At 38.5% G+C, this 288,358-nt stretch overlaps 2 protein-coding genes and 1 long non-coding RNA gene across 4 annotated transcripts in view; 2 read left to right on the top strand and 1 right to left on the bottom strand.

Annotated features, from left to right (window-relative positions):
• The first annotated feature begins 63,049 nt into the window (after positions 1-63,049).
• On the top strand, positions 63,050-189,790 carry LOC145771391 (uncharacterized). 2 transcript variants are annotated; one of them, XM_082583154.1, is made up of 16 exons: positions 63,050-63,226; positions 100,806-100,916; positions 121,676-121,741; positions 135,416-135,563; positions 135,850-135,984; positions 142,609-142,691; positions 155,060-155,169; positions 155,247-155,416; positions 165,348-165,484; positions 174,388-174,497; positions 175,567-177,508; positions 178,041-178,123; positions 179,561-179,732; positions 186,938-187,079; positions 188,197-188,340; positions 188,805-189,790. In XM_082583154.1, the coding sequence occupies exons 1-16, from the start codon at positions 63,224-63,226 to the stop codon at positions 188,930-188,932; spliced, it is 3,684 nt and encodes a 1,227-aa protein (XP_082439280.1). In that variant the 5' UTR covers positions 63,050-63,223; the 3' UTR covers positions 188,933-189,790. The 2 variants fall into 2 exon arrangements, with proteins under 2 accessions (XP_082439280.1, XP_082439287.1); XM_082583161.1 differs by having other exon boundaries at positions 188,197-188,378; positions 188,805-188,941.
• A 43,148-nt stretch (positions 189,791-232,938) lies between these two features.
• On the bottom strand, positions 232,939-252,252 carry LOC145778042 (uncharacterized). Its single transcript, XR_014290407.1, has 2 exons — positions 252,074-252,252; positions 232,939-233,253 (listed from the first exon to the last, which is right to left on the bottom strand). It is a non-coding gene; the product is annotated as an uncharacterized LOC145778042 (long non-coding RNA).
• Positions 252,253-272,434: 20,182 nt separating this feature from the next.
• LOC145770985 (uncharacterized) overlaps positions 272,435-288,358 on the top strand; it is an 18,188-nt gene continuing 2,264 nt past the window's right edge. The window contains exons 1-2 of the mRNA XM_082582728.1: positions 272,435-272,548; positions 287,008-288,358. The exon at positions 287,008-288,358 is cut by the window's right edge and continues 2,264 nt beyond it. Of these exons, the coding sequence (XP_082438854.1) occupies positions 287,043-288,358 (1,316 nt within the window). The 5' untranslated portion in view covers positions 272,435-272,548; positions 287,008-287,042. The remainder of the gene's footprint in view (positions 272,549-287,007) is intronic.

Below are 288,358 nucleotides of genomic sequence, written 5' to 3'. Positions count from 1 at the left end.
AAATAATCGTGATATGTTTTTTAGTTCATAATTATGCAATATTTAAATTTTCCGAAAATTTTTTTAAGTACTTTCACTTTCGGCACAAATGGGTTAACTTTTTAAGTTAAATGGCACTTATGCATTCGGTTATTATTTTTGGATTAAAGTTATATCGCCAAGCTAGAAAAAAAACGATCTTACAGTCTGTAACCAATCTTGTGTTGTTATTGTGTGTGAATTTTGTCTTTTAATCTGAGTTTGTGACGTAACCGCACGTCTCAAGGCAAGCAATTTTAGTTAATCTACTCATCTAAAGATTTAATGCGCTTAAAACAGTAAGTTTTATGTTTTGACGAGTGAGATTTTATTTTTTTACGACAATTACTAAAAACTAACACTTCCAACGAAAAAAGAAAACACAAGAATAATATAGTTGATCGTGAGGTGGCGCGAAAGACCATGTTTCCGATGTAAAAGCGGCCTCGTATTGCGACACTTTCACAAACCACTTGCCAATTTCTTTCGCTTCGCTTCAAAGGAAATTGTCCGCCTGTGCGCTTACATTTTAATTGTAAAATTCACTCGCGATTGCCCATTGCAGCAAAACAACAAGAGACTTGTTGCATGCATTTCATTGCATTGCAATTTGCAACTCTAAAAATTATTGTGTTGTCAGGGCCGTCGCTGCAGGGGGGCGTGCCCCCTCCCCTGATAACGACCTGTACACAAACACTTCAGGTACTGAAGAAGAAATGGTTTTAATTTTAGTTTCATTAACTAGGTGGCTAGTAAAAATATTACTTTTCATGATCTTTCCACTTATGTGTTGATCCGAAATAAAATTTATCGGCGATTAATTATCGGCGATAATCAAATAATGCCTTTGGCGATAACGATAAACGATAACTGAAAAAATAATTGAGCGATAACGATAAGCGATAAAAATTTATCGCCGATAAATTATCGCCGATAATGCCCATCACTGGGCACAATTAGTATCCTCACAAATTACTTCTGCAGTAAAAGTACCTAGTGTAGGTAACGGTGTACTCGGTGTAGTACTCCCATATGAATACAAAATTTTAGCTGATTTCCGACATTGGGCAACAACATTACGACATTTTAACCATTCAAATTATTGGCAGCACCTGAATCGATCTAAACATCAGATAATTTTACACCACCAACTTTCAAAGTTATTGTGCAAGAGTTCTTACGTGTTCCTTGCAAGTTGAAAAGTTCTTCTTTGTTGCTCTCCTCGTTTTCTGCGAAAATGAAAGTCTTTCCTTCTTCTTCCTCTGATGTATTGGTATTGGACTTGCGCAGCACTGGTCTCCGCGACGGCGTACTCCGATTTATCTTGACGTCAGAAGGATATTGTGACATCACACATCTATTCGTTCGGGACCGTGTTCCACATTGTAAAGCAAAATGTCCGACTTTGCCACATTTGTTACATTGCTTGCTTCTTGCTGGGCATTGTTGATCAAGCTTAAAATGTCCAATCTTACCACAAGCAAAACATACTTTCCCTTCCTTTTTAATTGAAGGCAATGCGCGTCGATGCTCTGGGTGGCGCACTTCGTTGACATGAACTGATGACGTAGGCTGCATTGTCTTTAATTGATTTTCGACATCTTCATGAGCTTTTGCAATAACTATTGCATCATTCAAAACTAGGTTATTTTTTTCGAGCAATTTTCTTCTCAATGTGTTAGAAGCACATTTTTCAATAACTTGATCTCTAATGTAGGCATCTCTATTGGTTCCAAATTCACACAACGTTGCTTGCTGGCGCAAACGGCAAATAAATTTATCAATGGTCTCATCTTGGGCTTGCGTCAGCTGTCGAAACTTGTATCTTTTAAAAGGAACATTAGATTTAGGCAAAAAGTACTCATCCAAAATTGCTAGAGTATCGTTAAAAGACTTAGGCCTACTGTCGTCATTTTTGTCCACGAGGCTGAAATAAACTTCTTGAACCTTTTCTCCAGCTGTGTGTAACAACAACGCTTGCTTTTGTTTATCGTCTGCGATTCCTTTACTGATTGTAAAAAGAGAAAATGACCTTTTTCACTGCTTCCATCTTTGTCCTAAACCATGTGGAATTGTGGATCACCTTGCACTTGAAACGATTTGAGACTGCCTAGTTTGCAGACCAGCGGGTTGCTTCGGGCTACAGTAACTTGTTCAGCCATCTTTCACTTTAAATCCTCGTCGCCATTGTTGTATTTCCGATTGATTAACTTAGATACACCACACTTCAATAGATTACACACAGACCACTTTATTGTACTTTCTCTCAGCTAATCTATCACATGGTCTCTAGTCTCGTAACAGTCGCACGTATTACAAAACGATAGTGAAATGTAACAATGGTTTCTATGACGAAACAATGCATAGGCTACATAAAATGAAAAATCGTAAGATAAATTTGACTTTGCACTATAACTGTAAATTTAAAATCATCTCTTGAGGCAGATCTGATTTTCAGACTAAGATCATGGAAGCCTTAAGAATCAAACGTAACAATCCATCTGTCAACCGGCAGTTATTCGCCTATGGCCCATCGTTCCTTTTGTGTGTGTTCTAATTGTTTGTCCAATGCCTGTAGTTTACACCTCATGTGATCTGTTTCCCACCGCATAATTTCACGTAGGCTACGTGTCGAAAACGTTTGAGTTTATTTTAGTTATGTTATATTTTTTGTGTGTAAAAAAGACATGTTAAACTCGCTAAGGTTACTCTGTTTTATTTCTCAATGGTTCAACAAAGCAAACTCTCTACCAAAGCTTTATCATTCCATCGAAAGATTAGGGTAAGAGGGGTGAATTGGCCATTTTTTTGCAGCATGCTACCTTATGTACGCTATGTCATTCCAAATGACTTCATGCAGAGTTTTTCAGTAGTAGGCTATGCACAAGAGGCCTCATCTTAAAAACGTTGGTTTATGATCTCGCACATTTTTTGATGAAAAATTTCCGTTATAAAGTTTGATAGTCGTCGTTTTAAAGCAAATTCTATTGGGATGAATTAGCCATCTTCCTGTTTCATGACAAAGAAAAAACTTGCAACTGTACAAATAAACGAATAATTTTGTGTGTACTAACAAAGCAACATAATATGTTCAATGCAAATGAAGCAAATAAATGCTAAAACAAGGCCTTGAAAGGTCTTTCTAAGCAAGTTACACTCTTCATCAAAGGCTAATCCAATTATTCACAGTTATAACAACGATCGACTTCAAAACAGCTTTCACATGACCAGGAACTGCAATCCGGACACGGTAACCAATCTTCACCTTTATCTAGGGCTACCATATGTCCTCTTTTAAGAGGATTTGTCCTCTTTTTAGAAGAAAAATAAATTGTCCTCCAAGGACACCCAAAAATGCTCAAATGTCCTCTTTTTTTTACATTTTCTGTTTTCTTGCTAATATTTTCTACATGATTTCATTGTTATGTGACTTTTTCGCAATTTTCAACCATTTCTGTACCAATGCAACATGCTGATTTTCAAAATAGATTTTCAAGAAAACATTGACGTACGGTATTACTGTATTTGATCAGCTGTTCTGAACAATCTTAAACGTTCATTGAAACATACTACATTGCTTTGCGATTGTCTTTGGCAAAGTAGCCAAATAGTGATCAGCGATGAGTGCAAGTAGAACTGCAAATCCAATGCAACAATTGTGAGGAAATTTCCTCATTTGAGGAGATCTGATCAACAAATTTATGAAAATGAAAAATTGGGACAAAATAAAAAAAATGGAGTAGGCTAAATCAGTGATGAGCAACCTTTTTGTGACTGTGGACCATAAATTTTTTTTAGAAATCTCTGTCGACCATAGCCTTTTTTGTATATCAGATTTATATTTGTGGCTTAAGTTTAGAAAAACAACATATTTATAAGTAATGAATTTAACCAAACAATTATAAGCAACAATATTGACCAAATATCTTAAAGTTTTACGTCAGTGACTGCCTTGTTCTTGATGTTTGTCACACATTAAGTCATAATTACAAGCAAAAGTTTGATTCAATCTTAATCTTACTGTATCACGCTTATTAATATCAAGTCGGTTTCTTTTTTTACAAAAAATGTCATTAATAACAGAAAATCCAGCCTCAACTAGCCTTGTTGTTGGAAAGGATATGATGAAAGATTGTACAATTTCGTAAATCTGTGGATTGGAGTTCATTATTTCAGTATAACCAAAGACACCTTCCCTTTTTATTTTTGTAATAAGCTGAACATTTTCTTTCATGTCTAACAGCTCTTCACATATTTTTGGATTAATATTTTCATTTGGTTCAAAGTTTGAAAGATCAAGAACCCATTCTGGGATATCTTTTTCCAGAATGTCTTTAAACCGTCTCTGACAGTCTTCATGGAGACTTTCTAAATGGTGGTAACAAGCGTTTATACAATTTTCTGAAGGATTACTGATTTCTAAATTCTTGAACAAAGATGTGTTTTTCTTTTGAAACAGATTTTTCCAATAGCCTACATCAACTTATTCATGAAGCCCTTTATTTTCTGGATGGTTTTCACTAAGTCAGATTTTCTTCCTTGTATTGTCAGATTGAGTTGATTGATAGCTTCGAAAATATCACTAAGATAGAATATTTTTTTATAACAATATCGAAATAACTTTACCGACAGTGTGTGCGTCTTGAATTATTTTATCTGTGAACCACCGAAAATTCTCTGTGGACCACTTGTGGTCCACCTGGACCACTTGTGGTCCACCTGGACCACGTTGCTCTTCACTGGGCTAAATCACAAAGAAATAAATCCTTAAAAAAAATTGCAAAAGATTTGACATATTTACATTTTAAGCTTCTCACACTTTTACAATAAATTATTGTTTTACCCAGATCTATTTTATATTGATTCAGCGCTTGTAGACGTTGCTGATTACCGACATAGGCTAATAGTTTGGTTAATTTGTCAAGTGAAGCAAATCGAAAAAATATCCAATGAGCATAACATAAATATTTACTTTAAAAATAAATTGTGGCGTGGATGCTTACAACTTATGTGGGTGCAAATGTAGAATGAATTTAATCTATGATGCAGTCACAATAGTACAAGGAAGGTAACAGCCTTTTAGTTGAGTCTGTCCTTAGCATCTCATTAACAGCTGTAGGTTTATAGCCTACAACTTCAATTATACTTCAAGCAAGTAATTTTATGATTTCGTTAAAGCTGACACCTTTTTTCTGAAAAAAGTTAAGGCATGGCTACCTGCAGATACTGCTTGATTTGTCACATTTTTATTACATTATCACATCACATTTTTATTTTGTCGCAACAAATCGGCTTGCGAAAAACAAATTTGTCTGGGTATTTTTTGTTTGTTTTTTTTGCTGTAACTTTTCCTGCATAGGCTACGCCTATAATTATCCAAATAGATGTAAAAAAATTCTTCATAGGCTACGTAACATTCTACTTGTAGGCTATTTTACCCGCTGGTGAAACGTGGCCTCTTTTTAGGCGATGAAAATATGGTAGGCCTACCTTTATCCGATGTGTAATAGTCGGTCCCACACGTGCAGCAAGCCCACTGCTTTGGTTTGTCAGCACCTTTTTTAGATCTTTTTGGAGTTGCTAGAGATGCTGCTAGCTTTGTTTTCTTTGCATCTCTAGATGTTGATGGCATTGATTGTGTGGATGGTCTAGGAGATTTAAAACTCAAATCGCACTTTTAGATTTTGCTTTTTAGCATGAAGAAGTTTGACTACAGATGCTTGATGAGGCTTAATGTGCGTCAGATCAATAGATTTCCTAGGACTTTTGAACACACTACGAATAGATGATGGTGTTGTACTGCATGATGGCGATGACGAATTATCTTTGCTTGATCCAGCTGGTGATGATGAATTAACTCTTTTTGATCCAGCAGCTGCTGGTGATGTATCTTGAGCTGAAAAAAGCACGTGAGATTTGGAATATTCCTCATCTGCGACAGCATCTTCATTCAGTGGATACAATCCAAAGTAGGCAAAAGAGTCGACAATAAGACCTCTTTTAATCACCATGTCTTTCCACACAAAAAAGAACAACTGGACAAAATCGGTCCTTGCAAGAGCTGAGCTGTTGCTGGCCCTCAGAAATTCTGCCACCGCTTTTGCCCAAAGATTCTTCAACGTTTTGTTGAAGTGAGTATCCAGCGGTTGCAATCGATGGGAAGTATGTGGAGGCAAGCAAACCATGTCTATACCATTACCCATACAGTATTCAATAGCCTCCATTGAGAAATGAGAGCTGTACCCATCCAAAAGAAGAATGCATTTCTTTCCTGGAATCTTAATTCGTTTGCTTTGGAAATGGACTAAGAAATTCAGGAACACATCGGAATCTATGTAGCCTGATTTCGTTGAAGTACAAGAAATGCCTTGATCTTTCAAAAGATCTCGGACTTCCTCTGATGGTGCCTTTCCCTTAAAAATTAAGAAAGGAGGCAAGCATTCTCCCGAGGCACTAGCTGCTGGAAGGACTGTTGTTAAACTCCCTCGTTCTCTCACTTGGATGGAATGCACAGCTCGTGATCCTTTCGTAGCAATGACTCGATTAGAATTGCTTGGTACAGAAGATAAACCTGTTTCATCAATGTAATTTTAATCCGGTGGTGGATCAACGGTTCCCGGTGGATCAACGGAAAGAGGTCCATCCTCAGTACCTGCAGTGAACAGGGGTGCTGTGTACAAAGATGACTACTGTGCACAAACAAATCAATGTACCGGTACATCAAACAACAAAAAACTTTTCATTGCAACTTACAATGTTAGAACTTTGTCAGAAAAGGTTCATCTTACCAGCCTAATAGAAGAAATAAAAACTATCAAGTGGTATGTGATTGGTCTTTGTGAAGTCTGAAGAAAAGGAGAAAAACTAATGAATGATGATGATGATTCTTTAATGCTGTTGCTGGTGTAAATGTCATCCAGGTCACTGTAAAATTCTGTCACTCTCTTTTTGTTGAAAGCAAGTGCACGTGAAACGCTTAAACCTTCTGGTCTGCTAATTGAAAGAAATGGGTGCCTTTTTTTGAATGAGAACCACCAATCTCTAGAGCACATTTTGTTAGTTTGCCAGTTGTTTGGTACTTTTCCCGGTAGTAATCCGCGTCGATTCAGTTTGCAAGCATATTCATAAGACAGCTGCAGAAACCTTTCAATACTTAAAGGGAAGCCTCGATTTTCCATGTACTGCAACCGTAGTGCCATCTCGTCTTCTTGCATAGCTGAGAAAATAGTTGCTCCACCAGGAGGTTGTGATGTTCCGGGATTTCGGAAATGATTGGATAGCGTTTTTCTTGGAATTCCATACACCCTTGATGCAGAACTTGGAGTTTGATCTCCACATTGAATGGCCAAAATAGCAGCTTCAAGAGCACTTGAATCGTAGTTACCATCAGTGGCGGCTCGTGGTCTTAAAACATGGGGGGCTGCATCAACCAGTAGGCTAACCTAATATAAATAATTATAAACCTGTACCGGACTGAGTTATAAATGCACTAAGTTAGGGTTAGTAACACAGTAACATGTTCTTTTAATTGGCTGTCGTTTAATGTTTTTATCATTTAAAGTAAACTTTTGATAATGGCTTGAATTTGGTCAAGTTTAGGTAGTCACCAGATAGAGCTAGTATTATTTTGGGATTTGGTATTAACTTAGTTGGTTAGATCTATGCTTGTGCTTTCCAACGATAGCAAATTTGTTGAAATTGAACAACAAATGAATAAATGGGAGACAATTTCCTTCAGGTGTTTTTCAGTGCATTTCCACCCCGTACTTCCTCCTTTATAACAGTCCATTCCAACCTGTGTGACGTATTAAAACGTCTTCATCCCAAAAGGACAAATTGTTAAAGAGCACCAATAATTACAGTAATTGGCTTTACTTCACGTCAAAACTAGTCTGTCTCAGTGACTTCTCAAAACACAGATCAAGTAAAGTAACCTACGACCCCTTCACCTAATCACCGATAGCTTCCACACGCTTACACTAAAGATTTACGATCGAACCAAAGTTGGAATCCCTGACCTGGGTCTGTTCTATTTGCAGTCCCTACAGCGCTTGTTCAGTGACGCTAGAAAACTTTTTTCTGAAAAACCTATGTCATAAAAAAAAGAACAAGAAACACCGGACCTGCAGAATTTGCAGACCCAGAGTTGCCAATTAATTTTTGTAACACAAACTTTTTTTTTATTGCAAAAAAAAATTAATATTAAGAGTTCTTTTAATTCTTCAAGCGAAATAAATAAAAAAAAACATGGCAAAACTATCTATATGTAATATAATTCACAAATGCACAAAAATGTTGGGGGGGCTGCAGTCCCGCAGTCCCTTATGACGAGCCGCCACTGGTTACCATATTTGTTTTTCGATTTGTAGGTGCACGGCATGTCTAAAATTACAGAAATATGCAATTTATGTGTTATACAAATCACAAGATCACCAAGTTATTTGATGACTAACTACTTCCATAATCAGTATAAACTGTCAACGCCAATTTTGCGTTAATGGGGGTGAATTGGCCAGTATATGAATAGAAGGTTAATTGTCGACTTTGAAATGAAGTGGTGTTAAAAACAGTGAATTGCAGCTGATGCTAGACTGATCAACTGGTCTGACTGTTTTGTGCCGAGATTTGAGCAGTTTCAAAATTTTACAAGTTGTTGGCCAATTCACCCCCTAGTCGTTCTGCCTCCTTATTCAGTTATTTAAAACAAACACGCTCAAATTAACGATTAGCACTACTTCTTACCTGTTTGTTAACTAATGATCAAAGGAAAATGTTGTATGTTTCTGGAGATGGTGTAGGCTATATATCGAAAATTAATAAATACCTGGCAAATATTAAGCTTTTTCAATTTTGTTTTTGAATTAGCACACTAAAAAGCAACACACACTATTTTATTTAACAAACCCAATCTGTTACAAGAAAATCACATATAAAACCTTACTCCTTTAGAACAAAAAATAAAATTTAGTTTTATCACAAATGTTTATTATAATGGCAAAGCAACAGTTGAAACGAATTTGGCCAAATCACCCCCTCTTACCCTATAATTAGGCTAAAAGCTAATAGCTGAAATTGTTATATCGTATTGTAAAATGTGCAGTAGTTTACATGACCTTAAAATAAGGCTCCCATATGTCCTCTTTTAGGAGGATTTGTCCTCTTTTTTTATAAAAAATCAGTTGTCCTCCGAGGACACTTAAAAATTCTCAAATGTCCTCTTTTTTGCATTGCTATTATCAGGGCCGTTGACAGGATTTCTTGGGCCCGGTATCAATTTATTTTTGGGCCCCCTTCATCGACAATGTTATGAATATAAAGGTTGTGAACAAACTTTTATTGATGTCGTTTAAGCATGGTCATTTAACAAATCCTGCGCAATCTTAAAATTTCTTGAACTGCAAAACTTACTATCTCAACCTAGCGGTTGCTTTTTTGAACTTTTATTTGTCACATGGCGGTAGAGTATTACTTCCCGATTCCATTGATGTTTCACTGATCATTCTAGGCTCACCAGAAGAGAATTTTTTACAGCACTGCAGACAGTCAGAAAGTTTTCAATTTGATTTGGAAAAGGTGTTTGGGCCTATGTCAAACATTTGCTGATTGCTGCAATCTGAAAAGCGGTTTTGGTCTAATTTTCAGTGCAGAAATAGGGATAGCAATCTTCTTACCTGTGCCATTTCAGTTTGAGTTTGAACAAATATATTAGCCTGTTTATTTTAAAATTTGTGTTTCGGATAATATTTGTGGTTAGGGAAATCACTATAGCCTACTAGACTAAATTCTTATTTTACTGTTTGGTGGCTGAAGTGGCTATTTTACCACCAGAAAGCTGAAGTAGGCCCGGTAGTTTACCATCTGACGGCTGAAATGGCTGTTTTAACCTCTGATAGTGATGGCAATTCCTTTAGATCTGATTACATTAAGATCTTTAATAATGTTTGAAGTTGCGGGGAATTTTTTAAATCCGGGTCCCTAAATATTTTGGGCCCGGGTCCAAAAGTACTTCCTAGACCCCCCTGTCAACGCCCCTGGCTATTATTTTCAACAAGGTTTTATTTTTATGTGACGTTTGACAAAAGCTAAATAAGGCTAATGAACAATTCCAAAAAGGAAAATACAAACGAATTTATTTTCACACGAGTTAGTTCAATCATAAACAGCTAAAAATAAATTTCGATCAGCTAGTAGCCAGATCATCTTCAGTTAATATTTAAATAGAAAAAAAGGAAATATGAAAAGTATGTTTTCTGTGAGCTGTTGCAGAAGTAGGCTCTCCTTGTTTAAGAAAATTGTTTAAATTGACTTTGAAGTTGACAATACGTTGCTTGCTGTCATTTCTGTAGCAAATGAAGGCAGTGTTACTCGATGACCTGGTCAGATGTATTTCTATTGTTCGACTCTTGCGTTGCTTATTTGGATGAATAAACCACTAATTTCATTTTCCGAGTTCACATCCTTTAATTAGATGCTTATTCTGTCTTACACCAAAAAATAGGATAACGCTTTTCAGCGGTGTGTTGCAGTATCTGTCAGAGAAAAATGTTGGCATTGATGATGCTAAACTGTTAGATCTGTAAGCTCTGCACCAAAGCTAGTGCAAAGGCGTCTTAAACCTGACTCATGTTTTCTGTGATGAAAATTAAATAGACGGCAAAATGTTCATCGACTGAATCTGACAAATAAATCTTGTTTTTTAGTTGTCACTTTTTCTACATAGGCCTGTAATCATCTAAGAAGATTTAAAAATTGTTTAAACGTAAAAATCCACTGCATTTTACTTGCTTACTAAACATGTCCTCTTTTTAGGTGATGAAAATATGGTAGGCCTACTGATAGGTCATTCCTGGCAATTTCGCATACATGTAGACTGTAGTGTAGAGGCTTTGAACCACTAACGCAGGCCCGGTTACCGAAGTTAGCAGAGTGAAGTTTCTGATTATCGAAGACTCTAAGCATTGTTGTCTATGAATCATTCTATCCGGTGTCCGACGTTTTCTTCGTAAACAGTTCTTCGTAAAGCAATTCTTCGTAAGCAATTTTTCGTAAAACAATTCTTCGTAAACTTAATTCTTTGTAAAACAATTCTTCCCAAAGCATTTATTCGTGCATGCAATGGAGATTTGATGTATACGAAGAAATGCTTTACGAAAAATTCTTTTACGGATTTCATTTCACCAACAACTGTTTACGAACAATTGTTTTACGAAGAATTGCTTACGAAGAATTGCTTTACGAAGAATTCGCCTATAACCATTCTATCCACTATGCGCCTCTAAATGAAGAGCAGTCCTAAAATGTGTTGCTCAAGCGCACACCCCGAGAGCCGAACCAGGCTGCTTGATCTTGAGGTTTCTTCGTGGGCAAAGTCGAAAGCTGAACCTATGAGTTAACGGAGCTGTCGTGTGTTATCCATTTAGTGCAAGTATTGATGTTGGTGACGTTACTGACAAAATCAAACCACTTTTCGATTTGAAAAGTTCTAGGTGTAGGGGAGATTTGAGCCCATATTTCCGATTGCATGATTGCTGGTCCAAATGTTGTGTGCTCATGTTGAAGTGGAACCAATTGGCTTCCAATCACTCTGATTAAATGTTATAGTGAATATCAAACGCAGGCCCGTAGCCAGGGGGGTTCTCGGGGTTCCCGGGAACCCCCCCTTGAGCCAAAAAGGTCCACATTTTGGAAAAGGTGTAGTGTACATACGATCATAGGATCAGCTACCTAAGATAAATGAAAGATTGTACAATAGTAAAGTATTAAACTTTGATCATTGCTGCATCATAATGTTTTGTGTTGCAATGTCAATAGTGTCCAATGTCCATCACCTGTTTGTGAATAGTCGCAAACATTCGGTTGTCTGTCGTTGTGATACGAAGTAACGTTTTTACTCGCCTCACGGTGCTAAAACTGCGTTCAGCATTGGCCGAGATGAGCGCGATTGTTTGATAAATGCACAGAAGTTTGTGTATTTCCGAAAAATATGTCTTTGCTTCTTGTTTAGAACAGGGGTCCGTAAATACTTGTTGGCGCGACCCAAAAAAACAATCGTTCGAAATCTTCGCGGCCCAAACGTTTCAGAAGCATATAATTTTGCGCAAAATACTTTGCAATTTAATATCAATTTTAATGTGCGGTCGTCCTCGCTTATTAAGCTCACATGGGGGCCAGACAATTTTGGACTTATTGAAAGTGGGGAATTTTTTACCACTTCTATACCTTCAGTAATTCAGAAATAGACCAAATTGGGCTTAATAAGCGAGTGGACCTATTAACCGTGGGCTTCGTCGTCGTCGTGTAAGCCTCTGGGGCCGAAGGTTTATCCTTTTACCACTCCAAATTCACGATGTTCCCGGACTACACCGGAAGGCTACTATAGAGCAGCCAGTTTTTGGTTTCATCATCCAAGACGCACACTCTCGCAGACCTTCCACTCCGTTGGGTGTCTTGAAGGTGGTAGCCTACAGCCATTGATGATGTGGTCTGCGGTCTGTTCCTCGGCACCACATTCAAAAGGGAAAGAAGAGGCCATTCACCATTGGTGCATGGTTGAGCGGAAAAGCCCGACACCCGTACGAAGACTGTTGAGGCGCACCCATGCCTGTCTTTGTAGTGTCAGGCCTATGGAGCATGTGTCGGCGTAGGAAATGAACGAATGGATTCTGGTGGTACTTGACTTCCGTTCAGAATTCCATTTATGGTCCGCTCAAGTAGCCGCAGAGATGTTTTGTTCATCAGCTTCGTTGATAAGAAGTTGAGCGGCTGGCACGATTGGGTGTCTTGATGTTAGTCGACGGGGGTGCTCGTTTGGGAGAGCAGAGATCTTGTGGTGGAGAAAAAGGTGGTTAGGCTCCAGTGCTCGTCGGCCGAGGGACAGAGTGGCTTCTTTGCGACGAAGCTCAGTCGGTTGGATGCCAGCGAGAATGAGGGGATTGTTTAATGGTGTGTGGCGCAGGCATCCGGTCACTGTGCACAGGGCGCTGTTTATGGCAATGTCGATGTTGTGGTAGTGAGCACTGCAGCACCAAACAAGTTCACAGTGCTTTGCTGAAGAGTAGACAAGGGATCAGGCTGCTATAAGCAAAGTGTCAGCTCTCGCCCCCCAGCTGGATCCAGCCAGGCGCTTGAGTAGCCCAGCGCGGTTTGTCAGTTTCTTGCGCAGTGACACCAAATGGTGGTGGTATGTAAGCGACCTGGCTAGTAACACCCCAAGAATTTTTGGTTTGTGGCAAAAAGACAGAGGTTTTCCATTGTTTTAAACATGTAGCTTACGATCAGCTCCCGGATTGTTTAGGTGGAAAGCTGCAACCACAGTTTTGGTTTCGCTGAGTTTCAGCCGCCAATTCTGGAAATAAGGTGAGAGAGTTTTCATGTCCTGGCTCAAGGTGTCTTTTAGGCTTTATAACTGTGGGCTTAATAAGCGGGGACTACTGTACTACTTTGGAAAGTATAAGTTTTCTTGTACAAAATTGTACGAAACTCAGCACGTCAAAGAGTATATTATTGTATTTACTTTTGTCATACAAGTTATATTTAAAGTTAAGTTTAAACCCTTTTGCGACCCACTGTGGATAGTCTCGCGACCATGCTCGCGACCCAAATTTGGGTTACGATCCACTATTTGCAGATCCCTGGTTTAGAACCTCGCATATCGTAGACAATTTAGGCTAAAAGCGAATAACAGAAATTGTTATATTGCAAAATGTACCGTAGCCTATTTATTTATTTTGTTTTTGTAATGTTGAAAATTTGAAGTTTGTTTTGTTTGTTATTTAATATATTATTTACTGCCACTTCCTATGTTTTGATTGCTTGTGGACACGCAAGAAGAAAGTTATCAAAAGGTCCATATTTTTGGATTTGGGAACCCCCCCCCCCCCTTGAAAATGTCTGGCTACGGGCCTGATCAAACGTATTTTCAGAATTTAACTTTAAAAAAAAATTGCCAAATGGCTCAACTCTTCTGCACCTACCGGAGAGTTCATCATAACTTAGTGTCAAAGATAGTTGAACCGGATAAAAAGAGTTGATCCTAGTAGGATAGAAGTTCAAAGTTAGAGTAGCGTAGGCTAGGTCTAGGCATATTCTGCGATAGCCTCATACACCTTGTGAGTCATAATTTTTGCTTTCGATAAACAATCAGCGCAGTTATGAGTGACTTCTTCTGTTGAAAAGTAAGCTATCCGTAAGCCTAAAGTATTTTTGAATATCTATCCACTTATCCAGTGGCGCGGGAACTATTTTTCTCCAGGGGGAGCTGAAGCTGCCATAGTGTTGTCAGCTTCTGGGGGGCTTCGCCAGAGCTCCACGAACTTTCTCGTTTCTTTGAAAATATCTAGTGTTTGAGGGTTTAGTTGTCTCAGCTCAGCAACCTTTTGAACAGAGTTCGCGGTTTTCCATTTAGTTAATAGTTTTAATCTTATTGTATTTCATACCATTATTTTCAATTTACAATGAAAAAGATAATGTGGTTCCTTTTATCTAAATTTTATAATATATAGGCTAAGGTTGATTAACTGATTTAATGCAACATTTTTTAGTGTTTTATGTACTTACACTACTGTACGGTATATGATTGTGTATTTTGTGTATATGACATCGGTAACATCAAGTTTTCAAGTATGACAAATCTAATATAAAATCCCTAAAAATCTCGTGATGTTGCTGTATTTAAACTTAAAAATGTCTTTATTGTTCACAACTGACTATTAAATTGCATTTCTAAAATATCTAATATGGTTAAACCGTTTTTTTGATCTTGCGCATAAGGCTCAAATATGGGATTTTGGTCAAAATGACCCTATGCGATATCTCCAAAACTAGAGCCAATTCTGGAAAACTAAGGCCATATTCGGAATCAGCGCCCTTCAAAACCCCCAAAAACACTCTAACTTTGTCTGCCAAAAAATTTGTGTTGACCAGTGTTATCAGTGTTTGACGGGTTTGTTAGGCATTATAGAACATTTTCAGGCATTTTCGAACATTTTCAGGGGTTGTCGAGCATTTTCAGGGGTTGTCAAGCATTGTAGAGTAGCTACTTTTAGGCATTGTTTGGAATTTCCAGGCATTGTCTAGGATTTCCAGGCATTGTCAATCATTATCAGTGGTTGACAGGCTTGTGAGGCATTATCGAATATTTTCAGGCATTGTCGAACATATTCAGTGGTTGTCGAGTATTTTTAGGGGTTGTCAGGCATTGTAGAGTAGCTACATTCAGGTGTGGCGATCCCCGCATCATACCCTTCATATAAAATTCCCACACAGGCAATGTTGGGAATTTCCAGGCATTGTCCAGGATTTCCAGGCATTGTCGATCATTATCAGTGGTTGACAGGTTTGTTAGGCATTATATAACATTTTCAGGCATTGTCGAACATATTCAGGGATTGTCGAGCCTTTGCAGGGGTTGTCAGGCATTGTAGAGTAGCTACTTTCAGGCATTGTCGATAATTTCCAAGCATTGTCTAGGATTTCCAGGCATTGTCCATCATTATCAGTGATTGACAGGCTTGTTAGGCATTGTCGAACATTTTCAGGGATTGTCGAACATATTCAGGGGTTGTGGAGCATTTTCAGGGGTTGTGGAGCATTTGCAGGAGTTGTCAGGCATTGTAGAGTACGGTAGCTACGTTCAAGCATTGTTGGGAATTTCCAGGCATTGTCTAGGATTTCCAGGCATTGTCGAACATTTTCAGTGGTTGTTAGGTTTGTTAGGCATTGTCGAAAGTTTGCTTGGGGTTGTCGATCATTTCCAGGTTTATCAGGCATTGTCGATGTTACACACTATCCACAATACACAGCAAAAAACAAACATTAACACATGTTTTCGATAACAATCAGTCATACAAGGAAGAAAAACATTCCTAAAAAGCATGTTTTTCATCAATATTCCGGAGAGAAACATTCTCGATCGACTCAGATAATTTGCTTGGTAGATAAATCCAGTCAGAGCTTTAGTAAGTAGGCTATAGAAACAAAATATCCATTGCTGAAAAATAAAAATTGTTTTTGATGATTTTGAATCTCGATTTAGTGTTTTTCATGAAATCGAAGAAATAGTCGACTACGTCTCATACCCGTTCAAGTCGGATTTAATTGTGTCTACTCTCTACTAATTTCTCTCAAAATAAATGAAGTATTTTTGTTGGAAACAGGTGCGTAGGTACGATTGAAGTGGAAATGTAGACATTGAAGGTTCGAGCATCCGAAGATGATTTCTGGTGGTTTGTTGTTGATGCAAAATAGTGCAATATCAAAAGATGTGCGGAACACATCCATTCTAGTTTTGGTTCAACTTATTTATGTCAATCTGCATTTTCATTTGTGAACGTAATCAAAAAAAAGCAACGTGCTGTGCTAACCGACCGCCACCTGGACGATTGCTTTAGACACCTGATGTAATGATAACGGCAAGCTGAAGTACCTACAACATGATGACTCTAATATTTCACTGACTCATTTAGAAGAAATTTAAAGTAAATTTACTTGTAGAACATAATTATTCTTCTCGTGTTTTATTGTAAAGAACCAAATTAACTGAAACATGAATAGACTGCTCTGTGCTGACGATGGTGGATGTGTGATAAATGTAAATGCATTTACAGTAAAGGTGTCACTGGAAAAACATTGTTTAGTGACTTTATCACCGACCGATTGATCGCTAGTGATTAAGAAATTTTCTAGTCGATCACAATCGATGAGAAGTTGGCCATCCCTGGCCTAGTGTATAACAGGAGCAAATTGTAATAACTGCTTCCGAAGTTTGCTTAGGCTATATCTTCTTCAACAGGAATCCAAAAATAGTCAAGTGGTATAGCGTATTGAAACAACTTTAATCCTTGAGTTCCGTCAGTTCAACAAAGACAACCTGACAAACCTTGCCTCGGAATTTTAGTATGAGGCTCAAATAGAACTTAAGCCTAATCTTTTTGTTCTTCAATAATGGTGAAAACGTCTGCCCCGAATGGTCTGTGGATAAATATCATATTTTAGTAAAATAAACAAAAAAGCAGCAAGATCAAACAAAAGTAATTTTTTAATTTTTGGAGTAGGCTATGTAACTATATGAGCTTGAGCAATGTAGGCTACTTCAAAGCAGTTCTCCATATTCAAATCTGGAAAACAAACAGTAGGCCCATAAAGAACTAACTTCATAGGACCTCCGACCGACAATTTATGCTGACGTCTGAAAATCAAATCATCCTCTCAAATCACTAGTCTGCCTTCAAATTGCGAGTCGCTTTTTTAAAAGTATGTTCAGATTGCGGTCCGTCCCGATAGCTCAGTTGGTTAAGCGCCCCCCCCCCCCCCCCTTTATGCACGAGAGAAACCGCAAGGTTCTCTGATTCAGCTCACAGGGTGTACGTACGAGCAACGCATTTTAAGGACAGTTTGTTTTTATTTCTGACCATCACAGCGAATAACAATATATGCCAAACTTAACAGAGGTCTAGAAAAAGTAGAAGCGACAAAACGCGAAAGTTATGACGTGCTTGACACCAAAATAGAATAATCAGCTTAAAATATGACACAAAGGTAAGCAAGAACTATCTCGAAAAAACTATCCTCTTCTTCAGGCGTACTGAGTAAACTTAGAAAATTTACTTCTAGAAAAGTTCTCATCAATATTTATTATAGCATTGTAGGCTACACTCGCACCTACAATATGGAATTATCAACTGGGGATGCGCACCCACAAAATACTTGAATAGAATCCAAGTTAGACAAAATAAGATAATTAAAATGAAAACTAAATTACTGCCACTCTATCAAGAAAATAAAATAGCCTACTAACTGTTAATTCTCTCTCTTTAGGTATCATAGCTGATACAGCCCTCGATGTACAATGATGTTCCAGTTTGATCGATCTCGTGCTTCTTGCCAAATTTTAGTAGGGTTTTTGATAAGTGGTTGAAAATTGTGCAAAAATGTGAATCTTTGTGCTCCTCTTGACCGTTTTCCTAGAATTTTTCCACTTAAAGATAAATCTTCAAGTTCGCCTTTCCTTATAATGTGACCTAAGAACTTCAGCTGCCACATTTCTAAAGATCTCAGTATCTGCTGCTCCTGGCCCATCTGTTGGAGAACTGCTCTGTTGGTTCGAAAAGCTGTCCATGGAATTTTAAGAATTCTTTGGTAAAACCACATTTCTGCAGCTTCAAGTTTTTTTCGTGTTTTTGCCGTTAGTGTTTGATTGATTGATTGGTTTATTTTGTTGTGCAATATTATAACAGCAAAATCATTAAATAATGCAGTACGCTTAACGAACACAATTGAAACAAAGAAAAATAACAAATGTAGGCTACACTACATCGTTGATAAGTAAATCACAACGGGAAGCTGCGAAGTGACCATGACGGTCTTCGAGTCAAGCAGCTACCCTCAGCCAAGTCGATGAGTAAACATTTAGTAAACATTACACTAAAATATCTACACTAGCAACAAAGAGTCAAGATAGGAAACAAACTTGCTTCCATGATATGTCAAAATTTTCACATTCATACATCAAAATTGACCAAACAAAGCATTTTAACAAACGAATTTTTAAGGTTTTGGAGAGCTTTCGATCTTTAAAGATTTTTGCCATGGTGTTGAAACTTGACTTTGATAATGCAATGCGTCGTCTAATTTCTTCTTCACATCGGGTGCTTGGATTCAGTATTGAGCCCAAATAATTGAATTTTTGAACCTGTTCAATTTTGTTATCATTGCAGTACACGCAAATTGTTGGTTCAGGAAGACATTGTTAATTCTACTTATTTAAGTTACTTAAGAAGACATTGTTAATTCTAGTTAATTCTACTTATAGCCTAAACTGGAAATAAGCAAATTTATGTTCAAATTTTATAATAATAAACTACCGGAAAACTTCAAAACTTTCTTTACACATGTATCAGCTATTCATTCGTATAACACCCGACGTTCAAGCTCTAATTCACTTTATACTAAACAGGCAAATACCCAATTATTTCAAAAAAGTTTAAAATGCATGGGAATCAAGGTATGGGACAGTTTACCTCAAAATATGAAAAAAAAAGCATGAAAAAAGGCTTCAAATTTTTCAGTAAAATGTGCAAAAAACACTTCTTCAATAATCAAGAGCTATAGAAACGATGTTAGAAACTATGAAACTATGTTAATTGTTATTATTTTTTGTAGTATCTGTATTCGTTTTTTTCTGTTCTTCCTTCCTTCTTCTTTTTTGTGTCACTTTGCTACAATATTTAAAAACCCAATAGGCCTACTTTCTTTCGTATAACTATTTGAATGAGAGAGTGCAGACTCGACGACCTTCTACGCCAGTGGTTCTCAACCTTTTAGTCTTGGTGCTGGTGGACCCCTTTTGGTACCTTCGAAGCGGTCGCGGACCCTTGAAAATTTATATTTGAAATTTTGGTAGGCTGATATATCGCGTCTCCTTATGGAATCATATGTTACATAAGTTTCAAAGCAACACACTTGGAAGGATTTGCTGGATTCGCAACGCACTTGATGATTGATGAGATTGACGAAATTATGTTATTTATTTATTTATTGCATCAGACAAGGTTGTCCATATTAAAACCAAAACACAAAAAGACAAGACCTAAGGAGTCACTTGGATGACATGTGCAACATATCATTATAGTGCTTAAAATATGTCGTTTTATAGAAAGCGTCTGAGGACATTAATGCTATGATAAGAGAATTGAGAGACTTGTAACAACGTTGCACAAAGGCATAAACTGTTTTCCGCAATAGAGCATCAAAAGTTGTAACATTTGCATTGACTTGACATTCACGTGCACTAGTAAAGCGAGGTATATTGTGTAGAATTCGAAATGAGTCATTATATGCAATTCTAATCCGATTGATAGAAGAACGGCGATAATTGTGCCAAAGTTGACAAGCATAAAGAGATGTACAGTTAGAGCGAAACAACACATTTTTTACTCTTCGTGAACATTTACTATATTTATTGTTTAATTTGTTTGCAGTACAATAAAGAGATTTAACTTGTCGCAGTATGTCCTTGTCATCTGATAATGAGGACGTGATATGCACACCTAAATACTTAACATTTTCAACAAACTCAATCGGTTCTTGGTCAAGAATAATCCTTGGGGAAGCAGACAGATCGAAATGTTTGGGCTTAAATAACACCCCAAAGGATTTTCTACAGTTAAAAGTAATGTCATGTTGCATTGCAAAGTCTTGGCAGATTTCAATCAATTCACGTAAACCAACAAGGCTGGGACAAAAGCAGCAAAGGTCATCAGCAAACATAATGTGATTTACCAATGCATTCCCTACATAGCAACCCGCTTTAGACATGTTAAGCTTTTTGGATAGATCATCAAGATAGAGGGCAAAGAGGTAAGGGCTCAAAACCCCACCCTGCCTCACCCCATTTGAAACATGAAAAGGCTGAGAGAGGTGGCCACCCCATTTTACACGCATAGTTTGATGACTGTACCAATACTGTAACAAACGGACAAATTGCATAGGCACTCTTCTTTCAATCATTTTTTTAAACAATGTGTGATGATTAATTTTATCAAAAGCTTTAGAGGCATCTAGAAACACGGAAAAGACAGCTGTATCATGCGACGTATATGAATGAAGGTATGAGCTATCTGTTGGCACACAGGATCAAACATCAGTAATCCATATGCTCATTTGATGTTTTTCAATAAATTTTATCAAAAGTTAATAGAATACTTGCGACCATTAAAGAGAATTTTTCCCTTTTTTTATTTGTAAATCGACATTAGATCAACATTAATTCGTTATAATCATAGCCGCTGCAAAACTGTGAGTGGTGATGGAAATGCAAACGTTAGTCAGCAGTCTAAGTTAATCATTGATCAACAATCTGTTGTCTCAAAAGAATCAATTTAAACATAGCCAACAGAGTCTTTTTTTTAAAGGGTTTAAGTCATTTAGTGTAGATATATGATATGTTTTAGTTAAGAAACCAAACCGTTGTGCTACCGGTATGTCCTTTGTAATTTCAAACGACACACCAATGCGTTGCGACTTACAGTTTGAGAATTACTGTAGGCTAATGCATAAACAAAACACAAACAAATTTTCAATTTCGTAATTTATTAATCATGCTAAAAACTCAGAAACTTTCACGGACCCCCTGAAATCGCTTCACGGACCCCTTGGGGTCCGCGGACCCCCGGTTGAGAACCACTGCCCTACGCCTTCAGGGCTACGGTCTTTCGCACTCTCTCATTGGATGCACACTGTCAGTTTTTGTTTTATGTATGTTTCGGCGTTTCGCATCCAAACAAAAATAAAATGACCATCCATCCATCCAACACCTTCGAAGAGTTTCAATATTTAGAAAAACGACGAGGAAAAAAGAGCAAGGAAAATTTTTTAAATTTATATTGGTAAAAACAAAAAATAATAAACAGTTGCTATGTTGATCGGCCTTGGTGCGTTATCAAGAGTGCTGATGGTCTGGAGGTGTGCGTTATAGTCATGGGGTGGGTGTCTCATCATGGAGGAGAGCAAGCTATTGAAGGTATTGCATCATGAAGAAGAGCTCCATTCAGCTACACTTACTGGATGGAATAATAACAACACTTCAGCAAACGGAAACTTCACTCTGCCAATCTAGGTGACCGGTTCAAAGCCTCTATAAGTAGGCTATGGGAAACTACAAGAATTAAGCTTTCAAAGAAGGTTTTTTAGTCCAAGAATAGAAACATCTCAAAATCAATTATCATTCCGTTGGCTACACCTAGTGCCGCCGCTCGGCACACTACTGTGCCACGGCATGCTGGTTACAAAGTAGCCCACTGGGCTGTAATGATGTTTCTGAAGAAAGGAATTTGAAAACCTTTACTTTTGTAGTTGGTGCATATAGGGCCTAGATGATGAACTGTTTTATTTTGATCAACGACGCACGAGTACAAAATAATTGACACTGCGAGAAGAACACAATAAACATAGCCAGGTCAGAGACTTTAAAGAACCGGCCTGCCACGTCCCGTGGAGGCGGGAAGCGGCGTGATTATGGGGTGGCGATGCACACGGAAGGGAAGTCCACCAGCTTAGGTCGCGGGGGCCAGGCTGGGGAGTCTAGGTACCTGTGGAAGGAAAGTGTGGATCGAAAATTTTGTGCGACTCGTTCGCAAAAGTTAGAATGGCGGAACGGGCCAGGGAGACGGACTTTGCTTTCTGCAAACGCAAAAAGGTCAGCTCACGACGGGCCGGGCGACAGAAGTTTTATAAAGCCAGGCAGCGCCCACGTCGCCATCACGTGACCGTAATACAGGTACGTTTGACTCCTATACCCGGTCTGCCCGTAGGCAGAGCGGATAAACTTTGGGGTCTCCCACGAGGAAGAGAAGCTTAGCTACAAGGACGATTTGAATACTCGTGGGAGACGAAAATTATATAAAATCTGGAGCAAAGGCTCAATTAATTGGTGTAAAAAAAAAGATGGCAAGTGGGAATATATTGTATGCTTTACCTACCGAAAAAGTGTTGACGTTGAACCAACGAGCACGGATGTGCACTGGCCAGACGTTGAGGCAGGTTCGCCCAGATGGGTCGGGGGGACTAGCGATCGAAGCATAGATATGACTAGGCTACGTTACCAGGAAAAATATAGAATAGTGGGATGAAACTTTGGAGGTTGCATCGAGTTGATCGGGAAATCATGTTTATCGATGAGTTAAAAGCAACGCGAGGTTGATCCGAGCGGGAAAGAGCAGCATATCGGGAGAAGGTAGTGTGTGATAATCTAAAATATTGCTTTAACTGCAGACAGTGCACACCGTTTCGACCTCCCGGTCTCATCAGTGCAGTAGTTAAGGTGTTAAACTGTTTTATTCGCATCAACAGCGCACGGGTACAAATAATTGACACGGCGAGAGAGCACAAACAAACATAGCCAGGTCGAAGACTTTCAGAAACCGGCCTGCCACACCCCGCGGCGGCGGGGAGCGGCGTGATTTAGGGGTGACGATGCACCCGGAGGGGTAAGTCCACCAGCTTAGGTCGCGGGGGCCAGGTTGGGGAGTCGAGGTACCTGTGGAGGGAGAGTGTGGATCGAAAACGTTACATGACCCGTCCGCAAATTTAGAATGGCAGAGCGAGTCAGGGAGACAGGCTTTTTCTGCATTACCCAGAAAGATGGCCTGCGACGGGCCGGGCGACCCGTCGCGTGTGGACGCTGGAACCGGCAGTAATTGACCGCCGGACGGCGCCCACGTCTCCGTCACGCGACCTTGGCGCAGGTACTTGACTCTTATACCCGGTCTGCTTGTAGGCAGAGCGGATAAAATTGGGGTCTACCATGAGGAAGAGAGTCAACTATTTAAGGATAATTTGGCTCTCGTGGCAAACAAAATTCAAATAAAAATGTGGAGCAGAGGCTTCCCATTTGTGGTACCTAAACAGTAACCAAAAATGGTACTACTGCCTGATATTTTTTCAATGTTTTTGCAAACATTGCGAAGTTAGAAAGTGAATTGGCTAAAGACATTCATCGTGTTTGAATCATCATCATCATCGACGTATGAGCAGGTCTTTCCAGGCTAGATTGGAGGGCAGGAAGTCATCAGCCACTCAACAGTCTCGTCGTTCAGGACCCTTAGGCCATGCGCACCGTGTGGAGGCCGGTGGATTAGGCAGTGGGGAATGACATGATCTGCGGTCTGTTCTGTGGCGCCACACTCGCATTCTGATGGAGGAGCCAGGCCCCACTTGTGCATGTCCGAACGAAAGCGGCCGACGCCAGTTCGCAGGCGGTTAAGCCTGATCCACGCAAGCCTTGCGAGGGACATCCCCGGTGGACGGGGATCGGCGTCGGGTATGAAGTCACGGAGCGTGGAGGTATATGGTTTTGCCACTCCGTGTTCCACATGTGGTTCGTCCAGTGTTCCCCACTTAACCCAAGTTCTTCGTTCTTAAGTAGTTGTTGTTCGGCAGGCACAAAGGGGCGTCTTGATTTCAGTCGCTGCTTTATAGGTGGTGGTCGCTTGAATGTTGCATGGAGGGGATGGTCGGGGTCCAGAGCGCGGCGAGCGAGAGGAATCGTGGCTCCTTTACGACGTTGCTCAGCAGATTGGATGCCTGCTAGGATAGGTAGACGTAGTCTGTCGGGGTGGGACGCAGGCATCCAGTCACAGTACGCAGCGCATCGTTGATGGCGGTATTAATATGGTGGGTGTGAGAACTACGGCACCAGACTGGTGCGCAGTACTCAGCAGTGGAATGAACAAGGGCTAGGGTAGTTGTACGAAGAGTTTTGGCACCAGCTCCCAAGCAGGAACCCGCCAATCGCCTCAAAAGTGCGAAGCGTGTAGATATTTTTTTGCGCAGTGACTCCAAGTGTCGGCCGTACGTGAGTGACCTGTTCACGGTTATGCCGAGATAAGTAGGTTCGGCAAGTAGGGAAGGCGTTCCCCGTCAATGTTGATGTTTATCTCGCGCTGTGCTTCCCAGTTGTTAAGGTGGAAGGCCGCCGACAATGTCTTAGCCTTGCTGAGCTGTAGCTTCCATTTCTGGAGGTATGCTGATAGTGTTTGCATGTCTTGACTGAGGTTCCTCTCCACTGACTGCCAATTTCCCTCTGAGTGCAGGAGTGCCAGGTCGTCTGCGTAAGCATATTTCGTGATGGTGGGGGCATGTCGTAGGTGTAGGCTATGTGTTGAACAGGACAGGAGCCAAAACTGAGCCCTGTGGGACGTCGATTTTGAGTCGGCATAGTCTGCTTCGACGACCGCTACCGGTTGTGAGGGTAAAACTGCGGTTTTGCACAAGTTCCATCATCATATGCACCATGTGTCTGTCAGGGAGCAGACGGAGTAACTCGCAAGTAAGGCGGCTATGCCATACAGTATCATAGGCATTAGGCAGCCGTGAGATCGACAACACGGCGCCAGCCTTCTTCTTAGCCGAGAAGCTGTCCTCAATGTCTTGGGTCATAAGTGTGACCTGATCTACGGTTGATCGTCCATGTCAGAAGCCAGCTTGTTCACGGGGGAGCTGCGGATCTTTTATTGGTTCGACACGGGCGTAGATGAGTCTCTCGAGGATCTTGAAGGGGATGCAGAGCAGTGACATTGGGCGGTAGCTCTTCGGGTCCCCTGGGGGCTTCTTTCGCTTAGGAACTGCAACCACAAGGGCTCTTCTCCAGATCCTGAGAATTCTCAGGTGGCGCAAGCAGCAGGAAAGGAAGTCTTTTAACCAGGATTTTGAGGAGGCAGCAGCATGGAGTATCAACTCCGGGCATAGGTGGTCAAGGTCCGGGGCTTTACCTGGCTTTATGTGCTGGAGGGCGGCGGAAAATTCGTCCGTGGTGAACTCACCCGAGATGTTGTCTCCGTCTGGGGGTTGTTACCCTCCAGAGGTCCATCATTTCTTGTAAGACGAATCTGTCTGATTCACGGTCTCTCGGTTTGTATTTCCCGTTCTCCACAAGTTGTGAGGCGATGGAATTTGCTGAAACGGGACGTTGTTGACGAGAGGCATGTGATCTGCCAGTTAGGTTGTTCAATGTAGCCTACTCCATGCTATGCGACTGGAGTGCGTGAAGTTGATTGATTCAACGGCTTCTGTTCAGCGCTCCTTCCTCTTTGAGTCCAGCTTTGCCAACAGGGCTGTGGCTGAACTGTTGTTGTCATTGCCCTGAGGGGCGTGGAGGAAGTCGGAGAAGAGGCTTTCGCACTCCTTGTCCCAGCACGACATGTAGTTCTTTCGTCGGCCGCGGGGGATAGAGTGTTTTGCCGCTGATGTTATTGCATCACAAAAGTCCTAGTAAGCTTCTTCCCCGTTCTTGGTGTGTGGTGATGGAAGATACTGCCTGGCTTCGTTGGTGAGGAGGCTATAGTACTCCCAGTTTGGTCACAGCGGTAAACCATAATCTCTTCTTGGGAAAATTTTAACATAAAGTTCCCGAATCCGTTCGTCTGTATATAATGACCGAAGAAACACACACTTGAACTTCTTTTCAAACAGTGTATTTCTGTAAAATTAGCCCACGGCTACCGAAAACGAGGGGGTGCAACGCCTTACACCACTGAAAAACTGTCACTACAGAACAGATTACTTGGATAAAAGACGGAACCTTTGTCCAGCTAGCAAGCACTAAGCCAACAGTTAAATGTGCGGCCAACTTTCAAACAATCATTTTACGAATGACCAGAATAGATAGCAATATCTCAAATTCACGTATGCAGTACTGTGACGCAATAATAAAAGACAATTATGAAGTCATTCCAACAGGTGTTTAAAGCTGATGTAATATTTCCTGTTTAAACAGGCCCAAACAGGCCCAAACAGGTTTGACACAATTCTTATGAACGCTGGTGCAATTTTGGCACATGCTTTAGGAATTTCCATGACGTAATATTCAGTAGACTTGAACGGTTTTTATATGACGTTTGATTTGGTGAAAATTGTCGGGAACATAGCGGCCCCTAGTTATGACAGTCTGACATGGCATAACTAAAAGGAAATGACGACAATTGTGAGCCAATGAATAAAAACACACGATACACAAATTGTTTGAATCACTCACGTTTAAGTTAATACGTAAATACAAAGGGCATGCAAAGAATGAACAACAATACGGAATAATACACGACGATACATGAAATTGGTACCATAGGTACACGCTAAAATGACGCTATATACAATAGTTGCGATAATAACCGACTGTTCCGGGCTCAGACCAGGGTCGGCCACCGCAGACAAAACCAGGCTCAAACCCTAACACTTAGGTGTTCTTTACGGGGGCGAGGCACGAAATATCCCTCAACACGTAGTCTACTTTTACTTTCCCCGTACTCTCATCATAGTTGCAGACGGCAACTTTGGCTCTACGAACCACAGGCTTCCCTTTCCTAATTTGTGGAACTACCTCATGCACCCTCCCAAGTTGATACTTCCCACGTTTACCAATGTCTTGGAGAGAACCTACCACTACAAGTTGACCAGGCTCCAAATTCTCGGCCATTTTTAGCCATTTTTTCCGGCCCTGAAGACCTGGCAAGTAAAAATCGATCCATTTACTCCAAAACTGATGAGAAAGTGACAAATTGAACCGATAATCCCTTCTTAATTGGTCACGATCATGTGGTTGCCCAACAGCACAGTATGGGTCTAAGTATGGGGTCAAAAGTGAGGCAGGGGTGATGACAGTAAAATCCCTAGGGTCGTCACTCAAAGGTACCAAAGGGCGTTCGTTCACGATCCGAACGGCACTGCCTGTGTACGTAAGCAGTTCAATAAAATTGGGCTTACGTAATGAAGAGTCCAAAATGTGAAAGAAGTATTTGGTCATATCAGCCACGAAACCAAATCTACTCAGCCGAAATCCAGCCAAGAGATCTGCCAGAGGATTTAACAAATCAGGACGCGAAAACATTACCTCATTAACACAAGTTCCTCGAAATTCAGATTGTTTTAAAGCCTTCTTCCTTAAAGCAGCAGCTCTATCTGACGCCAACACAAAATTGTTAGGTAGATCAATAACTTCCTTCAACGGAACAGGTATCTCAAATCGACCATCTTTCAACTCAATATTCGGTTCGACAAGTTCTCCAGCCAAATTATCATTGCGAGACAATTCACAGGTTTCATTTTGCAAAGTCAAATCCTGAATGACTTTATTCAGGTCTGCTATTTCCATATCACGAGACTGAATTTTACGCTGAAAGCCAGAGATGACATCCGACTCTGAAGACGTCTGCACTCTGCACACTTTAGCAACGCTTTCAACTAAGGGTGACTTACCACCACAAGCCAACCAACCGAGAGGAGTGAGTAAAGCATGCGGTTCACTGCGATTTTCACCAACACGTTCTTCTTTTGTCCACATCAAATAAGCGTTGTCATTGCCAATCAGTACATCTACAGTACTACAATCATTTAAATGAAACATATTCACGTCATGAAAATGACGGAAACCACTTAAATCTTGTTTATGGGGTAAAGTTTTAACATCGTCAGCCCAAGTTGGGTTAACCACCGAGGTTATATCACAAAACAGTTCATTCGTCTCTAACGACTGAATGTTGAGTTTAACAAGGTCAGCACAAGTAGGTTTCTGACCAGCCAGAGTATCCATTTTAAACGACGCTTTATCATACGGTTTAAGACCAAGTTCGCACACCAAGTCACTCGAAACAAAGGTCAACTGCGAACCAGGATCATGCTGACAATACACCAACTTCGATTTGCCAGTCATTGGATTCAAAACACGAGCAGCAGTAACGCGGTTAAAGGCTGCTTTAACATTTCCAATCTTAACATTACGCACAGGAACTCTGGCACCAGCATCATCTTTACCGACCGAATCCAGAGAATCACGTGACGTCACATAAAAATCATGCAGAAGAAAATAGTGTTTCCTATCGTTGTTAGGCCCACACTGACGACAGTTGTTTGCATGATTACAGTCCTTAACCATATGCTGGCGCAAACAATTCAAGCATTTGCCAGCTTTCACAATGACATCTCTCCGATCTTTAGGTGTCAAGCGCAAAAATTCTTTACAATTAGACAAAAAATGATATTCAACTTGACCACGTGACGAACAACAAATACATGCCGGCAGGTCTTTTCGTCTAGCCTCACCACCGCGCGGTGCGCCAACAGCAGTCGAGTACTGCGAACTCCCTGAAATCACATTATCATGGGGTTTTACCGACGTCTGCCTAACCGGACATGAAGGCAATTTTCCTTTGCCAAACTTTTTAAATTGCTGCGACTCACCAGAATCGCCCATTAGCATAATGCTAAAATCAGTCGACTTGCGCGTTTCCTCCCGTACTACAAAATCAAACAAACTCTGAAAGGTAGGTTCCTCAGTGCTACCATACTGATCACCTAAAAAGTCAAGATAACGCTGCTTAGCGTCAAACGGGAGTCGCTTAGCCAAATCCAAAACAAAACGTCCTTCTAATTTATCACGCTGACCATAAGCTTGCGCGTAAAGCAAACACTGCGACAATTCATCTTTAAACTCTTTCAAATCACTGGAAGAGATAGAAGTCAATTTGCTACCATAGCGATACTTTCTAATTTCCGGTTCTGCGAAAAGACCTCCACGAACTCCAAAACGTTGGGACAAGCGAGCTAACGACATTTCTATCCTGTCTTCCTCTGACAAGCCAGGAGTGTCAGAAACCAAATTAGCAATCGTTTGTGCAGCTGTTCTAACACAAGCTGCTTGCAACAAAGTCAAACGAGTTCCCTTAAAGGGCGAAGCTGCCATCAAGGCCATAACACGATTTTTAAAGAAGACAAATGGCATATTATTACCATCGTAACCAATCAAGGCCGCCTTATCGAAGAACGTCCTACTATTTTGGTATTCAAAAAAGCAATCCTGCTGTTGAGAACTCGATTTAGCGGGAGAAGACAAGCTATATCCCTTAAGGGGCTGAGTGGGCTCAGTCACATGCACAGCCCGATCACGATCCTTACACACGTTAAAATCAGGAGACGCGATACGCCTCTCACAACCACCCAAATTACGTGTAGCTGGGCGATCAAAAACTAGCGGCGCTGAAAACTGTGAAGGGGGCAAAGCATTACTGCTAATGGCGGCCCCGTGACCTGTACGCTCTGGGGGAGGAGTTCGGTTGTAATTTGCAGACCTTGGCTCTACAGCATTCGGAAGACCCTTAGCCGTGGCCCCGAGACCTCCTGAAACAGCTGGAAAACATGTGGATTGTACAGGTCCACTTACGGATTGAACAGGCGTGTGGAAAAGGTTAGGTAAATTAAACTGTGATTGATGTTCACTTCTGGAATGCCTAGAAGAGCCCTTCCTAGAGCTACGCCGGGAGCCCAACTCAGAACGATATTCAGCTAAAACTACCTCTTTACGTTGTTCGGCCCTCAACTGAGCGTCTTTGAGTGCGAACTTAGCAGCTCTCGCTTCGGCCTCAGCTCTCGCGATGGCCTCAGCTCGTATGGCCTCAGCTCGTATGGCCTCAGCTCTCGCGGCGGCCTCAGCAGCTCTTGCTTCGGCCTCAGCTCTCGCGGCGGCCTCAGCAGTTCTCGCTTCGGCCTCAGCTTGGATCTGGAGCTCCTCTCGTCTTAACTGTAGGTTAATTTGTGCAACTATCCGTGACGAGCTCTCAGACATCCTAGTGCTTACATTTGAGGCGCTATCCTCAGGATGTATGTCAGCATCCAACCTATCTGACAACTCACTTTCTTTTTGTTCGAAGTTATTTTTTAACGAGTTAAATTCGGGATCTACCCTATCACGAAGTTCTGCCAAGATTGCAGAGTTAACAATTTTACTCAAAAGAGCATGGAAATGCCGTAATTCCTCTTCTAAAGTAGATAAGTTAGATCGAAAAATTAACAGTTCCTGCTTATCACTCAAAGAACCTAGGGCCACAGAAAGTTTCCCAATTTGGGTCAAAATATCCCGTCTAAGATGCCGGGCCTCTCGAACTGACTTAGCCTCATCGTTAATGGGTCCCTCCCCAGAATGGCCTGCCCGACCGCAAAGAACATCATCAGGCTTAAACTCAGTCGAGTCGGCGGTCGAGTCCCTGTCACCACCGAGTGTAGACATATAAAATGTTAGGGCTAAATTTAACAATTAAAAAATTAAGTTACACAAACACACAAATTACAGTAGTTATAAAAAACTTAACTGCAAAGACCGTAAAAATACAAAAAAGAATTTAAATGCACGATACCGTAGCTGTACGAGTATGTGAAGTCCAAACGTCCACAAACTTGCTTGGATTCTTCCACTTGAATCTTCAAGCACAGATGGATTGCCTTTAATCTTCTTTCTTGCCAATAAATGTCAAAGTTATTTTTCTTCTGTACCAAACTGAGAAGAAATGTCTTTACTTTTCTTTACTTCTTTAGACTACCAACCAATAAGATCTTCTTTTATTATTTCTTTGCTTCTAAGTGCTTCTTGGCCTACCAACTAACTAACTTCGTCTTTTATTTTTTATGGTCACAGCGGTAAACCATAATCTCTTCTTGGGAAAATTTTAACATAAAGTTCCCGAATCCGTTCGTCTGTATATAATGACCGAAGAAACACACACTTGAACTTCTTTTCAAACAGTGTATTTCTGTAAAATTAGCCCACGGCTACCGAAAACGAGGGGGTGCAACGCCTTACACCACTGAAAAACTGTCACTACAGAACAGATTACTTGGATAAAAGACGGAACCTTTGTCCAGCTAGCAAGCACTAAGCCAACAGTTAAATGTGCGGCCAACTTTCAAACAATCATTTTACGAATGACCAGAATAGATAGCAATATCTCAAATTCACGTATGCAGTACTGTGACGCAATAATAAAAGACAATTATGAAGTCATTCCAACAGGTGTTTAAAGCTGATGTAATATTTCCTGTTTAAACAGGCCCAAACAGGTTTGACACAATTCTTATGAACGCTGGTGCAATTTTGGCACATGCTTTAGGAATTTCCATGACGTAATATTCAGTAGACTTGAACGGTTTTTATATGACGTTTGATTTGGTGAAAATTGTCGGGAACACAGTTAGCCATTCTGAAGTTCCATCGCTTAACAGGCTTGCTCGGGACAGGCATTGTGAGCGTTGGAGCCGTGATAAGCGAGGGTCGGTGTTGGGACTTGGGGAACTTCTCTAGCACACGTTTGTCCGGTTGGCCATTATCGGGGTCATCACTCACGAAGCCAGGTCGGGGTTTGTACCAGTGTTCCAGCGCCCGGAGAAGAAGCTCGCTGCACCCTTGGGATCGTGCAGTAGGGTGAGGTTATTATTGGCTGACCATGAGGCCAGGCTTTCTCCGTCTGTGTTGGTGGTGTTGTAGCCCCAGTGAACGTGGTGGCAATTAAAATCGCCAGCATAGAGGCTGGGTTGGAGGAACTTTGTTTTAATTCTCAATTGATTGATTTTAATTCATTGCCATAGGCTACTTTATTATTACATTGTTATAGGCCTACCCTAAATAGTCGAAGATGAGCTGCCATACTGTATTTTCTGGTTATAGGCTACGATAGAAGCTGACTTTTCTCACCCTGTGGTATTTCACCCCCATCCAAAGTAGGACTTGAGTATGGTATCAGCACCATACGCATGATAATCGAAATAGCCTACTGCAGCGGTCACCCCCCTTTTTGCTCTCACGAACCGTTTTTAAATAAAAATAGCCTTGCGGACCGGCGATAGGAAAAACAATGTTTGACATCTACGTATAGCCCAGGTCCAATTTTTTATTGCGGTTTAAACACACTTTGAGCAAGATTTGTAAAATATAATAGACAATGTAACAGTTGAGGTCGGAAAATGAAGCTAGTTTAGCAGGGAGTCTGTGAGGATTGCTCCCCAGAAAATTTTGAATAAATTTACGTTGTTTTGATCGCATTTTGATGCACTTTTAGGCCCAATAATGATTTATTTATGAAGTCGCACACCTCGTAATTGATCAACATCATCAAATTAAAAATAGATTTTTAGAAGTTTAAGTGACAAATTTTGATTTAAAATTAAAGTTAGGGGAAGGTCGAGACCCATGATCATGGTGGGAGCCATAATCCACCCCCGTTTTTTTTAATATAAAGTGCTCTTTTTGCATTTTTTGACGTCATTATATTTTTTATGCTTGGATAACTTTCCCACAATCCTTTGGTCAAAATTGTATTAAAAATGAAGGTGCAAAGAGGATTTATAGGTTTTGGGTTAAAAAAGTAAATTTTTTTGGCTGAATGTGTTTTAAAATAACTCATTTGTTATGCAAGAAATGTTCATGAACATTTTTGTAGTGGTAGGTAATGTATTTATGATGAGATTAAGCTGAAAGTTTTTTAGATAGCAATGTAAGTTTTTTTTCAGCTGTTGTTTCATTTCTGAACGATCAGGTAGGGAGCCTTGAGTCACCTTGTGTCGGGACCTACAAGCCATGACAAGTGCCTGTGATAGTAGATGTTAAAGTGTCATATGACATCATTTTTTTGTTTTCACACCTTTCCATTAGGATATATCACAATTCTGACTTTTGTTTCGTTTGCAATTATTAATTATGCTATTTCACATGAAAATTCTGACAACTCATCCCAAGGAATCATTTGAAAATTCTCCATCGCTTATTTCATAATTTAAAGCTTGGAAGCTGGCTTGAAGATTGATTTCACACATAAATAATACAACCATGTTTTAGAATTGTATTTTTGATATGGCGAAGTGATTTCTTTGCTAAAATACTACATTTTGTGGCTTATCGCAATTGTGGCTTATCGCTCCCCACATGTGGGGTGCGATAAGCCGCTTGGCGCGTGTTTATGTTTTTGAGCGTAAATTAAACATTTGCTGAAATAATAACTTGTGCTTTTGCTGTAGAGTAGGTAGCACTACAAGGCATTGCAAAACCAATTTTTAGAGAAAAATATTGAGAAACGTAGAAGATATGCATCTAAAAGAAAAAAGTGGCTCGCAGGTCCCGACCTTCCCCTACTTTTTAAATATATTTTCTTTCTCGACTACAGAAGGATTTCAATAATTTATTTGTTAAAAGTTTGTATAGTAGTATAATGTATGAGCTTAAAGTAAAATTTCGAAAATCCATTTCAGGTGCCCCCACCTTTCGTATATAGCTTATACAATGCACATTTCATCTTATACTTCAATTTTATTGTTGGGTAGTTGATTGATTGATCTTTATCCTCGGACGGGGAAAGCTTCTTTGAGAGCTTAATCCTGACAGTTTCGCGTACTTGTAGAGGCTTTGAACCAGCCGGTCACTGAGATTGACGGAGTGGAATTTTCGCTTGTGTTCTTGTCGGTGTTGAAGTGTTCTTGTCGGTGAATTATTCCATCTACTTGGTGCCACTAAATGGAGAGCTAAACTGAAATGCGTTGCTCAGTCAAATACACACCCCGAGGGCCGAACCAGTGCCGCTTGATCTTGTTTAACCGTAATTAGTTTATTCTATGGCTAAGGACATAGGCTACTGGGTCGCGACCCGGTTATTGGGAACCCCTGGCCTACTGTACAGCATAGCCCACCCGCGATCTTCATATTTCAAGCTGAATCGAAGAAATAAAATCAAACTGAATCTCACAATGAAGATAGAGTGGAAAGTCTAACTTTTATAAGCTAATGTCTTTCTTATTCCAATTTTGCAGTTCGCAATTTGAAAAAATCGTATCTCGAGTTGGCCCATGTTTAGCCAAAACACCAAGTAAAATGCAGAGCTTTTTATGATTATATGACGATTCAAGATAATGGAAATAAAAAACACGATAATCGTGGATGCGCAGTGTGAAACATGGCTTTGGAGTCGGAATCTGGCGTATTCAAACAATGCTTGGAAATCCTAGACAATGCTTGGAAATTCCCAACAATGCCTGAAAGTAGCTACTCTACAATGCCTGACAACCCCTGAAAATGCTCGACAACACCTGAAAATGTTTTATAATGCCTAACAAACCCGTCAACCACTAATAATGATCGACAATGCCTGGAAATCCTAGACAATGGTTGGAAATTCCCAACAATGCCTGAAAGTAGCTACTCTACAATGCCTGACAACCCCTGAAAATGCTCGACAATGCCTGAAAATGTTCTATAATGCCTAACAAACCCGTCAACCACTGATAATGATCGACAATGCCTGGAAATCTTAGACAATGCCTGGAAATTCACAACAATTCCTGAAAGTAGCTACTCTACAATGCCTGACAACCCCTGAAAATGCTCGACAACACCTGAAAATGTTTTATAATGCCTAACAAACCCGTCAACCACTAATAATGATCGACAATGCCTGGAAATCCTAGACAATGGTTGGAAATTCCCAACAATGCCTGAAAGTAGCTACTCTACAATGCCTGACAACCCCTGCAAATGCTCGACAACCCCTGAAAATGTTCGACAATGCCTGAAAATGTTCTATAATGCCTAACAAACCCGTCAACCACTGATAATGATCGACAATGCCTGGAAATCCTATAGAGTATAGACGATGCTTGGAAATTCTCAGCAATGCCTGAAAGTAGCTACTCTACAATGCCTGACAACCCCTGCAAATGCTCGACAACCCCTGAAAATGTTCGACAATGCCTGAAAATGTTCTATAATGCCTAACAAACCCGTCAACCACTGATAATGATCGACAATGCCTGGAAATCCTATAGACGATGCTTGGAAATTCTCAGCAATGCCTGAAAGTAGCTGCTCTACAATGCCTGACAACCCCTGCAAATGCTCGACAACCCCTGAAAATGTTCGACAATGCCTGAAAATGTTCTATAATGCCTAACAAACCCGTCAACTACTGATAATGATCGACAATGCCTGGAAATCCTAGACAATGCCTGAAAGTAGCTACTCTACAATGCCTGACAACCCCTGCAAATGCTCGACAATGCCTGAAAATGTTCGACAATGCCTGAAAATGTTCTATAATGCCTAACAAACCCGTCAACCACTGATCATGATCGACAATGCTTGGAAATCCTAGACAATGCCTGAAAGTAGCTACTCTACAATGCCTGACAACCCCTGCAAATGCTCGACAATGCCTGAAAATGTTCGACAATGCCTGAAAATGTTCTATAATGCCTAACAAACCCGTCAACCACTGATAATGATCGACAATGCCTGGAAATCCTATAGAGTATAGACGATGCTTGGAAATTCTCAGCAATGCCTGAAAGTAGCTACTCTACAATGCCTGACAACCCCTGCAAATGCTCGACAACCCCTGAAAATGTTCGACAATGCCTGAAAATGTTCTATAATGCCTAACAAACCCGTCAACCACTGATAATGATCGACAATGCTTGGAAATCCTAGACAATGCCTGGAAATCCTAGACAATGCTTGTAAATTTCCAACAATGCTTGAAAGTAGCTACGTACTCTACAATGCCTGACAACCCCTGAAAATGCTCGACAACCCCTAGAATTGCTCCACAATCCCCCGAGAAGCCGACAATGCCCGACAATGCCTGACAATGCCTGACAATGCCTACAATGCCTGACAATGGGTATTTAGAGGTACCCCTATAAAACGTTGAATTGTAGTTTAATCATTTTTTAATTGAACGCCAGGAAGACGGTGCACAACACGAACCTAATCGGTAAATCACCCCATTCCAGGGATATTGCCAAGGTTGCCATACCGTCCTTATTTCTAAGATTTGTCCTTATTTTGAAGAACTCTATCTTAGAAAATATTACTGTCCTTATTGCTAGGAAATGTCCTTCTTTTTGATTTGAGTCCTTATTTTGTCTTATTTTCAACAATTAGTGAATAAACTTAGTAGAATGACAGCCAAATCCCTACTACAGTAAAAGTAAACCTAGACCTGAGTTGTCGTGAGATGCACAAAGTATTTTTTTACGAACAATGAGTTGCTGGAACACATTGTTTCTGGCAAACAATATGGCATGTGATATATAATGGCTCGTATAAATGCTGAGATTTGTTCAAAAACGTTTGTTTTATATTGTATGAAAATTTAATTTTTCTGTTGTCCTTATTTTGGGGTCCATGTCGATGGCAACTTTGGATATTGCAGTGGAGTGGCGTATATTCAGAGTGTGTGCCACTGCCATCAAACATGGTTGATTCATCAATCATCATACAGTTAAACATGCAAGTAGGCAGTGGCTTATTTAGAAAGTTTGTTAGGGAGGGGCCAAGATAGCGGCTGACTCAGCGGCTGGAGGCCAATAGGGGTAGTCTCAACGGTAGTACATGGAAAACTCAAATTTGGTGAAAATGGTTGTTAATTGTTTCACATTTTTTCTACTTGGGTAAAAATTAGACTTGTTTGATCCTTCAAATAGGGGGAGTAGGCTATACCAAAATGTCATATGATGCGTCAGAATGGGGGGAGAGGGTTAGTTGAAGCCGTCAGATAGGAGGGGGTCCAAAATCAAGAGCGAATCCGTAGAAGTAAGTAAGTTACTGTTCCAATCAATGAACCAACAAAAGATATCAAACACTTCAGAACATAAACAATAAGTTAGTCCTTCCGACCTCGAATAGCCTACCTTTTGAACATTTTCGGCGATTCGTAATGACAATTTACAGTTTAATGCGATGGCTGCGCTTGGCAAATATATCAATGACTGCATCATACTCAAGTATAATATCCTTGTTTAAATACATCTGAGCTAGTAGACCATCCAAACGTGGCTCGGTCATGGTTGTGCGGTAATAATTTTGGGTGCTGGTTTAGGATAGGCCACCTTGGTCAGTGACGTCACGTAAATCTGTGACGTCTTGCAAAAAAACGCAACTACTTTTAGGAAGGGTGCAAAAACGCGGAATAGAAGAAAAAGCGGAATGCCTATTGATTTTTAAATACAGTATTTGTAGGCATTATATTGATCTAGCGCTAACTTAAACTGTTACTATTTTGTACCAATTCTCAGCAATTCATCCACAAAGCGAGCAATCGTTGTTCAAACGTAACCGCTCGAGTAGATGAAGCATAATGCCATCCAACGATAGTAAAATTGTTGAAATCCGAGCAGAAATGAGAAAGCTACAGCATATTTGGTAGAGGCAGTATTCATCGATCGCATCAAACTGTGGGCGGCTTATACTGAACCACGATCGAATCGCCTTGAAAAATACATTGGAAAAAGCTTCGTCGAGCGGTTACGTTTGAACAACGATTTCTCGTTTTGTAGATAACATATAAACGTGAAAGTTGTTAGGTTAATAAAGCAAGACATACTCTTTTAATTTGTGTTAGTTTGGTATTTTTATTGTAAAAATTGAATTGCTGAGAATTGGTACAAAATAGTAAAGTTTAAGTTAGCGCTACATAAATATAATGCCTACTTTAGATTGGCAATTGATCCATGCGTTAGATGAAGCATAATGCCATCCAACGATAGTAAAATTGTTAAAATCCGAGCAGAAATGAGAAAGCTACAGCATATTTGGTGGAGGCACTATTCACCGATCGCATCAAACTGTGGGCGGCTTGTAATGAACACTCGAAACTGATCGCTTTGTGTTTGCATTGTTTTGGTAAAAAGCTTCGTCGAGCGGTTACGTTTGAACAACGATTGCTCGCTTTGTGGATGAATTGCTGAGAATTGGTACAAAATAGTAACAGTTTAAGTTAGCGCTAGATCAATATAATGCCTACAAATACTGTATTTAAAAATCAATAGGCATTCCGCTTTTTCTTCTATTCCACGTTTTTGCACCCTTCCTAAAAGTAGTTGCGTTTTTTTGCAAGACGTCACAGATTTTCGTGACGTCACTGACCAAGGCGGCCGATCCTAAACCAGCACCTAATTTTGCAGGTAGGCTACTTTAGTGAACTGAAACATCGCTCATTGGAGGCAGTTGTAACTGGAAGTGTAGCAAAGATTCGAAGTAATTTATGGATAATTGTCGAGTTATTCAACAGCTTGACACGCATCCACAAAAGTCGCATGTCTTTTATCCACAGAAACTGCAAGCCAATTCGCTCTTAGTAATTTAATAGTAGCTGCAAAGCAATTGCTTGGTTCAACATCCAGCATTTCATTCTATAAGCTACTTAATTTTGTTGCTGCGAACACTTTATTTCTGTATAAAACCTGTAAATAGTCCTTGTTTTGATAGTCCCTTATGTAATTACAATATGTGTGTGTGTATTAGTTTGTTTTTGTGATGTTGTTGGGTTCAGTCGTGTTCTCATTGCTTTAAGAATTGACGCTCCAGTTTGTTTTAGGAACGAGGAGGCGACTGATTCTTAACTTATTCATCTACTTGTTTTAATGTATCAGGTTTGGTGGCCGTGCTTAACTATATTTATCGATGCATATACATATTGCATATACCGCAATATTAGATCCTTTTATGCACGTCTTAAACCATTATGGTTTTGCCACCTTTTCCTTTTGTTGGTTTTGTTACTGTATTTCTTTTTCACAATATCATTTCTTTTGTATTCTGACAAAGAAAAATAAATTGAATTGAATGGTAGGCATGGTAGAAGTCAAAAATCTCGTCGATCGGGCAGTCCTCATCTTCATGAATCAATGAAGGCAGATATATCATGTGCTGACTTTAAAAGCTAGCGAGCAAGTGCTCATTGGATCTCTCATGAATTTGTGCCATGCAATTGTCAAGAAAAGGAAGAAAAACTGTTTGTTTAAAATAGATCTCCGCGGTTTCAGCTGGAATGTTAGGTCAATGTTGTTGTCTAGGTGCTCTCCGCAGTCCGCGGCATTCGGATTTCTTCGCCAAAAACTGAGCAAGTCTTGCCAAAAAATTGGTGAAAAAGCCTATTATCGCCCCTTAGGTCTTGTGACACAGTTGCGCAGGATGAATGACCCCAAGCAATTATGTCTTGCGCTACAACTTTTTTTTGCAAAATTTATGATTTTTTTTACCTGATCATTAGGGGTGGCCATCGCCCCTTATCCTTCCCCATAAATACGCTACTGCAAGTAGGCTACTTGGTAGCCTATATAAATGGTTAAGGCATGGTATGCAAGTAGCCTATAAGTACTAGGGTGGAGTGAAAAAAGTTTTTTGTTTAAATAAAAAAAAACGGGGTTCTTAAATCCCGTCAAATGACCTAAAACTTCATTAAAAATTGACTTTAGGGGGTTGCCCCCATTTTCCAGCCGGCAACCCCCCAATTTATGCGGGCGAGGGGGTAAAATTGTCTATCTCGGTAACCACTGGTCGTAGAGTCATGATATATAGCTCAAAAGCTGCCAAAACATCATGTTTCTATCTGTCCTAAGAAGAAAGTTTGCTCTATTTACAACACAAAATGAGTTATAGCCAAAAAACCAAAATATACACAAATTTTTGTTAAAATTCAGCATTTTTTCTGACAAATTGTGATCTGTCATAAGTTTTTTGAAAAAAAAATCTGATATGTTGCACAAGATATAATAACACACTGATAATACCGAAGATTGGGCCCATAATCTAAATATATTCACAACACAGTCCTTTTAACATCAGTTCAAAACATCATAATGAAGCACTCACATTAAGCATAATGTTAATTGCAGCAGTGCAAAAATATCACAGGTGTTTGGTGATGAACTTGAAAGAACTCATATTCATTCTGGGTTTTTTTTTTTCGGTCATTTATCGGTCATTGACCGATTTCTTAGCAAAATGTTCGAAAAAAATATAGTCAATTCGGTCAAAATGTCCGAAAAATATATAGTCGAATCGGGTGTTGCAAGGTTGAGTTTCGCTGATGAACGTTGATGAAAGTTTTCTCAGATAAAACACGACAACGTTTCTTAGCGAAACTTAATGTTGTAGCTCATAAGCGGTAAGCGCCTAACTATTTTTTTGGCCGTAGGGGCGAAAGCGTGTTTCATCAGCAGCAACGTAAATTCAGAAAAATGTCACGCAGATGGATGACATAATTATGTCGTCACACTAGGATTGCTTTTATTGCCACACTCGGAGTTATCGCTACGTGCGACCTACTGTTAATTATTATAAACAAAACTCGACCACTTCGGTTAACCAAACACATGCCATGCGTCTGCGTAGGCTAGCGGTTGATGGACTGTGACTCTTTAAGCTAATCACAACATACAGTTTGGCAACAAATTAGATTTATTACCATAAACCAAGAGACGAAAAGGTTTACTAAAAAGTAAAAGGTATATATACTGTAAATGGAATGACAATGTCTTGAAAATGGAATGTAAATACTAACTTGATTATACGCTTGAAAATGTAGGCTACCTGTTGAAAGCAAAATCATTCACGTTTACATCAATTCAACAGCACGTCACCTTGAATAAATTTAAAAGTTGCTGACATCCGTAAACAGCCTTGAAAAATAGTTACGGAGAGATGTTTGATTAAGTTTTCGACTTGACATAGCTCCCTTTTCACTACAATATCGCAACTTATGACTGACCAAATATTTTACATTACTGAACAATTTATGGACATAATGATGCGTTAAAAAGCATTCAACATAAAATTGTAATCATACGCTGATAAGCTTGGTTCAATTGCTAATCTGGTCAGCCAAAACTTGAAAATTCGATGTGGCAAAGTATCACAGCTACCGTCATTGTCACTTTCACTTTCATCTTTTTCTTCATAACTCGATGGTACTTCAATGACCTTGTGTTTCTTGCCTCTCTGACTACTGGTACTTCCAGTTCCTGTTCCAGATGGCATCTTTGACATTTCTTTCTTTGCAGCTATGTCTTCAGACGTATATGCCTTCCCTGCTGCTACTTTGGGGCCACGTTTTTGACGTGTTGTTGCTGGTGGAGACAGGTGCTCCTTCAACATGTTTGCCACAACTTCTCCCAGGGCTTCTTGGACTGTCTCAGTTGGATTGTCGTTTGCATCAGGGAGACGCTTAAGCACCTGCTGCTCATCCTGAGGTACTAGACCGCAAGCCTTGAATCCAGCTGCAAAGTTTTCCTTTTTCTCCTCCATCTGGTTACACAGTCGTTTCAAAAGCGATGGAAACACGGTCTTTGGTATGCTGCCCTTCACTCTGCTCTCCTTTCTCCAGTATCCTTCTCCACATCTTCTTTACTGGCCCAAATACGGCAACATCCAGTGGTTGAAGTAGATGGGTTGCATTGGATACTAAACTGATAAACTTGAAATCATTTTCTTCACAATCAGCTATCACCTGTGTACTGAAATGTGATGCCAAATTATCCCCAATAAGCACTTTCTTCCCAGGCTTCTCCTTTACATGGTCCGGAAACAACTTGAACCACTCCTCAAACGTAGTGGAATCAAACCAACCACTAACTGAGTGATTGTATAATGCACCAGGTGGGCCACCTTCCGTCCAACCAGCATAGAGATTCCTTGATTTATACACGACCATCGGAGGGAGATACTCTCCCACTGCATTTCCGCAAAACATCATGCTCACGGCTTGCTTGGAGTATGATGTCTTTCCACTCTTCGAAGTCCTCTTCTCACAATGCACTGTTTAGCCCCTGGATTGTCTGTTACATTGGTTTCATCATAATTGTACATGTTCTGGGGCTCTACCTCATTTAGCTCCTCATAAATGTTTTTGAAATATTCTTTCACGATAATTGAACTAATTTCAGCACGGCTTGGCTTCACATTGTCAGTAAGTCGTTGTGTAAGATGTTGACGTTCCTTAAAATTTTTTAGCCAGTCCCAACCAGGCAGATTTCCCGGAAGATTTTTATGGTTTTGCCTTGTCGATTAACATAATCTTGTACAAGGTAACGAATGTCAGAAGACGATAATGGAAATTTCCAATCAGTTAGGTGGTTGATGACTTTTACGAGTGCTGTCTCTTCAGCAGCCAATAACACTGATTGTCCACCTGGTTTTCCTGCATGTTTCACTGTTGGACGTGTCTTGTTCTAAACCGTTCCATATGGTATTTTGAACTGCTTCGATGCAGCATGAATGGTCAATCGTCCATTCTGCACCTGCCGCACAGCATTTTCTAGGTCTACTTGAGTATATGCAGTTTGATACCCCCTCGACCCAGCTTTCCGTTTGTAGACTCGTGGCATAATTGTTACAGTATACTATCAAACTTAATCAGTATCTACAAAGACAAAACAAAATACAAATTTACTATCATAAAAGCACAACTATACCGAATTTTGGGCACCATTGTTCAATTTTGACGTTCAGTGTGACTTTGATAACCAATGTCAAAGTCACCCTGACTGTCAAAGTCACCCCGATTAACGGTATTCCAAATATTGCTAAGCTACAAACATATTTTATAATTAATATGTACAATTACAGTATAAGTACATAAACTATCTAAACCAAGGCTGTAGCTATATTGACGGAAATGAGGCACTTGACTTCCACAGAAAAATTTTAATGTGCATGATTATGTCTGTTCAACCTTGTGACATTTGACAAATATATACTGGTTATAACCAAGTGGTTTTTGGAATATCAGCCAAAATTTCCTCTAGTTTGGTTGGTTCTGGGCTTTGTACAAGGATATTTTACAAAAATTCGACAATAAATTACTAAATGTTAATAAAAGGATTTTTGGAAAAAAGCAAACTATTTAATTGCTGCTCTCGATCCTGACTACGGCCTAGATCACATCACAAAACTGATTAATCTAATGACTAATAATGTAATGCCTACCCATTATTGCAGATTATAACATAGAGCATAACTTAGTACTGCAGCACAATATACGTCTACCCTGTGGCCCTGTGACCCTGTGGTGTCATCACTGCACTAAAACCTTAACCTGTTAGTCACTATTGCTAAGTAATATTTTCTGTGCAAAAAGTTATCGCTATATTATTGTTATTGTTTATCTTCAAGCATAAACAAGCTGCTCCAATCAGCAATTCAAACTAGATTAGATATGGCTCAATAGCATTGCCAGATAAGGAATTCTGCCCTAATTTGAGAAAAGTTCAAAGCTGTTGAAAACAAACCTTGTATTTTGGAAATTTTTTTAGTCCTGGGAAAAGATCCTTAGTTTAACCCATCCTAACTTTAATCCTAACTCTGGCAAAACCTGCTTGTGACCATGGCAATATGTGGGTAAAAATAGCCACTCCGAATTACATTTGCTGTTTTGTCAGCAAAATTGATACTGCAAAGTTTTTAACAAGACCAAAGATGTTAAAATGGTGTATGATTACTGGTGCTGTCTACTCTTGCAACAGATACCATTTTAAAAGCTTTGGTTTTATAGGAGCTGTGCTGCAACATCAACACTTTACATTTAGGCTGCAGTTTAGTAACTTCAGAGAATGAAATTAAATGGTGAAAATTGAACTGACAGTGTTGCCAGACGCAAAGCGTTACCCCTCTAATTTTTTCTCTTCGCGGCACGATATCCGGCCGTGTTATATCGTAGGCCACGGACTGACCTGTTTTCGTGTAGCAGATGAAACAAAGATGTGCGTATTCCCGCTTTTGATCAGGTTTCAATGGCAACGGTCGTGTGTGCGCCATGCAGTTTGCGTGAGTCCGTTGTTGCGTTGATTATGCCGCGTGTGCGCAATGCGGCTTGTACCAGCCCTTGTTGTGTTGGTTGGTGGTTACGTCGTGCCGAGACTTCAAGATCATTTTCACAGCGAGCGATTCACTGCCGCAACAATTCTCTGCAGAGGTTTCGACTTTCGAAAGCAACATCGAGTCTGTTTGCAAGCGCATAAAGCTAAACGCACGCTCCGTCTACGTAGCAAATTGTGTTGTTTTTGGGTGCATTCAACATCTGATGACATTGAATCGACACAGAATGGTAGATTTTTGCTATGTCGCAGGCAGCAAAACAGGGTTGAGAAAAACCCGGGTTTTTTTAAAAAAGCCCAACCCGCCTGGGTTTTTTAAAAAAAAACCGGGTTTTTTTTGGGTTTTATTGTTTTTTTTTAAAAAAGATGCAAAAAAAGGTAGATTCATGCTTATTTCACCTCAAAACTACTTTTTACGAGTGAAGTGCCTTTCACTCACAGTACATGCTTGCATAACTCAATAAAATAATGCACTACTGCACTAGGGCTGTTGTTGCTTGAATGTTGCATCATCCATTAGTTTCAAGATCAAGTTGGATGTTGCATCATCCACTGATTTCTATACCAAGTTGATGCTACTGTGGTAGAAATCACATTATTGCATCATTTGTTTAGATTTGAAGGCAAGGAGCATTTATGCCATCATGTTTAAATATTTTTTATCATTTATATATACGAGTATGGATGAGCAATTGAGCGATTGCGTGGCCAATTAGGCAAATGCTCTGAAACAGCCATGCGTTAGAATCCAGAATCTGTAAGTGGTAAATAGCCTCCTAAATTGCATTTCACATCATATATACAGACTACAGTAGAGTAGTACTTTCACCAATTTAACTATAAGGCCTTCTTGCATAAATGAGTTTTAGTGTAGTATATTATAATATACACAAAGTGACATTACTTGATTTTTGTGTACTGTGCAATATCCACTGCGTTTTCAGTTTATTCTTGGAAATTACTTCACAATCACATCCTTAAGTCCTAATTTAAAGTTTGTTGCAAGTGCCTTGTAGTGTTTTTGTAAATTTTTTTAATTTTCCAATAAAAACTGGACAAATATGATGCTTTGGGTTTTTTTATGGGTTTTTTTGGGTTTTTTTAAGTGGGTTTTCCCGGGTTTTTTTGGGTCGGGTAAAATACCAACAACCCTGCAGCAAAATCAGTCATTTTTACATTGATTCAAAATCTGCAGACGTTAAATCAATGTAAAAATGACAGATTTTGTCTGGTGTGGAATTGTAGCATCCTACTCGTTCTAGTGATTATATCGCGAAGCTGTTGCGGTTTGCATTCAAAAAATGTTGTCCTGCTGCCCATCGCTAGTTCATCTATTGTTTTATATATCAATACAGCATAAAAAGTTGGCGCCTATCTTGTAGCAGCGTAGCTAGTCAGGAAGTGCAAATTTTGGTTTGTATCAGCTACTTGAAAGGAAATATTTTCATCAGAAAAAATGACCGAAATAAATAAAAAATGACCGAATTTTTTCAAGTCATTTCGGACAAATGACCGAAAAGTGTCAGCGAAAAAAAAAACCCAGTATTATATATATTCATTTTGCAAAAACAAGTTGCTTTGCCTGGTGTGACATGTTAGCGACATGGCCGAGCGGAACTGCTCGTGGTTTTCAATACTGCAGCGGCAAAGCACGAGTTTGATTACGGCTGAAGGCAGATCGTGTTTGACATATATTTGGGGGGCTGGAGACTCGAAGAGTGGTAAACTCATATCCCAGTCGCCCCCAAACTTAACGTTTTTTCATAATTTCGTTGATTTGTAATTCCTCAGTTGAAATATTTCAAGTGTGAGCTTTGCTAATCCTAAAAGGCTCTGTTTTTAAAATGACAATTCAGGCTTTCTGATGGCACAATAATCACAAAAAAAAATTGAATAGGTATGTCAATCAGGGAGTCGAACCGTTTGATTTTTCGGGTCCGGTTCTGGTTCAAAGATTGTTTCAAAATTTGGTTCAGTTCCGGTTCAGGTTCGAAGAAACTTAAAACCGGTTTTATAAGTTCCGGTTCGGGTCCGATAAAATTAGGCCTAGGCCTACTATTGCCCAACTACTAACTAGCCCAATTGGGCGTGAAAACTGCAAGGTTGGCAACACTGATCTCAACACTGCTTTGCTCAATTAACTTGCCTTTGTTGTTTGTTGCACAAGTTACAATCAAACTATATTGTCTATGATGTCACAGAACAGAAGTTGTTTACCTCAAAAAATTCCTCTCCAAAGCATCGATGATAGTGGATCGTGTGTTACGGAACAGGCTATAATTCATCCCTACAATGTGGCCTCCAAGATAACAACATGCTACGTACAACTTCACTTACCACAATGCGAACAATGACGTAATGCTGGAGTGAACCGCTTTTTTCAACCGGTTTGGGTTCGGTTAGGGTTTGAGCTGACTCAAATTTTCGGTTCAGTTCCGGTTAAGGTTCAGACAAAACCGCCCCAAAACCGGTTTACAAAAATCCGGTTCGGGTTCGGTTCGACTCCCTGATGTCAATTGGATTAAAACGGCTTATTTAAAATGCATTTTTGTGTCAAATTTTTTCATCAGTTTACGAGACTTAACTTTTTGGCAAATGAGTCCATCTCGTCTTTCAAATCCTGAAACTTGTGCTGATGCTTCTGTTACGAGCTTCACATGTTCCACTGTTTGATTGTGGCATAGATAAAACAAAATCAGAGGCTTCTCGCGGCATTCTTCCAACTCTGCATCGGTTAAGTGCTCAATTGCTGGAGAAAGTTGTTGATAAGGTTCAATATCAACTAACTCGTGGTGGTGGAATGCCTTTGCTTCCAAGTTGAACTTTGGAACATAGAACAAACGAATTGGACTGCAGTTCAATGGGTTGGAACTGCAACTGCTATGACTTTCAATGTCCATAAGTGAATTTGTTTCAGCGGCATGTTTGCGAATTGCAAGCACTTTGGTCACACCCTTATTTCGTATGTCTTCATTATCATCCCCCAGCATTGCAATCAGAATATTTTCGGGCTGTGCAAAATAACCGTTTCTTGTCACCACATTCAAAGCAATTTCCCGAACGTTTTGGTCAGAAAAATTCAAAACTCGTTGAATCAAGTTGAAAAAGTTTATGGATCCATTTGTTATATGGTTGTTTAGCTTGATTTCAAACCAAGTCGGAAAATATACTTCAAGGCAAAAACGAACCAGAATCTCCAGGTTCAAAGACGGTTCATCCACTGTCACATAATAAAATTCTGCATCCCAAAGTTAGCCATCTTGAATGCACAACCGGTCCAACCTTCAAATAAGCCAGATCATCATCAACGTTTCCTTCAATAATTGCCCAGCAAATTTTATAAGCATAGAACTGGTCCGTACTTAAGTCATTCACAACTTCGGATGGAGCTTTGGAAAGGCCAAAAGTGGTGGCGAGAGCTCTTTGAATTGAGTAATTGGCCAACAGGATACAGTTCCATGTAGTTTTTTCCAATTGGACCTGCAAATGTGTCTGGGCCACTTGTAGCACCATCGAGACCTGCAAACACATGTCCCAAAGGCAATTCATTAGCTGTAGCCTGTGTAGCAGACATACTATCCATTGAAGTGGCTTATTCAGCAACTCTTCCAGGCCTCGAATGCATCCGTTGTGTTTTCCTGTCATTGATACAGTGCCATCAGTACCAACAACTGTCAGTTTATTTTGCAATTCTGTACCTTGTAATGAATTGAATAGATGTTGAACTATGGTTCTGCCCTTGCCATCTTCAGGTGAAAAGTGGGTGAGGTAATAACTCCCCGGCTCGCCAACTACAGTATAGTGTTCTTCCAATTGAACAGATCTGTAGTGCTTTTCGTTTGGACCTTGCACAACCCTTTGTGTTGTATCTTTACGTCCATCAAAGTATAGACCATTCACTATACTGAAATTTTGTTGCTCTTCTTGCCGTAGTTCCTCCTTGCATCTTTCACATTCGGTATTATCAGTGTGTTACTATATCTTGTGCAACATATCAGGTTTTTTTTTCAAAAAACTGATGACAGATCACAATTTGTCAGAAAAAATGCTGAGTTTTAACAAAAATGTGTGTATATTTTGGTTTTTTGGCTATAACTCATTTTGTATCGTAAATAGAGCAAACTTTCTTCTTTCTATAAAAGCAAATAAGCCTGTTTACTTATTTGCTTTTATAGCCACAGTAACGTTAAATCAAGCCTAAAATGTATCAAATTTGGTAATATGCAGTGCACCTTCTTACCCTCACATCAACACAACACTGCACTCCCATCCCACCCATATCAGCTGTACGCGTGTTACGCAAAGCGTGCTAAAGCTTGAAGCAATCACTGCGAGCGTGTTGCTAGAACCCAGTTGTAGCGCCACCGAGTGGATCGCACTACCCCATTCAATTTTCTCTTTCGGCTTAGTTATGTGATGTTCTAGGCGTTACCAAAGCAGTTTGCCCAAAATCGGTGTTGCCAAATGGAACTTTTAATATTTTAATTTTCGATCCGCAATTCTTAAGTGAAAAAAGTAACCAGGTCAGACAAACACAGAGGAAAACATATTTTCCCTCTTCTCGTTCTTTCAGGTGGGGCTGCAGCCCCATGAAACGAGCCGCCACTGCCTATTACTGACAAATAAACAACCATTGGTTGAATGAAATATAATCCTCTAAAGTAGTCTGATTGGAACTGGCAACTCTGATGTCCGAAATTGTCTAACAATGTATTATTATTATTTGGATTTTGTTTCAGACACAAGTAGAATTGGTCCATAGGATACAAACACACAAAGAAAACGAATTACAACACCACACAGAGAACGAGTAGCAGCTATCGGTACTACACAAATATTAACCACAAGTTTCAGGCTGGAGAGCACGATCACGATGCTGGAAGAAAGCAGATTGATAATAACACTCGGAATTCATCAAATGTTGAATCCACGTATTAGATGTGTTAAAGCAGCGATCAGTAAATTGATAAATACTTTTGCGAAGGAGAGCATGAAATGTCGTAATTTTGTTAGTTACCATCACAGAGCTTATACTTTATACGCCTCGGGAGATGAAATATAATTCTATAGCTGTTATTGTACGCCACACGTAGACGGTTGATACTTTAAGAAAAATATTTATACTACAGCTGAGAACCATACATTGGCATGCAGTAGGATCGAAATAGTATGTTTTTGACAGTGGTAGAACACCTGGAGAATGTTGCTCTCAGCATATTGCCAGAGCAGTAAAGTGACCGGAGCTGTCTTTTTATGTCTTCATCATCAGACAGCATGTTGTTAATCACAATGCCCAAGTACTTTACTGTCGTTTTAAAACGAATACATTCATCACCCAGATAAACAAACAGTTGGAAATCAAGTTTTAAGAACTTGGTTTTGAACATAACTCCAACCGTTTTATTACAATTAAATATAATGTCATGCAACATAGCATACTGCTGGCACACATCAATAATTCTTTGCAGGCCCTTAATACTGGGTGCAAAACAACACACACCATCTGCATAAATAATATGATTAAGGCAAGAATTCCTAACATAGCATCCTACGGCAAGGTTCTTCAGCTCACACGACAAATCATTTATGTACAAAGCAAAAAAATATGGACTTAATACACCACCCTGTCTCACTAAGGCGATGTGAAAATCAAAACATTTAAAAAAAATCAAAAATCGAATTATCACACAGGGTGACTATTGCTATGTAGAGTATTTCTGTAAAATTTCACGCAAAAATATTCAGTAACCTTAAACATGTAGTCGATTTTGTCTTTGACATTTGTTGCCAGCACAGAGTTGCCAGGTACAATTTTTTTGAAGAAAAAAACTTTGTTTATCTTTTTTAAATTGTAAAAATTTCCGACTTTAACAACCACAACAACAATTACATATGATGCGACTGCTAGTTGCCCTTTTAAGTAAAGTCTGGCGGTGTACGGTAAGATATTAAACAATCACCTGGCAACCCTATTTTTGCTTGATCAGCAAAAACTGATGATATTAAAGCCTTTTTCACTTCCATGGCAAGAGTAGGAATGCACTGTGCATAAGATGACACTTTGGTTTTGTTGTAGTAATATGTATTACATAATCACACAACGCACTGCATTAATATTCGATTGTTTTCGCCGATTTACATTTGTTTTATGACAGATATAGTAACTGCAACTCTCCAATGGTAGCTTACACATCAACCAACCAACTTTATATGTGCTTGTAAAACGTGCACAAACGAATGAAGAATAAAGACAATGAACAAGACACAGTGGTGAACATAGGCGTCGATTTTTTCTTAGAAGAGAGGAATTCTGGGTGGGCAAGAGTTTTCAAACAGATTTCATTGAATGTGTGTTTGCAAATTCGCAGTGGTTCAGTCTTCAAAATGAACATATTTTTACTTCGGCAAAAACGTTGCCAAGGCCAAACGGCAAAATTTGAAATTGCCTCGGCAATTACTGTGAATATTTATTAGGAAAAGATTGTACTAAAACATGTAAAACGAGAAGCGAAAAATATACTAGAGTAGTCTATTACGAACGCATTGTTTGATTTGTTGTGATGTAATAATACCAAAAGTAGTGATAAAGCGAGCAACGCGATACGCACGCTGTTACGGTAATTCACGTTAAAAAACTCACGGGGAGGGGAAAGTAAGTTAATTTTGGGTTGATTCAACGTTCGAGTCAGCACAAATCGATTTAATTTTTCCGGCGGGTTATATTGCGTAACAACAATGCCCAATAAGAAATTTACGTTTGTTTTACATGAATTCGACATCTAGCGATGTTGAATTATCATAAAATAACGTAAATTACTCAACCAGGTACAGGTAACATATTAATAGCTCCCTGCGAGAAGATCGCCTCGATTTACGTAAGCTTATAAGCCAACATAATTTCGGCACAATTGGGACACTGCTAGCAACACAAAGTCTGTTTGATGAACTAGTCAGAATCAGTATCATCAGATGCTGTATCAGCTGGACGAGATAACGGAAAGCGAGGCGCAACAAGGAGTAGATGCTTACAATAATTTGACGTCTACTGGAGTTAAATCAATGCAAATAGCAGGCCTTGAAACACCTTTTTTTTCCGGCGGCCAAACGTGTCCGACTGAAGCAAGCTGTTCGGCGGCCAATCACAAGCACATGGCGGCCATCGGAACTTCGACAGACATTTTTACTTCGGCAGAAGCGAAAAATATACTAGAGTAGTCTATCACGACCGCACTGTTTGATTTGTTGTGATGTAATAATGCCAAAAGTAGCGATAAAGCGAGCTACAAGATACGCACGTGGCACGCTGTTGCAGGAATTCACGTTAAATAACTCACGGGGAAAAGTAAGTTAATTTTGGGTTGATTCAACGTTCGAGTCAGCACAAATCGATTTAATTTTTCCGCTCGGTTATATTGCGTAACAACAATGCCCAATAAGAAAGTTACGTTTGTTTTACATTAATTCGACATCTAGCAACGTTGAATTATCATAAAATAACGTAAATTGCTCAACCAGATACAGGTAACAAATTAATAGCTCCCTGCGAGAAGATTGCCTCGATTTACGTATACACTAACATAATTTCGGCACAATTGGGATACTGCGAACAACAAAAAGTCTGTTTGATAAAGAACTAGCTGTCAGAATCGGAATCATCAGATGCTGTATCGGAGCACGAGGTTGTCGCGTCATCACTGGAATCAGACACATCAAGAGGCTCATAGCTTGGCTGTAAATCTATATCGTCTTTGCCGTTCGCAATGAAGCGTCCACGTTTTGCGGCTTTCGGGCTTTGATACCACTCCACAGGCCTCTTTTTTTTCATAAAGATCCATCAGGGTGTTGACTAGGGAATAAATCTATGCTGTGCCATAACGACTGGGAGGAATGTTTAACCCTAACATTACAAGCGCTCGTGTGGCCTCGGCATTTTCATTGCCGACGCTAATGGGTCATTCCAGCTCAATTCACCCAGTGCTGTTAACACCACCATCGCCGATTTACATCAAATTTGGTTTGTGGTTAGGTTTTGGGCAAAAACGCATAAATTTTAAATTTTATCAAAATCCGGCCAGTGGTTTTGGAGATATGGCCCTGTAAAATTTCGTATTTTGGGGGAAAATTGGGGTACCCGGCTTATTTCAAAATGCCATTTCTCAGCAACCACTGGGTGTAATTTAATGAAATTGGTGTCATTTTGCAGGAAATTGGTCAAGGATTTCATTTCTGTGCTTAATTTTCAAAAATAAGCATGTTTAGGGGTAATGACCTTTTGACCTTTGCTTTGACCTTGATTTTGACCCTGTGGATCACGTGATACAAAAAAACTTGTCTACATGAAAAATATTCCTTGATACCATCTCTATAACATATGAAAAAATGGGAGAGGTAACATTTTTAGTTTAGCCATAGTTTTCATTTGAACAAAGAGAACGATATCTGTGAAATTTTCATAAAATCCGGTTAGCTTAAACCAGGGGTTCTTAACCTTTTTTCCCTTATTACCCATTTCTGTCCAGATCAAAGTCCCATTACCCAAAATCTAATTTTATCTATTTTACCATATTAAAAATATAAAACAGCGTTATTCAGCAAAAACAACATTTAACGTAAAGAACGGCATCAATAGTTTCAGTGAGACATTTGCGCTGTTTTTGTGTACAATCGATGCAATATTGGGTGCGATTTTGGATACTGCACAAAGCAAATCTGACTTCAGATCTAACAGCTTGTTTCGAAGTTTTGACTTCAAAGCAACAACACTTGAAAATGCTGATTCACAGAGATAAGTGGAATGGAACATAGTCAACAATGTTAGTGGTTTTGCACAACTTTTGGATATGCTTATTGCTTTCCCCATCATTCCCCAGAATTTTCTCAAGCTTTCATCTTCAAAAGAATATAGCTCGCTCGTCTCAACACTAACTCTAAATGTACACTTAGCTATATAAACTACTTCAAACAACTGCTAACAGCAACGCAGCCATCAAGCTTGCTCATAAAACAACTGTAACTGAACTGATTATACAAGAAAAATCTTACTAATATGTCACAAAAATGAAATACATAAAACCGGCAACAAAAATGATGCGAAAAATAAATCACTATGACGAAAGAATTCTAAAAATGATAAAATATCACTGTGCTTGTTTGGTTGTTTTGAACGGACTCAAAACATAAAAAAAGCATAAGTAATAAAGCAACTTTACCACTTACAGAGCTCTGTGACATTGTTTGTTACATCTATAATTCTAAATATTCTGGTTCAGCTGATTACCCACCTGCTATCCTGAAATTACCCACATGTGGGTAATTACCCATAGGTTAAGAACCACTGGCTTAAACCTTATATTGTAGAATAATTCTTGCTGCTCTTGCAACGAGTCTGCTACTATTCGGTGAGTCCGATTCGCTGAGAGCCTTTTTCGGTGAGAGCCTTTTTCGGTGAGAGCCCTATTCAGTGATTTTTTTGAATTTTTTTTTGAAAATTATCGGGTACCGTAGCCTAATTAAAACCCCTAACCTCAAAACCCCCTAACCTCAAACCCAAAAACCAAAACCCCAAACCCCCCAAAAAAACCAAAACTCCCAAACCCCCCCAAAAAAACCCAAAAACCCAAACCCCCAAAAACCCAAACCCCAAAAACCCCCCAAACCCTATAACGGCAATGATAATTAGGATACGGCGCGCAATAATTTAAAAAAAAAACTCACCGAATCGGGCTCTCACCGAAAAAGGCTCTCACCGAATAAGAAACTCACCGAATCGGACTCACCGAATCGGGCCATTCCGCTTGCAACAACAGTGTACCAGCTTCATTTTTAATATGAGAAATTGATTTCGCCATACTGTTATAGCATGGACAGTCTGATAAGGTATATCGTTATCCATAGTCGCCGAGTTTTCAAAATAGCTGGGCGGGCGAACACATACTGTCACGTCATTAAGGTTATTTTGTGCGTTTTACAAAAGGGCGATTTTGCTAGGTTGTTGGGCTAGCCCTAGTTTTACATTTAAGTCTATGTCTCCTCTAACACGATTTGGAAACAAGTAATAAATATAATTGGTACGCAACAACGTCTGGTCCTGGTAATTCAGTTCCTCATATTTTTTGTGATTGGTATGTGCGGGTTGCGGAACGAAACTTGCGAGTTTAATATCAGTGACGTAACAAACGCAACTGTGATGATTGAGACGACAAATTTAGAGCATTTTGGCAGCAGAGTTAATTGATAACGTTGTTTGGGAGAAAATTACTCCTTTGAAGAACAATGCTACAGTTTTTACACCGATTTAACATCTGGCGATGTTAAAACGATGTAAAAGCAGTGGAAATTGCGGTCAGACTTTTGCCGCAAATGAACTTCCTCACAGGTTTGCGCAATTTACTTGATTTATAGCACTGGGCTACCAGTAGCAGAGTGGAGACAAACGGCGCGGCTGGACACTTTTGCTCCTTTAACGGCGAATCAACGTTGTTTGACGTTGCATGAATGTAACAATAGCAACAATTGACAAAAACTAATCGCTTAATTAGTAGGTCTAGTAGGGCCCAACATACAAATATTCAATTTTTCAATGTCAAGCCTGACCGGATTTTGAAGCTTGCAAAGAAAAATTGAAAAAAAGATTCTCGTTGGCAAAGACAATAAAAGAAACACTAAAATTCCATAGATTTGTTCCGATTTCTGAAACAAAGTTATTCGCGTACAAACTCAGTGCTCAAAAAAATCTGCCTGACATAGTGTCAGTGAGATGAAGACCTTGCACTTGAAGCATTGAATGAACCTATCAACATCGCAAAACAGACATATGTGTGCTGACTGCTGTATATATGATTATGAACCGTGGATAGGTTTGGTGAAAGACATTTCTGATGAGTTTGGAGACTATCATGTAAACTTTATGCATCCTCATGGTCCAGCCAGAATCTTCTACTGGCCTACCTCTGCTGATAAATGCTGGATCAATATTAATAACATTGTTTGTATCATTGAAACTCCTTCCATGATTGCATCTGGCAGATGTCGTTACACTATTTCCAAAAACGATACAATTAAACTTCACAGGTTGTGTAATAACTGGTCAGCTCAGTGGGGCCTGGCTCCCTCACCGGGATGCGAGTGTGGCGCCACAGGCCAGACAGTAGATCATGTCGTCCATGACTGCCCAATCCATCAACCACCACATGGAGCGCTTGGACTGAAGGCCCTGGATGACGAGACTGTCGAGTGGCTGATGACATCATGCCCAAACATATAGTCCAGAAGAACAGCTCATACGACGAAGAAGAAGCTCAGTGATTGCTGTCTATGGAAAACTTTCAGAACCTAACATTTTGTCTGTTGTGTCTTGACTAAACTGTGTCATTTAACTCATTTTTATGCAGTATTAATTGGGAGCGTTTATGTATTACATCATCAGAATTTGAGATATTTTACCCCTTCCCCCATTTGCCATCATTTCCCAATGTTATAAGCTTATTTTACAAAAAAAACAAACACCCCTCATCATCATTTTGGACCCATTCTTTCTGATGATGCAATGTGCATATCGTTCCATTTGTACATACCATATATACTATTTTTGAAGGTGATTTTAAGAAAATTTGTTGAAAAATCATGAGACATGCAAACTTTGAGTGAAAACTATGGCTAAAATAGAAATATTACCTCTCCCATTTTTTCATATGTTATAGAGATAGTGCCAAAGAATATTTTTCATGTAGACAAGTTTTTTGTATCACGTGATCCACAGGGTCAAAATCAAGGTCAAAGCAAAGGTCAAAAGGTCATTACCCCTAAACATGCTTATTTTTGAAAATTAACCACAGAAATGAAATCCTTGACCAATTTCCTGCAAAATGACACCAATTTCATTAAAATACACCCAGTGGTTGCTGAGAAATGGCATTTTGAAATAAGCAGGGTACCCCAATTTTCCCCCAAAATACGAAATTTCACAGGCCCATATCTTCAAAACCACTAGCCGGATTTTGATAAAATTTGAAATTCATGCTTTTTTACCCAGAACTCACACACAAACCAAATTTGAGGAAAATTGGAGGTGGTGGTGTTAAAAATTTCATTTTTTTTGGGTGATTTGATGTGGAATGACCCTAATGCGCCATTTGCCGACGCAAATTTCGAAGACTGAATATATCGCATCAATAAAGTGTATTGTGATGTCACTTGCATCCTGCTTATCGTCAGACATCAGCTGCTTGGTCAATCAATAATGTTAACAATTCAAGCATAGACAGGGTGTATTGTGATTTATCGAGTGCTATAACTCTTTTCTGGTCCTTTGTGATTATAAGTGGCAAAGTACTACTACTTTATTTATAAGGCCGCTTGCGTAAAATTTTCTCGGAACTGCATGGCGGACAAATGCGGCCGACGGAAGGGCGAGACCCGGCGGACAAAATGTCGGTTTTTGTAGGTTAATCGCGGCGATGGCCGCCTTCAGTTTCGAGGCCTGAATTATAGGGTGATATTTTTATAAAAGATTCTCCCAGCTGGGCACGTGTCTAAGCGCCGGCGAAGTAGGAAGTAACCCAAATAAAACATCCAGCAATAGTAAGATTAATCAATCTCTTAGTCTGGTGTAGTCTAAGAAAATTAGTTTTTTCTTGTAATCTTGTTGTCCTTACAATCACCTCGGCAATTGCCGACGCTAATTTCGAAAAGTGTGGTTAGTCTTTCTCACAAAGACTGCGTTTAGCGTCGCTGCAGCAATTAAGCTTTAATAGGTTGGATGTTTTCTTTCTTGCATCTTGCGATCTTATGAGCGCTGCTAAACTAAACAAACTTCTTTTATGTTTTCCTTTGCGACCTAAAAAGCGCGTGACTCGTGACCTGTTATCTTTAAAGTGGCGCCTTCGGATTTGCCGCATTTGTAAAAGCGATTGTTTTTAGTACGTCTTTAGTTTGTATCGGTTATTTTATTGTCATGTTCATTATGATGTCATATTCACATTCCCTTACGCTGACCGGGAACTGAAGTTTGATTGTGACGTAACGAAAGTGAGACCATTCGGAGAAAAGATCAAATTGCCGACGCAAATTTGGAGAAAAGATCAAACGTGGCTTTCTCTCACCAGGAATTGCCAGCTGTGGCAGTTGCCGTAGCAACAACAATGCAGTGCGTACCGCCGTTTTTCCACGCAGCGTTGTTACGGAATTGCTTTGTTCTGTCGGATACCTAGCGAGAGACATAGCGTAAAACAAGAAGTTGCGCTGCAGTTGGTTGCGCTGCAGTTGCGCTGCAAATAATTGCAACGAACACTTCATAAGTGGCATGAAAACAGGGTGGGCGAAACATATTTTGCCCACCCTTGTTTCACGGCAGGGTGGGCGTCGCCCACCCTGCCCACCCTATTTCGACGCCTATGGTGGTGAATATCAAAACATTATACTGCAACCAATGAAAGAAAGTCAGATTTCGTGTCTGCTTTCGGCAAGACCCTACGCGAAGCAATTCTCGCCCGAATGAAACCATCCCGTCGTTGATGGCCAGCAATACTTCCACAGTCGTTAGTGACTTTCCAAATGAGACGCTGCACAGCCTGAGTATGGGCAGGAAAATGAGGGTATTCAAACTTTGTGTTTATCAAACCCTTTAGTTCATCCATGGTCAAGTGTGAAGTAAGGATAGACTCAGTAAGCGTGGCATGGTCCCAATCAAAGAGAACAGTGAGTTGGCATCCAAATTTAATTTTGGTTGGGTAAAAGTGCGGACAGAAACATCACAAGAGTTACTGCCTTTGCGAATATTTTCTAACATGTTCACAGAAAAAGATCGCAGAGCAGGATCATCACTGAATACCGGGGCATTGTCACATTCAGATGTACCAAGTGCAGCTGGTTCGAAAGGATAGTCAATTTCTTCATCAATTGCTGCAGAAAACTGCTGTTTTTTCCAGTTCTCTTCCTCTATCACTTGTGACTTCTTTGCTGCAGCGAAATCATCTCCTCGCTGTTGTTTGAGGCTCTTGAAAAACAAGTTTTTTTGTGTGATTGATAAATGTAAAGAACACAAAATACCGTAATCCATGTAAATCAGTTCAGTTTGTTTTTATTTCTGACTGTCACAACGAAAAACAATATATGCCAAACATAACAATTAATACTCTTTCGGACAAATGGCAGTAAAAATCAGTGATAGTCAAGAAAAATCTTCTCGCCATAGCACGACTAGCTTTAGTGAAAGCACAAGCCTGCCTTTACAGACATAGAAATCAGAACATCTGAATCACTTTCCCACGAGGAAATGCTTTAGGAAATCGAAAAATCCTTAAACCACCTACTATCTAGAGTTGGTTGAACTACATCTGCAATGGTGAAGTGGGGTTGTAGAATTGGCAGTAACACATTCTCCTTCTCATATGGCTCCATTCAACAAATATAACAACAGACCAACCCCAGTACACAACATGGGACATGTCTATTAGACCGCTTCAAAAAAAAACGACTTTTGAAATTTTTAAGTCTTACCCCCCCAAAAGTTTCCATTTACTACAAAAACACCTTGTGTGAAATAATTTTTAAAAATATTAATGTTTAAGGGTTCCCCTGCCCCCCCCCCCCCCCGAAATTTTGACTTTTTAACGAAAAATGTCAAATTTCAGATGGTTGTATCTCAAAAACCTTTCATGCAAACATATAAGTGTTGGGGTTCATTTTCATCAGCATGGTGAGAACTGTTGGTTGGAACAGCGTAACAGTTCAAAATATCTACTTTTTCAATATCCGATTTTATAAATTTTATCACAATTTTTTAAGAAATGGTTATTTTTGATAATTTCTTAATTATTATAGTCTATATTTTGTGGCCACTGTCACAAACACAGAAATGTTGAATAACTCTATAAAAGTCCAATAGTCCATATGGTGCAGCTAATTGTGCTATTCTAAAGGACAGCAGTTCAACTGCTGAAGAATCAGCCTCCGATGATCAAGATGAAGCTGGTCCATCTTCTCGGGTACCCTATAAAAGAAGGAAGAAAGAAGAACGAAGGAAAGAGATAATATCACGAATCTGTCAGCAAGCCTTGACCGTGCGAATGTGTCTGATCGATTTGCTTTGACACTACAAGCTCCAACACTGGTCGCATAAATGGTGCTTGTGTAAATATCGAACAAATGCTTGGTAAAGATTTGTTATACTTTGCGTGTCGACATCTCATACTGGAACTTATTGCTGGTGCAGCATTTAAAGAAGTGATGACATCATCTTCTGCACCAGAGATCCAGCTCTTCAAAAGTTTTAAAGTGAAGTGGAATTTCAAAGATCAAGAAAAGTGGCAAGATGCTTCTGCAGGTGATGTTGCAGATAATAGTGTAAAAGACGTTATGGAAGAGCTAATAGAGTTCCTCAACAAAGCATTGACCATGAAATCGCAACCCCGTAATGATTATCGGGAGGTAATGGAGTTAGCATTGCTATTTCTTGGAGCTCTATCATCTCGAGAAACCCGGTTTCGAGCCCCGGTACTAACCATCATGCACGATTGATGGCTAAAGTCATTTATACATTCAAGGTATGGATGTTCCGGAGCCAGTTTCCTTTGACGTCCAGTGAAGAGAAAGGATTGCGTGATCTCTGCATTTTCTTTTCCTGTATTTATGTTATAGCATGGGTTACTGCTCCACTTGCAGTGAAAGAACCAAATAATGATCTATGCCGTCTGGAAAGTTTAAAGGGTTATGCAACCACTAATAAGGCGATCTCTGTGGTGACGACAGAGAAGATGGCTCGCCATTTATGGTATCTCTCAGAAGAGTTGATTGGTCTTTCCCTTTTTGACGATGATGTCTTACCAAACATCAAGGACCAGATGGTAAAAGCAATGTTCCATAATGATAACAAAGAGGTCCCAGAAAAAAGAGTTACTGGGGCATTAGACAGCATCGACAGCAAAACATTGCAAACCTTTGCTACTTCTAATACACAATCACTGTTCCAAAAACTGAATTCATTCCAGATTCTTTTCGTCAGCTGCCAGCAACACAGTGGGAAGGAAATGAAGATTACCAGACTGCCAGAGCTTTCTACAAGTCACTTGTTGTAATAAATGACCATGCAGAAAGAGGCGTTGCCCTTGTGTACACCTTTTCTGGGCACTTGACAAAGGATGAAGATCAGCTACAGTATCTTTTGCAAGTTGTTTCTCGTCACCACAAGGACTTTCCCCAGCCAGTTAAAAACACCTTAAATGGGCAACAATCAGTGGTTGGTCACCATGAAACCCCTGTTCTAAACAGATAATACTCACTTTTGGGGTGGGGGACCCATTACGACCTTGTGTGTATACTGTTGAGGGAGCTGAATATTGTTAAGTTACTAATTTCACATAGGTAAGTTTGTAAAATTCAATTTTTTAAACTCAACCTTTTCCATATTAGGCTACAACAAACAAAAAAAATTTAATAATCGAAAATATTTTTAATACAAATTTTGCCTTGTTTGACTTTCTCTACTTATAGTGCGCAGTGCGCACCATGCTGATGAAAATAAACCCCAACACTTATATGTTTGCATGAAAAGTTTATGAAATACAGCTATCTGAAATTGGATATTTTTCGTAAAAACATCCAAATTTCGGGGGGGCAGGGGAACCCCTAAACATTAATATTTAAAAAAAATATTTTACACAAGGTGTTTTTATAGTAAATGGAAACTTTTGGGGGGGTAAGACTTGAAAATTTCCGAAAAACAATTTTTTGGCCTTTTTTTGAAGCGGTCTAATGTCTATGCATGACCCTGTTATCAAAGAATATAGCCTACTTATAAAAGCCTTACATTTCATAGAAAATTACTAGACAAAAAAGTTTGAAAAGATACCGTATGTAAGAACTTACCTCTTTGTTAACTCTCTTTTGAAGCGTTTTCGTTGTCCTTTTGTCAAGAGGCCCAATTTGGTATAACGGTGCTTCTACTCTACGATAACGTTGGGAAAGGAGAAACCTCAATTGTTTTAGGAATGCAATCTTCATTTGAAAAGAGAATAGGCCTAGTTAGCTTTTTTCCAGCTTCTTGAAAAATTAATTCCTTATGAGTGCTCTGTCTCTGTATGTAAACGTGCAATTAATTATTTTAACACATTAAGGTTTTGAAAAGTGTCTTCTAGTTGGTTATTGTAGCCTACGTGTACTGTTCATTCATGCAAGCTATATGTTAGTATTTTTAACAACTACCCTTCATCCATACGAAGATATACGAGTTGGTCTATGTTTTATGTCACTACCAAGCTTAATTAAAACCAGTCAAAGAAAAACTTGCAGTAATAAAGTACTTGAGTATCACCTTTAACAAAGTACAGAATGCAAGAACATATCGTAGTGTTGGTAAATCAGCAGTGGGAAGCTCCTTGGAGGGTCCAATGACAGAAGAGCTTTCCATGCTTCTTACTCTCATTTTAGAACTTTTAGGCATGATTTAACAGTTAATAATGCTACCCACAACAAGGTCAGCTTTATGAACTAAAGATAATATGTGAAGAGATTAATGTATTTTTTGAAGAAAAAAAACATAGCCCACTTACAGTACGGTACACAGAACTAAGAATTTAAGTGTTGAAAACTTAGTTGTCTGAGCCTTCCGTAATACTATGAACTTTATTAGTGTCATTCTCAAAGCTACATATAAAAAATACAGAACCACAAACAGCAACTTCACCTGAATAAGCAGTTCTTATTCCAGAAGACCTGATAATTACAGACACTGCCTCTTAGGCCTACTTTACACAATTTGGAAAACCTAGCCTAAACTAACTTTGAACTGAAGCCTGAATGATTATTTAACAACCAAGCATAAAATCATAGCAAACCTTTCGGCTGAACACAACTTCTTATCTGAATTTTGCAGCCTTATCTTCAATAATAATCAGCATCTCAAGGTATAAATCTTTCAGCAGCAGACAGCAATCGCTCGCGCGCGTGTGTGCGGCACACAACGCGTTTTCCCTAACTAGCCATTCAGAGCGTGCTATCTGGATCACGTGGATTGATGCGCTGTGATAGTATTTTTTGTGGAATCACCTTGCAAGAATTAGAAAATACTAAACCTTAAAACGCTTACATGTTTACGGATACTGGATTTTATTGCATAAAACTTCACAAAAATACTCTACACAACAGTAGTCACCCTGTGTGATAATTCGATTTTGTCCATTCAAATTTCACATCGCCTTACTGTCTCACCCCATTAGACACATGGAATGACTGGGAGAACTGACCTCCCCACTTTACTGTCATACATTGATTAGCGTACCAGAATAACAATAGACAAACAAACAATATGGGAACAGACCCTTCAATCAGCTTTGAGAACAGCAAAGAGTGATTTACTCTGTCGAATGCTTTGGACGAGTCTAAAAATACAGAATACACAGGGGTTCCATGCTTAACATACTGAGAAATGGTCTGCTTTAGCAGGTAAACACACATATCTGTGCTATGCTTAGCCTTAAAACCAAATTGGTTGTCAGAACTACTCAACAGTGGTTCGATACAATGAAGAATAAAATACTCAAAGATCTTTGATATAATTGTAGCAATTGCAATCAGTCTATAGTTGGCAGTGCTAGTAATGTCTCCTTTGTTACTTTTTACCATAGGCAAAATCACAGTATACATGAAATTGTTAGGCACAAATCCATGAAAAATACACATATAGAAGAAGAGACTGAGATACAGGAAAATTGCAGGATGAGAATACAGAATATGTTCAGCAGAAATCTTATCATGGCCAGTAGATTTATTTAAACAGAGCTTCTTGCACAGCATTTTAACCACATCCACATTACACAAGTACTGATTACAGTCAACATATTTACAAGCATTTGTTATAGTTACTTTCAACTAATTTTTTAGCATGGTAGTGGGGCTGCACAGAGTTGAGGTGCTTGCTGTAATGATTTCCCCACATACTGGCAAAGGCAAGACGATGACAATCTCTATGTATATGTATAGAGGAACCTTGAAAACTACTAAAATACAGCTGGTCTGTAGATAACTAACTTGTTCAACAAGTACATTAATATTTCAAAAATAACTCGGCTTATTTAACAGAGTTGGTGTTACACAAATTAAGAGCTAGAAAAATCTATAAAATGGAAATGATTGATATACTGTATATATGAGAAGAAGCTAATCTGGTGCAGTACCTACCACAGTTTAATTGGAGGCTAACCACTTTTACGTTTGTGCTGAAGACTTGAAAATAACACAAGAGGAATTTCTCTTAATAATCATGGTAAGTTTGAAAAGTACCGTATACAGTAGGTTATTGTTGGGAATTTCAGTTCATAATCTCAATTTGTGGTTTCCAACCTTTGTTACACTGATACCTTCTAAAAATAATCACTGTAGCCTCGTGCGGAATGGCCCGTTTCGAAGAAGCCGATGCGGAGAAATGCCATTTCAGAGACAGTTTTTTTTTCAAACAACCCTTATTCAGTGAATTTTCCAGAATTTGTAAGGATTATTTAGATAGGTGGTTATTGTGTTTACCTTTCCATAGGCTACTTAGGCCCATGGAAAATGTTAGGCAATTAATTTAATCTATAGCACTGGTCAACAAGAAATCTTTGCAAGACAAACTAACAATCATTTTCAAGTAATTCTATTGCCCAGTGAGTAATTCAATACCATATTAATATGCAGCCAGTGCTATGCTTGATCAATATTTACCGGTATAAGGTACGGTACCATAGCCTTCGAGATGTTGAAACGCTGTTTGATATTGCCACTGGTAACTGTTTATTTTTATCCTGCTAAGAATTCAGTTGAAACTTTTTCACTGACATTTTGCTTAGTGCTTACTTACGGTCAGAGGTGGGCAGTAGTGCGCTACTTTGTACTTTGCAGCAGCGCCGCTGGTAGCAAAGTAGCGGTAGCTGGAGAGGCACTACTTTTTTTCAGTGGCACTCTTGCTACTCGCTACTTTTTAATTTAAAGTGAAAAAATTGCTTGTTTTTTTTGGCAATACTGGCGTGGTCAAGCAGCTATACAATCGGTTCGGAATGGCCCGTTTCGGCGAGTCCGATTCGACGAGTCCGATTCGACTAGTCCGATTCGGCGAGTTCCCTATTCGGCGAGAGCCTTTTTCGGCGAGTGCCCTATTCGGCGAGTTTTTGAAATTTTTAAAAGGAAATTATCGGGTACCCTAGCCTCATAGGCGCCGACTTTTCATAAAACCTTAGGGCGAGAAAGGTGATGACGTCATAACCGTAACGCTATTTTACTCAATTAAAATAGTCTTTGATTAAGCTTAGTGTCTTGTTTATATTGACAAATAGGTCGCAAACCGAGTTTATTAGAACCGCTGCTTGAAAGGATTAGTTTTACGTATAGTCGTAAAAATGTTGATATTGTTAGCTCATAATTGGAACTGTTGGAAAACAAGCCGATTCATTTCCTTTTCGTGCGAGTGAACAACAACGATCAAGACAGTGAAGTTATCGAAATAAAACGCAAAAAATCATGATCTCAAGCAGAGTGGAAACCCGCTATCAGTTTTATTAACTTCGTTTCGCTAATTACTTACTTTCAAAGTGTTAACAACGGCGAAGTGTTTTCTCTTCTGTTTTTTATCAAAAGTCTTTGTAGTCTTTTATTGAATACAGTAGGGCAGTAGGATATATATTCGAGTAAAGGTCTAGATGTTCGCAAGTGATTTTCACCTCAAAAAGGCAAGTTCAACTAACACAGGACATGCTGTTGTCTCCAGCTCGGCAGTTTTCAAAATGAACGCACTAAAAATCATTGTCGACGTAGATTACGGATTGTGAAATCGCGTCGGCTTAAGTGAAAGTTTTGAATACGTTTATTTGCAGTGATTCAAACTTAATTTTCAAATTCAATGATTTCTTGTCAATTCTAAACTTTATGCACTTGTTGAGCTATATGCAAAGCTCACGAAACAAAACAGAAAGAGCTGTTTTAAGAAATCATTTTTTTATTTTTGCGTGTAGGATATAATCGTTCTTATTATTACGTAACATTCCATGATCGTTAAAGTCGATGTCAAACCTTAGCGGCCGCATAAAACAATGTCAGGTTGGCTAGGTGATAATAGCGGTAAGAGACGTCGTTAATGCAGGCAATATCTGCGACCAAGACCATTAAACACCTTTTCTTTTTATCGGTTTTCGATTTAATTCTCACACATTGCGAAGAAAACAATGCGTTCTGTTGAATCATAATTGTCTCACAGAGGAAAGACCTCGTTGAAAATAGCGCGTCTAATTTAGCTGGTTTACTGAATATTGCCGTGAATAGTTACGTGACTATTCCAGCAGCGTAAGTTACTCTACCATCTGCTTTTAATTTCCATACCGTGTGAGAAAGCCATGCGATCAGCTGCTGTTTTGCGGGCAAGAGCAACGCAGGCTTTTCTTGCTTTCGGCATTCTTTAAGTCCGTTTAAATTATCTAAATCTCTTTCGCGAAGTGTTTTAACTTTAAAACACCACTTGTAATCACCATTTTTGTTGCCCCTCAACCATAAATTTACGGGGGGCGCCGGCCCCCCGGCCCCCCCGGAAGTCGGCGCGTATGCCTAGCCTAATTACAACTGCCGTTTTTACATAGTTTTAACGTCGCTAAACGTTGAAATCGTGCAGAAAGGAATAAAAATAAAATGTTTGAACTATTAAATTAAAATTCGTCATGTCAGTTCAGTTGTTTTTATTTTTGACCATCATATCAAAAACAATACACGTCGACATAGCAAAGGTGTAGAAAAAGGTAGAAGCGACAAAACGCGAACGTTAAAACGTGCTTGTGACCGAAGTATCATAATTATTGAGTTGAAAGAAATTTGGCACGGTCGCAACACCTTCAGAAAAATTTAAGATATGAAGGGAAAATAAAACAAAGAAAATGTTACAAAAAAAATCATGCTTATGTGTATAAGTTAGTACTTTTGAATAGTTAAAATGATTAGTTTGGATCAACAAATGAGAACCCATTGTAGTAACAGAATGAAAAGGCTAACCAAATGTGTGGCCTATCGTTATAACGTCGCTAAACGTTGAAATCCTGTAGAAAAGAGAACTTTGCTGACTAGGATACGTTGAAACTGAAAAACATTCACAGAAGCCCTACGATACGTTGCATTTTTAAGATAATGTATTCAGACGTTGAATCAATGTACAAATAAAATGTTATGCTAAATGGGTTCTTGGAACAATTCGAAGGGCTTCTGTGAATGTTTCTCAGCTTCAACGTATCCTAGTCAGCAAAGTTCTCTTTTCTACACGATTTCAACAGTTAGCGACGTTAAAACGATGTAAAAACGGAAATTTTTGCTGGTTGGGATAACTGGGCTACGGTACCCGATAATTTCTTTTAAATCCAAGCTGTAGGCCACACATTTGTTGATCCAAACTAATCATTTTAACTATTCAAAAGTGCTAACTTACAGACATAAACATGATTTATTTATTTATTTTTTTGTAACATTTTCTTTGTTTTATTTTCCCTTCATATCTTAAATTTTTCTGAAGGTGTTGCGACCGTGCCAAATTTCTTTCCATAGGCGCCGACTTTTCAAAAAACCTTGGGGGGCGAGAAAGGTGATAACGTCATAACCATAGCGCTATTTACTCGGTTAAAATAGTCTTTGATTAAGCTTAGTGTCGTGTTTATATTAACAAATAGGTCGCAAACCGAATTTATTAGAACCGCTGCTTGAAAGGATTAGTTTTACGCACGCAGTACGCCTAGTCATAAAAATTTTGATATTGTTAGCTCATAATTGGAACTGTTGGAAAACAAGCCGATTCATGTCCTTTTCGTGCGAGTGAACAACAACGATCAAGACAGTGAAGTTATCGAAATAAAACGCAAAAAATCATGATCTCAAGCAGAGTGAAAACCCGGTATCAGTTTTATTAACCTCGTTTCGCTAATTACTTACTTTCAAAGCGTTGACAACGGCGAAGTGTTTTCTCTTCTGTTTTTTATCGAAAGTCTTTATAGTCTTTTATTGAATACAGTAGGCTATACTCGAGTAAAGATCGAGATGTTCGCAAGTGATTTTCACCTCAAAAAGACAAGTTCAACTAACACGGGACAAGCTGTTGTCTCCAGCTCAGCAATTTTCAAAATGAACGCACTAAAAATCATTGTCGACGTAGATTACGGATTGTGAAATCGCGTCGGCTTAAGTGAAAGTTTTGAATACGTTTATTTGCAGTGATTCAAACTTAATTTTCAAATTCAATGATTTCTTGTCAATTCTAAACTTTGTGCACTTGTTGAGCAATATGCAAAGCTCACGAGACAAAACAGAAAGAGATCATTTTTTTATTTTTGCGTGTAGGATATAATCGTTCTTATTATTACGTAACATTCCATGATCGTTAAAGTCGATGTCAAACCTTAGCGGCCGCATAAAACAATGATGTCAGGTTAGCTAGGTGATAATAGCGGTAAGAGACGTCGTTAATGCAGGCAATATCTGCGACCAAGACCATTAAACACCTTTTCTTTTATCGGTTTTCGATTTAATTCTCACACATTGCAAAAACAATGCGTTCTGTTGAAACATAATTGATCTCACAGAGGGAAGATCTCGTTGAAAATAGCGCGTCAAGCCGTCTAATTTAGCTGGTTTACTTAATATTGCAGTGAATAGTTACGTGACTATTCCAGCAGTACTCTACCATCTACTTTGAAATTTCCATACCGTATGAGATAGCCATGCGAGCTGCTGTTTTGCGGGCAAGAGCAACGTAGGCTTTTCTTGCTTTCCGCATTTTTTAAGTCCGTTTAAATTATCTAAATCTCCTTCGCGAAGTGTTTTATCTTTGAAACACCACTTGTCATCACCATTTTTGTTGCCCCTCAACCATAAATTTACGGGGGGCGCCGGCCCCCCCTGAAGTCGGCGCGTATGTTTCTTTCAACTCAATAACTTACTCCGGTCACAAGCACGTTTTAACGTTCGCGTTTTGTCGCTTCTACCTTTTTTACACCTTTGCTATGTTGACGTGTATTGTTTTTCATATGATGGTCAGAAATAAAAACAACTGAACTGACATGACGAATTTTAATTTAATAGTTCAAACATTTTATTTTTATTCCTTTCTGCACAATTTCAACGTTTAGCGACGTTAAAACTATGTAAAAACGGCAATTATAATTAGGCTACGGTACCCGATAATTTCCTTTCAAAAATTTCAAAAACTCGCCGAATAGGGCACTCGCCGAAAAAGGCTCTCGCCGAATAGGGAACTCGCCGAATCGGACTAGTCGAATCGGACTCGCCGAATCGGACTCGCCGAATAGTAGCAGACCCCAATCGGTTTGGTTGCAAAGTTTCGGTCTTTTCTAGCTGACGTTAACTTCTTCGGCGAATATCTCCGTGTGATGACTAATGAAGCCTATCTGCCAGGCTTTAGACATTCTCCAGGGCGAGTCCAAGGCATATTACGGAATCTTGCTTCCAACCATCACAATTTCCGCAAAGAAGTTGACCGAGATCAGTGATTTTGTGACCTGTGAGGAGTTGAAAGTGAAAGTCCTTGAAGGAGTGAAGAAGCGATTCAACAAGTGCTTCAACGACATGAAATGCGTTATGGCATCATGTCTTCATCCCTCCTTCAAGACGTCGTGGCTACAATTTCTGCACTACGTTTCCATGGATGATGCTGACGCACTGCGAGTCACTGCGAAAAAGTCAAGACATGTAATTCGACTATTGCAGGAGATAACAAGCCAGGTTGATACCGAGAAGAGTGACACCAACACCAGTCATGACTCCGAGGATGAACTTTTTGGTGTGTTGGCGCCATCCCGTGAAATGTCCGTGCAGAAGGAAGCAGCAACTGTGGACGGCTGGACGCCTTTTTTTGGGCAAGAGCAAGTCTTTGAGCTTTTCGAATACCGAGTTAAAACATCTGTTCATAAAATACAACACCCCCATTCCTTCCAGTGCTGCGGTGGAGAGACTTTTCTCTGTTGGAAAATATCGTTGACGTAAAACCAAATGGTGTTATGTCCAAAATCATCAAACTGAGATAAACGCAAAAAAACATTTATTTTCTTGAATATTTTTGATATCTCAAATGAATCAAACACCAGTGCCACATACTGTCAACCATACCATGCTCTCCTTGGTTTGCACACAACTAGATGTTTTTCAAAATTGTGTGCCACCCCCCATTTTTTTACACCCCTTTTTTGGACATAGCCCAGTGAGGTTCTCAAAGTAACAACCGGTGTAAAACAAAAACTGGACATAGCCCATTACACTGCTAGGATTGGATTTGATGTGGTGCTTTTGAAAGAGCATGGCATTGTTTGCAATCATATAGTCATCTGCAAATGGAGTTTTGTAGCCTATTTCAACAATTAGCCTATTTCAACAAGGTTAGCTTAGAAAATAGCTATTCCAAAAGTTTGAATTGATCGGACAAGGTTTGACCCCCCCAGCCGGCCATTATTTAAGGCCACCTACAACACTTTTTGGCGATTTTTACCACTAGAGGACGATGTGTAAAATACACAACTAACAATTTAGTTTCAACAGATGCCTCTCTTCTTACTACATCATTTAAAAAAAAGTTGGTCAAAATTAGATGAGAGGATGCAGAAATATAGGCAACTTTATACATTCTTATGCTTAAGAGCACCTCTAGTGGTGATAATACATTATCAAATATCTTTCTCTTTTCTTATCCAAATCAAATGAAACTGGTGTCTAACCCCCCATTTTTGAGGGTGGATAATTCATTTTTGATGCTTATTTTACAAATTAGTCACTTATAAGGCACTTATAAGGCACTGTATCTTCATTCACTCATATATCACTATATCCTCCATCACCTTCTGATCTTGGTGGAATCTTTCTCCTTGCTCATCGCTGACACACACCAATGTTTTCTGGGAAATTAGCAAGATGGCAATGCAAAAAATGCATCTTGATGCTGATGTTGCAGCCGAGTTCTTTGTAGCTTTCCAATAGCCTCTAAACAATTTCAACATAATTCTCTGCCCGTGTATTCCCAAGAAATCCCTTGACAAGGTTTTTAAATGATAACCACGCATTTTCTTTCAATTCTGACATTGAACCACAAAATGTTTCATCTTTGATGAGTTGCTGAATTTGTGGACCATCAAATATACCAGCCTTGATTTTTTGTATTGACAGCAGGGTTGAGAAAAACCCGGGTTTTTTTAAAAAAGCCCAACCCGCCCGGGTTTTTTTAAAAACACCCGGGTTTTTTTGGTTTTTTTTAAAAAAGATGCAAAAAAAGGTAGATTCATGCTTATTTCACCTCAAAACTACTTTTTACGGATGAAGTGCCTTTCACTCACAGTACATGCTTGCATAACTCAATAAAATAATGCACTAGGCCTGTAGTTGCTTGAATGTTGCATTATCTATTAATTTCAAGATCAAGTTGCATGTTGCATCATCCACTGATTTCTATACCAAGTTGATGCTACCGTGGTAGAAATCACATCATTGCATCATTTGATTTAGATTTGAAGGCAAGGAGCATTTATGCCATCATGTTTAAATATTTTTTATCATTTATACATATATTATATATAGTATTTGACTAATGGATGAGCAATTGCGTGGCCAATGGCCATTTAGGCAAATGCTGTGAAACAGCCATGCGTTAGAATCCAGAATCTGTAATTGGTAAATAGCCTCCTAAATTGCATTTCACATCATATATACAGACTACAATAGAGTAGTAGCCTACTTTCACCAGTTTAACTATAAGGCTTTCTTGCATAAATGAGTTTTAGTGTAGTATCCACAAAGTGGCATTACTTGATTTTTGTGCACTGTACAATATCCACTGCGTTTTCAGTTTATTCTTGGAAATTTACTTCACCATCACATCCTTAAGTCCTAATTTAAAGTTTGTTTTAAGTGCCTTGTAGTTTTTTTGTTGATTTTTTTAATTTTCTATTAAAAACTGGACAAATATGATGCTCTGGGTTTTTTATGGGTTTTTTTGGGTTTTTTTAAGTGGGTTTTTTCAAAAAAACCCACCCGGGTTTTTTTGGGTCGGGTAAAATACCGACAACCCTGATTGACAGGCCAGGAAAAGCCAAAACGAGGTGATTGAAACAGTTGCTTTCAGTTTACAATGCTTTAACGAATTGCTTCATTAGGCCGAGCTTTATATGCATAGGTGGGAAAATAATTTTCTCTTTGTCAACAAGAAGCTCATGTAGAACATTGGGATCACCAGGTTTAAGGTCAGATCTCGGAGGCCAATTCCTCTCCATCCAGTGCTGATCTGGGCTCTGCTGTTCCACATGACACAAATAGCGGGGGTACTTTGTCTATCTGTGTTGCTGACCAAGAAGAAAAACATACAATTTTAAAGTCAACGCATATGATCCAATTGTGCTTGTGATATTGCAACGATTTCAAAACTCTTTTTAATGTTTCCGTATTCTTCACGAAGACTAACTGAACGTGCAATAGGTACTGCACCGTATAAATTGACATTATGGAGAAGGACGTACTAAGCTCCTCATTGAGCTGTCAATGAACATTCGCCATTCAGTTGAGTTGTAGATCGGAGTTCCCAACTCCTTTAGTAAACCTTTTACATCATGGCAATACACAAAGCCACTGTCACTTCGAAAGTACGGTAAAAACACACTTTCTCTCAATTGAAAGTACGATACCTTCGCTCCTTTTCCAAGTAAATTTTTCTCATTTAGTCTGGATGCTAAGTTTCGAAGCTTTTTTCCTAGTCTCAAATCATTCTACTCATGCTGATGGAATACTCCAAGTTCTGAATCATCTTCAATTTCAAAATCTTCATCATTAGGCCTGCCATCAATAAGACATTCATCATGATCCAAATCTTCAAGCAAAGGTGTTTCGAATACCAATTTGTCACGTGTTCCCTTGGTCCACATCCGCGAACTCTCGATACACTGCTTGCATAAGACTTATCTTTATCACCAACTTTTATTTTAAAATATGCAAAGTAGGCTTATTTGACAGCTGCACTGACATCTTTTCTTTGGCTGGGAATAGTAAAACTGCCACAAATATATATAGCAAAAAAAATCCAGGTTATTTAGACACTGACGACGAGAAACAGCAGACGCAGTAGCAGACGATAGTATTTTAACAAACAAACGGCCTACATACATGGTTGAAAGTGGAAAGTAACTAACTTAAATTTTACCATTCTAATCTAGTTTCGTTGGATGATTGCATCCTCCTACCAAAAATGTGGGAAAAAGCATCAACCTAAATCGATGCCTGTGCCTTGGTTGCTTAATAATTCAGTCGACCCTTTTTGTGTATAACTTACTATATGATTTGCTTGTGCATTCCTATTACGTATAGTAAAGCTATATGGCTAAAGTCGCGAAAAGTTGCATATTTTGGATGTATGCTGTAGAGCAAAAACTTGACGTGATAGAAAAAAACTGGCCACATTTTTGAAATCAGCACACCGGAATTAGCCTAAATCAAGTGTGAAATCAAAGTCAACAAAACTTTGTTTTAAAATTGTTCCCCAGTGTAATTTGCCTCAATTGAAGTGACAATGATAGAGGCAAATTTTTTTGTATACATTTATTAGGCTAGTTTATTGCAATAACCAGGAGTTCTTAAACTTTTTTTTAACGTGGACTCCTTAAAACAAAATTGATTTGCGTGGACCCCTTTTATAGCCTAGTCCGAGAAACTTTTTTGATCAGCATGAATTGGACATAACGCCATAAAATTGAAATGAATTGGTAACAAAATTTATTTCTATTTGAATTAGGACCTTCTGATGATCCTCCTTTTAGGGTGAAGAGAGTAGTAACTATATTTAATTTGAGGTAACAAAATTTATGTTTCATTAAATTTAAGAAATAGTGAATGCAGATTGTTTTTTAATATCTTCGATTTAATTTTTTTAATGTGAAGGATGCTGCTGTTCGTCTTCAACAAAAACATGAAATTGTGCCTTCGTCTTTGATAGAGCAACACGCATGTTCTTTGTTCTTTGCATCCAATCGGTTTCGACTTTTTATTTTGATAGTTACCAAGGATGAAAATCCAGACTCACATAAATACTGTATGTAGTTGCAAAAGGGATTATAGCAGCCATGGCTCTCTTTACCAAAAACCTTTCACAATCTTAACCGAGCCTAGCTGACGTCTAGCTTAGCTGCAACTGATAAAATTTTGCAATGTTCAATTAGTGGTAAAAACAACAATGTGGCAAAGACTAACAAAACAACAATTCATTTTTGAAATTATACACTAAGATTTCCATTTGCCTTCATGGACCCCCTAAAACTAGTCCGCGTACCCCTTGGGGTCTACAGACCCCAGTTTAAGAACCCCTGCAATAAGCCACTGCTTTAGTTCTCCATTAAACATCTCATTTTGTGTAAGCTAATATAAAAAACCGCAACTCTCCGTAATAACACAATTTCATCTTTTACATACATTAGTGTAAAATAAAAAATATGATGTTTTTGTACCGCAAGAGTGTCCGCAAGAGCGGTAGTCTAAAACTCTAAATTATGACGATTGTCCGCCATTTTGTAAACTCTTGTTTAGTAGGCACAAGATCAAAATACTTTCTTTCTTTGAAATGACGAAAAACGTTCAAAGAGAAAATCAGACCAGATAAAATATAAAAGTTGAATGATTACACAACGGTTAGAAGTTAAAGGAGAAATGGATTATTACGTAATAGTTATTAGCTTGCAGTATGCGAGGCGCTAAAAGCAAGTTCAGAGAAAAAGCGAGGGAGTATAAACTGCAAAGAAAATGAGAACAACTGCCTGAAAGATTCAAAACGCTTTTAGAAAAAAAACAAAGGGCGTCAATGGAAAACAACGTGTGAAGTTGCAAGTTATATCTTGTCTTCTCAGACGCTGAATTGCAGTAAATTAATCTTGTCACTTAGTAAACACGTGAAAAAAGATTACCTCCTTTGCGCAATAATCACTCGATTGTTTGTTCAACCCATGAAATGGACTACGTTACAGCCAAATGCTGTTCCAGTTCTAGTCGGCATTCGGCAAAATTAGGGAGTTTTCTTTGATCTGTAGAATATACCTTAATGCAGACATTTTTAGCGCAGCAAGAAGATAAATGATTTGGTGGAAAGCAAACAATACTATGTTTCTTGAGCTGAGCAAAATTGCAAATAAATTGCTTTCGTCACCACCATCGTCGATCGAAAGCAAACGAATTTTTACGCCTCAATGGAACAGACTCACTCCAGCAACTGGAGAAAAGTTGATGTTATTGCTTTTTAATTTACGTGCCTTTAATTTTGAATATTAAAAAGCGGAAATGTTCTTTGTAATTATTGTTAAATCCTTGTAAAATTCATAGTCACTGAAAGTTGCTTAATGTTAATTTACTAAGCAGAGAGAAGTAACTTCCAAGTATAGGCCTATTACGCTTAATGCGTTCAACAAACAATCGTGTGATTGCGCAAACGTAATCAAACCAGCTACCTGGTAATCTTCACGTGTTTGTTAAGCAACAAGATTGGCTGCAACTCTGCGTTCAAAAACAATACTAATTTCTTCACAAGATGTTTTTCTTTTTTCGCCTATTGATGCACTTTGAATGCAAGGCTGGTGTGTTACTTTTTTAAAGGTTTTTGTATATTCAATACCGCTGCGTTCATTTTCTTTTACGCTCTGGTCTTTTTATCTTCTTGTTTCTGGCACCTTCCTGAATTCTGCGAGAAAAATACTGCAAACCGCACAAGATAATATTTTGCACACTGCATTAAGCTACGTTTTTATTTTGCACTCTGTGAGCAATGGCGATTTTTCTCTTTTCACTGATTTCCGCAACAAATAAAACGCGTGTCTATCACCACTTTGTAGCGCGCAAGAAGCGAAGAACTACCATAAAAAATCACGCTGTCTAGAGCAGGCGACAAAGTGAACGTTTTTAGACATCTTAAAGGCAGCAACCTGTAACAAAATTGCAACCACTTGTAGAGCGCCAACTAAAAGCAGCTTTAATCATTTAACCAAAGAATCGGAATCGGCAAATATTTAAGAATCGACATCGGCAAAAATTCTGTAATCAGCACATCCCTAGTATACTATAGTTGCTCGAAAAAGCAGAGAGTATACTGCGTATACCGCCGTATACCCTACGAATACAGCACTGGTTACAATTCTATAGAAAGGACTGAATCTTTTGCATTTTTTTTTGAATTTGCATCATGACCTGAATGGAAAATTGAACATAGATCCTTGGCACGATTCCACAATAAGGGCGTTATGTCCATAATTTATGGTAGCATTAGACATAGACCTATTTATACTATCAAGCTAGAAAAGGGCTATGTTCACAGAATTGCACATAGCCCAGTTTTGCTTTCAAAGTATGCGAGATATTTGTGAGTATGTCCATAGCTTCACCTTGAATTTGATTACATACAAGGCTGAAACCTGGAGTGCTGGAAAGAGCTATGTTCAAAAACCAAGAAACTGCAGTAAAACTAAAAAACCTAAAAGTGGGCATAACCCGGTTTGGTTTTACCTCAACGATATGTGCTTGAGCGAAAGCGGGCAGGACTTAGTGACTCTCATTTTGAAATGCTCGTGTATTTGAAAGATGCGTAACAATAAATTTCCCTTAGAATGTGTTTTCTGTAACGACGTTAAAATGACAGCGTAAACGAATGATAACATTTGTTTTCAAGGTCATTTTTGCGTCACTAGGGACTTGAAGGGTGTTTCCTAGTGTCATTTTAGACAAAAGTAGCGGAAGAAGTAGCGGTAGCGCACGCCACTTTGATATGAGTAGCAAGTAGCGCGCTACTTTTGTAAATTGGTAGCGGTAGCGCGCGCTATTTTGGTCCAAGTAGCAGGTAGCGCGCTACTTCAAAAGTAGCGGGTGCATACGCATCGACTTCAGAGGGCCGGGCGCGGCGCCCCCCATAAACTTATGGTTGAGGGGCAACAAAAATGGTTATTACAAGTGGTTTTTCAAAGATAAAACACTTTGCGAAAGAGAGTTACATCATTTAAACGGACTTAAAGAATGCCGAAAGAGAAAAATAGCCTACGTTGCTCTTGCCGCAAAACAGCAGCTGATTGCATGACTTTCTCATAAGATATGGAAATTTCAAAGTATATAGATGGTAGAGTAACTTACGCTGCTGGAATAGTCACGTAACGGTACCCGGTCAGTTGTTTGACAGGACAATTGGTCGACAGACATTTGGTCGACAGGACGTTAGGTCGACAGAATGATTTATTTTAGGGTTAGAGTTAGGGTTAAGGTTAGTTAACTATGTTTGTTTATGCAGGTACTTTGCATCATTTGAGAGATTCAGCTCAATTTCAGGATATTTTGGTATATTTAGTGGTTCAAATAGTATTGGCTCCATTTCCCATACATTTTTGGCAAGCATTTTTCCGATTGTGCCATTAAAACTGTTTGGCCCTGCAGTTGATCCATCAATGTGTTCCAACAGTTGTGAAGTGATAACTCACAGTGGTGAAGTGAGCAAACTACATGCTGACAAGGTCTTCCTAGACTTCTTTCGATATGGGCCATTGAACCATCCTTCCAGCTATTTTGAGAGTTTGTACCATCTCCTCAAATAACACATAGCCTATGTTAGATATGTTAATTTTTATTGAGGTTAGATGATCCACGACACCTTTAGCAACACATTTTCCTGTAGAATAAAAATTTTAAAGTTAAGATTTTCTAAAAAAAAATTATTGAACCTAAGAATCTGCTGCTTATTCTTGATTTTGTTCAGCCTTTTTTTTGGTTTTAAGCTGTTTTATTTGGTCTATGATGGTCTTCTTGCACTTCGTGGCTGCTATAGATGCAGATGAATATATGTTGACAAGCCTTAAAGCAGCCGGCTGCCATCGCGGCCATGGCCTCTAACTAGTGCTTGAATGACCGCCTGTGCTACCTCCTCCGTCGGCCAAGTTTGGCCGCCGGTTTCTTCTAGCCAATTATTTAATTTAGCAATAGAATGATCTTGGATTAAATGTTGAAAATATGTAGTATCAGAGAGTGACGCAGAATTAGGTCAGCGCATCATAGTTACTACTGTTGTATTGAATATATCCAGCTGCGATCACTAGCGCTGTAAGTCTTGTTTGCAATTCTCGATGTTTATTTTAACAAAGTGTTAATCCGAAGTGCTAATTTACATCGGCTGGCAATATTGTCGTTTTTATATCGATTCAATGTTGTCGGATATTGAATCGTTGTTAAAAAGGAGAACTAGGTTAGTTGACATCCACGGGTGAAACACGTGTCTTCATAGTTGAGAACGCTGTGGGTTAGTGACTTCACACCCTCAATGCTGACATCATAACAGAATAAATGGTCAAATTTTATGAAAGGCGGTATGCAGTTGAAACAATTTACTGAGCTGCGAGCAGTTAATACAATTTAGTGTCGTTAGATGGTCCCGCAATACCGGATTACAATCCCGGCATTGCGGGATTGTATATAATTAAAGCATTTAATGCGTGGTACAACGATTCTATTGCAGAATGTCGCCCAAACTTCAACACCGCTAGGTGATCATTTTAACATTGTTGCAAGTTTAATGCTATTTACTTGTGCTATTGTTGTTGTATAATGTATATTGGCCTCCAAGCACGCAGATTTGGCCGCCGAGAAGGAGCTCTCGGTAGGCCACGATGGCTGCCGGAAAAAAACACGAGTTTTAAGGCCTGTGTTGATGATGTCTTTGTAGAGTTGAATGTGCAGTTGACTAGATGTTGTGGAATTTGTAAATTGAAATGTGCGGAGATAGAGAAAATGTCTGAGTACATTCAAACGAAGCGGAAGTTTGGATGTTTTCATTGACTCATACTTTCCTATTTCTAAAGGATCATCCTTTATTGAAGATCATTTTGCCATTATTACACTCAGCTAATAGAATCCATTTAATAGAATAGCCCAAGTCAGGTACCGTAGGTATATTACGTAGTATCTTGGAAGGTAAAATCGGAATCAATTTAATGGGTGCAGAAACAGCATACCATACATACATACTTACATGCCTGTGATGTAATTTGTTACATACCGGTAAATAAGAATTAAACAATGAAAATTATTAATACCACAAAAAGTGCTCAATGCCAAGCAAAAAGCAAAGCAGAGCGAATTAAATCAAATATAGCTATTACTATCTAAACCCTTGACAGCCTGTTTCACCTAAAGGAAGATCATCAGAAGGTCCTTATTGAAATAGAATTCTATTTAAAATTAAATTAATTATATTAAAATAAAATTCAATTTGAATAAGGACCTTCTGATGATCCTCCTTCAGGTGAAACAGGCTGTCAAGGGTTTAGGTAGTAATAACTATATTTGATTAAATAAGAATTATATATATATAAAAACTTACTACCGTATTTTTTCATCTGGACTTCCTTAGCCATTGTTTTTGTTAAAATGTCTAACTAATGAGTCTACTTATATTGCTTCAGAATGTACCAGAACCAGTAAAACTTGCTTTCATAACCTTCAGAAAGCACAAAAATTTACGTAAAATGCAAAATTAGAATTGTAAAACATGTCTAAATTTGTCTATAAACTTAATAAAGGGTCATTCCGTGTCAAAACACCAAGGGCCTCCCACCCGACCCTCTCAGATTTTGCTCAAATTTTATCGGAATGTTGGTAGACATAATTAAGCAACATATGTAAAATTTTAGCTCTTCATCACTTTTCGTTTAAAATTTATACCCCCCCAAACTTTTGCACCCCCGCGAATTAGTCGTTTTCATCTCATTTTATAGCGTTTTTGAAGGATCATATCTTCAGATTGAAATGAGCTACAGTGCTGAAACTGGGAAGTTTGGTAGACATTTTCCCACTGATTTCAGACATGTATTTGATAGAAATGTAGTGTGTTGCAAATTTGAGTTACATTTCTTTGAAAATAGCCCTTTCTACACATGCGAACGTATTTTTTGCAAACTTTGGAGTCCTGTATCTCCCGCAACAAGTATGACAGTGCAACAATACTACTGTTGGTTTTCACTCATATATGTAAGATTACTCTGATAAAATTTGAGGCTTCTAACTGCAGTGACTTTGCAGTAATGAATTCGAACAAACCAGACATTTTGCGAAAATGGTAAAATTGCGCCATCTTGTGAGGACCATTTCATAATGTGGGCAACATTTCAGAAATTTGAAAATTTCACAAGAATATGTCTTTGCCCCAAGCTTCAACATATCAAACTTTCAAGAATGTGTCTCAACTATAAAGTCGTTTTTTGAGGTCATGAAAGTCTATCATTTTGAAGAATTTGCTTGCAAATTTTTCCTAGCAACGACCATAGCAACGGCACTCTGCTTGCTGTAAACCCCCACTATTGTTACATTTTTGTAAGTTACATTGAAAGTTTAACAACTTGCACCTGCTAATTCTCATCAAAATGAACAACATGCATGTACTGATTGTTTTTCTATACCCCGAACATAACCTGGAGGCCTGCACACTATGTTATGCGGGATCAAAACTGGCATTCCAGTTTGTGTTGTATGAGGTACAGTAATGTAAACATTAAACTCAAGCATTGCAACATCGCATTAATAAAAAACAACTGTATAAACATATGCAAAAAGTAATCCCTTGAATACTAGTTATGCATTAAACTCAGACCTGACTCAGACCCCTCATTATATTGTCGGGTCTGCTACTATTCGGTGAGTCCGATTCGGTGAGTCTGATTCGGTGAGTTCCTAACCTCTAACCCCTAACCCTAACCCTAACCTCTAACCCCTAACCCTAAAACGGCAATGATAATTAGGTTATGGTACCCAATAATTAAAAAAAAAAAATTGAAAAAATCCCCCGTTAAGGGATCGGACTCACCGAATCGGACTCACCGAAACGGGCCATTCCGTATATTGTCAGCCTAATAAAATACGGACTGGCTATTCTTACTACATTATTTTAACCTTCATGCGTCAAACCATTCTTACTCTTGCATAGTCTCTGAATTGCAGCTCAGGCAATAGCCTACAGGAAACACCACATTCCCATAGGGTAACTTAAAGTCAGTTTGTTCTGTATAACATGGAACAATAAATAAAAGTCTAGCGGTTTCTGTGATCAATCATGGCGTTTTTCAATCTTCTAGCTGGTAAAAAATTATTAAGATCTAAATAATGAAATGATTCGGCTTTGATCTTAGTTGCTCAGCTTGTAGCATCGACTACTTTGATCTTGAACTACAGGGGCATCCACAATGCATAATATTTCTTGAAACGGTATCCAGCATTCATTTCTTGCATGTTGGGGCCATGTTAACGTGGGTCTGCTGCTATTCGGCTAGTTCCCTATTCGGCTACAGTCTTTTTCGGCTAGTCCGATTCGGCTACTATTGTTCAAAATACATTAATACATGTATGTAAAAACTTACATACGAGTTATTAGTTACGGAGATTAGCATAAATTTGATGGTCTAAAACAAAGTCATGTAGTAGTAGTCCAGTTTTTATCCGGTGATGTCCCCGTTACCGAGGGTGGCCGGATTCACCTCCAAGTGCCGCAATCGTCTTCACACCCTGCCTCCACATCGATCTGTCTAACGCGTCCTCTCTTGTCAAGCCCACCTTGCTGCTTTCTTCCTCAACTTGCTTTTTCCATGTTTTCTTTGGTCTTCCTTGTTTTCTCCGACCCTCCACTCGCAACTCCAGCGCTCTTCTCAAAACATCATCTTCATCCCTTCTCAAAACATGCCCATACCACCTCACTCCATTCGCTTTTGCCAACTTATCAACACTCTCATTCAACCCAAGCAAGCTCATAAGTTCTTCGGTATTCCTTTTGTCCATCAGCTTTACACCACACATTGCTCTCACCATCGCTCTCTCAGTTCTTCTTAAAATCGCCAATTCGTTCGCCATATATTGTCATATATATATTTCAAAGAATAAAGTCATCTTTTCAATTTTTTAGGTAAAAAAAATGGCCCTAGTAATAAGTAATAGCACAACGTCACTATCAAAGCAGTTGTAGTTACTAGGTTAGGCCAGTCCGTGGTCCACCCCCAGGTCCAGCGTCAATGCAGGTAAACAATGGTTGCGATTATTACAATTCAAGTACTTGACATTCCTTGGCACAAAATTTTCTCAAATGATCAAAATATAGTCATCATAACACACAGTATTACCTGATTTGTTACCGCACAAGTGTGGATGCGAGGTTGCAAGCCTTGCATTTCTCATTACGTCGAGAACAACGCCAGTATTTCTTAAGCCTGTCTGCACTAATTGAGCTAGTTGAAACATGTAGCAATCATGTAGAAAAACCTCACCTTTGCGTTGCGTACTAATCGATTCCTCTGCCATGATAAAGTAACATCAACTGAGAGTCTAACGAAGGAAATAACCGAAGGAATTCCAGGTCATGTAACGCCGAAACCCAGGTTTATTCTAAACTGCCACTAGGGTTTTAACTTCATCTTTTATGTCAAACGCTATTTGGCAACTGTCTTTTTTTCGTTGACACGTTTTCGCTGAAACTTTATCTCATTAAACTCTATTGTTAATCATGAAACGCTGTTGGAGCAAATCGGTAGTACAATTGTTGGGGCGCCGCGCCAGTCAGCAAAACAGTTTTTTTGCATTTCAAAAAATTGCCGAATCGGACTAGCCAAAACAGACTTTAGCCGAATAGGGAACTAGCCCAATCAGACTAGCCGAATCGGACTAGCCGAAACGAGCCATTCCGTGTTAACGTGTTGTTTTGGTTAAGATGCAATTTAATGTATACATCATGTTGTTATTCACATCGCTCAGTAATAATTCCGACGTACCACCCTTGATCATATGTAAATTGCTACATACTGTCCAGGTTGGAATTGGATATTATTTTTAGTTGATCATATGCCAGAAGAGCATGCTGCTGCATTTTCAACTTCTCAAAGTAAAACTTTGGTATCAACAGTGTCAGAAGAAAGTCTCTTCATTTCCATGACAGACTCAGAAACAGGAATAAACACATATTATGTGAACGAGTTCCAGGGATGGTTCTACATTTAGAATAATGCTCTTCTAGATCAAAGTGCTGGGAATTGCTTGCGGTTTCACTTGCACTGACATAAATGTATTTTTTTTGTATCTTAATTAAATTTATGCATCTTAACCAAAACAACACGTTAACATGGCCCCAACATGCAAGAAATGAATGCTGGATACCGTTTCAAGAAATATTATGCATCGTGGATGCCCCTGTAGTTCAAGATCAAAGTGGTCGATACTACAAGCTGAGCAACTAAGATCAAAGCCAAATCATTTCATTATTTAGATCTTAATAATTTTTTACCAGCTAGAAGATTGAAAAACGCCATGATTGATCACAGAAACCGCTGGACTTTTATTTATTGTTCTACGTTATACAGAACAAACTGACTTTAAGTTACCCTATGGGAATGTGGTGTTTCCTGTAGGCTATTGCCTGAGCTGCAATTCAGAGACTATGCAAGAGTAAGAATGGGTTGACGCATGAAGGTTGAAGGTTAAAATAATGTAGTAAGAATAGCCAATCCGTATTTTATTAGGCTGACAATAATAATGAGGGGTCTGAGTTTAATGCATAACTAGTATTCAAGGGATTACTTTTTGCATATGTATATACAGTTGTTTTTTATTAATGCGATGTTGCAATGCTTGAGTTTAATGTTTACATTACTGTACCTCATACAACACAAACTGGAATGCCAGTTTTGATCCCGCATAACATAGTGTGCAGGCCTCCAGGTTATGTTCGGGGTATAGGAAAACAATCAGTACATGCATGTTGTTTATTTTGATGAGAATTAGCAGGTGCAAGTTGTTAAATTTTCAATATAATATAACTTACAAAAATGTAACAATAGTGGGGGTTTACAGCAAGCAGAGTGTCGTTGCTATGGTCGTTGCTAGGGAAAATTTGCAAGCAAATTCTTCAAAATGATGGACTTTCATGACCTCAAAAAACGACTTTATAGTTGAGACACATTCTTGAAAGTTTGATATGTTGAAGCTTGGGGCAAAGACATATTCTTGTAAAATTTTCAAATTTCTGAAATGTTGCCCACATTATGAAATGGTCCTCACAAGATGGCGCAATTTTACCATTTTCGCAAAATGTCTGGTTTGTTCGAATTCATTACTGCAAAGTCACTGCAGTTAGAAGCCTCAAATTTTATCAGAGTAATCTTACATATATGAGTGAAAACCAACAGTAGTTTTGTTGCACTGTCATACTTGTTGCGGGAGATACAGGACTCCAAAGTTTGCAAAAAATACGTTCGCATGTGTAGAAAGGGCTATTTTCAAAGAAATGTAACTCAAATTTGCAACACACTACATTTCTATCAAATAAATGTCTGAAATCAGTGGGAAAATGTCTACCAAACTTCCCAGTTTCAGCACTGTAGCTCATTTCAATCTGAAGATATGATCCTTCAAAAACGCTATAAAATGAGATGAAAACGACTAATTCGCGGGGGTGCAAAAGTTTGGGGGGGTATAAATTTTAAACGAAAAGTGATGAAGAGCTAAAATTTTACATATGTTGCTTAATTATGTCTACCAACATTCCGATAAAGTTTGAGCAAAATCTGAGAGGGTCGGGTGGGAACTTTTTTGAAATTTTGGTGTTTTGACACGGAATGACCCTAAATGGATTAATTATCGAAAAACAATAGAAATGAATACCAACATGCCCTACCTAGCACAAAAGATTAAGATTTTATGAGGATTTCAAAATTCTGGTAACCTGCAAATGTTCCGGGGCCGACAGCAGGGTCTAAACATTGACCAAAAAAATTTTTTTTTGCATGCTTTCATTTTTCAGGCATACACAGATATTCAGATATCCCCCCAATTGAAATTAAAAATTTGCCTCAAAAGAATGCAGCTTACTGCAATATTAAGTAAACCGGTTAAATTAGACGCGCTATTTTCAGCGAGGTCTTCCCGCTGTCAGATGAATTATGATTCAACAGAACGCATTGTTTTGTTTGCAATGTGTGAGAATTAAATCGAAAACCGATAAAAGAAAAGGTGTTCAATGGTCTTGGTCACAGATATTGCCTGCATTAATGACGTCTCTCACCGTTATTATAACCTAGCTTCTTCTTCTTCTTGCGTTTGAGGCCGCCACAGATCACGTTGTTACATCCAGGCACAGCAGCCAATGGATTGTGTATTCATCGAGCATTGTTAGGTCCACATGTCTATCTTGTGGTCGGTATACAGGACATTGATAGATAATGTGGTGTGCAGTTTGAAAATCTGAGCCACACGCACAAGATGGTGAATCGGCGAGGCCCCACTGGAACATGTTGCTGCTGAAACGGCCCACTCCAGTCCGGAGGCGATTGAGCTTCACCCATTCCTTCCGGGGTAGTTCTGCTCCAGGTGGGGTGTTGGTATTGGGAAGGACTGTGAGTTGGGTTGGTCTCGCAACTTCTCTCCATTCACGGTTCCAAACTTCGCTGACCTAGCTGACCTTACATCATTGTTTTATGTGGCTGCTAAGGTTTGACATCGACTTTAACGATAATAGAATGTTGCGTAATAAGAACGATTATATCCTACACGCAAAAATAGAAAAAATCGATCTCTTAAAAGAGCTCCTTCTGCTGTTTTGTCTCGTGAGCTTTGCATATTGCTCAACAAGTGCATAAAGTTTAGAATTGACAAGAAATCATTAAATTTGAAAATTAAGTTTGAATCACTGCAAATAAACGTATTCAAAACTTTTACTTCGGCCGACGCCATTTCAAACTCCGTAATCTACGTCGACAATGATTTTGCCGCAGCCGTTCATTTTGAAACCTGCCGAGCTGGAGACAACAGCATGTCCCGTGTATAAGTTGACCCTGTTATTTTGAGGTGAAAATCACTTGCGAACATGTCGACCTATACTTGAGTATATACGGTATTCGATAAAAAACAGAAGAGAAAACACTTCGTTGTTGTTAACGCTTTGAAGGTAAGTAATTAGCAAAATGAGCGAAACGAGGTCAATAAAACTGATAGCGGGTTCCCACTCCGCTTGAGATCATGATTTATTGCGTTTTATTTCGACAACTTCACTGTCTTGATCATTGTTATTCACTGGCACGAAAAGGAAATGAATTGGCTTGTTTTCCAACTGTTCCATTTTAATATGAGCTAACAATATAATCAAATTTTTTTACTTGGTGTATTGCACTGAATACTGAAAAGTTTGGGTGTTCATCAGGACAATTATCGTTAATTATCCTTGCTTGCGTAAAACTAATCGTTTTAAACAGCGGTTCTAATAAATTCGGTTTCCGACCTAGGTGTCAATATAAACAAGACAGTTCCTTAATCAAAGACTATTTTAATAGAGTAAAATAGCATTATGGTTATGACGTCATCACCTTTCTCGCCCCCAAGGTTTTTTGAAAAGTCGGCGCCTATGAGCGGGTGCCCACTAGGGTGGAGTGAATTTCACTTAATGTTTTGGATTTTGATTTAAGGTGTTGTAATGTTGTCTTCGGGCTTAAAAAATAACCCCGAACATAATTTTGGTTCACCTACCCCTAAATTGACCCTCCTACCTGAGGTCAAAGGTCACGCGAGGTCAAAATTGCTCTATCTCCACTTCTACTGGTGCTAGAAATCTGTTTAATGGCTTAAAAGATTCAGAAGACCCATATTTCTATCTGTTCTAAGAGAACTTTTTCTTCTATTGTTCGTAGAATTTGACTAAACAGCAAAAATATAGTTTTGTGGTATTTTTGCTTATACAACATTACAGTTAACGAACTTCAACAGCTAAAATAGTCAATTTCAGCAATTGGTTGGATTGTTGTTTGAGAATAAGTGTATTGAACATCGAAATATTCTTATCTGTAGTATTGATGAGGAACTGAAGTTTGAACTAAGTATGTAATTAATGTTTTGATGCATTTAAGATGACATTTCAATGGTTGAAAGGCATGCAATTATTGAGAGAGAGATACCGTACACTATGATACAGTTTTTTGCCAACAAGTCACATTACGCACAATAATAAAATTATTACACAAACAATCAAAATTTAAATTGAGCATGAACTAACCAGCAACAACGGGAAAGCTGCGAAGGGACCACCGACAGGTCTTCAAGTCAAGCAGCACCTAATGGAAATCCCATGCTTGAAAATGACACTCAAAAATGTCACAAAACATATTGCCTCCCTCATATTTAGGTCCCGGCTATGCCCCTGGTAACTATAACGAAAAAACAAGTGGTTTTTATGCAATCGTATTCAGCAGTAAAATTGCTTTTTGGTGTTGAAAGAGGTCATCAACTTCTGGGATTTGATCTTTTTGCGGATCACACCATCCCAGGCATCTTTCGAACCTAACCACATGCATGGAAGTTTCCGTTACGAGCTTCACTTGACGCTCTACAGCTTGATTGTGGCATGTTCATTTGTGTGGGTGATCAAGTTCAAGCTTGTTTGTTTTAAAATTTTATATTGCATCATCATTTATGACTTTGGTTGCGGGAGGTTCTATGACATGAATTTCATCAAAATTGACCATGTTGTGGCGCTGGGAGAACTCGGCGTTGATATTGATCTCCAGTGTGATAAATTTTTGAAGTTACTCTCCTCTCTGCAATAGATTTCGCTTTTGCACTTTCATCATCTGGGGTCATTTCAACATCTTTGCTTCTGGGTAGCGATAGCACAATATTGACAGCTTGTGATCGAATTGTATCATTATCGTCAGCCATCATCGAAAGAAAAATGTTTTTGGGGTGAGCTGAGAAGCCATTACGTATCAAAGTTTTTGATGCAATGTCTCTTGCTTGCTTCTGGAGAAATTGGTTGATTCGTTTGTGCATGCGAAAATAGTTGACAGCTACTTTATTTATTTTAGAGTTAAGCTTGACATCAAACCAACTTAGGAAGTAGACTTTTAAACAAAATTCTACCAAAATTCTCAAATTTTTGCTCGGATTTGTTTGGGAAGTGTAGTAGGCTATCTCAAAATGCAACATCCATGTGACAAGCCACCTACTTCAAACTGTGCTAAGTCATTCTCAAGTTTTCCAGAAATGACAGCCAAACAAATTTGGTATGCATAAAATTGATCGGAACTCAAACTTTTCATAACTTCTTTTAGCAATTGAGGAAATTCAATAGAAGATAATGGCTTAAACTTAACCACATGCCAATCAGACACTAAACCATTTAGCTCTTTGCCAATTGGGCCTGAAAACGAGCCGGAGTATAAAGAGACTCCATCCAAGTGCTAAAAGACATGCCTGAGAGGTAGTTCGTTGGTATGCAGGAGATAGATGACCTATTGCGAAGATCTTTGCAGCAACTCTTCTAATGTGGCAATGCTGCAATGGTGTTTACCTGTCATAGTGTCATAATTGCGGTTCCATCTGAGCCTATAATTGGCAAATTGTTCTGCAGGTCGGTATTTTCCAGTGATTTGTGGATAGCTTTGTGATTCTCAAATAACAATCCAACCAATTGCTGAAATTTACTATTTTGGCTGTTGAAGTTCGTTAACTGTAATGTTGTATAAGCAAAAATACCACAAAACTATATTTTTGCTGTTTAGTCAAATTCTACTGGCAATAGAAGAAAAAGTTCTCTTAGAACAGATAGAAATATGGGTTTTCTATTAAACAGATTTCTAGCACCAGTAGAAGTGGAGATAGAGCAATTTTGACCTCGCGTGACCTTTGACCTCAGGTAGGAGGGTCAATTTAGGGGTAGGAGAACCAAAATTATGTTCGGGATTATTTTTTAGGCCCGAAGACAACATTACAACACCTTAAATCAAAATTCAAAACATTAAGTGAAATTCACTCCACCCTAGTGCCCACCTCTGCTTACGGTACTGTTTGACTAAAACTGCTTTTTTTGGCTGAGAATTTATTTGATCAACCTCTATCCATTACTTTACACAATTTTTGAACCAATTTTCTCAAAGCTTTTCGAATTCAGATTCATCTATATACAGGGAACAGCGATGATGACAGCGGAAGTGATTCTGACAGCTGTGCATCATATTTTCCTGCAGTGTTAGTGAATCTTAATACAGTAGGGGATCGCATACGTCTGCCATCTTGGATTTTGAGGTCAAGGGGACTCTGAATCATGAATTATGCCATCCCATTGTGTTTCTGACAGCAAATTTAGTGGTAATTGACACCTAAATTGTCATTTTTGGCCATCCACGTCAAGAAATAGAACTTTATCAGTTTTCTAAGATGGCAGTGGCGGCCATTTTGAAAAACGTCTAAAATAACAACTTTCCCGCCATTTTTGTGAGGTATATGGAAGCTTATTTTTTTTTAGTTTCAGTTGCCCTTGTTAAATCCACTGAGAAACTTTGGTATCCTAACCATGGTCACGGATCCTTTGAAAATGACTACTAACCAGGAAGTGATTTTTTTTTAAACTAAATTCTATTCCGAAGTGACTCAATCGTCAGGCTACGCATTTTTGTGGCCGTTCAGTTTAGATTGTTTTTAGTTCTGACCATCACAACGAAAAAACAGTATATGACAAACATAGCAGAGGTCTAGAAAAAGGTAGAAGCGATAAAACGCAGATGTTATGGCGTGCGTGATACCAAAGCAGAACAATTATGGGACGGTCGCAGCACCTTAATAATTTTTTTTTATAAATTTAGAACTTTTTTTTACTCATATTAATTGTTAAAGAAAAAAAACTCACTAGCCTATTTTTTTTCTTTTTTCTAAATTGATAAAATTTAGTTTAAAAAAAATCACTTCCTGGTGGTACCGAACTCATATCCTTGGGAGTACGAGCCAGACAAAGATCGCACGCGCCACTGATTCATTTGGCAAAAACAGTTGAATTTAGAAGTTATATCTGCACTTTTTTTCATTTGTTCTTTTGTAATTTGCTTTGAAAAAGATGGTGAGAAAAGGAAAAAATACGCAGCAACAGTTCAAAATTAGAATTACCGCCCTCTAGTTGTAATATTTTGCAAAAGTATTGCTATAATCAAATTCCTTACCCATGAAAATGGGGAGTGCATGCAAGTTCCATTACAATATGATGAGTAGTTTTCAAGATATTTTAGATTTTCTAGTTTTCACCACTAGGGGCAGTATTGTGCAAAAAATTAGTGACAAAACTTGAATATTTTTGGATATACTTATTCCATTTCTCCAATTTTTTTTTAACAATTCAGAACATCATAGAGCATCTTTTAAGTATACCCCCAATATTGCAAAACTTAGACACTGCCGTCTAGTGGCAAAAAAACATGAAAAAATTCCAAAAGTGGGCCTTAAAATGGCCTCGGCGGTGGAGGTAAACGTCGATGAAAATTCATGAAACTTCATATTTGTGGTCTACTGATCTAAACACAGTAGCCTACCACAAAAAAGGTAACAAAATCCAAAAGAGTCGGGGCGCCTGCAACACCCTAGGCCGCTCATGCTCAGTAAAGCGACGTAAAGAGAAAAAAAAGGCATGGAACGGCTATATCTACGGCGCCGTAAGCATAGCCACTTCCTATTTTTTATTGTGCGATCAGTTTTTGTCCAATTACTGTGTCAGCCAGTGCTTCCACTTCTGACAATTGATAAATCCTCTTCAGTTTTCTTTTTTGTCCTGAAAAATCCCTTTTTTGTCAGTCGGAAATCCTTCAAATTTTTTTTCATAGGCGAGGTTATTTAAGTTAAAAAAGGTGCCAATACAACTTTAAAGTTATTATAATCTCACCTAAGTTACGTTTTAACCTGAAAGTACCCAAAATCGAAGGAACGTTGTTTTATTAGAACAGTTGGGCAGTTCCATCATGACGGACGTACCATTCAGAGAGTTATAGCAGTCTATAATTGTTGATGAAATGGAAATCTAGGCAATTCTACTACGTAGCATCAAAGGGCACCCTACCACTATGAAATCACCCCAAAAATTATTTCGTAGATGCATTCTGTAAAATAGATACAGCTTGTTTATCATGCGTGACGGACGTATGCAGAGAAACAAGAAATCATAAGTACCTTTCGTAAGATACGAAACGCTCTGAATTGTACACAGGTAACTACAATTTTTTAACTTGATTAGTTTAATGAATGAATAAACTAACTCATAAAAGTTGTTGCACAAATTTATTCTATGAATTGAATACACTATGCCCCAGAATGTAACGTGACGGACGTACAAAAATTTTCGTGACGGACATACGACTCTGAATTTTAAGCAAGAAAGGTGCAAGAAGTCTACTATAAAAGAAGTGAAAAATCGCATACATAGTTCTAAACTTAATGGATGGGCTATAATTGCCAATACGTTTTAATTGAGACTATACAAGTAATTACAATTATAGTTGAAAGCTGAGCTCTTTCGTCCAATAATAAAATGAACTAATTTTTATATAAATGGTTTATTTTTCATTCCCAGTAGAATCACTTGTGTTGTTGCTGTAGTGCCGTACAGGCATACACACATAGATATAGAAAACAGCTTAATTTGAATTTTGGCAGTGAATTTCAATTGTTATTTCCAATTATTGTGACTGATGTACATTGTACAAGTGTTAAAATTCAGATGGTAGCCAATACCGGTATACAATAGATCCACATAACAAGCGTATCTACATGCACATTCAAGATTACAATGCTACAAAACACAGTGCTCATTTCCATAGTACACTGAATACTGCAGTAAGAAAACTTTAACACATTTTGAGAAAAATTAGTGAAGCCCAGACGGAATCCCAGTTAAAGCACAGGCTAAATAACATATCATGTGCAGTTGTGCATAGAAAAACTAACAGTTTAACAACCATAAACAAACAAAAAACCAAACAATAATGATACAAAATGAATCCTACTAAACAATTTTCAAAAGAACTAGTTTGCAGTTTAGTCAACGTCTCTAAACTTCAAACTCCTTTAAATTTAAATTGTCCACGGTATCCAATCACCTCAGGTGGATTCAATTTCTTTGCAACTTTTTCGTCAGTGTAAACAATTTTGTCCTCAGGTGGAGGCCATCGCCACACACTGCCACTTGTGGGCATCACCTAAATTTCGTAGTTTGTGCTGACTACTTGTTGAACTTCACCAAGGTAAAATTCACTATCATATTCAACAAGTACCCAATCATTTTTTTGATAGCAAACACTTTCTTCTGCTTCGTTTATGTCTTCATTAGATTCTCCATAGTTGGAAGGTATAATAACAAATAGGTATATAAGTTTGTGCAACAACTTTTGTGAGTTAGTTTATTCATTCATTAAACTAATCAAGTTAACAAATTGTAGTTACCTGTGTACAATTCAGAGCAGTTTGCATCTTACGAAAGGTATCATACTTATTATTTCTTGTTTCTCTGCATACCTCCGTCACGCATGATAAACGAGTTGTATCTACTTTAAAGGAAGCAGCAAGGAAATAATTTTTGGAGTGATTTTATAGTGGTAGGGTACCCTTTCTTGCTATGTAGTAGAATTGCCTAGATTTCTATTTTATCAACAATTATGGACTGCTATAACTCTCTGAATGGTACGTCCGTCACGATGGAACTGCCCAATAATAACTAAGACTTGTGGTACCGGTACCTGGTATAATAACTTTTCAAATCAGTGACAGCATGAAATAGTGACAACATAAACATAAGCATGATCCCTGCATTAAGCACCACAAAATGACTAAGTTAAAGTTAGTTAAACAGTATAAAAACCTGTGATGGACGTACATGACGGGCGTACATGATGGAAATTCCATTACGATGTACATCCGTCACGCATTTTTACTTAGTTAAACAAAAAATTTTAGAAAACCATTTGGGTTGTAGGTTGGTATGTAGGAAATAAAAGAAGAAATGAAGTTTCAAAATTTTAATTCATCTGATAATTTTATAAAATAAAGGAAAAAATTTGTGACGGACGTACAGGACCCCCAGGTCGAAGTCCTACATGCTATAAGTTTAACGTTACATCTTGTTAAAAAAAATTTTTTTTTAGAGATTAATCTTACACTCATTTCTGATTGTACATTATGTACAACTGCGGTATTGACAAAGTTTCTTGAAATATCAATCAGAAGCTTCAGAATTCAGTATATGAGTATTTTTCATGATTTTTTTGACATTTGAAGTGATGTTCGCTTACTGAGGCATAACTTCCAAATATTTTGTGTGGGGGCCAAATATTTTTATTTTCTGAAAACTAGAAAGAACAAGCTTTCCAGGGATACCATTTTTATTGTTATCAGATAAAAAATATGTTTTGATGGGTTGGTTGTCCTTATCATGGAACTGCCCAGTAGGCTACATAAAAGCAGCACATATTTTACAATAACATGGTTTACTTCCTTTGTTCACTGTCCAGCCAAAAAACTGCTTGTCAGTTTGTCGGTTTTGGGATATTTACCACCTGGGGTCCTGGACATCATTTACCAATAACCACTGTCATCTTTCCTACTCGGACTTCTAACCTACCGTATCCTTAACACCGAAAATGTACAGCTGGTAAATGTCCAGTAAAGAATTATCCATCCATTAACAAATTTATTTTTGTGTTTAGTTCGGTTTTCCTTGATGCGCTAACTTGTTCAACTTTATAGGCTAGGCTATCTCTTTTTTCTCCTTGTCAATAACTTCACAATCATCTGAGACTGATGAAAAACTTCAGGATCCTAGGCCTATTCATGCAGGTCTTAAAACTCGCGTTTTTTTCCGGCAGCCATCGTGGCCTACCGAGAGCTCCTTCTCAGCGGCCAAATCTGCGTTCTTGGAGGCCAAAATACAAATAACGATAGCACAAGTAAATAGAATTAAACTGCAACAATGTTGAAATGATCACTTAGCGTTGTTGAAATCTGGCCGACGTCCTGCAATAGAATCGTTGTACCATGCAATAACTGCTTTATCGGGAATGTAATCTGGTATTGCGGGACCATCTAACGACACTAAATTGTTTCAACTGCTCACAGCTCAGTAAATTGTTTCAACTGCATACCGCCTTTCATAAAACCTGAACGTTTATTCCGTTATGCTGTCACCATTGAGGGTGTGAACTTGAAGTCACTAACCCATAGCGGGAACATTTCTCAACTATGAAGACACATGTTTTCCCCTCGGATGTCAGCTAACCTAGTTCTCCTTTTTAACAACGATTCAATGTCCGACAACATTGAATCAATATGAAAATGACAATATTGCCAGCCGATGTAAATTAGCACTTCGGATTAACACTTTGTTAAAATAAACATCGGGATTTAAGAAACAATTCTTAACAGCGCTGGTGATTGCAGCTGGATATATTCAATACAACAGTTACTACTGTTGTAATTAAGTTTACTACGGTCTTATTCTATTTGAATAAGACCTTCTGATGATCCGTTAGGTGAAACAATTTGTAAAGGCTTCAGATAGTAATAACTATATTTGATTTAATTTGCTCTGCTTTGCTTTTTTGCTTAGCATTGAGCACTTTTTTGTAGTAGGCCTATTGATAGTTTTCATTGTTTTGAATATTCCATATATATGTACAATAGCGAATATTCTCGCACAATACAACAGTGGTGATTATGACGCGCTAACCTAATTCTGCGTCACTCTTTGATGCTACATATTTTCGACATTTAATCCATGATCATTTTATTGCGAAATTAAATAATTAGATAGAAGAAACCGGCGGCCAAACTTGGCCGACTGAGGAGATAGCACCGGCGGTCGTTCAAGCACTACTTAGCGGCTAGGGTGACCCAAAAAAAAATAAATTTTGATTTTTAAACTTTTTCTTGTTTAAACCTCTGCATTATAGTCCTAAATGACACCTTGCCAAATTTTGTTGAGATTGGTTCACATTTGACGCCCTAGCAGAGGGCCGGTACCCCTCGCCGGGTCAAAATCGGCCAATCTGGCTGTATCTCAGCAACCGGTAGGCCTAGAATGCTCAAACTTGGCTTTGAAGAAGCAGAATGCATGGTTTCCTATCTAACTTCCAGAGGGTTTTGGGGTCTAAACCAATTAGTTTATGAAAAAAATGCAAAAAACACATTTTTGACCAAATGTGCACCCCATAAACGTGTAATGTTAAACTTTTAGTTCAATATACAACACTAATTGACTAATGACACAAAATTTAAAATACAAGCAACTTTTGTTTAATCATAGACAAGCTTTATTGCTTTACCACTTAACTTTTAACCACTGACCACAGTAATTAATTACCCATTAAATAATTCAAGACAGTTTTTTTTTCATTTTTCGTATTAGTTTACCACTTAACATTTCTTAAAAATGATTTTGTGGTTGTGTCCAGCTTTTTGGTAGACAATGATTTCTTGGCCATATCTCGAACTTTGGAACGGTAAGCATGAGTGACTTTGATTGCTTTGTCCAACTCTTTCTCACTACTTGGAGCAGAAGCCCTTTCCTCAACATCAGTGACCATGCCCAAAACTCTCTCAACAACATGATTTGCAGCAGGCATGTTCTGTAGCACAGCTTTGAACGATGAAAACTCCTCCATATGGTGCCAAGATCTGGAACTTTCATGAGTCAGACATTCAAACTTGGGAAAAATTCTGATGAGTTTAAAAGAGTCTGGTCCGATCAAGTCCAGCAAGCGAGTGGAGTTTAGAAATGCATTTGAACTAAGTCCTTACCAATAACGGCTCTCTCAGAACTTGATCGAAATGTTTGCATCTTTTGCCACATTTAGACCTTGGTGGATACTGGATATGCTCGCACGATCACTTGTAAAAGCAAACACAACGTGGCACTCATTGAGGTACCACAGGTGCAGGTTGAGTTTCATGCGTGCAGTAACAGCCATTTCAAGGAAAAGGTCCAGGTAGCCTATGTTGCTTCTTTTAGAGGTGAGCTGAATGGCATTTTTGAGAGTGTTCCGCATTTTCAAGTCATACGCTGCAGCATTTGTCAAACTTGGGGATGTAAACCAATATTTAACATAAAAAAGTGTTAAAAAAGCAGCCAGTGAATATATATTCCCAAGGCCACAATCTTTTGTAAAAGTTGGATTTTCTGATAACTGACTGCTTGAACAAGGCAATTTGAATGGTATAAATGATCTTCGCCATCATACGTGCTAAACACACTTGGAGCCTTGAACGTATAATATTGTATCCACGCCGGAATGTACCACCAAGAAAAAGAATGGACAATTTAGCCAACTTTTTGTAATCTTCTCGTATGTTTATTTCATTTTGAAGCCAACTGAACAAGAAATCTAGAACTGATTCTTTAATTCTATTCAATTTTCTGTTGTTCGTTTGGAAAGTTTCATAAACTTAAACATAATATATCAGGCCTCGAAATTGAAGGCGGCCATCGCGGCCATGGCCGCGATTAACCTACAGAAACCGACATTTTGTCCGCCGGGTCTCGCCCTTCCGTCGGCCGCATTTGTCCGCCATGAAGTTCCGAAAATTTTTTACGCAAACGGTCTTGTGAATAAAGTACTTTGTCACTTATAATCACAAAGGATTAGAAAGCAGTCAAAGTATCCGATAAATCAAAATACACCCTGTCTAATGTCTATGCTTGAATTGTTAACATTATTGATTGACCAAGCAGCTGATGTCTGACATCCGCAGGATGCAAGTGACACCACAATACACTTTATTGATGCGATATATTCAGTCTTCGAAATTAGCGTCGGCAATAAAAATGCCAAGGCCACACGAGCGCTTGTAAGGTTAGGGTTAGACATTCCTCCCAGTCGTTATGGCACAGCCATAGATTTGTTCTTCAGTCAACACCCTGATGGATCTTTATGAAAAAGAAAGAGGCGTGTGGATTGGTATCAAAGCCCGAAAGCCGCAAAACGTGGACGCTTCATTGCGAACGGCAAAGACGGTGTAGATTTACAGCCAAGCGATGAGCTTCTTCAAGTGTCTGATTCCAGTGATGACGCGACAACCTCGTGCTCCGATGCAGCATCTGATGATTCCAATTCTGACAACTAGTTCTTTATCAAACAGACTTTGTGTTGTTCGCAGTATCCCAGTTGTGCCGAAATTATGTTAGTGTAATAATAGTGTATACGTAAATCGAGGCAATCTTCTCGCAGGGAGCTATTAATTTGTTATCGTTACCTAGTTGAGCAATTGACGTTATTTTATGATAATTCAACGTTGCTAGATGTCGAATTATTGTAAAACAAACGTAACTTTCTTATTGGACATTGTTGTAACGCAATATAACCCGCCGGGAAAATTAAAGCGATTTGTGCTGACTCGAACGTTGAATCAACCCAAAATTAACTTACTTTCCTCCCGTGAGTTATTTAACGTGAATTACTGTAACAGCGTGCGACGTGCGTATCTTGTAGCTCGCTTTATCGCTACTTTTGGCATTATTACATCACAACAAATCAAACAGTGCGGTCGTGATAGACTACTCTAGTATATTTTTCGCCGAAGAAAAAATTTCTGCCGAAGAAAAAATGTGCTAATTTCGAAGACTGTGTGTTGATGCGTGTCGAAGTTGTGATGGCCGCCATGTGCTTGTGATTGGCCGCCGAACAGCTTGCTTCAGTCGGACACGTTTGGCCGCCGGAAAAAAAAAGTTGTTTCGAGGCCTGTATATTGTTCACCCAAACTTCTGCAAAGCTTTTAAATACAGCTTCATGTGGTGATTCTGTGTCACCGTAGACCACTGAAGCTGCTCCACCACAAACAAGCTCCATGATATGATGCCTGCAGGCTAGTTGAAGGATACTGTGTCCTATATGGCTTTGAAACGGTGACGCCACTTTTCTAACCACTGTTTACTGCAGTTGTGTCAAAAACCAGACCCAAGACTATTTTTATGTTGAAATTGACAGCATTCAGTGCTTCAATCACGTATCTTGTTTCATTCTTTGATCCATTTGGCCATCGTGTTTATCACATCAACCAACACTTCTGCCTCATTATTTAAACATTTCAGTACCACTGCAAGAACTGGCTTCTTCCAGTATGTTAACGCTTTTTTATGTTAAATATTAGTTTACATCCCCAAGTTTGACAAATGCTGAAGTGAATGACTAAGAAATGTGGAACGCTCTCACAAATGCCATTCCTAAATGAAGCAACATAGGCTACCTGGACCTTCTCCTTGAAATGGCTGTTGGTGCTCGCCTGAAACTCAACCTGCACCTGTGGTACCTCATTGAGCGCCACGTTGTGTTTGCTTTTGCAAGTGATTGTGTGAGCATAATTATCCACCAAGGTCTAAATGTGGCAAAAGATGCAAACATTTTGATCAAGTTCTGAGAGAGCCGTTACTGGAAAGGGCTTGGTTCAAATGCATACTATTCAAAACTCCACTCGCTTGCTGGACTTGATCGGACCAGACTCTTTTGAACTCATTAGAGTTTTTCCCAAGTTTGAATGTCTGACTCTTAAAATCCCAGATCTTGGCACCATATGGAGGAGTTTTCATCGTTCAAAGCTGTGCTACAGAACATGCCTGCTGCAAATCATGTTGTTGAGAGAGTTTTGGGCATGGTCACTGATGTTGAGGAAAGGGCTTCTGCCCCAAGTAGTGAGAAAGAGTTGGACAAAGCAATCAAAGTCACTCATGCTTACCAATCCAAAGTTCGAGATATGGCCAAGAAGTCATTGTCTAGCAAAAAGCTGGACACAACCACAAAATCATTTTTAAGAAATGTTAAGTGGTAAACTAATACGAAAAATGAAAAAAAAAACTGTCTTGAATTATTTAATGGGTAACTAATTACTGTGGTCAGTGGTTGAAAGTTAAGTGGTAAACCAAAGTGCAAAAGCAATAAAGCTTGTCTATGATTAAACAAAAGTTGCTTGTATTTTAAATTTTGTGTGATTAGTCAATTAGTGTTGTATACTAAACTAAAAGTTGAACAATACACGTTTATGGGGTGCACATTTGGTCAAAAATGTGTTTTTTGCATTTTTTTCATAAACTAATTGGTTTAGACCCCAAAACCCTCTGGAAGTTAGATAGGAAACCATGCATTCTGCTTCTTCAAAGCCAAGTTTGAGCATTCTAGGCCTACCGGTTGCTGAGATACAGCCAGATTGGCCGATTTTGACCCGGCGGGGGGTACCGGCCCACTGCTAGGGCGTCAAATGTGGACCAATCTCAACAAAACTTGGCAAGGTGTCATTTTAGACTATAATGCAGAGGTCTAAACAAGAAAAAGCTTAAAAATCAAAATTTAGTTTTTTTTGGGTCACCCTATTAGCGGCCATGGCCGCTGGCTGCTTTAAGGCTTGTTCATAATACTGTCTCAGTCTGACTGAGTGTGTACGCCGTACGGTACATGTCATACACTATACATGTCATACACTATACATGTCATACACTATACATGTCATGCACTATACATGTCATATACACAGCTTAACTAGCTCTATTATTATGGCACCATAATAGGTTGGCATAAGCTTTAACTAACTTTTCTAAACCGGAAGGATAGCACTAGTTTAGCCTAAGCTTATCATACCCAACTGTACAACGAAGCTCAGTGAACTTTATCATTTCTACTCAAGTTCAACCGTAATTCCACGGATTAACTAATTTTAACTGAAAGAATTGAGAACTCACTCACTGCACTCACGTCCAATTTTCAAAATGGCGAGAATAGAAATCAAGCGACGGAAAGGCGAGAATGGGAAAGAGAGTGAGAGGGGGTTCCGGATGGCTAGTGGCGACGGAAACCAGCTGATCATCGTTATTCCACAGGGTTGATCTCTATGTGGTCAAAACTGGTTTTGACCACTAAGCGGTTAAAACCTGGTTTTAACGGTGAAAACTAGGTTTAAACCGGTCAAAACCAGAAAAATATTTTTATGTAGTGAATGGTCGGATGAAATTGACTGGTGAATGAACCATTTGAATATACTGGAGAGACTTGTTAATTCCAATTGTTCAATTGAGGTGTTCTACATAAAGTAGATAGGCATAAGGTATCACAACTTGTTATTTTTGTGATAATCCTTTCTTGGCTTGATGACGACGTGTACTTTGCTTCAAAGAACGAATCATAAACTATCCTGTCTTTAATTTTTAAGGCATCTTAGAATATGCATTCGCATTGTTTTATTTTAACTGGATAAAATTTGACGGCAAATGTTTTTCATGAAAAAAAAAGAAAGTTTGTTGGAATAAATTCTTGTACTTCAGTTGGCTGTGCAAATTGTTCATCGTTCTACCAAGCATTTTTTGGTTCATCAGAAACTTATTTTTAGAATTTTAATTTTCTCAATAACTAAAATAACCAACTGATTGAAATATCAGAAATAAACAGAGAAATTGAATATTTTTTGTTTCAAATCCAGCATTTAGGTTATTGTTGATCAAAATTCAAAACAAAATATAGTTGAACGTCATTACTAAACATGGAAAGTAATATTTTTAATTCAATTGAAAAGCAACTTGATTCATACACTAAAGGGGTTTTGACCAGTAATAAGTGGTCAAAACTGCCTGGTTTAAACCAGTTTTTAACCGGGCGGTTTAAACTGCCCCGGTTTAAACCGATCAACCCTGTTATTCCAGTCGTTTTTAGAACCTTTGAAAGAAAATATTTATAATATTTCTTTAATTAAAACTGCTAAAAACAACAATTCCCTTTTTAAGACGAAATTTCCTTGTAAAATTGTTAAAAATCCTTAAAAAAATTCTTCCAATCTTTATTTCCTTTTTTTTATCCTTCGAAGCGTTGTAAAGTCCCTATTTCGAGATAAAATCCTTCAAAGTGGAAGCACTGGTGTCAGTATGAACAAAATTTTGTATTCTGTTCTTGAACAGTTTTATTAGAACGAACCTACAAAACCTAGCAGACACTAGCAAACCTAAAAAACCTAGCAAACAAATACATTATAATTGTTTGACACCACCACCAGTGGCGGAATGGCCTGTTTCGGTGAGTCCGATTCGGTGAGTCCGATTTGGTGAGTCCGATCTCTATTTGGTGATTTTTTCATTTTTTTTTAAAGTTATTGGGTACTGTAGCATAATTATCATTGTCGTTTTAGGGTTAGGGGTTAGAGGGTAGGAACTCACCGAATCGGACTCACCGAATAGTAGCAGACCCACCAGTGGACAGTGGTGTAGGCTATTCTCCATTCCTCCTTTAAGCCAGGTATTCCAAAGGAGCCCTGATGGTTCGTCGCAATTTTGCCTTGCCTTTGCTTTTAAGCCTCAATGTTGCATTTAACAACATCTACCCAGTTGTAGTCAAATCCATCTCAAAAACTAGGCCATTTTAGCCAACATTATTGCATTTTTAAGGGTTGAGATAAAAGCACCTTTATCGTACAGGCAGAGGATATAGCAGGAAATGTTTGTCCTTCATTTTCAACAATACAGTAGTAAATTGGCCGACAACACTTTTTTCGTTTTTTTTGACAACACTTTTTTTTTCGTAATGCTGGCTGTCTGGTAAAACATAATCAGCATTTTTTTTTTCACAAAATTTCCATTTTTTCATTTCGTTTTTTTGCAATTGCAATGGAGTTTCTGATTTAGGACTTTTATTTCATTTTGACTCATCGTTCATAGAATATAAAGTTGTTTAGTTTTGCCATTTAGCATATAAACAGTGTTGTGCCATGTTTAAATCCCAGATCAATTTTTGTCATTCAAACGTGTACTGTACACTATACAGCACTAGGCAGACAAAAATATTTTTGGTGAAATTCGATTCTGTTTTGTTGGTGCTTTTAATGTCTCTATTTATCTAAGTCAGGAATTAATAATTGATAAACTGTTGAAATGCTCTTTCAGGTTTGCTGTTAACTTGTACAAAAATACAGATTTGTAGAAGTTGACATGAAGTGCATGTGCATTGTGCAATTGTGCATTACCTTTTATGTTTATTTATTTTCTAATTTTTTTGCGCTAGGAAGAAAATGAACAGCATCATTTGCCTGTTGGGACTGAAGTGAGTGCAAAATATAGAGGAGCATTTTGTGAAGCAAAGATCAAATCCTTGAAGAAAATTGTTGTTTTTAAGGTATGTATTCAAACCTTATTGTTTGTTTATTTATGTGCTGAAGTTTCTAGTTTTAAAAAGTATGGCAAACCACAGTCCGCTTCGAAAGCTCAGTTGGTTAGCGCGTGACTTAGTGAACGAAGAAGCTTCAAGATCAATCGGTGATGGTTCGACTCTCAGGGTGTACGCTTGAGCAAAGCATGATAAGGACCGCTCTCCATTCAGCTGCACCTAATGGATGTATAGGACTAATCGTTCCCCAGCAACAACGCTTCAACAATCGGAAACTTCATTCTGTCAATCTCGATAACCTGCCCTGCGTTAAAGGCCTCTACAAGTATGCGAAACTACCAGGAATAACCTATCAAGGCTTTGTCAGTCCGAGGATAAAGATTCAACAATCAACATCAACCACAAGTTTTTATTTAAAAAAAAGAGCTAGTACAGACGAAATCGGTTAATGGTATACCGCTTAAACGTATCAATCGTTTATTTGAATCAAAACCTGAAATCCCAAACCAAATCCAATCTAATGTTAAGTAAAAACATCGGTTAAGCGTATACCACCTAAAAGAATAAGTCGGATAATAGTATCAGGATTTGCTTCTCGTTTGCATACTTCGTTTATTTAATCGTATAATTGTACCCGTAAGCGAAAAGAGAATGTCTTTTTTTGCTTCGCATAGTTGTCTGCAATGTTCAAAGGCGAAATGAAGCAAAGGTGAGTATGTGCTAGACATCGCACTGTAAGCAACCAATTTTCGCACAGCTGGGCTTCATTAAAACAGAAGAGCAGACAAAAGGAATAATCAAACTTCCCAATAAAGAAGTTTAAATGCTTTTGATGTAATTCGTCGGCGATTGGCCTTTCAAGGAACGGACAAGGACAAATTATTTCGGCTTGAGAGGGAAGCAAGCATGTCCAAAAGTTTAAACCAGAAAACTTTGGAATTTTTTTTTAAATTGCTGAATAAAAGTAGCCTACTGTTGTGAAATGCAGTGCGTAATTTCATTTGTGCAGTTGAAAAACATCGCAAATTAATTATTTTACCTTGACAGCGCCAAAGGCTCGAAAAAAAAACCTTTGCGATTTCAAAACAAACAATGAGTGTGAGCCGTGTTTTTCTACCGTACCTCTATTTTCGTAGGCCACGTTCCATACTCAAAACTACACAGCCGGTACGGAGCTTAAAATAGCACACTTGAATCAAAAACTTCAACCGTCAAAATTCGTGTTCTGACATCACAGAGATCAGTGATATGAAAGATTGCCGATTTGCAGTCCGATTGCTGCAGTTTGCAGAAAAACAGAAAAATGCTTTGATCATACATGCTCTCCCAGTCAGCAAAGCTGGTCTTTTTTACATTGATTCAACGTCTGCAGACGGTGTTTATGTAACACAAAACTAGTAAACTCTTTAAAGTTTAACCAGAATTGTAAACAGTTGTAGGAAAGTATCAGTTGTAATATGCGTTGCAGCCTAGTCAGCACAGACGTCTTTTCAACAATTATGCCCATTCACGATAAACCTTTTTTTTAGCAAATTGGTTAAACGAATCAATCGTATAATCGTATCAAAACGTCTGGCAAATAGGTGATACGATTAACCGATTTCGTCTGTATTGCCATGGTTGTTGTGAATTAATGAATTCCGCATTTCTGCTTAGCATTTGTTCAAACTAAAAGTGTGTAAACGTTTTAGTTTTTCTTACTCAAAGCAACAGTAACATACCATGGTAAAAATGTGTTTAAAAGTTGGCAAAAAAATTTGTTTTAGATTAAAAGAATACCGGTATACACAATTTTGAAGGAGTAAGTTATATTTGCGGAATTAATTATATATACCTTTAATTTTCTTTCAATTTTTCAAGCGAGCTTTCCAGCAACTGCATCAGGGTTGAAAAAAATATGATTTTCTAGATAAAAACATGTACATATTTTTATTATCTATCTCAGAGTGGGGATTACTTTAGTGATAAGATTATTTGTTACCTATTAATTACTTTAACTAGGCTATATTTTGTGTAAAAAAGAGTGTTCTTCCCGGCTACCAGCACACGGCTGAGCACTCACTAGTACAGCGAGCAGTTGTGATTTGCTAACCATAATGGCGTAGCTTCCACGTTAGCCATGTAGACCATCCTATCAACTATCTATTAGGCTATGTTTCTCGACAGCCGGTTGTAGCAAGAATTGACAGCGATAGACACCGTGTTTCGCTCATGAGCCTGGCCTCGTCAGTATCGGGTCCACGTCTTTTAGGCGCAGACAGTTAGGCGCCGGTCAAATAGGCGCGCACACTGTGGCGTCTGGATATTTAGGTGCGGAGCACTGTGGCGCCCGTTCATTTAGGTGGTATTCCTAGTAAAGTCTGCAGATTGTATCAGCTTGGCAGGTAGGGCAATGCTTTTCACACGAAATGTTATATTGAACAGAAAAATATGTTGGTTTGTTAATGCGTTGCACTTGGTTTTTCTTGACTTTTCCCAAAATTGCAAGGCGGATCTGATGATGTAAAGTTTGATAGCAAAAGTTGTGTAGTTTGTTTGTAAATTCAAGATTTTGAAAAATTTTTGTTGTTTTTGGCCTACGTTTGGCAAAGCATAAAATCGATTTCTTTTCGCTAACAAGCGATAAGCTCACAGTTGCTTTGTGAATCAACATGTGCAAAGAGAGAGAGACTATCGCGGAGTTTTCTATTGTTTTGTTTGACCTAAATTTGCCCTGAGCTGATGGCTAGAGCAGTCCAGTCAGAAACTTCTATTTTACATTGCTTCAACGTCTACAGATGTGAAACCAATGTAAAACAGAAAAAAAAAATTCTTATTGGGTGGCAATAGAACAATCATGTTATTACTTTTTCACAACATTGCATTGAAAAATCGTACAATGCCCAAACATTTCTTGTGCTATAATATACTAGCACGTGGTTGGTCATAAAAAACAATATATATATAGTTTATATACGTTTATAGGCGTCAATTTTTTTTTAGACGAGAGGTATTCTGGTTGGGCGAGAGTTTTCAAACAGATTTCATTGAATGTGTATATATGTTCGCAAATTCGCAATGGTTAGTCTTTCTCACAAATACTGCATTTAGCGTTGCTGGCACAGCAATTAAGCTTTAAAGGGACACTAAAGGAAAAATCTGACTTGGTGATTGTACATGTTCTTTGTGTTTAACATGTTACCATAAAACGATTTTCAATAAAATTTTGCCCCATTTCGGTCTAATCAGCATTCCGCGCGTGCTTTCGTCAGAGCTTTAGTGCAAACCGGCATAGGAAAAACGTACGAGTTTCATTGTTCGCATTAAAGAGATCTTGTCTTGTCAAGCGCAATATTTTTGTGTAACTGCCACATCTGCTTCTCCAGAGAGATGTTTTTCAAGTGCAGGTTTAACTGCCACTAGTGTTGGGCGATATTAAAAAAAACAAAACGATACAGTATTTGAAAAAATACTCGATATTTCGATACTTTTCGATATTTTTGTTTTAATTAAGAAAAGAGTTTTTCAGTCTTTGAAATTAGCACCGGCAATAAAAATGCCGAGGCCACACGAGCGCTTGTAAGGTTAGGGTTAAGACATTCCTGCCAGTCGTTATGCCACAGCCATAGATTTGTTCCTTAGTCAACACCCTGATGGAGCTTTGCGAAAAAGGCGTGTGGATGGGTATCAAAGCACGAAAGCCGCAAAACGTGGATGCTTCACTGCGAACGGCGAAGACAGTGTAGATTTACAGCCAAGCGATGAGCTTCTTGATGTGTCTGATTCCAGTGATGACGCGACAACCTCATCCTCCGATACAGCATCTGATGATTCTGATTCTGACAGCTAGTTCTTTATCAAATAGACTTTGTGTTGCTCGCAGTATCTCAATTGTGCCGAAACTATGTTAGTGCATGTTACGTAAATCGAGGCAATCTTCTCACAGGGAGCTTTTAATTTGTTACCGGTACCTGGTTGAGCAATTTACGTTATTTTATGATAATTCAACGTCGCTAGATGTCGAATTAATGTAAAACAAACATGAATTTTTTTTTGGGCATTGTTGTTACGCAATATAACCCGCCGGGAAAATGAAATCGATTTGTGCCGACTCGAACGTTGAATCAACCCAAAATTAACTTACTTTTCCTCCCGTGAGTTATTTAACGTGAATCACCGTAAACAGCGTGTGTATCGCCTATCGCGTTGCTCGCTTTATCGCTACTTTTGGCATTATTACATCACAACAAATCAAACAGTGGGGTGGTGATGGACTACTCTAGTATATTTTTCGCTTTTTGTTTTACATGTTTTGGTACAATTTTTTTCATAATAAACGTTCAAAGCAATTGCCGAGGCAATTTCAACTTTTGCCGTTTGGCCTCGGCAACGTTTTTGTAAGGGTTTGCAGTTACGAGTTAGGGCTGTAATAGTTAAAACATTGAACAAAATTGAAATAAATATCAATATTGAAAAGATATCGTATCGAAATATTTTATTCGATATATCGCTCAACACTAACTGCCACCAAGATGAGATCCCGTTTGACAGGTGAACATTTAAAAAGCCTAAATTTGTTACACTGCAATAAGCAATTTTGTGATGTTCATTGTTTTTGTAAAATCATTAAAATGTGTTTATGTTAAAAACGGTCAATTATTCTAGAATAGATATCTGTATTCTATATTCGGTTTCACTATTCTAGAATATTCTAGAATAGCTAATTATTCTATTTTGCTCATCCCTAATGTGGTGTGTTGATCTAAAGCATATTTCAGTGCCTCTTTAATTGATGATCTTTTGAGGTTAGGATAAAGAGCTTTGACATCAGCGGCAACTAAATGTAATTGATTGTTTTAAAGCTTTTCTGTGATTTGGGTCTGTTTGTCAGATTGCCATTGCATGAGTGTTTCAAGATAGTGTTTGCTATCTCTACAGAATTCATTTATTCCACTTTAACAAAAGGTTATGCTGATGGGTTTAAACAAATGTTCAATTAAAGCGGTGATTCGGGATGTTGTGATATGGCCAGATGCCTGTAGCAATCGTACAGGAATTTCAGTGACATTGATGGTTTTTAAATTTTCCGGTGTGAGTTTGTGTGTTTTAAACAGGGGGTAGGCAAATGCCAGGTCTTTGGTCGAAAAATATTTTGCTTTACTACCTGTAATTTTGGTGAATGTCCCTTGTGCAGATTTTTTTTCTTCCAATGGTATGGAAGAGTAAATCGTCGTCAATAACATTTTGTTTGTGAAGTGATATTATTTTCTTTTCACCTGCTTGCAGGATCAAATTCAGTTGTGCATCAATTCCTTTCTGTGTAATATCCATTTTTTTAAAAGAGTTCAACTCTCGTTCCAAGATTTGTTGGTAGTCTTTGTAATTTAGTATCAAAATTTTCCCGTCTTTGTCCGCTCTGCAAATGACTATTGTATTGTTTTGTGTCAGATTGGTTAGTTTTTTTAAACTTTTTCTTAATCCTGTGTCCAAATTGTTCTTGTGTTTAAAATTATGTGTGACCATATCTCCTAGATTTCTTAATTTTGAAGTAGACATATCAGTGTAAACTTTAATTTTTTCGTCAATGAGATCTGGGTCCGGTCGAGAGTGTTTTATTACTTTTAATTTGGGTGGTATAGTTGTTTTTTGTTCTTCTTTTTCGCCATGTTTTAAAACGTTAACCACTCAACTCTTCTTATGTGTTGGTGCAAAGTTAACCATTCATTAGTTTCCGTTTTATGAGTCCATTTTGGTGTGGGGACAAAATTTAAGCCATGCATCAGTAAGAGTTTGTCTGTTTCTTCTAGTTGTATGTCTGATTTATTTAAAATCATTGTTTCTGCTCTATTAAGGGCGGAATTCAGAAACCAGACTTAAGGCGGCTTAAGTCTGTCTGGACAAAAGTCTGCGTTGAGCGTCGATTTTGCGATTCAGAAAGCAGACTTACGCTTTAGCAAGGCTTATACTCGGCTTAAAAGCCGAAAGATATAAGCCACCTGCGGAGGTGGTTTAAGCCTCTGTTGAAGGAAAAAGAGTTCGGCTAATACTGGAGGTATTGAAAGTAGGAGGTTTGTTACAGCATTTTTTTTAAAAATAGACCGTCTGGTGCAAAGGCCACGATACTTTTTTGATAGTTTTTAATGTGAAGCAGGTGTGCCTGTTATCTTAGCTTGGTTGCAGGCTGAGTTTCGGTCTGACAGTTGGCTTGATTGTTGAATAAAGACTTCTTTCAGACGCTGACAATAGTAGGTTACTAGTGTTATTGCTGGTGGTGTAAATTTTGAAATGCCTATTTTGTCTTGTTGAATAACCAGACGCTGACACGCAGTTTAGTAATACTGCTTGTAACATCACTTTTGCAAACATACAATTGTGATTGGTCATACTTTTTCCTTTGTCTGCAATGCCAGGAAAAAACAAGTCCATTAACTATCTTACATTTGACAGTTTTCAGACCAAAGGGAATCTATGCGCCCGCCCTTTTAGTCATACACTGGCAACAGTATTCCTACAATTGTACTACTTTTAACTTTCAAGGCATCAAAAATAACCTGAGTTATCTGATTCTTTCAAATTGATGAATTATTGCAAACGAAAACCATGTGCGTATTGGCATAACGTTGTCTTAACGTTGTTTCAGTGCTTAATGAGTATTACTTGCTTGTGAAGGAAATGTTTGTGCCAGATCTGGTGCGTCATGGATTACTTGGCATCTACGTTAACGAACGACTTACTGATGCAACTACAACGTTTCTATTTCAACGTCACAAAAAACGACTTTTTTCTAGTTGTAGGTTGAAATAGCACAACATTGCATTATTTGTTGATTTAGCATGAATATAGCTCAGCTATACGCAAACACTTCTTCGCGTCAGTTAACTATCGCTAAGATATGAACTACTGCTTTAAATTCAGTGAGCAACTTGATGAGCGAGTTTACTGCGCTTTTAGATAAACATAGTTTATACAAATTCCCGTAACCCTTTTTAAATGTAAATTGCATTATCATTTCTTATTTCAATAAAAATACCAAGAGGATTTAATTACAACGATTCTGAACGCCAACTGCTTATTGACCTCATCAAAGACTTTCCAGTGGTGGAAAATAAATAAAAAAATGATAAAAAAAGCCTTTCCAAAATAATCAAGCGAGGAATGATTTAACTAAAGTTTTTAACGCGAACAGCTCTACTGAAAGGACCACCCAGAGAGCAAAACCCGTTATATTTACATTGATTCAACGTCTGCAGGCGTTGAATCAAGGTTAATGACGAATCTTGCTGTCTGGGCACAGATCAGCTGAAAAAGTTAGGGTTAGTTAGTCCATCTGAAACATGGCGTTATTGACACAGGTTTTGGTTTGATACTTAGGTCACAGTATACAGTATTATTGCATATAATTGTATTTTCGTTTTCTCACAAATTTGCAAACCATTGCTTTTAGGCAACTCTTCAAAGAAGAGTATGCAAATATTCACATTAAAAGGCCTGTTCGGGATCATGCAGATCTTTTTAATCAACTTTACGACAAGCAGTTTTGTCAACGTTTCCATCTTAGCAAAACTGCAACTATGGAACTCTTTGAATTGTTTAAAAAGGACGAAACGTTGACAGCCCGACCGCATGCAATACCGCCCAGGCCTCGAAATTCGTTTTTGTTGACGGCGGACAAACGTGTCCGGTCTGAGCAGCTATCTCGGCGGACAAATTAAGTCTCACGGCGGACACACCAGTTTTTGCGTCGATCGTCATGCTTAATCACTTTATCTCGAAAATTCTTCGCCATTTGAGAACTATAGCTACGGTTTAGAATGCATTTTAAAATTTCATCGAAGTCACTCTGAAAGACGTGCGCTTGAAGAGTCAAAGCGCCGTGTACCTGCTCAAAACGCCGCATAACTGATTAACTTCTACTGAACGAGGTCGTGTGGCTTCTTGCGTCACAATGCTCTGGGCACGAGTCAGAAAAACTTCTACATTAATGCTATTATTTTCTGCTGTGCAACGTTTCACAGGCTTTTTTTTAAGTTTATTTTTGCGTGTCATGTGAGCGAAAGTGAATTTTCCCTGGGTCTTTTCTTATTGTAATACCAAAACTTAACAAATTTTGCTGTAATAGCCTACCGAACTCGTATAATCTAATTTTGTAACCAACCTTGCCTTATCAATATTACTCGGAGATCAAAGCCAGACATTGTGACGTAAAACTTGAACAAAGTTGCGCTGATTAGCGTAGAAGTACCGGTACTCCCATCGATTGTTAGCTAAGAATTCACCTTTGTTACGATGATTCAATGTCATCATTCGTTGAAGCAACGTATAAATCGAAAGTTTTCCTGCTTGAATGGAAGCTACCCAGTCAACAAAATTGATCCTTTTTACATTGATTCAACGTCTGCGTTTACATTGAATTAATATAAGAATGATAGATTTTGTTGTCTGGGTGAGAGATACAGTATTCACATTTTCTAGATGCGCGCTAGAATGCGCGGGAAATTATACTCTCGCAACAATTGTTAGTACTATGCAATGACGATTTGTATCGCTAGTTCCCGTGTGATTTCTCGGCGGACAAATATGACCGATCTAGATGGTACTTCCCGCGGACATCACATGCTGTGACGGCGGACATGACAGCCGTGTCTGCCGTGAATTTCGAGGCCTGACCGCCCATACTGCAGCTATCGATAAGCCTTCAATTTTTTGCAACTGGCCATTTCCAGAGAAGCGATGGCGACTTGGCCGGGATTAGTCAAAGTTCTGTTTGCAGAATTGTAGCGCGTATTTCTCGGTGCATACCCATTGTCACCCAATAGGATTCCATCAATTTCTCCATTCGCAAATTTATCTCGAATGATGCTGTTGTCAAAAATCCGCGCATCATGTGTCAATCCTGGCCATGATGTGCAAGCAAAGTCAAAACTTTCCTATTTAGGCATCAAAAATAACTTGAGTAACCTGATTCTTTCAAATTTATGAATTATTGTAAATGAAAGCCATGTGCATATTGGCATAACGTTGTTTTACGTTGTTTCATTGTTAAATAAGTATTCCTTGCTTGTGAATGAACTGTTTGTGCTAGATCTGTTGCGTCATGGATTACTTGGCATCTACGTTAGTTAACGAACGACTTACTGATGCAACTATAACGTATTTCAACATCATAAAAAAGTGCTTTTTTCTAGTTGTGAGTTTAAAGCACAACATTGCCTTATTTGGTGGTTCAGCAGGAATGTAGCTCAGCTTTACAGCCTTCAGTTTCACGCTTCATTACCTCAACCAAAGAGTTGCTATAGCAATGTCTCTTTCGCGCGAAAACAAAGAGGCTTAATACGGTCTTTTATAAGTCACGCGTAAGTCAAGTTTCTGCATCGCAAATAAGCTTCTCGTATAAGCCTGGCCTATATAAGTCTGACTTACGCATAACACTGACTTACTTTGAGACGCAAATCTGAATTCCGCCCTAAGACTTTCTTGTTTTCTTTTGATCTTTCTCATCTTGTATCTCTTTCTATCTCGTTGGTTTTTAGAATTGAAATTTTGATGTATCAAGTGTCCTAATTCTTCTCGTTTCTTTTTTCGTTTCAATTTATTTTTCTTTATCGGAATGCAAATGAAACGATGCTGTGGAGTAAAATACAAAATACAATTCAAAACTGTAGCTGAGTCGGACTGGCCGAATCGGACTAGCCGAATTGGACTGTTGCCGAATAGGGAACTAGCCGAATTGGACTAGCCGAATCGGACTAGCCGAATAGTAGCAGACCCATAGCTATTAGCTATGAATGGCTTTTAAGTTTTGATATGAAATTATTTAGGCTATTTTTTATCATTGTTTATTTTATGTTTATTTTTTGTATTTTTATGATCTTACGACATTGATTTTCCTACAGAATTCTACAATTTTATTAAAAGATTTACATTACCGTACCTAAATGATAATAGCTTTTTTTTACTCCACATGTCAGATTGCCAGTAGGTTATTGCCATAAAGATTCAACTACGCTTTATGTGTGCAGAATATTATGTTTGAATAATAGAAAACTCGCTCTTTTCTTTTCCATAATTTTGAAGTTTTCCTGGTCAGCAAAAGTTCTCTTTTCTATACGATTTCAGCATTTACCGCCGTTAAAACGATGTAAAAACGGCAATTTCTGCTTGTAGGGATAACTAGGCCAGGGTACCTGATAATTTCCTTTCAATCCAAGCTGTAGGCCACACATTTGTTGATCCAAACTAATCATTTTAACAATTCAAAAGTACTAACTTATAGACATAAACAATAAACATGACGAATGACCTATACATGACGAATTTTATTTTAATAGTTGAAACATTTTTATTTTTTCTGCACGATTTCAACATTTAGCGACGTTAAAACAATGTGAGAACGGCATTGATAATTAGGCTACGGTACCCGATAATTTCCTTTTAAAAATTTAAAAAAATCGCCAAATAGGGAACTCGCTGAATCGGACTAGCCGAATCGGACTCGCCGAAATGGGCCTTTCTGGCTTGCGTGCATATTTCTTCATCATTAATATAATTCACTATGACATCACTGCTTTTTTTAAGTACTTGTTTCTATGGCTGTTAAGGTGGAAGTTTGGGGTCTCCAATGGCAATAGCCTAGGGCTTTTCATTCTCTAAATCCGTCCCTGACAAAGTGTTAAACAACGTTTCATAGTAAAGATATAAATGCCTACATGGAGACGACATTGAAATACCATGATGACATCTGTTTATTTAAAAAATTGTAATTGTAGAATATTCATGAGTGACTGAGTGTGATATACATTCTAACACATTATTTGTAAGTTAAAGCCTAGTTGTATAGCTAAACAACAGTTTCATGTAGATGTGAAGTGTCACATTTTTCACCTTCATAAGTTAGTGTTTTGCAACGTAATTCTCGTAATAACAACACAAGCTCATTGACACGAGCAATAATTACCTAACCTATAATCGTTGCTAGATGTACCTTAGGGTGTGACAGCCGCCCCATGATTTTTAAAACTTGGTTTCACAGAGCCTACCCTTTTTTGGTGGTGATGTTTTACCTGTATAAGATTCCTGTAAAGTTTCAAAAAAATTGGTTAAGGTTTAGAGGTGGCCCGTGGCCACTAAAGTTTTTGGGGGGTACGCGATGCATTTTTAGGGGCGTTTTTGCTATATCTCAGCTCGTAGACACGATAGAAGGTCATGCTATAGCTCAATCGATGCAGTATAGGCAAGTTTATATCAAACTTGTGAACAAATGTTCAGTCTAAAATGTTTGGTTTTTGAGTCATTTGAGAAAAACCCGTTTTTTGCATATTTGTGAAAAAAATGTTCTTAGCACCTTTTCTTCTTGGGTTAAAACACATGGAAAATCAATGAAATGATGAATTCACATGTTTAGTTAACAAAATACATTTGAGAGCAAGGAACAGCGATGATAAAAATCACAATGTAAGAAACCAACACCAAGATGGATGTAAGTATTGTTTACGCTGATTGGGCATAAAATTTCTGCTGTTTTCAACTACTTGAAGAATATTTTGAAATGAAACTTCTGTCTTAGTAGTGTCTATAAAGTCTTGGCACAGTTTGACACCCCTTTCTGCTGCATCATTAACAACACAAAGATTTGAAACCCGTTTCTTTGCTTCACAGTAGCTGCCGTTCTGGCACCAATCGACAACACCAACACTTAAAAAGGTCGTGTCAATCCTCAAGATTCTGAAAAAGCTCCAAGAATCTTCTCCAACAAAGGAGCTCAAGTCATCTGTTGGTTTTGTAGCAACGGAAGGAAAGGAGGGTTTGCCAAATCACTTGCTTCTCTTTTCAAAGAATGTCCAGGATCTTCGAAGCTTGTCAGCTTTTGAACAATTTTCTGCTTTGTCCCGTCAGACACACTGCTATCGAAAAGGGTGAGGGGGATAAGTTCTTCACTAAGATATCATATGTGCCCCTTTAGAGCTTTAAGAGCTGCTTTGGCCATACTGCTTTCGATCTTTCATACTCGTTGACGTTGATAAGTTCTAGGTGCGTTGCAAGGAGCAGAAGTTGACACAAAAGCGGTTAGCCACCATGGCACATAGGAATTATCAATATACAACAAGCTGAACAAATTTTTGGAGTTTCTTTAGCTGTTGCTTTGAACATATAAAACCTGCAGGAAGATCTCTAGTAATAACTTTAGTGAGAAGAACAATCTTATGCAGTATAAAATCTTGGCCATCCATCTGGCTTTGTGACAAGCACCCGGATGTAGAAAACCTCCAAAGGTCTCAGCTCCCTCACCAAGATACAAAAGCACTAGTTTGACTAGCTCCTCATAATCAATTAATCATCCCTCACAAATCCCTGTGCTAGGGCTTCATAGCAGATCTTCACAATCATTCCCTTCTTGATCCTCATATCTGCTGGCCATCGCTCTGATGGTAAGATGGACTCACCTAGTCAAGCCTGAAGACATCCAGTTTGGGACACTTCTATCAAAGCTCAAAATAAAAGACATCAGTGAAGTCCTCCAATTAGGCAGACTGAGATGGCTTGGTCTCGTTGAGCGCAGCTCAAGCTGGATCTCACAGGTCAGATGTGTTAACATCGCAGCACAGCGGGGTTAAGGTAAACCAAAACTTTCTTGGGAAGAACTTGTAAAACATGACCTTGTAGCCCTGAACATAGACTCTGCCAACCCAATAAATGAGATGTGGACTGTGGAGGGGAAGACTTCGTTCTCGACAGACAGGCCACACCCTTGACATGAGGATTAATTCATGGCCTGTATAATCAAAATTGGTTGATGATGATGATCTTTAAACTGTGACATAGCATGTAATATAAATTAGCACTTACCACCATAAAAATTGCCTTAAAGGCATATTCAATGAAATTTTCAAACTGGAATTAAGCATTAAAATGCGTAAACTGAACACTCAAGAATACATTTTTAAAAAAATTCCCAAAAAAAAATGGTTTTCAATGACGCTGGCAAGGCCCAAAGTCCAATGTTTCATTTATTTTTTATTTTTTTCAAAATGACCAAAAAGTGGAAACACTGCTAGACTATACGTCATAAATGCCAAGAGCTCCAGCAATACCAAAAGTCTTTTCGCGCGCTGGGTTGCAAAGTTCGGACGTGTTGCGTTCAAAGGAGTTTAGCAGGATAGTTTTACACGTCTTTTAAGTTTCTAGGATATTTCTTTGAGTAATAGTAGCAATGTTACTAGAAAGGTGAGGTACGGTAGTGTATAAATCTAGTAGCATTGCTAAAAATTAAATGTCCATAAAATCAATATTGCATCATAGTTTGACTATTGTAGAAACAATATTGCATCATAGCAAATACTATGCCTGACTTTTGTGTTGTGCTTGGCTGTGACACGACAGCATTGCATAAAGTTAGTATGTTTGGGTTTCCCAAAGACAGTACACAAAAAAAGGAAATGGAATAAATTTGTCAACACCACAACTTGTCATTGGAGTGGACCAAAACCACACCACAGAATTTGTAGTCTGCATTTTCAAGAAGCAGACTTCAAAAATTTTCTTCAATTCCAAATGGGATATGCCAAAAGACTTGACTTGAAACCCGGTGCATGTCCATCTTAAATCTTTCCTTCTCCACCAGAAACTAGTGCAACAGTTGAAAGATCACATTTGACTTCTTCCTGGCGACCAGCTTATAGAAGACACCAAGTTAATGAAGTAATGTTGATTTTATGGTTTATTGTATTTATTTAGAATTACAGAATTAGGTTTTGATAACCTGTACGGTACCCCAGGGCCTAATTTACAACAAGGCCATTAACCTAGTGCAGCTGTTCCCAACATGTGAGTCGCGACCCCAACTGGGGTCACCTGACAATTTGCCTGGGGTCACCTGAGGCCTTCGGAAAAGTTTAGAATTTCATTAGTTAGAAAACTTTGCCACAAGAATTCCAAGATACAATGAAAAGCGTAAGTGTCGTGAATTTTGTAAAAGCTAGTGTTTTAAACAGCCGCCTATTTTCAAAAGTTTGCAGTGAATTGGATACATCCAGTAATGTTTTGTTATTTCACACTAGTGTGAGATGGTTATTCAGAGGCAAAGTTTGGAAACGTGTTTTTGATCTTCGTGATGAATTAGAAACATTTTTTAATCAAAAATCTAAACCACAGTTTGAAGCACTTTTCGGCGACAAAAACCAACTTCACAAAATTGCTTGGTGTCAAAGTCGTATGTTTACTTGTCATTCTGTACATGTTTGCGCCAGCAGCAAAAAATAAAATTGAATGAATTCAATTCACTTTAGGCCTATAACATCATTAAAAACAGAGTGAAACGGTTCACCAGGCATTTGATAATTAAAGTAACTTGCGTTCTTCTGGTGACTATAGGCTACTAGGTTACCAGAAGACCGCAACCTAGTATGGTAGCCTATAGTCACCAGAAGAACGCAAGTTAATTTAATTATAACATCATTATTGTATGCGTGGTTTATACAGTTGTCAATTTTTAGGTGCTTTAGGTTACTATAATTTTTTTGTGTCATATTGGAGAATTTTTGAATCTTGGTTTCCAATACGAAGAGGAAGATAGTACTGTGGTTGAAGAAGTAAGTGATGATAAAGAAGAAAGTACGCTGGAACCTAAACCCTATCGTTTTGAGCCTGAGTACACAGAGGCAGAGATCAATCAGCTTTACCTTGCTGATGTGACTGACGCTTCTCAGCAGAAGGATCGAGTGGGAAACACTGATTGGTAAGCAAATTTAGATATTTGACATCATATACTGCATTCGTTTAGCTTTACTTAACATAAAATAATTAAATCACCGACCGTACCAGGATAAGTGCTCAGCTTTGCATTGCATTTCCCTATGGGTTTGTAAGGCCTTGAACCTACAACACGTTGAAAACAACTTTACAAATGCAACTGAAATTATAAGAAAATGAAATCTTAACGCTCTTAAGTTTACCTTGCCTAATACTAATTATATTGCAAAGTTGAATTTTCCCGTCCCGGTAGCCTATGCAATGAATTATTATATACTAGGGCAATTATTCTTTGCTTAAAAATTGAAACTTTTGACAAATTTTGACGTATGAAGAACTCAAGTAGTTAAATTACCCATCATTGTACAAAATGCTGTACAACACAGCTGCCGCAAAACGACCTATCAAAAATTTATTCACCTAATTATTTCACCTAATGGCTTATGATTCACAATAAGTAGACAATGGGCCATTTACACCAGTATAAAGTAAGCTAAAAAGGCAAATGTGATCCCATACTTGATTCAAGTGTTGGGTATGAGAAGATAGGTACTCATTGTACTAAGCCTTTGGCACTAAGGAAAGTAAGGTGGCCAGTTCCTTTCTCTCGGCCGCCTTTCCTGCAGCAATTATGCCTACCCAATTTATTACACCCTAGCTAGATGTGAGCGATGCTTTCAACAACCAGCTTAAGCCGGGAGTCGAACCAGGTTTGGTTGGTTTTGAATCTTTATCCTCGGACTAACAAAGCCTTGATAGGTTATTCCTGGTAGTTTCGCATACTTGTACATGTAGAGGGTCTGCTACTATTCGGTGAGTCCAATTCTTATCCGTTACACCATCCCTCTGCGCCAAAGTAGGCTACAAGGTGTAAAATGAAAAAAATTCACTGACAGTGCAACCTCTACGACACCACGACAATGCAGTTTGTAAATAATTTTGACTTTGTGAACAATTTCACTGTGCTGCGTTTGAAAATTTTTTCGCAAAGGTCAAAGATGTTTTAAGTGTTTCTGAATCAATTTTTTGCGCTGAAGTCAAAAATGCAACCAGTTTTTTTCAATCAGGTCAAGTTTTTTTTATCACATATTTAATTATGCTAGCTTTGGTCATTATTGTGCACAGAGAAACTAATTTCTGTGGTAGCTTAATTGGTCATGCATGTTGTCAATTTTCGCAAGATGGTATTTTTATTTGAATGCAAGGTTTTTGCAATGACAGCAATTTTAAATACTACAAAAATATAATGACACCTAGTTGAAATAAAGGCACTTACAACTAACCAAGAAAGCTTCCTAACACATAGTTTTGTTCAACGGCGATCAACCTAACAGTAGAAGTTAATATGTACACTAAAGACACGTAAGCACTTAACATCACAAATGTGTTTTAAATGCGAAATACTTGCCAACATCAATGTGTGAAATAAAAACGAAGTGTTCAAAATAGCTTAACACAGAAAGCGTTGTGCGCACATGATGATATTCCGACGATAAATACAATAACAATATAAATACAAATGATTTATGCTGACAAAAATTGTCGCTTCAAAGATTTTCTTCTATTTGTGGAATTGGGAAGATCTCTTTTTAAGCACCAACAGTAATCTGCAAGCATGTTTACGTCCCAGTATCCTTGGTACCTTTCTTCCATCTGGCGAAGGTCTTCGTGGAACCTCTCTCCATGTTCTTCGCTGTAGTCACCACAGTTGTCAGGAAAGTAATCCGAATGTGAACTCAGAAAGTGCATTTTCACAGACATCCGGGCTCCAAAGATTGAAAGCTTTCAAGCAGCTCTTTAACCTGTGCTTCGTAATCAGGGCTTCTATGCTTCTATTCTTTGGTGAGATTTAAATCTCGTGTTAGGTCATTCAGCTCAAGCTGTGTAAGAGGCTTGGGTTGGCTTGTACTTTGCTCTGCATCCCATGTGTCTTGTTCACTTGCTTCGCTCTATGCAGATGAAGAACACTCCATTTCACTTATTTTTCCAGGTGGTTCTGGAACAGGGATACCAGGGCCATGTGATACTGGTTTCATGGCTGAAGGAGCATCAGGGTACTTCACATATTGTTTGTTCTTCCAGTTTATTCCTGAAATGAAAAAGAACACTGTTACTCTTAAATCAAACATTAAATGAAAATGCCTCCTTACAGTACAAGTATCAGCATACCTTGTAAGTTGGTCATGCGAAAGTAACAATCAGTGACATGGTCTTTTCCTTCTCTCCATACCATAAGAATACCAAAAGGAAAGCTCTTTATTTTCTTTAGGCTCCATAATCTCAAGCTTTCTACGAATGCTCTACATTCTACAACATATGTGCGGAGCAAATGCCTTGTCCTGATCGCCCAGTTTTACTCCAAAATACTCATAATATGCTTTCTTAACAAACTGCATAATTTTTGCTTGGCGACTATGCAGGGTGACCTTGCCACATTATATAACAGAACCTGTCTGCATCATTTTTGCACTTTCTCATTGTACTGTAAAAACAAAACTTATCATTATTACACAAACGTGTCAAATATACTGACGTGGTAAAGTATTGAGTGCACATAAGTCTTTACATAGCTAATTTCCAAATAAAATACAATAACTATCATCTTAACTGCACACTAACGCAGCCTGTAAAAACCAGTTCATATATTTACCTTTTCAAGCATCGGGTGCATTCGTCATGTTCTTCTCATTGTGGTGTCACTGAAGTTTCATCAAAACTTAATTCATTTGCTAAATCATTTTTATGACATCACAAATCTCAATCGCAAGACGCTGAAAGCAGCAGTTGTCGAAAATTTCAAATGCAATTTGCCAAAAAACTAGACCTGATGGAAGAAAACGGATAACAGTTTTGGATTCAGCATCAAAATGTACACTAAGAACCGTCAATACTTTAGTAACCTTAAAATTAACGCAGCACAGTGTTTTTGATCTAACGCTACAATTTTGATGAATTTTTTTGACAAGTGAAAAAGTAATCACCCTAATTATTACCAATTTTATATCAACAGATGTTCATAGTATCACTGTGTGGCAATGGATGAGCAACATCAAGCTTTGTGCTACTGTGAGATAGATACAGCACGGATGAAAGACATGCTAGATGGACAATTGGACATGCATGATTACATTTACTCTGCTTGTTTGTTAATATATGGCGCTGTTGAAACAAAATAAATTGACTTGACTTGCTAATTGCTATTGCCATGTTTGTTTCCAAGTTATCAATTCCGTTCAGTAAAAATAAAGTAAAAAAGATTTTTTTTAGGTTAAATTAAAATGGCCTTAGTAATATGTAAGTCTGCACCTAGTGAAAAATGCACTAAACTATGAAAAGCAATTCACTGTCCTAGTGTCCTGTTAAATCTACATAAAATCGCTCATTTTGTTGGTCCAAGAAATGTAGCCTATGTGATCAGATGAGCGTGAATTTACACAGCAGCCTATGTAGATTTGGTTGGTTGTGTAAAATCATGTGTATGCCATTTCTTTGAATGCAATATTTGAACTAGACAAAACATTATTTCATTCTCCAAGTATAAAAACCACCGCTTGTAATCATAGAACCTCAGGTTAATGAGAGAATACCATACAGTTAAATCGCCCGCAGTAAGAAATATTGCTCGATCAGCTTTTATGACGTAGGCCGTACAGTCGCACGCTTCGCTGCTCACGCAAATTCCCGTTTTGACAGCTCAGACAAAACCACGCGCGCAATGGTGGTCAGACCGCAATGGGGCAAAATTTTATTGAAAATCGTTTTATGGTAGCCTATTAAACACAAAGAACATGGAAAGTCGCCAAGTCAGGTTTTTCCTTTAATACCCCTTTAACAGTAAACACAATGTTAGTGTTCAGTTTCTATGCTTCTAACAAAGCAAAACATGAGGTAACTTAGGTTTTAACTTTGAAGAGTTACAGCTTCTGTACTTCTCCAGGTGTTCCTAAGAAGAAAAAAAAGTGAAAATGATAAAATATTCAATTCATATGTAACAATTTTTCCCAAAATTTGTGCAAAAACAGGTTTTTCTCAAATAACTCAAAAACTAAACATTTTAGGCAAATAGTTTCTTCACAAGTCTAATACAAATTTGCTTATTCTGCATTGATTGAGCTATAGCATGACCTTCTATCATGTTTACGAGCCGAGATATAGCAAAAGCGCCCCTAAAAATACATCCCGTACCCCCCAAAAACTTTAGTGGCCACGGGCCACCTCTAAACCTTGACCACTTTTTTTGAAACTTTACAGGAATCTTATACAGGTAAAACCTCACCACCAAAAAAAAGGTAGGCAAATTCTGAAAAGGTTAGGGCGGCTGTCACACCCTAATGTACCTGCAAGAAAACAACTACCGGTACTTCACATTTACTTCATTGTGAAACAATTACAACATAAACCACTTCATTTCCGTGGATATCAGAAGTTTAACACATGGAAACTGCCTATCCAGCTGATCCTTACAATTTCTCTTAATAAACAAAAGCCGTCACAGGTTTTAAGAATGACTGCACCAACTTGGTCTGCTCCGAAAAAAAAACTGTCTTCGAATCGGAAGCACTGTATGAGCTGCACCAAATTGTAACAGACCTTGTCAGGTCGACTGCGACAGACTATCCTGATCCCTATCTGACAATGCCTTGCAACCTAGTCTATAATTAAAATAGTCAAAATAAATTTGAGCTTCTGCCAATAGAAGATTTACTTCATTATAAATCTACACTATGACAAAGTACACTGAAAAATGTGTTGTTGTTAAACAAGAACAACTCTCTGAATCTACTAAATACATCAGTGGTTCCCAACCTTTTTAGGCTTACAACGCCCTTTAGAAAAAAATATTTGTGATATTTTGTGGCAGACAACCAATCTATTACCGTACCTCGAATGCAGCAGATTGTTGGAATGAACCTTAGCCGTTTCATACCAAACTGTTTAAAAATGGTATTTATTGCTCTCTACTGTACATGTACATGAATGTATTCAGATCTACAGTAATGCAGTGTGGAGAAAAGTAGGCAAGTTCACTTGTTATGCATGCCCTTGGGAAAGGCAATTAATGATAACACCTTCAGAAATCAACACAATAATAGTAAAATTTCAATTTTATCCTACTTGGGAATTGAATTCCACTTGCAACAACATTTTGATAAAAAAAAAAAAGGAAAAGAAGAAGACAAGTCAGTATACAATTTAATAGGCCTATAGCCTACTGCTCGTCCATTAGCAAACAAAGTGGGCAAAAACCTTTCCATGCGCAGCATTCATCCAGTGAACTACAATCGACAATTAGCACAACTTCTTTAGATTTGACACTACAAAGCCACAGCAATATAAGGGTGGTGCACTAAGGCAGTGCTTCTTACACTTTTTTAGTTTTGTTCACCTCTAGCATCTATCTCCAGATTTCATTCACCCTTGTCTCATGATATGATAAGACTATCTTGTCTATATATAACAGCACAAATTGACTTAGGTTGTTTCGATTTTTGTTAGCATCAAACAATTAGTTTAAAAAATCAAACAATAAAAAATATTGAAATTTATATAAAACAATTACAGGTAGTTTTGATTAAAAAATGAAAAACTTAGAATTGATTTTGTTTTGGAAATTCTCACCTGTTCACTGAACAGGTTGAACACCTGGAATATCCGGCCTGCTCGCAAGCTATCATCCATTTCTGACGGTTCACTCTTATTCACCCCTTTTGGTTGGTTCACCCCTGCAAAAATTTTATTCACCCTGGGGTGAACCATTCACCTGATTAAGAAGCACTGCCCTATGTGGTAGTTCATGGTCACAAATCCTTAGTGCAGTGCTTCTTAATCAGGTGAATGATTCACCCCAGAGTGAATAAAATTAAAAAATAAAATAAAATGAGACAAGGGTGAATGAAATCTGGAGATAGATGCTAGGGGTGAACAAAACTAAAAAAGTTTTGTAAAAGTAAAAAAGTAAAACACTGATCTAGATGATACTCTGCTACAGTTTTTTAAAACTTTATATTGATATCTGTCTAATTGAGTCTGGATTTCTTGTTCAGGTTTCCATCAAGAAGGACAGTAAAACATACACTGTTGCTGATGACTGCGTTAAAGGTCAATCAAAGGTTAGTTGCTACTTTTATTTTGCAGTTAGTATACACTGTACTAATATCAATGCCGCCAGGTTTGGAAAGAATTTTTTTATATTAGTTTTGTAGTTTATTTGACCAGGCATCATTCATTTGGTGAGTTGTGTTGACAGACTGAGGCATGTTGACTAGGGTTGGCTGAAGAGAAAAAATCTAAAAAAATGAACTATCTCTTAAAATCAAGCTTTGTAATTGTGGCGTAATATGTTTTCTTTATTTTAAAAAGCAAAGTATTTCATTGGCAAACGTTTTTTTTTTAAATTGATATAAGTTTGTTTCTCAGCAGCCAAGTGTGGCAAGAATTGACAGTGACAAACAGTGGGCTTCGCCCATGAGGCTGGGCTTGTTGGTATCGTATCACTAATTCATGCCACAGAGTTCCTGACCACTTTTTTCCCCAGTCAATTATTTTTTTACTTTTGCGGAAAGAAAACGACCAAACCAGGTGTTGCCAAGGATGTGCATTGTGCAGTGTGCACTGTTTAGAAGGAGCGATCTTGCTGGTGTCCGTGTAAGGCTGACTACTCACAATAGAACAGCGAGCATTGTGTTTGGTTCACCATACCAGTGTAGCCTCCATGCTAGCCATAAAGACTTTTCTAAAATTATATGTTTCTTAGCAATTGACTGTAGTCGAGTGTAGCGATGTTTGATAGTAATATATTGTTACGGTGAATCGGTTAGTTCCTGTTTTAAATCAGTGTGTAAAAGTTACTAATTCTGTACGGTATTGTTACTGAGTCATGAAAATAGTCAATATGAAGATATCCTGTACAAATGTACATTTTGTTGTGCAATGTACTTTGCACCTTTCACATTTTTCTATAAAGTTGTTGAAATATGTCTTAGGCTACCAAATGAAAGAATCCTAAGTTTTTGATCAATATGTATCTCAAACGAGTACATGACATCCTGTCGTGCCTGTCACTGGATATTGGACAATTGACCACGGCCGACCTCTTGCATGGACATCATCTCACCACTTGATGCGATATCCTTACTAATCCGATCAACGCTTCCTTATCATAGCATGCCCATGGCTTGTTTGACTTGACATTTGGTGATCTTGGACATCTGTTGATTTATTTTATCAAACAGCTACTAGTTTTAAGTTAAAAGTTTTAAGATTACTTTGCAGCTTCCAAAAAATATCAACAGATGTCCAAGGTTCAAGTCAATAACCCATGGGCATGCAATGATAAGGAAGCATTATTGATTGATTGGCGTTTATTTTTGTTGCAAGTATAAATACACACATTCAAAGCAAAGTCAAATAATACAAATGATCTCATAGAATGTGTGGATACTGCAACGGGTGGCTGCGAAGTGACCTGGAAGGTCTTCTAGTCAAGCAGGGGAGCAAGTCTTTTAGGCGCAGACAGTTAGGCCCCGGTCAAATAGGCGCGCACACTGTGGCGTCAGAATATTTAGGTGCGGAGCACTGTGGCGTCCGTTTATTTAGGTGCTATTCCTAGTTAGGGATGGGCAAAGTAGAATACCGAATATAGAATAACTGGTTGTGAAGCCTAACCGGTTTCAAAATGCATATGAAATCGGATAATTGAAACCGCTTTAACGATCAATTTCGTACCGCTCCGTTTGGTCGCAACGAATTCGCTGCAGCGAAAGTAAAATTGTTTATCGATTTAGTGCAATCTGGCATAGGAAAAACGTACGAATTTTGTTGTTTGCATTAAAGAGATCTTTCTTGTCAAAACTGCCACATCTGCTTCTTCAGAGAGATGTTTTTCAAGTGCAGGTTTAACTGCCACTAGTGTTGGGCAATATTTGAAAAAAAACGGTATGATATTTCAAAAAATACTCGATATTTCGATGCTTTTCGATATTTTTGTTCTAATTAAGAAAAGAGTTTCTCAGTCTTTGAAATTAGCGTCGGTAATAAAAATGCCGAGGCCACACGAGCGCTTGTAAGGTTAGGGTTAAGACATTCCTGCCGGTTGTTATGCCACAGCCATAGATTTGTTCCTTAGTCAACACCCTGATGGAGCTCTGCGAAAGAGGCGTGTGGATGGGTATCAAAGCACGAAAGCCGCAAAACGTGGATGCATATTTTTCGTTTTACATGTTTTGGTACAATTTTTTTTGTAATAAACGTTCAAAGCAATTGCCGAGGCAATTTCAACTTTTGCCGTTTGGCCTCGGCAACATTTTTGTAAGGGTTTGCAGTTACGAGTTAGGGCTGTGATAGTTAAAACATTGAACAAAATTGAAATAAATATCGTTTGAATATATTGAAAAGATAGCCTATCGTGCCGTATCGAAAATTTTAATTCGATATATTGCTCAACACTAACTGCCACCAAGATGAGATCCCGTTTGACTGGTGAACATTTAAAAAGCCTAAATTTGTTACACTGCAATAAACAATTTTGTGATGTTCATTGTTTTTGTAAAATCATTAAAATGTGTTTATGGTAAAAACGGTCAATTATTCTAGACTACCGGTAGATGTCTGTGTTCTATATTCGGTTTCAGTATTCTAGAATAGCTAATTAATTCTGTTTTGCCCATCCTTATTCCTAGTAAAGTCTGCAGATTGTATCAGCTTGGCAGGTAAGGCAATTCTTGCGAGTACGTGTGAGACAACATGAATACATCTCTATAGGGCATATGAACCCTGGCTACAAGTTGCAAGTATAATGGTGCGACTTTGCTCGTTATTAAACCTAGTCAGGGTTTTGACGGAAAACTAAGTTACTCTTTACTCAAGCCTACCACCCGCTTGAATATAGGCTACTTTATATTTTTTACTGATATTTAGTGTAGTTATTATTTGACTTTTAAACTAAAAGTGAACTCAGTCATGTTCGGAAACTTCATTAATAATTTATTGATAAAGCTTTCGTCCACGCAAACCTGAACTAACAACAAATAAATGCCGAACAAGCGCATAAAAAAACACAATATATTTTTCTGTTCAATATAACATTTTGTGTGAAAAGCATTACCCTACCTGCCAAGCTGATACAATCTGCAGACTTTACTAGGAATACCACCTAAATGAACAGGCGCCACAGTGCTCAGCACCTAAATATCCAGACGCCACAATGTGCGTGCCTACTTGACCAGCGCCTAACTGTCAGCACCTAAAAGACGTGGACCCTCAAGCAGCCACCCTCAACAAAAGAAAAGGTACCGTAATAAATTAAACATAAAAGAAGCAATCAAAGAAGCGAAGCAAAGGAATTGAAACATATAGTTGCTTGAATGAACACAATATACATCGGTTAATAAGAGATCTACAATCTATATAGGCCTGAAGCCATCAACATATTAGTAACACGATAGTAGACAATTTTTATATTCATTTTTAAATGAGTTAGGTGTGTTTTTTTCATTTCCAACGGGATTGAGTTCCAAATTTCCACACCTTTATATTTGTCAATTCCTTTCTGGTATTGCGAAAATGAACATTTTTGCCTTCTTAAAGTAATTAGAAATAGTACATGGCAGAGAATTGTTTTCATATTTATGCATTAATTTTGCAGTTTCGAGTTTGAACAAATCTTTTATTTTAAGAACATTTAGTTGTTTGAAATATGGAGTCACATGATCCGACAATCTACCTCCTGCAACGATTTTTATTGCTTTGTTTTGGAATGCTTGGAGTTTGTCGACATATGTCTTAAAAGTGGAATTCCATATTGTTATTGCGTATTGTATATGGAGATGCACAAGCGAGTGATCTAATTGAAGTTTGGTTTTCGGAGGAATGAAAGTGTCACAATCAATGTGCAAGGCCTCGCGTCGGGCTGCTTTGCGTCTTGACAGAATGTGCTGTTTTTATTATGGAATTTTGAGCGATGTGTTATTATCGGGTATTGACCTAAAGTAACCTCTGATGACGAAATCTGTATTATGTAACGTGTTTTCTACAACCTTCGGCCCTACGTGACATTCTTTAGACTTCTTTAAACTTGCTTGTTTATGCCGCTCAATGCTACGTGACCGACGATGAGTTCGTGTGATGCAACACTACGTAACCTTCTCGAAGTTACTAGACCGAACAAACCTTTTATAAAAAGTGGTGTAATTTGCGTAATGGATTATTATGATTATTATTATGAGTTGATTATGAGAGTTGTGTTATGAGTTGTGGATTGATAGTTGATGCAGAAATTATTGGTGATTGAGACTTGAAGTAATTGAATACAAGTAGATGAGAATTGGTGCTGATATAAATTGTGTTCGAATTTAGAGTTATTTGAGAAGCTGTTCGTTAAAGTTCTTCAAGAAGTCAGATTATCATTTCACTAGTAGAATTATTCGACATTTAATTGACTGCTTTTCGGTTTGACCCATTAAACTACGTCATTGAACCTTTCCAAGTCTTTTTCCTGGTAAGAGATAGAAAGAAATTGTGACATTCTGGGGGCTCGTCCGGGATGGAGGCACGGGTTCGAATCCCGCTCCTGTCACCAAGAATGTCACGATTTCTTTCTATCTCTTACCAGGAAAAAGACTTGGATAGGTTCAATGACATAGTTTAATGCAGTGTTTCTCAACCTTTTTTGGCCCAACGCCCCCTTCATGAACTAGCAAAATTTTACCGCCCCCCAACAAAAACGATTAGGCCTAATTACGAAAAACGAAAAAAAAATACTATTAATACTACAAAAGTGCTTAAATGCCAAGCAAAAAGTCAAGCAGAGTGAATTACATCAAATATTGGCTAGTTATCAGTCTCTAAAACCCTTACAGCCTGTTTTACCCTAAAAAGGGGGATCATCAGAAGGTCCTTATTCAAATAGAATTATATTTATATTAGAATAAGGACCTTTTGATGATGCCCCTTTTAGGGTGAAACAGGCTGTAACAATTTTAGAGATTATTAACTATATTTGTTGAAAAGCAAATATATATTTGCGAGCATGAAAACAATACAGGCCTACTGGTAGTCAGTGTGAACCTTGGGCTTGGTGAGAAAGTGCCAGTTTCTTCACATCTGGTGTAAAGCCAGTGAGGAACATTCGAAGATAACCTCTTATGGATATGTCAAGTGGGTTTTTCTGTTTGGTAGGTAGCAGAACAACACAGCTGAATCCCTTTTCCACCAGGTATGAGGTAGGAAATGCTACCACGAAGATACGAGATCTTTGACGAAATCGTTACGCTGGGCAGTAGCCTAGATGGTTTAAACCAGAATGCCCCCTAATAATCAAAACGCCCCCCCCCCCCCTTAAGCCTAGGTAATCATACCGCCCCCCTACAAAATCAAAACGCCCCCGGGGGGCGGTACCGCCCCCGTTGAGAACCACTGGTTTAATGGGTCAAACCGAAAAGCAGTCAATTAAACGTCGAATAATTCTACTAGTGAAATGATAATCTGACTTCTTGAAGAACTTTAACGAACGGCTTCTCAAATAACTCTAATTTCGAACACAATTTATATCAGCACCAATTCTCATCTACTTGTATTCAATTACTTCAAGTCTCAATCACCAATAATTTCTGCATCAACTACCAATCCACAACTCATAACACAACTCTCATAACCAACTCAATAATAATCATCATAATAATCCATTACGCAAATTACACCACTATTTATAAAAGGTTTGTTTGGTCTAGTAACTTCGAGAAGGTTACGTAGTGTTGCATCACACAAACTCATTGTCAGTCACGTAGCATTGAGCGGCATAAACAAGCAAGTTTAAAGAAGTCTAAAGAATGTCACGTAGGAGTAGAGGACTGTTACATAATACAGATTTCGTAATCAGAGGTCCATTCGTAAACAACCTTGTGACATCATGACAAACGATATTGGCAATTGTGAAAACAACAGAACGTTCCAGATACAGAATGATCTAGAATTACGTTGCAGAACAACGACTTCACAATTAGAGGTTACTACTGGTCATTGACCGATAATAACATACCGCTCAAGAATTTTATAATGAAAACAGCACATTCTGTCAAGACGCAAAGCAGGCCGACGCGAGGCCTTGCACATTGATTGTGACAGAAAGATTTCAATGTAGACAAAATGCCGACGGACCGAGCAAGTTTCGGTTTTAGATCATCGGTGTGGATTGTGGGGTTTAAACGAAAGTTGATGGTCAATAGTTACTCCAAGATATTTATTTAGCATTGTCAACTATTTCTAATTTATCATCGTTGTAGAGAACATGGATTTTATCAAGGTTGCTGTAGTGTTTTTTTGGCGGAATTACTAACAAATTTGATTTAGAAGCATTGATAGTTAACTTGTTGGCATTTATCCAGCTATTAATTTCAACTAGATCCGAATTGAGCTTGTTTTCTAACAGAGTTAAGTTTTCAGCTTTGACAATCAGACTCGTGTCATCGGCAAACAATTTTGGTATTGATGATAAGCTATTGGACAAATCATTCATATATAACAAGAAGAGCAATGGGCCTAGTGTAGATCCCTGCGGAACGCCATACTCAATAAACTGATGTGTGGAACAGTAGTTGTTAATCTCAACATATTGTTGACGGCCATTCAAATAGGATGAGACAAGGTCGTTTGCTACTCCCCGGATACCATAGTGATCAAGTTTGTGCAAGAGTTGCTTATGGCAAACAGTATCGAAAGCCTTTTTTAGATCCAAAAAAGCAAGCCCTGTAAAATCGTTGGTTTTCATGTGATCGTAGGAAGTGCTGAGTGCTGATGATATTGAGAGTGGCATGTGTTGAGCGATTAGCACGGAATCCATATTGCGTAGGAATGAGTACAGAATTTTTATCAATGAAACAGGAAATCCGTTTAAATATTAGCTTTTCGAATACTTTAGAGAAACACGATAACAACGAAATAGGTCGATAGTTAGTCACCTTTTGTTTGTTACCAGACTTATAAACTGGTATAACTTTGGCAATTTTTAGTTTGTCCGGAAAAGTTGCATATGTGAATGAATAGTTGATCAAAGCTGTCAAAGGAGGTGCGATAAATAATGCTTGATACAGGTCGGATAAAATATGGAGATATATTATCATAACCAGATGCTTTATTAGTATATATCTAAAAGACGTAATTCATTGTCTACTTCATTTTGATTCGTTGGTTCGAAATAGATGGAAGATTGGACTCGATTGTTCAGGTACTTGAGGTAATCATAATCATTACTAGGTTCAACGTTATCGACCAAGTATTTTCCCATTTTACAGAAATAGTTATTGAAGTTATCGGCTACAATTTTTGGCTGGGAGAGTTGTGTTCCTTCTACGTTAATAGTGCCAACAGTAGTTTGGGATGATTTTTTATTTGGTAACAGAGTCATTCCATTATATTTCAACAGATTTTCTTCAAAAAGTCAACCCGCCCCTCTTAGAATTTTTTTTTTTTAAATATGTTGATGTGCATGAAATTGTGAATGCAACAAAAAAAAAATTATGAAATTTGATCAACCGGTTTACTAAATATGCCATTTTGAAATTTGTTGATCACTTGGTGGCGCTGATGAGTTGCCAAACATAAAAATGTAATTTGCTGCGCCCCCTGATGATGAGAGGTGATCAAACATTCAATTTCACTATTTTTAAGGGTGAGGATTCCAAAAATGCAAGTGTTTTCTGTGTATTACTATCACAAAAAAAGTTATAGCAACTTCTATTGTTTTTGGGTGGTCGCAAAAAGATGCCCAAAGAGCCTTGTGGGAATCCACGTAGAGTGAAAAAATTTTTTTTGTAAGATAGTCAAAGAAGTCTTTTATTACAAAAAAGAAAAAAATTAGAGGTGTTTTTTGTTATTTTTTTTTTAATATCATTTTAAAGTAAAGTATGGTTTTCACAGAATTTGTCCATTTCCAAGCCTTACATTGTTGCTCTTGTGTCGTGTAATTATTGGCACACAAATTCATCCTGGGAGTCGTGACTGGTGTTGGTGTCACTCTTCGCGGTATCAACCTGGCTTGATGTTTCCTGCAATAGTCGAATTACATCTGTCTTGACTTTTTCGCAGTAACTTGCAGTGCGTCAGCATCATCCGTGGAAACGTAGTGCAGAAATTGTAGCCATGACGTCTTGAAGAAGGGATGAAGACATGATGCCATAACGCATTTCATGTCGTTGAAGCACTTGTTGAATCGTTTCTCCACCCCTTTAAGGACTTTCACTCTCAACTCCTCACAGGTCACAAGATCACTGATCTCGGTCAACTTCTTCACGCAAATTGTAATGGTTGGAAGCAAGACTCCGTAATACGCCTTGGACTCGCCCTGGAGAATGTCTAAAGCCTGGCAGATAGGCTTCATTAGTCATTACACGGAGATATTCGCTGAAGAAGTTGACGTCAGCTAGAAAAACCCGAAACTTTGCAACTAAACCGATTGTATAGCTGCTTGACCACGCCAGTCTTGCCAAAAAAACGAGTATTTTTTTCACTTTAAATTAAAAAGTAGCGGGTAGCAGGAGTGCAACTAAAAAAAAGTAGCGCCTCTTCCGCTACCGCTACTTTGGAAAAAAATAGCGCCGCTACTCTAACTAAAAAGTAGCGCCGCTACCGCTACTTTTACCACAAAAGTAGCGCGCTACTGCCCACCTCAATGTATCACAGTTAGATTGTTAAAATATTAGCCTAGTGTGAATTGACAGCGCAATGATCCAATTCTGTAACGTGCGAAGCGACTTTTTTCGCTCTGTCTGTGCTTGCTACTCACTCTCAAAAAAAGTTTCCCGCGCTTTCAAAAGTAGGCAGCAAATTGTTTGCTCTCCAGGCCCACATTTTAAAAAGTAGTCCACACAAGCCTAGGGCCTGGATACACTTCAAGTTTGACAAGATTGTAAAGAAAATTTAATTGCCGTCTTTTTAATACCAAAATTATAAAATTGGTTTAAGAATGTGTGAAGTTGCGACCATATGCATGTGAATGCTGGACAATAAGTAAAGATATGAAGAAAAGACTAGAGGCTGCTGAGATGTGGTTTCTCAGAAGGATGTTGAGGATATCTTGGACTGAAAAGAAGAGTAATGACGAAGTTATGAAATTGGCAAATGCAGAAAGGAGATTAATAACAACAGTTAGAAGGCGTCAGATGCAATTTGTAGGTCATATTCACAGACATGGAGATTTGGAAAAATTAGCTCTATTGGGGATGATACAGGGAAAAAGAAGCAGAGGTCGACAAAGATTAACTTATTTAAACAGCTTGAATCAATGGGCCACAAACACAACAGTCAAAACGAACGATTTTATACGAATGGCAAATGACAGAGAAGTTTGGAAGACCATGATCGCCAACGTCTGTATCAGATCAGGCACATAATCATCATCATCATTGGTATATACTAGCAAGTGACCACGGATGTGTACATTAGCGTTGGTTATGCTAGAGTAAGGGGCGGCACCACAGGTCTGGCTCCCTCATATTTTTTGTTACTGTTATTTAGAAAGCGTGTTAACAACTTTATCAGAAAACTGGAGGTTTTCTCCTGTTTGTGAATGCACAAGCTACTTTTGTTCAAATTCCTAAAAGTCAGTTTCACAAAATATCTTGTAGCAGACATGGCGAGTCAGATTGTGGATTGTCTATTTAACATTGAGGAACAAGCTTGTCTGGGATATTTGGTAAGATGTAGAGTAGGGTGGTATGATTCCCCCCTCATTTTGGAAATTTAACTTGTGCTGTTGAGAAATGGTGGGCTGGTGGCCATTCTAGGTCAAATTCAACCAAAAAAATATGGTGGTTATCGAACCCCCCTACCACCGCCTCATTCCCTTAAATTTGGTTTAATAAAATCGCTGTAAGGTCAAAAGCTAAACAAGATAATCACACAGTGTTTGTTGCTAAATTTATTGTAATTACTAGATTTATTTCAAATATGTAAAGAAAATAATGTTTCAAAAATTTTTTGCATATTTTATAGACAAACAGTGTAAGAAAAGCTACAGAAAGCAGGGACAAATAATGAAATTGAAACTTTACCATTGTGAATGAAGAAATATCAAAATTTAGCCACCGTGGTTCAACTTTCGGGGGTGTGCATTTGATCAATGTATGTTAACGATGGCTTTTCGTTCAGCAGCACCAAATTGTTGGAATAAAAATTAGAAAATTTGGTTAAAATAGAAAATCCTTGGGTGAGCGCTAGAATAATGCACTTTAAGGACAGACACATCAAACTCGTTGCAACAAGTTTGGATCGTGTTTGTGACTTCATTATAGCTATAACGCAAAACTGTTCAAGCTATTTATCAGGAGTGTGTGAAACTAAATTTACGAAAAATATTCCAACAAGTAATAAAAACTGATGAGCACTTCTTTCAAACTCTTTATTAATTTGTTTTGTGGTGATATTGTTGCTTGATTGTTCGACAAATTTAATCCTGAACAAACGACATTCACCTTGTGTTTAGCTTTTGCCATGTGACTTTCAAGTTGTTTGGTCAACGTTATTGAATCATAATAAAGCTAAACAGTGCGCAAAAGGATGGACGGCAATCGCGTCAGACTAACATGTCACACAAATATAGTATTATAATAGTTTATGTTGAGAAGGAGCAATCTTCGTGGTATCAGCACTACCTGACTACTTACTATAGAACAGCGAGCATTGTGTTTCGCTAACCATACTTGTGAAATGTGTAATGTGTATTGTGTAACCTCTACACTAGCCATCAAGATTTTTCCAAAAACAGGTGTTTCTCGGCAGTCGAGTGTAGCAAGACTTGACAACGATAAACACGTGTTTCACCCATGAGGCTGGGCTCATCAGTATCACACAATCAATTCATGCCACATATTTCTCAACCACTGCTTTTGTGAGTCAATTGAATCCTTACAAAATGTGTGGCATGAATTAGTGGTGTGATTCTGATAAGCCCAGCCTCATGGGCGAAACACGTGTCAATCGCCCTCAATTCCAGTTGCACTCGACTGCTGATAGACAGAATAGTTTATGCTAAATTTAAAATCGGAACTTTCACTTTTACTTTTAAAATTGGAGAGAATTGCTCTCACTCCCCTGAAATTAAATTGTTTTCATTAATAGTCTATGCCTATGGTATTACCGTATAATGAATTATTCCCCTTGTTGTTAAAATTGGCATATATTTCTGAAAGTATAAAAAGTTGTCTTATTTATATATATTGAAAAAACAGCTCACAGTTTTGCTACAGTATAAGTGTGACTTGAACAAACTTGCAACATATATGTAGACTTTAGTGATGCATTGAGCACAACGGGTCTGCTACTATTCGGCGAGTTCCCTATTTGGCGATTTTTTGAAAATCCAATGACTCCTTCTGTAAATCCAACGATTGAATATTATTCAATATTCAGACATTGAATCAATGTGAATACGAACTGTTAGGCTAATTGGGTTCTTTAACAAATTGAATGGCTTTTGTAAATGTTTCTCAGTTACAACCTATACCTGGTCAGCAAAACTTCACTTTTGTACACGATTTCAACGTCTGGCGACGTTAAAACGATGTAATTGCCTTTACATTACATTCAAAAGTTTTGTTGACATCAAAAATTCTTTGACTGTTTGGAGTTACAGCATCGTTTTGTGAAAAAGGTTGTTTTGATGTAAAATATATTTGAAATATCATATAAAATCAACAAATAGCTTATTTAAAAAATGAATGACATGACGAATTACATAAACATGACGCAAAGAAGGTGGCTGACGTAGGATACATGTCAATTTTATGTGAGCAAACGTTTTACTTTATTAGTTCAAACATTTTTCACTAAAGTTCATTTTAATTTATTGTTCTTTGTCGGAATGCAAAAGAAACGATATTGTGGAATAAAATACGAAATTCTCTAAATAAACAAAAGGCGTCGTTGGATTTAAAGAAGGCATCGTTAGATTTTCAAAAAATTGCCAAATAGGGAACTCGCCGAAAAAGGCTGTCGCCGAATAGGGAACTCGCCGAAACGGGCCTTTCCGGAGCATAACATGCTGGCCTGAAGCAAGATGATCCGACAAGAGAATGGCAGCTTGTCAATATTTACTGGATATAATCAATATTTTAACAAACAGTTGTTGGCAGTAACAGTAACATGGAAGCCCAGAGGACACTTTTGGACCTGTGGTGATTGTAAGGGCGTGGAATAACTATTCCAAAGGGCTTGGGAGTTTGAAGAAACCACCTTGTATTCATGGAATATGGTGCTTTTTATTCGAAGTGTCTAAATTTGGGGTCTGAGAGTTTTATTGGTACCTATTGAGTATTGAGTCTTATTTGTACCAGGTTCAAATTATCCTTTCAACGGCCCTCTTTGTTGGTACACTACTCTTCTCTTATCAAGTAGTGAGGCGATAGCCAAGCACTCTTATATTAAGAAGGTGCTTTGTGGCAATGCTTGCTTTAAGTCAAAATTCCAAAAGTAAGAAGTCAAAATAATCCATTTAAGTGTAAACTCTCTGGTAGATTTCAAATTTGGATATGTTTTGTATCCACCTGATATAATAGCCTATTAGTTTGTAAAATATTGAAGATGTTTGATTAACTTGATCCAATTTTCAATCTTTCATATGCATTTAAGACCAATGTCACAGCTAACATGTATAATAGTGTATTCTTGTATTACAGTAGAATTCGCCTATAACGGCACCTCTAGGGGATTTGCAAAAACTGACGTCATAGCCGAATTGACGTTATAGACGAACTACCGCAAACTATTCCACAACTGTCTTTTGATTAAAGAAAGAGGTGTATAATCTAATTAGGGTTACTGAGTACCACCAAACTGACAAAAGGCACGCAGAAAATACAGTAAACAAAGAAATTGTTTAAAAAAATAACCTACCGGTAGCCTACAGCGAAAGGTACAAGAAATTTGCGCTAAACAGCTCGTTGCATACAGTAGTAGAGAAGTTTATTGTTTATTAGCAAAAAAGGCATTGATCTTGAGCTGTTTCGGTTTTGACACGATTTTGACACAGCGCTGTAGAGCTGCTTTTTACACGTGATAGTTTTTCACGCGGGAAAAAAAAAGTTAATTAGTTTATACAGTAAGTTACTGCACGTACAACTGTTGCTTTGAGTTGTTTAAAGGTCAGCTGTAGAGCTGCTTTTTACACGTGATAGTTTTTCACGCGGAAAAAAAGTTAATTCAGTCCCTGCTGAGAACGACGTAGCAAAATAAAGGGAAGAAATTTTGCAAGCAGCAGCGCTAACTGGATTAAAAGACTGACCGTTCGTGGTGAAGGTGATGGCTTAAAGTGACGTTATAAACGAACAAAAGGCGTCTGGGGACCAATAAAGAGTGCTGTTACATGCGAATTGACGTTATAGGCGATGCTGTTGTAGCCGAACTACAATGTATGTAAAAGATAGGAATTCTGCCGGGACCGAGCGAAATGTGACGTAATAGGCGAATTGACGTTATAAACGAAGCCGTTATAGGCGAATTCTACTGTACTACAATACCACAATGATACATAAATTTAGATTTACCCAAGGTCATGAACTTGACCATAACCACGCACACACACTTGCGGTTTTGAGCCAGAGCCCCTATCATCGGCCCTGAGTAAGAGTTGAAAAACATGGCCAGAGTTTGGCTGAAAGTTGTTCCATCGCTAGCGGGCTTATTGCAAATGCGATGTGATGCAATGTTGAGATCACCAATTGACATTACGGTCTTCAGATAAAACAAGAGCAATTGCACATTTCCTTGAGTCTTGTACTCTTGTTTGTATACTGCAGGTTGGCTCAATAGTGGAAGTACAAGTTCCTGAGTTGAATGGTTGGCATGATGCTGTCATTATCGGAGTGAAGGATAAAAGTGTTTATACGGTTGAATTTGATGATGGTGACGAACGTACACTTTCTCGAGGATCTCTGTGTTTACAGGGTGAAGCTTAAGTATCCATGCTATAAGACAAAGTTAATCATAGATGATAATATTCTGCTGGGATGCTGGATTTTTTCGCACAATTTGAAGCAAACATAGCAAGTAGTAACATTGCTTTAAAGTTTGAGTTTGGTTGGATGAAACAAGTGTTATTTGCAGTAGTCTGTAGTAAGTTTTATTTTAATGATACCCTCTTACTGCTTGATTTAAATAAAATTTTACTTGCAAGAATAAAAAACTTAGGTTACAGCCGGCTAGTCTTGCTGACACATATATCTGTTTCCAGGTGTACGTCACTTCGCGGAAGGAGATACACTGGATCATCTCCCGTTAACTGACCCCGAGAATTTTGGAACCCCTGTTTTAAATTGGAAGAGAAAGGCAAAAAAGAAGCAACTTCAAACCCCTGATGCTGAAGGTGGTAGGTACCAGAAATGTTCGCAAGATCATTGAAAATTTAACAGGCTTAGGAACAGATCTTGATTTTTGCGGAAAAGCAGGATAAGGACAAGATTCAACAGTTTTTGCAGCAGATCAAAGGTTGCAAACAGCAAATAAAATTATTCACTAACTTTGTAACTTACCAGATTAGAAAAACAAAACATTGTCTTCAAATTTACATGTGCTCATCTGGAAACACTATTTTTTTAATCTGGCAATGCTATTTTTCTAAGAAAATAAATCAATAGCTTTTTTTCCTTGGTCTGAACCTTAAAACATTTGACCAGGCTAACACACACAATAGTATTTCAATAAGATAAATTTATGTTATGGAACCGGTTTTCTTCCATTAGGAATCGTCAGCATAACTGAGTCGAAATAAAAATTAGCCTACATCAATAGATGTCAGCACAACTGAGTCGAAATAAGAATTAGCCTACAATATCAATAGATGTCAGCATAAATGGACCAAAAACAAACGAAAAATTACAAATTAATTAAATAAATAAAACTGTTCATGACCTCCAATCCTTCATATTCATTTCTTTATTTCTGCCTTTTCTTCTCTTCATAGTTTAAGCAAAACGCAACTATCGAATATTGTAATTTCAATTTGACTTAGCTTGAGCAAGTATAATGGCAAACACTTGAAAATTCAAATAAAATTTACTAAGCAGAGGATTATAGAAATACTATGTCGGTGAAATCTAGAATAAATGCTTCTATTACATCATCAAGCTAAACTTGCAATTGTGCAAAAATTTAAAGCAATCAATGTGGCAGAATAGGTGACAAGGTTAGGAAAAACTAGAAAAACCATATCTATGATCAAAAATGGGAAAAACCAACTGAAAAAGGTGATCTGGTACTATGACACTTCCTCAAATGGGCGATCTACCTAATACAGAAAGCAATATCACTAAGAAAATAAATCAATAGCTTTTTTTCCTTGGTCTGAACCTTAAAACATAATGATTTCTAATGGAAGAAAACCGGTTCCATAACATAAATTTATCTTATTGAAATACTATTGTGTGTGTTAGCCTGGTCAAATGTCGCCAGTTTTGTGCTAGTTGATTTTGGTTTCATCACATTTCAAATTAACTGCTAAATAAATACTATTTCTAGCTAAAAACTTTATTTTTTGACTGTGATTTGTGCAAACTTTTAAATTTTAGGCTTGTTTCGATTTATAAATTATTGGGCTACTTTTCAGTGGCAATTGGACTGTTGGTAATATAAATAACGTCTAACACCTTGGTTGTGTGACAGGTTTCAATGAAGGTCGCCATATTGGCGATTTAATGCCAAGTTCAATAAATTTAGTGTTTTTTTATGCGTTTGGCAGTTAATTTTTGCTTGGCACGTTAGCATTTTTTGGAATTGTTTATCTATTTTTCAGTATTTATGTATAAAAAAAATCAGTTGAAATGTCAAACTCTCTTCCCTAATCCTGAATGCTTTAAATTCATAATCTTGTTACATATTGGGCTGATTTGGCAACAGCATCCTTTGCTCATGCCCTGCTGATATTCTTTGTAAGCCCTGTTGGTTGTTATGAGGCATGAAGCAAGATTACTGACTGTTATAGTGAAGATAGGCGACATACCAAAACAACAAATGTTTACTTATTTCAGCAAAACTTTTAAAAATAGTATGTTCACTATGTTGAGTCGATAATGATGCATAGTCCTACAAAAGCCAGCTGGTCTTGGATCATATTTACCGGTGTTGATGTATAGCCTTTTGTTACCAACAAATGTTTCTCGATTTTCGAGTTTAGCAATAATAGACAAGGATAGACACATTCTAGGCAAAACATGTGTCATTAGCTCTAAATTTTGAGTGCACTTAACCACCAAGAAACATTTGTAGATTGGAAAAGTCTTAGTGGCTATTGTGGAGGCAATAACAATATTGTTAAGACAACACATTAGCCACAAAGATGCTGTATTGTAGTGATCATGATCACATGCGCCGACTTCCAGGGGGCCGGCGCCCCCCATAAAATTATAGCTGAGGGGCACTAGAAATGGCTAATAGTGGTGTTTCAAAGATAAAATACTTTGCAAAAAAGATTTAGCTCATTTAAACGGACTTAAACAATGCCGAAAGCGAAAAACAGCCTACGTTGCTCTTGCTCGCAAAACAGCAGCTGATTGCATGGCTTTCTCTAGAACGTGAATTACCAGGCCTACTGAGATGCGCACGCTCAGTCGCTCACAGTCACACACTGCTGATCTTCCCGCGCGTGAGGAGCAACGTCAAAGCCAAAACGCGTGGTAGCAAAAATGCAAATGCGAAATTGAATGTTTATTCTCATTTCACAAGTTATCCAAACGTCCGTTAGATTTTCTGTGACTTCAAACATGAAATCGATTTTAACAAACTTTATCGAGTTGAAACTATGACACAACGAACAATTACGTGAATACAGCAGAAAAAATGCATTTTTCCAAACCGTCATCCGTGTTTTGCTTCAATAAGCAGTAAGCACTGTATTGATGTATATATTGTGAAAATATATACATTTGAGCACTTTACTGGGGGCACCTTGCTATGCATTGCGCAAAGCTCACTGCTTGCAGTACTTTGGCAAGGTACTATTTTTGGCAGTAGTAGTACTACTTTTGGTGCTTACGTACCACAAATAGGAAAATGTCACATGGAGGTATATACCTTCATGGCCATTCCGGTGTAAACACTGCACTGACGAGACCGGAAAATCGAAACGATCTGCACTGTCTGCAGTTACATCTCATCTCTATACACTCCCGCACAATCGTATATACTCGAAATAGGTTGATCTCGTGTATAAGTCGAAGCCCTACTTTTGAGCTGAAAATCGGTGATATTTCCTTCTCATGTGTATAAGTCAAATAACTTATTCCCGATGCTACCATTCGATGGTTCATCTAAATTCTAAGTATTGGTATTGACATACCGGTACAGTCTTCGAAATTAGCCTCGGCAATCGGCAATTGCCGAGGTGATTGCCGAGGCAGATGCATGAATGGCACATTAGCCTCGGCAATAAAAATGCCGAGGCCACACGAGCGCTTGTAAGGACCACAAGATTACAAAAATAACCCTAATTTTCTTAGACCACACCAGACTAGGAGGTTGATTCAATCTTACTATTGCTTGATGTTTTTATTTGGGTTACTTTCTACTTCGCCGGCGCTTAGACACGTGCCCAGCTGGGAAAACTGAATCTTTCATAGAAATATCACCCTATTTGCATTGATTCAACGCCAGTAGACGTCAAATTATTGTAAGCATTTACTCCTTATCGCGCTTCGCCTTCCGTTATCTCGTCCAGCTGTATCAGAAACAATCGCGTCGCTTTCACAACGAACCACACAACATCAACAGATGTCGAATACATGTAAGTAATAGGTTAACGCATTAACCTTTAGAGTGAGCTTTGTTAATTGCGGTTTGTGATAGATGTCTGGTTCATGGACTTCTAAATATACTACTATTTAGAAGTCCATGTCTGGTTGCATAACAACAACAGGTGCAATTTTATGCGCTAACAATGCTCATGTGAATTATAAAAAAAGTTGGCAACCTTATAAATACTGGTTTAATTGTTACGCAAAAGTTATTGTTTCATCGAATGCTTGTTCTTTACCAGTGTCATTGCCAATATAAATTATGGTAAAGGAAGATACAGTTAAAAAGTGGAATTTACCTGCTATAGGTTATGAAACAGAGGGGACCGAAGGAAAAGTTAGTGTAGTATTTTGCAAAATTTGTAAAGAATTTTATGACGGAAACAAATCGGAATTAGAAAAGCTACGGGGCCCAGTTAAAAAAGTAGTACAAAATTTGCAGCAACGGGACCAACTCATGAAAAAGTTCCAAATGGCCCATTTCTTGGCTTTGAACAATAAATCTTTCAAATTTACAAAGAACTATAAAAATTTGAAAAAAACGTTTTTAATGCTGACTTGAGAATTGGATACTCTACTGATAAGGTTTGTGGAGAAATGATTCATTTTTTATCCAACGCATTAATGCAAGACGAGGTTGCTGTGCCTTTAAACAGTAAAAGCAAGCAATACTTCAGTATTTTGTACGATGGGTCGTCAAATGTCAAAACTATGGACGAAAAGAAATTTTCGTCATTAAGACGTGTTCTTTGGGAAAACCTACCTGTCACGTGCTATCTGTCGAGGAACCAGAGGACCGTAATGCGAAAGGTTTGAAGGATGCATTCGACGAAGCGTAGTGAAGGGGTACTTCGAATTTCCGAAAAACAGCCGACTGATAGGCATTGGGTCCGATAGAGCCAGCGTGAACAAGGCCGCGTTCAACTTGCAAAAGGCAGAAGTAGGCGATCATTTGCTTTTAATGTTATGCATTGACGAGACAACCTCATCCTCCGATGCAGCATCTGATGATTCCGATTCTGACTAGTTCTTTATCAAACAGTATTTGTGTTGCTCGCAGTATTCCAATTGTGCTGAAATTATGTTAGTGTAAACGTAAATCGAGGCAATCTTCTCGCAGGGAGCTATTAATTTGTTACCGGCACCTGGTTAAGGAATTAACGCTAGTTTATGATAATTCAACGTCGCTAGATGTCGAATTAATGTAAAACTAATGTAAATTTCTTATTGGGCGTTGTTGTTACGCAATACGTAAATACAACCGGTCGGGAAAATTAAATCGATTTGTGCTGACTCGAACGTTGAATCAACCCAAAATTAACATATTCCCCCTCCCCCCCCCCCGTGAGTTATTTAACATGAATTATTGTAACAGCGTGCGTATCGCGTTGCTCGCTTTATCGCTACTTTTGGTATTATTACATCACAACAAATCAAACAATGCGGTCTTGATAGACTACTTTAGTATATTTTTCGCTTCTCGTTTTACATGTTGTGGTAGCCTACAATTTTTTCGTAATAAACGTTCACAGCAATTGCCGAGGCAATTTCAACTTTTGCCATTTGGCCTCGGCAACGTTTTTGCCGAAGTAAAAATATGCTAATTTCGAAGACTGCCGGTACTGTGAGGTAATTTCAAAGTAGAGCGGAGAGTAACTTACGCTGCTGGAATACTCACGTACGTAACTATTCACGGCAATAATAAGTAAACCAGCTAAATTAGACGCGCTGTTTTCAACGAGATCTTCCTGCCATGAGATTAATCATGATTCAATAGAACGCATTGTTTTGTTCGCAATGTGTGAGAATTAAATCGAAAACCGATAAAAGAAAAGGTGTTTAATGGTCTTGGTCGCAGATATTGCCTGCATTAACGACGTCTCTTACCGCTTTTATCACCAAGCCAACCTTACATCATTGTTTTATGCGGCCGATAAGGTTTAACATCGACTTCAACGATCATGGAATGTTACGTAATAAGAACGATTATATCCACAGGCAAAAATAAAAAATTTAATCTCTTAAAACAGCTCTTTGTGCTGTTTTGTCTCGTGAGCTTTGCATATTGCTCAAGAAGTGCATAAAGTTTAGAATTGACAAGAAATCATTAAATTCAAAAGTTTTACTTTGGCCATTTCACAATCCGTAATCTACGTCGGCAATGATTTTGCCGCAGCAAAATTGCGTTCACTTGGAAAACTGCCGCGCTGGAGACAACAGCTTGTTCCGTGTATAAGTCAAACCTGTTATTTTGAGGTGAAAATCACTTGCGAACATCTCGACCGATATTGGAGTATATACGGTATTCGATAAAAGACTATAAAGACTTTCGATAAAACACTTCGCTGTTATGTTATTAACACTTTGAAGGTAAGTAATTAGCAAAATGAGGTTAATAGAACTGATAGCGGGTTTCCACTCTGCTTGAGATCATGATTTTGCGTTTTATTTCGATAACTTTTCACTGTCTTGATCGTTGTTATTTACTCGCACGAAAAGGAAATGAATCGGCTTGTTTTCCAACTGTTCCAATTATGAGCTAACAATATCAAAATTTTTACGACTAGGCGTACTGCATGCGTAAAACTAATTCTTTCAAGCAGCGGTTCTAATAAATTCGGTTTGCGACCTAGGTGTCAATATAAGCAAGACAGTAAGCTTAATCAAAGACCATTTTAATTGAGTAAAATAGCGTTATGGTTATGACGTCACCACCTTTCTCGCCCCCCCAAGGTTTTTGAAAAGTCGGCGCCTATGATCATGATACTCAGCCTTGTATAGTACCGGTATTTTTGCATCGACGCAAAAATTCAACAACATCATGTGACAATGATACTTTTTTGTTGATTGACTACTTTAAAATAACATTGGCAGGCAACCCTGCATAGTATTATTGCAGTTGAAAGTCAATTTTAAGAATTAATTGCAGATTTTGACAATTGAGACGTTGCTGCCCTAATTTGCGTGTATCTGTTGAAAGTGCTGACAATTTGCTATTCCTTCAAGGCCCCAAGGGTTTCTATGCACAATCTCAAAAGTAGAAGTATTCAACCATTTGGTTGACTGTTTCACCTTTGATATTCCATTAAACTGTGTCACCAATCTATCCAAAGTTTCTTTACTTGTAAGAGATAGGGAGAATTTTGACAAGTATAATTATGAATTAAACAAAATAAAGTTTAAAACAATCATCATATTGCTTTCAGAGCCGGACAGTGATGATGAAAAGATTTCAGAGGTTGAGTCATCCAATAAAAGAAAGATCACTGCAAGCAAAAGCGAACCAAAAGTGGGTTTTAAACTAAAGATGATGTTTAAGAAGTTTGTAGCAATCCGACATGTCCACCTGGAGCAATGCATACTGCATTATATCTCTGTTACAATTGTAATTCATTACAATTCATTATATCCTCTGTCTTCTTGAGCAGCATGTCTTTTACATTTAATGACGAGATATGTTGTTTTAAAAGTCTTTGTTTCAAACATAAATTTAATATGTAAAGAAATTAGATGAGCAGAGCAAATTGGATATGCTGAAACAGTGTTCCCTCTAAGAATTTTTTTACACTGAGAAAAAGATTTTTTTCTTATGTATAAATATTTTAAGACTGCATGTGTAGAGGTAGAAGAGACTTGCAAAGTTAGCCCTTTCATTAATTTTTTTTTTAAGTGAAGGATATATATTTTTCTTACCGAAATGTAAGACTTACTGCTTATCAAATATTATTTCGTCACTGGATTAATGTCATAATGACATCATAATCTATTTACAAAATACATTTATTGAGTTCCATTAAGGATATGGGATCTCCTGACTACGAAGCAGCAAGCCAGCTATTCTCCATCAAATATCAGTTCACTATTTTTTTGCTGTGGCCTGTGGTGGGCCGCACTAATAAAATTTTATGTAAGTTGACTCTTATGCTAGAAAAGAACGCATATCGTACACAGTATCCAGCGTTACATGTTGTTAATATTTATCTTAGAATACCGCAGCAACAAAATTAGTCAAACAACGCTACTGCCAGGCCAAGCTCCTCAACACTTTTGACTTCTTTAACATTGCCTAATAAACGAGGCCATTTGTTTTGCACACTGAGGCTATAGCGAGGCAAGTGGTTTCATCAGAATATTCATCGCCAAGCAAGAGTGGTGTTGTCACTTCGCTTCACAAAAGATATCTTGCAATTAACAGTTTTAGTAAACAAGGAAACGTTTGACACATCGCAATACAGGCAACAATAGTGACCTGCAAACATATCAATGAAAAATAGGCTACAATAACAGGGAGAAAGAAACCAGCCACCATGAAACAAACGCTTGTGGAAATCACCAAAAAAACGTTTCTATCGTAACTCATGAACAGTGTTCCTTTTAAAAAAGCAATGAGTTGGTTTTTCATCCTTTCTGTGAGAGTCTCTAAAACCGTCTTTCTTTGATTATTAGACAACTGTCACTTGCGGTGCTTATCAGCATGGCAAGAATTGTTGATTAACAACATTTTGCAGTACTAAGCTAAATATTTTTGTATTACAACCAGAAAAAGTCTTTAAATTTATACATAATATTTTGCCAATTTATTATAAATTGAGTTGGCACACCGACCTATTTTGCCAACAAAAACTTGCATAAAGGGAATACTGCTTATGAAACACAATAACGGTGAAACGCACACTAGTGTTTACATGACATTTACAAACTTAAAATAAGCAACCCTATGCTGACAGACAATTTCAAAATTCGAAAACAGATGTTTTAATCAACCACTGGGACAGTGTGGTTGGACATCGCATTGGAATAACTTTAAGTGACCCCCACCTAGAACTAAAAGATTTATTTAGACACTTTCACACTAGGCTTTGAAGTATTTTTAATATTTGGTATGATTTTGCAAAGCGATGTTTTGCTTTATCAAGGATTACACAAGGTTGTGCTTGAAGCGTATTACGTGGATATTAGAGTGCATCAGTTGCCCCGATGTTGGAATTTTTGATCGGCCCTTGGTAATTTTGTTCCAAAATCCAAATAATGAAAAAACACAGGATGTGAAATATTTTCTCAATTGGAGTTGGTTAAGGGGGTCAACATCCAAGTCAAAGTTTGATGTTTAAAGCTATTTTGTGAATATCCGTCGGTCACGTTGTGGAGTTTCCCTGCAATCTGGTCCATTGTACATCACAATGGTTTATTGTCTTTGAACAATCAACAAACTAGTCGCTGTATAATATGCAGTTAAAATAATCGTTGTTTGATTTGTTTGCTGTCATAGTTACGCTTGCTTATTGGTTTCTCGAAGCTAGCTAGATAGATGATAGATATAAGCAGCTAGCTGTTGAAACAGCTAGTTTTCTGAAGCTCTGATTTTTTTACTTATGATGAGAAGCATGTCAAAAGGTCCATCAGCATCTTCATCAGCACCGCAAACACGCAATGGCGCTGCTATATTTGGGCTTGGAGCAAAGCTTGCTGAAGCTGATAAAGAGATATCCGGCACAAGGTTACCCACAAACGAGCAAGTGCTTCGTTGTCATAGATTTCACCAAAGTGAAGGCTTGCCATCATTAAAGACTAAAAGAGAAATTGCTAAGATTGTCGTTGACAAAATCATCCCTTTTTGCAGTAAAGCTGGTGTACCAATGATCACCCACAAAAAGGCATGTGAAAAGCTAATTGCACTGGCTGAGTGTAATGTGAAGCTGCGTGAAATACCTTTAGAACGTCGCTCAAAGCCTTCAATTATCGCTAAACTTGAGAAAAATCAAGTTGATCTGAAAAAAACGTGTCGCTGTGGCCTCTTACACTTAATGTGGAACGTGATATAAAAAATCCTGAAGATCTTGCTTTTTTATATCGATGAAAAGCGACCGAAAAGCATCGTTTGGATCCTATGATAAAGCTTCAGCTTGCAAGATTTCCCGCAAACAAGCACGGATGGATAATGAATTTCGGAGAAAAGAGATAAGTATGAAAGAAACCGAAGCTGCCTCTTCACAGGCGCAGCTTGATAGCAGTAGTGACGACACTGACGAAGATACTACTCTGGAAAGAGCAACTTCATCAGAAGGTAGCTTATCCACAAGAAGACATCGTCATACTGTATGACAAGGGACCATTTCTCATATACCACATGACATCCTTCGCTGAACCAGATCTGGCATCTCTTGCTACTCGTTTAAAAATGACACCATCTCAGCAAGCTGCTTTTGTGAAAGCATTTATAGAGGAAGCTGGAGGAGATTCGTCACAAGTTGCGACTTCGTACTCGAGTGCTGACAGAGCTCGACGTTTAGTTGGACAGGAATTCGCTGCATCAGTTAAAAGCAACTGGACACAGCCAATGCGTGCCTTTTTACACTGGAACTAAAAAATTATGATGACTTTGGATCGTTCAACTCAGTGCCGATTTCAGCTGCGAAGAAGAAAGAGAATTATCAAAACATTCTTCCAGTAGTGGAGTTTCAGAGAAAAAAAAAATCTCAGAAAATCCACAGCAACGTAAATTAACTTTTATAAGACAGTCTTAACTTTTACATCGATTCAGTTTAGAGAAGTGACCATAGTTGCACAAATTCAACATTCGACAATGTTGAATCGTTGTAAAAATAATGAATTTGGTGACTATGTTGGTGTGAACTTTTAGTTTGCTTTGAAATATGTGCATGTCTGAGCTTAGTTAACAACTTTACTAAAATTTAGTCTGGTCTATGTAACGCATTCACAGGCCTGGAGCATAGTCAGTAGTCAAGTGCTTCACTGACGTCCAATTCTCTAATTTTGATGAAATCACTTCAACTTTTCCACCTCTTATATTTTGTTTAATGTACACACTGATTTACTATTTAAACAGCCTGAGAAGCTGCTATAACACGTAACCATATGGAAGTTACAGTGTAACTGTGTATTTATACCACTTCTCTTTCCTTACCTTGCGCTTGTAACATGTACCATGTTTTTAACTAAAAAATTTATATTTTAACATTTAACCGAAACTTATCAGGATTGCAAAATGCATTTCAACGCTGCAAATTCAAAACTTAAATGTTCTCAAGGATTTTAGGCCATGCTTCCTGTTAACAAATGCCGATCTCACGGAGTTGGCTCACCGCATTTGTATTTCTGAAGCGATAATTGTGTAACCGGGCTCGTTTCATAATTCTCACGATAGGCTATTACTGATAAAAAGGCACCACATTATGATATAAGCGGGGAATTGAAAAATGCAGACACTCAGAGACAGACTTGCAAAGAGAACAGACTGAATGCCAGAACGAGAAGGTTAAATTTACGACTGGAGAATGTCGCTCATCTGACACCGGTCGCAAGAAACTAAATCGGTTAGACCTATTTTTTAATTTCCCGGACTTGTAACTTTGATTAATAATAAAATATGTTTAATATTCCATTTTATTTGTTTAATTTTTGTAGGAAATCATACCCCTAGACAGAAGCCTAAATTACCCTTTTTTTAATTAGAGACTTAGAGTCACAATAACCAAAAGCCAGCTTCAGATTAAGCAAAACCCTACACTAGGGGACCTAGAATAGGCAAAACCCTACACTGGGGGCTTGTCCAAGATAGTGAAAACATTTTAGTTTGTGAAAATCTCCTATGATAAACGAGTGTTACCCCTGCAACCATATAATTCAGTAATAGTAGGTGTACATACTGTGATAACGGATGCGTTAATTTCTCAAAATTTCGAGTTCACTGTTGACCCCTTTAATGAAGTTCAAATTCAATAAAATTTTGGCTATGACGTTTTTTGGTGAATGGGAACAAAACTACTAAGGGCCGAGTTGAATTTCCAATTTTTCAAAAATAAAGGGGCAACTGATGCACTCTAGTGGATATACCCCTGAGGAAAAAAGCTTGTCAGTAAACATAATACACTTTCCAATGAAATTCCAACGGATGTCATCTGCTCGTACTCGTGTGAAACTGCTTTTCTTTGCATCTTTTACTCTGGGTTGCATGAAGTCACTTTTTTTCACATAGAAGTAGGCTAATTGTTAGCCTACTTTGTATTCAAGTATTATTAAGTCTGTCTATTATGTGGAGAGATACACTTTTGCTTCCAATACTTCTGGTATTAAATGCTTGTAACTACAGTACTCAACACACGCAGTAAAAAGACTATATTCTGTTGCACAAGTTGACTTTTCATGTGCATACTATAATTATATATACATCTTTCAATCACCGTTGAAGCTTTTGCTTTGATAAACTTTATGTCACCCAGCAGTGATAAGAAGCTTGTCATACAGTGGTGATTCTATTGTTAGCATTCACTCTCCAGTCGATCAACCAAGCGGAAAGGTTGCATGTCTTAGGATGATGAAATTAAAAAGTGGATACTCTCTGGTAGCCTTCCAATACACTTTGGAAACATCGTGGACCTGAGACGTAATTGGATAAACTCTCAGCACTCTGAAGCTCTAACAAAGAAGATAGATTACTTCTTGGTTAATTTTAGAGATGTATCGATACCAATATTTTGGTCGATACCAATATCACTTTTTTAGGCCGATACCGATATTTTGGTCGATGCTTTTGTCCTACAAAAAGAAGCAATTTTGGTATTTGCAACGAATTATATCAATTTATGCTAAGTTTGACCTTATTTGCATAAAGAAATAAAACAAAGTAACTTCAACGGGTTTAACATGATGTACTGTATTACATAAACAAATATAACATAATTAAAAATAAACTCTAACATGCTCGACACGTACGTGTGTCCTCATCATTTGCCTAGACTATTAAAAAAACTTTGAATTGGCATAATTTATTAAAGATTCAAGAATCCAATTTCAACCGCGTTGTTGTGTCATAATAATATGTTTTAGTAATGAAAGGCCACCGTGATTGAGGACTGGGGTATAAGGGAAGAAACATTACATCATAATTGGGGTTTCTGAAAAATTAATGAAAGGTTTGCGCCAACTCTCCAAATTGGCTATCATAATAAATTGATAATAAGATGTAAAATGTAAACCAAATCATTTGTGTTTTTTCTTGAACAACGTAGCAAAAATAGAAGTGGGAGTTAATTTGAGAACACTAAATGAAATCAATTATTACAGTTGTTTTTTTACAGTGCTTTCACTACTTATGTATATTTTTTTCTAAGTTCTAAATCAATTTTTTTGCCTTTAAATAGGAAGGAAGGGTTAGTGTTAGAAATGATCTCATCAAATACGGAGTGCTGTAATAATGACATAACTTATTAAAATATAAGCTGAGTGTAAATTTAATTTAAATGGCTTCTCTTCATATTCCTATTTTGCCTGTTACACTTTTCAGTTCAATTCATTTTTATTCAGGCCATCACAGCGAAAATGTAGAGGTCACACCAACATAGTAGAGCTCTTGAAAAAGGAAGAAGCGACAAAACGCTTTTCACTTCATCGATTACACCAGTCAACCTTTTTTTTTTCAAACAATTAAATGAGTTAACCTAATTTGACTAATTAGAATTAAAATTTGATTCCGAATTTGCAATCAGAATAATAATAATCATAATCATGCTTTTATTTGCGCCCATTGCGATAACATACAGAACACTGCGATCACAGATGAGATATAACAGACAACAGGAAGCAGCGAAGTGACATATAGTCTTCGAGTCAGCTGCTCCCCTTAGTTCGGCATGCCATTAAGTGTCTTTGTCGAGACACAGCCGCGTGCTCTGGAGCAGTGTCGAACCCACGTTATTCCAACGTTGCACAAACGTTCTCACCACTCGGCTACGTAGCCGACAGAATTTATCCATCATGTCATAGTTTTTTGCAGAATTAATTTTAAATTTTATTCAAGTGCAGTAACTAAGCCTCTACATACAATAGACCACATATTCCAAACTATTTTTCAAAAAAATATTCATTCAAATGACTTTGCCTAGCTTATTCTTACATCAAGGTATAAATTTTCTTCTTTTGACTTTTCTTGAAGTATCACTATTTGTACAGTTGCATTTCATGCACCAACAGTGGTCTGCAATCATGACTCCACCTCATTGGTTATATTACAGTATTTCCTATGTTTTAATGTTTTCGTAAAAGCATTTACTGTGTACTTGACTGTCCAAGTGTGCATGCAAAAAATCACCTTACTAACTCAGGTGACATCCAAGTTTTTGAAAATAAAGTACATATTTTCCACAATGTTTTGATAGTCAGGATCTTTAGTATTGCAAAGAAACTTTGATACGACTTGTACAAAATAAAGCTATGCACTTCTTTCCACATCCATCCTGGAGAATAGAAATCCAGTGTCTTTAACACGTTTTCTGATTTGAGGTCCAACCAATGCACCCTTTGAAAACTTTTTTGCACAGTAAGTAGGAAATATATTTTATTGGTATTTAAAGCAAGCACTTTCTTTGTTGAAAGCTCTTTCAAAAGACCCAACTAAGTATGAAGTTCAAGTGGTGGAAAATTGGACTGGATCTGTCAACAAGAGCAGGTTGCAAACTATTTTTAGGTCCTAGATCAGGGGTGTGCAAACTTTTTCTCAAGTGGGCCAAATTTGGTAATCTGGAAGTGCCGGCATGCCAATAGTCTCAGACGATCTTGTTTTACCTAAAGAAAGATGCGTATTATTGCGTATATAGCAATATTGTATTATTTCATGTCATTTTTAAAAAACAAAACAATATGCAGGCTAAAGTATTTTGTTGTATACATATCACAATTCACAAATATGATACGTTAGGCTGTATAAGTTATCTGCTTTTCTATCAAAGATTAACATATCCAGAGATTTTGTAAAACCGGAATGGCCCGTTTCGGCGAATCCGATTCGGCTAGTTCGATTCGGCTAGTCCGATTCGGCGAGTTCCCTATTCGGCGAGTGCCCTATTCGGCAAGTTTTTGAAATTTTATTTTTGAAATTTTGTTTTTGAAAGGGAATTATCAGGTACCGTAGTCTAACTGTTTTCACATCGTTTCAACGTCGCTGAACGTGCAGAAAGGAATAAAAATAATATGTTTGAACTATTAAATTAAAATTCGTCATGTCAGTTGAGTTGTTTTTATTTCTGACCATCATATCAAAAACAATACACGTCAACATAGCAAAGGTAGAAGTGACAAAACACGAACGCTAAAACGTGCTTGAATTCGTCATGTCCGTTCAGTTGTTTTTAAGGTAGAAGTAACAAAACGCGAACGTTAAAACGTGCTTGTGACCGAAGTAAGGTATTGAGGTGAAAGAAATTTGGCACGGTCGCAACACCTTCAGAAAAATTTAAGATGTAAAGGGAAAATAAAAAAAAGAAAATGTTACAAACAAAAAATCATGTTTATATCTATAAGTTAGTACTTTTGAATAGTTAAAATGATTGGTTTGGATCAACAAATGTGTGGCCTACAGCTTGGATTGAAAGGAAATTATCGGGTACCGTAGCCTAGTTATCCCTACCAGCACAAATGTGTTCCACGAACCCAGTTAGCCTAACAGTTCATTTTTACATTGTAGTAATAGAATGAAAAGGCTAACCAAATGTGTGGCCTATCGTTTTAATGTCGCTAAACGTTGAAATCGTGTAGAAAAGAGAACATTGATGACTAGGATACATTGCAAGCCTTAAAGCAGCCCGCGGCCATGGCCGCTAAGTAGTGCTTGAATGACCGCCTGTGCTACCTCCTCCGTCAGCCAAGTTTGGCCGCCGGTTTCTTCTAGCCAATTATTTAATTTCGCAATAGAATGATCGTGGATTAAATGTTGAAAATATGTAGCATCAAAAAGTGACGCAGAATTAGGTCAGCGCATCATAGTCACTGCTGTTGTATTGAATACATCCAGCTGCGATCACCAGCGCTGTAAGTCTTGTTTGCAATTCCCGATGTTTATTTTAACGAAGTGTTAATCCGAAGTGCTAATTTACATCGGCTGGCAATATTGTCGTTTTTATATCGATTCAATGTTGTCGGACATTGAATCGTTGTTAAAAAGGAGAACTAGGTTAGTTGACATTCGTAGGTAAAACACGTGTCTTCATAGTTGAGAACGCTGTGGGTTAGTGACTTCACACCCTCAATGGTGACACTGACATCATAACGGAATAAATGGTCAAGTTTTATGAAAGGCGTTATGCAGTTGAAACAATTTACTGAGCTGCGAGCAGTTAAAACAATTTAGGGTCGTTAGATGGTCCCGCAATATCGGATTACAATCCCGATAAAGCATTTAATGCGTGGTACAACGATTCTATTGCAGGACGTCGCCCAGACTTCAACAACGCTAAGTGATCATTTTAACATTGTTGCAAGTTTAATGCTATTTACTTGTGCTATCGTTATTGTATTTTGGCCTCCAAGCACACAGATTTGGCCGCCGAGAAGGAGCTCTCGGTAGGCTGCTGGAAAAAAAAACGAGTTTTAAGGCCTGCGTTGAAACTGAGAAACATTCTCTGAAGCCCTTCGATACGTTGCATTTTTAAGATTATGCATTTTTAAGATAATGTATTTAGACGTTGAATCAATGCACAAATGAACTGTTAGGCTAAATGGGTTCTTGGAACAAATTGAAGGGCTTCTGTGAATGTTTCCCAGTTTCAACGTATCCTAGTCAGCAAAGTTCTCTTTTCTACACGATTTCAACGTTTAGCGACGTTAAAACGATGTAAAAATGGCAATTTCTACTGGTTGGGATAGGTACCCGATAATTTCCTTTCAATCCAAGCTGTAGGCCACACATTTGTTGATCCAAACTAATCATTTTAACTATTCAAAAGTACTAACTTATAGCCATTAAACATTATTTTTTGTTTGTAACATTTTCTTTTTTTTATTTTCCCTTCACATCTTAAATTTTTCTGAAGGTGTTGCGACCGTGCCAAATTTCTTTCAACTCAATAACTTACTTCGGTCACAAGCACGTTTTAACGTTCGCGTTTTGTCGCTTTTACCTTTTTCTACATCTTTGCTATGTTGACGTGAATTGTTTTTGATATCATAATCAAAAATAAAAACAACTGAACTGACATGACGAATTCAAGCACGTTTTAACGTTTGCGTTTTGTCGCTTCTACCTTTGCTATGTTGACGTGTATTGTTTTTGATATGATGGTCAGAAATAAAAACAACTCAACTGAACTGACATAACGAATTTTAATTTAATAGTTCAAACATTTTATTTTTATTCCTTTCTGCACGATTTCAACGTTTAACGATGTAAAAACGGCAATTATAATTAGGCTACGGTACCCGATAATTCCCTTTCAAAAATAAAATTTCAAAAATTTGCCGAATAGGGAACTCGCCGAATAGTAGCAGATCCTTGTAAAACACAGCTATGTTAATGTGAAGCCATGTAAGCCAAATAAGCTAAACTTGAGAAAGAAACCAAATTTTTCCAAGGTTCCCATCTTTCCTAGTAGGATACCATCCTTGCATGCCTACACATTTTATTTTTATACATACTTTTTTTAACTTTTTTCTAGTTTCAAAGTTTTGCGTGCGATAACTTTTTGTCGGAAGTTGAATTTTCATTCTCTATTTTTAATTGATTTCAGCAACATGGCCCTGTGTTAATGTGTTTTATCATGCTAGACAGGTAGTCACTAGTTGGTTTAGCCCTATGAAGAAGTCAGTCGTGTCTGGTTGACGAAACGTCGGAATTAAAGCAGATTATCATGTTATACATCTTGTGATATTTCGGCTTAATTTGCATCAGTAGACTGCATCATGTTATTTAACTAACTTATTATTTAGTTGTTAACTTAATGTCTTTATGAACCCAATGTTTTTCTTCAAAAAATTGCGTTCTTTTCTCAGTGTTTGGGGGCATATGTCCAAATTACTACACCAGTTTTGTGGGTCTTTTTTGTTAGTCGAAGTTTTCACAAGTTACAAAAGCAGACAACATAATTAATTAATTATGCTTATGACTCCAACCGAAAGGTCATAACTACACTTGGAAAAAATCGTTGTTTCTTATCTCTAAATTTGGAATGTTACAAATGCGAAGCAACCGAATCTTGCTATGTACCGTAAATGTCCTGATGTCATAGTGCAGTTAGGGACTAGAAGGAACACTGTGTTTGAACCATATTTGTATAAATCAGTGGTTCCCAAACTTTTTTTTATTTGCAGACCATTTAGCAGTTTCATACAGTGCTCGCGTACCACCTACGCTACAACCAGAAAATCTCAAAAATGTACAATAAAAGGCAAGAAAGTTTAACAAATTTCAGCACAACCCTTCAAGACAAAGATTTTAATTTTAGACTAAATATAATTACAGTAAGCTGTTGAGCTGTCGGATTAGTAGAAAACCAATAAATAGGGTGCACTTCTACTGCTCCTATCAGTAGCAACATTGAAAACTGAAAAGTTTTGGCTTTTCTGTTAAACAAGCTAGGTCAGAAGTTCTCAAACTGTGCGTCGCCACGCTCTTGGTGCGTAGTTTTAACTTATCAAGGGCGTCACACAATGATTCCGCTTCGTATCTAAACTCAATTGCATAATAAAGCGCTCTTATGGTTTAACAATCACATAGCGCAATTCTAAATTCATTTTGTCGCACGACAAATAAAGGCTAGAGACACAAATAAATGAAAATGACTAAAATTTCTATCGCTGAGTGCGTTGCAAGTCCAACAAAAATTTTCAAAAACATTGCAACGAAAAAAGTTAAAAAAACCACTGACCTAGATGCTGCGTCATAAACGCTTGGATTTTCTATGAATAAAATTTATTACGACCCAATCATGCACATTGAGTAATCTGAAAGTTTGCGCAAAATGTATTATTTTATTTTAACTACTGTACTGTGAACCGTGTACGTCCACGTGTCAACGTGAGTTTCTAGCGTACCATCTGAAAGACCGTACCACAGTTTGGGAGCCACTGCTTTAGTGAGATTTTGTGCATTTGCAGTTTGTGTATTATTTCGTTGTTTTACATTGTTATTTTGTTGTTATTGTTCGTTATTTGTGCATTTGCAGTTTGTGTAGTATTTCGTTGTTTTGGATATAGACAGCTTTGTCTGATGCAAATAAAATATTATTATTATATTATAAATGGTAAAATATATTCAAATTTATATAACTGTTAAACTTTCTAGTACAAAAAATGTTTTGTTTTATATTTGTTTTAAAATGAGAAAAACTGACACATGTGCCGTTTCCAATTGCAGAAATAATTACATGGAAGATTGTAATATGTTAAGGTCATTGTTAAAGAGAATACTGTTTTTTCCCAACACAATATGGTTCAATCCAGATTGTGTAGATTCCCATGCGTAGGTAGTTGAAATACAGCTCCTTTCCGGATCAGTATAGTAATGAAAGTTCTCTTTCTACTGTAACTGCATCATTTCAGCTTGTTTACTGTAGTTTTTATACAAGTGAAATAAAAAACGTAAGTATAACACTTCAGAGAGTGTTGAACTCGATTTTGAATACACCATAAATAAAAAAACAAAACCAAGCAACACTACGGCATCGAATATTATAAAAGAAGCAAAACTTGTGAACATTTTCGATAACATGGCTTGACAAGGCTTAACTTCTCTCTTGCCCAAATGCTTGCACATTATGATTAAAAGTACTGTACCATATTATTTTATCACCATTGTCATGTACAGTGCCTAGAAGCATAGTTTACACTGTGAATGTGTCGCTATATAAGTGTTATTATTATTTCCTACAGCCGGAAGCAACAGAGTCGGCATCTACTGCCGAGATGCGTAAGAAGTGGTTGTCCGACCGGCTGATGGGCAACCTAGTGCTGGTGGAACCTACTGATAAGCGAAAACACTGGTAAACAACTGACATCTCAGACTGATGTTAAACACTTACCATGCTGCAAGGTATATTTCTATCTAATTTTTGTATAGGTATCCAGCTATCTGTATCAATCCTTTATGCATTGACGAGAAGGGAGGAAACCTCCGAGAGAACGAAATCGTCATAAGATCTCTCAAAACTGGCAAGATTGCCAAAGTGTTGAGGTGTGACCGACTGACAAGAAGCAATACGCCAAGCAAAGTTGAACCTGTTTGGAAAGGTATCTTCAAAATTCGAAAGTTTTTTGTTTTCCTGCACTCCGTTAAGTTTGCGCATTTCTGTCAGTGATTTTGGCTACTTTATCAATGTAAAATTGTTAAGGTATTATTTTGTAGTCGAGTACCCAAAGTGAGGCCGCGCTGAAGAATTTGTTAAATTCAGCCACCACCACCACTTAACCTACTAAAGTTACTGTATATCGCTTAGGATGACATTTTTGCAGTTGTAGATAGATTTGCATTTTTTTCTACTTTTGTTGTCCAACTATGCCGATAGGTATCTGACTTTTATAGCATGTGTAGCCCTATTCAAGAGCCTATGTTTAGCCTAACATACTTCTGCGTAAACGTAAATGTAGATACAGAAAGGGTGAGTGAATATTGCAAAGAGGCTTGCATGCTTAAAATTGCGGTCATTGGTAACCGATAAACTTATACATGTCAAGGTAGCCTATGTTAGATGATTAATGAAAGCTTCATATTTCACAGAAGATGTGATTACTACGTTACGAATTGTTTAAATGTTATAAAAAATAAATTTAGAGTTTTGTTTAACTGATTTGACTCAAGACAATTTCTTACTACTATTGTTTGCCCATACCCTACATTACAATTTTAAAGTATAAGTCGAAATTCAGGAAAAAATGTTGTATATAAGTGTAATGCACCCCATGCTTAGAAGGCATTGCGACCTATATGTACATTAGAGATGCAGCAAACCCAATTTTTTTTATCCGCACACCGCACCGCAACTGAATCACCTATCCGCACACCGCAATTTATCTGGAACTTTGACACTGCATCGCACCGCAAATTACAAAATTCTCAAAAAGTATTTTAACGCGTTATTTTTTAGAAAGTCAATTGTGGCAAAAAGCACCCATCATGATGGCATATAACTGGTAACCTACAGGTACAGTTGTGCACTAATTGACTACGCCAACCAGATCCTATTCTCTTATCAACAATGCATCTAAGTTCTAAGACATCATGCTTTTTCAAATAGAATGTTCCTGGATCCAGTATCAGGACTTTTGAACACTTTTTGTAAGCAATAATGCAATTTTAATGTCAGTGGCTGTATGAACTACACAGACAGACAAGATGTCAAGAGTAAAACTTACCTATAGCCTGAACTCACGTGGGCTAATTGTTATAGTAACTAATGCGGTAGTTGCTCTAGGCCTATAGCAATAGTATAGCATGGTAACTGGGAGCTGAGCTTATCACCTAGGCCAGGGGTGCACAACCTTTTGCTATTGCCGGCCGCATTCAGATTTATTCTATAAAGCACGGCCGCCAGTGAGTTTTAAATGATTTTTTTTGAATTTGCGTTATCTAAGAGAAGAATTTATTCATTAATATCTACTAAACTTATCATACTTATACCTAATAGTGCCATGAAACATCAAACACTTTTTGAAATGAATTTATTCCGTCTGCGATATTGCAACTAGTGACTCCCTTGATTTTGCATACGAGCAGATAAACTTGCAAAGTTGGGAACCTCGCGAGATACCATCAGTCTTAGTTGAGACTCCAGGTTTCCGTCCAACAATCACGTTCGGTAGTCGTTTTTCAGGTACTTCGTTTGTAAAAGGCAGACTCGCACACGTAAGTGCTTTCGAAAAGAACAAGAGTTTCTCTTGCCAATTCTCGCAACATTGGATAATCAAGTGTACTTTTCCATGTGTCAAGCAAATTTTCTTCGCACTTGAACTTAGTCACAAGCTGCTCATTATTTCTTAATTCCACCAGTTCCATCTGAAAATGTAACGGCTTTTAAAGTGTCATTTAAGGCAACAGATTTGACACTCAGAGCTTCTTGGTGGATAATACAAGGAAGGTTTGAGAGCTGCTTATTATGGAACTCTTTTGATACAAATTCTGAAAATCTTGCCCCAAAGCCTTGTGCTTTGCATCATTGCAGGATGTCTCCTGTCGCACACTTTTCTTCAAATTTTCGACACAGATTTTCCTCGACTAGCCTTCCAATTTTGCGTAATTGTATGACATATGACGACGGAAATGCTGCTTTGCATTATCTCTTTCAATTTTAACTACTTGGCTGCATATTGGACACATCATAGTATGCGCTGCCACCTCGACCATGAAATAATCCAATTCCCATTTGGAATTGAATGCTCTTTTCTCCTCTGCTAAGGTTCTTTTTCTTTTTAAGGACATAATGCCATGTAAGCTACCGTTACAATGAAATTGGGCTGAAGAAAAAGTTTTGTTTCAAAACGATTTTAACAATATAGCCTAGCCATAGGCGCCGACTTTTATTTTTGCACGGGGTGGCGGATCGCACAATATGGCAACCTAAAAACTTTCAAACTGCATGTTTTTACTTGTACTTGTAGAGTAGTTTTAGTAGTTTTAGTAGTAGTTTTACATGTACTTGAGAGGTTAACTGTTATTTTTTTATTCACTTGCATGTTTTTGTTTGATTTTTACTAAGCGTGTTTCGTAGATGCAATTGTCTTTTCACACCTGATTTGTAGCTCGATAATTTACAAGGCAAATTTAAAACAAAGCACAGGAGGTATGTCGTGAATTTTATTGTTACGTTGCTGCTCTGACACTTAACATTTGGCAAAAGTATTTTTGCGAACAGCAGCTCTGTCAATCCAACTGTTAATCAACTGGTCAAGTTGTCATGGTAGATCGCAAGTAGGTTTTTATGCGCCTGAGTGCACTAAACGATCGCTCCGCCTTGCCGGTGGAGGAAGGCAACGATAAGTATATTTTTACAATGCAGACCATGTTTGGAAGCATTAATGAAATTGTTGGCAGTGGCACTACTGGCACACTTTCGTTTCGTTCAGGCGTTTGATCACTTTCATGCTGGCTGAAATCCTGACTAGACGCAACAAAAAATGACTCAATGGAGAGCTGCAATTTTGAACGTTTTTACGGTGGCATCTTCACGCTGAATAAAACTGGAATGTCGGCGAAAACTTTTACTGGACGACTTTTCGTAATTTTTTCTATGATGTAACAAGCAACTCCTATGTCAGACCAATAAATTCCCGCCTCACAGTTTGTCACGCATTGACACGTAATATTACTGCATGAAGTAGATAACAAAGTAGAAATTAAAGCATGAAGTAGATGACAGTACACTCCAATTGAAATCGGAAAATAATTCAAAATGCAAAATCTTGAGCAATTGAAAAAGGTTGCTTTTATTATTGGGAATTGGCAGGGGGTGTAGCTTTCCTCGAATAGAATCATGTAAACGAGAAAATTTGCAGAACGTTAAAACCACTGCTTTACTAAGTGCACTTTTTAAATAAAACTCAAAAAGTTTCAAAAATTGCATTTTTTTTTAATGAAATTTGAAAATAGGAATTCATTTAGGGGTGGAGCTATCAATCATCGAGATAATTTTATTTCCAAGTATTTTATAGCTGGCATAATTTAAAGCGATATTATGAACAGTTTAAAAATTTTCAAAAAATATTTTTGAGGGAGGCAATAAAAAGATCGTATTTTTTTTTTGATTAATAAATCCCATTGTAAACCTAACAAATGTAACAATGACTTATGACAAGTAACAAATAAAACGATCGCAACAACAAGGAAAAAACTCGTAGCCACGTGTTGCGTAATCTTCACGTGGCTTGCTTGATGTTACTCGAGTATCATGCTTGTGACAAAAACAATCATTTTCTTCGCAATACTGTATTGGTTCATCTCTTGCTTTACGTTGACTTGAAGCGAAAACCAATGATCAAAAAAAGATTTAAACGTCCGTTCAAATTACATTTATTTGCAGTAAGTTGTGTTACAACCTAAACGGGGTGGCTGCCACCCCGCCACAGCGGTTACGGGGTGGCGTGGCCACCCCGTAAGTCGGCGCCAGTGAGCCTAGCCATAGGCGCCGACTTTTATTTTTGCACGAGGTGGCGGATAGCACAATATGGCAACCTAAAAACTTTCAAACTGCATGTTTTTGTTTGATGTTTACTAAGCGTGTTTCGTAGATGCAATTGTTTTTTCACACCTGATTTGTAGCTTGATAATTTACAAAGCAACTTTAAAACAAAGCACAGGAGGTATGTCGTGAATTTTATTGTTACGTTGCTGCTCTGACACTTAACATTTGGCAAAAGTATTTTTGCGAACAGCAGCTCTGTCAACCCAACTGTTAATCAACTGTTCAAGTTGTAACCGTGAAGCTTCAGCTTGATAAACATTTAAAATTAGGACGTGGTTCAATCGCAGTTGCGTCATGGTAGATCGCAAGTAGGTTTTTATGCGCCTGAGTGCACTAAACGATCGCTCCTCCTCGCAGGTGGTGGAAGGCAACGATAAGTATATTTTCACAATGCAGACCACGTTTGGAAGAATTAATGAAATTGTTTCATTGCTTGCAAATAGATCAAATTCAAGCAGTTGCGACTAGTTGCGAATCGGACAGAATGCTCTATCTTTGCATCTATCGTCATCTAGCCACGGGAATTCGCTCTCCACGATTTTTGATAGCTTCTCCCTTCAACAGCAATTATCCTGCTCGTGCTCGGTTCTTCCACCTCCCTGATCGTGCTAACGCCTTTTGGCAGTGGCACACTTTCGTTTCGTTCAGGCATTTGGTCACTTTTATGCTGGCTGAAATCCTGACTAGACGCCACAAAAAATGACTCAATGGAGAGCTGCAATTTTGAATGCTTTTTTGGTGGCATCTTTAAGCTGAATAAAGCTGGAATGTCGGCGAAAACTTTTACTGGACGACGTTTCGTAATTTTTTCTATGATGTAACAAGCAACTCCTATGTCAGACCAATAAATTCCCGCATCACAGTATTATTGCATGAAGTAGATAACAAAGTAGAAATTAAAGCATAAAGTAGATGACAGTACACTCCAATTGAAATCGGAAAATAATTCAAAATGCAAAATCTTGAGTAATTGAAAAAGGTTGCTTTTATTATTGGGAATTGGCAGGGGGTGTAGCTTTTCTCGAATAGAATCACGTAAACGTGTAAATTTGCACAGAACATTAAAACTGCTACTTCACTAAGTGCACTTTTTAAATAAAACTCAAAAAGTTTCGAAAATTACATTTTTTAATGAAATTTGAAAATGGATATTCATTTATTTAGGAAGTGGAGCTATCAATCATCGAGATAATTTTATTTCCAAGTATTTTATAGCTGGCATAATTTATAGCGATATTATGAGCAGTTTAAAATTTTTCAGAAAAGATTTTTGAGGGAGGCAAAGGAAAGATCGTATTTTATTGATTAATAAATCCCATTGTAAACCTAACAAATGTAACAATGACTTATGACAAGTAACAAATAAACGATCGCAACAACAACAAGGAAAAAACTCGTAGCCACGTGTTGCGTAATCTTCACGTGGCTTGCTTGATGTTACTCGAGTATCATGCTTGTGACAAAAACAATCATTTTCTTCGCAATACTGTATTGGTTCATCTCTTGCTTTACGTTGACTTGAAGCGAAAACCAATGATCAAAAAAAGATTTAAACGTCCGTTCAAATTACATTTATTTGCAGTAAGTTGTGTTACAACCTAAACGGGGTGGCTGCCACCCCGCCACAGCGGTTACGGGGTGGCGTGGCCACCCCGTAACCCCGTAAGTCGGCGCCAGTGAGCCTAGCCATAGGCGCCGACTTTTATTTTTGCACGAGGTGGCGGATAGCACAATATGGCAACCTAAAAACTTTCAAACTGCATGTTTTTGTTTGATGTTTACTAAGCGTGTTTCGTAGATGCAATTGTTTTTTCACACCTGATTTGTAGCTTGATAATTTACAAAGCAACTTTAAAACAAAGCACAGGAGGTATGTCGTGAATTTTATTGTTACGTTGCTGCTCTGACACTTAACATTTGGCAAAAGTATTTTTGCGAACAGCAGCTCTGTCAACCCAACTGTTAATCAACTGTTCAAGTTGTAACCGTGAAGCTTCAGCTTGATAAACATTTAAAATTAGGACGTGGTTCAATCGCAGTTGCGTCATGGTAGATCGCAAGTAGGTTTTTATGCGCCTGAGTGCACTAAACGATCGCTCCTCCTCGCAGGTGGTGGAAGGCAACGATAAGTATATTTTCACAATGCAGACCACGTTTGGAAGAATTAATGAAATTGTTTCATTGCTTGCAAATAGATCAAATTCAAGCAGTTGCGACTAGTTGCGAATCGGACAGAATGCTCTATCTTTGCATCTATCGTCATCTAGCCACGGGAATTCGCTCTCCACGATTTTTGATAGCTTCTCCCTTCAACAGCAATTATCCTGCTCGTGCTCGGTTCTTCCACCTCCCTGATCGTGCTAACGCCTTTTGGCAGTGGCACACTTTCGTTTCGTTCAGGCATTTGGTCACTTTTATGCTGGCTGAAATCCTGACTAGACGCCACAAAAAATGACTCAATGGAGAGCTGCAATTTTGAATGCTTTTTTGGTGGCATCTTTAAGCTGAATAAAGCTGGAATGTCGGCGAAAACTTTTACTGGACGACGTTTCGTAATTTTTTCTATGATGTAACAAGCAACTCCTATGTCAGACCAATAAATTCCCGCATCACAGTATTATTGCATGAAGTAGATAACAAAGTAGAAATTAAAGCATAAAGTAGATGACAGTACACTCCAATTGAAATCGGAAAATAATTCAAAATGCAAAATCTTGAGTAATTGAAAAAGGTTGCTTTTATTATTGGGAATTGGCAGGGGGTGTAGCTTTCCTCGAATAGAATCATGTAAACGTGTAAATTTGCACAGAACATTAAAACTGCTACTTTACTAAGTGCACTTTTTAAATAAAACTCAAAAAGTTTCGAAAATTACATTTTTTAATGAAATTTGAAAATGGATATTCATTTATTTAGGAAGTGGAGCTATCAATCATCGAGATAATTTTATTTCCAAGTATTTTATAGCTGGCATAATTTATAGCGATATTATGAGCAGTTTAAAATTTTTCAGAAAAGATTTTTGAGGGAGGCAAAGGAAAGATCGTATTTTATTGATTAATAAATCCCATTGTAAACCTAACAAATGTAACAATGACTTATGACAAGTAACAAATAAACGATCGCAACAACAACAAGGAAAAAACTCGTAGCCACGTGTTGCGTAATCTTCACGTGGCTTGCTTGATGTTACGCGAGTATCATGCTTGTGACAAAAACAATCATTTTCTTCGCAATACTGTATTGGTTCACCTCTTGCTTTACGTTGACTTGAAGCGAAAACCAATGATCAAAAAAAGATTTAAACGTCTGTTCAAACTACATTTATTTGCAGTAAGTAATGTAACCTAAACGGGGTGGCTGCCAACCCGCCACAGCGGTTACGGGGTGGCGTGGCCACCCCGTAACCCCGTAAGTCGGCGCCAGTGAGCCTAGCCTACAAAAATTTATGATGAAAACGTTTTTCAAGCTCTAAAATTTGAAATATTAGATATAATTACAAGGGTATCAAGTGGTTCTAGATATCCCTGTATAGTGTATAATATTTAAAATATATTTCATTTTTCTAATGAAATAATTTTTTTATTTCAACAACAGGGCACGACCGCCAACACATGCTTATTAAATTACGTGTTAACGGCTGCATAATTATTCATCGACGGCCGCAGGTTGAACACCGTTGACTTAGGCTATTAACCAAAAACACTCATACAGCTACCCTTACAAGCCAGCCCCATAAACCCTGTCAACTGCAAACCAATTGCATAGCTTTCCAGCTTAGGGTTTCCGTTAGGGAAAAAAACTGATCCGTGTTTCCAATTTAAATTTGAAGTTTCATAACTGATTTTCTTAAAAAGTTGAAAGTTTACGAAAGTCTAAGTTTACAAAAGTTTCTTTTCTTGAAAGTTGACGCGGCAAGCGGCGCGGCTTTGTCATTTCAACCTTGCAGGCTTGCACGCGGCGAAAATGTCAAAAGCGGTTGCGTACGCGGCACGGCTTGCATCACTAATGTACATGCCAACCTGCTAGCTTTAAATTTAACTGGAGGCTGGTCTGCAACGCTTGATACCAGTCAAAATCGTTAGTATAAATTGATAGTCTGAGAAGTAGACTAGTTGATCAATATAACTTATTCTTTGTGTGATTTTGAGCTACTTTTGTGCTATTTGTACCATACAAAAAACAGATTTTAGCACTTGTGTTGGAAATCCAATTAGAGCACCTGGTAAGTCTGGTGTCAGAATCAATATGCGTAGTCCTGTGGCAAACTACATTTTTGTTCTAGAATAGATAAACTATTTTATTTTATAATTCTGTTGTGTTTCAACGATTACTGACCGATAGTAACCTTTAGTTGCTCAATCTTTTATTGTGAAATCTGCTTCTAGAAAATTTTTGCAGACGTGCGATTATCAAAACTTCTATGACTTGTTGACCAAAAGAATAAGTAAGAATATTACCCTAGTCGATGGAAGCTTCTGGTCCAAACAAACCTGTTATAAATAGTCGTGTGATTTAATTAAGTTATTATTAGAGTATTAGAAATTCAATGTTATTAGAGACGTTGTAATGAAAAGTGTATTGAAAATGATTGTCGAGTTCCATCCGATATTGAATAGATTGTAAAAGTAGAAGTTATTGCCAATTGTGAAGTAGCTGAACTTGCAAATAGCAGTGTATATTTATTTTAAAATCACCGGAAACGTTTCTATTCAGAATTTGATTTCTTTGTGTGCTGGAAGTGGTGAACCATTTGTCAGTTCATGCACTTCATTTATCATCTCACAAGTAGAACTATTTGACCATTTATATAACTAAGTACTCCATTTGTTTGACTATTCCAATAAACTATGTCAATGTCATCAATCTTTCCAAAGTCTCTTTACGTGTAAGAACTAGAACGAATTGTCACAACTGGTAATAGGGAAACACTTCATTATATAAATATTGTTTTTGTACCAAGTGTCAGCTATGAAAAAGTTAGGGTGTTTTGCTTCAGGTCGGGGCATCAGCTGCACCCTAGAAAACATGTGTCATTTTTCAAAGTGAAAGTAGAAGTATTGCAGTAATTTGAAATTTAGTGATCACACTTTGGCAATTTCGATCAATTTCGATTCTCAAAACTATCATTTAAAGATGTAAGAAAGTTTATTTGGCCTTGCGTTAAAAGTCAAAATTACCGGTACATTTGCCTTCCATTATCATTCTTATGGGTTCGTTCTTTGACAAGGCCTGTGTAGCCTATATGAAGTTGTTACTCTAGAAACCTTATTACAGAACTTATATAATACTTAAACCAGATCGCTGCTTTTTTGTTGTAAGTTTGTTTACAACTGATAAATCTTCATATAACTTCAGCAGGTTGGCTTGGCATCCCAGACATAGACCACACTAGGACAATGGACACGCAGAGAAGATTTATTTGTTCTGCTCCAAACAATACAATTTGGAAAAATCTATTTTAAGTTTTATAAAGCTATAGCAAGCAGTTTAAACAAAAGTGTAAAGAGTAAGCTACTTGCTTAGTCCTCAAACAACGGAAAACTAGTTCAGGACATAGCGAAATATACTGAAAATGTAAAAATTAAACAGTAAAAACACGGTTTTTCCTGAACTTTAAGTATGTGCCAAATTAGGCTACTTCAATTACAATTGAATCGTCTTCTTTGTTTGAGCTTCTGAAGCCCAGGGTCTATTATTTTATTAACCCCGGAGGTTGGCAACGTGAGTGAGCTTGAAAGATAGTTAAACAAGCTTAACTATATAAAATGAAGATGTCTGCTTGATGCTCGTGCATTGAACAATGGACATGTTATAATTTTTGAATGTGTTTCAAAAGCTTGTGCCAAACCGCTATTGCCATGCAGCAAATCCATAGTACTATGTTGAAACAGGCCATTTTATCTGCTTTATGTGAAATGTTATTCTGAGGTGGCAGCAAGTTGTTTCATTTATACTTTTGTAATACCGTATGACATGTTTTCAAGATTGCTTGGACACTGCTTTTTTATGGGAGGAAACTGGGACAATCCCGGATGTGTGGAAGATGGATATTCGACACATACGTGATGATAGTAGAGAAGAATCACCTAGAAACAAAGAGTCAGAAGAAGATGAAGAAAAAGTGAGAATCATATCGACGATTGGTTTTTCTTCATTATTTCTGATTTTTAAGAATGCTTAGTCGCACCCTAGCAATTGCGTCGCTTATGCCTAGTTTTGTGGTCGCGTACTTTTTGTGTTCATGAATAGTGATTGCATTCCTCCCAGCAGTACCTTTCCAATCAAACTGGGGTTCTTTTTAAGTGACTGCAACAATGACATTTAATGAACTAACTGAACTAAAAAAGTCACTTCAGACTTCAGTAATGTAGTGCAGCATAGCATTGTGATTATTAATTTCTGGTTTCGGCTTTTAGTTCCATGGTGATTTCTGTTCAATGTTCTAGCTTTAAAATTCCGTTATGCTTGCCATGTTGCACCTTTGTTCTCATACCTGGATTTAAAAGAAATGTAACACTGAAGATCACCGTGTCCTAATCACCTCTCGCCACTATTGTGCCCAGGAGTGTTATCCTAACGATGGCTGTGTATGAGCGGGCATCTCATCATGCAGTATGCCACGTTCACCACATATTTTTCAGAATTTTGCTTGAGCAAGGCTTTGATTTTGAACTGCTGTATTTTGAGAGCAGTAACTGCGAGAAAAAAAAGCAAAACATAAAAGTTGTTGTAATTTTAATGGTATTTTAAAATATGAAGAAAATAAAGGAGGTGTACTGGCAAACATCTTTAGGATTGGCCCATGATACGAGAAAAGGATCCACAGTTGTAAGGAACTGCCGTTTTATCTTGTATGGAGATAACTGAAGACCCTTTTCCACAATGGTTCTCATTGAAGTGTTGCTCACATTCGCCTTTTAACGGATGGATTATTGGATCTGTTTGGGTTTCTCCTCACTCTATCTCGAAGTGCCGCAACCACTTTCTTTGTACGAGCAGTTTGAGGTCTTTTACTTCTAAGACGATCTTCAGATGTACCAAGTCCCTTAAATCTATTCACAACATGGTAAACAGTGGATTTGTCAACTTTTTAAAGTTTAAAGTTTTCCTCATGCGATGGAGCTGAATGATGGCTTCTCATCAGCTCATTTTAGACCTTATAATTAATGCTTACAATTTGATCTAAATTTTAGAGAGTTTAGCAAGATATGATAAAGCTTTGGTAGAGAGTTTGCATTTTTGAACCATAGACAAGCAAAACAAAGTAACCTTAGCGGGTTTAACATAATGTATTAGGCTACATACAAAACAAAATATATAACATAATGATTCAAACGTTTTCGACACCTACGTCTGTCCTCATCAGGAATTAAATCTGCAATATACATAGTATGAAAAATCGTAAGATAAATTTGACTTTGCACTATAACTGTAATGACACTCTGGACTGAAAAGCACAAACTGAACAAATGATACAAAAATGATTATGATTAAATTATACGGTGGGAAACAGATCGCATGAGGTGTAAACTACAGGTATTTGACAAACAATTAGAACACACACAAAAGGAACGATGAGTTACAGGCGAATAACTGCCGGTTGACAGATGGATTGTTACGTTTGATTCTTAAGGCTTCCATGATCTTAGTCTGAAAATCAGATCTTCGATATCTCGATCAACCTATTTAAAATCATCTCTTCACTTCTAGTGGCAAAAATGTAATTTTCGATATCTCGAAAACTGCTTGATGGATTTTGACATTGTAAATGCCAATCTTCATCTTTTCCCAATAGCTCTTACATTATTCAAAAATGAAGAAATTCTGGGAGAGTGGGTTACAAAAATGACAACTTTTTTTTTTTTTGTTACAAAAATTTTGATTGCTATGCTAGCCTTGCTGCTGGCTACGACAGATCAATCATGTGATTAAACAAAGTTTCAGCAATTGTTCAACTGTGATGGAACAATAAACCATAGACCTTACATAACAAAATTTCAATAAGATGGAATAATTGTGTACGTGCATTAGAAGAAATAATAATGAATTGGGTCGAAGCATTTGTTTTCACCAATAATCAGGCAGGCCAGATTAAATAACCCACTGGCCCGGTTTTGGCCCGTGGGCCGTAGTTTGCCATGTCTGTTCTAAACTCTGTCTTGCGTCGCAATACTGCAAATTAGGGAACGTGCAAAGTTCTAAATCAGTTCAAAATTCAATGTTTTGTTTCTTTCTAATATCAATCAAAAAGGCTTCAACATCTTGCAGTTTGCAATTGAGATATTAAAATTGTAATATATTTAGCGGCCAGCAGAAAAGTTGACGTGGACTGACAGTTGAGAACTGCTTTTCTTCACCAGGGGTCACCAATGGCTTCTGGGTATTTAAAAAGCATGAACGAAAACTTCTTGTTGAGTCATTTTGGGCACAATTCAGGACGGGTGTAATTGAGCTGAATAGTTACATTTTACTGTTACTAAGATGATGATCGCCTTTGGTTATGCGAAGATGACCAATTGACCATGAACAAGGAAAGGATGGTTGACTGGAGTTCTTGTTCAAGGCTGTTCCTTTTTTTGATCTTGCTCTTTCCCCATTTTTTGATAGCAGATAGCATACGTTGTTTCTCAGCTGATTCTGCGCCTTTAGAATTTTACCACCCACTTAACGTCTGCTGTTTGTAAGTTCACCGTACATCAGTTGTTTTGGAATGTAGTAGTTTGGCATCTGATTCACGTGACCTGCCCATCTATTCTATGCCCTCTTCATGGTGGTGAAAGTGCTAGGCATGTTTGGTCTACTGAGATTTTTGATGTCTGGAACTTTGTCCTGCCATCAAATCTTGAGTAGTTTTCGGAAGCAGGAAAAGTGGAAGTGGTTCATCTGCTTTTTGTGTCTCCTGTGAAGAGTCGAGGCCTCACATGCATAAAGAAAGGTGGTCAAAACTATTACAACAGCTTGAAAATTCTAATCGAAAGCAGTTTACCCTGATTTACGTCCCATTAGCTGTATTTTTACAGGAGCGAAATTGCGCCTCCCCATTGTTACGCCACTGTAGCATGCCACAGCTTTACTTGATACCAAAGGCCAAAGTGGCCCATATGTGAAAAAAATTGACAACCCCAACTCTACACGAATCCTTGATTTTTGCTGAATAAACCCAGACATCCATCAGATGTTCTACTTTATGAGTTGAATTTTGTTGGTTAAAGAAATATGATGAATGTCATTCTTCAAGATATTTATTAAAATTTTTACTGGATTCATATCTTTTGAATTACCAGGTCATGGGAGTAACTTTATGTGGTCTTTATTCATTTATTCAAAAACCTTCCTTGCAGTGTAGAATGGGGCTGTGCAGTAGGATGCACAACCTAATGCCGCGGTCCAAATGACACAAGACCTGCATGTTGCAATACACAAATGACATAAGGCTCGAATGACGCAAGACTCGATTATATCTGTACCCTTCTGCTAGCGTCAGTTTAAGCCTGGGTTCCCTAAAGTACCGCCTGCAAGAACAGTATCTGCGGCCTCCTCTGGGCTCAAAATCTACATAAGTTGTATTACATGATTAAAAAATCATTTCCCATCTACTTAGGAGTAAAGCTTGACCGACAATTAACCTACAAACACCGTGCTGAAGCACTTCATGCTAAGCTATTAGCATGCAATAACTTACTGCTCAGATGCTTAGCTTGAACATTCTGGGGTGCAAGTACCTCCGCACTCTGTGCATGTGCTCTTGTACTTGTTTACAGCACCTCTGAATATGCTTTCCTCGCTTGGTGCCATAGTGTACACTAGGGTGCATCATCTGCCCTTTTTCGTTTAAATTTTGTGCTGCAGTTGTCAGAAGTGTTCTTTTTGTCAAAGTAAACACACCTGTGAAGTTATATGCGAAATGATTTGGATCTAGGGGTACCACATCGTGAATGAATTTTTAAACATATAGACGTCGAGCGAAAAATGCGAAAAGCCTAGTTTCAGATGGCATGTCTGTGGTACACATATGTACCGTTAGTCCAAAAGCATTAAATCATTCATTTTAGGGTTTTTCTCTCTAAACTGCACACCTTTTGATCATTTTATTGCAAAAATGTATTTGCTGAACTTTATCTAAACTTTAACATTCACTGTTTTGGTCAAAAAACACCAATAAATGCACATTGTTTTGCCGAATTTGCAAAATTCTGTGTTTTCCGAATTGAAATAACACAGTTTGAAAAGGCATAGTTTCCTGCTCAACTAAATATGCAGTATCCATTGAACAGCGTTGTTCATTTCCTTCTTTCATAAATTCGGACACTGCCGATAGCTGCCTTCAACATTCTACATAACAGTTTGGAATCTCTGTTAAGACTTTGCCGATGAAAGATAGTCGCATCCAAACTTGACGCCCCGTTCAGCTTCATCATTCACTACTCTCGGCTGCCTTTCAACTGTGCAGCAAGCTGCATATGAAGGGCAGCTGTCTCACTAAAGAACATCTTCGTCCATGAAACTTGTACAATGGCCAAGTTTTACTGCTGCAAAAAGGAACCAGGAATCTTCATTGATTAGATCAGCCAACTTGGTGGCTGGCAACACTGGAATCAACCTTGGTTTTCCAAGACCTTCTACAAATATTTTTAATGGCTGTCTGAAACTTTTCATTTTCTTTAGTATTGCCCTTGCCATTGCTGCTTTCTCAGCTGTCAGTGTCTTGGTGCTGAAAAGGGCAAAGGGAGCAAGATCCCCAGACAAGTACCATGTGTGTAGCATGAAATACTTGAGCGCTACCTCTGCTACCAGCTTGTCTCCTTCTTTGTATTGGTGTAAGACTTCAATAAAGCGCAAGTCGTTTGTTGGTGCGTTGACTTGGCATGGTGCTGAAAACCAGTACCAGCCATAGCACGACAAGATAAATTTGACAAGACGTTTAAACTTTGCAATTTGAATGTAATACACCATTTGCACGTCATGAACCAGTATGTCTGATAAAAAGCAAAGAGATAACTGTTTAACCATGTCGGAGTCGGTGTTTTTGTAATAGCAAAGTACTGGATGCACAGTTGCTTGGGCGTGTGTCCAGTGAAAGCGCAGGATTTCATTTTCCACATGGAAGAAATAATTCTCTGAAAAGTCCATTGCAATCAAAACCTCACCTTCTTGCAAATTTTCTTTTCTGGACTTGTAATAATTTGATTGTGCTTTGCCCACATAACTATGTGGAAGAAGTTAGACCAGCTTCTCAATCAAGGTTTCTATGAAATCTGAAACACTCGTGATCATCGTAACAATTTCTGCTCTGTCAACTGTCGTCCAATGTTTAAAAGTGATGTCTTCATCATGATCCTCAAACCACGAGTTAAGGTGGCTTCTCAAAACTTCTTAAGATGGACAAAACTCCTGATACAACTCATTTAGTGTCACCAAAACCTTTTTTTTTATTTTTTATAACATTTTTTGCACACAGACACTTTATCCTTTTGACCTGGAAGTAACCTACTAAATTCATCATCTTCATAGAACTTCAATACAGAATCAATAATCTCTTAAGGGAAAGCCCTTTGTTGACGTGGTTGAGGTTTTGGAAGATTGGTTTTGGTGACAAAAATGGATTGGTTTTGGTAACTTATAAATGGATTGGGCTACTTTTAAGCCTATTTTCAGTTGCAGCTGGGCTGTAAATATAAAAACTATCTGGCAACCTTGCCACTAATAACTTTCCGAGAACATAGCAGAATACCTAACAGCAACTCTTGACTTCAAAAAGCAAAAAAATGTCAACCATAAAACCTATTTCTTTTGAGAGAGTGGTCTGTTTAAGCAGGGTAATAGTCGGATTAAAGGGAAAATTGTATAAGAAAATCGATTTACATTCGAAACCAATGAAAATCGGTACAATTAAGTGCGTGATCCGATTAAACATTGGCCATTTAAGCGGGATTGACCGTAGAATCAAAAACGTTTTGTGACTGGCTACCCAACGATATTCAATCTTAAAGCTTCGCCGAATTTCAAGGACAAGAATGAGTGAACAAATGTAATGCAACCTGTCAAGACTTGCGAATAGTGGAATGCAGCCCGTGGCTACAAAACTTTGGTTACTCCTGGTTTAAACTGGCAGAACTAAAATCCCTCATATTTCATGAAAAAGTAATTTCGCTCAAAAAATAAAAAAACCTTCATTCGTTTCAAGTTACGCCTCTTTAAAGCTACCTTAAAAAATGAACAAATAACTGGGGTTCAGGAAGAGAAGGGAAATTTTTCAAAGTGACTATTTTTCCACGCTTGTTGCCATAGTTGTGTTAAAGGAGAAAGATCATTGCATAAAAGTATTGTTTTAGTAAAAACAGAGAGAGACTGTTCACCAGGCATTTTATAATAAAAGTAATTTGCGTTCTTCTGGTGACTATTTACTAGGTTACCTCCTGATGTTAAAGATGATAACTAGCTTTTGTATTTCCGACGTTTCGTCAGTCAGCACGACTGACTTTATCAAGGTGGCTAAAACAGGTTAACACAACCTGTTCAGCAACGATGGCACAACACAAAAACGTACTGATAAAATAAATAAAGTAAGCAGCAAGAATCAGAATTAAAACACGCAACAAGATACCTAGAGGTTAAACTGAATGCAGTGAATGCCTAAAACCAGTAGGCTGCTTTCCAACAGCGTAAATTTATCTATCTATTGGCATAGTACCCGTTTATCTATAGTTGGCATAGTCAGTTTAACCTCTAGGTATCTTGTTGCGTGTTTTAATTCTGATTCTTGCTGCTTACTTTATTCATTTTATCAGTACGTTTTTGTGTTGTGCCATCGTTGCTGAACAGGTTGTGTTAACCTGTTTTAGCCACCTTGATAAAGTCAGTCGTGCTGACTGACGAAACGTCGGAAATACAAAAGCTAGTTATCATCTTTAACATCAGGAGGTAACCTAGTAAATAGTCACCAGAAGAACGCAAATTACTTTTAGTATTGCTTTAGATTAACTAAATAAACTCTTACCATGTAATTTTAGGATTTTTAGCATATATTTTTTATTTTAAAGGCATAGTAAATAAAATTTTCAAACGGGAATTACGCATTAAAATGCGTAAACTGAACATTCAAGAATACATTTCAAAAAGAATTACCGAAAAAAAATTGTTTTCAATGGCACTGGCAAGGCCCAAAGTTCAATGTTTCATTTATTTATTTTTTCAAAATGACCAAAAAGTGCAAACACTGCTCGAGAATACGTCACTATCGACAGCAATAACAATAGCCACGTTAACACTAACATCAGATCTGATGTTTTGAGCAAACTGTCTGATGTTTTGATGTTGAAATCTGCTGTTTTGATGTACATAAACATAGCCTACAGTTAAATCGCCCGCAGTAACAACTATTGCACGATCAACTGATTGCTCGCCTATAGTGACGTAGACTGTACAGTCGCACGCTTCGTTGCTCACGCCCATTCTAGTTTTGAAAGCTCTGACAAAAGCGGGCGCGGAATGCTGATCAGACCGCAATGGGGCAAAATTTTATTGAAAATCGTTTTATGGTTGCACGTGGAAAATCGCCAAGTCAGGTTTTTCCTTTACTATCCCTTTAAGAGCAAAATGGCAAATCATTTTCCAGTATTGTAGGTTGAATAAACAAGAGACAATGTTTCAATAGGAAGATTAGCCAACTCTTGAAATATATTTTTCAAGATCATGTCGTCACAATTAACTACGGTAACAACCATGTGCCCAAAATGGTTGAAACACCTGGTCAATCAATTGAAAACATTAAGAGCCCATGTTTGGGTTGCAAGTAATTTGTTTATGAAGCAAGCCATGTTATTTGTAAATTGCCGCTTACCCGACCGAGTTGTGAGGACATCTGTTCAATGCTCAAACAGATAACGGTTCAGCACCCACTGAAGGCACGTTTCTGCCTTGGCACGAGATCACTTCGTTGAAGGTGGTGCGAAGATTAGCTACCTTGCATTTCCGTTTTCAACCACCAGACATAAGCCTGGATATGCTTAAAAATGCAAAACCTTGTAGCATAATTTTGTGAAGTCTTTTGCTTGAATAAGCAGCACACGGTCATTTTCTCTATAATATTTATCTACAATCTTGGAATTTATTTTTATTGTAAAAAGCGATGTTCACTTAGAGGAATTTGTTTTTGTACCAATTTAGAAATGCTAACAACATTTTGTAGAAACAATGAATGTATGTGCGTCATATTTGAAGTATTATAATATTAGAGAGTTGTTCTAAATCATCAACAATCACGTGGTATATTAAATATGATATGATGATAAGATATGATCAGATGATATGAAGAAAAAAAAAAACAATTAAAAAACAACAGTAATTTGAAAGTGTGATTTTTTTTTGAGAAAAGTTGTGCAAAGCAATGAATGAAATTTGTTAAAAATAAAAACTTGAGAAAAAGACAGACTTTGGTGGTACACCATTCATATTCTTTGAATCACGTATAAGACTGGATTTGACAAAAAATTTAAAACTATTTGCCATTAAATGTGTTATGATATAGTAAGCAGTCTTCGACTGGACAGAATTGAGCAAAGATAAACTATTCTTCGTTGATATACGTAGCTCTTATCGCTATAGTAAACAGACATTGTCAGAGCATCCGTAAAAACTATAGTATAGAGGTACAGTTCAGTATATTATTACCCTTAATCCATTCCTTTGCTATATGCAAAGCAGAAATGAAATACTTTTAAAATAAATTAAAACTTTTAAAATGCCTGCAGTATGACCCGACAGGATACGGAACCCACACCTGTCGATTTAGAGGCAGACAATCTAACCAACAGAGGCACATTTGGATGATGAAACATCGGAATGGTTTCGATGAATTTTTTGCTGTTTTTTTTATGAAGTATCACTGCAAAAACTTCCACCTACAAAAAGCTTTTTTAGCAATAGTACACTGTACTTTTTATTGAAATGTTTGACTGTTAAGAATATTGAAATGTTTATATTCCGATATAGCCACTTTGAATATTAGTGTATATTAACTTTCAGAATAACGACTTCTTGGAACAACTGTATAAGTTTATGGAAGATTGTGGATGCTCCATCAACAAGACTCCTGTATTGGGATACAAGGACCTAGATTTATTTCTTCTGTATAAGTATGGTTGTTTTGTCAATTGCAAACCTTTTCCATTGTCAGTTGATCATTGCCATTGCGTGAAGCAATACAGAAATTATCCATTGCAAAGATGGCACATAGGGGAAGTGTGGGACCAATCGGACAAAATTCAGTTTATTGCACTTTTTCAATATCTGTTTGTCTAAATTAAAAACGTTTTGTTGTTTCTAGCACTTGCATCTATCATAAGCTTAGGCTACCAAAAAAGCAGGAGCTACAGTAACTTGCGGAAAAAACTTTGCATTTAAAAAAAAACATTTTCAAAGTGTCCCAATGGTCCCCATGAGTGAATCATTCATCATAGATCATTCAGAGTTTCGGACATAGGGTGGGGACCATCCGGACATGATCTTTGTCTGTACAAATATTTCAGAACTGATGATGATGTCCATTTTGAAAACAAAATGGAAGATGCTCACCTATTTTGAAACATGCTTTTCAAACTCACCTGACGCTGGATATGTGCAAACAAACATTAAATTCTTAACTTTATTTACACCTGGTCGCCTTTAGACAAACTCGTTTACGTTTTTTAGCATTAATACAATGTTAAAAGTCATATATTTTGCAAGCGAGACCTTTTTGAAACCTTTTTGTCCAATGGTCCCCTGACAGCCATTTTTAATCATTTGTAGAAATTTTGCGATTTAAAATGCAACTGATTCAAATGTCATTGCTCCCAGCAAACGTTAGACATACCTGATACATCTAAACACCAAAGATTCTGAATCCTTTTCTCGACAATCTACAAATGCAACAAAAGTTTTCTCTGTCTTTTTTCACTTTTAGGAATGAAAAACACATTTTTCAGAACAATATCTACATTCTTTGCTGGTTTAACACGTGTTCTTTTAAAAAGTAAATTATAGAATACGTGACAGAAATATTAGTGCAAATAAACACCAGAAGACAGATAAATGCTGCTGTTCGATTGGTCCCCATGACTTTTACTTGTTCGGTTCATTAATTGCTGGTACATCACCCATTTGATGGGAGTAGAATTGGGCTCCCCGGGCATGATGATATACTAAAACTGGCTTTTATTACAGTTTGGTGCAAACGAAAGGAGGTTTCCATAATATTACCTCTCCTGCGGATTGGAGAGAAATTTATTCTGATCTTGGAATTCCAAAGCTTACTCAGGCTGCAGGACATCACGCCAAGATGGCTTACAGCAAGTATCTTCTCAATTTTGAAGAGTACATGAAAACATTTGAAAGGTCTCACAAAAATAATACATCGAAAAGTCGTCTTGAAGTAAAGGCAAGCAGAAGATTGTCAAAAGCAAGATCATTTCGTGCAGAAAATGATGCAGAACCAGCATCTCGTCGAGTGAGTCGACGCAGAAAGTTATCTGAAACAGTGAGTGTAGTAGATGAAAACGAAATTTCACTTTCGAGTAAAGATAACAAACGAAATCGAAAGAGCAAAATCGATTTGGAGTTCAAAAGGGATTCAGACATAGATGACACAAGCTCAACTGCAAGCTCAGAAAAATCCATTACCCGCAGCAAATCCTCCACTTCATCTTCAAACGAAGTTATGGAAAACCACAAACCGACAGATCGTAAAAGATCTAACAGCGGAAGAAAACAACCTTTTTACAAACCTGGCGACAAGTTACGAGTAAAGTATGGTAAAGATTCTTTTAAACTTTACTGTGCAAAAGTAGTAGATGTTGAGGTTGAAGAAAACGAGGTTCAGTATTATGTTCATTACGCTGGTTGGAATAGTCGCCACGATGAATGGATTAAACCCTGGAGAATCTCGAGCTATGTGGGTGACAAAAATGACTCTACTAACTTTCTTGCCTCGTCGTCAAAACCCACTCTTCGCCGCTCCATGACTCCCACGTTGAATGAGGTCAAGAACTTGGATGGACAACTACCGTCAACGGCGGTTGTGAAGTTGGTTCAGGACGACAAATTTAAGGGAGTAGACCCTTCATCCGCTGCCAATAAAGCAATTGCTGGTGAAAAGAAAGCAGGAGAATCAAAACTAATAAAAATTTACCAAAGTCAGTCCAAGAATGTTGATGAAAAGCTTGTGGAGAAAGGAAGGATACGACGAAGGAGTACATCTTCTTCAACTCCTCTTCTTCATTCGGAGTCTTGCCACATCAAACGAGCAACCTCTGTCGAGAAGTTGATTTCCAATGAGATAAAAACCGATACCAAAGATTGTTTTATCACAAGGGAGGAAAAGTCTCCAAAACGTAATGATCACCCAGCTGTTCCTCTCGGGTTATTCCCTGTGCATCGTCGAACGTCTGGTCGCCGATCCAAATCTCCTGCTTATCTCAAAGAATCCGCTCTTTATGGATTGACAAAAAGAAAACGGAATAGCAATTCTGTGAGCAATGACACTGCGCCTCCTAGTGAAGTCCACAATCTTGATGATTTGTCATCAGAAGCCTCATCACCATTTGAAGGTTCGGAAGCAAGTCGTGCTTCCCCCTTAACTGTCTGGTCGGAAGCTGATAATTATATCGAAAAGAATTTAAAACCAGATCGCAGACAAACCCAAAGAAAATCTGCTCAAAGTAAGAAGTTGTTTCAGAGTCATGAAGAAAGGACAAGTGTCAACACTTCTGATGTGAAAAATGAGACTTACGATAATTTCGATGACGAAGCTCCCAAGATAGAGCTTGAGACCAAGAATAATCTAACAGATGTTAAAACTGAATGTGTGGATCTTCAAAAGGAGTCGAACCCAGAACCACTAGCTTCTATGCTTGACTATCCAATTAGAGAGGAACAGTTGGATGCAAATGAAGAAACTGGTGAAGAGACACAAAATAACTCCCAGGAGGAAGAAAAAAAAGAAGATACTTCCACTTCAAGTGGCGAAAATTCCTCGTCATCTTCAGACACCAATAACAATGTCACTAAGTCAGGTGCATCTTCGTCCGCCATACCAACCTCTTCCAATAATGTTGAAACATCTCCACAAATGCATCAAAATTCAGATGAGGCAACATCCAGTAGTAAGGTGATGCGTAACATATTACTAAAATCAAATGTGCTTTTGTGATCTATGTCACCTTTGTAAGTGTTCCATCAAAAATTTATATGCACTTAAAATTCCATCAGCAATTAAATATGAAGAAAACTATCCAACATTTAAAACTTTTATTTTTTGCAAATAATTTCATTATTGTCCGAACTATTTTCTTCATGTTGTATCTCATGCTGCTTTCCAGGCAAGTTTAAACATTACAATTGTCGTGAAGTTCTGTTCTGTTGCTTAAAGCTTTGTGTTGATTGCAGCGGCGCCGCTGACGTGTAAGGTCGCGTCTTCCTTTACACCCTTGTTGAGTTACCATTAACACGCTGCTTGGGTTGAAGTAGGGTGGTGCTAGTATAGTTTTCTGTTGCTGTTACGTGAAGGTATATTTATGTTCTGCTATGTTTTTCAGACGCAGTGCCTATTTAGTTTATTAAAGCCATTAAATGGTGTCATCTACTTTTGTTACTTAATTCTATTCGTCACAACAATTAAATAATGTTTTACTTCCTTCAAGACCCTTATGGAGAACACTCCTCCAATCACACCAGATCAATCCCCGCAACATTCTTTCAACGAACCTGAAAATAATCTGGAAAGGTTAGAAATATCACAAAGTTTTGTAAATTACAGTCCTCGAAATTAGCGGCGGCACACGGCAATTGCCGTGGTAAATGCCGCCGCAAACGTCATAATGGCCATTCTGCTATGGCAATAAAAATGCCGTCGCAAAATGAGCATTTAATTTGGACAAAAATTGTTCAAAATTTCTTCCTGTTTGATTTACTCGCAGCGGGAGTTTAATCAGCAGAAACATCGCACCAAGATTTAACCTCGGACTATTTTACTTGCTGTGAACACTCACACAGTCTTCGCAATTAGCATATTTTACTTCGCAAAAACGTTGACGAGGCCAAATGGCAAAAGTTGAAATTGCCTCGGCAATGGCTGTGAACGTTTATTACGAAAAAATTGTACCAAAACATGTAAAACGAGAAGAGAAAAAAATAATCGAACAGTCGATCACGACCGCACTGTTTGATTTGTTGTAATGTAATAATACCAAAAGTAGCGATAAAGCGAGCAACGCAATACGCACGCTGTTACGGTGATTCACGTTAAATAATTTATTGGAGGGGAAAAGTAAGTTAATTTTGGGATGATTCAACGTTCGAGTCAGCACTTTGAATTATCATGAAATAAGGTTAATTGCTCAATCAGGTACCGGTAACAAATCAATAGCTCCCTGCGAGAAGATTGCCTCGATTTACGTATACAGTACAACACTAACATAATTTCGGCACAATTAGGATACTGCGAGCAACACAAAGTCTGTTGGATAAAGAACTAGTCCGAATTGGAATCATCGGATGCTGTATCGGAGGATGAGGTTTTCGCGTCGTCACTGGAATACTTGAAGACGCAAAACTGCCCGTTCATGAATGCGCGATGCCATATGATCGGAAGCATTACTTTTCTTTACTGCCAAAGAACCATTTATCCAATTTTGCACCACTTTTTATATTCGCAACGACACCAGTAAAAAATAAGCATTCGATGAAAGAATAACTTTTGCGTAACAATTATGGTTAGCCAGTATTTATAAGGTTGCAAACTTTTTACAGTTCACAAGAGCATTGTCAGCGCATAAAATAGCTTGCCTGATGCTCTGGGCTACCGCCGTGTGACACACAATGGAGAAGCGCATAAAATTTCATTTGATTAAGGCATACGGCAATTGCCGCCGCAATCCAAGGTTTGTTGATTTGGCGACGGCAATGTTTTTGCCGTCGAAGATGGAAGCTAATTTCGAGGGCTGAAATTATAAAATAATATGTTACTTTTTTACTTTTATTTCGGACTCATTGCCCCAAAAACATCTCAATATCGAAATGATAATTTACCCAAACCAATTCGAAACGCTATTCGAATAAGCGGATTTAAATTGATTTGATTACACTGATGTCACTTGTGCACTGACACTGGCATGTTGGTAAACCTCAGCGTCATTATCAAGTCATTCTTTGATTCTTACAGCGGCGCTGGATTATCCAGTGAAGTTAATGCACCTGCTTCAGAGACGCTCGATAAAGTATGCACCACCGAGAAGAGTGGGGAAAATGATGTAGAAAGTAAATTCCCATCACAAAAAAGGATCCATTCAGGAAGCCAACAAAGTCCACATCGGACAGTTGCAAAAAATGCTGAGGTTTGATTTTGATTTGTTCGTGAATAGCTATACATACAGTCAGTTGCTCTTGTTATGCACTTTTTGGGTTTATCGATTCAATCACTATTTTTCAACCTGGTGTTCGTGCACTGCTAATGGTATGCAAGTACCACTTCAGGTGGCATGCAGACAATGCGTTTGTTTGGAAGAAAACTATAGTTTTAACTAAACGTTAAGCTAATTTTTCATTGTTTTAAATGTTTGCATTGCAATGTAGCCAATAGTTAAACAAAAAACATCTCATGTGTCATCAATGATAGGACTTATTGTCGTGCCGGGAAATCTATCCAGATTGCTCTTGTGACGTTATAGCAAAGAAACACAAAACTTGACTACCGGTATGCATATTTACAAAAGGTTCCCTATTTGGTGTCTATCTCAAAAACTGACCAATCAGAAGCCGCATCGCTTTCTTATGACTCCAAAGCAAAACTAACCCAATGCCGCGTAGAAATTGCAGAACTGGCAACCCTAGAGCAAACCTGCAAACTCGACGAAATCACATATGAATACTGAAAAGTTTGGGTGTTCATCAGGACAATTATCGTTTCTAGCACTAGTTGCTACGTTCATCTGATGAAATTGAAAGTAAAATTAACAACAAACAAGATGGTTTATTGCTTCACTGACGTTTCGCGCACCATGACAATGCGCATCCTCAGAGCGAATAACATACAAAATAAAATTTCACCAGGTTATATACTGCAGTGCGATTGAAGGCAAGAAAAAATAAAACACGCAATATTTTAAAAATTTGCCAATGATGTGTGAGCGGTTACTTACCACGTTAAATTACGTAAAAACTTCCAACAATAAACATAAAAATTCAAAGCGGTGACGACCAACAGAAAAAGTGCGATTGACTTTTTATGTTGGTCGTCACAAGCAATAAGCATAAGTCATAAGCAGAGTAGACAACCGGAAATAGACATTGCCGTCGGCTGCAGCGTGGGTCAGGTGTACGTCGGAAGGCGTACACCGATGCATAGCGCTCAAGTCCGCTTTCCCGCAATGCAGGATAAAGATATGAAAAACAAAAACAAAGATTATCAAGGTATTTTATTTATTAAGGTCCTTTTTTGTACTAAAAACATGACTGAAGTCTGAGGTTACTTTTTATACAAATGATTAGTTTGTGGGCCTACATTGGAGTATGGGTTAATTTCAATACATCACACCATCAATACACTGACTAGTATTATTGACCAATCCAATGTAGCTTTGTGCATATTAAATTGTGCTGGGCCATAGGCAGGTGAAGTAGTTGCCCCTCTGTCATCAACAAAGTCACTAATTTAGACAAAAATGTATGTAATTAAGCAATGTTTGGGAAACTACAAAATTAGCACAATCTGATAAAGTAGGCTATGTTAATTTGTTGTTTGTAGGCTACAACTCCATAACAGGATAGCAAGACTCTAACCCACAGACATGAAATCATTTGTAAACCTTTGTGCATTTGCCCAAAATATAAATTACATAAAAGCTGTAAACATAATGAATACACTTTTTGCTACTTTTGTCCACCTGAAGAATTGTTTACTTGATTAAAAATATTAAAAACTTTCAATCACTCCTTTATGAAACAGAAACATTTCTTCAGTTTAGGAATAAGAAATATATATGCATATTATGGAAAGACATATATTGATTTCCATTAAGGATAGGCTAGGGGATCTCCTGACTAAGAAGCAGCAGGCCAGCGATTCTCCATCAAGTATCAATTAATCATTCTTTATTACAAAAATACATGGAAAATCAGCAGAGCCCTATTGGCATATGCATTTCGCTCTAACTGTAGAGCATCATTACTGCCTAAAAAGCAAACATAAGAAAGCATTACCTAAAAGCTGTCACTAAATAAATAAATGAATGAATCTGCAGTAGCCTAAGACAGTGCTTTTCAACCGGGTATACTACAGGGTGACCCAAAAAGATTCGTACCCATGTTTTAGTCGATTTTTTTACATTTGGAACACATCTTGGGAAAGCCATAAATTGACTAAAAATTGACAGAAAAAGCTAAAACTCTGGTCAATGGTCTTCCATAAACTGAATAATGTGTGGTTGTAATTTGAAATAAATAGCTTTTCAATCAAAGTCACAATTGAAATTTTTATGGGTACGAATCTTTTTGGGTCACCCTGTATATACCCAAGTGTATACCAGATCAAAACTAGGGTATACAGCTGGAGAAGGGTATACACATACAGCTTCGGAATGGCCCGTTTCGGTGAGTCCGATTCGGTGAGTCTGATCCCTTAACAGGGGATTTTTTCAATTTTTTTTTTTAATTATCAGGTACCGTAGCCTAATTATCATTGCCGTTTTAGGGTTAGGGGTTTGGGGTTAGTGTTAGGGGTTAGAGGTTAGAAACTCACCGAATCAGACTCACCGAATAGTAGCAGACCCATACAGCTTAGATCTGTGATAGTGGATGTCACAACAGAGACAGCAATTGGCATATTTGTAAACTTTTAACCGGACCTACTGGTGTGCGGTTATTACTCGCCAACCTGCTTTGTGCTTTTGACGTGTGTCCGCCTATTGTCAGACATTTTTCTTTTAACTTGGAAATATTGCTACGTATTTTCCTGAAGATAACGACCAATGTCTGGAAGCAAACTCGTGGATTATCCAACCATTTAATAAAGAACCAACTGAGGATGAGGAATTATTTGAACTATACGGGCTGATTTAAATCAAAAATACTCATTCCGAGAAGTGGATTACACAGAATGTTGGGTTTCTCTTCTTGAATTTCCCGAATACAAAAATCCCGCGCAAAAAGCCATTGATCCGTACTATTAATCCAATTACTGTATATATTGTATCCAGTAAACATCCCATGTGGGGGCACCTTGACTTAGATAACCGCATGGTTTTTTCGGTGCCTCCATGGTGTAGTTTCCATATTAAAAAAAGCGATTTGTTATATCTCCTGATGTGTACATTGAAAATGAATGTGGAGCTATGCCGAAATAAACTTGATTGATTGATGTCTTGGTGCAGATGCCTACCACTCATTTGTGTGAAGAAGGATTTTCCAGTCTTGTTGAGATCAAGTCAAACAAACGAAACTCGATACTTGACATTTGTCGTATCCAGGCTTGCACCCGGTTGGTGAAGATTTAGATTAAGTGGACGGGAAGGCAAGGAAGCCAATCTTCGTGTCCACCTTCAGGCATGCCTTTGAATGTCCTGCCAAAGACACAGCCGCATGCTCTTGAGTGGTGTCGAACCGGTGCCCTTTCGATTGCCGTTCCACGGCTCTCACCACTCGGCTATGCATCCGGCTATGCACTTGACATTGATTCTTTATTAATGCGGGGAGGAATAAAGAAAGAGTTAACGCCACGTTATGTCCAACTTGCCGAAACAATGCAACAACAAGCTAGCCATTAAATCTTCAATTTTGACGTTTTTTGCACTTTTGCATGCGTAGTTTCTTGTGCCTAGTTCAAGACTACTATAATCACTTTAACAAACAATTAATTAATTATTAGTTTTTTTTTACTTTCTGTGCACAATTAAACATTGCTATTTGTGAGGTATACGAAGTTATTAAAAATTGAAAAAAGGTGTACCACGGACAAAAAGGTTGAAGAGCACTGGCCTAAGATACTGTCCAAGACTAACTGGTAGAATACTGCGTAAGTATTTACAGGCTGCGTAAAATATTTATAGGCAAATTTAAACTAAACTACACGAACCTAACTACGATGACAAAATAATGATGACAATGCGCAAAAGTAAACCAAGGTTGATGAGAGTCAAATGGCTAAAGCAATAAGTACAAAATGAAACTGTGTGAAAATAGCATGTCAAAATGAAACTAGGGAAAAGCCGTGTATTATGAACCCCCTAACAATAAACGTTCCTAATTTCACAACTTCAATGAAAATATAGACAATATTTACAGAACAGCAAGCTAACATGCATAGCTATTCCCCATCAATACATTAGTATGTGATATTTTGCAATAAAAAAGTTATTTCAATTTTATTAATTTACCAAAAGAGTTCATATTACACAACCCTCTGTGTAATATGAACCCCTGTGATGTATAATATGAACCGCTTTGAATCATTGCTGAATAGAGGTGGATTGACTACACAAAACTGCACTAAAGCAAGCCACATTACATGTGCAGCATAACAAAATTTAACATGTTTCGCCCATGAGGCTGGGCTCATCAGTATTGCACCGTATGTGTTAAACTGTTTTATTTGCATCAACAGCGCACGGGTACAAATAATTGACACGGCGAGAGAGCACAAACAAACATAGCCAGGTCGAAGACTTTCAGAAACCGGCCTGCCACACCCCGCGGCGGCGGGGAGCGGCGTGATTTATGGGGTGACGATGCACCCGGAGGGTTAAGTCCACCAGCTTAGGTCGCGAGGGCCAGGCTGGGGAGTCGAGGTACCTGTGGAGGGAGAGTGTGGATCGAAAAACTATATGGCCCGTCCGCAAATTTAGAATGGCGGAGCGGGCCAGGGAGACAGGCTCTTTCTGCATAGCCCAGAAAGAAGCCCTGCGACGAACCGGGCGACCCGTCGTGTGTGGACGCTGGAACCGGCAGTAATTGACCGCCGGGCAGCGCCCACGTCTCCTTCACGCGTCCTCGCGCAGGTACTTTGACTCTTATACCCGGTCTGCCAGTAGGCAGAGCGGATAAAATTGGGGTCTCCCACGAGGAAGAGAGTCGAACCATTTAAGGATAATTTGGCTCTCGTGGCAGACGAATATTCAATAAAAATGTGGAGCAGAGGCTCGATGAATCAATATACTGTAATCAAAAAAAAATATATATATATATATAGGTGGGAGTGTAATTAATACTCACTGGAGAAGAGTAAGCTTTCATTCGGCGAGCACGGATGTGCACTGGCCAGACGTTGAGGCAGGTTCGCCCAGCTGGGTCGGGGAGGCTAGCGATCAAAACCAGAGGCACTGATAGGCTGCATTACCGGTAAAAATAGAAAATTGGGGTAGAAGTTTTGAGGCTGCATCGAGTTGATCAGGGGATCGTGTTGATCAATGCATTGAAAGCGGAGCGATGTTGATCCGAGCGGGCAAGAACAGCGTTACAAGGGGAAAGCAGCGTATGACAGTTCGAAACAATTGATTGATTAGTACATAGAGAATCTAGTGAGGATTGAAATTGCTTTATTCGACCGCCGCTTTACCAGTCAGTTTAACTCTTATCTTTGTGGAAAGAAAAGAGCCAACAAAACTAGCAGGCGCCAGGGCAGAGGATATTGTGAAGAAAGGGGCGTTCTTCCCGGCTATCACCACAAGGCTGAGCACTGACTAGCCCAGCCTCATGGGCGAAACATGTGTCTATCGCTGTCAATTCTTGCTACAAATCGGCTGCCAAGAAACATATTGTTGATTGGATGGTCTGAATGGCTAGCGTGGAAGCTATACCGTTATGGTTAGCGAATCGCAACTGCTCGCTGTACTAGTGAGTGCGCAGCCTTGTGCTGATAGCCGGGAAGAACGCCCCTTTCTTCACAATATTTGATATGTTGCTGTTTTACGCTCAGTCGCTCACCGTACCGTTACTAACGAAAGTCAAAATTTGATTCGGAAAATTTGAAAAAATTTGACGTGATAAAGCAGTGGTTTTCAAACTTTTTCAAAAAATTTGTTGAACGTTCCCCTTGCGATTTTTTCAACGACTCACGGTCCACCAAAAACTTAAGGCAAATTAGCGCAAAAACGGTAAATAATAATTTATTTGTAACATGCAATTAAAAATACACACGTCAATAAAATGGGTGCACCTGCTTGGGTGTTATCAATTCTATGTTAAGTTCCGTTTGGTTCAATATGATCTTGATATTATGCATTACATCTAACATGTTTTGAGCTAGGTATCAATGTGACATTGACTGCTGTATCTTTGACACCACCTGCAACAAAAAGTTTTCCGATAGCTCAGATATTTTCCTACTCACAGTGTCGTTTGACAGAGACACTTGCTTCAGCTTTTGAGCTTCAGATTCTCCCAAAACGTTTGGTACAATAACTTGGCAACAAGGCAAGATCAGTTGTTCTCCGATGATGTGACTTGTGAGGCTTCTTAGCGATAGCTATTTTTCTTGCAACTTCGTAGGAGGCCCTTAACCCTGCAGTATTTTCCTTCAATTGATCACTAGTGCTATCAAATCTTGGCCTAACTAAACTATTAGCTTGCCGTTTAAAAAAATCTGCATCTTTGTTTGGATAATCCGGATGATGTGTTACCAAATGTCTTTTCACCTTGCTGGGTTTTAGAGCAGAACTTGCTAAAACTTTACAGCATAGCACGCTCTGCGGCTTTTCTTCTCCTCCAGAATGTATCACAGTGAAACCAAATTGAACTTAGGAATCATTGAATCTTAATATTTTTCGAGGCTGAGCCATTTTCACTTTTTGTACTAAAATTTAAGTTAAAAATTCAATCAGTAAAGTTAAAAAGTTGTTAATTTTTGGCTAATTTGACTAAGGTTAAAAAAGCTAAAAGTTCAGAAAGGCATTCAATCCAAAACTCAAATCAGTAAAAATAACCAGCTTTATTCAACTTCGCCTTAGAACTCCTTTTTAGTCGAGTATATTTCGTAATTCTGTTCTCGATCTGGTAAACGCGAGTGTTGTAGGAGTACGTCACCACTATGCACTCGATGATGTCACAAAGGCGATAGAAACGAAACAAAGGCTATCACAATGAAACGAAAGACCAGGCTTAAAAAACTGAGTGAAGGGATGCCAAGCTGGCTTACTAAAATATATCTTTTAACTTTGGTTTGGAAAATAAGCTGCCTGAAAATTTTTACTTTCCACAAAAATTTTTTCTTCGGAATCGTGTTAATTTTTTTGGAAGGTGCTTTGCGGTTCCAGAAAATTGTCTCACGGACCCCAAAAGGACCGCGGACCCCAATTTGAGAACCACTGTAATAGAGCAATTCAATTTTTTTTTGTAAACCAGTGATAATCGGAAACGGATTACTAGGTGACCTTTTAAATATTTTCGAGAGTGCCAAATTTGTTTCGAAATTCTTGGGCCGACTTATCGGCTAATTTGTCCATGTTAATAATCCTATTTGAGTAGAAGTTTTTCGATAAGTTGTTGACACGCACCAAAATTTTGTGAGGAATGTTTCCGTATTTAGATCTCTAATTATTTTCTTGTTTAGAGCGACCAGACAAAGCGAGAAAACGTAGGAGAGAGCGACAGTGACGAAGATGGCTATAAGAACAAGCCAAAGAAGAGAAAAAAACCTAAAAAGAAACCAAAGCGCGATCCTCCCACCGCCCCCGCCCCTATTTCCCATCAAGGTGGAAATACTTTATTTCTTGTAACTTTTACAATAAATGCAGAGAGATACTGTTCAACAGGCATTGGATAAAGACTTGCGTTCTTTTGGTGACTATACTAGGTTACCACCTGATGTTAATACTGATACCCAGCTTTTACTTCCGACGTTTCGTCAGTCAGCACGACTAGCTTTGACAAGGAGGCTGAAACAGCTAAACACTAGGCTACCTGTTCACCATTAAATGGCACAACACAAAAACATGCTTACAAAATGAATAAAGTAGCAAGAACCAGAGTTTAAAAAACGCAACAGTAGATAGTAGTAGTAGTCCAGTTTTAATCCGGTGATGTCTTCTTTACTGAGGGTGTCTGGATTCACCTCCAAGTGTCTCAATCACTTTTACACCATGCCTCCACATCGATGTGTCTAACGCGTCCTCTCTTGTCAAGCTTATCTTGCTGCTTTCCTCCTCAACTTGCCTTTTCCACGTTTTCATGGGTCTTCGTTGTGCAGAGATAAATAAATTCACGCTGCCGGATAGTACTGTTTATAGGCATCACTGTGTTGTCAATTAAATTGAGCGGCAATCTTGTTGCGTTTTTTTTACATCTGGCGGGCCACTATTGATATGAATTTAAAAAAAAAAAAACGGAGTAAATACATTATAACATAATACAGTAATCAGAAAAACTTTTATTTTATGAAATGCACCCATGAAAGGTAACAACGTTATAATGTTCAGTGTTCATGAGATTTTGAAGTAAGGTCTTGAACGTTGAACATATAATTCTACCTTCCATAACACTTTTTGTTACTCGTAATTTTTTGATCTGAATCTGCATAAAAAGCATGTCCCAGTTTTTCTGTAGACCATCAAAAATTATACACGGACCATTGGTTGGCGATTCGCTGGTGAGGACAGTTACCATTGTTGGTAGAAAAGCAGAACTAAACAACTAGTTTTCGTCACTGGACATAATGGCTTCAGGAATCCAATGTTTTTCATTGACAAGTTTTCAAAACAAATGATTTTATGCTATCCTACTGAAACGATTAAAGCTGCTGGTCTCATTTTCTGATGTTGTCTTGAACTGTTTGGTTGTACAACTTGATGTAACCCAAAAAATTCTTTTTAGAACTATCAACTATGACGCCTGATCAGAAAATCCAAGTCCTCCAAAACAAACTCACTGAGATGAGGAACGTCTATCAGCAGTTGAAGCAGGAAGTTTCTTCTATAGACAGGAAACGGAAGCGTGCCAAGCGACGGGAACAAGAAGGCATGTCTTGAGCTAAATGACAATTATATTCACATAAGGTGATGATATGAACTTGGAGAGAGGACATTTTTATTTGTCTTTGAAATTCAAGTCGAGGAAGAATAGAGTTAAAAGGCACAATTTGAGATCACTTGGTTATTTTCCTGTGTAAAATCGAAAGAACCTAACTAAAGTAGATTATAAGTAAGGTACCCGGTCAGTTGGTCGACAGGACAATTGGTCGACAGGACGTTTGGTCGACAAGACATTTGGTCGACAGGACGTTAGGTCGATAGAACGATTCATTTTAGGGTTAGGGTTAGTTAACTAACCTTAACCCTAACTCTAACCCTAACCCTAAAATGAATCGTTCTGTCGACCTAACGTCCTGTCGACCAAATGTCTTGTCGACCAAACGTCTTGTCGACCAAATGTCTGTCGACCAATCGACCGTACACCATAATTACGACCAACTTTTTCCACAGCTCTTGAACGATCTTCCAAGAACAACGCCTCATTGACTTCGCCGACTAAGCCACTGTTGGCTGGCAACCAACAAGGAAATGTCGGCGGCGAGAACGCTTCTCTCGATGTCGAGACTGTGTCTGCTTGATGATTTGACCTGTCCGCCTATTCCCGCTTGTAATAACCTTGCTGATGCAATTGTCCTTACCGCATTTACGTTGCTTCATCGCCTGCAAACATTTGAGTTAATTGATGATGCTACTACAGTATTTTTCTATTTTACGTTTATAGCAAAATAGTTTGTTTAAAATACGGTTGCGTTTCGATCAAAATCGAAGTCTTTCTTAAGAAAGTAACCTGCTTCGGGGACTTGGAAACTTGAATTGCTTCGTGGCGTATCACTTAACGGGTAGTCTGTGATATTTTGTTAGATTTGCAACTACTTAACTATCTCTAGCATTGAATCATCTCTGTTAAAAAGACAACTAGGTTTGGTCGGCCATGTTTTCAGGATGGACAATCACAGACTCCCCAAGGTCACCTTATTCGAAGAGTTTTCCACAGCCCACTGCAATGTTGGTGCCCCCAGGAAGTGCTTCAAAGACACTCTAAATAAATCACTGAAATTATGCCACTTGGACACTCGACGTTGGATAAACCTTGCTGAAGATAGAGATTCGTGGAGGTTCACTGTGCATAAAGCCGTCTCCAAGTACGAGGAAACGCGTATCACTAATCAAGAGGAAAAGCGTCGCAATAGACAAAACCGTCGGAACTGTCCACCATTACCATTTGCAGGCTTGATGTGTTATCGTTGTGGCCACGCCTGCCAGTCACGCTTGTAAATGAAGTGATTTTTAAACTATTATTTTCGTTCCGAAGTACTGCCTTATACATAACTGGAACAATTGCGTAACATTTTTAATCATCTTCGTAACAAAGCTTTTATTTCAAGCTTTTTGATCGTAAAAGTTTTTTAAATGAAGTAAAAAAGAATGGACATCAACGCTGGATGTGGGATTCCAAGCCTCACGGACGTTTGCCCATTGGCTCTTAAGACCAACACCTAAAACCTTCTCCAGACCCAGTCCTTTTAATGAACCTTGTTCATTAAACTTTTCATCGTCACACATCTTATCTTCTCCGAAACAAAGGTTGTCATTTCCTTTCAAACGTCACGCTTGTCTGCTTTTCTTTCTGGTTCTCGATGTTTCGTAAGTCAGCCATTGTTGTACATCTCCTCTTCAAGTTTACTTCCTTCCCTTAAAATTAAAAGTTAAAAAAAATTATTAACTTGCAAAAGAGCTAAAGCAAAGGACAATATTTGTTTTGTTACAAACAGAAACTTCTAAATTGTTAGTTTCTCTGCTATTCTTTTTGCTTCTCGGCACTTGAGTAGTCAGCTCACTATTGCATAGAATCAGGCCCGGATTTAGGGAGGGCAGAAGGTGCAGGTGTCCGGGGCCTCCGACTTTTGAAGGGCCCCCCTAGGGAGCGTTCAAATATTACGTAACGCTGTTTTTCCGAATTTTTGACCCCCCTCCCCCATGTGACGCCAACGTAACGTTTTTGTCAACCCCCCCTCCCCCACGTGAAGCCCGTTTTGCCAGTTTATATCAAAATTATGACGTGGAAACACGTGCTGATAAAATATCTTGGTTTGTATGCACCTAAAGCTTACGTTTGAGACATGAAATTTTAGCTATATTTTTTTTTTGGAATTAAAACGTTATGTACCTACTGAAAACGTTTAGTAGCCCACCGTCCAAAATGTTTCTATCCAAACCTTTCATTGTTTGGTTATGTATTGAAAGAAACATCACAAAAGCGCAAAAGAAACCGCAAGGAAAGCTAAGCATCTTCGAATGGGGTCATCAATGCTTCAAAAATGTTTCTATATATTGGAGCAGTACTCTCGCTTGTGTGGTTCGAACTTGATGCATAATTGTCTTCTTCAGACTCGCACGTATGAATGTCTTCTACCTGTTGAGAGGCTTGTGTCAAAGTCGTTTGGTTCTTAATGAACATATGTAGGCCTAGGCCAGTGCTATTCAACCGGGTATACTGTATTGTATACCCAAGTGTATATCAGATCAAAACTAGGGTATACAGCTGGAGAAGGGTATACACATACAGCTTTGATCTGTGATAATGGAAGTCACAACAGAGGCAGCAATTGGCATATTTGTATACTTTTAACCGGACCTACTGGTGTGCGGTTATTACTCGCCAACCTGCTTTGTGCTTTTGAAACAGATACGCTCAAATATACTTCGCGAACAATGAGGGGCATTTTACACTGCACGGAAACCCAAAGGCTTCCAAGTTTCGTGACATATTCTGGATTGCAAAATTGGCATACTTGGCGTCGATTTTTGATCGTTTGAACCAAGCGAAGATCAGTCTTCAACGGAGAGGGGGTGAAATATTTCGGTCAACTAGCAAGATCAATGCGCTGAAGATGAAAATTGCACTCTGGAAAGAGAATGCTTTGTCGAGGAACTTCAATGACTTTCCTGTATTAAGTCAATACATGAAAGAGTCTAGCTGGGAATTTGAGGACGTTTCTGCTGAAGATAACTTGTCTGCCCTTATTGTTGGTCACCTGAAATTACCTGCCGACAATTTGACTACGTATTTTCCTGAAGATAACGACCAATGTCTGGAAGCAAACTCGTGGATTATCCAACCATTTAATGAAGAACCAACTGAGGATGAGGAATTATCGGAACTACGGGCTGATTTAAATCAAAAATACTCATTCCGAGAAGTGGATTACACAGAATGTTGGGTTTCTCTTCTTGAATTTCCCGAATACAAAAATCTCGCACAAAAAGCCATTGATGTCTTGGTGCAGATGCCTACCACTTATTTGTGTGAAGAAGGATTTTCCAGTCTTGTTGAGATCAAGTCAAACAAACGAAACTCGATACTTCTTTAATGCGGGGAAGAATAGAGTAAGAGCTAACACTACGTTATGTCCAACTTGCCGAAACAATGTAACAACAAGCTATAGCCATTTAATCAACTTCAATTTTGACGTTTTTTGCACGCGTAGTTTCTTGTGCCAAGTTCAAGACTACTATAATCACTTTAACAAACAATTAATTAATTATTAGTTTTTTTTTACTTTCTGTGCACAATTAAACATTGCTATTTGTGAGGTACCGGTATACGAGTAAGTATAGTAGTAAATTGCTATACTGTGAGAATGCTGCCTTGCAATTTCGCAATGCGAGGTTTTAAGCACTTAGAACCTGTATGGAATTAAGGGAATTACAGTACCGTAGTTGATACTTGATAGAGATTTTGTTGGTGCTGAATAGGTGCTGTTGGATATGATTTCAGCTTAATTTAGTATCCAAACGACGAACCAGCCAGCACAAATAAACTACCGTACTCGTAAGCGTTACGTAACGTTTTGCTTGAACCCCCTCCCCCCCGATGTGACGCTAACGTAACGCTTTTCATAACCCCCTCCCCCTCAATAGCGTTACGTAATTTGAACGGCCCCCTACGTGGAAAAAATGTGATTTTTTTTTCTTTAAGTTTCTGCAAAATGCTATGCAGTGCTAGATTAATGCTACTGTAGACGTAGAGATGGCTTTTCGCGCCGTAAATTTTTTTTCTCTGGGGCCCCCCATCAGCTAAATCCGGCCCTGCATACCTAGAATCGCTTTAAGTTTGTCTCTTTTTTCCCTGAATCGTTTTCTTTCTAACCACCTTCAACAAATACTTGATGTATCTGGTCTGACAATTACTAGCTAGGCTAAATCAGGGTTTCTTTGAATTGTCCCTTCTCTGCGAGTTCTTTATCGATTTTGAAAAATTTGCCACTAAAATGACCACAATTAAATTCCTTTCTCAGTTTGTCCAAATCTAGCTATTCTCCAAGCCTAAATCTTTCTTGATTCCAATTTAGGCTATATATTTAGACATGGAGAGCAAAAACTTGCTGTTTACTTTAAAAAAGCCCAGCGAAAACGTTCGCCTTCGGCGAACTCAGCGGCCGGCTTCCCCCCCTCGGACTATTTATTGCAGCACCACTGCTCACAAACAGCATCAGCCGCCACTGCCTGCTGGTATCCAAGATTTATAAATGCTGACTAAACGTTCGAAATTCAAAACCACGAAATGCAAATTTCGACTGAGCTAAAACTGACTGAAATGGATGGAACACTGTGGTGTAGGCCTAGCATAGGCTACACAAAAACTGTTTTTAAGAATGAAAAGGACTGAACATGTGGTTCGTAAAACAAGTTCGTCTAGGCCACGGGTCGGCAACCTTTAGCATTGAAAGAGCCATTTGGTCTCGACTCCATCAAACTAAAACCTGCTCTGAGCCGCACCATATAATTGACTGCTTACAGCAAAAACCTAACGCTTAGCCTACTAGTCCTGTAGAATTTGGTCTAAAAATTGGTCAACCTAGAAAAAATTCTTGTAAAGACGTATGATATATCGTTGGAAAGATAATTTTATCAGCTTTTCAATGATGGGTTTTTTCATTTTTTTTACCTTGGGGAAAAAAGTTACGACCAAAAACGTGCCGGAGGGGTAAAAATTGAAATTATGAAAAAAAATTTAACATAAGAATATTGACTTTCTTATCTTTCCTGTAATGGGTGAACAAAAGGTTAGAAACTTATGAATTATCAACAGAAAAGCAGGATATAAATGAAAATAGAATTATAGGCTACACCTGTTTCAGGGGGTAAGAGTGAGCAAGACGGGGGGGGGGGGGGGGGCACCAGTAGGCCTAAAGCTGTCGTTGTTCATTATAACTTTATTATGTTATAGTCCTACTTACTACGGTTAGTGTGATACATTGCAGATAGATTCAAGTCAAGAAGAAACAGCCATTTGTGTTAAGTGTCTATCGGACTGGTGATTCACTGTGTCATGTTGGAGCTTATTTCTGCGAGAGTGATAGTAGCCTACCACACACCCTTTGGACCTTATGATTGGTCATGCTTTGAAAATGGATTGTGAAACGCTGGTTGCAATAGAGAAAATGGCCATATTACATACATCATGCGCAGGGCCCGATTAACCATGAGGCTCAGGCCCCCTGGTTTTGGGGGCCCCCAATTTTTTTTTACATTAGTGGCGTAGGTAGTAAAAGTTGTTGTGCCAGTGTGTGCACAGTTGTTATTTTTGAGTAACGATTTCAAATTGTGTAACGATTTTGCAGTAACAGTTGTGCACTCCTGCTCTGCATCGAAAACGATTGCCAATAGGGCCCCCTAACCTTAGCTGTGCCTCGGGCCCCCGTGAGCCTTAATCAGCCCCTGATCATGCCGTAATTTCTTGAGAAACCATGCGAGATCCAAGAAACGTCCAGCCTCAAGCAATGAACAAGACAGTATCGACCAGGTCAGATCAACAGTCGTTCGACTTTAAAAAGCAGTGTTTTTACTGTGGATATACAGTAGTTGTATGTTTGATGAACGGCACCCTGATCGAAATAAATTTGAAGAGGCGCGGACAAAATCGTCAGGAATATATTATGTAAAACTTGGTTTATGCCAAAGTAGAGACGATGAACTTGCTAAAACTGTTCAGAAACGACTGCTTAGTGTACACGACCTGTTAGTTGCTGAAGCCATGTACCGTGGAGAACAAGGTTTGAAAATCCTGCTCAGTATTCAACGCCTGGTCGTCCAACATCCACTGAAAAAATGACATTGTTTAATAGGCTACTGCATGTAAAAAAAAAGGAACATGATATGGACTTGTACACCGTTGTCAGTATAGGATTGGAATCATGATATGATTACAGAATGCCACACAAACCGTATTGTTTTTCATATTTACTTTCAGGAGGATCTTCACAATCGCTTTATTGATCTTCTCTTAAGCGCATCTTACATCTTCAAGAAGTCACCCCCCAGTTAGTCTGGATACATGAGTGCGAAAACAACATCGCAATCTAAGCCAAAGTCTGTTGTTACCATGTCGCCGGTGATCGACTTACACGCCACAGATATAACAGCTTAACACTCGTTTCTATCGTTTGTGGTTGAACAGTGCCAAAAACTGAATGTCCGAATGGCATGTGTAGGCTAACCTTCGACCAACAGCTTCATATAAAAGCATACGACATAGAATCATCAAAGAACATGAGCGTATTTGTTCGATTGGGCGGCTTTCACCAGCTTATGGGTTTTCTGGTATCAATTGGTTCTTTTATAGAAGAAAGTGGCTTGAGAATTGCTCTTGAGACAGCATACTCTCCTGTAACTGTCGGCAGGGCACATGTTTAGTGGGAAGGCAGTTTCCCGCGCTGTTCGAGGTCATCTGTTATGCGCAACAGCTATTCTGTCCCTTATGTTGGAAGAATTTTGGAGTGAGTTGACGCCCGGAAAGCAGAGTGCCTTGGAGAAATTGTATGACTCAGACAGTCCTTCTGATCATAATAATGATAACATTGGGCATAAGATGATGGCATTTTTCACCGATAAAAAGAAGCAGTTCACACGAGAATCACGTAGCCTACCGTACATCAGCTCTGTGGTTGAGCTATGTTAATTACGTTTCAGTTGTGCTGGAGTTTATTCGAGCAGAGAGAACAAGCGACTGGTTACTACACATTTCTGCGTCAAAAAGCATGCTGAAGCTATTTGCTGCCACAGGTCACAACAATTATGCAAAAACATGTCGCCTGTATCTTTAAACAGTTGCTGAATTGGAAACAAGTCCCCCAGATGTCTACCAGCAATTTATGTACGGAAATCACATCGTCAGGCGTTCTAACAAACAATGGGCAGAATTCTGAACTGATTTGTCTATTCAGATTCTCATGAACTCTTTAAAAGAAAAAGGCGGAGTCATCGGCAAGGACACCACCGATAATGTAGTAAGGGTGTGGAATAAAACCATGCACAGGTGTGCAGAAGTGACAGATGCACTCAGTACAGTCTCATCATTGTCAAATTCTGATGATAAACGCAAAGGGGCATTTGCTGGAAGAATCAAACGTGATAATGATGATTTAAAAAAAGTACAAACCTGGTTTCGTTCACATAATCCGTTGGAGTTCAGCTTATGGCTCTAGACTCATGGTTGATTGATAACAACAACAGTGTGACCTGTGACCGATCTGAGGAGATAGGGGCGGTTATCCAAATTGAACTTGATGATAAAACCTTTACTAATTGTTTCTTCAAGAGGAAGAAGCAAATAAATGCTATACAGACAGAGCCTTTATGCCAGTCTAAAAATTGGTCATGATACTATCACCATTGATCCATTAACACACTTTTTGAGATTGGTTGTTGTCATAGAGAGAAAGCCAGAAAACGAAATTGCAGACTACCAGTACTTCTACGAGTTATCACCGTACTCAATGTCACTGTTCAAAGATGGTTTTACGAACTGCGCAAAAATCAAAACTGAAGTCATACATCTTGCACAAAGTTGAAATGACAAAAGAACCTGACTCCATTAAAAATATTGATGGCGGTGCCTTGTTGTGGTGTTGTGACTGAAAGAAGAATGAGAAGTTCCATGAGTTCTTCAAAAAGCACATCAGTTTTCTTCAGCACTTGCGCGCCAACGTTATTATTTTTGATGGTTACAGGTTTGGTTTTGAATCTTTATCCTCGGACTGACAAAGCCTTGACAGGTTATTCCTGATAGTTTCGCATACTTGTAGCCTATAGAGGCTTTTGACGCAGGGCAGGTTACCGAGATTGACAGAGTGAAGTTTCCGATTGTTGAAGTGTTATTGCCTGGAAATTATTCCATCCATTAGGTCCCGCACAATGGAAAGCAGTCCTTAGAATGCGTTGCTCAAGGGCACACACCGAGAGTCGAACCAGCGCAGCTTCATGAAGCTTCTTCGTTCACAAAGTCACGCGCTAACCAATTAAGCTATCGGGGTGGACTCACATGGGAAACGACCACAGACAGTGGCGCCGCCAGACGTTCAACAATGGGGGGGCAAAATATTGACAGTGCAAGACAGTAGCGTAGCCAGGTATTTTAAAAGGGGAGTGTTGACGGGCGAAGCCCATGGCGTGTTCGCTGAAGGCGACACTTAGCGGCGGGGAGTCTGGGGGGGCCTCTCCCAGAAAATTTTAAAAAATTACTTTCAGTTTGGTGCATTCTGAGAGCATTTTCAACAAAATTGTGAGTATGAATATTCCTGTAAAATGGTGCTGTCCGGTGGCATAGCAAAAGGATAAGATCATGCTTTCTTCGTCATTTTTCGGAAATAAAGCTAAGTCTCTATGTTTTCTTGTTGCTAAATCCAGGCTGAGATAGCCTATTTGAATGTTTGGTATTGGCAAAACTCGCTCTTTTAATGCAGTTTCGTTTAAAATTAGGCAAACTTTGTTTTAGAGATAGGTTGATAGCTTTTTTTTTACGAGATTATTACAGTTTTATTATTTATCAATTTTCTCCTTGGTTGATCCAAAAAGCGATCTTATTCCGGTAAGTCACTAACTTTTATGCTTTAAAGTCAACCCAAAGTTTAGAAAATGTAACGTCATATAGTCTACGTCATACATCTTGATGAGTGTCAAACAAAAAGCTTTGAGACAATGAAGTTACTTTATTTCTGAAATATTCAAGTTTTGTATAACGAATAGCTGTTTAGACGTCTAGATCGAACAAGCGATTTCAGCAGTTACAGATGGCTTGCATCCTTGCACAGTTTGACGTGAAATTACATCATAGGCTAAACCTTTTCTTGTAAACAATGTATTAACATCTGTAAATTCAATTTGAAAGGTTGAAACCCCTAACCCCCCCCCCTCCCTTGGATACGCCACTGGTGCAACCCAGCTAGAAAGCTACGTATATTACACGTTAATTTTTGGTTGATTTTATCATTTTTATCAGGTAGTATGGTATATTAAGTAGAATTCAGGTGTTATTAAGGAGTTTGTGTACACCAACAAAAATTCACTTGTTTAAAAAACATTTTTTTAGGGACATATTTTAGCTATCATTTAGTATGACTAGTGTGTAAATATGATTCTAGAAGTTTTATCAGGGATTATTTTGTGAATATAACTCTTGCAAAAATAACACGTGTTTTCCACGTATATTACACGTGTTCAAAATCCTATGATTATTTGACTAATTTTTAAGGTATATAAGGTAAAATCACACCCAGAAGAGGGCATACAAAAGAGAAAAAATGTTTACCCGAGCAGAAGGATGTTTTACCGGAATTTTTTGTATGTTGATTATATGTTGTTTCCACGTGTATTGCACGTTTCCATCTGTTGAAAAGTAACACGTGTTTTCCACGTATATTAAACGTGTTGAAGTTCTTTCGTTCATTTAGGCAATTTTTAATCTGTGTTAGGTAAAACTACCTCCCAAGGACGGTATAAACAGAAAGAATTCTCCACTCAAGTGGATTGGTGTCAACCACGCTCCTCCGCATTTTTTAGGATATAAGTTAGATTATGTGTTTTTGTAGGTGTCTTTACACGTTTTTATTACGTTATGTAAAAAGGAAACTTCATGACATTTTTTAGTCGCAAATTAATGTGATCTTTTAACGATAGTTCTTAGTGTAAATTTAATTGGTCTCGCTTAGCCTACTGATATTAAACAATTACTTACTAAGGTTTGGTACGGTAGCCACTTTAACAAGTCGAAATTCTGCCACAAAAAATGACTAGAATGAAACCGCCAACCAATCATAAGCTCCGGTTTAAGTGACGTAAAGAAGATGATAGAAAGCAAATTAAGTGATGGATTTTTTGTCAGCTGGTTGGCTTAGGGGTTAAGGTTAGGGCTAGAACAGTGGTTCTTAACCTATGGGTAATTACCCACTTGTGGGTAATTTCAGGATAGCAGGTGGGTAATCAGCTGAACCAGAATATTTAAAATTATTGATGTTGCAAACAATATCACAGCTGTAAGTGGTAAAGTTGCTTTATTACTTACACTTTTTTTGATGCTTTGAGTCCGTTTTAGAATTGTTTCGTCATAGTGATTTACTTTCTCATCATTTTTGTCGCTGGTTTTATGTATTTAATTTTTGTAACATAATAGTACTATACTTTTTCTTGTATCCGATAGCTTAGTAGGTATTTTATTTATGATTGAGACAAACGGTGTCAATAGCATAATACAAGTGAGGTTGTTGACCACTCCAGCAGATTAATTGAGGAATTCATCGCTACTTTCCTATAGTTTTGAACAAGACACTCCTTTGATGGCATTAACAAGGAATCCTTTCAGAGTTTCTGTTGAAAATTTTCCCAGTGAAGAAGATGAAGATATCCAACTGGCAAGGCTTCTTTTGAAGATGAAAGCTTGAGAAAATTCTGGGGAATGATAGGAAATGCATATCCAAAGGTTGCGCAAAAACCACTAACATTGTTGACTATGTTCCCTTCTGGCCTACTTACCTCTGTGAATCAGCATTTTCAAGTATTGTTGCTTTGAAATCAAAATCCTGAAACAAGCCGTTAGATCTGGAGGCAGATTTACGTCGTGCAGTAGACTATCCAAAAATCGCACTCAATATTGTATCGATTGTACACAAAAAAAAACAAGAGCAAATGTTTCACTGACACTATTGATGTCGTTCTTCACATTAAATGTTGTTTATGTTGAATAACGCTGTTCTATATTATTAATATGGCAAATGGATAAAATTAGATTTTGGGTAATGGGACTTTGATCTGAACAGAAATGGGTAATAAGGGAAAAAAGGTTAAGAACCACTGGGCTAGAAAGTAGTCATTTCATTGACGCGGGTTCGATTCCCACCACTGCTGTTTCTCTTTTTCTTTAATTCCAAATAAAGTTCAAAACAAGCATTAACTCTCCGAATGAGTGCTAGAAGGGTCACAATTGGACAGTAGCCTCTTATAACAATCTGTGTTATACAAATGTGTTAAATAAATACAAATGTGTTAAATTGTTGATTTCGGATACGGTACGCGGAAATTAGGTAGAATGTGGGTGTAAAAACACGTAAAATCCACCACCAAATATACGTGTAATGCACGTGAAATAGTGTCGACACTTATACGTGCATTATACGTGAAAATTAACCTATAATCCACGACCCAAGGAACGTAGAATCTACGTGTCAGATACGAGGAAATTAGGTGTAATGTGGGTGTAAAACACGTAAAATCCACCACCAAATATACGTGTAATACACGTGAAATAATGTCGACACTTATACGTGTATTATACGTGAAAATTAACGTATAATACACGACCCAAGGAACGTAGAATCTACGTGTCAGATACGAGGAAATTAGGTGTAATGCGGGTGTAAAACACGTAAAATCCACCACCAAATATACGTGTAATACACGTGAAATAGTGTCGACACATATGCGTGTATTATACGTGAAAATTAACATGTAATACACGACCCAAGGAACGTAGAATCTACGTGTCAGATACGAGGAAATTAGGTGTAATGCGGGTGTAAAACACGTAAAATCCACCACCAAATATACGTGTAATACACGTGAAATAGTGTCGACACATATGCGTGTATTATACGTGAAAATTAACATATAATACACGACCCAAGGAACGTAGAATCTACGTGTCAGATACAAGGAAATTAGGTGTAATGCAGGTGTAAAACACGTAAAATCCACCACCAAATATACGTGGAAGACACGTGTATTAGTGTTGTCAGATACGAGGAAATTAGGTGTAATGCGGGCGTAAAACACGTAAAATCCACCACCAAATATACGTGTAATACACGTGAAATAGTGTCGACACTTATGCGTGTATTATACGTGAAAATTAACGTATAATACACGACCCAAGGTACGTAGAATCTACGTGTAATACACGTGAAATTTCTAGCTGGGAAGATAGTGATATATTATTTACTTTCTTTTGTTTTCTACTGCTATTTTCTACTGCAATAGGCTATAGCCAACCAAAAGTCCCACATTTTTGACATGTCTGATCTGTTGAAAAAAATAAAATTCAAAATAAACCACAGTTTGATTCCGTATGAGACTTGCAACTGCCATGGCTAGCGAAATTATGCGTAGCTTTTATCCAGATTGAAAAACCATTTTTTGCAAATGCACTTTCTGATTATCCAACAGTCTGTTAGTTAAATATGCCTTATGATTTTGACTAGTCTGTTAGTTGACAGAGAAATTATCAAATACTGTACAGAAATGCTGTGAAAACGTTTTTCCATGCTTGAAAAATACAGATGTCAAAACATAGTAGATATATCAAACACAGAGGCGGTCACATGCGTATTGCGTAGCCCATGACATTGTGAGAATTGAGGCTAATAAAAGTTAATGGAATAAATATACTATGACAGCCACCGGGCGTAGTTCAACTGCAATAAATACTCGGCCGGTGTTAAATGATCTTTTATTCTTAATATTTCTTCTTCCTGTCCACGAAGGTTTCATCAGGAAAATACACAAAGTCAAATAATAAGTTTAAAACACAACATTAGAGAACAATTTTTATATTTCTTATTAAGATACCAAAAATGCAGCATGACGGAACAAACAGTTAAAGCCAACATGTTTCTACGTTTATTAGACGTAAAAAAAATAATCAATTAAAACGCCAACCCCAGCCAGCTAAATCTGCTGATTTTACATCGATTCAACGTTGCAGGGCGTTGAATCGATGTAAAAATGCACAATCTTGCTCGCGGGACGCAAGTTTTCCAGTTTAAAGGCAATAAGCAACGCAATATCTTCAGAAATAAAAGAATGAGAAAAGAATTTTACTACAAGTGAAACGTATTTTAACGTCTAATAAACGTAGGAACATGTTGACTTTAGTTGCATTATTTCGTCATACTGCATTTTTTGCATTTTAATGCGTATATAATGTAATTGTTCGCTCATTTTGTGTTTTAAACTTTATCGTCATTATATTGCGCATGAAATCTTCGTGGATAGGATAAATAAAAAATAATTTATCACCAGTGGAGCATAATTGCAGTTTAATAGAATAAACTTTAACTAATATTAGCTGGACTATAACATACCAAGCTGTTAAAAACTCGGCAGGGAAAGCAAAATGTGGCATCCTTAGCTTCTGAATACTCCAGCCAGAGATAGTCATCAAACCACTGGTTATTTACTGTATTACTTTAATAAATTTCGTTGAGTTAAATCTAGGCTACATTATATCCTTAAAACATTGAATGACCCACTGCTGTATGCACTGCCACCATAGCATCTTTTCACATATAAACTAGGTGGGCAATTGCCCACCTAGTCCCTTTGCTTGCCCCCCTAGCCCTTTCTTTGCCCACCTAGTTTAAAACTAGGTGGGCAATTTTTAAGACTTAATTTTTGTAAGTTAGATCCAAGTTAAAGAATGAACTGCTAAAGCTAAATGGAAACCTCCAGCATACATTTAGAACTTATCAGCCTACCTTTGACGTTACTTATAATTTCTTTATAATGTTCCGCTCAAGCAGATTAATTATTATCAATTTGTGTTGTGAGTACCTCAAATTTTGTGTGAGATTCTAAATGTCTGAATTACCGAAGTTTGTTTCCTGATTTTCATCAAAATAAAATACCAGCTCTTTAGAATCATCTAATTTTGCAAAGATTCAACTCATTGTAATATCTTAGCAGTTGTGTTTCATATACTGTAGGCTATTATCATCGTTGTTTCTTTTATGGCTATTATCATAGTTGTTCAATGTTCAATTATATCAACTAAATGTCGCTAGATTAAATTTCATTAGATTATTATTTATAAAATATTGTGGGCAGGGATGAATATAGGAATCAATTATGAGTTTTAAATGTTTAGTCTAGGCCAGGGTAGTCCAAGACTGCGAACATGAAGGGCCACATTAGGGTCTGGGAAAAACTTCACGGGCCGCATAGTGAGAAATGATAACGCGTTGCTGAAAGTAGAAACGTTGTTAAATAAAAACTTAACTAGGTTGCGATTTTGAACTTCTTTTCTATAGATTTCGATCTGTTTTAGCTACGGTATATTCTTACTGTTCGCAGGCTATGAACATTAACAAATCTTGTCGCTGACAAAATACAGTTGCAATGAAAGGATTGAGTATGCTGTTCTGATCGACCTGATGTTTTGGTGCACGCATAACTCACTTTTTAATTTCTGCTTGCGACTCAAAAAGTGATTTTCAGCTAGTAAAAAAGATACGATACATAACACGTCAATAAGTTAGCAAACCAAAACAATTTATTGTTTTTGCATATAGTGTCGATCTCTGGTTTAAATTCAGTGGTCGACAGACGTAAGCCAGCATCCAGGGTTTCATCAGCCATTCTGTTCCTTGTGTCGCGTTTTAATCGCTTCATAACGAAGAAAGTGATAAAGAATTCTTGTTTTGATAAAGAATTCGCAAAGACAGAACAATTCAAAAAAACCCATGTCAAGAATCCAAGTCTGCGGTTGCCGCATGTAGCAAACAAGCAATTGACTCGCCAGCCTCAGCTCTGAAAGAATAGGGATGAGGAAAGTAAATTATTATCCAGTGAAGCAATTGAAGTACAGTACGGTAGAAAATTGATCAAACAATGATTAGTAAGCCATGTGGATTAATTGTTTTACATTCTATTGTGTAACATCTTGTTTGCTGCCCTTTATCAAATCCGTTCAAAGTTTATCCTAAAATTTTTTGTTTTAATTTCAGTTGTTTTTTAAACTTTTCTGTATTAGTGTGTGTTGTATCAGTATAAATCAATTTAATTAAACCAGCGCAAGAGTTTTTAATGATAAATTACTTAGTTTTTGACATAAAAATCGAACGTTGGCCAGCAATCAAGCCTAGTCAGTTTTTAAGCAGGGCTGCCAGACAAGTTTGGATCAATCGCACATAGCCTAAATCGACAAAAGTGCTTTTTTTTCTTGTTTTTATTTGAATGCGAAGTGTTTGATTTTTTTTAATTGATTTTAAATTTTGTTGCTTTATGTCAGTGGAAAAGTGACAAAAATTGTCATAAATTGTTATTTTGGGCTCAAACTTTGTAATGATACGTCGCCTGGATTTGATTTGTTAAATTTCGTCTGAAGAAAACATTATTGACCTATTGTGTTGTTCGGTTACACTCAAATATTTCTCATTTACTAGTTTCAGGATTGTTCGCTAGTTTCATGCAGCCTAACAGGTCACACTGAGAGTCACTCAGCCATTTCTTTTATGACAGAACAATAGGCCTATACCTTTTTTTAAATTTTGACTATTTTTGTATTGTAATACTGCTACTAAAAATGTTTTTACTCGTATAGTCTTGTACTATTTATTGGCTTGAACTTTTCTCTGTTGCACTGAAGTTTAAACGCCCTTGCTACAAGAGTTTATTGATTTTAAAAGTTTTTCCTATTTTTAATCACCCGGAATAAAGTTTATATTTGAATAAAAAACCACAGGACTTCACTTGAGGATCGCAGCAGCACATGATTTTTTTTTCTTTCATTAATATTACTCAACATCAGCCTATCTTGTTTCAACGTAATTTGCCGATGCTTGACATTTGTCACATTAAGAACTGGGAAGCAGCTGACTCGATGACTGATATAGTCTTTCGCTGCTTCCTGTCTGTTGTGGTATTTAGATAGCTATTTTATTCGTATTGTCGCAATTGTCGCAACAGACAAAATAAAAGGTCTCTCTTCTCTCTCTCTCTTGTAAGCTTAGTTTAAATGGCAAAATCGTCATTTCCGTAGGGTGGCAATTGACTTGTAGACCGTATGGTCGTTTCGTTGTCTCCCAGTCGGTATGGGAACTTGTGTAACTTTGCATTGTGTACATTAATTGCATATTTCAAACATCTACCTATGTTCCTGTTACTGACAAATAAAACATTGATTGGTTGATTGAAAGTGCTAGCAACAAAAGCAAAATATCAACGTAGCCTACGTTTGTGTCGTCACAAACTGACATTGTTCCCTCATAGTTACCTATTGACCAGATTATGCGCGACTTATTTAGGGTTGTGGCGAATGTAATGTATTTATAAAACGTAGGTGCAATTTTAAACCTTGGATTTAGCACTGATAATTCCGGCATGCACAAAGTGTTCGCGGGCCGCACAAAAGCTTCAGGGTTTGGACCACCCTGGTCCAGTGGCGGCTGGTGAGTTCTAGAAATGGGGGTGCTGCGTTTTCGCCGAAGGCGAATTCAACAGAGGGGGGTCTGCGGGCCTCCCCCAGAAAATTTTGAAAAATGACATTTGATTAGGTACATTCTGAGCGTATTTTCAGCTCGAAATTGTGATAAAAGTTTAAAATAAAACTGGCTTATTTAAGAGTTTCGCAAATGTGTAGTATTTTGAAGGGGACGATCAACAAACAAATGTGAATAACACGTTCAGCTATTGTGCTGTCACAGCATCTGAGCACGACAGGGTAATGTTACTCACTTGGTAAAACAATGTAAAATATTAATATTCATTACAGTAGGCTAACAGGCGACAGGCCTGACTGGTCAGTCATAAACAACAGCTGCAAAGCCTAAAACCAAACAAGTGGGTTAGCCATGTGAATAACGTTTAAAAGGCCAAATTAAAAAGTGCCAAACAAAAATTTTTCGGCAAAAAAATAACAAGAAAAGCCAAAAAACTGCCAAATTTTGAAAAAAGCCAAACAGGATTTTTTTCATGCCAAACAACATAAAAAATGCCAACCTGGCAACCCTGAATGTGCTGTTTGAAACGCAGCACAAGCGTTTGCTGTTCGTTTGTGTAGGCAAGTCAAGAAAACACGCGGCTCGTTGACGTCACGATCGAGTGTTTGTTTTATTGTAACCTTGCGCAAAATATATCACAGCACGCAGAGTTGCCAAATATAATTTACACAGTCAGCACTTCTGTGCACAGAAAACATAAGCTACATTTTGGGCTGAAGAAACGCTAAGATATTTGAGAAACTTTTCGCGAAAATTTTTGTGGGAGTGCTGCAGCACCGCAGCACACACTAGCGAGCCGCCCCTGCCCTGGTCTAAGTATAATATGTCTTTGTACGCACAATTTGCCTGAGAAATCTACATTTTTAAGCTTGTATAGTTTATGCTCGGAAAAAAATGCCCTTTTTCCCATCATTTATGCGCGAAAAGTGCTCTTTTTTTTTAATTTGCCCACCTAGTCCTAATTTGTGAAAAGATGCTATGACTGCCACCACTCAAAAACCAAGCAAGAGCCAAACGTGAATAGAATTACAAAATCGTAATAATAACTCTGCAGCAAGAAGAGCAAGTTTAAAATAAAAGAGAAAGCTTTTTACCCCCCCCCCCCCCCCCTTGCAACTTGAGTTGACTTCAGGTTGGGATCCAAATATTTAAAAAAAAAATAACAATATGTAATACTATAAAAAAAAATTAAAAAGATGATACCCAAAACATTGGGGGGGCAGCTGCCCCGCCTGCCTCCCTCTGCCGGCGCCACTGACCACAGAAGTACGAGGAAATGGTCATGTCTAATCGTTCACCTGTTGATTCGGCTCTTCTTCCACTATCACCACGAGCTGCATACTATCACGGCCACAGAGTATATCACCAGCTGAAAGTTTGGAGAACTTTAAGCAACTCGGATTTGAAACCATTGTCATGGAGTTGGCAGAAGAAAGATGACATGTTTTCTCCAGTCATGACGGATGTAGCTGCTGCACCAGAAGATGTCTTGAAAATCTTTCGACGTAGCTGCAAGGGATCATGTGACAGACTCTGCTCTTGTCGGAAAGCGGGCTTAACAGGCACATCGTCGAGCAAAGAATGACACGGTGTCAACCAAAGATTCCACGATACTGATGTCCTTTGCTTACTAGTGCATCATGCTATGTAGCCTACCGCGACTATTCTGATATCTTCTTGCCAAACATTACAAGACGGAAAAACTACCAGCAAAGACAGTGCTACAGAGTTAAAGAATGGCATGTGTTTTCATCCATCGAAAACGCTCTGGTGCGACGTCTCAAACTGTTGAATTGAATGATCAAAATTCTTGCCAAACTGAAAGAAACATCTTTTTCTCATACTATACAAACAAAGATCCGACGATACTGATGTCCTTTGCTTACTAGTGCATCATGCTATGTAGCCTACCGTGACTATTCTGATATCTTCTTGCCAAACATTACAAGAGTGAAAAACTACCAGCAAAGACAGTGCTACAGAGTTAGAGATGTTATTGCAAAGGTAGATGTTCTTGTTTTGGAGTGGCTGTGGCCTGTGACCACAACATTTTTGCAGTACAAAGCTAAATTTTTTTCAACTGCCCGGAAGCATAGCCTAATAATTCCACTTTGTACGCGTTTTGATCAACCAATGGGACAATGTGGCTGGACATCGCATTGGAATAACTTTAAGCGACCCCCAGCTAGAACACAATTAATCTGATTGGTCGGTCGGTGGAATTGTATGCAAAGCGAAAATATGCTTTCCAGAAAGTATTTTTGCCTTCATGCTCTTTAACTCCTCAAAAAAAGTATTTTTGGTTATACTTGTAGGCCTATGCTGATATCTTCCGCGGGCCGCCAGTTGGTGACCCCTGCACTAGAACAACCAAGTGGCACTGAATTGTCTGTCGCATAACTATTTCACAGCATGATACCACTTTAACAGCTCATAAACAACTTACACAAAGCGATGTTTCCTAGGAAAAAAATTAGCCTTTCCCTACGGTCGTCTTTGATGGTTCACACTTCACAGACGCTCTTATCCCGTTGTTTTCTCCCGTTCTAAACCGCTGAGTCAATCAGTTAAGAACATGCAGTTTATTTTAACTGTTTACAATTCAAAAAGGAGAAAGTCAGTTTAGGCCATTTCAAATGTAAGTTAATTGCTATTGAAATGCTTGCTTACGAATTTATTATGGTTATGGCCGTAGCTTACTCTAAGGCAGTAGGCTTCAGCAACGTCAGTGAGTTATTTCAAAAGTTAGACTAAAATAATTACTACTGAAGGGTTGACGAATTTGTCTGTAGTATCGTTCGATAGCTTGCAAAAGCACTGATATTGCAAATGGTAGGTATAGTTAGGCGTAGCCAGGGGGGTCCATGGCCCCCCTAAATTTCCAAGTTTTATAGCCTACTCTTAGTAATTAGTTTTGTAGCATTTACGAGCAGTAAACTTCCACAGCAGTCATTCACAAACCTGTCACATCTTTATATCACGCTAGCTCAATTGCCATGCATTGTTAGCCTACTACGTCATAGCCTAGACTAGCGGTCGGCAACCTGCGGCTCTTTTATCTCTGCGCTTTGGCTCACGTGATACTTTTTTTGTACCAGTTCGTGTCACAATTAAACCATTGTGGTGCAATAATCAAAAACCGAATAGTCGCGAAAAGGAAGCGCAACACTTTACCTTTGTTGCCGATTGGTAGCCTACTCTGGAGTACCAAAAAGTAAAAAAAATTGGTACCATGTTGGTTGCGCTTCCGATTAGTTGTGTTTCCCAGTCCTGTTAAGAGTTGAATAAAAAAAAAGAAAATTTCGTCACTTTAAACCCTGATTAACGTAAAGTCAATAGAGGATCCTCGTAAAGCAGATACAAAAGCATCTAATTTAGTGAAAAAATTGAATGCAGTAATATTGACGACCTTTTAAAGTAGCCTACATGTAGTTCAAACAGAAAATGTTGGGTGGAAATGCAATGTTCATGACAAAGTCCAAATTGAAATTCTTCTGATGAAAATGAAATCTTCTTCTGAAATGTTAAGAATTGACAGCTGTTGGAATGGTAACTACAAATCAGTTCTACAGGGTGCGGCCAAATAACTCGAACAAAAGGCTTTCCTGTAGGCTATAGTCCTGTAGAATTTTCGGTCAACCTAGAAAAAATTTCTTATACAGACGTATGATAGGCCTATAGGTATCGTTGGAAAGATAATTTTATCAGCTTTTCAAGGATGGGTTTTGTCATTTTTTTTTACCTTGGGGAAAAAAAGTTACGGTCAAAAACGTGCCGGGGGGGTAAAAGACTAATTTGCTCAATATTATAATACAATTATAAGCTAAAATACGTTACCTTTGTAACAGAATACAACAACAACACCATAAATTGGAATATTACTATCAACAAAGCAAACTAACAATCGGAAAGCAAAAATATAAAACATAACCTAATGAGGAGGTATTTATCACAGGTGTAAGAGAGTAAAAGTTGACCGAGATAACAGGATAGATTTCACCGAAATGAAAGGTTTTTTTTTATAAGCAAGGATATGTAAGCAGCACATAAAAGCTATCTAGGACGTAGTGAAAAAGGTTTTAGTTGAAGTGCTATTTCATAGGGTATTTTGTTACAAAAACACTGTGTCCTCCAGTCCTGGAGTGCCAAAAACACCCGGTCTTGCTAGGGTTAAACCAGCTGTGAAGATGTAAAAACGACATTTACAGTTTTAAGTTCTAATAAAATGTAAACGCATTTCAATCTTCTTCTTCTTCGTTTGACGAACCTTCTTCGCCACTCCAAGGGTCGAGGGGCTCTGCCTTTTACCACCCTTGGGCAGTGGCGGCGACGGGGTCTAGATGTTTGGGCAGGTGTCGAGCAGCCATTCAATTGATTTGTCATCCAGTTCACGCAGACCACGCACACCATTTGGCGCATGGTAGATGGCGCAATTACAAATGGTGTGGTCTACGGTTTGTACCTCCTTGCCACACTCACAAATCGCGGATGGAGCCATCCCCCATTTGTGCATGTTGGAGCGGAATAGTCCGACGCCAGTAGCCTATACGTAGGTGACATTTCAATCAAAGTGATGCAAACGCATCCATAAAATTTCTCTCTTCTCCCAATTCGTCATCAAACACGATTGTAATATTTGTGCATGTCTGATGATAGACTATACTCTGAGGCCGTGGTGGTATGCAGCTCGTGATGATTGTGGAAGGAGAGCCGGATTAATGTGAGAACAATTAGACATGACCATTTCCTCGTACTTCTGTTAAGTGATTTGTGATAAAGTACAATGTAGACAAGTTTAAAAGTTCGAAGAACCGTATCCAAGCCCTGCCAACTTGATGTGGAGACATGTCGTCTTCGTAGAAAACATCAACAACATTTCGCAAACTTGCTTGATTTCAACTTCTCAAATAGACATCTTGCCGAATTTATGAACTGCTGAAGTTGTATCACAGGCTCACAGCGGTAAACCATAATATCTTCGTGGGAAAGTTGTAACATAAAATTCCCGGATCCTTTCGTCTGCATGCAATGACACGGAAAAAATACTCTTCTTCGTCGTATGAGCTGTTCTTCCGGACTATATGTTTGGGCATGATGTCATCAGCCACTCGACAGTCTCGTCATCCAGGGCCTTCAGTCCAAGCGTTCCATGTGGTGGTTGATGGATTAGGCAGTCATGGACGACATGATCTACTGTCTGGTCTGTGGCGCCACACTCGCATCCCGGTGAGGGAGCCAGACCCCATCTGCACATGTCTGAACGAAAGCGACCGACGCCGGTTCGTAGGCTGTTAAGCCGAACCCACGCAAGTCTTGCGAGGGACATTCCCGGAGGGTGGGGATCGACGTTGGGTAGGAAATCACGGAGTCGGGAGGTGTTGTTTTGCCACTCCATGTTCCAGTGTGCCGCACTTTTTCCAAGATCTTCAACGTTGTTCAGAAGCTGTCGTGCGGCGGGCACAAATGGGCGTCTTGATTTCAGTCGCTGCTGTCCTCCAGGTAGGCGCTGGAGTGTACTGTGGAGGAGGTGTTCGGGGTCCAGTGCGCGACGAGCAAAGGAAATCATGGCTCCTTTACAGCGAAGCTCAGCAGGTTGGATGCCTGCAAGGATGGGAAGGCAGTCCGTTGGAGTGGGACGCAGGCATCCAGTCACAGTGCGTAGTGCGTCATTGATGGCGGTGTCAATGTGGCGAGTGTGAGAGCTGCGGCACCCACACTGGTGCGCAGTACTCAGCGGTAGAATGGACGAGGGCCAAGGTAGCTGTGCGAAGGGTTTTCGCATCAGCTCCCCAGCCGGAACCCGCCAGCCGCCTCAAAAGTGCAACGCGCGCAGATAGTTTTTTGCGCAGTGACTCCAGGTGTCGTCGGTACGTAAGTGACCTGTCCAGGGTTACGCCGAAGTACGTGGGTTCGGCGCAGTAGGGGAGGTGTTCGTCATCGGTGGTAATGTTGATCTCACGTTTTGCTTCCTTGTTGTTTAGATGGAAGGCCGCCGACACTGTCTTTGCCTTGCTGAGCTGTAGCTTCCATTTCTGGAGATATGTTGATATAGTTGACATGTCCTGGCTTAGGTTCCTCTCCATTGACTGCCAATCTCCGGCTGGATACAGGAGAGCCAGATCGTCTGCGTAAGCATACTTCCTGGAGATGGTGTCAGGCAGGTCATAGATGTAAGTGTTAAAGAGGAGGGGAGCCAGGACAGAGCCCTGTGGGACGCCGTTCCTGAGTCGACGTAGTCTACTTCGTCGGCCACTACGGTGGAAAGGGTAAAGCTGCGGTTTTGCACAAGTTCCATAATCATATGGACCATGTGCCTGTCAGGAAGGAGACGGAGTAGTTTGCAGGTAAGGCCGCTGTGCCATACAGTGTCGTAGGCAGCCGTGAGATCGATAAACACGGCGCCAGCTTTCTTTTTTGCCGAGAAGCTGTCCTCGATGTCTTGGGTCATCAGAGTGACCTGGTCTACGGTTGATCTTTCGTGGCGAAAGCCGGCTTGTTCCCGAGGGAGCTGAGGGTCTATTATCGGTTCGACACGGGCGTAGATAAGTTTCTCGAGTATCTTGAAGGGGATACAGAGCAGAGAGATGGGGCGGTAGCTCTTCGGATCTCCTGGGGGTTTCTTCGGCTTGAACTGCAACCACTAGGGCTCTTCTCCAGATTCTTGGGATGCGCAGGTGACGCAAGCAGCAGGAAAGGAAGTCTTTTAACCAGGACCTCATAGAGGGGGCAGCTTGGAGTGTTAGTTCCGGGCATAGGTGGTCAAGGCCCGGGGATTTGCCTGGCTTTAGGTGTTGGAGGGCGGAGGCAAATTCTTCTGGAGTAAACTCACCAGAGATGTTGCCCTCGACTGGTGTTGGGACCTTCCAGAGGTCCGTCATTTTCTTGAGGATGGACTTGTCTGATTCACGGTCTCTCGTTCTGTGCACTCCATTTTTCACAAGTTGTGAGGCGATGGCATTTGCTGAAATGGGGCATTGGCGACAAGAGGCACGTGATCTGCCAGTGAGGTTGTTGAGTGTACTTCATGCTGTGCGGCTGGAGTGCGTGAAGTCGATTGAGTCTATGGCTTCTGTCCAGCGCTTCTTCCTCTTTGAATCCAATCTCGCCAGCAGGGCTGTTGCTGAGTTGGTGGTGGCAGTGCCTTGGGGGGAACGGAGGAAGTCGCGGTAGAGCCTGTCGCACTCCACATCCCAGCAAGGTATGTAGTTTTTCCGTCGACCTCGCGGGATGGAGTCTTTTGCCGCAGATATGATTGCATCACAGAAGTCCTGGTAGGTTTCATCCACTTTGATGGTGTGTGGGGATGGGAGATACTGCGTAGCTTTGTTTGTGAGGAAGCTGTAGTATTCCCAATCGGCCTTTCTGAAGTTCCATCGCTTGACAGGCTTGCTCGGAATAGGTGTGGCAAGCAAGGGGGCCGTGATTAGCGAGGGTCGGTGTTGAGACCTTGGGAACTTCTCTAGCACACGTCTGTCCGGCTGGCGATCATTGGGGTCATCACTTGCGAAAGCCAGGCCTGGGTTCGTGCCAGTGTTCCAACGACCGGAGTGGAAGCTCGGTGCGCCCTTAGGATCGTATAAGAGGGCGAGGTTGTTGTTGGTTGCCCAAGCGGCCAGACTTTTTCCGTCGTTGTTGATGGAGTTGTAGCCCCAGTCAGTGTGGTGGCAGTTAAAATCGCCAGCGTAGAGGCTGGGGTGGGGGAACACTGGGATGACTGTTGGTGTTATCCGCGAAGGTGGGGGCTTGTAGACATTGACGATGTTGTAGCCTGCTACATCTACACAAAGCCACTCGATCTCCGATTGAGCTTGGGATTAGTCAACCAAGGACCAGCTCAGCCGGTCATGGACAAACGTGGCGAGGCCGTGTTTCCTGCTGCAGGTTGCGCCTGCGAGTGTGAAGTTGGTTATTACCAACTTATCCACAGATGTACAGTGAGTCTCCTGGAGGAGGATGATGAGGGCTTGATGCTTGGTGGCCAGGTGCTCGATGATGTTGAGCTTGCTGGCCGTGATGCCCTCGGTGTTCAGCTGCAGTACGGTGGGTCGTCGGTGGGTCCCTGAAAAGGGCATTTCCCTACCCACCCTGCGCTGAACAGTCTCAGTAGACGTCTTTCTTTATGAAAACGTCTTTCAAGAATTGTATTTCAGCAAAAAATAGCCAACAGGCTGTCGAAAATGGAGTGCAACGCGATACACCACTAAAACTTGTCACCACAATACAAATTACTTGGATAAAAGACGAAAATTTCGTCTAGTTGGTAAGCACAAGCAAAACAGTTTTAATATTTGACCAACCTTCCAACGACGATTCTAAAAGTGACGAAACTGACTTGAGATATTTGAAATGCACGTAACCAGCTTCAGTGACGTAACAGTGATAAACATTGTTACGTAATTTCACAGGTGTTGAAATGGTTTGTGCAATGTTTTACAAGTCTTACAAAGTATGTTGCAATCTCTGCTCATTTTTTAATAGTTTTCATGACGTAAGACGCCAGCTAGGTTAAGTAGACCATAACGGTTTTATGTGACGTTTCATTTGGGGAGCGATTGTCCGTAATATGTTGTTAATCAACACTTCTTGCCAAGCTGATAAGCACCGCAAGTGACAGTTGTCTAATAATAATCAAAGACGGTTTTATGGAAAAAGATGAAGAATGAAAATCCAACTCATTGCTTTTTAGAGGGAACGCTGTTCATGAGTTACGATAGAAACGTTTTTTCGGTGATTGGTTGGTTTTGAATCTTTATCCTCGAACTGACAAAGCCTTGATTGGTTATTCCTGGTAGTTTCGCATACTTGTAGAGACTCTTGACACAGAGCCGGTTACCGAGATTGAGATTGGCAGAGTGAAGTTTTCCGATTGCTGAAGTGTTGTTGCCGGGGAATTATTCCATTCATTAGGTGCCTCTGAATGGCAGATTGACGGCACCTATAGTGAATGGAATAATTAATAAAACAATGGCAGAATGACGGAGAGCAGTCCTGAAATGCGTTGCTCTCGCGTACACCCCGGGTAGGCACTTTAACAAGCAGATTTCTAATAAACCACAAACCAATCAGAAGCTACGCTGTTCATGACGTTATCAAGGTTGCGTTTGGGAAGAATAAAGGGAAAACGTAAATTCTAGCTAAATTAAATCATCGCTTTGCCATCGGTTGACTTGGCGCATTGGGTTAGGGCAGTGGTAGTCATTACAGTGACGTGGGTTTGATTCCCACCTCTGCTATAGCTCTTTTTTCTTCTGTTATAGCTTTACCAAACAAAGTTCAAAGTAATAATTAATTCTCTGGCTGAATGGTCACAATTGGACAGATAACGTAGCATCTAATTGGTTCATGGTTGGGTTGGACCGAAGTCCATGGATTGGATATCTGCATGTTAAAGTGCCTTCCTACACCCGCGAGTCGAACTTGCGCCGCGTGATCTTGAGGCGGGCGCGTAACCGCTGAGCTAACGGGGCGTACACCACAAGCGTTTGTTTCATGGTGCCTGGTTTCTTTCTCCCTGTTATTGGAGATTATTTTCGCTGATATGTTTGCAGGTCACCATTGTTGCCTGTATTGCGATGTGTCAAACATTTCCTTGTTTACTGAAACTGTTAATTAGGCTACAAGATATCTTTTGTGAAGCGAAGTGACAACACCAATCTTTTTAGACGATGAATATTCGCTCGCCTTGCTATAAGTGCGCAAAACAAGTGGCCTCGTTTATTAATTAATTACACTAAAAGTCTAAAACTAATTTTATGATCATTTGTAGAAATCCTCCTGTTGCAAAATCGTTCTCTCTCACCTTAAACGGCCAAAACATTAACAAAACTGATCAAGTAAAATATCTTGGAGTAACGATGGACCACAAATTGAACTGGAACGCCCATATCTCTAACCTTTGTACAAAATTGAGTAGAGTATGTGGCATTGCTTACAAAATCAGATACTATGTCCCATTATCCACATTGCGGTTAATATAGCCTACTTTTTATTATTTCAATCACATCTTTAATATTCGATAATTAATTGGGGTAGGGCCAACAAAACGTTAGTACACAAGGTGGAAGTGATTCAGAACAAATTTATTAGAGCGTGCTTGTTTGGTGACAGAAAAACCTCGACGACCTTCATGTACAGCAAATTTCAAGTATTAAAAGTGAGTGATTTTGCAAAGCTGGCATATGCACAGTTCATGTTCAAGTACGAAAATATTTTTTTGCCAGCATGTTTCTCTGGCTACTTTGTTAAACTAGACGACATACATCAATATGGTACAAGACATAAGGCTAAAACCAGATTTTTTCTTCCCAGGTTTGAAACAAACTTTGGCAAAAAAACACTCCATTTCTTGTGTGTGCAAGTGTAGAGTGACATTTCACACGACATAAAAGATTTACCGTTCCTTCCATCGCTTTACGAAAAATGTCAAAAACCAACTGTTACATGAATAATACATGCGTAAGCTACCTTAAGTGCTCAATACAAAGGATAACTTAGGCTACCTTTACAGTATATCATCGTATCGTACTTTTTAATCTTTGTTCTCTACAGTAGTATCAAATTGTCCTGTTTTTGTATGTTTTACATAATAATCTTTGCAATTCGGTGGTGGTTTTCACGTTTCCCTCGTTATTTCAGGAAAACTTTCGCAAGTGCTGTAGCCTATTCTAGCACACAATCGCATATTGGTCGTTGGTTAATTCTTGGTCGCTGGTTTGAATTTTCATCCTCGGCTTACTCAGTCTGAGAATGGAGATTCAAACCAGCAGCAGTTGTTTTTCAATCTCAGTGGCGAACCCTTTTTTATTCATTGAAGTAGTGTGCCTGCCTCTGCACATTAGTGTGTATGAATGTGTAGTTAGATTTACTGTGATGGGGTGGTGGCTGACTAGATGACTGCTTATGGTCTTTCGCTACCATCCTGACTGCGCCATAATCTAACCAACAGTTGTAGCCTACAATGCATTGTTTTGACAATTACATTTAATCTGCTTGTTTGTTACTATATGGCGCTGTTGAACCAAAATAAATTGACTTGACATTGTTAAAGAAGTCAAAAGTGTCGTTAAAGGCGCTTGGCCTGGCAGTGGCGCTGTTCGACTAATTTTGTTGCTGCGGTATTCTAAGATAAATATTAACAACATGTAACGCACTGTAACAACATGTAACGTACAGGGTACGAAATGCGTTCTTTTCTAGCATAAGAGTCAACCTACCGAAAATTTTATTAGTGCGGTCCGCCACAGCTTTCCTTAGCGCCAAAGTGACCCGCATGCAAAAAAGATTGGTGACCCCTGTTCTAGTGTTTATCATTAATATGTCTTTTTTCATGAATCTGACTTTGGGTGGGCCGACTGTCAATCTGGGTGGGCCTGTATTTTCTTTTTTCGCTTGTATTTAAAATGGCAAAAATCGTCATTTCCGTAGGGTGGCAACTAACTAGTAGACCGTAGGCTATGGTCGTCTCCCTGTCGGTATGGGAAACTGCCCAGCAAACATTGATTGCTGGGCCAGCATTGGCTATATGCTGGGTATGTTGGCACAAGGTCGGCAATTTCGTCCAACATTTTGCCAACAATACGCCAACAATTTCAATACTTCTTATTAAGCGTTGAAAAAGGTCTCAAAGATTTTATTTCAGATTTATTTGTTTTAAACTTGAAAATACTAACACAAACCTCTTTTCATGTGGTATTGCTTCTAAACACAGTTGTGTGATTGGTTAACATCGGTCAGAAGCATTGCCAACGTTGTGCCAATTCACAACAATTTCGGTGTTTTCTTTCAAATTATGCAAATGTATGCCATCATTTTGCTACAGTTTAAAATTTTAATAAAAGGCTATCAATGCTGTTATTATTTTCTGATACCGTACAAGTATATTATGAATATTTAAGACCAGCGTTGGTCAGAAGAGTAGCCAATGCTTTGCCAACAAAGTACTTTCATTTCAGTTTGTTTATGCCAAACTGAGCAGAGGTCTAGAAAAAGGTAGGATAACAAAACGCGAACGCGATAACGTGCTTGATAACGAAACAGTTTAAAGTTTCCATTAGCCTACACGTTTCCACAAAATAAACAATTGCAACGTTGGCTATATGCTGGATGTGAGGGCACAAGGTCGGCAATTTCGTCCAACATTGCCAACAATTTCAATACTTCTTATTAAGCGTTCAAAAAGATCTCAAGGATTTTATTTCAGGTTTATTTGTTTCAAACTTGAAAAATACTAACACAAACATCTTTTCATGTGGTATTGCTTCAAAACACAGTTGTGTGATTGGCTAACATCGGTCAGAAGCATTGCCAACTTTGTGCCAATTCATAACAATTTCGGTGTTTTCTTTCAAATTAAGCAAATGTATGCCATCATTTTGCTACAATTTTAATAATATGCTATCAATGCTGTTATTATTTTCTGATACCGTACAAGTATATTATGAATATTTAAGACCAGCGTTGGCCAGAAGAGTAGCCAATGCTTTGCCAACAAAGTACTTTCATTTCAGTTTGTTTATGCCAAACTGAGCAGAGGTCTAGAAAAAGGTAGGAGCAACAAAACGCGAACGCGATAACGTGCTTGATACCAAAACAGTTTAAAGTTTCTATTAGCCTACACGTTTCCACAAAATAAACAATTGCAACGTTGGCTATATGCTGGATGTGAGGGCACAAGGTCGGCAATTTCGTCCAACATTGCCAACAATTTCAATACTTCTTATTAAGCGTTCAAAAAGGTTTCAAAGATTTTATTTCAGGTTTAAGCTTATTTGTTTTAAACTTGAAAAATACTAACACAAACATCTTTTCATGTGGTATTGCTTCAAAACACAGTTGTGTGATTGGTTAACATCGGTCAGAAGCATTGCCAACTTTGTGCCAATTCAAAACAATTTTGGTGTTTTCTTTCAAATTAAGCAAATGTATGCCATCAATTTGCTACAATTTAAAATTTTAATAATAGGCTATCAATGCTGTCATTATTTTCTGATACCGTACAAGTATATTATGAATATTTAAGACCAGCGTTGGTCAGAAGAGTAGCCAATGCTTTGCCAACAAAGTACTTTCATTTCAGTTTGTTTATGCCAAACTGAGCAGAGGTCTAGAAAAAGGTAGGAGCAACAAAACGCGAACACGATAACGTGCTTGATACCGAAACAGTTTAAAGTTTCCATTAGCCTACACGTTTCCACAACATAAACAATTGCAACGTTGGCTATATGCTGGATGTGAGGGCACAAGGTCGGCAATTTCGTCCAACATTGCCAACAATACGCCAACAATTTCAATACTTCTTATTAAGCATTCAAAAAGGTCTCAAAGATTTTATTTCAGATTTATTTGTTTTAAACTTGAAAAATACTAACACAAACCTCTTTTCATGTGGTATTGCTTCTAAACACAGTTGTGTGATTGGTTAACATCGGTCAGAAGCATTGCCAACGTTGTGCCAATTCACAACAATTTCGGTGTTTTCTTTCAAATTATGCAAATGTATGCCATCATTTTGCTACAGTTTAAAATTTTAATAATAGGCTATCAATGCTGTTATTATTTTCTGATACCGTACAAGTATATTATGAATATTTAAGACCAGCGTTGGTCAGAAGAGTAGCCAATGCTTTGCCAACAAAGTACTTTCATTTCAGTTTGTTTATGCCAAACTGAGCAGAGGTCTAGAAAAAGGTAGGATAACAAAACGCGAACGCGATAACGTGCTTGATAATGAAACAGTTTAAAGTTTCTATTAGCCTACACGTTTCCACAAAATAAACAATTGCAACGTTGGCTATATGCTGGATGTGAGGGCACAAGGTCGGCAATTTCGTCCAACATTGCCAACAATTTCAATACTTCTTATTAAGCGTTCAAAAAGATCTCAAGGATTTTATTTCAGGTTTATTTGTTTCAAACTTGAAAAATACTAACACAAACATCTTTTCATGTGGTATTGCTTCAAAACACAGTTGTGTGATTGGCTAACATCGGTCAGAAGCATTGCCAACGTTGTGCCAATTCATAACAATTTCGGTGTTTTCTTTCAAATTAAGCAAATGTATGCCATCATTTTGCTACAATTTTAATAATATGCTATCAATGCTGTTATTATTTTCTGATACCGTACAAGTATATTATGAATATTTAAGACCAGCGTTGGCCAGAAGAGTAGCCAATGCTTTGCCAACAAAGTACTTTCATTTCAGTTTGTTTATGCCAAACTGAGCAGAGGTCTAGAAAAAGGTAGGAGCAACAAAACGCGAACGCGATAACGTGCTTGATACCAAAACAGTTTAAAGTTTCTATTAGCCTACACGTTTCCACAAAATAAACAATTGCAACGTTGGCTATATGCTGGATGTGAGGGCACAAGGTCGGCAATTTCGTCCAACATTGCCAACAATTTCAATACTTCTTATTAAGCGTTCAAAAAGGTTTCAAAGATTTTATTTCAGGTTTATTTGTTTTAAACTTGAAAAATACTAACACAAACATCTTTTCATGTGGTATTGCTTCAAAACACAGTTGTGTGATTGGTTAACATCGGTCAGAAGCATTGCCAACTTTGTGCCAATTCAAAACAATTTCGGTGTTTTCTTTCAAATTAAGCAAATGTATGCCATCAATTTGCTACAATTTAAAATTTTAATAATAGGCTATCAATGCTGTCATTATTTTCTGATACCGTACAAGTATATTATGAATATTTAAGACCAGCGTTGGCCAGAAGAGTAGCCAATGCTTTGCCAACAAAGTACTTTCATTTCAGTTTGTTTATGCCAAACTGAGCAGAGGTCTAGAAAAAGGTAGGAGCAACAAAACGCGAACACGATAACGTGCTTGATACCGAAACAGTTTAAAGTTTCCATTAGCCTACACGTTTCCACAAAATAAACAATTGCAACGTTGGCTATATGCTGGATGTGAGGGCACAAGGTCGGCAATTTCGTCCAACATTGCCAACAATTTCAATACTTCTTATTAAGCGTTCAAAAAGATCTCAAAGATTTTATTTCAGGTTTATTTGTTTCAAACTTGAAAAATACTAACACAAACATCTTTTCATTTGGTATTGCTTCAAAACACAGTTGTGTGATTGGCTAACATCGGTCAGAAGCATTGCCAACGTTGTGTTAATTCATAACAATTTCGGTGTTTTATTTCAAATTAAGCAAATGTATGCCATCATTTTGCTACAATTTTAATAATATGCTATCAATGCTGTTATTATTTTCTGATACCGTACAAGTATATTATGAATATTTAAGACCAGCGTTGGTCAGAAGAGTAGCCAATGCTTTGCCAACAAAGTACTTTCATTTCAGTTTGTTTATGCCAAACTGAGCAGAGGTCTAGAAAAAGGTAGGAGCAACAAAACGCAAACGCGATAACGTGCTTGATACCGAAACAGTTTAAAGTTTCCATTAGCCTACACGTTTCCACAAAATAAACAATTGCAACGTTGGCTATATGCTGGATGTGAGGGCACAAGGTCGGCAATTTCGTCCAACATTGCCAACAATACGCCAACAATTTCAATACTTCTTATTAAGCGTTCAAAAAGGTTTCAAAGATTTTATTTCAGGTTTAAGCTTATTTGTTTTAAACTTGAAAAATACTAACACAAACCTCTTTTCATGTGGTATTGCTTCAAAACACAGTTGTGTGATTGGTTAACATCGGTCAGAAGCATTGCCAACGTTGTGCCAATTCAAAACAATTTTGGTGTTTTCTTTCAAATTAAGCAAATGTATGCCATCAATTTGCTACAATTTAAAATTTTAATAATAGGCTATCAATGCTGTCATTATTTTCTGATACCGTACAAGTATATTATGAATATTTTAGACCAGCGTTGGCCAGAAGAGTAGCCAATGCTTTGCCAACAAAGTACTTTCATTTCAGTTTGTTTATGCCAAACTGAGCAGAGGTCTAGAAAAAGGTAGGAGTAACAAAACGCGAACGCGATAACGTGCTTGATACCGAAGCAGTTTAAAGTTTCCATTAGCCTACACGTTTCCACAAAATAAACAATTGCAACGTTGGCTATATGCTGGATGTGAGGGCACAAGGTCGGCAATTTCGTCCAACATTGCCAACAATACGCCAACAATTTCAATACTTCTTATTAAGCGTTCAAAAAGATCTCAAAGATTTTATTTCAGGTTTAAGCTTATTTGTTTTAAACTTGAAAAATACTAACACAAACCTCTTTTCATGTTGTATTGCTTCAAAACACAGTTGTGTGATTGGCTAACATCGGTCAGAAGCATTGCTAACGTTGTGCCAATTCATAACAATTTCGGTGTTTTCTTTCAAATTATGCAAATGTAGGCTATGCCATCATTTTGCTACAATTTTAAATTTTAATAATAGGCTATCAATGCTGTTATTATTTTCTGATACCGTACAAGTATACTATGAATATTTCGGAATGGCCCGTTCAGGGCCTCTGAGAGAAGTCAGCACTGGTCGGGAAACAATAACTTACGAAAAATGGGCCCCATAATATTTTTAGCAAATATAGCCTACAACTAATTCGTATCTTGCGTTGCATGTTCATGTTGAGCTGAAATTAGCCTACTTTAGCAGACTATTTTGTCTAGAAAGCTTTGTAAACACACAATAGTCCTACAGGCAACAAAAATAGTTCAACCAAGCATTTAATTCAGGAGTGTTTGAACTTTTTCCCACGCGAGCCAGATTTGATAACAATAAGTGTTCGCGGATCAACAGCCACAATAATTTTTCTGAAAACTGCAAGTTGAATTTATATGATTTTTGTGTGTCTGCATGACAATAATACCACATTGTACAACAACAGGCGCGGGCCATACAAAAACGTCTTCTGGGCCCGAGTTGGCTCGCGGGCCGGACTTTGGACATCCCTGATTTAATTCAACCCTTTCTGGACTTTTTGCAATGCAAAGTTACGGATCACAGCATCAAATGATAACATTTTGCGATGTCTGAATTGATGCACAACATGTATAGGCATAGTTAGGCTTTTCAATCGGTTTTGAGTCATAGGCCTACTGGAGCGCAAACAATTCTTTACAAATTTCAGTAATTGCTAAAACTACGTTCTCAAAGCGCAACCGTAGGAGGTAGCTGTCGGAACACAAAAAAAATCATAACAAAACTATTTGGAAAAACCTTTTGAAAGTTGCAATCAATGATTCCTTGTGTAGAGATTATGGGGTGGTTCGTTCTGGTTTGCAGCTGAAGTTTGCTATGTGGCTTTCTGTCAAAAGTACCAACTCATCCAAAACGTCTTGAAAAATGTCATTGTTGTAGCCTGCAAATGGTTTAAATTTGTCCACATGCCCGCAACTGCACAACAGACATACGATGAAATTTTCATGGAACTTCAAACTCATCGACGATAATTAGGTTTGAGTTTGTTGATACATTTGTCAATTCCAACAACTATCGAATCCTTTGCAATGTACGGTAGAATACATTTCCTTGGAATGATTCAGCTAGTTAAGTGGAGTTTTAAAAGCGTTCTGTCCTCAGGAAAAGAAAATCATTTTCTTTTAAATTTACAATTGCCACTGCAATTTTAGCTTGCGAGTAGTAGCCTACTCTTCTCAGCTTTCTCTTACTTAGGCTAGATTAGGCTACATCTTCCTTTAATTTCAATAAATTCATCAGTGAATCTTGTTTAGGACCGTAATCCACATAATGCAAAGCAGTCACAAATTTAAAACTGCTAGTTGTAGGCTACTTTAGCATTGACTCAGCTTCCGATCAAGCTCTTGTTGGTTCCAACTTGATGCATTTAAGAAACGCCTTTAGAGCTTCAATTTCAAAAGGGTAATGTAAAGCATTGGGTTTGACTGCACCACGCCTTGATTACCCTCTCGAAGTCAATTTTCTTTGCAAGATGATAGGACAGCTTTCTTTAGATTTTTCAGAATTTTTCCTCTGATTGGGCTATAACTTTAAAGATACCACAAGCTTACAGATAACTCCAAAAATGATAAGACATTTGAACAACGCTGTCTGTAGGCAACATTATCAATTTCAACTAGATTTAGCCTAAGCAACAACATCCATAATCAAAAAACTCAAATAAAGAAAAAACTCACTACCTTCCAAAATCACATCATGAGAAGCATGACCAACAAAAAGCTACTTGACCACACGAAAACAGAAGATCTTTTAACTATGACAAAATTACATCCAATTGCAGCAATATTAAAATCAAAAGTTTTAAAACTGTTCGGCCACACTATAAGATCACAATTCGGAATCAGCAAAGTTTGCACAGAAGGCAAAGTAGAAGGAAAAAGAAAACGTGGCAGACAACCAAAACGATGGCAAGACAACATCCAATCATGGACCGGACTCAACTTGGCGACGCTGGGCGAGCTGGCTCAAAATCGCCACTCTTGGAAGCAAATAACTCATGTTGATGCGCAATATGCTGCAGGCAGAGATGATGACTGATGATGATCCATAAACAAAAAATATACAGGATTTACTTTCTTTAATCGTGCTTGGACTGATACCTTTAACTTTCCCAGATAACTTCTGTTGCATAGGCCTACAACATCCTATGCCTGGCCAATGCAGATTTTGAAGTTAAGGTTCAGTTTTCAAGCAAAAATAGTTCCCGCTTAGCTAAAACAGCACCCGTATTCAAGTTGAAACTATCAATGAAATCGAAACCGTTCAGTGATACAGAAATCTTTCAGCTTCAGATTTTTCGTCTTGAAGCTGTTCAACATCGCCTACCTTCACACGAAAATGACTTGTTCTTGATGAGAAGCATCGAGAGTGACATTTACAATGATTGAGAAATACTTGGAACTACGCACTTCATTTAAGAATTTGTTGATTATTTTGTAGGTACATTTTTACTTTAGTACTAAAAATATGCCCCCCTCAAAAGTGCAAAAACAAAAAACTACTCGTTTTTCCTTTACAATGTTTTGCTAGGGGGGAAACTGGCCCGACTTCCCCCCCTCTCGGAGTCACTGGGCCCGTTTCGGTGAGTCCGATCCCTTAACGGGGGATTTTTTCAATTTTTTTTTTTAATTATCGGGTACCGTAGCCTAATTATCATTGCCGTTTTAGGGTTAGGGGTTAGAGGTTAGAAACTCACCGAATCAGACTCACCGAATAGTAGCAGACCCGAATATTTAAGACCAGCGTTGGTCAGAAGAGTAGCCATTGCTTTTATTACTTATTTCCATTTTTTAAAATATTAATAGCCTACAAACCTTTTTTATGCGGTTTTGTTTAAAAATATGTTTCTGTGAGCAAACATCGGTTAGAAATGTTGCCAACGTTGTGCCAGTTGAACAAATATTCTAAAGTTTTCTTTCAATTTATGCAAATGTACACCATCATTTGCTACAGACCAGGCCAGTGAGAAGATAATTTGGGCCCGGTACCAATTGGATCTTTGGGCCTCTAAACAGTTTTAAAAATAACGCACTACATCTAAATATACGCGGTAGTTTGTTTGTTTTTCCGGACACCTTGAAGAAGTTACGGGCTCCTAACATTATCCAGGGCCCGAGTTCAAAAGTACTCCCTGAACTCCCCTGACACCGCTACTGGTAGGCAATTCCCAGCTTCAGGAGCAGTCATGTTGTGTCGAAATCGCTCCTCAATTTCTTGAAGCGAGATTTCACAAAACGATTGCTACTTTTACTTTCAACAATTCGGCAAATCGTTTTTTCTCCTCCCGCGGTGCATAGAAAAACACTGCAGACACAATAATTGTTGTGAAAACTCCATTATGACGTCACTACTTAAACTTTGACTGGGCAATATGACGTGTTGAAGTGAAATAGGCAACAAAGCTTTAGAATGCGGCGATGTGTTATATCAACGTGAGGAAATGCAATTTAGCAGAACTTGGTTTGTTTTGATGAAGGAAGACAAAGGCCATGACTTAGCCTAATCCTTTGCTAAAGGGATTATGACGTCACTCGATTCACTTCGACTGTTCAAGCATGGCGGTTGTGCGCAATACACAATTACGTGGAGAGCCGAAAGCACAATGCATATGTGAACAGCGCTAAGAGGAATTTTCGCTTCTTGCATCGAAAATATAAAAAATCGAATTCAATTGAGATATTAGTTTTAGCAATGATCAATTAGAAATGAGCCAAAAGAAGTTTTAGAAATGATCAAAATGAAACTATAGGAATGACTTACGACAATGTTTATGAAAACCTCTTAAGTGAATGTCTTTTATTCATTGAACCTGAAATAATTGTGTAAAGTCGTTTTTGTCACTAGGCTACGTTTACACAATTTAAAGAAAGTTATAAAACTCAATTTAGAGAAAGTTATAAAACTCAATGACCAATGGAAAACTTTCATATGAAATATTCTCGTGACAAATTTAGTGCCAGTGCTCCTAGATGAGTGCTAAGAAGATATCAGCAAAGTAGCAGAGCTTGTGATGTCCCACAACATGTGTAGGGTTTTGCTCAATCTTTGATTTTGCTGCTCCGGCAGTGTTTGCCTGACTGCTTGAATGTGTTTGTATTTTTCTGTCGTGTGGATAGGTCTGTGATGGTTGTAGAGTATTTGCAAATGTAGCTTTCATTGCCGTCAACTGAATAATAATAATATGTTTTATTTTGCGCCCATTGCGACAACATAGCCTACACTGCGACCTACATACGCAACTCACGACTGGAATCTTAAATAAAACTTTAAACATTGGCTGTCATTTGTAACAGTCGAAAATTTCTGTAACAAGTGCTGAAGCTTTTTAATATGATGGATGAAACCCCTGTCATTACATTCGATTTACATTTTGCAAGTGGCAAATTTAAGTTAAGTTGTTGGCAAAAATGCAAGCGATTGTATCAGTGGACTTATTCCAACTATTATTATCGAACACAACACAGTTCAAGTCATGTCGAGAACAAAGAAAGAAAAAGATCGTGAAGTCTAAGCACTCGTTTGATTGTTTAAAAAAGAATCTGAAAAAGGTTGTTCTTGGTGAGTACGGATAAATGTTTCTACTACGACTAAATGATTATGTCATAACTATGCCATTTTGCTCTTTTGATTAATGTATGATGTAATTGTGAAGAGTATTGAGTAATGTATGAAAATGTTTTAGTGGTGTACTCGCATTGATGTGAACAACGAACATGGTGGTTAGTAGGCTATGTCGGCATTTATATACTGATTTAACACTTCTTTTTTTACTTTCATGATTAGACATGGTGATGGCGCACGACAAAGCTGCTGCCGTGCAGCAAATTGATGAAGAGTTTCAGAGTGATTTCGAAATTGGAAGGACAGGCAAGGTGGCCGAAAACGGCAAAAACTAACTTTTGGTGAGCTTGTTGTATGTTTGAAAGACAACTGCGAATGTGTTGCTTTAGTTGTTGAATAACTATCTGTACACGCAATTAGAATGTATTGGAACTTGATTATCGCTCTGCGTGGCGCAGAATCGAATGATAAGTTTTTTGTCACACACGTTGGAGAGAGGGATATTACCATGGATATTACATTGATATTGCAGATTGTCAATTAACTTCGTATTATCCTGGACAACAACTGATCAAAATCCTACACTGTTGCCAAACAGCCCTCTTGAATTAAATATTTTTGTTTCATTCGCAGGAATTCAGAATGATAAAGATACGCAAGAAAAAGCTGCTGATGTGCAATGAATATCCATCTGTCAATACGATTTGATGTAGCTTGTTTCTAATAAATGTGAAAATATAAGAAGCTCGGCTGTTACTTTGCTTTGTCACAAAGGGAGTAGTGTTGCTTATAAATCCGTATTGCTGCTGTTCTTTCGCCCAAGGATTAGCTAGGTTCAACAATAAACTTTTGGTGATGAGCGAGGTTTAGGTACAGAGACGTTTGGCAAATGTAAATGCCAATGCTGTTCAGATGTTTTATGCACCAGCTTGCTTCGCATGGCCAACCTTGGTCAAAGCGCGGGCATCACAATAGTCAATAGGTCAGATGAAGCAGCGTCATGGTGCATAAAAGTCAACCAGAATTTAGGCGCCAGATGAAGCAAAATGGTGCACAAGCCATCTTGCCAACGCTGGCCAGATACAGATGCCAACGTTGGCAAGATGAAGCAAAATGGTGCATAAAACATTTTGCCAATGTTGGCAAGATACAGAAGCCAACGTTGGCTAGATGCAGAAGTCGACGTTGGCTAGATGCAGACGCCAACGGTGGCAAGATGCAGACGCCAACGCTGGCCAGATGCATCCAAATGGTGCATAAAACATTTTGCCAACGTTGGCAAGATGCAGAAGCCAATGTTGGCTAGATGCAGAAGCCAAGGTTGGCAAGATGCAGAAGCCAGCGTTGGCAAGATGCAGAAGCCAGCGTTGGCAAGATGCAGACGCCAACGCTGGCCAGATGCATCCAAATGGTGCATAAAACATTTTGCCAACGTTGGCAAGATGCAGAAGCCAAGGTTGGCAAGATGCAGAAGCCAGCGTTGGCAAGATGCAGAAGCCAGCGTTGGCAAGATGCAGACGCCAACGCTGGCCAGATGCATCCAAATGGTGCATAAAACATTTTGCCAACGTTGGCAAGATGCAGAAGCCAATGTTGGCTAGATGCAGAAGCCAAGGTTGGCAAGATGCAGAAGCCAGCGTTGGCAAGATGCAGAAGCCAGCGTTGGCAAGATGCAGACGCCAACGCTGGCCAGATGCATCCAAATGGTGCATAAAACATTTTGCCAACGTTGGCAAGATGCAGAAGCCAAGGTTGGCAAGATGCAGAAGCCAGCGTTGGCAAGATGCAGAAGCCAGCGTTGGCAAGATGCAGACGCCAACGCTGGCCAGATGCATCCAAATGGTGCATAAAACATCTTGCCAACGTTGGCGTCTGCATCTTGCCAATGTTGCGGCCAACTTCTTGCCAATGTTGCCCCAACAATCAATGTTTACTGGGTGTGCATTGTGTATATTACTTGCATATTTTAAACATGTACTAAGTTCCTGACAAATAAAACATTGATTGGCCTGTACCAATCAGGCCCACCCGTTAGATCCGCCCATATAGTCCAGTCGTTGAAGCGAAAAAAAGGGCCGAACCTTGACTTAATTGGTGTAAAGCTGAAACTTTGCACATTGTTTCTGTTGGTTATGTACACTGACCAAAAAAAAATCCCCGTGAAAATCTTTTGGTGAAAAAATGGTATCCGCCTTTTTTGAAAATCCGTCATTTTTTTTCTCAAATTGGCGGATAAACAAAATTTGAATATTTTTCCGAAGTATCGTCATACTATGGCTTCTTTAAAATACAGTAGAATTCGCCTATAATGGCTTCGTTTATAACGTCAATTCGCCTATTACGTCACATTTCGCTCGGTCCCGGCAGAATTCCTATCTTTTACGTACATTGTAGTTCGGCTACAACAGCATCGCCTATAACGTCAATTCGCATGTAACAGCACCCTCTATTGAACCCCAGACGTCTTTTGTTCGTTTATAACGTTACTTTAAGCCATTACCTTCACCACGAACGGTCAGTCTTTTAATCCAGTTAACGCTGCTGCTTGCAAAATGTCTTCCTTTTATTTTGCTACGTCGTTCGCAGCAGGGACTTTAATTAACTGCTTTAACCTTTTTCCCGCGTGAAAAACTATCACGTGCAAAAAGCAGCTCTACAGCGACTAACGAGTTGTATTGCGCAAATTTTCTGTACCTTTTGCTGTAGGTTATTTTTTTTTAACAATTTCTTTGTTTACTGTATTTTCTGCATGACTTTTGTCAGTTTGGTGGTACACAGTAAACCTGACTCGATTATACACCTCTTTCTTTAATGAAAAGACAGTTTTGGAATAGCTTGCGGTAGTTCGTTTATAACGTCAATTCGGCTATAACGTCAGTTTTTGCAATCCCCTAGAGGTGCCGTTATAGGCGAATTCTACTGTATGATATTATTATTGTCACAATTAATAAGCAACTATTGTCCACTCAATAACAACTATTTTTGACTTTAAATGAAGTGACATCAACGAATTATATAATAGCCTACGCTAATGATTGTATAATAGTTCCAAAAACGATAATTTTGTTCACTTCTAGTCAGGTCAATATATGGTCTGACCCCAGAAAATTGCTACAAAAGGTTTTCCAACACTTTTTCTAGTATTTATCATCAAGAATATTATATTAAAAATCTAGGAGAATCAGAACACCGGAAAATTGTCATTTTCAAGATGGCCGCCAAAACAGTATAGTGACAATAATTCACTTAATATTCATGCTAGAGCTCTAATTCTGGCGTCTCTCCCTGGGTTTAAGGTGGTAAGGAATTTATAAAAACAAATCAAAATGAAATTAACTCATTAGTTTAATGGAAAGACTTATATGAAACAAAACTAATAGTGAAACACTGGCAGTACAAGAATCACACACCACTTATTAAGTTATTTACATTTAGTTGCTTAATAAGTCCTGGTCATCATCTTCATCCAGTAATGACTGATTGTACGTATTGACACAGGCATCAAGTTGCAGTGTCAACATGCTGAGGTATAAGGTAGATTATTCTGCCTCCAGCTACACCTGGCAGTTATACAGTTGCAGTGCATAATCTATAAGAGGGAATCTGGAGCCGCATTCATGTCCGATTCTGTTGTCACAAACTGACTGCCTTCCAACCCCACCCGGAAGTTTCCATATCACTCTCCTGTCCTAGTCAGACCATTATTTGGTAGTAAATTAAACCCTTAGTGAAATTTTGTTGATGACTCAGTAGGTGGTAGGTGTTCTGGTGTCACAAACGATAGGAAAGAGACTACTTTTTTCTTAGTACTCTGTAGAGCAATGACGAGAGGGAATCCGTCCGCGTGCCCCCAAAAATCACAGCCATCGCTTGACAACCTTGGTTCACAATGGATGCTGCTGTGTGCTTTAGAAGAAGGAAGTAATTGGCACAGTCTTTCAGAGTAGCATCACCCTTTACCAGCTTGTGAAAGACAGATTTTCTTATCTACACCAAAGATTCTTGATGTTGTGTCACATCCAGTGTAGGCATGTAGAAAAAGTAAATGAGAACATAATTCTTCTCCCATCATCATTTTCAGTTCGTTTATATAATTCACTTTGTCAGCATTTGCCTTGTCGGAACGGAAATATAGATCTTTGTTTGCTTGTTGGGCATAATGAAGAAGCAGGACCAACAGATCTGTGTCTTTTCCAATCAACGTTATCGAATGTGACACTGCACTAGGAACAGCAGCCTTCATAATCGGAACATCAGTATCCTCTGGGGCATTGATCACTTCGCAGCCTCTACCCCGAAGTGTTTTACTGATCAGGCCGATCATTTTTTGTTTGTTCATGTTCATCATGATTCGAGTTCATGTGCATTAACGTCATCCTCAGCCACAACCACCATCCACAATATTCCTCAGGGTTTGATCCTGAGAAAAAAGTACATAACCAGCCAGTGATGTCTTCTGCGCTTCATTGGCAAAGCGGAGTTGCATGATTTCAATCCTAGTCTTCTCTGTGATGTTGAGTTGTGATATGTTGTGCCTTGGAATCATACGGTTTGCTTTCTGACCCGGTGTCAAGGCAGCAATCATTTCCATCCCGTGGAAAGTCCCCTTCCCATCCAGGGTGATAATATTATGATCAACAATGTCAGCTGCAAATAACATTGTACTTTCGAGTAGGTCTATGTTCTCTAGAACAATGGATTCTGGTGCTACACAATCAGCTGCATTCTTTTCAAACCTCTGGACTTCTGCGTAAGAAGAACAATATCCCGTATTGTGTAAAGTATCAACAAGAAATCTCGACCTGTACAAATGATGTCCTTGAACAGCAAGATCAATTTGCAATGGTGCAATCACCGCTCGTGGTCTGACAGCTTGGACAATACTTGCAACCTTCGCTTTGTGTCTTTTCCTACAAATAAGGAACTCAACAGTGTTCGCAAAGTTTCAAGCAAGTACATTAGAGCAGGACCGTGATTGAGTATCGGTTGCGTAACCGAGTGGTGAGAACGTCTGCGCGACGTTCGAAAGGACGTGGGTTCGACACCGCTCCAGACCACGCGGTTGTGTCTCGGCAAAAACACTTAATGGCAAGCCAAAATAAGTGGAGCAGCTGACTCGAAGACTATATGTCACTTCACTGCTTCCTGTCGTCTGTTGTATCACATCTGTGATCGCAGTGTTACTGTATGTTATTTATCGTAATGGGCGCAAATAAAACACGATTATTATTATTCGGAGGATTTCGGATGTTTTCTCTCTCACAGTGACAATGTCATGAAGCCCTGACCTTCAGCTATATAAATAGATTCACCGTACTGTTTCTATAATTGGGTTTTCAGATATTTTGATCCATAAGGAAGTCAATCATCATTTGCTAAAAAATTCTTCGTTTTATATCTGAGGTCTGATATCGTTAACTGTTCTTCATCATTCTGTTCAAGATGGGAACACATCTTTAGAAATGCCTGGTCCTGTTCCTCATCCTTCGGTCGCCTAGATTTTCGACGTTTGCCTCAGGTACTTTGCCGCATTGCAAGGGTACGTTAAATTCATATATAAAATTAACACTACAAGAATGATGGTATAAACAGTCTGCAACATGCAAATCGCCACCATAATATTCATTGCAACCTTTCACGGCGAATGACCAATCGTCAGAACGTCTCGCACAATACTCAAATATAACTAATTAGTCCTTGCAAAAACATCTGTTTTAACAAAACTAAAGCCAGGTCTGTCCGTGAGAGCTCGAGTCCCACAAAACAAACAATGAGTCTCACTGTCGAAATTAGCATCAAGAATTCGAACACTTTGTTTCCTCGTGAAACAGGACCCACTTTCCTCTCTGTTTTTCTTAAGCTGTATATCGATTGGGTTGGTGTAACGTTTACGACAGTCTATGTGTAATTTTCGACCAGCTGTCGCAACAATGTTGTCCCCTCTATGAGTAGGCCTACTGGCAGCATTAATCCCATCAGCACTCTTTTGGCGCAGTATACCGGAGGCTTCAGAAGCTTGAATTTCCTTGTCACAAATCGCAATTTCTTTGCAGGCATTTTCCCTGAACCCTTTTTCCGTGTATCCGTAAACTTTCTCCGGCAATCACGGTGGACCAACACTTTGCCAATGTGAAATAATTGCAGTATGAAATTTACTTTTAAATGAGCACCAACACAAACAATAATTTCATAAAAATTGAATAATTCAGTATTTGTACATCCGCCATTTTGAAAAAAATGGCAGAATTTAGAAAATAGCGGATAACTTTTTTTCACCAAAAAGTTTTCACGAGGATTTTTTTTTGGTCATTGTACACAATGAACAGAACCAATCTGCAAAATTTCAGCTTTACACCAATTAAGTCAAGGTAAAACCCTTCAACGACTGGACTAATAGAGGTTGTGGTTATCGTTCGCTCCATTGTTTTCAATGTGATTTTCTAAGATAAATATTAATGCTAACATGATTTAAGAAACTTTGTTTAGCCAGTTTGGCCTCTGTTTTTTATTTGCAATTGCACTACAGTGTATGCACCATTTTTTTTACCCTAACGATGGAACTTTTTGTGTAGCCTATGCTTTGTTGGCATTTGGTCATAAAACTATTTTCAGAATTGCTGCCACGTGCTGAGATCGCCAACACAGCAAACTAAGAGTCTAAAATGACCTTTTGGTATGGCAGCCTACGAAGTGATTGAACGATTGTTAACTTTATGTGATAAATAGTATTTTACGTGCAAGGATGGTTTAGAATGTTAATTAGCTGTCTCATGAAATTCTGTCTGTCTAACGAATATTCTAACTAATATTGACTATCTGACTCCAACTATTTCCACACAATTATTACTCGAATTATAATTTTCAGTTATCAGAAGGTGTTGATATAATATTGTAGCTTTATAACAAAAACATTATATCAAGGCAAAAGTGAAATTTGAAAAGTTTTGCCTATAGTGTAAGTAGCAATTGACATGCCAAAATCCTTGAATTCTACACATATTTTCCTTCCACAACAATGAAGGTGACCGTTAATGGATATCCCTCAGACAACAACCCAAGTATTCCATATAACTATAACATTTAATACAGGGCTGGATCACCAAGTGAAAATATCAACTGAGGTTAAAAGTTGACCTAAAACACTTACTTCCACACAAGCGATTTTAACAAAGTCACAAGTATACATTGAGCCTTAAAAAATCAAGATTTTATTACAACTGACTCGCAAAATAATACATGTGTCAGTTAAAATTCCAAATATTTTTTGTATGGTTGCATTATTCTTCCACAGCTTTGTAGTTTTTCCACGTACTGGCCAGGTAGAGAGCAGGGGTGAACATCGTGCCAGCAAAAACCATAAATGCCGCAGACAATTCCTACAAAATATACTTTATATCAGATCCACAATGCTCATTTATTTGTTTCTGATATGCTATGCATGGACGTTGCATATCCCTATGGATTGCACAAACAAAAATTTCTAAGAAAGAATAACACCAAACTTTTTTTTTATCCCGAGTTTGCATCTCACATAATATATCTTTTCAGCATTGTGACCTTAGTCTCATTATGGTATATTTTGGAGATATTCTCTTTAATCCATGTCATAAACGATTCTCTCTTCACGTCACTTAAGAACTTAAAAGAAACAACAATAAAATAGTATTAACCCATTAGTGCCCGCGCGTCCTTACAAGGACGTGAAAAGAGGGTATTTTAGATTTCGAATTGCTTTCTTCAGATCGCTAATTTTTTTCAACTTTTTTTTTTCTTTGGTTAGAATAACATTATAGCTATAGAAACAGCGCAAGAGCAAGTTTCGTAAATAAGTTTTAGTGTTCACTATGCAACGTTCAATGTAGACCTTTTGTGAAATATGGAACCAGCACATGGTACACCAACTGTGACTTGCAAAATCGAGGTAGGTATATAACATTGTTTTTAATCAACTCTATGTTTTGATAAATTTGTTAATATGTATAGCTATGTGCCCAAAGCGAAATATTTTATTTTTCTCTTATTATTTTTTCTGAATATAAGTTAGAAGTTAGGTGAGTCCTTGTAGGGACGCTTGGGCACTGGCGCGGACGCTTTATTGCCAAACTGTAGACATATAGGCAGGTTCGCCTAATGCTATAGGACTTCGTATGTTTTCATGTTTGGGCGAAAACAAAAGTTATTTGTAACGCGCTGATATTCAATTTGCAAAACTGGGCGTCTTAGTTGAGGTAGTAGATCAGGTTAGGTCATCACTTTCGTGTGCGGACGGTGGTGCTGTAGAATCTAGGAGTAGGCGCTTTCACTGTTTTTGTACTGTAAATTGAGGTCTTGTTATAAATGTTCATGTATCTTTAATTTATCTTTATTTTTAAAAGAAGTTCATGTATAATTAAATTTTTGCACTTTTTATGTAGGAAAATTTGTTTCACTGTTCAAGAAATTTTGGAAGAGGCTCCACCCAAGGAGCTCACAGATATTGTAATTTTTCTCTTGATGAATCCGGCAACGTGAGCGATGAGAACAATGCAAATGAAGATGAGAGTGTCAAAAACGTTAACAATGTTGGAAAAGGAATCCTGAACCAGAAAGGAGAAATAGTGATTCATCGCAATGAAGATAGGCTACTCAGGACATGGATTTTGTTAAAGATAAGGAGAGGCCTACATTTGATAACGATGAGACAGAGCCGCTACTCGGACCATCCAAAGCCAACCCATTGCGTTAAAACCCAAGAAAAAACGTAGAGAAAGTACTGGCAACACAAGAAAGTGGGTCAACGCCCGTTGCGTTACATGACCTGAAAGAAGAATTATCGTACAACAAACCTGCCAAGAAACAGTTTACAGAATTACCCAAACTAATTGGAAAAGTCACACCTGTAACTCAAAAAAGAAAGGGCCGTCCTTGAAAACTGTGTTTCCTAACTCATCATCAAGTAAAGAAGAGTTAACAGAAGAAAAGATACCGTCCTTGAAAACTGTGTTTCCTAACTCATCATCAAGTAAAGAAGAGTTAACAGAAGAAAAGATACCACCTGTATGCGTCAGAAACAAAGATAGAATCCAGTCTACAGCCAAAAATCAACTGGGGAAAAGATTCTTTCTTTTCCTGAAGCTGAAAAGCCATGATAATTTACCCAGTGATCCTGATAATGTGAAAACGCCGTATGATGTTATGAAACTGTTCATCGCTGACTGATGGTTTTGTGAACAAAGTAGTGAGAGAGACCCAGAGGTATGCAGCACAACAAAACCAATTGGCCTTCCAGTCAAAGGTGGATAATTCCTTAATAAGAGCAAGTCATGCAATAATGTTTATGGCAGGATACATCACCACTTTCACACGCAGGATGCATTGGGAGAGAAGAGATGATACAAGCAATGTGATGGCAAGAAGAGCCATGTCAAAGAATCTTTTTGATGAGGTAATGCGCTATAGCCATTTTTCCAACTTAAACCACCTCAAAGACGACCCATTTTGGAAAGTTGCCCTTCTTTTTAGACTTTGAATGAGACAGTAGCCAAATTTGTTGAGTATGCAGCTGTAGACGAATCAATGATCCGTTATTTTGGTCCCTACCCTCTCAAGTAATTCATAAAGGGCAAACCAATAAGATTCGGGTTTAAAATTTGGTCTATTTGCATCCCCTCTGGAGAGCTAATCCAATGCATCCCCTATGCTGGAGCAAAAACAAACATCTTCAAGCATGGATTGAGTCAGGGGCCTAACGTTGTTTATGGCCTTGTGGAAAGTGCTCAACTGATGTACCATTTGCCTAAGAAAGGGATAGGTGTTTTGGGGACAATGAGGTAAAATCGAATGAACAATCTATCTTTACTATCAACGAAAGAGACCAATGATATGAAGAAGGGAGATATGAAGCAACTTTACTTTGGAGATGATCAAACCATTGTTGTGTGGAAAGATTGGAACAGAAAGATTGGAAAGGAACACGGTAGGGGAGATCGGGGTATTACGAACCACGAGGTATTATGAACCAGGCCATTTTCTGGAAAACTGTTGGAAATCCTAAGATCTCATTTGCATATTTTAGTCACAGGATCACCATGCTTTTTGGTCAGCAATTCTTTGTTCTCAGTAGAACTGGAAAAATGTAGTTTTAGAGGTCAAAAGTAAATTCAGTTTTCCATTTTGGTAGGCCTGGCATGGTTAGTACAGGGACTCTAGAAATCTAGATTTTTATTCAGGGATAGGTTATATGTATGAAATACTGATGCAAACTGATTTTAAGCTTTATGTTGATTTCGTTTTGTTAGGCAATAGCTTGAATAAGAACACTCTAGCCGGGGTATTATGAACCAGATGGTTTTTACCGCAAAAGTGAAAATTCACTTTCAAAAAGCCCCCATCTGGTGATGTGAAATATGTAGAAACTAACCAAATTAAGCAGGTTCTCCCTTATCCCACCTACACAGAGCAGACAACCAGAACATTTGGCTCAATCCGATTTGAATGCCACTTCAACACTGAACATGAAGTTAACTGATTAAGTAAACCGAACATTAACCTATGTGACTAAGTGAACTGTTGTGATTTCATAATGTGCTGACTTGCTGACTGCATTGGAACCTCATAACTTCAGCTTTTCCTATTCAAATAATGCAAATAGTCAGACCTGAATGGCGAAAACTTCCTAAAAATCTTCTTAACCCCACTCTACTAACTTCCGGGTTGACAATCACTGCTTTGAAGCATTTTATGGAAAGTTGTTTATATTGGTGCATAATGCCCCGGCAAGGTTCATAATACCCCAGGCCATTTTTTTATGAAAAACTGTAATAATTCAAATTTTGGAGAAGTTAGTGAATTGTGCTTGTGATATGTTATAGATAATGTTAAAGACTATGCAACCTGAAAATTTCATAATTCTACATCAATTAGGGGGCGAATGAGAGCATCCCGAATTTTTGTGGTTCATATTGCCCCGGTCACCCCTACTATCTTTCAGTCATAGTAGGTAATCATTTTATCAAATTTTAGATACTATCGTGATTCAAAAAAGAAACTGGACATGAATCAGCCTTACTTACTCAAGGTCTACAGTAACAACATGGGTGGTGTGTAGGGATGCACAATACAGAATATGTACCTGGCTATTCTAGAATATTCTAGAATACTTAATTTCGAATCCAGAATTTCGAATCTATTCTGAAATTACGCGGCAATTTTTTCCAAATGATATCGAACAAAAAGCAAAAATATTTGTAGGTACATTATTTTGAATTGTATTAGTACATATCACATGTCAAACAGAGTACAACATATGATAAATCAAGCATCATACGATGAGGGTTGCCAGATTTTTTTCTCAAACTAGTGAACATTTTGAAAGCGAGCGACCGCACCCTCTAACTACTACAAAAACTTGGTCATCATACTGCTTAGGCCTATAGTACAATAAACATGCCACAGTCATAGTAAAAAGATTGCAGTACACACAATATAAACCTACTGATGCTAAAATGGCAAGAAAAGTTTGCAAATGCAACTCTGATAAACAATCCATTCATACTAACTAATCCCAACTGGATACAAGTGTTGCAGCTTAATTGAATCAAATGACATTAGTAATATAGCTCATCAGATTTCTTAAATCATAAATCTAATATTAATCATAAATCGTGCTGGCCAAGCCTGCCTTTGGCGAAATTACACTGGGGTAGCATAGTAAGGGTTTTTTCCCAAAGCACCAGACTCATGTGCTTTTAGTCTCTAAGCAGCAGAAGTGTATGAAATATGTGGTTAACTGGTTAATCCAAAATAAATTTGGCTAAAATATATTGACAGAATTGTTAATAGCAGAATTAGAGCTCGACCGATATCACTTTTTCAGGCCAATACCAATATTTATGAAATTTTTAGGCCGATACCGATATATATTGGCCGATATATATATAGCCGTGTAGCTGCTTAATATGCCGCATAACTGATTAACTTCCATGAGATGAGGTCGTGTGGCTTCTTGCGTCATAATGCTCTGGGCATGAATCGGAAAACTTTTACAATGACGCTACTATTTTCTTCTGTGCAAAGTTTCACTAGGCTTTTTTCTTTGGGTTTATTTTTGCGTGTCATGTGAGCAAACGTTAATTTTCCCTGGGCCTTTTGTTTCTTACTGTAATGCCAAAACTTGACAAATTTTGCTGCATCTTGCTGTCATAGCCTACTCGTATGATCTAATTTTGTAACGAATCTTGCCTTATCAATATCACTCGGAGATCAAAGCCAGACATTGTGACGTAAGACTTGAAATAAGTTGCGCGTGATTGGTGTGGAAGTACACTGGTACTGTACTCCCGTTGATTCTTAGCAAAAAATTCACCTTTGTTACAATGATTCAATCTCATCAATCGTTGAAGCAACGTAATACTCGAAAGTTTTCCTGCTTGAATGGAAGCTAAGGGATACGGTATTAGCATTTTCTAAATGCGCGCACTAGAATGGGCGGGAAATTATATTCTCGCAACAATTGTTCATGCTATGCAAGCACGTATGAGCAACTTGTGTTTCTTCTAAAGGCATGTACGGCTGGTTTTGAATGTGCTTTTGCTGGCCGATGTTTATCGGCGAAAAATAGCTGATACAATATATCGGCTACACCTGATATCGGCCGATACATATCGGCTGACCGATATATCGGTCGAGCTCTAAGCAGAATAATGAACATGTTCACTATCACTATTAGCAAAATAGTTTACAGTGAACATTTTCTTTTTTCTTTTTCACGAATCTCAAGCGCGTGGTGAGTGAATCAATGCGTGCGCGAATGCACCGTACAGCACACGTGTGGCCGCACACACAAATTATTTACTCGTACGAGAACGCAATGCATGTCTGCAATTCTGATAACTGTGTGAACCCTATGAAGGAAGAAAAAAGGCACTTGGAACAGGCGCCATGAAAAAAGGCGAAAATGAAGAAAAAAGGCGCCATGAAGAAAAAAGTCGGCGCGCAAAAAGGAAAATATCAACTTTACGTTTGTTTAACGTTGCACACTGTTCATTTCACAGATTTATTTTCGAATCCTGATATCCGAAAAAAAAACTGCAAATGCGATTCGAATACATTGAGATTCGAATCTCTAAGATTCGATATTCTATATTGTGCATCCCTAGTGGTGTGGACCTGTTGGACAATCTCAGTTCCTGTTATTCCATCTGCTCAAGAAACCGCAACTGGTACAGGGGTGTGTACACTGTACAATTGAATTCTAAATATCAGTATGGTGCAAGCTTGGAGGTTTTATAGAAAAAATTGGGGCAATCACGAAGGAGAGAGAGATATGGAAGAGATTAGCCTCCTTGACTTTATCCGATCATGTGTAGAAATGACAATTATGATCAATGGGAGCAAGACATTTTCTCTCTTACCATCGACGCATGCACTTGTCAACCGTGAAGAGATCAGAAGGGATCAGGGCAATTACTTGATCATCAAGACGGACAAAAAAAGTGTATGCAAATACTGTCACAAACGCACGTCATACAGATGGCGTCTGTGTTATGTTCGACTGCACCCAGATTGCTTCGAAATGTATCATAACTGAATGGAATTTGTAATATTAGCCTAATTTGTAATATCTGTTTAGATCGAGTTTCGTTTGTTCGTTTCTCAATAAATCTAATGAAAAACGATGCATTTTTATTAGAAATTCATTTTTAACGCATCTTAGACCAGTAGTATTGCTTTTTGCGACTTAAAAAATCCCATTACCAAAAAATGCTAATTTTGTTTATTTTACATCAAGCCTTCGTACGAATGCCCAAGCGTCCATAGAGGGACGTACCATTTTCTGCATTCCTGGTACAGATATCAGAAAAATCTCTTTTGAATATTCATATTCAACCCATAAGGACCTTACATGAAACTTTTTGTAAAAATATTCCAACTAAAACGATGACCGGGCACTAATGGGTTAATACTACAAAAAGTGCTCAATGACAAGCAGCGCAAATTACATCAAATATAGTTATTACTTTCTGAAACCTCTACACTCTACAGCGTGTTTCACCCTATAAGAGGGATCATCAGAAAGTCTTGAAAAATAAGCAAAAGCAATAAGTCGGTAATACCCGAGAAGATATTAAATATTATAACCTTAATTTAATCTGCAAAAAAAACAACTCAGAATTACAAAGGGCTACCTCCACCGCTACCACAAAAGCCTCAATTAAGACGTCCAAATGGAAACCAAGCCGATTGATAACATTTGTGACGTCACAGAGGGGCAATATGCAATAAAATTAAGGTAGGGGAAGGGAAGGTAATTTGATACGGAAGGTAATTTGATACACTCCCCTTATAGAAATGTACAAAAAATGTTAGTCAAAAATACTCTCAAGTGAAAGATCTGTGAAAATAATGCCTACAAAAATGGTGTCCGACGTTTTTTTCGTAAACAGTTGTTCGTAAAACAATTCTTTGTAAACAATTGTTCGTAAAATAAATTCTTTGTAACACAATTCTTCGTAAAGCATTTCTTCGTGGATGCAATTGACCGTAACACTAATTGTTCATAAAACGGTTACAATAATTAATTAGGGTAGCGCATAGCCTATGCTAGAGATGAGACGTACTGTAGACGAGCAGACATAGTGTAGACTCCATGATTCAAAATGGCATTGCACTTTGTGCGCGGCAAAAAAGAAAAGCCAAAACCTTTGTATGGTGGCCAGCTTTATTACCATCACCCACCAGGACAAGAAACAATAACTTACACTGGATATCAAACCTCAATCGTCTTAGGCTACTGTGTGATGTGCAGTCTAACCATAGAAAAAGCTCAACACCTGCTCTCCTGGGCCACATTAAAACGGGCTTTTGCCTGAGGATGGGTTTCTTTTATGTCCGGTTTTCTTTCTCCATCCTATTATTATTATGACTGCTCATCCACATCAATATTGGAACTGGCAAATTCAATCCACAACACTTTTCATTAGGCTGTCATTCAATACTACATGTGTGCTTCTCTGTTTTTGTTTTATTTTTTGCTATTTGTTTTTTTGGGTTTTGTGGCTGTGCTAACTACTGATATATAGCCTACTACATAATTTTTCATTCAGGCACATTTTAAACCTTTTAAGGTTTTGCCATCTTTTCCCGTTCGTTAACGTGCTGGTAGGTTTATATCGATTTTTGTAGTTAGTATCTTTTTCGTCTCGGATGCGTTAATGACGAAAAATAAAATGATTGATTGATTAACTTAACGCACAAGGGCAAGAAACTACTTAGGCTATTGGAAATTTGAAGATTTTCAAAAGAAATGTCTTGCACGAGTAACAACAGGGGCGCCAAAACGATTTTGGCTGGGGGGACAGGATTATGAAAAAGGGCACTTTTGTTGCTGAAAGGTCAATTTTATGACGTCGCCCAGACTTCAACAACGCTAAGTGATCATTTTAACATTGTTGCAAGTTTAAATGCTATTTACTTGTGCTATCGTTATTGTATTTTGGCCTCCAAGCACGCAGATTTGGCCGCCGAGAAAGAGCTCTCGGTAGGCCACGATGACTGCCGGAAAAGAAACACGAGTTTTAAAGCCTGCGTTGAAACTGAGAAGCATTCACAGAAACCCTTCGATACGTTGCATTTCTAAGATTATGCATTGTTAAGATAATGTATTCAGACGTTGAATCAATGTACAAATGAACTGTTAGGCTAAATGGGTTCTTGGAACAAATCGAAGGGCTTCTGTGAATGTTTCCCAGTTTTAACGTATCCTAGTCAGCAAAGTTCTCTTTTCTACACGATTTCAACGTTTAGCGACGTTAAAACGATGTAAAAACAGCAACTTCTGCTGGTCGGGATAAATATGGCTACGGTACCCGATAATTTCCTTTCAATCCAAGCTGTAGGCCACACATTTGTTGATCCAAACTAATCATTATAACTATTCAAAAGTACTAACTTATAGTACATTAAACATGATTTTTTTTGTAACATTTTCTTTTTTTTATTTTCCTTTTATATCTTAAATTGCGGTGTTGCAACCGTGCCAAATTTCTTTCAACTCAATAACCTACTTCGGTCACAAGCACGCTTTAACATTCGCGTTTTGTCGCTTCTACCTTTTTCTACACCTTTGCTATATTGACGTGAATTGCTTTTGATATCATAATCAAAAATAAAAACAACTGAACTGACATGAAGAATTCAAGCACGTTTTAACGTTCGCGTTTTAACATTTGCGTTTTGTCGCTTCTACCTTTGCTATGTTGACGTGTATTGTTTTTCATATGATGGTCAGAAATCAAAACAACCCAACTGAACTGACATAATGAATTTTAATTTAATAGTTCAAACATTTTATTTTTATTCTTTTCTGCACGATTTCAACGTTTAACGATGTAAAAACGGCAATTATAATTAGGCTCTACGGTACCAGATAATTCCCTTTCAAAAATAAAATTTCAAAAACTCGCCGAATAGGGCACTCGCCGAAAAAGGCCCTCGCCGAATAGGGAGCTCGCCGAATCGGATTAGCCGAATCAGACTCGCCAAATAGTAGCAGACCCATGAGACAACGCTCTACTACATAATTACATTTCTATATAGGGCATGTGAACTCTGGCTACAAGTTGCAAGCATAATGGTGCGACTTTGCTGCTCATTATTAAACCTAGTCGGGGTTTTGACGAAAAACTAAGTTACTTTTCACTCAAGCCTATCACCCGCTTGAATATACAGTAGGCTACGGTATATTTTTTTTTACTGATAGTTGTTATCTAACTTTTTACTGTGTAGTTATTTAACTAAAAGTGAACTCAGTCATGTTTGTAAACTTGAATAATTTATTGATAAAGCTTTCGCCGACGCAAACCTTGACTAACAACAAATAAATGCCGAACACACGCATTAAAAAACAAAATATTTTTCTGTTCAATATAGGCTAACGTTTTGTGTGAAAAGCAACTTCATGCACGGAAGCCATGACATATTTATCTGTTCAATATAACAATTTGTATGAAAAGCATTGCTGGTTTAAGCAGCTTCACTCACGGAAGCTATGAAATATTTTTCTGTTCACTATAACATTTTGTGTGAAAAGCATTGCCGAATGAAGCAGCTTCACTCACTGAAGCCATGACAAACAACAAAATAAATGCACGTGTATTAAAAAAAACAACATCTTTTTCTGTTCAATATGACAGTTTGTGTGAAAAGCATTGTCCTACCTTCCAAGCTGATACAATCTGCAGACTTTACTAGGAATAGCACCTAAATGAACGGGCGCCACAGTGCTCCGCACCTAAATATCCTGACGGCACAGTGTGCGCGCCTATTTGCCCGGCACCTAATTGTCTGCGCCTAAAAGACGTGGACCCACCAGGAACGGCTCATTTTGCTGTACCACACGCTTCATCAGTGCCTAGCATCAGAAGAGCCGTTTCCTTCGATTGAAAGTTTGTGGTGCAACATCCTCACAAAGGAAAATTTTTTCCAGGATTTAAGTGAGCTCATGCACTTCTGCTTGAAGTACCTGGTGCGCTATTGCAACGAATGTATCGTCAAGTCTTTCTGCTCCAGCTACGCACTGCACGACTTGCGATTACGGCCGCTGTCTGACGAAGCTATTCAAGATGAACTATTCGTTGGCATGTACGGTCCACTGATTTCACAGGCGTAACCATTGTTGCGAAAAGCACTTGACTGCCTGTTCCCAAATGGTTGGCATTTCTATCTTCAAAAAAAAGTACCGGAAATCTCCTGTCTAAAGTCATACAGAGGCAGCAAAATCAAGATCTAGCAGCAAGCATGCCCTGGCATTAATGTTTGTGTTGTTACTAATATTCTTTCCTTTTCACTGTTATTAATCAATTCGTTCTTGTGTTACTTTACGTGATTGCATGTAGTTTATTGCAATGTGGTACGAACAGGCTTGCTTGCCTTCTTGGCACACCTTAAACGCTGTAGGCCTGTAGCATTACGCCGTTGTTTTGTATTATCGTGGTATTGTTCCGTTTTCTTTTATCTGCACTTCATTTTTTGCTTAATCTTTGCTGTGTTTCTTGGTAACTTGCATGTTTCGCTTCTAACTGTGTTTGCATGCAGGTACGGTACGTGCATAGCCATTAACGTACTAAGCGAGACTAAAGAGATGCCAAAGGAAAAATTCTCTATCACGCAGTAATTCGCGGCCAAACGCTTATAATCTGACTCTTGTGACGTCATACCACTATTTGACATACAAACGCATTTTTGGTCGTTCGACAAAAAAGAAAAAATCGCAGCCCTGCGTAGGCCTAGGGGATACATGTCAATTTTATATGAGCAAACATTTTAATTTAATAGTTCAAACATTTTTCACTAAATTTCATTGTAATTTATTCTTCTTTGTTGGAATTCAAAAGAAACGATATTGTGGAATAAAATACAAAATTCTCTAAATAAATAGTGAAGGCGTCATTGGATTTTCAAAAAATCGCCGAATAGGGAACTTGTCGAAAAAGGCTGTCGCCGAATAGGGAACTCGCCGAAACGGGCCATTTAGTTAGATTCTAACCTATGCTGCACGGTAGGGATGGGCAAAATAGAATAATTAGCTATTCTAGAATATTCTAGAATACTGAAACCGAATATAGAATACAGATATCTATTCTAGAATAATTGACCGTTTTTACCATCAACACATTTTAATGATTTTACAAAAACAATGAACATCACAAAATTGCTTATTGCAGTGTAACAAATTTAGGCTTTTTAAATGTTCACCAGTCAAACGGGATCTCATCTTGGTGGCAGTTAGTGTTGGGCGATAAATCGAATTAACATTTATGATGCGATAGCTTTTCAATATCGATATTTATTTCAATTTCGTTCTATGTTTTAACTATCACAGCCCTAACTCGTAACTGCAAACCCTTACAAAAACGTTGCCGAGGCCAAACGGCAAAAGTTGAAATTGCCTCGGCAATTGCTTTGAACGTTTATTACGAAAAAAATAGCACCAAAACATGTAAAACGAAAAGCGAAAAATATACTAGAGTAGTCCATCACGACCGCATTGTTTGATTTGTTGTGATGTAATAATATCAAAAGTAGCGATAAAGTAAGGCTACCATATGTCCTCTTTTAGGAGGATTTGTTCTCTTTTTTTATTAAAAATGAGTTGTCCTCCGAGGACACTTGAAAATGCTCAAATGTCCTCTTTTTTGCATTGCTATTGTTTTCAACAAGGTTTTATTTTTATGTGACCTTGGCGAAAGCTAAATAAGGCTAAGCAACGATACCAAAAAGGAAAAGTATGTTTTCTGTGAGCTGTGGCAGAAGTAGGCTATCCTCGTTTTAGAAAAGTGTTTATTCATCGTCGTCGTGTGAGCCTCTGGGGCCGAGGGTTTATCCTTTTACCATCCCAGAATCATGATGTTTCCGGACTACACTTGAAGGTTACTAGAGAGCAGCCAGTCTTTGGTTTCATCATCCATGACACGCAGACCTTCCACTCGGTTAGGTGGCTTGAAGATGGTACAGTCATTGATGATGTGGTCTGCGGTCTGTTCCTCGACACCACATTCACAGGAGGAGGAAGAGGCCAGTGTTTATTGACTTTGAGGTTGACAATACATTGCTTGCTGTAGATGTAGTGGATACATTTATTTCTGTGGCTAACGAAGGCAGTAGTACTCATTGACCATGTCAGATGTATTTCTATTTTTCGACTTTTGTGTTGCCTATTTGGAGAATAGACCACTAATTTCATTTTCCGAGTTCACATCCTTTGACTGGATGCTTATTGCTTATGCTGTCTTACACCAAAGAATAGGATAACGTTTTTCAGCGGTGTGTGGAAGTCCTATCTGTCAGAGAAAAATGTTGGCATTGATGACGCTAAACTGTTCGATCTAACTTATACCAAAGCTAGTGCAAAGGCGTCTTAAACCTGATAGCTTTCTTGCATTATCTTTGTTTAAATGATGGCACATTAGAAAATGGACAGAATAGTTCAAATATTGCAGAACTATAGATTTTTTTTTAAAAATGAATTGTTAAAAATCGAGCAATTCTTTATCTGCAATAAGCTGTGGCTCAAAATGCAAATGTAACACGCATGTTTTCCGTGAAAATCAAATGAACAGCAAAATGACTGTGTCTGACAAATAAATATGTTATGTTTTTTATTTGTCACTTTTGCTACGTAGGCCTATAACATCCAAGAAGATGTAAAAATTATTTAAACTTAAAAATCCACTGACATTTTACTTGCTTACTGAACATGTCCTCTTTTTGGGTGATGAATATATGGTAGGCCTAGATAAAGCGAGCAACGCGATACGCACGCTGCTACGGTACCGGTAATTCACGTTAAATAACTCACGGGGAGGAAAAGTAAGTTAATTTTGGGTTGACTCAATGTTCGAGTCAGCACAAATCGATTTAATTTTTCCGGCGGGTTATATTGCGTAACAACAATGCCCAAAAAGAAATTTATGTTTGTTTTACATTAATTCGACATCTAGCGACGTTGAATTATAAAATAATGTTAATTGCTCAACCAGGTAGGCTACCGGTAACAAATTAATAGCTCCCTGCGAGAAGATTGCCTCGATTTACGTATGCACTAACATAGTTTCGGCGCAATTGAGATATTGCTAGCAACACAAAGTCTATTTGATAAAGAACTAGCTGTCAGAATCAGAATCATCAGATGCTGTATTGGAGGATGAGGTTGTCGCGTCATCACTGGAATCAGACACATCAAGAAGCTCATCGCTTGGCTGTAAATCTACACTGTCTTTGCCGTTTGCAATGAAGTGTACACGTTTTGCGGCTTTCGTGCTTTGATACCCATCCACACGCCTCTTTCGCAGAGCTCCATCAGGGTATTGACTAAGGAACAAATCTATGGCTGTGTCATAACGACTGGCAGGAATGTCTAACCCTAACCTCGGTACACGACAACTGGGCGAGACAAAGTGGGCGATACCCACTTGGGCGAGACCAGGTGGGCGACGAGTCAAGTGGGCGACGGACCAAGTGGGCGAAGAGCCAAGTGGGCGACGGCCAAAGTGGGCGACGGCCAAAGTGGGCGACGGAATCGAAAGTTTAGCCGTTCGGAAAAAATATGACTTTTAATTTTTACTTTAAAATACAATGGTTGATTTGTGGAAGGGAAGCAATGAGAGTTCGCACGCTGAGTTTCACGAAGCATTAGAAGCAACATTTTCATTATTTTTTGTGTAATAGCGCTTTGCATTGTGACATCATCTTGTCACATTATTTTGCAATTTGCGGCGTCAGGGTTTATCGTGAAGCTTAAGAGAAACCTTTCAGGAAAGAGACAAACGAATGGCCAAAGAGTGGTTGAAGTCAGTTATGAACGTTTCCTAACCGTTATCAAAGCTTGTCAGTATAAAATATGACTTTTAATTTTTACTTTAAAATACAATGGTTGATTTGTGGAAGGGAAGCAATGAGAGTTCTCACGCTGAGTTTCACGAAGCATTGGAAGCAACATTTTCATTATTTTTTGTAGTCTAGTAATAGCGCTTGCTGTTTGATGTTAATTTGCATTGTGACATCATCTTGACACATTATTTTGCAATTTGCGGCGTCAAGGTTAATCGTGAAGCTTATGAGAAACCTCTCAGAAAAGAGACAAACGAATGGCCAAAGAGTGGTTGAAATCAGTTATGAACGTTCTCTAACCGTTATCAAAGCTTGTCAGTATAAAATACGACTTTTAATTTTTACTTTAGAATACAATGGTTAATTTGTGGAAGGGAGGCAATGAGAGTTCTCACGCTGAGTTTCACGAAGCATTGGAAGCAACATTTTCATTATTTTTTGTAGTCTAGTAATAGCGCTTGCTGTTTGATGCTAATTTGCATTGTGACATCATCTTGACACATTATTTTGCAATTTGCGGCGTCACGGTTTATCGTGAAGCTTAAGAGAAACCCCTCAGAAAAGAGACAAACGAAAGGTCAAAGAGTGGTAGTAAGAGTAGCCTAAATTGTAATCAAAGAGTTAGAAAGGAAAACGCCGCAGAGAGTTGTTGCAGCAAAATTTGATGTGGCACAGGCGCAAATTTCACAGATATGGAAGGCACGGGAAAAGCTCTTGAACAACCATCGTAACAACAACATCGACAAAACTCACCTTAAGCAAGTAGAAGTTGTGTTTTATTTCCAGCAAACACAACTTCTTCTGTCCATCTTTCAGACCAAGGTATCATCAAGAATTTCAAACATCATTATCGATGGAGTATGTTGCAAAAACTTCCGGTCACCATCGATGCTAATAAAAACGCTGCAGCCACCACCATAGCACGCGTAATCTGTTTGTTTTTTTTTTTGCTGAGACTTTTCGTTCATTTGTCCGAAATGAATTGTAAAAGTTCGGTCATTTTTTATTTATTTCGCTCATTTTTTCTGATGAAAATATTTCCTTTCAAGTAGCTGATACAAACCAAAATTTGCACTTTCTGACTCGCTACAACATTAAGTTTCGCTGAGAAACGTTGTCGTGTTTTACCTGAGAAAAGTTGGAACAGACAAACGTTTCTTCAACTTCATCAGCGAAACTCAACCTTGCAACACTTGGCCGAATTGACTATATATTTGTTTGCACATTTTGACCGAATTGGCTATATTTTTTTCAGACATTTTTCTAAAAAATCGGTCAATGACCGAAAAAAAAAACAGCGCACAATTAGTGATCTTGACGCTATAAATCGTATGTGCGCGGAAAATCCAATGTCTCATGGAGACTTGCCATTAACTTACATTTACAATGTTGTATGTGAAAGTACCAATAAAACTTTAATCCGAATGCTCTAGTCTAGACGCTGCGTAGCCGCATCAGCAGTTTATAGAACACATTGTGACTGAGTCATTACTAGGGCCATTTTGTTTATGACCTAAAAATTGAAAAATATGACTTTAGTTTTAGATATTCTGTCAAAACTTTTATTTTAATGGATTATTTTTAGAGCATCAAATTTATGCTAATCTCCGTAGTTAATGATTCGTATGTAAGTTTTTACATGTATTTTAAACAATAACACACTCGAACAACTAACAAAAACTTCTGTTTCGCTTGAAAATCACTACAAACATTCAAATGTCTAATGCATGTACCTACCAAACCAGCTACTTAGTAGTTAAGATCTCACCACTGGCTGACCTAGTGACCTACCGCAAGTGTTTATAATATTCAGAGACTGGATTGTGTGTTGCAAAATAATGTGTCAAGATGATGTCATAATGCAAATTAACATCAAACAGCAAGCGCTATTACTAGACTACAAAAAATAATGAAAATGTTGCTTCCAATGCTTCGTGAAACTCAGCGTGAGAACTCTCATTGCCTCCCTTCCACAAATCAACCATTGTATTTTAAAGTAAAAATTAAAAGTCGTATTTTATACTGACAAGCTTTGATAACAGTTAGAGAACGTTCATAACTGATTTCAACCACTCTTTGGCCATTCGTTTGTCTCTTTTCTGAGAGGTTTCTCATAAGCTTCACGATTAACCCTGACGCCGCAAATTGCAAAATAATGTGTCAAGATGATGTCACAATGCAAATTAACATCAAACAGCAAGCGCTATTACTAGACTACAAAAAATAATGAAAATGTTGTTTCCAATGCTTCTCATTGCTTCCCTTCCACAAATCAACCATTGTATTCTAAAGTAAAAATTAAAAGTCATATTTTATACTGACAAGCTTTGATAACGGTTAGGGAACGTTCATAACTGACTTCAACCACTCTTTGGCCATTCGTTTGTCTCTTTCCTGAGAGGTTTTTCCGAACGGCTAAACTTTCGATTTCGTCGCCCACTTTGGCTCGTCGCCCACTTGGCCCGTCGCCCACTTGGTCCGTCGCCCACTTGGCTCGTCGCCCACTTGACTCGTCGCCCACCTGGTCCGTCGCCCACTTGTCTCGTCGCCCACCTGGTCTCGCCCAAGTGGGTATCGTCCACTTTGTCTAGCCCAATTGTCATGTACCGCCCTAACCTTACAAGCGCTCGTGTGGCCTCGGCATTTTTTTTCAAAGACTGAGAAACTCTTTTCTTAATTAGAACAAAAGTATCGAAATATCAAGTATTTTTTCAAATATCGTATCGTTTTTTTCAATATCGCCCAACAATAGTGGCAGTTCAACCTGCACTTGAAAAACATCTCTCTGAAGAAGCAGATGTGGCAGATACACAAAACTATTGCGCTTGACAAGAAAGATCTCTTTAATGCGAACAATGAAACTCGTACGTTTTTCTTATGGCGGATTGCACTAAATCGATAAACAATTCTACTTTTGCTGCAGCGAATTCGTTGCGACCAGACGGAGCGGTACGAACTACGAAGTCGATCGTTAAAGCGGTTTCAATTATCCGATTTCATATGCATTTTGAAACCGGATAGGCTTCACAACCAGTTATTCTATATTCGGTATTCTATTTTGCCCATCCCTATGCACGGGAACATGTCAGTTACAGCGGAGAAAAATATTGCGCAACGCTGTTTGTCATAACAATCGCTCAGTGAAACTGCTTGCTCAGAGGAGGCCATCTCTTACAAGCATCATGACATAATAATGACGTCATAATATCAATTGCAGCATAAACAGAATCTATCTATGTAATCAAAAATAACAACACTAAACCAGGCATTAAAACTCGTGTTTTTTCCCGACAGCCATCGTGGCCTACCGAAAGCTCCTTCTCGGCGGCCAAATCTGTGTGCTTGGAGGCCAAAATACAATAACGATAGCACAAGTAAATAGCATTAAACTTGCAACAATGTTAAAATGATCACTTAGCGTTGTTGAAGTCTGGGCGACGTCCTGCAATAGAATCGTTGAACCACGCATTAAATGCTTTGTCGGGATTGTAATCCGGTATTGCGGGACCATCTAACGACCCTAAATTGTTTTAACTGCTCGCATCTCAGTAAATTGTTTCAACTGCATACCGCCTTTCATAAAACCTGACCATTTATTCCGTTATGATGTCACCATTGAGGGTGTGAAGTCACTAACCCACAGCATTCTCAACTATGAAGACACGTGTTTTACCCACGGATGTCAACTAACCTAGTTCTCCTTTTTAACAACGATTCAATGTCCGACAACATTGAATCGATATAAAAACGACAATATTGCCAGCTGATGTAAATTAGCACTTCAGATTAACACTTTGTTAAAATAAACATTGGGAATTGCAAACAAGACTTACAGTGCTGGTGATCGCAGCTGCATATATTCAATACAACAGTAGTGACTATGATGCGCTGACCTAATTCTGCGTCACTCTTTGATACTACATATTTTCGACATTTAATCCACGATCATTCTAATGCAAAATTGAATAATTGGCTAGAAGAAGCCGGCGGCTAAACTTGGCCGACGGAGGAGGTAGCACAGGCGGTCATTCAAGCACTACTTAGCGGCCATGGCCGCGATGGCAGCTGGCTGCTTTAAGGCTTGCTAAACACTTATCTTATAAATTTATTATCAACAAATTATGGATAAAACAGCTATGTTGGTTCACAATTGGCAGTGTAAAGAGTTTTTTCCCGGAAATAGGCCACTTTTTTGTGACGTGAGATTTCAGACTTTGTCATGCTTAAACCTTTAATTTTGTAAATCTAACTTTTCATATGTTGTTTTATTGAGGTTGAGCCAAAGGAAAAACTACCAAAACGATTTCTTGCAATTTTTTTCAGGTTAGCTTATTTACTTCCTATTTTGACCCTACTGTACTATAATTATACGAGTAGGCTATTACAGCAAAATTTGTTAAGTTTTGGTATTACAGTAAGAAAGAAAAGGCTCAGGGAAAATTCTGAAAATGAGAATGAGGGCGATGAAACTACTTGATTTTCGTCACTTTTTGTGTTTTGACTTTGAAGTTGTGCCAGGAAGAAAAGCAGTGTGCGAGCGTGCGTGCCGTGCGCATTTCAATAGTTATTCACGTTCCACAGAAAGCGTGCGATCAGCTGTTTTGCTGGCAAGAACAATGTAGGCTGTTTTTCCCTTTTGGCATTCTTTAAGTCCGTTTAAATGATCCAAAAGTATTTGGCAAAATATTTTATCTTTAAAATACCACGTGCAATACCCATTTTTGTTGCCCCTCAACCATAAATTTACGGGGGGGGGGGCAGGCAATGCTCCCTGTACGTATGTTCTTTATTGAACCGCTCATAGCAATGCTAAGCACAAGTACTACTTACCCAAAGCTTTACTTCATTATTGGAAGGCCTGATATGTATCGGTCCAACATCGTAACGAGGAAAATCTGGCCGTGTTACTTTTGTTCGTCTTGGAATGACAGTGAGATGTCGACTGAATATCACAGATAGACGACCTAACATTTTACAGATCAATCTGTCTACCTTATTAGATCTGAAAATAATAAACTTACCGTAATTTAAATTGAATGTTGTAGTCAAAGTGCTATGAAAGTTGTGCAAGAAAAAATATATCATTCCCACACAGCCACAGCAGTATTGAAAGAAAAAACTTAACCACATGACTCCAAAACTGAAAAAATACGCCACTTTTCATTCATAATATTCTAGCTCGCTCAATCGTATTAAATTAGAGTAATCAATGAAATAAGGCCAAGTGTGTCTTCTCAGCAGTAGGTGCAAGAAAAATGTTTAATGCAGGCCTCAAAATTCACGACGGACATGTCCGCTGTCACAGCATGAGATGTCTGCGGGAAGTACCATCTAGATCGGTCATATTTGTCTGCCGAGAAATAACACAAGAACTAGCGATACAAATCGTCATTGCATAGCACGAACAATTGTTGCGAGAATATAATTTTCTGTATCCCATCTGTAGATCTGTCCAGTGTCCACCACCACCAAAAAAATATGCTACTTGCTTACGCAGACGACTTGGCACTCGTGTACTCAGCGCGAAATTGGCAGTCAGTGGAGAGGAACCTCTGCCAAGACATGCAAACACTATCAGCAATCAGCATATTGTACCTCCAGAAATGGAAGCTACAGCTTAGCAAGGCAAAGACAATGTCGGCGGACTTCCACCTTAACAACCGGCAGGCATAGCGTGAGATAAACATCAACATTGATGGGGAATGTCTGCCCTACTGTGTCAATAATACTTATCTTGGCATAACCCTGGACAGGTCACTCACATACCGCCGACACTTGGAGTCACAGCGCAAAAAAAATTATCTACACGCGTCGCACTTTTGAAGCGATTGGCGATTTCCGGCTGGGGAGCTCATGCCAAAACTCTCCGTACAGCTACTCTAGTCCTTGTTCATTCCACCGTTGAGTACTGCGCACCAGTCTGGTGAAGTGGTGACATTGCTCTCACACCCACCACATCTGCGTACTGTGACTGGATGCCTGCGTCCCACTCCGACGGACTACCTAACCTACCATCCTAGCAGGCATCCAGCCAGCCCAGCTATGTCGTAAAAGAGCCACGATTTCCCTCGCTCACCGCGTCTGGACCCCGACCATCCCCGTCAATCCGTCATGCAACATTCAAGCTACCACCACCTACCTCTTTGTGCCTGCCGCACAAGTACTTAAAAATGCAGAAGAACTTGGTTAAAGTGCAGAACACTGGACGAACCACATGTGGAACACAGAGAGGCAAAACCACACCTCCATGCTCCGTGACTTCATACCCGATGCAGATCCTCGTCCACTGGGGATGTCCCTCACAAGGCTTGTGTGGGTCAAGCTTAACCGCCTGCGAACTGGCGTCGGTCGCTTTCGTTCAAACATGCATTGCACAAGTGGGTCCTTCATCAGAATGCGAGTGTGGTGCAACTGAACAGTGAACAGACCACGTCATCCACCATCCACCACTACATTTTTGCGTCGTTCGGCAAACACGGTCAGTCGGTCACATCCTCTTATGACAAACGGAAAATTATCCAGAGAAATTCTTAAATTTAAGAAAATTAAAAAATAAAATTAGGTAATAAAGTTAGAGTTTTTAATTTTCTGGAATTTGAGAATAGTAGTATCGAACTCATTCCCTCTGGAGCACCAACACGATATGTATCCTACACGCCACCGAATCAGTTGAACATAACTGGCGAATTTAGAACTTATATAGGCACTCTTCTCGTCTTTTGCTTTGAAAGAGAAAAAGAAAAAATGCCTATATAGTGACGTCATGATTGGTCAAATAGTGTTTCAGATTCAAAGACCGGCGCCGGTCAAATAGCCACTGCCTTATTTTTATAGTTTTGTTGCATGAAAGCTGGGTGCTCTTTCACAATTTGCTCTGTTGGTCAACTGGATGATGACGCCATCATGTTGGAATGGACTATTATAAAGGAGGAAGTATGGGGTGGAAATGCACTGAAAAACACCTGAAGGAAATTGTCTCCCATTTATTCATTTGTTGTTCAATTTTAACAAATTTGCTATCGTTGGAAAGCACAAGCATAAATCTAACCAACTAAGTTAATAGCCTACCAAGTCCCAAAATAGTACTAGCTCCATCTGGTGGCCACCTAAACTTGACCAAATTCAAACCATCATCAAAAGTTTACTTTAAATGATAAAAATATTAAACGACAGCCAATTAAAAGAACATGTTACTGTGTAGGCTACTGTGTTACTAACCCTAACCCAGTAAATTTCCACCCTGTACTTCCTCCTTTATAATAGTCCATTCTAGAGATGTACCGATATATCGGCATCGGTGATATCGGCCATTTTTTTAGTATCGGTATCGGCAAAAATTGGCTGATACTGTGGCCGATACTAAACAATAACATGTAAAAAAAATGCATTTGCTGCGGATTTTCTGCAGAAGCAAAAATATAGATTTTTTAAAGTAGAAACTAACGTCACATTGGTGTAGAAAAATAACAACCTGTTCAAATTTTTGATACCTAACACTCCCATGACTTCATGCGCGCACCATTTGGCATTGTTTGCTTACAGTGATGCTTTCACTCAAACAAAACGTTTTGTTTCAGCAGTTTTGCGTTGTTTGATTCTTAAGTTGTGAAGGAGACTCAATTTCGGGAGCAAGTCTTTTAGGCGCTGACAGTTAGGCGCTGGTCTAATAGGCGCGCACACTGTGGCGTCTGGATATTTAGGTGCGGAGCACTGTGGCGCCCGGTCATTTAGGTGCTATTCCTAGTAAAGTATGTAGATTGTATCAGCATGGCAGCTTGCCAGAAAATTATATCATGGCTTCCGTGAGTGAAGCTGCTTAAACCGGCAATGCTTTTCACACAAAATTTTTCTCGATCAAAAAGACTGTAGGCTAAATTACGTAAACTTTTTGCTTAAAATTTTCCAAATTTTCTCCATAATCATTCTGCTGTACCTCCTAAAGCATTGCACGCAGAAACGAAGTAAAATTTTTCTCATGTGCAGAATTGTTTTGGCATTCGATTAAACTACATATATTTTCAAATTATTTCATCATGCTTGGGTAGTAAAGATTATAATGAAGTACACTTTTCTGCCAATTTTTAATTTTTTTAGAAATTAGAAAAAACACCGTATGGAAAGTTGCTAGTCGTACATTGAATGTTTTAAATTTTATTGCAAAGCTTTGCATCTTCGGATAGCTGAAGATGTATGCTTTCATTTGATGTCAAGATTGTGCGTCTACGTCGATCACATGAGATGTTTTTACGGCGTAAATACAACAGATTTGTGTGAAAAATGTCTGGTTATTTAGATTAAACGTCTTGACCTCGGTGGTTGCGAAAGAGTTAAGTCAAATAATAACTACACTAAACATCAGTAAAAAAATCATATATGCCTTAGTCTATATTGAAGCGGGTGGTTAAAATTTTAGTGTGCAGTGCCTGACTTTGCAAGTAGCCTAGTCTACAGCAAAAAAGCCACAGCAAGCTCTTTTGTTTGAGAAGGTAGGCTACACGAGGTGGCAGGATGAAGATTTTTATTAAACAATTAATAAATACGAAAAATGCGCAATCAAACACTGCAACGTATACATGAAGCCATCAGCAGCAATTTTTTCACGATTACGTGAAGTTGAAATAGTGGAAGCTGCCATATCAATCTTTGCTTTATGATGTGGCAAACTTACCAAACTTTTCGGTGCAAATGAAGTGCTCAGATCCAACATCGGCTTATATGCAGGGCAATTAGACCAGCAGACCACCTGATCTCCACAGGACACGTACTTCTGGAGTAGAAGTTGCCGGTTTAAAGGCGCAGCTTTGTGCAATCTGTTACCTTTAATAATTACTTCTACTTGAGACGGATAGATCGTGTGGAGTTGAGGTGCGTGAAAACGCTCTACTACTCTTGATATTAGCACATTTCTACAGGACATTTGCAATGCATCCTGAACACAAGTTGCAGCCAGATGGAACTTTACTTAATCTGTTATCTTTCGCAGTTACTTTTGTTCGGGATGGATTGGCCATGTGACGAGAACGCGTAAGACGCTCTACTACTGTTCACATGAATACATTTCTACAGGGCATATAGGCTACACTTTGGCTACAAGTTGCAAGCATAATGGTGGGACTTCGCTCGTTATTAAACCTAGTCGGGGTTTTGACGGAAAACTAAATTACTCTTCACTTAAGCCTACCGCTCGGTTGAATACGGGCTACGGTACATTTTTTACTGATGTTTAGTGTAGTTATTATTTGACCTAACTAAAAGTGAACTCATACATGTTCGGAAATTTGAATAATTTATTGATAAAGCTTTCGCCGACGCAAACCTGGACTAACAACAAATAAATGCTGAACACGCGCATTAAAAAAACAACATATTTTTCTGTTCAATATAACATTTAATGTGAAAATCATTGCCGGTTTAAGCAGCTTCACTCACGGAAGCCATAACATATTTTTCTGTTCAATATAACATTTTGTGTAAAAATCATTGCCGGTTTAAGCAGCTTCACTCACTGAAGCCATGACATATTTTTCTCTTCAATATAACAATTTGTGTGAAAATCATTCCCGGTTTAAGCAGCTTCACCCATATATTTTTTCTGTTGAATATAACATTTTGTGTGAAAAAGCATTGGCGGTTTAAGCAACTTCACTCACTGAAGCCATGACCAACAACGCACACGCATTAACAAAACAATATATTTTCCTGTTCAATATAATATTTTGTGTGAAAAGCATTGCCCTACGCCCCTACCTGCTAAGCTGATACAATCTACAGACTTTACTAGGAATAGCACCTAAATGAACGGGCGCCACAGTGCTCCGCACCTAAATATCCAGACGCCACAGTGTGCGGCTGTGCGCGCCTATTAGACCAGCGCCTAACTGTCAGCGCCTAAAAGACGTGGACCCTCAATTTCTAGTCACATTGATTCGTAGTCACATTGCTTTCATTTTGAGCCTACTTATTCTGCCATGATATTGTTTTAACTTGGTGAGTTTATTACAACAAAAGGCGGAAATTAAATCACGAACAGATAGAACAAGCTTACTAAAAACAACCAAGTTACATGGGTTTTTAAAACGTTTAGCAACGTAAAAACGATGCAAAATTATACATTTTTGCTACCTGGGTAGTCTTGGCCTAGCAAAAGCTTTTCAACCAAACGACAAGCGCCCTTAGGTTGCACATTACTTGTTGAATAGTTTTTGTATGACTACACAAATCACTTGGTTTACATTTTACATCTTATTATCAATTATGATATGGAGAGTTTGCACAAACACTTTATTAATTTTTCAGAAACCTCAGTTATGATATAACGTTTCTTCCCTAAACACGGGAAGCAGCTGACTCGATGACTAATATAGTCTTTCGCTGCTTCCTGTCTGTTGTTGAATATATTTGTACCGGTTTATATTTGTACCGTATACTATTTCGCATCAGGCAAAATAAAAAGTTTCTCTCTCTCTCACTCTCTCCTATACCCCAGTCGTTAATTACGGTGGCCGTTCATTACTAAAACCTACTATTATGACACAACAATGCGGTTGAGATTGAATTCTTGAATCTTTAATAAATTATGTCAATTGAAAGCTTTTTTCAATAGTTTTATGCAAATAAGGTAAAACTTAGCCTTTGATATAATTCCTTGCAAATACCAAAATTGCTTCTTTTTGTAACACCAAAGTATCGGCCAAAATATCGGTATCAGTATCGGTATCAGCCTAAAAAAGTGATATCGGTATCGGCCAAAATATTGGTATCGGTACATCTCTAGTCCATTCCAACGTGTGTGCCGTATGATGATTGATGTGATTATCCAGTTTACCAACAGGGTAAATTGTGAAAGAGCACCGAAAGCTGTTCACTGCTCAATCGCGACACTGTTTATCAGCTAAAAGAATAGCAAATGAAAGCTTAAATGAGCCCATCAGAGCCCCTGCTTTATCAAGCTTCTTCTTATTTCGAGGGGCTGAGCTCTTCCGAACCCCCAAGAATGCAACCCTACCCTTTGCTAACTGCAAAAATTTGGTTGTTGGGGGAGCATACAGAAGTCCCAATAGCAGTGAAGCAAGAAATGAAAATGTAAATGAAATGTTGAGACAACTGTCATCCCTGAACAGCGACCTCATGCTTTTAGGTCACTTCAACTTTCCTGAGATTGACTTGAACGTGCCTTCCTGCTCTAAACCCGCCTCCCACCCTGCCAGTATTTTTCTTGAAACTACAAGAGATGCATTTCTTGAACAGTTTATGACAGAACCCACAAGAGCGTCTTCTCTGGGGATATGCAATACCCTAGACCTTATTTTTTCCAACTGCCAAGATTTAATTTTACAAGTACAAGTTGGAGCACCGCTTGGAAAAAGTGACCATGTCACACTACTGGTGTCCATTGCTTTGTCCTCCTCACCAGTGAAGAGCACTGCTACAACATGGTTTGATTACAATAAGGGAGATTACGAGTTGATGAGGAAAATGCTTGGACACACAGACTTGGAAAGTATTGTTTCTTGTAATAATATGAATGTTGATACTTTGTGGACAAGAGTGAGTGGGGAAATCATTGTAGCCAGAAATGCCTGAGTGCCCAAACGAAAGTGCAACGAGAAGAAAAGAAAGAAACCTGCCTGTGTCAGTCAATGTTCTCCAACAGATTAGGCAAAAAAGGAAAGCATACAGGAAATGGCTTAAAACAAAAACTGCTGCTGCTTATGCTAAATACACTCTAACAAGGAATAAAACTACCAAAACAATACGTAATGCAGTCAAATGTTATGAACAGACTGTCGGTACACGACAACTGGGCGAGACAAAGTGGGCGATACCCACTTGGGCGAGACCAGGTGGGCGACGGACCAAGTGGGCGACGAGTCAAGTGGGCGACGAGCTAAGTGGGCGACGAGCCAAGTGGGCGACGAGCCAAGTGGGCGACGAGCCAAGTGGGCGACGAGCCAAGTGGGCGACGAGCCAAGTGGGCGACGGACCAAGTGGGCGACGGAAGCGAAAGTTTAGCCGTTCGAAAAAAAAATGTGACTTTTAATTTTTACTTTAAAATACAATGATTGATTTGTGGAATGGAGACAATGAGAGTTTTCACGCTGAGTTTCACGAAGCAGTGAAAGCAACATTTTCATTATTTTTTGTAGTCTAGCAATAGCGCTTGCTGTTTGATGTTAATTTGCATTGTGACATCATCTTGACACATTATTTTGCAATTTGCGGCGTCAGGGTTTATCGTGAAGCTTAAAAGAAACCTCTCATAAAAGAGACAAACGAATGGCCATAGAGTGGTTTAAGTCAGTTATGAACGCTCCCTAACCGTTATCGAAGCTTGTCAGTATAAAATATGACTTTTAATTTTTACTTTAAAATACAATGGTTGATTTGTGGAAGGGAGGCAATGAGAGTTCTCACGCTGAGTTTCACGAAGCATTGGAAGCAACATTTTCATTATTTTTTGTAGTCTAGTAATAGCGCTTGCTGTTTGATGTTAATTTGCATTGTGACATCATCTTGACACATTATTTTGCAATTTGCGGCGTCAGGGTTTATCGTGAAGCTTAAGAGAAACCTCTCAGAAAAGACAAACGAATGGCCATAGAGTGGTTTAAGTCAGTTATGAACGCTCCCTAACCGTTATCGAAGCTTGTCAGTATAAAATATGACTTTTAATTTTTACTTTAAAATACAATGGTTGATTTGTGGAAGGGAGGCAATGAGAGTTCTCACGCTGAGTTTCACGAAGCATTGGAAGCAACATTTTCATTATTTTTTGTAGTCTAGTAATAGCGCTTGCTGTTTGATGTTAATTTGCATTGTGACATCATCTTGACACATTATTTTGCAACACACAATCTAGTCTCTCAATATTATAAACACTTGCGGTAGGTCACTAGGTCAGCCAGTGGTGAGATCGTAACTACTAAGTTTGGTAGGTACATGCATTAGACATTGGGATGTTTGTAGTGATTTTCAAGCAAAACAGAAGTTTTTGTTAGTTGTTCGAGTGTGTTATTGTTTAAAATACATGTAAAAACTTACATGCAAATCATTAACTACGGAGATTAGCATAACTTTGATGCTCTAAAAATAAAATCATATTTTTCAATTCTTAAGTCATAAACAAAATGGCCCTAGTCATATTTTATACTGACAAGCTTTGATAACGGTAAGGGAACGTTCATAACTGACTTAAACCACTCTTTGGTCATTCGTTTGTCTCTTTTCTGAGAGGTTTCTCTTAAGCTTCACGATAAACCCTGACGCCGCAAATTGCAAAATAATGTGTCAAGATGATGTCACAATGCAAATTAACATCAAACAGCAAGCGCTATTACTAGACTACAAAAAATAATGAAAATGTTGCTTCCAATGCTTCGTGAAACTCAGCGCGAGAACTAGGGATGGGAAAAATAGAATAATTAGCTATTCTAGAATATTCTGGAACACTGAAACCGAATATAGAATACAGATATCTATTCTAGAATAATTGACCGTTTTTACCATCAACACATTTTAATGATTTTACAAAAACAATGAACATCACAAAATTGCTTATTGCAGTGTAACAAATTTAGGCTTTTCAAATGTTCACCAGTCAAACGGGATCTCATCTTGGTGGCAGTTAGTGTTGGGCGATAGGCTATATCGAATTAAAATTTTCGATATGATACGATATTTTTTCAATATCGATATGTATTCCAATTTCATTCGATGTTTTAACTGTCACAGCCCTAACTCGTAACTGCAAACCCTTACAAAAACGTTGCCAAGGCCAAACGGCAAAAGTTCAAATTGCCTCGGCAATTGCTTTGAACAATTATTACGAAAAAATTGTACCAAAACATGTAAAGCGAAATATATACTAGAGTAGTCCATCACGACCGCACTGTTTGATTTGTTGTGATGTAACAATGCCAAAAGTAGCGATAAAGCGAGCAACGCAATACGCATGCTGTTACGGTAATTCACGTTAAATAACTCACGGGGAGAAAAAGTAAGTTAATTTTGGGTTGATTCAACGTTTGAGTCAGCACAAATCGATTTAATTTTCCCGGCGGGTTATATTGCGTAACAACAATGCCCAAAAGGAAATTTACGTTTGTTTTATATTAATTCGACATCTAGCGACGTTGAATTATCATAAAACAACGTTAATTGCTCAACCAGGTACCGGTAACAAATTAATAGCTCCCTGCGAGAAGATTGCCACGATTTACGTATGCACTAACATAGTTTCGGCACAATTGCGATACTGCGAGCAACACAAAGTCTATTTGATAAAGAACTAGCTGTCAGAATCGAAATCATCAGATCCTGTATCGGAGCACGAGGTTGTCGCGTCATCACTAGAATCAGACACATCAAGAGGCTCATCGCTTGGCTGTAAATCTACACTGTCTTTGCCGTTCGCAATGAAGCGTCCACGTTTTGCGGCTTTCGTGCTTTGACACCCATCCACACGCTTCTTTCGCAGAGCTCCATCAGGGTGTTGACTATAATGACTAAGGAACAAATCTATGGCTGTGGCATAACGACTGACAGGAATGTCTAACCCTAACCTTACAAGCGCTCATGTGGCCTCGGCATTTTTATTGCCGACGCTAATTTCAAAGACTGAGAAACTCTTTTCTTAATTAGAACAAAAATATCGAAATATCGAGTATTTTTTCAAATATTTGTACCGTTTTGTTTTTTTCAATATCGCCCAACACTAGTGGCAGTTAAACCTGCACTTGAAAAACATCTCTCTAAAGAAGCAGATGTGGCAATTACACAAAAATATTGCGCTTGACAAGAAAGATCTCTTTAATGCGAACAACGAAACTCGTACGTTTTTCCTATGCCGGATTGCACTAAATCGATAAACAATTCTACTTTCGCTGCAGCGAATTTGTTGCGACCAGACGGAGCGGCTCGGAGTCGATCGTTAAAGCGGTTTCAATTATCCGATTTCATACGCATTTTGAAACCGGTTTGGCTTCACAACCGGTTATTCTATATTCGGTATTCTATTTTGCCCATCCCTAGCGAGAACTCTCATTGCCTCCATTCCACAAATCAATTATTGTATTTTAAAGTAAAAATTAAAAGTCGTTTTTTTTTCCGAACGGCTAAACTTTCGCTACCGTCGCCCACTTTGTCTTGCCCAGTTGTCGTGTACCGCAGAATGTGGCTTCTAAACTCCCCGCTGAACCAAAGCAATTTTGGAATTATGTAAAAAGCAAGACCAGATTTCGGGAAAATGTGGCAGACATATTAACTGAACATGGACCGGAAATTCATGATCAAGGGAAAGCAAATGCATTGTGCAAAGCTTTCTCATCCGTTTTCACCGTCGAAGATGATGGCCCGCTGCCAGAATACAATGTACTGAAAGTCCCATATGCCATGAGTCAACCCCAAGTTTCAATGAAACAAGTCAAAGACTGCTTTAAGAATCTGAATGTTTCAAAGTCATGTGGACCTGATGAAATCCATCCTCGCCTCCTAAAAGAAGCCACTAGTCAACTACTGTCCCCATGTCAGAAAATGTTTCAGCTTTCTCTTGATACAGGACAACTTCCTCAAGTCTGGAAACTTGCCAATGATGTAACTCCAGTGTTCAAAAAAGGTGACCAACATTTGGCACTTAACTATAGGCCTATCTCTATCAGTTTAACATCGATTCCTTGTAAGATGCTTGAAACCATTTTGAGAGAAAGAATGACTGAACACTTGGCAAAAAATTCCTTAATATCAGAGAATCAACATGGTTTCATGCGGTCTTGCTTGACACAGCACCTGGAGTCTGTTGCCAATTGGGTGAAAGCTATGGATGAAGGTGGCTGCACTGATGTGATTTTTATGGATATTATGAAGGCCTTTGATACGGTTCCCCACAAAAGATTGATGTTAAAACTGAAAGCTTTCAAACTCCATGACAATGTTCTGAAATGGCTCGACTCTTTTCTACAGAATCATAGACACAGAGTAACAATTCACAATGAGTTTTCTGACTGGTCTAATGTGACAAGTGGAGTCCCTCAGGGCAGCGTCTTGGGTCCATTGCTGTTCATAATCTATATTAATGATATGCCTCTTGGTTTGAAGAGTTCGGTTAAACTGTTTGCTGATGACACTAAGATGTATAAGAGAATTCGAGACCATACTGATTTGGAAGCCTTACAAACTGACTTGGATCTTTTGACAAAATGGTCAAAAGTACGGAAACTAAAGTTTCATCCCGACAAGTGCTGCTTCCTCAGAGTTGGAAAAGAACATCAACACATGACATTACAGTATAATATGGTTACAGAAAGCGGAGAAAAAGTTGTTTTAAAAAGCGTGAATGAGGAAAAGGACCTTGGAGTGATATTCGATAACAATCTATCCTTCTGATCTCACATTGACAAGATGGTATCTAAGGCATATCATATCGTTGGTGTCATAAAAAGAACTTTCACTTTTCTTGATGTAAATATGTTTCTCCTTCTATACAAAACACTAGTCAGAACAATCTTGGAATACAACAACATCATCTGGTGGCCAAATTTCAAACATCAAATTGTAAAAGTAAAAGCAGTTCAACGAAGAGCTACAAAACTTGTGTTTGGATTTCGAGAACTAACCCAGGCTTCGTAATTCACGGCGGACATGTCCGCCGTCACAGCATGTGATGTGCGTGGGAAGTACCCTCTAGATCGGTCATATTTGTCCGCCGAGAAATAACACAAAAACTAGTGATACAAAACGTCATTGCATAGCACGAACAATTGTTGCGAGAATACAATTTCCCGCGCATCTAGAAAATATGAATACCGCACTGTATCCCTTAGCTTCCATTCAAGCAGGAAAGCGTTTGATTTTTACGTTTAACGATTGATGACATTGAATTATTGTAACAAAGATAAATTCTTCGCTAAGAATCGATGGGAGTACCGGTACTTCCACACTAATCACGAGCAACTTAGTTCAAGTCTTATGGCACAATGTCTGGCTTTGATAATATTGATAACGAAAGGTTGGTTACAAAATTAGAAATGCGAGTAGGCTATTACAGCAAGATGCAACAAAAATTGTTAAGTTTGGGTATTACAGTAAGAAAAAGCCCAGGGAAAATTTACTTTCGCTCACATGGCATGCAAAAATAAACCTACACAAAGCCTAGTGATACTTTGCACAGCAGAAAATAGTAGCAATAGTGTAAAAGTTTTCCGATTCGTGCCCAGAGCATTGTGACACAAGAAGCCACACGACCTCGTTCGGTGGAAGTTAATCAGTTATGCGGCGTATTAAGCAGCTACACGGCACCTTGACTCTTCAAGCGCACGTTGTTAGTCTGATGAAAGCCTTTCAGAGCGACTTTGCTGAAATTTAAAGCCTTCTAAACCATATACCGTAGCTATTAGCTATACTTCTCAAATGGCGAAGAAATATCAAGATAAAGTGATTAAGCATGATGATCGATGTTAAAAGTGGTGTGTCCGCCGTGAGACTTAATTTGTCCGCTGAGATAGCTGTTCAGACCGGACACGTTTGTCCGCCGTCAACAAAAACGAATTTTGAGGCCTGCTAACCTATATCCAGAAAGGCTGAAAAAACTTGGTCTGCCCACTATACAGCACAGCAAACTCCGAGGTGGCCTCATCGAAACATTTAAATACATGCATGGCTTGTATGATGTCAATGTCAACAATCTATTCACACTGGACCTGAAAAACATTGCTACAAGAGGACACAGCCTTAAGCTGGAAAAGCCAAGGCCCAAGACCAGAAAATTTGGTAACTTTTTTACTTGCCGTGTGATCAATGAGTGGAACAGTCTCCCTGAGCATGTGGTTGCTTCGCCAAGTGTAAATTTGTTTAAAGCTTCATTAGATAAACTTTTCCAAAACCGGAATTTTGTGTACACCCCCACAATGTTTCTAATTTTTATGTTGTGTTTTGTGTAAGCTTACCACAGTAAGATTTGTTTCCAAAATGTTTAACGTTACTTTCTATTTATACTGTTGTTGCCAATATCTAATACTGTAGTGTACTATTTATTGTTGTGATTGTGTAGCCTACTGTTTTTATTATAATACTGTTATTACTGTACCAACACTAGTGTTCAATTACACTGTTAGCATTAGGCATTCCAGTAGTCACTGCCTAATTGATGCATACTGTACCAATATTGTTTTAGTACAATAACAAAAAGGCAGTGGCTATTTGACCGGCTCCGGTCTTTGAATCTGAAACACTATTTGACCGGTCATGACGTCACTACATAAGCGCTTTTTTTCTTTTTCTCTTTCAAAGCAACAGACGAGAAGCGCCGATATAAGTTCTAACTTCAACACGTGTTCTTCAACACAGTCCGTGGCGCGTGCGATACGTCTCCGACTGCCAATCTAGAGGGGATGAGTTCGATACTATCCGGAAGCATTCTTTTTTTCATTTTTTTTTTATCTAAATTTTGACCCGAAGCGCATTTATGTGGTCAATTTTTAATTTGAGTACTGAGTAGCCTACAGTCCAAGTTAGTTAATAGTTCTCAAGTATAGTTCTCAAGTTAGTTATATACAATACTTCTTTTAAAAGAAATGATAATGGTAAAACCATTTTTTAAAGAAGTATTGTATATAACTAACTTGAGAGAAAAATGTAGGGTCGTTCGGCAACACACGTTCACTTATGACGATCGGAAAATTACCAAGAGAAATTCTCAAATTCCAGCAAATTAAAAAAACTCTAACATTATTACTCACATTTGAAAAGACATAAAAAATGGGCTGTAGGCTACTCAAATTAAAAATTGACCACAAAAACGCGCTTCGGGTCAAAATTTAGATAAAAAAAAAAAGAATGCTTCCGGATAGTATCGAACTCATCCCCTCTAGATTGGCAGCCGGAGACGTATCGCACGCGCCACGGACTGTGTTGAAGAACACGTGTTGAAGTTAGAACTTACGGTATATCGGCGCTTCTCATCTGTTGCTTTGAAAGAGAAAAAGAAAAAAGCGCTTATGTAGTGACGTCATGACCGGTCAAATAGTGTTTCAAGTTCAAAGACCGGAGCCGGTCAAATAGCCACTGCCTAACAAAAATGTTGGTATTGTTTTTGTGTGTCTTTTTACCTAGTCACATTGATATTACATAGCTGTTTACTTTTGCGTGTGTTTCACTGTCGATACCTCTGTTAATCTTAATTTTGTTATTATCTTTATTAGTTGTTTACTCTACGTGATTGAAAGATGAATAAGCACTCTGCTTTACAACATCTCATAGGCTATATTATTATGCCATTGAAAGCAATCACAAAAAAAATCTGTCAATCATCTTGATCGTGAGCACTTTCTAAGGTTTTATCGCTTGTATTTTTTTCAGACCCCTACCATGTTATGTTAATTAATAATTTTTCGCTTTGACAGCTAGTTGGACATGAAACACTGAAAACAAAGTCCGGTGGAACGCAAAGTCTGAACTGAAACTGATATAGCCTACTGAAACGAAACTTCAAATGAAATGACCTTCACTAAAAAATAGTAACGATGGTTTAGAGTTGCCAAATTCTTAAAACTGTATTTGTTTTTCTTTATTTGTTGGCATTTTAGAAGTCCATAATCATAACCACAATAGAGCTTTCCACAGAACGAAAGTGTTTTTGGCTATACAGCCTGTAAAAACAGAACAACATCAATCGATGAGATTACCATCACATATGTTATCTTGTTTTCTTGTTGGCCTTAGGTGTTTTTCTTGACAGGGCAATGTGTGACGACAAGGATATAAATCGACAAGTGTGATCAATCTACTGTTCTGCCAACAAATTAAAATCAAAATTTTACAAGTGCTCCGGTGATATTAAAAATGCTCTATTCCGTTCATATTGTACTCCAATGCATGCATGTCATCTATGGAAAAATTGTCATCAACGAGACATTAATCGCCTGCATGTTGCCTTCAATAATGCATTTAGAATTATACACAATTTGCTTAAACATTATAGCATAGCCCACTGTTCCGGACAAGCGTTCACCAAATCAAACGTCACATAAAACCGTTATGGTCTACTTAACCTAGCTGGCGTCTTACGTCAAGGAAATTGCTAAAATTTTATTTTTATTTTAAATTTAAATTTTATTTTAAATGACAAAATCGTCATTTCCGTTGGGTGGCAATTGACTAGTAGACGTATGGTCGTCTCGTTGTCTCCCTGTCGGTATGGGAACTTGTGTAACTTTTGCGTTGTATATATTAATTGCATATTTCAAACATGTACCTATGTTCCTGTTACTGACAAATAAAACATTGATTGATTAATTGAAATTGCTAAAAAATGAGCCGAGATTGCAACATATTTCGTAAGACCTGTAAAACATTGCACCTGTAGCATTGCGTTGCACAATCTCTCTTTGAACACCTGTTAAAATGGCTTCACAATGTTTATTACTGTTACGTCACAGCAGCTGGTTACGTGCAGTTGAAATATCTCAAGTCAGTTTCGTCATTTAGAATTGTCGTTTTGAAAAGTTGGTCGAATATTAAAACTGTTTGCTTGTGCTTACCAATTAGACGAAATTTCCGTCTTATATCTAAGTACTGCTAATTTGCATTCATCAAATGCTGGCATTTGCACAACAATCTAACCTCTTAGTGTAATTTATTAAGTTAAGAATCGATTTCGCTATAGTAATAGCATCTTCAGCTAGCACATGTAAAAAATTTGTATTGTGGTGACAAGTTTTAGTGGTGTACCGTGTTGCATCACAGTCTCTATATTACAGACTAGTAATATAGAGACTGTGGTTGAATTCCATTTTCGACAGCCTGTGGCCATTTTTTGCTGAAATACAATTCTTGAAAAAGGACGTTTTTAGAAGAGTATTTTTTCGTTTCGGTGTCATCGCATAGCCTACAAACGAACGAATCCCGGAATTTTTATGTTACAACTTTCCCACGAAGATACAGTGCCGGCAAAAAGTTTAGAAAGTTTTGGAAAAATACTTAAAAATCAGATTAGGGACCGTTCAAATATTACGTAACGCTATCGAGGGGGAGGGGGGTTTATAAAAAGCGTTACGTTAGCGTTACATCGGGGGGAGGGGGTTCAAGCAAAACGTTACGTAACGCTTACGATTACGGTACGGTAGTTTATTTGTGCTGGCTGGTATCGTCGTTTGGATACTAAATTAAGCTGAAATCATATCCAACAACACCAATTCAGCACCAACAAAATCTCTATCAAGTATCAACTACGGTACTGTAATTCCATACAGGTTCTAAGTACTTAAAACCTCGCATTGCGAAATTGCAAGGCAGCATTCTTACATCACAAAGCTTGCTTTGACGTGAGTGAACAACATCAGGGTTGCCAGATGGTATTTTTTAGGCCAAATTCCAAAAATCTGGTCTTTTTAAATTGCAGTTGGCTTAAAAAAATTGATGCAAATAAGGCCAGAAAATTTGGCCTTATTTGGCCTTTTTTATAGCTGCAAATTTTGACCGGTTTAGAAAGTATTATTTTAAGTAAATTGCAAATAAAAGTATCACTTATCATCACTTAAAGCCTGAACTATTTCCGTTTTAATTACTAAGTAGAGACATAAAGAGTAGAGAATGTGTTAGCTGCGGACAGGGACAACAGGTATAAGACATTCATACGTGCGAGTCTGAAGAAGATAATTATGCAATGCATCAAGTTCGAACCACACAAGCGAGAGTACTGCTCCAATATATAGTAACATTTTTGAAGCATTGATGACCCCATTCGAAGATGCTTAGCTTTCCTTGCGGTTTCTTTTGCGCTTTTGTGATGTTTTTTTCAATACATCACCAAACAATGAAAGGTTTGGATCGAAACATTTTGGACGGTGGGCTACCAAACGTTTTAATTCCAAAAAAAGAATATAGCTAAAATTTCATGTCTCAAACATGAGTTTTAGGTGCATACAAACCAAGATATTTTATCAGCACGTGTTTCCACGTCATAATTTTGATATAAACTGGCAAAACGGGGTTTGTAATGGAAAAGCGTCACGTGGGGGAGGGGGGGGTTGACAAAAACGTTACGTTGGCGTCACATGGGGGAGGGGGGTCAAAACTTCGGAAAAACAGCGTTACGTAATATTTGAACGCTCCCTTAATATGTTTTTTTTCATATTTTTATTATTAAAACTTTAACAAACTTTATCATATATCGAACACCTTCAATACACACCAAATTGTATCATTTGTAAGCTACTAATATTTAGTGCGATAAGCAGTGACGTTCGGTGGCTTAAACCGTTGGGAAAGCAACTTGGAAATATGCTGCAGCAAGGTAGTATAGGCACGAAAGGCGTAACCATCGGGCGAAGCCCGCAGAGGCAACACTTCCAGCGGGGGTCTGGGGGGCCTCCCCCAGAAATTTTTGAAAAACTCTTCCAAATTGGTGCGCTCTGAGAGCATTTCCAAAACAAATCAAAAATAAAAATCTGTCAAATTGTGCTTCGCCTATGTCGTGATCATACATCCATTTAATGTTTAGAAGTCATGAACAATCTTAATTTTAAGTTTAACGTTGCAGGACCAAAATCCTGTGTTAGACATGGAATAATAGTTGTCTAAATGTTTAATTCGTCATGAATGTTCATTCTCAGATATTCAGTTAAGCCTACACTACAAAAACTAACACTTAGGCCTAAACATTACAACCGCAAGCAATTTGTACAAAAAGCTGGATAAGTTTGCCTCCTGCGTATAGAAGCTTAACAAACTAAATATTGCATCCGCACCTGAACGTTTATTGGCGAAGTAACGTTATATCAACGCTGTGAAAAGGGCAAAGGCATGACTATGAAAGCTAGTACAGTAGGCTAAACCGCTAAAGTACATGGCGAGGAGACATCAAAAAACAGCAACAAGCTTTTTGGCATTATGATGCTGTGCGTGTACCGTGACGAGATACCATTCTGACGAGTTAGTCTAGTCGCTCTAGCGAATGTACGCATTGACGTCACTGAGAAAGCACAACTAACCTACCATAACCATAACACATCTGATTGGCTAAGCAGCTGGTGACGTTTTGCAAAACGGGTGAGGATTGGTTAAAACGAAGGCGTTTTTTGACATTTTTGAATCTGGGAAAGCAACTTTGATAGTTGCTTATCTGGAGCCTCAGTGATTGTTTCTGACAGAAGCGTTTGCGTCAATTGGCATTTATAGGCAAGACATGCGGTTTGGTGAGGACTTAGACTACTCACAAGCGTTACGAGTAATTCTAGTCACGAATACAGTAATTTTCAAGTTAAAATAAACGTGATAAAAATAATAAGTTAAACCTAGAATTCAGTCATTATATTTTGCATAGTTTTTGCTAAGGTAAGCACTGCTTTCCTTGCTTTCCCTCACCGATCGTCACTGGTGATAAGTGATAACCTTTGTTTTTGATGACATTTTGAATAAGGTGGGGCATAGAGTCTGAGAGGTTTTTGCACACATTTTCGTCAATATCCATGCACCAAACCTCTCCATTCTACCGCTGAGTAGGCTACTGCGCACCAGTGTGGTGCCGCAGCTCTCACACCCGCCACATTGACACCGCCATCAATGACGCACTACGCACTGTGACTGGATGCCTGCGTCCCACTCCAACGGACTGCCTTCCCATCCTTGCAGGCATCCAACCTGCTGAGCTTCGCTGTAAAGGAGCCATGATTTCCTTTGCTCGTCGCGCACTGGACCCCGACCACCTCCTCCACAATACACTCCAGCGCCTACCTGGAGGACAGCAGCGACTGAAATCAAGACGCCCATTTGTGCCCGCCGCACGACAGCTTCTGAACAACGTTGAAGCACCCTCCGTCTGTCATGGTTTGGGGGTGCTTTTCCAGTCAGGGCCGAGGGGGCCTCTATTTCTTACCTAAAGGTCAAACGATGAACGCCATACACTACATCAGTGTCCTAGATGCCCATCTTCTGACTTTTATGAACATTCGAGATAAACAAACACACATTCACGGATGTACGACTTTCCAACAAAACTCTACACCATGTCATAAAGCTAAGGCGGCTATGAAGTGGTTTCAGACCAAAGGTGTAAATGTGCTGAAATGGCCAGGAAATTCTTTTGACCTGAATCATGGCTGGAGTCCAAGCTGGAGGCGAAGCTTGCTTCTACACTGTTTGCAGTAAAGAGTTCTCTCAGATTCGATAAGATAATAAAGAGAAAAAAATTGCTCCTCCGCGATCTCGTAGTATTTCTCGCATGTATCGTCACAACGATTGATTCAGAAAATATTTTACAAAAATAGCCAACTAACTAGAAGGGGGCGTTTTTCTTATTTTGGTTATGAAATAGCAATGTAGTGTTGATTTTTTTTTATTTTGAACAATTTATTTATTTATTACTGTTTGTGTAACTTTTAGAAGCATAATTTGTACAAACGTATATTAAAGTAGCCATTTGTTCGAGTTATTTGATATGTTATGGAAACCAACTTGTCAGTTTCTTCGGAAACTTGATTATTCTCTGCTTGCTTCATGGAATTTTGTGTTTTGGCCTACGTTATCATCAATGTGTTTTTTTTTGTGCGTATGCTGTTGTTGAAGCGCGGGAACGTTTCAATTATTATTTTTTCTCTTGTAAGCTTATTAAATGGCAAAATTGTAATTTCCGTAGGGTGGCAATTGACTAGTAGACCGTATGGTCGTCTCGTTGTCTCCCTGTCGGTATGGGAACTTGTGTAACTTTTGTACTGTGTATATTGCATATTTCAAACATGTACCTATGTTCCTGTTACTGACAAATAAAACATTGATTGATTGGTTATTAACAACCACGCCACATGTTAAATCGGTCTTTGTGAAGATAATGATTGAGAAAACAGGAATCTTCGCTGCAAGCAAGAAGATGCGAATTTTTGACAGCAGCAAAGTATAGTCTACTAATACAAGTTATTAATGTTGGTAATGTTATAAGCTAATGTTGTAGCTGGTGAATAGTCACTAACTGTTGTACGCACATTAGATTTCTCACAATCATTAAGTTGCTAGATAGGTGTAGTTTTTTTCTTTATAGCTGAACCTTGAACAGTCAAAACATCAAAGAGGACTTCCCTACTATAGTTACGGTAGTACGGTACAGCCAGGTTCTCAGCAATCAAGATTTGATCAAAATTTTAATAAACAAATTACAGAGTAGAAGTTACTTATAATGCATGTTTGTTTTTGACAGAGAATTTTACCAAGAGAGTAGGCTATCTTTGCGCAGAGCTAGGTCAAAGCAAGAGATTAAAACTTTAGTTTTTTTTACATGTTACTGATCAGGAATAGGTTAATAGCCTATAAGGAACCTAAAAGGTAAGCCTATGCTTGAATAAAATCATATAATTAACTACTCGCATGTTATATTTAGGTAACTTAATAGGAAGTGGCTGCATTTACGGCGCCGTAAATACAGCCGTTCCATGCCATTTTTAATCTTTACGTCGCTTTTACTGCGCATGCGTGCTGTTGCTGATAAAAGGTTCATATATAACTAAATTTAACTGTTTCTATCAAGTGATTCAGTGGCGCGTGCGATTTTCGTCTGGTTCGTACTCCCAAGGATATGAGTTCGATACCTCCAAGGTGTCTTTTTTTTAAAACTAAATTCTCACCCGATAGTGACTCAATCGTTAGGCTGCGCATTTTTGTGGCCGTTTAGTTTGTTTTTGATTCTGACCATCACAACGAAAAAACAGTATATGACAAACATAGCAGAGATCTAGAAAAAGGTAGAAGTGACAAAACGCGGACGTTATAGCGTGCATGATAAGACCAGATAGCCGAGTGGTGAGAACGTCTGCGCGGCGTTCGAAAGGACGCGGCTGTGTCTCTGTAAAGACACTTAATGGCAAGCCAAAATAAGGGGAAAAGCTGACTTGAAGACTATAGGCTATGTTGTTGAGGACGATTCCTATCATGTCATGTTTGCCCCTTTTTGTTTACAATTTATTCTTACTTGAACCTGTGTGACAATGTAGCACAACGAAGTTGCTGATCTCTTGTGCTTTCTTTTCATGTGGTGTTCGGTCGCAAGGTGGACGGTAAGAAAACTTTAGTTTAAATTGCTTCCTATTGGTTAGTTACTGTTAAAATTATGCTGTTTATCACTTGTTAATTACTTTCTGGTCAAATTACAAATTTCATGCTGACTGTAGTTTTTACTTGTGGTGAGAGTCAGGCTAGACTGGTAGGTTAGCGATAAAAACCAGCCATCCACCGAGCGGGATGCTATAATGGATTTAAACTAAAGACCTCTTATTTTGTGTTGTGTTAAATTGGATTATTCCTAGTAAGTGATTTGTGGTGTCTTGTGTAACCACTAGTGTTTATGCATTGTAAATTTCAATGCTAATTGTGTCGTCATAGTGCTGTTTGCACTTGGTCTTTAGTGAATTTGTTTCTTTGTGTAATCAGTTGAAAAGCTAGTCATTTTGACTTGCTTAGTGTTGATTAACTCTTGTGCTGTGTTGAGAAATTGTGTTGTGCTGTTAAACTTGTGTTGAAGTTGTGAGACATTGTTTAATGTTAAGGATAAAGTAAGTGTTGAACTTGTGTTTGCTGGTGGTGTAGCCTCATTAAGTGAATTTGGTTGAATGCACCAAAGTCAGCATAATTATTATCTTAGATCTCGTGTTACTAGTTGTAAGAACATGTCTGAGCAATCTGATACAAGTAACAGTGTGGCTGTAGGAAGTGACAATGGGGCCGTACTCGGTGTGAGTTCTGTGGCCAGCCTAGAGTGGTTCAAAAAAACACAATTCTCTCGGCATCTTCCTCCACAAGGCTTAAAATGTGCCATCTTCCCATAGAAGTGCCCTTGCAAAAAATTAGACTGATTGGAAGTCGTTTAGAGGTCAATCAGATTTTCACTTTTTTACCACATTCTGCCTATGTCAAACCCTATCGCACACAGGCCGATATTGTGTGCAAGACTTACAGAGAGGGAATGCCCCCTATTGTTTTGAAAACCACAGCAGAGAATGAGCTAGACTTCTATATGTTGCATAATTAAACTTCGTGTGTATGTAAACAGATTTATTAACTTAACACCCAACAAAGCAAAAATCTTATTTTCATACTAAACTATCGGCAATTCGGCATCTACCATTTTTATTGAAAAACACTCGAAACCAGCAGTAGTCTCATCAGTCATCACTTCAATTATTTTGATAGGTTAAATAAGTTTAAACATAATACAATTTTCCTTTTATCACAAAGAGACATCCATATCACGATAAATGAATTAAAATACAATGTTAGCATCAAGGACTGTGGTGTTAAATCAGATATGACATTCGGCCACTGTTTTCGTCACAGTCTCATTTCAGGCTTTGTTGAGATTAAGGGTTGCTTTGGTTGGCACCGGAAACCTTTTCCTGTAGATGCTTACTAACTGCAGTAGGTACTGGTACTGTTTCTGAGTCTCATGAAAATGATTGAAGTGATGACTGATGAGACTAATGCCGGTTTCGAGTGTTTTTCAATAATAATGGTAGATGCCGAATTGCCGATAGTTTACGGAATGGCCCGTTTCGGCGAGTCCGATTCGACGAGTCCGATTCGACTAGTCCGATTCGGCGAGTTCCCTATTCGGCGAGAGCCTTTTTCGGCGAGTGCCCTATTCGGCGAGTTTTTGAAATTTTTAAAAGGAAATTATCGGGTACCCTAGCCTCATAGGCGCCGACTTTTCATAAAACCTTAGGGCGAGAAAGGTGATGACGTCATAACCGTAACGCTATTTTACTCAATTAAAATAGTCTTTGATTAAGCTTAGTGTCTTGTTTATATTGACAAATAGGTCGCAAACCGAGTTTATTAGAACCGCTGCTTGAAAGGATTAGTTTTACGTATAGTCGTAAAAATGTTGATATTGTTAGCTCATAATTGGAACTGTTGGAAAACAAGCCGATTCATTTCCTTTTCGTGCGAGTGAACAACAACGATCAAGACAGTGAAGTTATCGAAATAAAACGCAAAAAATCATGATCTCAAGCAGAGTGGAAACCCGCTATCAGTTTTATTAACTTCGTTTCGCTAATTACTTACTTTCAAAGTGTTAACAACGGCGAAGTGTTTTCTCTTCTGTTTTTTATCAAAAGTCTTTGTAGTCTTTTATTGAATACAGTAGGGCAGTAGGATATATATTCGAGTAAAGGTCTAGATGTTCGCAAGTGATTTTCACCTCAAAAAGGCAAGTTCAACTAACACAGGACATGCTGTTGTCTCCAGCTCGGCAGTTTTCAAAATGAACGCACTAAAAATCATTGTCGACGTAGATTACGGATTGTGAAATCGCGTCGGCCTAAGTAAAAGTTTTGAATACGTTTATTTGCAGTGATTCAAACTTAATTTTCAAATTCAATGATTTTTTGTCAATTCTAAACTTTATGCACTTGTTGAGCTATATGCAAAGCTCACGAAACAAAACAGAAAGAGCTGTTTTAAGAAATCATTTTTTAATTTTTGCGTGTAGGATATAATCGTTCTTATTATTACGTAACATTCCATGATCGTTAAAGTCGATGTCAAACCTTAGCGGCCGCATAAAACAATGTCAGGTTGGCTAGGTGATAATAGCGGTAAGAGACGTCGTTAATGCAGGCAATATCTGCGACCAAGACCATTAAACACCTTTTCTTTTTATCGGTTTTCGATTTAATTCTCACACATTGCGAAGAAAACAATGCGTTCTGTTGAATCATAATTGTCTCACAGCGGAAAGACCTCGTTGAAAATAGCGCGTCTAATTTAGCTGGTTTACTGAATATTGCCGTGAATAGTTACGTGACTATTCCAGCAGCGTAAGTTACTCTACCATCTGCTTTTAATTTCCATACCGTGTGAGAAAGCCATGCGATCAGCTGCTGTTTTGCGGGCAAGAGCAACGCAGGCTTTTCTTGCTTTCGGCATTCTTTAAGTCCGTTTAAATTATCTAAATCTCTTTCGCGAAGTGTTTTAACTTTAAAACACCACTTGTAATCACCATTTTTGTTGCCCCTCAACCATAAATTTACGGGGGGCGCCGGCCCCCCCTGAAGTCGGCGCGTATGCCTAGCCTAATTACAACTGCCGTTTTTACATAGTTTTAACGTCGCTAAACGTTGAAATCGTGCAGAAAGGAATAAAAATAAAATGTTTGAACTATTAAATTAAAATTCGTCATGTCAGTTCAGTTGTTTTTATTTTTGACCATCATATCAAAAACAATACACGTCGACATAGCAAAGGTGTAGAAAAAGGTAGAAGCGACAAAACGCGAACGTTAAAACGTGCTTGTGACCGAAGTATCATAATTATTGAGTTGAAAGAAATTTGGCACGGTCGCAACACCTTCAGAAAAATTTAAGATATGAAGGGAAAATAAAACAAAGAAAATGTTACAAAAAAAATCATGCTTATGTGTATAAGTTAGTACTTTTGAATAGTTAAAATGATTAGTTTGGATCAACAAATGAGAACCCATTGTAGTAACAGAATGAAAAGGCTAACCAAATGTGTGGCCTATCGTTTTAACGTCGCTAAACGTTGAAATCCTGTAGAAAAGAGAACTTTGCTGACTAGGATACGTTGAAACTGAAAAACATTCACAGAAGCCCTACGATACGTTGCATTTTTAAGATAATGTATTCAGACGTTGAATCAATGTACAAATAAAATGTTATGCTAAATGGGTTCTTGGAACAATTCGAAGGGCTTCTGTGAATGTTTCTCAGCTTCAACGTATCCTAGTCAGCAAAGTTCTCTTTTCTACACGATTTCAACAGTTAGCGACGTTAAAACGATGTAAAAACGGAAATTTTTGCTGGTTGGGATAACTGGGCTACGGTACCCGATAATTTCTTTTAAATCCAAGCTGTAGGCCACACATTTGTTGATCCAAACTAATCATTTTAACTATTCAAAAGTGCTAACTTACAGACATAAACATGATTTATTTATTTATTTTTTTGTAACATTTTCTTTGTTTTATTTTCCCTTCATATCTTAAATTTTTCTGAAGGTGTTGCGACCGTGCCAAATTTCTTTCCATAGGCGCCGACTTTTCAAAAAACCTTGGGGGGCGAGAAAGGTGATAACGTCATAACCATAGCGCTATTTACTCGGTTAAAATAGTCTTTGATTAAGCTTAGTGTCGTGTTTATATTAACAAATAGGTCGCAAACCGAATTTATTAGAACCGCTGCTTGAAAGGATTAGTTTTACGCACGCAGTACGCCTAGTCATAAAAATTTTGATATTGTTAGCTCATAATTGGAACTGTTGGAAAACAAGCCGATTCATGTCCTTTTCGTGCGAGTGAACAACAACGATCAAGACAGTGAAGTTATCGAAATAAAACGCAAAAAATCATGATCTCAAGCAGAGTGAAAACCCGGTATCAGTTTTATTAACCTCGTTTCGCTAATTACTTACTTTCAAAGCGTTGACAACGGCGAAGTGTTTTCTCTTCTGTTTTTTATCGAAAGTCTTTATAGTCTTTTATTGAATACAGTAGGCTATACTCGAGTAAAGATCGAGATGTTCGCAAGTGATTTTCACCTCAAAAAGACAAGTTCAACTAACACGGGACAAGCTGTTGTCTCCAGCTCAGCAATTTTCAAAATGAACGCACTAAAAATCATTGTCGACGTAGATTACGGATTGTGAAATCGCGTCGGCTTAAGTGAAAGTTTTGAATACGTTTATTTGCAGTGATTCAAACTTAATTTTCAAATTCAATGATTTCTTGTCAATTCTAAACTTTGTGCACTTGTTGAGCAATATGCAAAGCTCACGAGACAAAACAGAAAGAGATCATTTTTTTATTTTTGCGTGTAGGATATAATCGTTCTTATTATTACGTAACATTCCATGATCGTTAAAGTCGATGTCAAACCTTAGCGGCCGCATAAAACAATGATGTCAGGTTAGCTAGGTGATAATAGCAGTAAGAGACGTCGTTAATGCAGGCAATATCTGCGACCAAGACCATTAAACACCTTTTCTTTTATCGGTTTTCGATTTAATTCTCACACATTGCAAAAACAATGCGTTCTGTTGAATCATAATTGATCTCACAGAGGGAAGATCTCGTTGAAAATAGCGCGTCAAGCCGTCTAATTTAGCTGGTTTACTTAATATTGCAGTGAATAGTTACGTGACTATTCCAGCAGTACTCTACCATCTACTTTGAAATTTCCATACCGTATGAGATAGCCATGCGAGCTGCTGTTTTGCGGGCAAGAGCAACGTAGGCTTTTCTTGCTTTCCGCATTTTTTAAGTCCGTTTAAATTATCTAAATCTCCTTCGCGAAGTGTTTTATCTTTGAAACACCACTTGTCATCACCATTTTTGTTGCCCCTCAACCATAAATTTACGGGGGGCGCCGGCCCCCCCTGAAGTCGGCGCGTATGTTTCTTTCAACTCAATAACTTACTCCGGTCACAAGCACGTTTTAACGTTCGCGTTTTGTCGCTTCTACCTTTTTTACACCTTTGCTATGTTGACGTGTATTGTTTTTCATATGATGGTCAGAAATAAAAACAACTGAACTGACATGACGAATTTTAATTTAATAGTTCAAACATTTTATTTTTATTCCTTTCTGCACAATTTCAACGTTTAGCGACGTTAAAACTATGTAAAAACGGCAATTATAATTAGGCTACGGTACCCGATAATTTCCTTTCAAAAATTTCAAAAACTCGCCGAATAGGGCACTCGCCGAAAAAGGCTCTCGCCGAATAGGGAACTCGCCGAATCGGACTAGTCGAATCGGACTCGCCGAATCGGACTCGCCGAATAGTAGCAGACCCGATAGTTTAGTATGGAAATAAGATTTTTGCTTTGTTGGGTGTTAAGTTAATAAATCTGTTTACATACACACTAAGTTTAATTCTGCATCATATAGAAGTCTAGCTCATTCTCTGCTGTGGTTTTCAAGATGATAGTGGGCATTTCCCCCTCTGTAATTCTTGTACACAATATCGGCCTGTGTGCGATAGGGTTTGACATAGGCAGAATGTGGTAAAAAAGTGAAAATCTGATTGACCTTTAAACGACTTCCAATCAGTCTAATTTTTTGCAAGGGCACTTCTATGGGGAAATGGCACATTTTAAGCCTTGTGGAGGAAGATTCTGAGAAAATTGTATTTTTTTGAACCACTCTAGGCCAGCCATTCAATTATTAGTGAGCCAAGTGGTTCTGAAGTGACAACTGTGGCGAATAAACAAGTGTCTTCATCCAAGGAATTGTCCTTGCTGATGAAAGGATTTCTAAGCGTTGAGAGAAAATTATGCGAGTTCAAACATGAGATGTGGACTGCCATTGGTCAACCAGATGCCGATGAGTTGGTCAATGAGCTAATCGAAAGATGTGAGTTGGCAATGACAGATGCCAAGTTCTTGTATGAGAAAATCAATGCTGGTACTAGTTTTTCTGATTCGGCCAAATCTAGAGCCCAGAGATACTGGAATAGCTTGAATGTGACTTTAAGTCAAGTGAAGGAGTTAAGTGATTCTAGAATTTCAAATAACATGAGAGATGAGAATCAGTCCCATGTTCAAGTTGTCACTAGTCCTCAACTGGTCGTAAATAATCATGAGGAGCCTAGGGAAACAGTGCATTTGCCAGATCCTAGTGCTAGTACTTCATACAGTATTCCACCAGTGCAATCCCCAGTGAGAGTTGAGAGTGAGCAAATCCCCATATTCCCAGGTGTCGCTGCCCCATACATGCGGCCTCCACATCTTGGTGTTGCTCCTCCAGTGACATTAGATAAGTTTAGTGGTAATGTGATGGACTACTTAGAGTTTAAACGTAAATTTACAAAATTTGTAGAGAATGTTTACCAGGATGATGATGTACGCATGTCATACCTGCAATCTCTGTGTGTTGGAGAGGCAGATAGGGCAATTCGTGGCCTTGGTGGTCATGTGAATAGAAGTATGGCTTACCAGACAGCGTGGAATCGCTTAGACCAAAGGTTTGGCAGTCATGACCTTTTGATGGCACAGGTGCGTAATGAGATGCTTAACGGACCTGTCATCAAGGCATATGATTCGTCAGCACTGAATAGTCTAAGAGACAAAATGTTTGAGTGCGAACAGAGTTATCTCAGTCTTGGTTGTTTAGATAGTTTAGACAGTCATGAGGTAATCCATAAATTGTTCAGTCGCTTGCCTGAACAACTTCAAAGGGATTTTGTTCCCTTGTACAGAAAGGGACAAGGTAGTTTTCGTCAGTTAAGAGAGTTGGTAGATAGTGCTGCTGCGGACGCTGAGTGTGCTCTTGGAAAGAAGCTGTATCAGCTGGACCTCAAACCAGCTGGAAGAGCAAAAACTTCCAGAGACCAGCATTCCAGTAGTCATTTTAATAAACGTGTAACAGTAAGTGCTGTGAAAGAAGTCCACTCAGGTTTACCGAGGGCAGAAGGAAAATGCTACATATGTGATGGTGGACATAAACTGTTAAGCTGTGCTGTTTTTTGACAGAAGTCGGTAAATGAAAGGAATGATATTGTCAAAAGTCTCAAGTTGTGTTTCAACTGTTTGTTACCAGGTCATCGTGTGGGCTGGGTTTTTTTTTTCGCTGAGACTTTTCGGTCATTTGTCCGAATTGACTTGAAAAAATTCTGTCAATTTTATTTATTTCGGTCATTTTTAGTCATTTTTGGTCATATATAGTGAATTGACTATATATTTTTTCGGACAGTTTGACCGAATTGACTATATTTTTTTCGGACATTTTGCTAAAAAATCGGTCAATGACCGATAAATGAGCGAAAAAAAAAACCCAGCGTGTGGGTGATTGTTATTCCAAACAGAGATGTCAAGAGTGTGGCAAGCGACACCATAGCTTACTGCACTTTCAGAGACATCAAAGAGAGGTGAGGAGTGTTGGTGAGAGTAGCCCTGAAACTAATGACAATGTGTTAGTGGCGTGTAACTCTTGTCCAAGTTCTGTTGATGGACTGGGCAGGAAATTGCATAAGGTGGTTCCTGTAAGAGTGTGGCTGCATGATCCAGCAAAGGCTGTGCATACTTGGGCCTATATGGATGAGGGGTCGGAAGCAACTTTGTGCACCCGTGCACTTGCTGAGAAGCTTTGCGCTCCTTTGTCCAAGGCCAAGGTGAAAATATGCACGGCTAATGCTGTGTCAGAAGCTTCGTGGCAGATGAATAACCTGCATATAAGAGGAGTTGACGAGTCAGAGGTGTTTCAAGCGAACAGAGTGTTGGTGCAGGATTCCATCGTGAATGTAAGGTCTAGTATCCCCACCAATGAAGTTGCGAAAATGTTTCCACACTTAGAAGATTTGTCATTCCCTAAGATGGAGGTAAATGAAGTTGAATTGTTGCTTGGTCAGGACGTGCAAAACGCATTTCGTGTTACTGAACTGCGTTATGGTGATACTGACCAGCCATTCGGCTTTCATACGGCCCTAGGTTGGGCTTTGTGGGGAGTTGACCAAGTATGTGTTAGTTTTATCAGTGAGTTAAGCCTGCCAGATGAGTCTTGCCAGCAAGTCTTGCAGATAATGGACCAAGATTTCAAGGACCTTGACCTTAGGGATGGGCAAAATAGAATAATTAGCTATTCTAGAATATTCTAGAATACTGAAACCGAATATAGAATACAGATATCTATTCTAGAATAATTAACAGTTTTTACCATCGACACATTTTAATGATTTTTATGACTATACAAAAACAATGAACATCACAAAAATTGCTTATCACAGTGTAACAAATTTAGGCTTTCTAAATTTTCACCTGTCAAACGAGATCTCAACTTGGTGGCAGTTAAACCTGCACTTGAAAAACATCTCTCTGAAGAAGCAGATGTAGCAGGTACACAAAAATAATTTGAAACTAACTGATATAAACAAGAAAATTGTTTTTTGTTTGCTTTCCTCCAAACAAGGGCGTTTTCAAGTGATGTACCGTAGTGGATGCTTTCAACAACGTGAGATAGGCATATCTATTTCTGAGGTGGGGAAACCAAATTTGCAGATTCATCTTCACTACTGCATGTAGCATCTTCAATCCCACAGCCCAACAAGTCGTCCATGTCACTGTACTGACATACCGGTAGTAAAAGCTAAGTCAAAGCCAACTACCCGTACGTACTTCTGCGTGGGAGGGTCGCTAATCCTCACACCCTGTGGTCAACGTTGCCCTACATAGGAGAGTGGGAGCTTCTGATGTTGGGTTGCTCAGCGAAGGCAAGTCGACCCTTGTGTTTTACCAGAAACAACCTAGGTTCGTGGTACCGAAATAGAGCAAAATCTCGAAAGCGGATTAAGCTGTTTCGTGCCACATAACACCCCACCACCAGTGTCTGATGAGGGCTGCTGGGTTTGCCCGAGATACGCAAAGGTAGAGTGCCCTGCGTTGTTCTAAGCCAGAGGTGACGAACCTGCGGGCCGCATGCGGCCCGTCAAAGAGTTTTGTGAGGCCCGCAAAACGATTTGACAATCGCTTTTCCTTTGTTATTTTCTTGCCCTAAACGCTAACTTTCAAGGTTTAAAGTTAGAAAATAGGAAAGCTCCAAGGCAAAGTTGTTAAAACGCTATACACATCTTGTAGTTTGGTCGATTCCAATCTATGACGTCATAGAATTTTGACAAGCGCTAAGTTGTGTAGCCCGCGACCACAAAAACGTTCGTTACCCCTGTACTAAGCGGTAGGGGTCCTCGGTACGGGAGAGGGTCGCTAGTCCTCACGACGTTGCCTTACATGCGAGAGTTGGAGCTCACGATGTTGGGTTGCTCAGAGAAGGCAAGTCGAGCCTTCTATTCTGCCAGAAACAACTTAGGTTTGTGGTACCGAAATAGAGAAAAATCCTAAAAGTGGATTAAGCTGTTTCATGCCACACTTCCGCAAGACTGTGAGGACTACAAAGCGCTTGACAAGAAAGATCTCTTGTGAACAATGAAACTCGTGCGTTTTTCCTACGCCGCATCACACTAAATCGATAAACAATTCTACTTTCGCTGCAGCGAATTCGTTGCGACCAAACGGACTAGTACGAAGTAGATCGTTAAAGCGGTTTCAATTATCCGATTTCATACGCATTTTGAAACCGGTTAGGCTCTGCAACCGGTTATTCTATATTCGGTATTCTATTTTGCCCATCCCTACTTGACCTTCCCCAGAATGCTTGTCTTTCACGAGAAGACAAACGTGCGGTCAAGATTATGGAAGAGTCTGTGAAGAAAGTGGGAGATCACTACCAGGTAGCGTTACCATGGAGAAAGGACAGGGTAGATCTCAAAAATAACAGAAAGTTGGCAGAGAAACGTTTAGCTGGTTTAAAAAGAAAGTTAGAGGCTGATCCAGAAGTGTGTCAAAATTATTGTGAAAAAATGAACGAAATGATAGAAAATGAGTATTGTGAACTTGTTCCATTGACTGATTCGCCTCCAGAAGGAAAAATCTCGTATGTCCCACACCACTGCACATCATTGTTAACAAAGTTTCGTGTAGTTTTTGATTGCAGTGCAAAGTGGAATGGTTCTTCTCTTAATGATGTCAAGCGGAATGGCCCGTTTCGGCGAGTCCGATTCGGCGAGTCCGATTCGACTAGTCCGATTCGGCGAGTTCCCTATTCGGCGAGAGCCTTTTTCGGCGAGTGCCCTATTCGGCGAGTTTTTGAAATTTTTAAAAGGAAATTATCGGGTACCGTAGCCTAATTGCAATTGCCGTTTTTACATCGTTTTAACGTCGCTAAACGTTGAAATCGTGCAGAAAGGAATAAAAAGAAAATGTTTGAACTATTAAATTAAAATTCGTCATGTCAGTTCAGTTATTTTTATTTTTGACCATCATATCAAAAACAATACACGTCAACATAGCAAAGGTAGAAGAGACAATTCACGTCAACATAGCAAAGGTGTAGAAAAAGGTAGAAGCGACAAAACGCGAACGTTAAAACGTGCTTGTGACCGAAGTAAGTTATTGAGTTGAAAGAAATTTGGCAAGGTTGCATCACCTTCAGAAAAATTTAAGATATGAAGGAAAAATAAAACAAAGAAAATGTTACAAAAAAAATAATGTTTATGTCTATAAGTTAGTACTTTTGAATAGTTAAAATCATAGGCGCCTAACTATTTTTTTGGCCGTGGGGGCGAAAGCGTGTTTCATCAGCAGCAACGTAAATTCAGCGAAATGTCACGCAGATGGATGACGTAATTATGTCGTCACACTAGGATTGCTTTTATTGCCACACTCGGAGTTATCGCTACGTTCGACCTACCGTTAAAAGCTCGACCAAAACACATGCTATGCATCTGCGTTGGCTAGCGGTTGATGGACTGCGACTCTTTAAGCTAAGCGCAACATAAAGTTTAGCAACGAACTAGATTTCTTAGCATGAAACAAGAGACGAAAAGGTTTACTATAAGGTATACTGTAAATGGAATGAAAATACTAACTTGATCATATGCTTGAAAATAAACCTGTTGAAAGCAAAATCATTCATGTTTACATCAATTCAACAGCACGTCACCTTTAATAAATTTAAAAGTTGCTGACATCCGTAAACAGCCCTTGAGAATTAGTTACAAAGAGACGTTTGATTAAGTTTTCGACTTGACATTGCTCCCTTTTCACTACAATATCGCAACTTAGGGCTGACCAGCTTTCAAGTTTCAATTCGCTGTAATACGCCCGTTTTCGTGTTGCAGATGAAACAAAAGATGCGCATATTCCCCACCTTTGATCGGGTTTTTATGGCAACGGACGTGTGTGCGCCATGCAGTTTGCGCGAGTCCGTTGTTGTGTTGATTATGCCGCTTGTGCGACTGTGGGCAGTGCGGTTTGTACCAGCCCTTGTTACGTTAGTTAAGGGTAACCTTGGGCCGAGACTTCAAGTTCATTTTCACAGCAACCGATTCACTGCCGCGACAATTCTCTGCAGAGGTTTCGACTTTCGAAAGCGACAGCGAGGCTGTTTGCAAGCGCATTCCATTAAGTTAAACGCACGCTGCGTCAACGTAGCAAATTATGTTGTTTTTGGGTGCATTCAACATCTGATGACATTGAATCGACGCAAAATGGTAGATTTTTGCTATGTCACAGGCAGCAAAATCAGTCATTTTTACATTGATTCAACGTCTGCAGACGTTAAATCAACGTAAAAATGACAGATTTTTTTGTCTGGGGTGGGATTGTAGCATCGCTACTCGTTCTAGTGATTATTTACTGCGAAGCTGTTGCGGTTTGCATTTAAAAATGTTTTCCTGCTGCCGATCGCTAGTTCATCTATTGTTTTATGTATCAATGCCGCATAAAAAGTTGCTCCCACGCGGAAATATGCGTGGGGGCCTGGCCCCCACGGCTTAGGCGCCTATGGTTAAAATGATTAGTTTGGATCAACAAATGTGTGACCTACACTCCTACAGCTTAGATTGAAAGGAAATTATCGGGTAGGCTACCGTAGCCTAGTTATCCCGACCAGCCAAAATTTGTTCCAAGAACCCAGTTAGCCTAACAGTTCATTTTTACATTGTAGTAACAGAATGAAAAGGCTAACCAAATGTGTGGCCTATCGTTTTAACGTCGCTAAACGTTGAAATCGTGTAGAAAAGGGTGCTTTTGCTGACTAGGATACGTTGAAACTGAGAAACATTCACAGAAGTCCTACGATACGTTGCATTTTTAAGATAATGTATTCAGACGTTGAATCAATGTACAAATGAAATGTTATGCTAAATGGGTTCTTGGAACAAATCGTAGGGCTTCTGTGAATGTTTCTCAGTTTCAAAGTATCCTAGTCAGCAAAAGCTCCCTTTTCTACACGATTTCAACGTTTAGCGACGTTAACACGATAGGCCACACATTTGTTTAGCCTTTTCATTCTGTTACTACAATGTAAAAACGAACTGTGTTCTTGGAACAATTTTTTGCTGGTCGGGATAACTAGGCTACGGTACCCGATAATTTCCTTTCAATCCAAGCTGTAGGCCACACATTTGTTGGTCCAAACTAATCATTTTAACTATTCAAAAGTACTAACTTATAGACATAAACATGATCTTTTTTTCTTTTTTTTGTAACATTTTCTTTGTTTTATTTTTCCTTCATATCTTAAATTTTTCTGAAAGTGTTGCGACCGTGCCAAATTTCTTTCAACTCAATAACTGACTTCGGTCACAAGCACGTTTTAACGTTCGCGTTTTGTCGCTTCTACTTGTTTCTACACCTTTGCTATGTTGACGTGTATTGTTTTTGATATCATGATCAGAAAGAAAAACAACTGAACTGACATGACGAATTCAAGCACGTTTTAAGGTTCGTGTTTTGTCGCTTCTATCTTTGCTATGTTGACGTGTATTGTTTTTCATATGATGGTCAGAAATAAAAACAACTGAACTGACATGACGAATTTTAATTTAATAGTTCAAACATTTTCTTTTTATTCCTTTCTGCACGATTTCAACGTTTAGCGACGTTAAAACGATGTAAAAACGGCAATTAGGCTATATCATAATTAGGCTACGGTACCCGATAATTTCCTTTCAAAAATTTCAAAAACTCGCCGAATGGGCACTCGCCGAAAAGGGCTCTCGCCGAATAGGGAACTCGCCGAATCGGACTAGTCGAATCGGACTCGCCGAATAGTAGCAGACCCTTCTTCAAGGCCCAGATTTAACTAATAGTCTTGTAGGTGTTTTGATGCGTTTCAGGCAGGAACCCATTGCTGTTGTGGCAGATGTCAAAGGCATGTTCTTCCAGGTTTTGGTAGATGAAAAGGACCGTGATGCCTTGAGGTTTCTTTGGTTCCCAGGCCATGATCTGACTCAACCTCCAGCTGAATATCGGATGAGGGTGCATCTGTTCGGAGCGACTTCATCGCCATCAGTTGCTGCATTCGCCCTACGAAGGACAGCTGAGGAGAACTTTACAAACTCTGGTCAAGACACAGTTAAGACTGTTTTTAACAATTTTTATGTAGACGATATGTGTAAATCTTGTACAACTGTGCAAGAGGCAGTGAGACTAGTGAAAGAACTGCAAGAGCTTTTGAGTAGTGGTGGTTTTAAATTAACAAAATTTCTTTCCAATAACAAGCAGGTTTTAAGCTCAATTCCATCCAAGGACCATGCTTCAGGCGTTTTCGATTTGGAGCAACGTGAACTTCCAACCCAGAAGGCTTTGGGCGTCTACTGGGATGCTGAAAGCGATAGTTTAAAGGTGAAGGTAAATATAAAAGAAAAACCGTGTACTCGACGAGGGCTCCTATCAATGATTTCACAGACATACGATCCTCTAGGGTTTCTCCAACCATTCATGTTGCCTGCTAGGAAATTGTTGCAAGAGGCCTGCCACTTGAAATTGGCGTGGGATGAACCTTTACCGGTCGTGGGGGGTGGGAAAGATAGTTGGGAAGAATGGGTGCAGGCACTCCCTAGTTTAGAGGCGGTGTCTCTTGCAAGGAGCTTCAAGCTCCAAGATCGTGTGGTTGACTACATTGAGTTGCACATTTTCACTGATGCTTCCACCACTCGGTATGGTGCATGTGCTTATTTACGTATAGTATATGTGGATAATTTCATTGATTGTGTTTTTGTGATGGGGAAGTCCAGGATAGCTCCCTTAAAACCCGTTAGTGTTCCCCGATTGGAGCTTACTGCTGCTGTTCTTGGTGCTAAACTTGGTAAAATGATTTGTAGTGAATTAGAGTATTCTTTGAGTAGTGTTGTGTTTTGGACTGACGCCACCGTAGTTTTAAGGTATTTGCATAATTCTACCAGTCGCTTTCAAACGTTTGTAGCTAACAGACTGGAATTATTACATACTCTTACGTCAGTGCAGCAATGGCGTTACGTGCCCACCGACCAAAATCCCGCTGATATAGCGTCGCGCGGTATGGCGCCCTCTAAGGTGTCCAATGCAGACATGTGGTTTTGTGGTCCCGAATTTCTACGCGCGCGCGAAAACGAATGGCCAGGACAGCCAGATTTTGTGAACAATATCGAACAATGTGATGCTGAATTGAAGGTTTGTTCCACTCAACTGTCTGATCCATCAAGTGACTCGATCCATCGATTACTGCGGTACTATTCAGACTTCAGTCGTCTTCGACGCACGTGTGCCTGGTTATTACGTTTTAAGAAGTTTCTGATGTGGAAAGCTAA

The sequence above is a fragment of the Aplidium turbinatum genome, chromosome 1, assembly GCF_918807975.1.
Source record: "Aplidium turbinatum chromosome 1, kaAplTurb1.1, whole genome shotgun sequence".
NCBI classification, from domain to species: Eukaryota; Metazoa; Chordata; class Ascidiacea; order Aplousobranchia; family Polyclinidae; genus Aplidium; species Aplidium turbinatum.
The sequence above is the reverse complement of the archived record's forward strand: the minus strand, read 5'-3'. Positions and strand labels throughout refer to the sequence as shown.

Coding starts and splice junctions, on each gene's coding strand:
- LOC145771391 (XM_082583154.1), top strand. Junction 135,985..142,608: donor AACCCCTGATGCTGAAGGTG/GTAGGTACCAGA, acceptor TATTGCTTTCAG/AGCCGGACAGTGATGATGAA. Junction 142,692..155,059: donor CAAGCAAAAGCGAACCAAAA/GTGGGTTTTAAA, acceptor TATTTCCTACAG/CCGGAAGCAACAGAGTCGGC.